Source organism: Gopherus flavomarginatus, chromosome 1 (genome assembly GCF_025201925.1).
Source record: "Gopherus flavomarginatus isolate rGopFla2 chromosome 1, rGopFla2.mat.asm, whole genome shotgun sequence".
In the NCBI taxonomy this organism is placed as follows: Eukaryota; Metazoa; Chordata; order Testudines; family Testudinidae; genus Gopherus; species Gopherus flavomarginatus.
The window spans coordinates 292,032,565-292,320,922 of NC_066617.1; the positions used below are offsets into that span (position 1 = coordinate 292,032,565).

Below are 288,358 nucleotides of genomic sequence, written 5' to 3' on the forward strand. Positions count from 1 at the left end.
TCCCAGAGGTCATGGAAGTTACAGATTCTGTGATTTCCAGAGACCTCCGTGACTTCAGCCTGGGATACCTGGGAGCTGTAGGGTCCCCCCCACCACCTGTGGTGGCCCCAAAGCTCTGTCCACCATGGAATGTGGGGGACCCTGCAGCTCCAAGTGACTGCGGCGGGCTGGGTACCCCACAGCTCCAAGCAACTGTGGGGGGCAGGGGACCCTGCAACTCTGAGTCGCCACAGGGGGCAGGGGACCCCGCAGCTCCAACCACCACAGGGGACCCTGCAGTTCCAAGCCGCTGCAGTGGGTGGGGGAACCCCACAGCTCCCGGCAGCTACCAGCAGGGGGGGCCCTGGAAACTCTGAGCCACTGCAGGCAGTGGCAGGGGTGCTCCGCAGCTCCTGGGCCCCACGGGAGGCAGGGGAACATTAGACTTCCTGGCAGTTATGGGCAGCAGAGGTATCCCACAGTTCCCAGCCAGCATGAGTGTTGGGGTGCCCTGGAGCACCCAGCTGCTGCCAGTGGCAGGAGTATCCCAGAGCTCCCAGCCACTGCAAGCAGTGGGAGGAGGGGCAGGAGCACTAAGTTGCCAATCGCTAAGATGGCAGGGATGCTCTGCAGTTCCCAGGCCCTGTGGGAGGCGGTGGAAACCCAAAGCTCACAGCCGGTGGAGGGACTCTGGAGCTCCCAGTTACTGCGGGCAGTGGGAGTTCTCTGGAGATCCAGGCGGCTGTGGGTGACGGGAGTGCCCCAGAGCTCCAGGCAGCTTGGGCTCATGGAGATCCTAGCCATGGGACCCTGTAGCTCCAAGCCACAGGTGGCAGGGGGACCCTGCAGCTCTAAGATGGGCCTCCCCACCCCATGGGAGGTTTGGGAACCCCGCAGCTCCCCATTTTGTCATGCATATTTTTAGAAAAGTCATGGATAGGTCACAGGCTTCCATGAATTATTCTTTATTGCCTATGATCTGTCTGTGACTTTTACTCAAAATACGCATGACAAAATCTTAGCCTTACCCATAACCCAGTGGCTAGGGCACTGAGCTGGCAAATTCATATTCAAATTCTTTCTCCTACTCAGGCAGAGTGGGGACTTGAACTGGATGCCTCCTACTTCCTGGGTAAGTACCCTAATCACTGGGCTGAAAATTATGAGGGAGGATGCCTTTCCTCCCACTCCTACTGGTTTGCATGAACTTGCTTGAGAGGCCAATCTGACAGGTGGCCTCTGAGCATGTCTATTGGATCAGGCCCAATGCACAATCGAACACCTATCTTCCTCTGAGTTTGTGACTCTCTCTGGGGCTTTTCTGGGACAGAGGCAGCAGTGTGCATATTCAAAGGCAGAAACATAGATGCTGAAGGAAATTTTTACTGCAAAAACTTAGGCTTTGAGTAAGTTTTGGCACCAGGAGGAGTTTTGTGAATTGCAGTGGAGCCTACAACTAGGATTTTTGTGCTTAAACTCAGATTTAGGTGCCTTTTGTGCCCACAGACCTTTGTGTCTAAACTGTGAGTATCTTTGTATTTCATAGTGGAGTCAAATAAAAAGAAAGGGGAAAATAGGACTCTTTATTTCTTCCTTTCATAGTAAAGGGTCTATTTGGCTAGGTAGTGAACTTAAATTAATTTCAGCAGGGACTGGTGACTGTGAAAACCTAAAGATAGAATGAGCAAGATAATTTCAGAAAACATGTTTCTTGATTTTGGAATAAGGAGCACAAATTAATATTGTCCCTTTGCAGATATAACTTTGTGTTACAGATACTTACATTACATGGAAGATAAACCGTGAAAATATTGGTTTTCCATTTTTCTGCCTGTTCTAGCTGATCTCATTTATCAACACTACAATAAAATACCCTGCTATGTTCATATGTTAGTCAGCTTATTCAATCAGGCAAATCTCATTAGGGCCACAGTCATGGGAGACTGTGTTATCTGTCCCTGAGCTTATAATATTTGGCCCCAATCCTGGAAACTTGTTTCAAGTGGTACGGAAACATTGGTACAGATAACTGTAACCTTTCATTCTCTTTTTCAAAATCATACCCAGACTGTCTTTTTTCTTGGCTTTATTTTTTTTTCCCCTGAATTATTTTCTGGCTTTGCAGCATTTATTGCAATTTCTAGCCTTCTATTGCAAATAAGCAAAAGAAAACCAAGTATTGTTTCTAAAATTAAATGCAAGTTGGTCCTGTCTTCCTATCCTAAGTGACTGTGATCTTCCCCCAAATACAGTAAAAACTGTGTCATCCAGCACTTTTATCAACCGGAAACCTCTATTAACCAGCATTTCTGATATCTGCCAATACAAATCTTCAATTTAGTAAATGGGACTAGTATACTGCCCAGAAGTTTAAGCAGTTTCACATTCTACACTCTACTCTTATGCAAGAGGCAGAAGACAAGCAAGCAAGCTGATATCAGGGATTTATTCAAAAAAGCAGATTCCAGGGTGTGTCATAGGGTCATTACAGATTCAGCCCAATCTTCTACACCTTCTATATCTACAATGATAATTGATGTTGATAACAATGACCCTGAGGCACTGCAAGATCCTGAAGTACCTTCTGAATCATCAAAGAAAGATTAAATTATGCTCAGTATAGTTTTAGTGTTAAGCATATTTTTAGTAATCTGGGTGAATAACCTACTGTATAGAAAACTTTACCTGAATACACCTGTGTGTGTCAAGAAACCAACCACTCTGCAGTGCAGTACAACTACTGGATTGGTGAATACCTGTATACTGTACTATTGTATTTTATACTTTATTCATTTTAGTGTATTCTAATTCTTTGAAAATTGGTATTCCATTGGTAAATTATAACTCTCAGTTAACTGGAATATTTGATTAACTGGCACCTAAGTTCTCACTAAGCTGCACAGAGCTGCTGCGGCGAGAGAAGGCTGTGGGGAGTCCTCTCTCACACTGCAACCCCGGGACAGCCTGCACCCCAAACATCTCATCCCTGTCCCCACCCCAGAGCCTTCACCCCTAGCCAGAGCCCCCACCCCCTGTACCCAGTTGTCTGCCCCAGCCTGAGTCCCCTCCTATGTCCCAAACCCCTCATCCCCAGCCCCACTCCAGAGACTACACACCCCTGCACCCCAACTCTCTGCCCCAACCCTGAGCCCCTCCACACTCTTAACCCCTTGGCCCCACCCCCACCACATGAATTTTGTTATTTGTACCAATATGAAGGCGATGAGGCACACATCTCCTCCATATTGGTGCACATAACAAAATTCATTCTATACTTGGACGTAAAAAATTAGAGGGAAATTAGAGGCTCCCTCCCCACATTCCTCCAAAATGCTGGATAACACAGCTTTTACTGTATCTAGGTATCAATGAATCTCATTTTCTGATTTGCCTCACAGGAATATGGTTTCTGAGATCAGGTAGAACTAACAAGTCACCCGGGAGTCTAGAAAGAGGGACCAGCCTGAGTGTGGTGCATCACACCGAATTGAGTCATCACCCGTAATTTAATATACAAAGGGGAAGACTGAAATCAGAGCAATTATCTTCTGTGTAAGTCCTTCCTGATGTTTCTTCCATAAAATAAATTTATTTCTGCAAAAATTAAGCTCCAGTCTTTGCTGAATATTTGAAAAGAAAACCAGAATTTCTTAATTTTGTTTTCTTAATGTTTAGTACTAGAAATCAGGAGTTCTGAATTTTATCATTGGCTCTGCCACTGACTTGGTGGGTGATTTAAAGCAAATCTTTCTTTCTCTGTACCTCAGTTTCCTCCCCATGAAATGGGGAATAATCATTAAAACAGAGCAGCTCCATAGCTAAAAGGGAGCATGAGGGGACTGTTCTCCCCCTGGAAAATTATTTGCCCCCCATAGAAATAAGATGTGTTTCCAGTTTTTCCTCCCATTTTCTTAGTTTGTGTTCCTGAGATGTGTGATAGTCACAATTCTGGTAGCTGGCAGGGCATTGGTGGGTGGGGGTGATATTGGCCATGTTTCAGCAATGTGAAGTGTGGAGTCTGCATTATGTTGCTGCTATAATAAAAGAAGTGAAACCATGGTAAGAAAGTGTCTGCAGATGCAGCCTCTGTAGGGAAGCTTACAAAATAGGAATGAGGGAACCAGAGCTCTATGGTGGAATTTCTGTGACCAGACCCTGCCTCCCTGACTGAAGGGAAAAGGAGAGTGGAGAAGTGAGAGTTCCTTTTGAACTGAGAGAGAGGAGGAAGAGTGTGGATGGACTGACCAGAACTGGAATGCTCCTCTAGAGCCCAGAAGAAACCTTCCATGGACTGTCTAGGGACTGTGATGCTACTGCAGATAGTCAAGTGGAATACTTAGACTGACTGATAACAGGGTTGTGCGTACCATTTCACTCAGCAACTGTGGATTGTTAAATCCTGTTTCTACTTTGCTTTGCCTTTCCTTCACCCCAATAAATTACCTTTTGAGTGGAGATTAAGCATCTTGTGTTTGGGGAGTCAGCAAAGTAGCCTCAGAGTCTTTCTTGAAAGACCTTTGTTCTTCAGAGGAAGGTATCATAACACTGTAACATTCCCCCCCACCCCCAAACAGGACTAGTGGCACTGCCAGCTCTAAAAAGTTGTAGAATCCCCCTAGAGGAGGAGTGAAGGGGAAGACCTACCCTTTCCCTGACCCCAGCAGGAGGTTAGGGGAGTGGATAGGTACAAGCTGCAGCCACTGCCACTCAATAGTAGAGTGCCTCTACAGATGCTGGTGGGGAAACTCAAATCTACCACCTGCTTCCAGATCTCTCCTATTGGCTAGGCCCACAGTAAGACAGGTTTGCTTCCTCCCAAATTCCCTTCAAGACCGGTATCTTGGTCACTGCATAAAAGCAACAGCTTATGTACCCTACTATGCTACAGAGATACCCTATGGCAAGACAACACCATGCTGACCTATGGACTCAGCCCTCCCTCCTCCCCCCTCATGGTGAAGTAGTAGCTACAAACCGTTTTAAAAATGGACAAATTTGTGATTCTTCCATGTCATAGACTCAATCAACCTCACCATCTAATTCTGAAAACAATAAAGAACATAGTGAAGTTGTATACAAGAATGATTCATTGATACATTTGATCTTGGAACTCACAAACCATCTCAACTGGAAATTAATTTTCTTAAAAAAAAAATTGGACGTGTGCTGTGTCTTAGTGAAAAGTGGTACATGTATCGGTCATGGTTGGAATACTCAAAGCTTGAAGCAAGAGGGCTGTTTGAAGTTACAGAATCATCAAAATTCTTGTTCTTAGGAATTATGAGAACAATTTTGAAAGTTTTTGCTCCTGTGAACAATTACCTTCAAAAGCAACTAATGCACCTTGCTAAAGGAATTGAATTGAATACTGTTGCCTGTGAAGAACTTCAACAAAAGAGAGATGTTTGAAGGGTTTTTTTCTCAGAGATTTTTTCCAAGCACCCTGTTTTGAAAGATACACACGATGAAGCATCAACATTAAGATGGGCCACCAAAAGAGCCAAGGTATTGCCCCCAAAATGTCAAGGTTCTATAGTCATTGAGCACTTACCAGGGTCCCAAAGTGTAAATGAGCATCAGCGGTCCCATATTTACCATGAATTGATTGATAAAACCAGTGGTGAATTGCAAAGGAGATTTTCTGAGAAGAACTCTAAGTTATACAAAAACTTGTCAGCAATCTATTCCACCAGCCCTCCAAACTTCTTGAGATTAGAATCAGTGTGTGCTTTGTTTGGCTTGCTTGGATTAAATATTGAGAAGGTGGTGAAAGTTAAAATGGCTGTAGTTAAACCACTGACATATAAGAGAAATTGCAAAGAATCTGAAGATGTTCTAGGTGCTTTCAAGGAATTAAATGAGACTTTCCCATGTATTTTTGAAATGTCTATAGTGGTCTTATTATTTGGAGCATTGACTGCTGTTTGTGAGAATTCCTTTTCTTGTTAGAAAAGAATTTTGTCTTACCAAAGGATGAGCCTGACCCTTGAAAGAAAGAGAAACCTCATTCTCCTGTCATATGAAAGTGATTTAACTTTAAAACTGAACCTGGATATCTTTGTGGAAGAATTCAGACACCATTATCCAAGAAGACTTTAATTTTAGTTTTCTGAACAGTCTTTATGTTACAGTTGTTGTGTTTCATGTTAAGAGCTATACTTTTTTATTTCTGAATCTATGAATTTTTTAAAATTTGAATAACTGTTATACTGAACAATCACATATCTTATCATATCTTATTTTTTCTTATTTAAAAAAAATGAAGTTTAAAAAAAGGCTTCTGTCTGAGACTGCATTTTTCAGTGAGTACATAAACTTGTCATGCCTCCTCTTCCAGTCTCCCCACCCTTACTCCCTGTGTCATTGTCCTAGCTATGGAGCTGGAGCAACATGGCTAATGTATTTTTCAGTTTGCCAGATAAACTGAAAAAAAATCTTTCTTGATTTAAACCAAAAACAATTTTTTCCATTAAATTGATTAACTTGAAAAAAATATTTCAAATCAGCTGATGTGTTTCAAGCCAACTCGAAATATTTTATTTTGGAGGAAGAGTTGGATTTGTTTTGAAGCCATCAAAATGTTTTGTTTGAATCAAAATTGTGTGTGTGTGTTGTTTTGATTCAGTTTGTTCAGATGTCTGTCACCCTTTATGTATTTTTTTTAATTTGCTGTATTTGAAACTGAAATGTTGTTGTGACTCAAAAAGTAGAAACAAAATATTTTGACTTTTTTGAAATAAAACATTTCAAAATGGTCAAGATGAAACATTTCAATTATTTTAGGGGAAAGATACCAGTTGACACTGTGTTGAATTAATTTGACAAATAGTTTTGGGGCCTGATAAATGCATTTTTAGGCAAAAAACAATTTGTCAACAACAACAACAACAAAATTACCTCAGCACTTACAATATATCCTACCTCCTAGAGTTATGTTTAATTAAAGTTTGTAAAACACTCTGAGATTCTCATCTTAATGATGCTATAGATGTGCAGATCGTGATTATTAAAGAAGTTTGCTTCTGTGGGTAGTAGAGGATTTGATCAATGCTTAATTTGTAATGATGGAGGTGCTGGGGCTCAAGCAATTTTTCTACATTCATGATTGATGCAGCAAGCCCAGAAGTGCTGGGGCTATGAACTGCCAAGCCTAGAGGTGCTGGGGCTCTGCCCTCGCACAAATTAAGTACTGGATTTGACCCTTTAATCCCAAAATAAAAAATGTGCTCATCATAGGCTCAAGTGTGCCTCGTAGGCCATAGAATGAGGCAGTGCAGAGTGGCACTATTCAAAAGGGAGCTCTGGAATGTAGCTTGAGTAGAGTTTTAGCTCTGTGTTCTGTGTCCTGGGCAAGCAGGCAGGGAGTTCAGAGTGCTCCCTAACACAAAGGCCATACATTTTCCTTGACTGTTATGTGGGCCACACAATTGCAAGGAGAGCTTCCACCATCCACCTGTCTATGCATCAGGCCCAGTTGAGCCCCAAACTAGCTGCAGAATGTACTACTGTTCCATTCAAGATGGCATAATCAATGACAGTAACACATTTCATTTGATTTTAATACACATTTTAAAATGAAAGCAGCAAAGAGTCCTGTGGCACCTTATAGACTAACAGACGTTTTGGAGCATTTGGAGTTAGTCTATAAGGTGCCACAGGACTCTTTGCTGCTTTTACAGATCCAGACTAACACGGCTACCCTCTGATACTTGATTTTAAAATGAAATTAGCCATATAACAATTCTTTTTCACACAAATGTTTTTCACTGGGCAGAGATGAAGCTTAGTCATTTTCATTAATATATTTAATTAATGAGTTCATTATCATTAGGAAAATGGCTATTTAAAATAACTGCAAATAAAATAGGTATTTACTGTGTAATGGGAAAGTTTAGAATGATGTGACACCATGCTTATGCATTTTTTATCATAACATTTAATTGAACATTAAAAATGTATTATACTTGACTGACACAAAATAAACTCTGGATAATAAACACACCAAGCAGTTGTGTGTGTGTGTATGCGTGTGTGTGTGTGTGTGTGTGTGTGTGTAATGAATGTAAAATATTGTTCAAAAATATTTTTTTCTTAGTAATAGACAGAAAAGATTGCTTTAGTCACATAATTTCCTTTGCAAGGCCTTGAGGCCTATTCTACATTTAAGATGTAGATTGACCTCGCTTGTTGTTCAGAGGTGTAGAAAATTCACACCTCTGAGCAGGACAGTTAAACCAACCTAACTACTGGTGTAGACTTGGCTAGGTAAACGAAATAATTCTTCTGTTGACCTCACTACCAGTGCTTGGGGAAGTGGATGACCTACATCAGGGGTCGGCAACCTCTCGCATGCAGCTCGCCAGTGTAAGCACCCTGGTGGGCTGAGCCAGTTTGTTTACCTGCCATGTTGGCAGGTTCGGCTGATTGTGGCTCCTACTGGCCACAGTTCGCTGGCCCAGGCCAACGGGGGTGATGGGAAGCCGTGACCAGCACATCCCTCTCCCGCGCCGCTTCTCGCCATCCCCATTAGCCTGGGACTGCGAACCGTGGCCAGATGGAGCCGCGATCGGACGAACCTGCGGAGGCAGCAGGTAAACAAATTGACCCGGCCCCCCCAGGGTGCTTACCCTGGGGAGCCACGTGCCAGAGTTGCCGACCCCTGACCTACATCAGTGAAAAAACTCTTACTGTCAATACTGGAAGCATCTACACTATGGCGCTAACAGGGGCATCGCTACAATGCCGCAGCTGTACTGCTGTACCACGTATAGTGTAGATGCGGACTTAGACTCTTTCTTGAAAAGTCTTAGAACTTCTCTCCACTAGAAATTTGTACCGCTTTAACTATGCTGCGGGGATAGCTAAAGCTGCACAACCCCTTTGTAGTTATATCAGTACTGTATTAAGGTGCTTTATACCAGTGTAGCTATTTCCATATGGGAAGGGAATAACTACATCGGTATAAGGGCCATTTATTCTGATATAACTGTGTTCATGCTAGGACTTGCAGCACTATAATTATATTGGTAAAATATCATACCACTAAGTGACATAGTTACAGTGCTGTGTAATTAGACCAACCATCATGTATGTGCTTAATTCCAAACATGTGGCAACATGTTGGTATGTTTATTTCAGGTAATATTTATTTTAATTCATTCACTGACATTTCTTTTACGGCCATTGGTGTAATACCATGTGCATTTTGGTTGATAGGAGGCTACTCTAAAGACTGGTTTACATTGAAAAATTACTTCAGCACACCTACATCTCTCAGGGGTGTGAAAAATCCACACCCCCAGAGAGTCGTATTTAAGCTGACCTAACCCCTGATATATGCAGTGCTAGGTTGACAGAAGAATTCTTCCATCAGCTGCCTCTTGTGGAGGTGGATTATCTACAGCAATGGGACAGTCCTTCTCTTACTGTAGTGAAAGTCTACACTGAAGCATTACAAAGGTGCACCTGCAGTGCAGAAGATGCCCCCCTGTAGCATTTTGAGTGTAGACTTACCCCAAGGTGAAGCATCAGATTTTAGTCTTTGCTACTTTGGCCTTTGTGACTTCTCTACTGTGAACTTCAAATTTTTTTATTGCTGGAGCAAAAAGCAGCAATGTAACAAATTAGAATGATAGCTTACTTGCCAATTCATCACTTAAGCACCTTATAAAGTTTGACATGCGTAAGTGAAAGGTGTCTTTTTATACCTTCACTCTGTATTGAACAGCCACCCTTCACAAAGATCCAGAAAAGTGGAATTCCAATATTACACCATTATTAAGTACTGTATTTAATGTTTTGAGCAATTTTAAATAGATTACAGGTTGTTTTTCTCCATATGAAATCAGCCAAGAAAAAGAGTTGACTTTCAAAAATCCTGCTTCCTAAGAACAGATTTTCTGGAAAATGTCTCAGCGATTATAGCCTCTTTTCTGAACATATGAAAGGTTGGGAACTACAATTGTTTTCAGTAAATGCTAAGCTATATTTTTGTGTAGATATTCCATACAGTGAGATTTGGCATCTGTTTTCCTTGTCAAGAAGAAATTGTTTGTGGGGGGACAGAAACAAAATGAGCCCTGGAATAACTTCTTATACTGTCAAAAATTTCAGTTGAGTCATCTCATATTTGAAATAACAAATGTTTGTTATATTAGAAAAAAAAAAGCCTTTTCTCTGAGACCACTGGGTGCACTATGAACCAACAGCCACTTCAAAGGAGAGTGACAGGCACTCTGATATGAACAAGAAATATAAAAGATCTTAATGACTTCAGACACTGTTGGGTCCTTAGCTCATAAATGTTTCTGATTCATATTCATTGCTTTCAGCAGGGCTGAACCATTTCAGGCAAAATGATAGCAGAAAAAAATGTCTCTTTCTTCCGTTTCTGTTGAGTTGTATCCTTCACCCATGATTTCTATTTCATGTGACTAGCACAGCTTTGATCCCACAAGGAGATCTGTGTAGATTGGGATGCTGTACCTGAGCAAAGCCCCACTGATTTCACTGGGGCTCTTTGTGAGCATAGTAGCTCTTGCACATGAATCTAATTGCAGGATTGGTGTCTAAGTGTTGTTAGCAAAATCTTCATTTGTGCAGATATGATTGTACTGACTCTGTAAGAAGTCTCCCTAGCAGATGACATACAATCAGAAAATGCTTATCAGATTCCACTTTGAGTTTTACAGAAGAGATTCTCTTTCCCCCTTATTTCCTATTCCAGAATGTGGAACTGTGGAACAAGGAATGCATTTTTGTTGCAACAAAATATTTTAAATGTACTAAACTTTTTGACCTATGGGATTATGCAGAGTCTTACATCTTTAACAGGCAAAGCTTAAATTCGCCTCTTCTTTCTTGACATGCTTTTTAAACTATTAAAGAAGCTAACCTAGGAAAAGCTATGCCTCCAAGAAATCAAAATGTTTGGGATACTGAGTTACTTTTAAACTACTGTACTTAACCTCTCTGAGTAATGTTAGCTGCTCATTAAGAGATGTATGTCTAAGATGGTTGCATAGCTTGGAGTTCAAAAGGGTCTCAGTTGTTCATGACTGGGATTGATGAGCCTGATTAACTAAAAATCCCATAGGTGATGAGATGTGCTGCTGTAAACTTTCAGTTATCTCATTCTCAATTTAGTGACAGACCTTTGCTGCACGTCTCTGTATATTTTTTGTCCCTTCCTGTTCGGAGATTTTTTTCTCATAGATAAAGTCTTTTAGGGTAAAATTAAATGTTTACTATCTTGTCTTGCACTTTAAGGTCAGTTTCCCCAAGCATTATTGATCCCTGGGAAGATTCTATTATGGCTCAAGGCAGGAATTCAGATATTCAGACATTTAGACCTATAAGTCAAATTCTGCCTAACTTTAACCATATTGGACCCAATTCTATTTTTAGTTACATCCATGCAAAATTGGAGCACCTGAGAATGGAAACTGTCCCGATGTTCTCTTTATCCAGGAAGTTTCCTTCTTACTTTGTGTCTGTCACTTTACTCTTAGACTTTCTCCACATGTTCAAAACCGTCTTTTCTTGACTGTTTCTCATGGTAACTTATTAAGACAATTATACTGCAAACTGAGCACTATGGATGAATGTTCAACAGCTTCCAAATGTGCAATTTAAAAAAATCTGAACATTGCTATTGAGAAAACTTATTTCATGCTACCAAGGAGGACTCTTGCAGCAGTTGCCCTATTAGTGTAAGGAAAACCCATCTCCTAGCATTAATCAATTAAATATATAAACAATAATATCTGAGAGAGATGTTACTGTATAAAATGTCATACTGTGTTAAGCAGTGTAGTTGTAGTTATGTTGTTCCCTGAAGAAGAGCTCTGTGTGGCTCGAAAGCTTGTCTCTTTCGCCAACAGAATATGGTCCAATACACGATATTACTTCACCCACCTTGTCTTTCTATACTGTTTTCCAGACATGCCTGAAATATGAGGCACATTGCTGAAGAGGAAATGAAAAGTGCTGGTAAAGCAGAATAATATTGTTTTCTTTGGGTTTGTTATGGTCGGTTTTGGTGAAAATGTGGGCATAATTTATCTGCCTCATTCTCCCTTTCTAGATGTGGAACTTTGAGGATGCACACAGCTAAAAGTCCAGGAACTTCATGTATCATATGCACACAACTAGGCATCCAGATTTTCATGCACAACAAGCAATAGAATTTCCAAGTGCAATAGCTTTTTGACAAATATCATTGAATGGACCATAAAATATTTCCCTGGTGGATAACAGAGAGATGTGTTTTAGAAAATGATAATAGACGACATGATCACAAGCTTTATTAATAAACCATTAGTGTGATTCACCATTTCTTCCTTTCTCTGTAGGTGTTTGCAAAAAATGTAACTAAATCTTGGACTCATAATGGAGCACTTAAGGTGCCTTTCTTTGCTCCTCCTAAATTACCACTGAAATCAATGGGGAATTTGAGTGGACAATAAATGCTGGATTGTGCCTCAGTTTTGAATGTTGTTACTGACAAGAGGAGACAAAAAGGTGAACTAATATATTACAAATATAATAATTGATTTTTATTTAAAAATCATTTAATTTATTCTAGTAGTGATTACAGAGGAACTTAACTGAAGAATATATTTTTCTAAATGACTCTCATACTAGCTTGTTATCATTGTGGTTCATGCTGCCCATTTCATATAATGTAGCCTCAAAACACTTGCTCACATCATTACTTAACTTGTAATCATTTAGCATTCCACTTAGTTTGCGCTGTGGCTCCAAGAAACGCAGGAGAAGTAGTGCCAAATGATTTCAAAAGAGCCAAAGTGAAACACGGCAGAATCTGATCTGGCTAATCTGAGCACCAAACTGAATGGACTAATAACAGGGTGATGGAAATATAGCTTAAAGTGGAATGAATCCAGGAAGAAATGAAGTTCAGCAGATCTAAACAGAAGATGAAAGACTTCCTAAAGGCAATGAAGCTAAAAAAGGATTAAGCAAAAAACAAATAAACAATCAATCTGCAGATCATGGAGTAAGCAATGATGAAGCTACCACATAAAGCCTGGCAAAAAGGGAACTGTGTGATTCTTTTGAAGAAAGTGAAAAGTAGAGCAGAAGGAAAGAGAGTCAGTGGAGGTCCTCTGTTCATAATGAGCTACTGTAGCAGGCTGCTGTACTTGAGACTACGTTGGGACTCATCAACAATGATACTGGGATGAGAAATGTTAATTACAACTGAACAGCCTCCTGGCTTGGAAGAAATCCTGGGACAAAATGGTGGCACTTGGGCTGCCGCTGCAATATTTTATACAATCCCTGATGTTAAAAACACAGTTGTTTCCTCATTTTCATATATTGTTTACAGAGGAAGTGGAAACAGATTTGTTTCTTTGAGATAAACTCCCATGTTTTTATAGTGACTTTAGTAGTAGATTGATGGCTTATATTTCTGGCTTACATTTCTTTTCATCCAAATCCATTTCTGTAATGTTACATCCAGACAAACTAACTGCTCATCAGGCACCCAGTGATTCTCTTTGTGCCCTTTAAGTGAAAGGAAATTCAGTGGTTACCGTGCTGGAAACCTGGCAGATACTAGTGAATCTGTGGATTTACTGGAGCAAATTTATTACAGTCTGGAATTTGTTAGTAGCCTCTAGGAGGTGATTATGCACTCATTGAGCAAGCTTAACACCAGTGAGCCAAAAACCTGGGGCCATGCATGTGCCTTAGGTCTAAACTGAAACAGGGTTACCATGGTGACTCACTCAATTACTTGGAAGGGGACCAGATAGCCACCATATTTTCCATATGTATTGTACTGTTCAGTGGCTTTCAGTAGACTTTGCACAGGATGCAATGGAATATTTATCTTGCAGGATTTGAATATGTGTTGCAAATGCCTGTAGAAATGTCATCTGTGACCTCATTTATTTAGTGCTATTCAGAGTGAAAGAGGGGAAGTAGTAGTCAGTTCTGAGGATTAGCCACTACATTGTAAGGCAATGCATATTGACAGAGCCAGGCAGAAATGAATGTTGAACAGAGAGCTGAGCAGTGCCAGGCTGAACTTGGGTGAACTTCTGTAGGACATACTCTTTCCCCTGTGTATGCCTTCTCCTCCCTACCCCAAGTTCCCAATAAGTGTGCTGGCCTATGAAGCACAGGACCCTCTCACACTAAAGATTTTTTTTTGTGTCAATGCCCTGGAGGTTGATTTAAGCCCTTTTCTCAATTGGTTTAATCATGAGAGGCCTTCAGTCAGGCCATTTTCAGTGGAAAGTTCAGATGTGGAATTTGCTTCCTACTCTGGTTCCTCTGAACCCAAATCCATTGACTTTCAGGTCATGTTACAAGGCTTCTTGGTTCCACCAGGCTTTTCCCTGGTGAGTGGCAGAGAAGCTGGGTGGAGGTGAGAAGAGAGCTGTGTGTTTGCAAGAGGTGAGTTTATGGTATTTGAGACAGTTTATTATTTACTGCTTTGGGACAAAGGTCTATTTTTTTCCTTCTAATATGTGTTTATGGGCATAGAGTATTGAATCAATACAATTTTACAAATCAAAATAAATAAAAATGTAAGTAAATAAACTTCATGGTGTTCTGTTACTAGAATTCCACACTAATGGCAAGTTCCAAGCAGAGAGAAATGTTCACAGAATTAGCGAGCACATCTCAGCTGAGCTCTGATGCCTCACAACTTTCCCCTATGTGTTTCTCCTCACCTTCTTCCTCAGTCCCCTCAAGAATAAATACAGCGCAGCAGACTGAGAGTATTAGGGTTACCGGCAAATAGACAGTTACACAGGAACTATATTACAATAGTACAACCAATTTAATCAATTTATGCATGGTAAAATCAGTACACAAAGTTACCAAGACTTGCAGTAGCCATTTACTTAGTTATGCAGTTCTCATAAAGTCACTAGGCCAATTACATCCATATTATGTCCCCACTGAAGTCAGTGGAGTTACATCAATTTTGATTTGAACCATCATTTTAACTTGATATTTTTGTAGTATTCTTTATTGATTCTTGAGAAGTGCCTCCCAGCTGTTCCACATATAGCCACCCATCTAGTTGTCAGTTAGTTTTGTCTTTTTTTTTCTGACATCCACTTCAGCTTTTCTATGCCAGCAATTATAATAGGCATATAATGCTGTACCAAAGAATCTCTTACAAATACTGCCAGGTCTCTCTTTTGCTTTATGGAGCAGTATTACATCCAGTTGTGGGATCATTAACTCTAACTTACCAGTTGGAAGAGTGGCACAGAAAAACTGGGATGGGCTCAGTTGTTGCTGAGGAGGCCAGTAAGTCTGTTGCCATACTAATGGAGTCGATGTCTAGAAAAGATGGACAAAGTTAGACACCAATGGGGTGGAAGACAATGAAGGAGTCCTATCCATTTCCACCAATCTGATCCTCCAGTTGTAATTGTACTAGCCAGCAGCAGTGTTTTGTGTCTGCTATCCACTTGCCATTTTTGCTTGCATGTATGGAGAGTCCATTTTGGTGTTCATTATGTCCTTAGTTTCCCAGAAGTTCCATGATACAGAATTCCATTTTCTCCTGTAAGACAATTACTCAGTCAAAACTAGTCCTCACCAGTCATTATTGCTGCCTGGGAAACCACAGCCACAGAGAGTTACGGATGAAATCTTTCCAGCTGTACCTTCCAACAACTTGTGTGCTTGGAAAATGTGAGAAGAAAGAACATTAGAGAATCGGTGTAAGAAAGTTTGTAACATTATGCATTATGGGTGAAATACACCCTGTGGTTATGACTAGCACAGGGCCTATGCAACATTTTAGTCCAATTTAAGTGGTGCATAGGTCCTTTGCCGGCCCTCTGCTCAAAGTTGAATTTCAGCCTGTTAGCATGACAGAGTATACTCTACTATATGGGTGACATGTCTGTAACAGCATAGTGCATTCCCCCACCTCTGTCTGTATCTTCATTTCCTAAAGGCTTGTTCTTATGCTGAAGTGGCGAGGTATAGGGGTAGACAGTAGTGCTAATGCTAAATCTAAAATGAGAAAACTAGTTTCATTACAGAATGGTTGGTCTATCTGTTACTTTTCTGAGATGTTCAGTCTTGGATTGGTTACAGTTATGCTGGGTCTGGTTTCACTTTGGTTCACTTAGTGTCAGGTCCCCACTCTCTCGCCCTTGTCTACATTCCGTTTGGCCAAAAGAGGTAACAATATCAAGATGCTTTTTATACTGTTAACTTGCTTATTCTTTATAAACTTTAAGATCCCTTCATCGGACTTTAGATTTATTTAGGAACTTGAGTTAAGTTTTGTCATCTGCCATACATTCCCACTGAACTGGCTAGAATTTGCTTCCATTCAGACTAACCAGAAAAATGTATCCTTTTAGCCTGGGCTTTGAACTTCAAAGCAGTTTCATGTTAAGGCTATTGGCTCTTATTATATTTCAAACACTCTCAGTTACAGAGCATGCTAACAAGTTACAATGAAATGTGTATAGTCTGTGGGATTTACAGGATATCATGGAAAGACTGTATGTTGGCTAAAAATGAATAAATAGTAGTTGGCAAGTATGCTACCTGGGAGTTTTCTAATGCCTGTCAGTTACAGGATAAAAATGTGTATTTGTAATGTTTGAGCTGCAGGTTTTTCATGGGATTGATGCTATGCATGGCCACACAGCCATTCACAGTAAAACAAACAAACAAAAAAAAAAGAGCGGGTGGGGAGAGAGGGGTTACTTTGTAATAAATTGGGAGGATGTTACTTTCTTCAGAGAGGTGTTCAATCAAAGGTGTTTCATATAGCTGATAAAGCAACATATATGATACAGAATAGCCATATGGGTTTCTTTTCCTGAAGAGGGACAATGAAGATAGCAGACCCATAAGACTATTAACTAGGTATGGTACAGACACATAGTAAGAGACAGCCCCTACCTCACAGGGCTTACAATCTAAAAAAGGGGCTCACCCACCTCTGTATCAGGAACAAACATGACCCAGAATATCACTAACAGGCCAGTCTTGATGTTCTTAATCAGTATTTGTTCAGTTAAAACCCTTATTGATTTCGGAGTTTAGCCCAAGCAAGGACTTCAAAACCAAAATCCTGTTGTCTAGGTTGCAGGGTTACCTGTATCTTCCTACCCTTTTTGGTCTCTCCAAGTGCACTCCATCAGGGGACAGGTGCAATGGGGTATATGAACTTCACATTGACACAGAAAGGGTTAAGGAGCAGTTCTGGGCCCAGGTGTCTCCACCCTACTGCACCTGCAGAGTCTGCTCCAGCTGGAGGAGGAACTTAATTGGAGCCAGACAGTTCTCAAGGAGGGCAAGCAGGATAAGAGGACAGACTGAGCCTAGGAGGTCCCGAACAAGAACACAGCAGAAGCCCTTGCTGCAAGGGAGGAGCCTGCAAGCAGCCGCTACCACAGGCCCTAGAAGAGAGGTTCAGGGAGGAGACCTGAAGGGGAATGTAGTTGTGAGCTTTTTCTCTTGGGCTGAGGGCTGAAAGAAGCCTGAGTGGCTTAGTCCTGAGCTGGGAGCCTGACCGTAAATGAGGGCTGATCAGGGACTGCAGCTTGCTTGAAATCCTGAATGGAGGGACAGTGTAACAAAACAGAACAGGACTGCAACCCAGGCACTTGGGCCAATGTGAATCTGGGGCTAGCCTGCAAGGAAGGAAGGCTACCAGCTGAGTCCAGCTAAACTGCAGATTCAGTTGTATTTGTTATTTTCTATTGGACTTTAAATGAAAGACTTTGAGGCCTGGTGGGAAGTAAGTGGTAGGAAGTGCCCAGGGAGGCAGATGCAAAGTACTCTGGGGCATTTGACATCACTGCCTCTCATAGGGCCCAGGGTTGGAGCCTGGTGGAGAGTGAGGCCCCAGGCTCCTCTACCAACCACCCTTTTTGTGGAAAGGACATAACCTCCCCACTCAGAAAAGAAGTGAGGATAAAGACTCCGTAAGCCCTGTCTCTACTGAAAGGTGAACTACCACAGCACTGGAGTGATGGCTGGCAAGGGATGTTGGAGATGGGGTAAGAGCTGGGACCCAGTGAACTAACCATCTGTAGCCCAGCACCCATCACATATCTCTTGCCCTTACTTGCTTTCAGGTGAAATCATGTGATTTTTCCACTCTCAGATCAGCATCTGGCTACAGCACCCAGTATATAACAACTGCTCATCACCCTGCATGTCCAACTGGGTTCCAGGTACCTGCATTTGGTCCCCTGGAGAACACATGGCCCAGCATATAGTGACTAACAGCCTTCTTAAAACAAGGACATTTTTATTTGGCAACTGGAATAAAGCATTAGAGGGGAAAAAGATTTTAATACAACAAACAGCCCTGCCCCCACAAAAGTATTTAGTTTCATCTAAACTTACGTGTCACTACAAGTGAAGTTGCATCGATGCAGCCGCACCACTGAAATGCCTCTAGTGCAGATGCTCTAAGCCGATGGGCTAGTTCTCTCCTGTCAATTTAATTACTCCAGCTCCCACGAGCGGCGGTAGCTATGTCGGCAGGAGAAGCTGTCCCCACCGGTGCTTAGGTCAGTGTAACTTATGTTGCTCAGGGGGTGACTTATTCACACCCCCGAGTGACATAAGTTATACCAGTGGTTTTCAAACTATTGTACTGGTGACCCCTTTCATATAGCAAGCCTCTGACTGTGACCCCCCTAATAAATTAAAAACACTTTTTATATATTTAACTCCATTATAAATGCTGGAGACAAAGCAGGGTTTGAGGTGGAAGCTTACAGCTCGTGACCCCCCCATATAACCTTGCAACCCCCTGAGGGGTCCTGACCCCCACTTTGAGAACCCCTGAGTTATACCAACATAAGTGGTAGTGTGTACATAGCCTTAAAATGCTACAGGGGCACAGCTACAGGACAGCAGCTGCACTGCTGTAGAGTTTTAATGTATACACTACCGCACTGGGAGGGATTCTTCGCTGTACATAATCCACATCCCCGAGAGGCAGTAACTAGCTAGATGGAAGAATTCTTGTGTTGACCTAGCACTGTCTGCACTGCGGTTAGGTTGGCTTCATGACATCTCTCATGGCTGTGGATTTTTCACACCCCTGAGAGACATAGCTGTGCTGAAGTCATTTTTCAGTGTAACCCAGCCCTGTTTTTCAGAATCTGACAGCCAGACCATCTAGCTGAACGTTTCTGTGATGCTACACCATTGTATGGGTAGTTAGAACTATTCAGCCTTAATGGCTTTCAATCACTAGTGTTGTCACTGTATGTGTCCATGGGGAAGTGCGTGGAGACGTCTATTGGAAAAAAAAAAAAAGCTTGTCTTTCTCACCAGCAGAAGTTAGTCCAATAAGAGATTACCTCACCTACCTTGCTTACACTCGACAAACCAAGACATCATCTCAGAAAGCCAATACATGAGCCATATTTTGGTATACTGATCAATAATTTGTAAAAAGCACACATATGTTCACCCCACCGCCATTAGGTGATGTTTCTACCTCTAGTAAAAGTTCAGTTCTAAGTTCAGAATAACACTATGTTTTTGCATTTATTAATTTTCTTATGTCAATTGCAATACTATATAGGAAATCATCATGTAGTATTTGAGTAATTAAGTACAGCAAAGTTACATTCACACTAATCTCAGATGCAAAGTGCTGTTCTAATATTTTGGCATCATAATGCAGTCAACCTCTGCATTCATTACACATTAAAAAATCCAGTGTCTATGTTTTCTTTGATCAAATTCACACAAAGTCATATGATACCAATTGAATTGCAGGCTCTTGTTCTATGTTGTTGAGCAAGCCTTTGAATGACATTACTTGTCTTTAATGTGCCATAAACATTTTCTTCACAGAGAAAAATTAACGTATGGAGTTACTCTGATTTCCATGGACTCTGAGTGCCAAAAAAAAAAAAAGTCCTTTGCTGTAACACAGGAACAGCTGAGTGTCAGACATTGTCAGGCTTCCACAGGTGACACAGAAACTGTTATTGTTTGTTTGGGAAGCAACACCACAAGTTATTTTTCAAAAACTTGATCTAGTGATCTGGTTCAGGTCATTGTAAGGACTTTCAATTATTAATAGGCAGAATGCTTAGAAGAAAGGGTTTTTTTCTCCCTTTTCTCCTCTATGCTGTTTTTTTGAAACCTTTCTATAATATTAAACAATAGAACCTCTCTACTATAAGCAGACACACCAGTGAAAATTTTATTTTAAAATTGCTACACACAAATGCTGCAAAATAATCTGACCTGTATGCCTGACTGATGAATGGGGCATAAAACAATGGCCACAAATATCTTTGAATTTGCTTCAGCTTAACATTATTGTACTATTTCTGAGAAAATAAAATCATACAAAATTAAACATACTAAAAAAACTCAAACATGACAGTGTCTGCGATAACCTTCCTTCCCACTGATTTCAGCTGCAATGTGTTTAAGAACACACGACCTTCCAAAAAGGTCATGCCTCTTGCTAAAGAGGCTAGAACAGTGTTTCTCAAACTGGAGTTGCCGCTTGTGTAGGGAAAGCCCCTGATGGGCTAAGACGGTTTGTTTACCTGCCCAGTACAGAGGTCTGGCTGATTGAGACTCCCACTGGCCATGGTTAGCTGCTCCAGGCCAATGGGAGCTGCTGAGAAACACTGGGCTAGAACATAGGTGGTTGCTCAAGTAACCTGGGTTCTATTCTCAGTGTTGCCACTGATCTTCTGGGTAACCTTGGGAAAGTCACTTCACCTCTCTGAGCTGCAATTTCTCCATCTGTAAAATAGGACTAATGATACTGCCCTCCTTCGTAAAGTGCTTTGAGATCTACTGCTGAAAAGCACAATATAAGAACTAGGTATTATTAAAATTGATTCTCTGGTAATTATGGCATTGTAAAACAATACAACATTGTATTAACCATAACTTAATGTTTGTGGAAATGGATAAGTTTGGTGACTATGCTGGAATGCTGAGTTTTATTTTCTATTTCTATATATAAGCATATGTTCAGCACTATAAAGAAAAAGTATAGGAATCCTTCAAATATAGCATCATCACTGAATCTAATCTAAGTTCAATATTTAGTGTAACCCAAGGAATAGAAGGAAAAAAGCAAGTAGTAAAATTCATCTTAATAATGTACTGTATTAGAATATACAGCATTAATACAGTACTGTTTTAGTGTTTAGCACCATTTATAAGCTGCAAAAAATTGTACATGTTATAGTTCATGTCTGTGAAACATCTACTAAATTAGTTTATGTTAGTTAATTTTGGCATAACACATTCAAAACTGCTATTAAATGTTTATTAATCATTAAGTATTTTATTAACTAGCTTAACAACTCCCTGTGTGACAAACAGAAATGCATCTAGAGTATCTTTGATACAGTTCAATGCTTTTGTTTAAAAACTCAGGTTCATATTCTATTGTAGAGTGGTGATAACAATAGCTGGCCTGGAACTGATCGTAGTACCTGTCTTGTAGGTTAAATGAGACTATGGCCTGATCTACACTACGCGTTTAAACTGATTTTAGCAGCGTTAAACCAATTTAACGCTGTACCTGTCCACACTACGAGGCCCTTTATATCGATATAAAGGGCTCTTTAAACCAGTTTCTGTACTCCTCCCCAACGAGAGGAGTAGCGCTAAAATCAGTATTACCATATCGGATTAGGGTTAGTGTGGCCGCAAATCGATGGTATTGGCCTCCGGGCGGCATCCCCCAGTGCTCCACTGTGACCGCTCTGGACAGCAATCTGAACTCGGATGCAGTGGCCAGGTAAAAAGGAAAAGCCCCGCGAAATTTTGATTTTCATTTCCTGTTTGCCCAGCTTGGAGCTCTGATCAGCACGGGTGGCGATGCAGTCCCAAATCCAAAAAGAGCTCCAGCATGGACTGTACGGGAGATACTGGATCTGATCGCTGTAGGGGGGGACAAATCTGTTCTATCAGAGCTCCGTTACAGAAGACGAAATGCCAAAGCGTTTGAAAAAAATCTTCAGGCTACACAGTGCTGCGTGACAAGCGTAACGGAAAGCCAAAGAATCAAATGGACGCTCTTGGAGGGAGGGAGGGGGTACTGAGGACTCCAGCTATCCCACAGTCTACAGCAGTCTCCGAAAAATATTTACATTCTTGGCTGAGCTCCCAATGCTTGTAGGTTCAAACACATTGTCCGGCGTGGTTCAGGGTATAGCTCGACAATTTACTCCCTCTGCCCCCACATGAAAGAAAAGGGAAAGAAATCGTTTCTTGACTTCTTTCAATGTCACCCTATGTCTACTGAATGCTGCTGGTAGACGCGATGCTGCAGCAGTGAAGAGCAGTATCCGCTCCTCTCCCCTCCCTGGTGGCAGATGGTGCAGTAGGACTGCTAGCCATCCTTGTCACAAGCCCGTGAGTGCTCCTGGCTGGCCTCAGGTGAGGCTGGCCGGGGCCGCCTGGGTAAAAATAGGAATGATTCCCGGTCATTCCCAGTAGATGGTACAGAACGGCTGGTAACCGTCCTCATCATAGCAGCTGGGGGCTGAGTTCCATCAGCCCCCTCCCTTTCCTGTGTAAAGAAAAGATTCTGTACTGCCTGGACTATCATAGCAGTGGGATGCTGGGCTCCTCTCCCCTGCACTGCTTAATGTTCTGCTTTGACTGTCATAGCACCTGGAGGCTGCCTCCTCCTCATTTTATCTCACTAACAAGTCACTGTTTCTTATTCCTGCATTCTTTATAACTTCATGACACAAATGGGGGGGACACTGCCACGGTAGCCCAGGAAGGTTGGGGGAGGAGGGAAGCAATGGGTGGGATTGTTGCAGGGGCACCCCCCATGAATGGCATGTAGCTCATCATTTCTGTGGGATCTGACACGGAGCAGCTGTGCTCTCTGATACACTGGTTCTCTGATACACTGGTTCTCTGATACACTTGCCCCATATTCTAGGCAAGACTGACTCTATTTTTAGAAACCATAAAGGAGGGATTGATTTGGGGAGTCATTCCCAGTTTTGCCTTTGCACCCCCGGCCAACCTCAGCCAGGGGCACCCATTATAGCAGCAAACAGTACAGAACGACAGATAACTGTCATCTTACTGTCAATTTACAGTGGCAGCAGACGGTACAGAACGACTGATAACTGTCTCTGCTATCATGCAAAAGCAAACGAATGCTGCTGTGTAGTGCTGCAGTAACACCTCTGTTAGAGGCATCCATACACATATGGTGACTGTAAAAAAAAAGCTGAACGGGCTCCATGGTTGCCGTGCTATGGCGTCTGCCAGGGAAATCCAGGGAAAAAGGGCGTGAAATGATTGTCTGCAGTTGTTTTCCCAGAGGAAGGAAAGAGTGACGACATTTACCCAGAACCACCCGCGACAATGATTTTTGCCCCATCAGGCACTGGGATCTCAACCCAGAATTCCAAGGGGCGGAGGAGACTGTGGGAACTATGGGATAGCTACAGAATAGCTACCCAAAGTGCAACGCTCCGGAAATCGACGCTAGCCTCGGACTATGGACGCACACTGCCGAATTAACGTGCTTAGTGTGGCCGCATGCACTCGACTTTATACAATCTGTTTTACAAAACCAGTTTATGTAAAATCGGAATAATCCCATAGTGTAGACGTACCCTATGTTTCAGGTATTCTCTTGACAGCAAAACCTCTCTCATGGGACATCAGATGATGAAATGCCTGAACAAAAGAGCACTTTCCAAGGATACTTTACTTTTACACTGAAACCTGAGTGTGTGGCCTACTCCAGAGTCCTATTACTCTTGCCACTGTGGATATTAAGTAACAAGGCACATAGGGTGCTCTCTGATGATCTGGCAAGGTAAATGGAAAAATGGGGTTATTTCAATGGCAGGCTGATAGACTAGAAAACTCTCCTGAAGAACAGTCCCTTTGAAGTGGCGTCTGAAGCTTGAATCATGTTGTAGAGTTAATGAGTTATGTAAATCCATTGTTTTACTGTATCTTTTATTACAATATTGGAACTAACTAGAATATAACTTGATCCCTAATAGCTGCACAATCAGCTTCCTTATACAAACAGCCTAACACATTTGCAATAATATTGAAGAATATCCCCTAAACCTGCACACAACCTCTGCTCATACTGAGCAGCACTTATGTACATGGGGGATGGAGGATCAGGAGACTGACTTTAATTGAGCTCTGATGGTCATTTAGGGCTAGTGTCTTGAAGTTATTTAGGTGCCTAGTGGTATTTACAGAAGAGCTTATCAGCATTTTTAGGTGCCTAAATGACTTTCAGGATCTGGCCCTTGGTTCCCTCAGATCAAAAGCAACATTCAGGGGTTGGGTGACTGAAAGAGAGCACAAGATAGGCCTTATTGCTGAGAAGCATGAAATAATTAGCACAGAGCCTCAAGAAAGAGGTGACATCAGGGATAGGAAAGGCATTCACAAAATTCAACAATATATGGAAATCAAAGATATACAGCACTAAAATAAAACTGAATTTTCAACTTAAGTCATCATAGTGCTAACATATGGTTATGAGCGCTTGAGGGAGCTATTAAAATGTTACACAGAAAACTAATTGCCTTTGAAAATAAATTCTGATGAAAGATTCTGGGCATTGGATGGAGAAACTTTATCGCTGACAAAGATCTGAGAAATCACCACTAGCAGCTTGTCTTCACTAGAATTAGAAGGAAGCATTAGACACATTTTGGACATGTACTCCAAATGCCAACACACAGCTTGAAGCGGTGAAGTGAAACCTAACTAATGTGAGGACATGAGGCCACCTAAGAGAAAACGTAAGAAGAATCCTTAGCAGGGAGGACAGAACAGTCAGTCTCAACAGCGCAGAGCAGATAGAAGCAGCAGCTGATGACAGAGGGATGGAGGAGACTAGTTTCTGCCTTGCGTGCCAACATTGTCATGAGAAGGATGCTATCACACTGTCAAATGTGAGTGCCAATCTCAGGGAAGACAGTCAAGGGGTAGGTCACAAGCCCCAAACAGGTTGTATATTCTAGAATTAGATTTCACCAACACAGTAACAAACGTGAACTCCTAAAGTACTAAAACAGCCTTACCATGGAGTCACAGCCAGTCCCCTTGGGCACTCCAGTCTATCTTGCCATCCACCAAGCCAGCCTCTCTGATAGATGGTCATTTTACTCCAAAGATCACAAAATATTCAGGTTACTCCCAGTCCCAAAGGGCCAGTCACTTACCCCAGGTCAATTTGCAGTTTAGATCTCACACCAAAGGCAACGCTTAGAGCCAATCGTAAAGCAAACAAACTAAGGATTGATTAACTAGGGAAATGAGAGTTATTTACAAGGTTAAAGCAGGTAGCATACACACAGGTTAGTTACAGTCTTAAATTCCAAATGATAATAGAAATTTCTATAATAAGCAAACTTTATATGTCTTATAAACTGTACATAGTCTTAGGGCTAACCTTCACTAAACATTTGGGGACTTCTTACTTGTGTTTAGAAATTTTCACCTCTCAGTGTTCAAGAAGGATAGGAATAAGTTCTCCTTAACAGGCCTTCTTATTCCGTTCTCATAGTGTTCCAGCTGTGATGGGAGAAGGGTTTGGGCACCTACCCTCTGCAGAGCTGTGGGGAATGCAAAGAAATGGTTTTATTCACAATGGCTTGTCTGATGACTGTAGACCTTCTTTTGCTGGGAAGGAGATAACACATCTTGTGGTGAACTAGTGTTCACACTTGGTAATGCTTCTCACTTGACTGGCGGGGTTTTACAGTTTTAGTGAACCTTTGGGTGGCTAGAGTTTATTCCAGGGCCTAAAAAGAAAACACTACTCCCACAGAAAAGCACACGGAAACCCAGAATTCAGTCACTGAGGATTTTCAGCAAGGAAATACAAGTAAGTCCAAAAGTACAGAAGGAATAAATTTAGTAAAAATCTGACAATGATAAAGAAACATAACTTAATTTCTGCAACCTAACAAAACTACTTTATAATCTACATACATTATCTTCACGTTATATATAAACATAGTTAACAAATCAAATCTGAACAGGTCAGGCCCCACAGAAACACAGTGAGAAGTAATTCCGAGTTCCCAAAACCTTAGGTTGAGTTCGCCTGAGTCTTAGTTACAGGCTTCAGTCATCAAAAGCTATACTGTCTGCTGAGTCAAAAGCACTGCAACAATATCTTTTCTCCTCTTGCTTGTAGAAACCTCTAGCTGGAATCCATGCAGACTCCTCCTCCTCCTCTGCTGAAATCACTCGGCTAGTCAGCTAACTAATTAGCCAACCACTCAGATTAAGTACATAAATAAAAATACCCCGTTACAAGAAAAATACAGAAAACGGAGAATAGCAAAATATAGTTGACTCTTTCCCCATCACTACATTTAAATAAAAGAAGAGTTGGTGAACAATATTGGTTGAGACAATTTAAAACAGTGTGGCTAAAATCAAATAACATTCAAAGTATATAATTAAAATGGAAGAAATCACTGTTCCCTCCCAGTTTCCCCAGTCTATAATCAAGACTGCCAGGGATTCCCCGTTGGAGGGTTAAACAACCTCACCAATCTGCTACAAAATACTGCAGAGTTAGGGGCAAACAGCCTCTGTTTACAACTCCTGTAGCTCAGCTTCTCCCATCCCATTCAGGTCACATGGCCTTTTGTAAAGCAGCTACCCTAACTACTGTCCCTCAGTGGAGTCTATTAATCCAGCTAGAGCAGTGGTTCTCAAAGTATTGTAATGGTGACCCCTTTCATATAGCAAGCCTCTGAGTGCAACCCCCCACAATAAATTAAAAAGACTTTTTATATATTTAACACCATTATAAATGCTGGAGACAAAGTGGGGTTTGGGGTGGAGTCTGACAGCTTGCGACCCCCCATATAATAACCTCGTGACCACCTGAGGGGTCCCAACCCCCACTTTGAGAACCCCTGAACTACAAGGAACCTATTCAGCATGGCCCCAAACTACCACACCCAATTCCAGAAACTGGTGGGTGTGGATTGCTAATTGTGCATTGACCTAGCAACAATGACCCAGACACAACTCATTCCCACACTCACTTCTCTATAGATCTCTTAAAGAAATATCTCCCGATTAGGCACATGGGTTAAATTAACAAACATTTTTATAGTTATAGTGCAAACATTTAAACCAGGAGTGGCCAACCTGAGCCTGAAAAGGATCCAGAATTTACCAATGTACATTGCCAAAGAGCCACAGTAATACGCCCATCAGTTCCCCCATCCTTGCACCCAGCACCTCCCAATCAGGTGTTTCGTGGTGTGCAGGAGACTCGGGGAGGGGAGGAGCAAGCGCACAGCAGGCTGAGAGGAGGGGGCGGGAAGAGGTGGAGTGGGGGCAGGGCCTGTGGCAGAGACAGGGGTTGAGCAGTGAGCACCCCCTGGCACACTGGAAAGTTGGTGCCTGTAGCTCCAGCCCCAGAGTTGGTGCCTATACAAGGAGCCGCATATTAACTTCTGAAGAGCCGCATATTAACTTCTGAAGAGCCGCATGTGGCGCTGGAGCCAGAGGTTGGCCACCCCTGATTTAAGCATTACCTTTGTGACATATCAGAGTACAGTTCAGACCAGGAGTCGGCAGCCTCTGGCACACAGCTTGCCAGGACAAGCACCCTGGTGGGCCGGGCCAGTTTGTTTACCTGACATGTCGGCAGGTTCGGCCGATTGCTGCTCCCCCTGGCTGCGGTTCGCTGTCCCAGGCCAATGGGGGCGGCGGAAAGCGACGGGGGCGAGTGATGAACCAAATAATGAACCAAAATAGCAATCACAACCCACTCTGAAAGAAATCTGCTTTTGAACTGAAGGGTTGTGGGGCATTGTTTTATGTTTATATACATAGTGAAAAGAATATTAGACATCACAGTTGATGGGCCTAATTCACTCCCATTAAAACTGGTAATTCTGCTTAGGCCAATGGGGTTACACCCATAAGAATAGAATCAGGCCTAATGTAATTAAAAGAGAAAATATCCACTTCCTTACAAGGTTACAGTATCTATCATGGTTTGCAGTTTCAACATATCCCTATTACCAGGCTTCACTGTGAGATATCACTCACTAACACATATTTATTTCTGAGGCTGCTTGAAGACTTGTAATTTTGCATTTTTTCCTTAGCTTTGGTTATTGCTAGCATAGTCAGAGATCACACTTGGGTAATTGTAATCAAACCTATTTTATTACTCCTTGACACTAAACTCATGTCTCTCCAGATTTTTAACTTACTATGCAGAGATGTAAAATATGTCTCCATTTGTCAACAGTGGTATCATAAATACTCCATTATGGGATAATAATGAAAGGGACTGCCAAGGTACCCATTGTATAAGCATAGCAGAGGGCCTGTGTAAAAGGTAATAAATCAGATTGTCTTAACAGCCAATCTACAGTACTCAACATATAAAAATGTGGTCTTTGTCAGATATACGGCTCTAGGTTCTCTTAGTCTACCAGTTTGCTGACACATAACAAAAATAGCCAGTATAATGACCTTATCAAGTGCTACCAAATTCCATTTATATACTACTAGTCCCCTGCATGCACAGTACAAATCATAGGCATTGTTAAGACACATCTGTTAGCTGAGTAATACCACCTACCATATGCTCCTTGAAAAGATATATAGAGGGAGAAGTTAGGGGTAGAGGCAACTACAAGCAGGCAAGAGAGATTGCAGATTCTCTGAAACGTGCAGAAAATAGCTGTGGAAACACCCATTTCCCATGGCTTGGCAAGAGCTTCCATTTCTGTTATTGTAAACATGACTTCTCAGTAAAATAACCTGTCTGAATATCTGTTTTAATATGACGAGCCTCTGGGGCCAATCACGTTTTCTTTTGTTCACAAAGATCCAGGTATTGGATATTTTCCCTACAGACAAAGCATAAAGAATCTGCCTTTCATGGTGTGTCACTTCCTGAGATGGACATGTTTCTTAGGACCATTGAGTTTACATCTCCCTAGGGTGCTTTTTTGTCTCTAGACAAGTTGAAGAATAAAAGCTTCAGCCAGGATTAGCATCACAAAGAAGCTGCAAACTCCAGCTGAGAGGTAGAAAATAATTGTGTTGTATAAAGATAAAAAGACACTGAAAACAAAAATGGCACCTTTTGGAAACCAGGAAGAATCTTCTGCCTGTCTGGCTTAATTTTGCAATCCAGCATTCTCAGTTTAAAACACAAACCTGTCTACTGCTTCATCCATAGACAATGCACCAATCTATCTTGATTTTCTAGGGGATCATGCCCCAAGCTCCTTCTAGAATGTCATATTTTCCACCTGTCTTAGACTGATTGCTTTCATGGTGATCTGATATGCGAAATGTGAAAAATTTCTGAGTTTTGTTTTGAAGTCCTGAGCTAAACCTCAATTATGCTATAATATATTGTTCCGCTAAAGGCATTAACACAGTGTACAGGTAACTGAATCCACAATGAAAACGGAAGGAAGAATTATAAGAGACAGCAGGATTGAGTGTATGGCATGTTAAAACATTCACATGCTGAACTGTGTATACTTTCCAATTCATCCATGAACAAATTAGAACGAGTGTCTACATTTAAGGAATGAGGATGGAGGTGAACCTTACTTCTTATCTTAGCATAAGAACACTGATTAAAATAGTATCTATGTTTCGTTCTGCTGGGTAACAGTAGCATTTTAAGATGTATGTGCTGTTTTGTTTGGACTTCTAGGGATGGGCGACAGGTTCTGATACAATAAGAACAGATCCAAGTTTACCCCAAATGTGTTTTTGAGGTTTGTAAAATGTCATGTAACCTTTTCACTTTCACCAACCTCTGCACTGCTGCTGTATTGTTTGACTGGAGTCTGAAACATAAGGGCTGATGCACTGGGAGAAAGGAGGCTTTGTGCTGGTTTTGGATGAGTGTTTCAAACTGAAAAAGGTGAGGTAGTTTGAAAAAGCTCTGATTAAGCATTCAAAAGTCTGAACATGAACAAGGATTCCTCATGACTGCATAGTGCATTTTGGGATACATCAGGCCCAAAAACAAAGCAAATGTTCTTTTTAAAACTTCTTTGAGACTAGAGCAGCATTTTCTAGTTACAAGTTCTGAACTGGGGACAGACAGGCAGCTTGGGGACAGGTTGGTGCTCTGAAGATCCTGGGAGCAGAGAAGCATGAAGCTGGCTGCCAGGTGAAAATATCAGTGTGTGAGAAGTGAAGGATGTGTGTTGTTGGGGGGTGTCTCAAGGCTGTGGCAAAGCTGCTGGTTTCATGATCAAACTAGCAGGTATTCTCAGCATTCATATAAACCCAACATTTCCATCCAGTGCATCTTGGGGCAAGGAACAGGGGGGAAGTGACACTGCTAGTAAAAATTTTCCATTTTCAAAGCGAATGTGCGCAATAGACAGGATTGCCCTATGCTCACTAAATTTAGTCAACTGTTGTTGCAGAGCACAGCTACTGTCGCTGTCTGTTTATGTCAGAAACATAGATAAATTCACAATAATCACTTGTGACTGACTGCAGTTTTTACATCTTCCATAATTATGCAGTATTCCCACTCATGTATCTGTCTTTACAGCTGAGATTCTAATAAAATATCAAAACATTATGATTTTTGTATCTTCTCTTTATTTCTGTATCATTTCTAGAGCATTTAGGAAGCATGTTAAAGTATGTTTAGCATTCAGGCCCAGATCCACAAAGGTATTTAGGCTCCTAACTTCCACTCATTTCAGTGTCCTTGTTCCTTTACATCAGTATTTCTCAAACTGGGGTTGAAACTTGTGTAGGGAAAGCCCCTGGCGGGCCAGTCTGTTTACCTGCCCCTTCCGCAGGTTGACCAATCGTGGCTCCCACTGGCCACGAATCGCCACTGCAGGCCAATTGGGGCTGCTGGAAGCATCAGCCAGTAAGTTCCTTGGCCCGCGCCGTTTCCAGCAGCTCCCATTGGCCTGGAGTAGTGAACCACGGCCAGTGGGAGCCGCGATCGGCCATACCTGTGGACAGGGCAGGTAAACAAACCGGCCCGGCCAGCCAGGGGCTTTCCCTACACATGCGTCGACCCCTGTTTGAGAAACACTGCTTTACATCTTAGCAACTTGGGAGCAGCTGTATGAATTTATTTATGAAAGCTCTAAGTTCACCATCAGTTTGACTCTTTAGATTTTTCTGGCCACTTGGAGAAAAGCCATCCTGCCCCAAGATCATCTGAGTCCACCTGGAAGAAAGCAATAATGCATGATATTCAAGAATTATTTCCCACCCCCCTAGATTGTTTCCCATTAGGGTGGAAATGCAAAACACTCACTGAATCTCATTTCCTTCCAGAGTAAGGAAACTGAGACAACACACCTGGTTGGATGTGAATGCAAAGTACCCTTTCTCTTACCTTCTGGATTAGGGCATTAGTCACATAATGTTCCCCTCTAGGAATTCTATATCAGCAACACACTGGTCATGTGTTCTTTTAGAACAAGCACATGTCACTTTATGTGAAGCCCATCTGTTTTTCTACAAGCATTATCCAAAGCACCTACAGCATGGATCATGGCACAGAGGCACACAGCCAGATATCTAGCAAAGGTTTTCTTTTTATTCCAAAAGGGAGCTAATGTATGTCTTATGTGTAGCAGTGCCACTCACTACTAGGCATGCAGCAAAAATGAAGAGGCGGTCAAGCTCGCTGTGTCTGGCGTGAGCCTGGTACCAATCATTGCACGCACATACTGTGTCCCAGGAAGATAGCTGAGTGCTGCAGTGGAATGATGGCAAGGGCAGCAGTGGCCAGGCAGTTCTTACATTTTAAAAAAAATAGACACTAAAAAGGATAAGAACATCCCTCAAGGCTAAAGACTCTTCACTTGCCCAAGCAGATGGGGATTTGAAAGGGGAGAAGTAGCACGAGGAGCTTATGGAGTTAAATAAACAGGAAGGCTTATGCTGTAACCATGGAGAGATTGATGGGGAAACAGCAGGAGCCTGAGCTAAATAGGCAGTTCTTGTAGGCTGGGACTGGAAGTGATTTTTGTTTAAATGCAGGCCGACAAATCGTAGCCAGTGTATCTGTGTTGCCTGGGAAAAGGTGTACAATATTTGTTAATGGTAAAACTGCTGTGTCTTGGAATGAAAGTGACCACTTTTATCAGAGGCCAGTGGTAACAGAAAGAAGTTAAAGGGACACTTTTAAGACTGGTAGGCCTAATCTTGGACCTACTAGGTTTATGGAGTCTCACCATCCTTCTGCTTCTTATGAACAAGCAATATTTTTGCCTATTTCAGAAATGTGACAATTCATCTGAATGGATCAACTAAACAGGCAGGGGCTGAATCTACTTTCATTGACATAAGTGTAAATCAGAAATAACTATGAAGTCAACGGATTTACATAATGTAAACCCAGACTCAGGCTCACAGAGTATAGGCTCAGAATGGATACAAACACTCCTCAGCCAACTTGCCACAGTGCTAGATCACACAGCAGAACATCATGGCATTTAGCAGTGGTGCAGTCCTGATTTTTCATTTATTTATGTTCCAAGAAGACCATTTGTAATGGTTTCTGGAATAGTGGCATGATGCCAGGTCTCCAGCAAAGGCTTGCCTTTCATTTCAAAAAACATGATTCACAGCATATCCGATGCATGAGGCAAGAGCTCAGGAATGCTCACATACTGTACTCTGTGGTAGCTACATGAGACAATCTTTGAATCTGATAGAAAACTCTTCTGTAGCTAAATGTTTTGTATTAGATTAGGGAGAACCCAAACCATGAAGTTAAGATCTAGATTCAGATCAGAATTTGAAACTTCCCAAAGGTTAGGGATGTTTGGGTTCATTCTTCTGGTTCAGATCCATTACAGAGATGGGTCCAAACTTCAAGAACTGGATTTCCCAGAGTCTGGGGTTCTGGTTTGAGTGTCGCTATACATTGCATGTTACATTTATAATAAGAAGAATTCAAGGGTTTATTGAGTAAACCCTGATAAGAAACCTCAGTGTCACAAAATTATCGAAAATTGAAATCAAAATCAATTTAGGTGTGACAGTCCCAGATCACATTATATTATGAAAAGTGTATATAAATTTAGGGATTGACCCTGGCATCCTTACTCTCATGAGTAACCTCCTTGAAGTCAATGAGCATTCTTCTTGAATAAATGTGGAACTTTCAATTTCAATTGGTTCTCTTGTCTTATTAATGGCGGTTCCGCCTGCTCTTCCTCCCCCCAAACTGATGGAACTATGCACGTTAATGAATAGTTTTCAGGACCAGGGCCTAACATTCTCCTATCATCCGATCACATATTTAAATCTAAACACTTTAACACAAGAATTCTAAATGGCAGCTCTCCTAGACTTGGCAAGTCCACACCCCTGAACAATGCAGTTATACTGACCGATTTCCCAGTGTAGAAAGTGCTATGGCACTGGGAGGACTTCTCCCATCAACGTAGCTACTGCCTCTCAGGGAGATGGATTAGGTATGCCAACGGAAGAAGCCCTCCCATTGGCATAGGTAGCATCTTCACTAAAGCACTACAGTGGTGCTGCTGCATTGATGCAGCTGTGGGGCTGCAGCCTTTTAAGTGTCGACCTGCCCTTAGAAATAGTGAAACAGAATGTCTCATGTTATCAGGGGCACTTTTAAAGATTGCTTGAAAGCTTTGCCTAGTGCTAAATAAAGGCCTTCTCTCAATGGGTCAGCTCAGTATAGACAAATTACACAACTTTCCAGCTGCATCTAAGAGCAATTCAGGGTACTAGTTTTGGTCATTAAAATCCTACATTGGTTAGGGTATGGAAGTCAAAGGCAATGACTCTCCCAAAATCTCTACCAAAGCCATACAAAATTTTTCAGGTGATCTTTGGATTGTAATATGTTCCTTCCTAGAGGGGTGTATGTGAATAAATAGCATTACAAGTTTTTATAAGGCAGTGTTTCTCAAACTGGGGTCACTGCTTGTGTAGGGAAAGCCCCTGGTGGGCTGGGCCAGTTTGTTTACCTGCCCTGTCTGCAGGTCCAGCTGATCGCGGCTCCCACTGGCCACCGCTGCAGTCCAATGGGGGCTACTGGAAGCATCGGCCAGTATGTCCCTAGGCCTGCGCCACTTCCAGCAGCTCCTATTGGCCTGCAGCGGCGAACCGCGGCCAGTGGGAGCCGCTGTCATAAACAGATAGCTAAGGGTTAATGTCTCTTTCACCTGAAGCACCTGACCAGAGGACCAATCAGGAAACCGGATTTTTTCAACTTTGGGTGGAGGGAATTTTGTGTCTGAGTCTTTGTCTGTCTGCCTGCTTTCTCTGAGCTTTGGAGAAGTAGTTTCTACTTTCTAGTCTTCTGTTTCTAAGTGTAAGGACAAAGAGATCAGATAGTAAGTTCTATGGTTTCTTTTCTTTGGTATTTGCATGAATATAAGTGCTGGAGTGCTTTGATTTGTATTCTTTTTGAATAAGGCTGTTTATTCAATATTCTTTTAAGCAATTGACCCTGTGTTGTGTCATCTTAATACAGAGAGCCCATTTGTATGTATTTTTCTTTCTTTTTATATAAAGCTTTCTTTTAAGACCGGTTGGAGTTTTTCTTTACTTCAGGGAAATTGAGTCTGTACTCACCAGGGAATTGGTGGGAGGAAGAAATCGGGGAGATCTGTGTGTTGGATTTGCTAGCCTGATTTTGCATTCCCTCTGGGGGAATAGGAAAGTACGTTTTGTTTCCAGGACTGGAAACAGAGAGGGGGAGTCACTCTGTGTAGTTTCACAGAGCTTGTGTCTATGTATCTCTCCAGGAGCACCTGGAGGGGGGAAGGGAAAAAGGATTATTTCCCTTTGTTGTGAGACTCAAGGGATTTGGGTCTTGGGGTCCCCAGGGAAGGTTTTTCAGGGGGACCAGAGTGCCCCAAAACACTCTAATTTTTTGGGTGGTGGCAGCAGGTACCAGGTTCAAGCTAGTAACTAAGCTTGGAGGTTTTCATGCTAACCCCCATATTTTGGACGCTAAGGTCCAAATCTGGGACTAAGGTTATGATAACTGCAGACGGGGCAGGTAAACAAACCGGCCCAGCCCGCCAGGGGCTTTCCCTACACAAGCAGCAATCCCAGTCTGAGAAACACTGTTATAAGGGATTACAAAAATGAAAACTTAATTTGGCAAAGCATCATATCATTCTTAAAGTTAAAATAATAATGGTGATATAATAATGGACAGTAATTTTATTTATAAAGTGCCACCGCTGAAGTGTTTGGGAGACTGATTCAGCAATTCCAGTTACAATGCTGTTAAATCCTGTCACTGTCAAAACAGAATATTTGAAAAGCTAAATAATGTGGCTCCAACAAAAAAGAGTGAGATGCTGCACAGGAACAACAGTAATTAAAATTGAAAATACCACTGGGAAAAAAAGTGTTTTTAGATGATTTTTTTGAAAGTGAGGAAAGCTGAACTTAGACAGATATTTAGGGAGGTGAGTTTCATGCCCCAGGACCTACCACTACCAAAGTATGATTACCTGTTGACCTAAAATTACATTATATGTCAGGGCACAGCTACAAATCAGGGTGATGCGATGGTCTTGCATATAGCCAAGACCTACACCATTAAGAGTTCTAATGGCACAATGAATCAGTCTTTCATTTGATAGGCAGCCAGCATAAAGAATCCACAGGAGGCAACATGTTCATGAGAGCAGGCATGCTACTGCAGCTGGTATTATGGATAGCTGTAAGCAGCAAGCGAACTCTGCTGTCAGTTCTACTAAAAGGGAAACACAGTAGTTGAATCTTGTGGTCATGAGGGATGTGGTATTTTTGCAGGAAAAATAAAGGTGCAGCCTGAACATAATATGTAGTGCTTTCCAGTAATATTTTCATGCTAATTCCAACAAGTGAGTTTTTACTGAAAATCTGTAACCAGACACAACACCTGGCTTCTTAACCTGTGTTATTTATTAACATGATGCTCAATAATCTTGGACAGAGAAAGAGAGATAATTTGTACTGACAAGGGATGGCGTCTTGAGGAGGGGTGCAGACCTCCACATGTCTGAGGATGGTCACTGCCTCTGCCTCATGAAAATCAAAGCATGGACTATGTTTGTCAATAAAGGCATCTTTGGATTTATGCAGACATGGTGGGCAGGGTTCAGTATCATAGGTATCCAGTGGATCCAGACAACCATGGCTATTCAAGGAACCCAGAAAACCATGGGCGTTTTCATCAATGCGAGATACCATATATTCTACCAGAGGTGGACAGTCAACAGGAGTTCAAGTTTCTCACATTCCTATGGCATACAAAGATAAACAGTGAGCCTCTGAATCTTATCTGTGAAGACCTTTGTGTGACCATTTGAAGAAACTTCAAATGGAGCAAAGCAATGTGGAGTAATCAGATTATGTTCTTCCTGAGGATGTTCAGACTGTTCTCTGCAATATTTTTTGTACACATGCATAAAATCATTATACAGATAAGGACAAGATGCCTGGTAATCCCATCTCCATCTTTGCTCAAATATCTGAGCTGCTTCCACTCATAAAATCCTCAGTAAACTATGGTAGTGCACAAAAAACAAGCAGTGCACCGTGAAGAGACAGAACAGATATCCTCTAACAGCTGATAATATCACTTAGTGAAATGATCATCTCTCTGGCCACAAACAGAACCTGACTATTACTGAGCACAAGTTTGGAGACTGCAGAAAACCAAGACCTCCAAAGCCTAATAAAACATATTAATTTTCTGGGAGTCAGGGATTTGCTGGATCAAGTATTCTTGTTGCTCTTGGTAAGCTAGGGTGGTGGTGGTGGGTTGGAGAAAGTTGGGAACAGATTCTCTGTGTAGGGCTTGAGGAGGGAGACATGGAATACCAGATGACTCATCAATAACTCAAGTAGCTGCAACTTGAACATTACTGGAGTGATTTTTCCAAGGGTTGGGAATGGGCCAAGCTGGTGATCCAATTTGGCTTACGGATAGGGTGATTTCAGGTTCCAAGTTAACAGCAAGACCTTGTCCCCTTGGTGAGGTCAAGGATGGTCTGGCAGCTCTGGCTGGCATGGTGCTTGTATGCTTCTTTAATGGTCCATAAATGTTCCCCAAGTTCTTGTTGCGGTTGGTGCAGATCTATCACTACAAGTAGCAGGGAACCTGTGGGCATGGTTGGCTGAAAGCATGGATGTAAATCTTGGTTTGCACAGAATGTGTGGAGGCAAGAGTTGCATTATTGTATGAAAACTCCGTGTAGGGTAGCAGAGAGACCCAATCATCTTGAAGGTAGTCCAGGAAGCACTGGAGATAACGCTAAAGGGTCTCATTGACCTGTTCCATCTACCTGTTAGTCTAAGGATGATATGCCAACGAGATAAGGGGGTCTATGTAAAAGAGTTTTAAAAATTCACACCAAAAGCAAGAGATGAATTGTGGACATTGATCTGACTCAATACCAGTCAGCAATCTGTGGAACTGGAACACAGTTTTCAAAAAGAGGTGCGCTGTTTCCTGAGAGGTAGGAATTGTGCAGCGGGAAATGAAATGCACCATCTTTGGTCAAGAGGTTGATCACAACTAGCACCAATGAGAGCATGGTAGCTCCATGGTAAAATCAAGAGACACAGTGGGCCAAGTTTGGATCAGGCTGGGCAAGGGTTGGAATAGACCAAGTGGCTTAATGGATTCTTGACTCAAGCACAAAGGCCACAGGATTTTGCGTACTTCTTGACTTAAGAGCTCAGACCTGGCCATCAAAATCTCTGTGAACTCAAGGCCCACATTTTAGCTTAGCCAAAGTGCCTGGTGAGCAGTTTGTTATGATACATTTCTAAAATCTGGAGTCTAGGCTTTCCTTCTGGGACATAACTGCATTCCTTGTAGTATAGGATCGTGTCCTGTAGCCAGAACTCTGAGTTGGGCTGCGTGTCCACATTATCCATGGTCTGATGGATCTGGGTGGTGAACAAATCATGAGGCAGTAGGGACTGAATGGAGGACATCAGGCTTCTGTCCACTATTCCATTTAAAAAGTTGGGTGATTTGAAGACTGCAGAAAGTGTTTCTGTGCCCAGACTAGACATATTGATCATTTCAGGACAACTCATCTGTCTTTCCATTCCTGGCCCCTGGGTGGCAGGTTACCACAAAGTTGTGTTGGGCAAAAAAGAGGGACCAAAGGATCTGGTGCTGATTGAGATGTCTGGCCACATGGAGATAATCTGGGTTCTTGTGGTCTGCAAGGACCTGAACTGGGAACCTGGTACTTTCAAGGATAAGATGCCATTCTCCAAACACTGTCTTGATTGCTAACAGTTTTATATCCCAGATGTTGTAGTTTCTTTCCACCAGCGTTAATTCATGGGAATACAAAGTGCATGGGTGGAGTTGGTTATGGGGTGTGTGTGACATACCTAGAGTACAATCTGGACTGATGAACCACTGTGTCACTTCAGCTCTCTGACCTGGGGTACTTTTTACACTGCTTCCCTGTGAGAGCTACCACTCCTGGTCTGCTGTCACACAGCCTTCAGCATGTAAATTACTCCTGGTTATAGTGTATGAGTGCTGCAGCCAGCCCCTCTTGAATTACACTGCAGAGCAACACCAGCAAATTCCCAGACCCACGCTTTCCCCAGAAATGTACGTCTTATATTGGCCAGCACCCTCCTGGAGAATATAAGCTTATCTAAAGTCCATCATTTTATTAATAGAAAATGATATGCACAAATCCTCTTATCCCAAATGGAGTTTCCCGAACATTTCAATCTAAACACAACTGGTTTAGACAAAATAATAAAACAAGTTTATTAACTACAAAGAGAGAGATTTTACATGAATACAAGTAATGAGATATAAGAGTCAGAATAGGTTACAAGAAAAATAAAAATTAAAGGCATCTACTACCTAGCAACAGGCCAAGTTAATTCAAAGCAAAGTATTTCTCATCACCTGTTTCAGCACTCTTACTGGCTCAATTTCTTTCAGCCAGGATCCCTTCCCCAGTACAATGCTGTTTCCTGTGTTCTTCACGTGTTGTGGATGCCGTGGGTAGCGAGAGATGATATGGGGCATCTGCTCTTCCTTCTTACTGTTCTTGCTCTTCTTTGAGAAGCATCTTCAGCTGAGGTTCAGGAGACAGAAAGTCTGTGTGGATGGGAACCCCAAGCTGTTTCTTTGTCAAGATGTAGATTTTTTGCCCACACCTTCTTTTCTGCCAAAGAGTAGCCACTTAACCAGATGGCCATTTGATTCTGTTAACATCTGGCTGAGGTGTCAGCTTGCCTTTTGTCTCTGGGGAACTTGTTTGTGGCCGTTCCCCAGACTTGGAACATGTCTTAGTAATATCATACAGAGGAATCTTATAACTTTACATACAATGTTGCCATAGATAGTTTACCAGGACAATAATGAACAGCAAAATATGAGTTTTCAAATGATACTTCACAAGGCATACTTTGTACAAAATGTATCATAATCCTATGAAAAGGGTGAACACAGGGGTACAGATCATCACAGGGAGTCTGTTTGTTGCAGTAGCACTGCCCCATCACCAAAGTTTTATGTATCAGCTTCTACTGTAAATGGCCAGGTAGGGCTTGGATGGGTGAGGATAGGCACTAAGGTTGTAGAAAAAGATTTGAGCCTCCAATAACCAGATGAATCAGGCATCCTTGTGCAGGAATGCTGTAATTGTGGCAACCAGATGGGAAACCCCCTTGATAAAATGCCAGTAAAAGTTGGCAAAGCCCAGGAATCACTGTACCCCTTGCAAGTCTTTTGGAGCCAACCATTCAATGATGGCAGCCACCTTGTGCTGATCCATCATTAGCCCCTCAGGGGAAATAATATATCCAAGGAACTCTGTCATGTTCTGATCAAATTCACGCTTGAGTTACACATAGAGATGGTTTTGGAAGAGTCTCTCCAAGATGCAGCATGGATATTGCTTGTGAAGGGCCTGGTTTTTGGAAAAAATGAGGATATTGTCAAAATATATAACAACAAATTGATCCAGCATAACTAAGGATATAATTAAGAAAGTGTTGGAATGTCACTGGAGCATTGCACAGCCTGAAAGACATCACTGGGTACTCAAAATGCCTGTGTTAGAAGCAGAATGCAGTCTTTCACTCATTCCCTTTTCAAATCTAGACAAGGTTATAGGCCCCATGGAGGTTCAGCCTACTGAAGATCTTGTTAGAGCAAAGACTGTCAAAGACCTTGTTGATGGGGGGTAAAGGGTATTCATCCAGATTGTTACCTTGTTTAAAGCCTGACAATCCACACAAGACTGCAGGGAGCCATTTTTCTTAGACATGAAAATTGGGGTCCCTGCTAGGGATTCAAAGGGATGGATGAGCCCAATGGTGCCAGAACAGGGGGAGTCAGGGATCCATGGCCCTCTCACTTTTTACCACAGTGGGGGAACCCATCCCCTTGCCCTTCTCTCCTCTCTGAGGCCCCACCCCCTGGCCAGGCTAGCAGCTGGTGGAGCCCGGCCAGGGAGCCTGGGAAGTTGTGGGAACCATGTTCCAAGAGTAGCTCCCAGCCTGTGACACCACACACTGGTTTCCCCACCCAAGGTACATGGAGGTGGAGGGTCCACGCTGGCTCCCCACAGCTTCCTGTGTGGCTCTTACCCTGATCTGGCTCCAGGCAAGGGGCAGGGCCTCGAAGCCAGAGCCTGTCCATGGTAAGAGTCATGTGGGCAGCTGTGGGGAGCTGCAGAGGACCCTCCACCTGCCTGTGGTGTTAAGGGCCCAAGAGCTGTGTCCTCATCCCCTGGGCCTCCGCCCAGGGTAGGTGGAGGCTCCAGGCCATGGCTTCCCACAGCTGCCTGCATGGCTCTTACCATGGCTGGGCTGTGGCTCCAAGGTCCCGCCCCCTGGCCAGAACTGGGTTGGGGTAAAAGCCGTGTGGGCAACTGTGGGGAGCCTGGGTCCTTCCACATGCCCCAGGCGGAAGGGGGGCAGGCTCCCCAGCCCCACTCCAGCTTCTGGCTTGGCTGGGGGCAGGACCTCTGGGGGAAGAGGAGGGGTGGGGGCAAGGCCTTGGGAGAAGAGGAGGGGCAGGGCATCAGGGGGTTGGTGACCCTGGCCCCCCACTCTTGGGAATGTTCTGTCACCAATGAATTAGCCTCTTTTCAAGGTTATCTTAGAGGAAGTCTCAGAAAGCCTGTAGCTCAGGTTCCGAGAAAGAGTAGATACATCTGCACTTATCTGGAGGTTGAGGGGCAGTCATAAGAATAATTAGGCAGTACGAGGTCAGCCTTCTTTTTATCAAAAACATCAGAGAAGTTTGGTACATCACTGGCACTGCCAGAGCTGCTAGGGAGGCCATAGAAAATAATGAGGGTGCCCTTGTATTTGTAGCTGCTGGCATAAGCACTGAGCAGCCAGTGACATGCTGCTGCTGCTCAGCTTAAAAGCAGGTCTGCTGTCTCTTCTTAGCCAGCCAGATGGTTCTGCTGTAGTTCAGCTGTGTGCATTAGTCTGGCTAGAGACTGAGTTAATAGTCTCAGGCTCAGCTGCAGACCCTCATTCTTGACATTGGCTGAGTACCATAACCACTGGGCTAAAGGTTATAAGGGAGGTTCTCTTCATCCCTCTAGCCCCACACTGCTTTCTGGGGAGTTAGGCAGCCTTTGACCATGCTTACCAGATTGGGCTCCACATGCAACTTAGGCAGAGGAACACCCATCTTCCCACAGTTCATGCATTGCATTGGGGCTTAGACGTCCAGGCACTTGGCGGGAAGCAGCACTGCTCGCGCTCAGAGGCACAAACATAGGCACCTAGGGAACTTTTACTGCAGAAACATAGGTGTTAAGAAAGTTTAGGTCTCTACAGGGTTAAGTGGCAGCAAATGGGAGCTTTGTGGATTATGGTGACATTTAAAAATGGGACTTTAGGCATCTTAAAATGGGACTTAGACACCTAAGTATCCTTGTGGATTCCACCCTTAGTCTCTCTCAGCCTAAGTTCCCCATCAGTGAAAGAATAACAACACTTCCCTTCCTCATGTGGTGGTTTGAGGATAGCATGTTAAAGATTCTAAGTAGCTACAGTGCTGAGGGTCATATAATATCTTAACATAGACAAAATTTACCACACCATATTTATACTTAGTGTTCTGTGTGTAGTTCCAGATCTCTCTATAGAGAGCTGGAATACTTTAGTAGTACTATAGCACAGTGGCCCTGAGTTCAGGACAGCCTTGAGCACATAAGAACAGCCATACTGGCTCAGACCAAATGTCCATCTAACCCAGTATCCTGTCTTCCAACAGTGGCCAATACCAGGTGCCCCAAAGGGAGTGAAAAGAACAGGTTATCATCAAGTGATCCATTCCCTGTCACCGATTCCCAGCTTCTGGCAAAGAGGCAGACATCATCCTGGCTAATAGCCATTGATGGACCTATCCTCCATGAACTTATCTAGTTCTTTTTTAAGGCTGTTATAGTCTTGGCTTTCACAACATCCTCTGGCAAGGAGTTCCACAGGTTGACTGTGCATTGTGTGAAAAAATAGTTCTTTTTGTTTGTTTTAAACCTTTTGCCTATTCATTTCATTTGTGACCCCTAGTTCTTTTGTTACGAGAAGAATTAAATAACACTTCCTTATTTACTTTCTCCACACCAGTCACGATTTTATAGACTTCTATCATATCCCCCCTTTAGTCATCTCTGTTCCAAGCTGAAAAGTCCCAGTCTTATTAATCTCTCCTCTTATGGCAGCCGTCCCATACCCCTAATCATTTTTGTTGCCCTTTTCTGAACCTTTTCCAATATATCTTTTTTGAGATGGGGTGACCACATCTGCACGCAGTATTCAAGATGTGGGCATACCATGGATTTATATAGAGGCAATATATTTTCTGTCTTATCTATCCCTTTCTTAACAATTCCCAACATTCTGTTTGCTTTTTTGACTGCTGCTGCACATTGAGGGGATGTTTTCAGAGAAGATTAAATACAAGATTAAGTCCCATTCAAATCACCCTGAGTGCTATCCTGAATCAGAGCATTGGCATTTAGCTCTTTTCACCACCAGCATTACCTTCTAAATCCTCAGAACAACTCACTGTGGTTAGAATTATCTATTTTGTTGCTAGGGAAACAGCAACACAGAGAAATTCACTGATTTGTCTAAGGAAGCGCATGACGAGTCACTGGCAGAGGTGTGAACCAGGATTAAAACACAGGCGTTCCTTGCTTTCAGTGCCCTACTCAAGCCATTAGACAACACTGATGCATTGCAGCATAAGCAGTGTGGCAAAACAGCAGCATAACCAAGACAATTGGCCAGAGGCTGAGAAAAGCACCCAGGAGGGTATGCCGGGCAGCGTTCCTTAAAATTATTTAGTTATTTACTTTAAACAAGCCTGAGCCTACATAGCCTAATGTTTTGGCCAAATTATTTTCATTTTACAGTATTTAAAATGGTAGAAAATTTTCACAGAATCAGTAACAATTTTCTGCTCTACTCCTCAAATATTGCTCATTAAACATGTTTCCTCACTTTTAACCTCAACACTCATTTGGTAGTTCAAGAATTGTATTCCAGCTATAATTCTGTGTGGGTAAATCTCTCCATAGAATTGAACTTTGTATAGACAACATGCACACACAGGAGTAGCAGAGAGGACAATACAGCTACGGTGAAATCCTTGCATTGAAGTCAGTGAGAGTTCTGCCATTGATTTCAATGGGGCTAGGATTTCATCTCTATTTTTCTCCCGACTCTATTATTCCTTCCAGCCCTGGAACTTTGCCTAGCCATTATTTAGGAACAAAGAAATTGCCATACTGGATCTGACCCAAGGTCCATCTAATCTAGTTGCCTGTCTCTGACTATCTCCAGTACCAGATACTTCAGAGGAAAGTATAAGAATCCTGAAGTAGGAAGAGGTGAAATAATCTGTGTCATGCTGTCTGGAGTGTTGTGAACTCCTGGATCACTCTACATTCTACAGAGTTACAGATATTTCCCTCAGGCTCTCCAGTCTATACTTACACCAAAAATTGCAAAATATTCAAGTTGCTTCCAGTCCGAAGAGACCAGTCACTCACGCTAGAGCAGATAGTACCCTAGATTTTACACTGAAGACAGCGCCAGTAGTCATCTTGTAATAAACTATCTAAAGGGTTATTGACTAAGAAAAAGAAACGAGAGAGTTATTTACAGGTTAAAACAAGCAAACATATACATACAAATAAGTTACCATCTATGGTTCCTCAAGGTGACAGAGATGTGGTAATCTCTCTGTTCAAAATGTTTTTCAAGAGGAGCCAGGCTGACCCTGGGATCTTTGCTTTCGTTTAGTGTCTCTGGCCCTGTGAGAGTTCAAACAATAAAGAGATAACCATTTCTTCTTGACTTTCCTCCAGAGTTCAAACTGATGAGATGAGGGCGCTTGCACATAATTTCTTCATCGGTGGATGGGCCAATCAACTAATCTTTTTGTCCTAGATGGCTTATTAAATCTTGATAGTCACTCTTAATGGGTGGATGGAGCCACTCTTCCTGTCTGACTTCAGAACAGGCATTTTTACAATTATAAAACAAATGTATATTTTACCTTGCAGCATGGAATACAGACATACAAGTGAGATTAATGCATGCAGCAATTTACAAGCATTTCATGAAGTCTAAACCAGGAGAGGGCAAGCTCTGGCCCATCAGGTCTTTCAATCTGGCCCATGGGATTGCCAGCCCCGTGGTGCAGCGGGGCTAAGACAGGCTCCCTGCCTGCCCTGTCCCCACACCACTCCCGCAAGCAGCTGGCACCACATCTCTGCGGCCTCTGGGAGAAGGTGGTGGCAGAGGGCTCCATGCACTTCCCTTGCCTGCAGGCACTGCTCCCTGCAGTTCCCATTGGCAGGGAATGGGAAAATGCAGCCAATGGGCACTTTGGGGGTGGTACCCCCAGGCAAGGGCAGCATGTGGCAGAGCCATCTGCCCCACCCCACCCCCAGGAGACACTGCTGGACATGCTGGCTGCTTCTGGGAGTGGCGCAGCATGGGGCCAGGGCAGGCAGAGAGCCTGCCTTAGCCCCACTGAGCACTGCTGCCATTCCAGAGCTGCTTGAGGTAAGTGGTACTGGGTCAGAGCCCACACCCCAACCCCTCCTGCACCCTGCACCCCAACCCCCTGCCCTGAGACCACTAACCCCCTGGCTTGAGCCCCCTGCTGCACCCCTCCTCACCCCAACCCCCTGCCCTGAGCCCCCTCCTGCACCCCAATCTCCTGCCCTGAGCCCCCAACCCCTTGCCCTGAGCCCCTTCCTGCACACCACACCCCCTTCTACACTCTGCCCTTCCTCTCGCACCCGATCACCCTGCCCAAGCCCTACATTCATGGCTCTGCATACAATTTCCCCACCCAGATGTGGCCCTCAGGCCAAAAAGTTTGCCCACCCCTGGTCTAAACACTAAATACATTCTTATAATATTAATATCTATTTTGAACAAAACTAACATATAGATGAGTTGATTTGGTTTCCAGCTATGAGTTTGTCAATTCTCAGCTAACGCCTACCACACTGGCCAGAGCTGACGCTGTTACAGTCTGCTCCCCACATAGGTCTCTTCCTGCTCGCTAACAATTAGCTATTGATTTAAGCCTGAAGCACAAAGTTGAATATCCCTTTAATAATTTTTGCCATAATTAATTGTGATAACTCTGGAGATTCTGGACACCCATATAAATACCCAAGCCCTTTTTGAATCTTTAAAATTTTGTTCTCATCAACTTCCTGTGGCAATGAGTTCCACAATTTAATCGTATGTTGTGTGAAAAAATATTTATTTTATTCGTTTTGAATATCCCACCTTTCAATTTCATTGTTCTTGCATCCCCTCCTAATCATCTTCTTTCTAAGGTACATGATTTCTCTTTATTATTGTTAATCCAGTTTTCTCTGGTCAATCCACAAGGTAACACAACATGTGGTGTACCTCATACAGTGCACTAAATTCCCCAGTAGCGACTATGTGGGTGAAACCAGACAATCACTATGCTCTCAAATGAACTCATACAGGAAAATGATAAAAGACAAAAACATCGTATCTGCAGGTGAACATTTTTCACAGAGCAGTCACTATATCTGACTTATCAGTACATATCCTCAAAGGAAACCTGCACAATACTTTCAAAAGGTGAGCCTGGGAGCTTAAATTTATAACTTTGCTAGACGCTAAAACTCATGGACTGAATAAAGACACTGGATTAATGGCTTATTACAACAATCACTAACCCAATAACAACCCTCCCGTCACCCCGGCTGCTTTCTCCCCTTGCTCCTTCCTTTCCTCCTGATAACTGGAGGCATGAGGGGCGGGTAATAGAGGCTGGGGGAAGCTAAGCCTCCCCAAACCTCTGCTAATGCTCCCTGCCACAGCCCTGGGGCTGGGCCACGGTGGGGCTTAGAGCTCCTCTGGGTGGCCCAGACTCAGGGCTTGACATCTGTTGGCTGGCCAGGGTCTGGGGCTCTTCTGGACTGCTCCGGGTGTTGGCAGGAAGGCCAAGATTTGTGGCTGCTCTGGGTGCTGGCTGGGGTTCAGGGCTGCACTGGCGGTCCGGCTGACAAGAGCAGGAAGGTGGAAGCGGCGGAGTGGGGTGTGGGGCCTCAGGCAGAAGAGGCGGTGCAGGGGGATAGCCTCCCCAGATGTGAGGTGCTCATACTGCCCATGACTGGAGAGATGTTAATGGTCTTCTCTGTCTGCTTATGGTTTTTTTAGACTATGTTTATGCCAGAAGCCCCCTTCCAAATGGAAGAAACTCTTGCATAATGTTGATATGTTTGTGGAGATATGGTGTTAAGAAAGCATATGGTATGCAATATGTTAGAAGCATGGTAATGATGGAAGTGCATACATTGTGAAAGATTCAGAAATCTGGAAAATACAGATGTCTGACTTTCGGTAAATATTTGTTACGTTCAACTTATTGCATAGGAAATAGTTTTTAAAAAAGCAAATGGACGAATTAGAATGTTTAGCCCTCTGGCTGCCATAAATACTTTCTTCCACATTCATTTGGCTGGCAATGTAGAAAAATCCTGATTAATATGACTGATACCTTTTTCTCCTTTTAAAACCTTACATAATTTTTGTGATATTAGAATAAGTATCATGAGTATATAGACCTGATTCAAGAAAGCAGTGAAGAGTGTGCATAATTTTAAGTATGTAAACAATTCCATTGCTGATCAGGAATAAAGTCAATGTTACTTATGCATGTGCTTAACTGCTTTGCTGAATCAGGGTCACAGAGAATCAAACTTGCCCAATAAACTCAATTGCTTTTTTTGTTGTTGCTAGCATTGAAAAATTAGAATTCAACAATATATATGCTCAAGTTTTAATGAAATACTTAGTGCTATCTGTCATGAAATCTTGCTCTCAAAGTTAATTGAAGTTGGCTGGGATCTGACACTGTGAATTGAAAAATGGCTGGAAGATCATAAACAAAGGATAACGATAAACAGAAATGTATTGCTTTGGAATTGTGTAATAGAGTCCATGGGGACTGGTGTTCAGCCTATTATAGTTAACATCTTCATTAATGGTACAGGAGAGTGGAGATAAAGAGTCTGTTCCTGAAGTTTACAGAAGATGCTAAATTTCAAATGCTAGTGAAGAGAGAAAATAATACAAAGGGATCCAGAGAGGTCATAAGTATGAGAAGAAAATGACAAAATGAAATTCAACTTCAAAAAAATGCAAGCTTAATATATGAGGAGGAAAGTAATCCAAACACATAGATGTTAGGGGAAGGAGGTAAATCATGTTCTACTTTGCCTGAGGAATCAGTCAGTATGAGTGAAGACTGGATTGCTCTATAGCCTATAAACCAAATTCTGTTTTCAATGGCACACATGAAACCAGGGCCGGCTCTAGACATTTTGCCACCCCAAGCACGGCAGGCAGGCTGCCTTCGGCAGCTTGCCTGCGTAGGATCCACTGGTCCCGCGGCTTCGGCAGACCTCCTGCAGGTGGGTCTGCCGAAGCTGCAGGACCAGCGGACCCTCCGCAGGCAAGCTGCCGAAGGCTGCCTGCCTGCCGCTCTCGCAGCGACCGGCAGAGCACCCCTAGTGGCTTGCCGCCCCAAGCACGTGCTTGGCGTGCTGGTGCCTGGAGCCTCCCCTGCATGAAACCCTGATAAGATCAACTGGATACAGAATACGTCTTTTGTAGGGATCATTAGATAGCAGAAAGAATAGAAATAAGGCTAATTTCACATCTGCTGTTAGCACCCCATCTCCCTCTTTTCTTCCAGATAAATGAATTAGTTTTGAGTCCTGAAATGCTCCTTGTTATTTACTAATATGGAGTTCAAAAGATTTCAGAAAGCTGGTCTAGTAGTAAGGAAAATGTATTTACTTAAGAACTTTATTACATCAGAAAACAAATTGGGAGCAGAAAGTGGTCTATTACTTATGGCAAAAGGGCTGGAAGACCAGAGACAAAGGCATTCAGCTACTATTACCTGAACCACTTATCTACCTTTTTTTTTTTTTTTTTTTTTTTTTTTTTAAACTAAAACCTCCAACCTCTGCTCCTAGCAGTTCAGCTCCATCAGTAGCAGCAATAGTGGGAGCACTAGTAGAGACAGAGCTTCAGATGGCTGATGGTGTTTCACACACCGGGTTGCCTAATTCCTCTCATAGCTGGTCTACATGAGATGGTGCTTACAATGCTAGCAGCTGCTGCTGTCTTGTCAGTGCCAGTGCTTCCAACATTGTTGCTACTAAAGAATCTGAAATGGTGTGAGTAACGCTGGAGATTTTAGCCAAATTTTCCTAATATAGAGAAAGCCTTGGTCACTATGACCTCAGTCACTTGACCTCTCTGACCTTGATTTAATCAAGCCAGCTACATTTGAGCTCAGCTTTCATTGGTAAATGCATTAGAAACAAAAAAGTGAGTGCACAAAGCAAATAATCTCAAGTTATTTTCATTACTGTTGATTAATGATGCGGTGCATACTTTGAAATGGACTGTCACAGACTGTCATGATAAGGACTTGGTGCATGAAAAGTAAATTATAAATAGACTTGGAAGGATTTAGATTTTTATCTATAAATGTAAGTAAATGTCAATTTCACTATGTACATATAAACTGACAAAATATTTCTATTGATAATTGAAATTTACAGATAGGCAAAGTAAGAAAAATGCTGCTGGAGAACTTATTAGAGTTTGATTTAAGGATATTTACTTTGTATATTTGATATGTAATGTTGACAATGTGTGTTTTAATAGTTATAAACTTCAACTTTTTGAATCTCAGGTCTACTGTAATTAAATAAGCATTCTCTGACCCCTCTTATTGTCTCTCTCTTTCACACACACACACACAATTTTGCACAACTGTGAAAATTTAAAATACATTTAAGTTGGAAAAAATGCTTAAAAATAAAAAATATTATCTGTCAAAATATTTTTTTAAAACTATCTGTCAAGCCTAATTATGAACTAGTCCCAAACAAAAAAAAGTTAGGCCATGGAGAGTAGTAAAAGGGAATAATATTGATAAAATATGTATTGCTAAGTTTATTGTAATGTATTCTAGCTAATGGAGATAATTAGTCATATCAGCATGGGCCAGGATAAATCTTGACTAAATTTTTTATTCATAGATTTGCTGCTGAATGTTTCCATTGAGCAAACATCTTATGACTTTGAAGGGAAATATTTGTGTGTGCTGTATATCAATATTTCAATGGTACGAGATTTTCCACTGGTCCATGGTACATAAAATACTGGTCTAGCTGGAAGTACGTCCAGTACAGTAAAGGAACTGGATTTGTTGTTGTTTTTCTAAAGTTTTAAAAATATGTAATGAAATGCCTTTTAGGTACCACTGCTATTATTAATTGTGCTATAGTGGGGTTACAACAGAAAATAGTTCACAAGACCATAAGAAATATTGCTTCAATATTAGCTCAGCAAAATCAACAATAATGACAGAAAAAAAATGAAAGAAATGACTAAAAACACTGTTACTGCAGAAATTATTCGGAGATCGGACTGGCAGAATAAAATAACCAAATTCAGTATTACTTATCTTGGTTCAAAATGAAAAAGTTTAATCTTAAATGTTATTATTCCTTCCCTTTTCACAAGCAGTAATCCCCTCATACAAATTTAAAAAGGAAATGGTAAAAATCTACTAGAAAGAGATGCTGGAATTCATGGCAGTGGATGGTAAAGCATCTGGAGAGGAAGACAACCTTCCCCTCCCACAAACGCACACCTTGTGTTTCTATATGGACCATTCTGATCCATAAAGAGCCCTCCCTCCACCCGCTCTAAACTTTTGTGTTGAGTGCAATGTAAGGTGTCACAGGGTGTACGCATTTTCAGGGACAGTCTCAGATTTGCTCTTGCCACTCATTCTTTATGTTATTTATTGATCTCAGGCCTGGATTAAGATAAATATGGGCAAAACCACACGACAGTTCTCCTGTACCATGGCCTTAGCCCATGCTTGGTGTGGTAGTGGCTGGGTCTCTGTGACTGGGTCTATCAGCACCTCTCTGCCCTCTGCAGGAGGCATCAGTGTCCTCACACCACCTGCTTAAAGAAAACCCAGTAAGGTCTGGTTACTAATGACACTTAGTCCTTCAGAGGCCTAGAAAGGCTAGGAGGAGACACTGGCCAATAGGGAACCAGCAGAGCAGTTAAGAAGGCCTGCCTGCTTCCTCTGAAGTGCAGTGCTGAATGAGGAGCTTGTCAGTATCAGCTCAGGGCCCTGAATTAAACACTGTGACTGAGAGTTATTTGTTTAAAGGCACAGACAGCCAAATCTTGAGTTAGCTTATTGTTAACCATTTAAGACTGATGTCAAGCTCACAGCTCGAGTGGTTCTGCTACAGACTGGCTTCCACAGTTTTCCTTTACCAGCTGTTACTAGGAGAAGCAGTACTGTGTGAGGCTCCCTCACTTCCTGCAGAGCACTGGAACCAGCAGCCCCCAACCCCATCCTCTTCCTTCTGCAGCTTGGCTTCCTTTTATTGCACCCCTTCCTTACCTCCCCAGTGACCCAGAGGAGACAGGAGCCACGGCTGGAGCACTCCCCCCTCTGCCTTCTCCAGCTGCCCAGGGGCCTTCTTCCCCTCTGAACCAATGGTGGTAGTCTTCTTTCCCTCCATTCCAGCTGGGGGGAGCACCTGGCCTCCCAACCATGGCAACGTAGTTCCATGGGCAAAGTGGCACCCCCCTCAGATATCAGGGGCATAGTCTGCTCTGGTGTTTGAGCATGAAGCCAGGAAACTTCCTAACCAGCTCTAGCATCTGTTGTGCCACCTTCAGCCAGAAGCTGGCTGCAGACCCAGCATCAGGATCAACATGGCCATTACAAGTGAGTCACATTTTTAGGCTTTTCTTCAGGACTATGAGGGCTAGAGACTTACTTGGTTAGTGTTAATAAAAGCAGAGATTCTGACATCATATGACTCTGGTACCTATGATTTAATCTGACTCCTACTGGTCTTCTAACAATTCCACAGGCTTCTAGGGGTTGTTTATGTGTAATGGCTTTTTGAAAAAAATAAATCACTGGTATTTAGCCATTTGTTTCTGGAACATTATCTTCAGCAAACCATGTAGTGTCCGCTTTGGGATGTACATCAGGATAAAATAGTACACTACATCACTGCTTGGAAATAATTAATCAAATAGATGGTGTAATCACCAACAGGACAACATATCTTTTGTGAGGAAAAAAAATATAAAATCCTCCCAGAAATCTTGGAAAAAATTCTTACATTGGATTTGTAAAAGTTCCAGCTGTAAGAGGCTGGAACTAGATAGCCCAAAGCCAATGCCTGTGGTTGTGTGATATGTGAGCAGGACAAAGACTCCAGCTGGCTGCTGTCAGGGCTAATAGAGGCATTTGGGGCTTATTTACTTGGTAGAACATTTGTCAGGAAAGAGGACATCACTTGTCTGTCCTTTTCTCTGAAACCTGCTTGCCTCTTTAATTTCTCAATGTCTTAATTTTATTATACTGCAGAATTCCTTTCCCAAATGTCTATCCACAGTGATCATTCTTAAATCAACGGAGTGCTTGTTAAGGCCTATGAAGTGTTAGGATGGGAGAAGGCACTGCATTTTTCTGCCTCCCACCTGTGAGCAGCCAGAGGCTGTTAAGACCCAGAATTACAAGATATTAGAACATTTATATTGGCTGGTGGAGGAGAGATGGAAATTCAGTGATGGTGGGTGTATACTATGTCTGTGCTGGCTCACTGATGTTCAGAACTATTATGTCAGCTTTCAGATTTGGTTTGTGAGTGGTAATGCTAATAGATTGTTTTATCCTAGTGGCACATATCACTAAAAAGATATTTTTGTGCACTCATATTGAAATGTCCCTCTTCTCCTAACTGTTGCTAAATTTAATCAGTTTTATGTTTATGGTAGTGACACTAACATTATTTAATCTGTGTATTAGATGCTATTAATAGACAATTCTTTCCTGGCCAGATCCTTGAGTCTGGCTGAGCTGTACTTAGTGCAGGACCACAGTATTTGTGTAGTAGTGGTGAGGAGGTGGGTCTCAGTAACCAGTCTCCAGAATAATAAAGAGCTGCTTTTAGGCTTCTCTAAGTTACAGCAGCTAGAGTGGTCCCATAGGGACTGCTCCTCCACATGGGGATGCACTTAGCTCTGTCCAAAGCCCCTCCATGAATGCCAGCAAGAGAATCCTCTACATCTGCTCTGTTAGGGTAGCTTTCCATCCCCTTTGAGCTGCCAGAGTAGCAGAAAAGGGACAGAGCTAGGGGACAAAATCTGGCCCTATAATGAAGCAACAACTCACCAGTGCAGCACCTCCTGCTGGTGGTTTGGGAATTAGCTCTTCTCCAGCATATGGAGCGCCCTCTGCAGGTCGGTGTCTCACCTACTGCTGGCCTCATGTCCCTCCTGGACCCTAGTGCCTTTTTACCTTGGGGTTCTGCCCAGTGACAAGCTGCCAGAATAATAATTTGTTCCCTGCTGGATCTTCAGCAGCACTTTGGTGGCGGGTCCTTAACTCGCTCTGGGTTTTCGGTGACACTTCGGTGGCAAGTCCTTCAGTGCTGCCAAAGACCCAGAGCAAGTGAATGACTCGCCACCGAACTGCCATCGACAAGCTGGTAGGGAACCAGTTATTAAGCGACACCCAGTGAGCACAAGTCCAACACCTCCCCCTCTGACTGCCCTCCAGCCCCCCCCACCCAATTTGGCCCGCTCCCTGTCCCCTGACTGCCCCAACCTCATCCACCACCACCCTGACAGACCCCTTGAACTCCCATGCCTACCCATCCCCTCCATTCGCCATCCCCTGACCGCCCCCAGAACCTCTGCCCCCTCCAACCGCTCGCTGCCACTTAACCCACCCCTCCTCCCAGCCCTGGCCTGGCTCCCTTACCATGCTGCTCAGGGCAGTGTGTAAGGATGCCGTGTGGCCCACTGGAGCTTGCAGCCCCCTCCTTACCATGCCACTCAAAGTGGCAGGAGCTGCAGAGCTACCCAGGAGCGGTCCAGAGCGCTGGCGCCAGGCTCTGCAAGAGGGGCGAAGGCGGGAGGAGGGGCCGGGGAGGCTCCCCAGCCAGGAGCTCAGGCAGGCCAGACTGGACGATCCTGCAGGCCGGATGTGGCCCGCAGGCCAGAGTTTGCCCACCCCTTTAACAACCGGTCCTAAACCAGCTTCTAAATTTAACAACCGGTTTGCACAAACCAGTGCGAATCGGCTCCAGCTCACCACTGGTTCTGCCCCCAGCAGTACCCCCTTACTCTGGGTTTCCCCTCCCAGGGGAACCCCCAATCCTCTAAACCCACCTTGCCTCAGTGGCTACCAGGGCCGCCCAGAGGATTCGGGAGGCCTGGGGCAAAGCAATTTTGGGTGCCCCTTCCATTAAAAAAGTTGCAATACTATACAATACTACATTCTCGTGGGGGCCCCTGTGGGCCTGGCGCAAATTGCCCCACTTGCTCCACACCTACGGGCAGCCCTGGGAAAAATAAACCTTCTGCATCTCGGCACAAACCTAGTTTTGAGAAAACTTCTTTACAAGATATCGCTGGTTCTCAGCATCAGCTAGTGCCAAAAGGCACTAAAGCTCATTAAAAGGGTTGGACATTTTTCATCAAAACTTTTTCTGGATCGAAAACTAGGGGTTTTTAAAAAGAAAAAAATCATGGACAATGTCTGCTTTCCTTCAAAATTTGTTGTGGGTTTTTTAATTGTAAAGCTGAAATAAATCTGCCAAAACCTGAATATGGTTTGGGGTTTCAGAAGTGTGTGGCCAAATATTTGCTGTTTGCTGTGTTTGATTGTTTAAAGAAACAATAAAAAAAATCTGCTTAAAAAAATCCAAAACTTTTGAACCACCTCAGCTTGTGACCAAACACCTGAGCCCATCCAGTCAGAGATTTTTCCAAGTTTCTGATACTCTGCTGACTTCCTTGACTCATATCTGTCTCCATAACTCTGGATTCATTTAGGTTAGAACATAAGAACAGCCATACTGGGTCAAACCAAAGGTCCATCCAGCCCAATATCCTGTTTACCGACAATGGCCAATGCCAAGTGCCCCAGAGGGAGTAAACCTAACAGGTAATGATCAAATGATCTCTCTCCTGCCATCCATCTGCACCCTCTGACAAACAGAGGCTAGGGACACCATTCCTTACCCATCCTGGCTAATAGCCATTAATGGACTTAACCATCATGCATTTATCTGTTTCCTGGAGACTGTCTCCATGGGGGTCCCTCACAAACTGGAAGCAGTTACTGTGGGTTTGTCTTTAGTATAGCTTATGTACATACTCCATGAACTGAGCATTTGAGCTTGTTCCAGAATCTGGGATGAGCCTATGTTGTGAAAACTGAAATGCTCAAAATAGCACATACATGTGAATGGACACAGGGTGCTAAAATTAAATTAACCCAGGGGTTCTCAAACTGGGGATCGGGACCCCTCAGGGGGTCACAAGGTTATTACTGGGGATCACGAGCTGTCAGCCTCCACCTCAAACCCTGCTTTGCCTCCAGCATTTATAATAGCATTAAATATATAAAAAAAAAGTGTTTTTAATTTGTAAGAGGAGGGCGGTTGCACTCAGAGGTTTGCTATGTGAAAGGGGTCACCAGTATAGAAGTTTGAGAACCACTGAATTAACCCCTCTGAAGCCTCATGGAATGCAGGGGAGGAGGGGGGTCTCCTTTCGTAGGGTTGGGAAGGATATTGCTCTTCTCATGTGATCCCTCCCCCAGTGGCTAATTTTCAATGAAGCTACCCTCCCCTGACATGAATCTCCCTATGGCACTGAAATTAAATGTAGAATATAATTTGGCATTTGAGAAGTGAAAGGCATGGTAGCCCTAATGGAAAAGCTAACAGCTTGGCTCTTCTGCAAGACTCAAACTGCTGAATGAGCTGTAGGGTAGGGAAGGCTGTGCCTCCCAAACAGCCTGGCCCTGCCCCCTATCTGACTCCCACCCACTTCCTACCCCCCCCGACTGCCCCACTCAGAATCCCCGACCCATCCTGCTCCTTGTCCCCTCACCATCCCCCAGAGACTCCACCCCCCACCACCCTGAGACTCCACCCCTGCTCCCTGTCCCCTTGACTGCCCCAACCCCTATCCACCCATCCACTGAGTCCTGACAAACCCCTGGAATGCCCACAATCCAACCCCCCTGTGCCCTGACTGTCCCTGGGACTTCCTGCCCCTTGGCCAACCCCCCCCAGCCCTGGCCCCTTAACCTCAGCTCCCCCCTCACCCAGAGCCTCAGCACATCCAGGAGCTTCCCTTGACAGCTGCAGCATGGCTCTGGCAGGGCCCCTGAGCCCCTCCCCACTCACAGCCACGTGGTCAGGGGGTGGGGCTGCAAGCTCCAGGCTGAGCTCAGCTCCCTCCGATCAGCCTGGAGCTCCCAGCCCCACCCCCTGACCACACAGCTCTGAGCGGGGCAGAGCTCAGGGGCCTCACCAGAGCCACACTGCAGCGCTATCCAGGGAAATTCCTGGATGTGCTGAGGCTCCAGGAAAGGGGCAGAGACAGGATTGGGTCAGGCTGGAGCCAGGGAGGGAACCTCAGCCATTCTCGTGGGGGCCCCTGAGGTTTCTGAGGCAAATTGCCCCACTTGCCCCCCCCCCCCCAAGCAGCCCTGGTGGCTACTGCCAGTCATCATCTAGCCCCCTTTCACTGGGGCAAACTGCAATCTGTAAAGGCCACTCATCACTGGCAAGGGGATAGGACCTGTTGCCTCTGCCTATTCCCAGGCTACATCTCTGTAGCCCTAGTATCTTCCTTAGACCTTGCACAAAGCCTGCAGAGTTGCAAGGCTCAAGGTCCCCAGCTCCTCTTGCCTTTCCCCAGCATTACTCTACCTCAGGTACCTTCCTGTCCCGGGCAGCCAGATCCTTCTCTCCCCAGAGGTAGAGAGATACTGACTCAGCTCCTGGCTTACAGCTTTTTTTATAAGGCCAGCTGTGGCCTGATTGGATGTAGCCCCATCTGTGGCTGCTTCCCCAATCAGCATAGCTTGGCTGATTTTAACCCCTGTTCCCCAGGAGTGGGGCAGCTGCCCCACTATAAGCCCTGTCAGGGTTCCCTCCCCACTCTGAACTCTGGGGTATAGATGCAGGGACTCACATGAAAGGCCCCCTATGCTTATTTCTATCAGCTTAGGTTAAAAACTTCCCCAAGGCACAAATTTTTCCTTGTCCTTGGATGGTATCACTGCCACCACCAAGTGAGTTAGACAAAGATTCAGGAAAAGAACCACTTGGAGTTCCTGTTTCCCCAAAATATCCCCCCAAATCCGTTCACCCCCTTTCCTGGGGAGGCTTGAGAATAATATACCAATCAAATAGGTAAACAAGATGAGCACAGACCAGACCCTTGGGTTTTTAGGACACTAAAAACCAATCAGGTTCTTAAAAGCAGAACTTTATTATAAAGAAAAAAAGTAAAAGAAGCACCTCTGTAAAATCAGGATGGAAGGTAATTTTAAAGGGTAATAAGATTTAAAATAGAATTCCCCTCTAGGCAAAACTTCAAAGTTACAGAAAACAGGAATAAACCTCCCTCTTAGCATAGGGAAAATTCACAAGCTAAAAGAAAAGATAAGCTAACACATTTCCTTGCTATTACTTACAATTTTTGTAATCTTTGATGCTTATTTCAGGCAGGGTCTTAGGACATGTTTTTTCCTGCCCTGGTCCCTCTCTGTCCCAGAGAGAACAACAAAGAGAGCACAAACAAAACCTCCCCCACCAGATTTGAAAATATCTTCTTCCCTTATTGGTTCTTTTGGTCAGGTGCCAACCAGGTTATTTGAGCTTTTTATCCCCTTACAGGTAAAGGAGGTATTTTGTGCTACTCTTAGCTACATGTTTATGACAGCCCTCCCCACCCTGTGTTTTATTTATAATAACATTTAAAACATGGTACTCAAAGCACTTGCCATCTTAGTTGGTTCTGGAGTATGGTGCATACGCAGTGCTACCATTTTAAAATAATGGATGGACAAGTGAGTTCCAGGATGGTTCCACTCTAATGGATGTGAGGAAGAAACAGAGTAAATGGTAATAAAAAGGACTTTGAGCTGAGTGAATGAGCAGATATGATTGTTAAAAGGTATACAGTAATGTAAGATCTGTCTTCTTAATGAAAAGAATTTCAAGAGAGGTCTGCTCTGTTCTCAACATTCTTTATTACTCTCAGAGTAACTAATCTGATGTAATTTATAATGGAGGGATCCATACTGCATATTTTTGTCCTTCCTTTTCTATGCAATGGCACCTGTTTCCTTTGGCACAGTCCTGTAGATATTCATCTTAAAAAGTCAGCTGTAGATGGGAAATCATTGAATGATTCCTGCAAGTTTACAAAAGTAGAGTCAGTATAGAACCTCTACGTGGAGTGATTCTGGCTGGACGCAATGCTGCTTTGGTGAGCAAGGCAGTTTTAGAGCTGGTTGGGGGTGGGGATCTGTTTAATAGGCTTTTTCTGGAAACTTAGTTTGTAGCAGGAGAGGCTGGAAGAGCAGTTGTGCTTTGGTGAGTGACTGCAAATGAACAGACAGTGCTGAGCCAGGTAACTGGGGTTCAGTGAACTTAATGAAGCAAGCAAGTGAGGTCTTGCAGATGGTAAAAAGAGCAGTGTTGGGGGAGAAGGAGGAGAAGGGAGCGATCTGTGTTTAGAACAGTGTTTCTCAAACTGAGGTTGCCACTTGTGTAGGGAAAGCCTCTGACGGGCTGGGCCGATGTGTTTACCTGCCCCATCTGCAGGTCCAGCCAATCGCGGTTCCTACTGGCCGCGGTTCACTGCTCCAGGCCAATGGGAACTGCTGGAAGCGGTGCAGGCTGAAGGACTTACTGGCTGCCGCTTCCAACAGCCCCCATTGGCCTGCAGTGGCGAAACTCGGCCAGTGGGAGCCATGATCGGCCGGACCTGCGGACGGGGCAGGTAAACAAACTGGCCTGGCCCGCCAGGGGCTTTCCCTACACAAGCGGCAACCCCATTTTGAGAAACACTGGTTTAGAATATCTACCCTGGACATCAAGGCAATCCAGTGTGGAAGATATACCTATTTCTCTACAGAGAACAAGAACACCATCAGTAGAGAGATATAAAGTCATCAGGTATCAAAGTGATAAGCTGAGTAAAAAAACATTAGGCAGGTAGATCACTGAATAACTGGATTTGGATAGGAGTGAAAGAGAATGGAAGAATGTGGCAACAAGGCAGAGTTCAAGGGAAATACATATGGAGGCATTAAACTTGGACACCAACAATAGATATTCCACTTTTTGAGACCGAGATAGCCCAAGGTTAGAAGCCCAAGAACAAATAGTAGTCCCACAAGCCATTAGATGAAAAGACATGGACTGAAAGGGAGTGATGAAAGAAAGAAAAGATAAATAACTTGTCTGGTAACTTGATAGTGGAAAAAAAAGATGAGGCATTAATTGTTTGAGTGAAAGGTCAGTGAATGGAACCACTGACAATGGTGGCAACTGCACTGTTTTCCCCTTTAAAAATGCTCATTAGTGGGACTCTGTTGGGGCGCATTAGTATAAGAGGCACTTTATGTTCTTCATCAGTAAGCTCTCCGAGAAGACTGTATCGCTGCGGTTCTGTCATTACATCTTATCAGCTGAATTACTGGTTATTTAGGGCTTTGAAAACTTGTTTGCTTACCTAGTATTGCACAAATGTTTGCTGTGTGATAAATTTAGCACAGTGAATGTTAAAATAATCTTCTATGATGACTCTAGGGGCATGGAAAGAGAACGTCACATATATATAGTATTAAAGAGAGGCTGAAGATAAGAAGCTTTGGTACATGCAGAACTGTGTCAGGTTAATCAAACCAGGAGAGGTAAGCTTTATTGTCAAAGAAAAAAATAATAATAGGCCAAATCCAAATAAAGCAACGTTTCTCTCAGAGAATGAATTGGCCTAAGCTGTAGCTCACTGCTGTAAGTACCCGAGAGGGGCAGAGGGGACTAAATACATAAATTAATTAAAAATGATTCCCCTTTGGATGCCATGAGATTTTGGGCCCTGTCCTCTGAGGTGCTGAGCACTTCTTTTAAAAGCTGAATGTTTCCAAATCCTATTGGCTTCATGGTGAGCTGAGAGTGTTTAGTACCTTTCAGGAACAGGGGTCTTGTGAGGCTACTTTGCTGTCCTCTAATAAAGCAGTTTTTGTAATAGAAACATGCAGGTCAATGGTGTGGACTCTCTATGCCTGGTAAAACCAGCGGGAAAGGAGTCTGGGGGAAGGAATATTTAAAATGCCCCTCACACCATGTTCCCCAAACCATTCCATCAGGAGTGTTGGAAAGGGAGGTGAGGCAAGATTTGACCCCTTAAAGGAAAGGGCTGCGGTTTTACCCTTGGTCCCACATCTACCTTGAGATCCTTAGATACTTCAGGAAATCCACTTGGAACAGAGGCCATCTGCATGTCGGACCCATGTCTGTGTGCCAGCTCTAGTGCACTTTCCCCTTCCAGTTCCTCAGCAGTACAGTTCTGACAGAACCATACTGCCAGGGCTTCCTCCTCCATCCTGGGCTCTGACATCCCCATCAATGAGACTCCCTAGTCTGAAGTGGCCCTGCCTCGTGTTGCATTACCTTTGCAGCAGATTTATTGTTGATTGTGTCAGTAATCCCCAAAAGTTTCAGTGGGACTCAAAAACTACCAGCATTGTCTCATTGTTTCTTTGTGTCCCCAGTCGGCTTGGTTCCACTTGTTGTCTTGTCTTATATTTAGATTATGAGATCTTTGGGACAGGGACAATCTATTAATTATATGTTTGTTCAGTGCCAAGCAGCATAAAAAGTCACAATAACTGTAAAACATTGCAACACATGCAATTGCTGTGTGTGAAGCTCAAAGCAAGGCAGATGTGGAACATTCATTAGAACAGCAATCACTTCAATTTTGCTTGTGGAAAAGTTACACTTTCTTTATTTAAAGATGCATAGCTATTTACATGAAAATTAATGGAAGATAGTGACTGAAGTTTCCCAATTTTCTTGTTGCGAGGCTAATGAAACATAGCAATGGACTCTATTGTTAATTTAAGGAAGATATTCTATCCATATGATTTGCAGTGGTATAAGTCAAAAAAATGCAGCCCTCCTTTCCCACTTTCCTGCCTACTCCAATATACAGACAAACTTGCACTCTCACACCAATGCCTCTCTGAGTGTTATGCTTAAAGTCCTAAATGTAGTTTTCAATTAGATTCAGACCCTTCACTACTCTATTAGCATATTGTAGGAGCCATGCGAGTATCACTTAATTATTTTTAAATGAAGTGAACTCTGTAGTATTGAACTCAGCCTGTGCCTTGATAGCATTACTTGATTTGTATCAGATGCTGTATACTTTATTACTTTGTGTAAGAGCAGTCCATAATCTAATTTCGATTGATCTGCTAGTTTACTAAATTATCCTGCAAGCAAACTCCACTCAAATTAACACCAATAATTTTTAAACTGCAGTTCAGCTTACAGGAACACAATCAGCAATAGAGGAGGAATGAAAGCTTGTGTATGTTTGGATGTTTATAAAAGGCCACATTTATAGTTACGCATAAGATCCTATAGGGCCTTTTAATAAAAAAGTAAATACATTTATATTTGCAGAAATGTATCATTTAAAATATATATGTTCTTCCAATTCATCTGTTCTGTAAACTTGGTGGGTTCAATGGGGAGGTGAAGGATACACGGACTAAGTACAAACCTCAGGTTGAATTAGACACTTCTGATGCCATTACACAGTGAGAAATTTCTTCTTTTGACCAGCCAGGTCAGCAGCAGTTAGAAACCTGCATAAAGTTGGAGAGTAAATTCTGCTGACTCATTTTGATAGGCATGGAAACAATTGTCCAGGCAGAAAGAACTAGGGTCTGGAATAGGATGGGAATGGGACCAGCGAGTGTTGGAGGAGAAAGCTTAAACTGAAATTTATTTTGTGGAGTAATTGTTTCAACTACCAATAAATGCAAACCACACAAAGAGGGGACATTTAGTGTGTATGCTGACTGTGTAAATTACCTTCAGAGAAGGATGGGAACTTCACTTGCTTACAGTTACCTTGTTCTTATTTAGAATTGCTGATGGAACCTTATTTTAAATGTGGCATATCAAGCAGGAACATATGCAAGGAAGTGATTTTAAGCAAAACTCCCCTAATGCATCCACGCTTTGCCGTGCTACTTCCTCCTGCTTTAACAACGGAACTCATTTCACAGCACAGGAACCACACCAAGCCAAGTGCCAAAATAACCACAAGAATATGTAGCAAGGCAAAACAGATTCACCAATATTTACGTAAACCTTGGTGTGTGTTCTTTGATCATCTGTTTCACAATGTAAAAATCTCAGGTTGTCAGGTGGTAAAATAGTTCTTTATTATGAAAGAAATGTAAAAAGCCTTTTAACTAGTAATTTGTAGAGCAACTGCAAATTCTCATGTTCACAAGCCACACTGGTACCTAAAGAGATAGTGGGCCAGATCCCCACCTACTGTAAATCAATGTATTTCCATTTATTTTTAATGCAGCTATGTTGATGTTATGCAAGTGTTAGGATCTGGCCCCACACTTCCAAGTGTTATAGCAGCATCTGTAATTCATAAACAGGATTTGTTGGTATCAGATGATAAACTCCAAAGGCTTTATATTGGCTCCTTCTGTTTGGAAATGAACTACAGAAGCAGAATGTGTCATGATTCACATTCTACCCCTCCAATTTCTCTTTATTATTGCAAGACTGCAAGTGTACACATTTTTGTAAAAGTAAGGACTTTATGAAAGGAAGTTTCTTCTTTTCCTTCCCTCATGTTTATTTTTAAAATATTGATTGAAATTTTTAACATTGCAGTATGTAGTCAAAAATTCAATACCGTTTAAGTTATCTTGCCTCACTCCTCCTAAATTTGCCTGAGTTTGAAAGAATGCCTGGGAACAAAGCCTTCACATTGGCTTTGGTAACCCTATTGTACAAGCAACTTACTTTGGATGCAACTCAAACAGCAAAAACTCACAGTATCAACTCTCTGTCAGAGTTCAGGTCAACTGCACCTAGGGTGACCAGACAGCAAATGTGAAAAATCAGGACAGGGGGTGGGGGGTAATAGGATCCTATATAAGAAAAAGACCCATATATCAGGACTGTCCCTATAAAATCGGGACATCTGGTCATCCTAACTGTACCTGTATTTCTCCTGAGTGGTCCAGCAAGGGCATCCACTCCCAAGCTTCCTGCTCCCTAGCTGTTCGTGGTCTTGGGTGGAAATCTGCATCCCTTTCCCTTCCAACCAGCATATTTACATGCTGCACAGTTCCTTGTCTACACCAGTGGATCTCAAAGCCAGTCCGCCACTTTTTCAGGGAAAGCTCCTACCAGGTTGGGCTGGTTTGTTTACCTGACACATCCACAGGTTTAGCCAATCGCAGCTCGCACTGGCCACGGTTGGCCACTCCAGGCCAATGGGAGCTGTGGGAAGGGTGGCCAGCACATCCCTCAGCCCACACCACTTCCCCAGCCCCCATTGGCCTGGAGCGGTGAACCGCGGCCAGTGGGAGCTGCATTCGGCCAAACTTGTGGACGAGGCAGGTAAACAAACTGGCCCGGCCCAGCAAGGGCTTTCCCTGAACAAGTGGCGGACTGGCTTTGAGAACCACTGGTCTATACTATGCTATCTTCAACAGAGATAGGCTGTCCAAACAGAACCTGCTTGCTTTTTCTTTACAATGGTTAATGGGTATAATTGCTACAGTTATAAGGTACCACACAGCACTTCTTATGCAAGACTTACCTTTGTTACGGTAAAGCACTATAGAGAAAACATGTTAGAAACAATGAAAGAACCTACAGGCATGCTAATAAGCTTACCAGATATCACCCTAACATGGATTCTGGCAGGAGCAGTCCTTCAACATCCCACCAAAGGGGATTCCTTGTGGTTACAAGTTCATCACAGCTTCACCTAAGTACAAGCACACAGTCTTATGAGGCCTCAGTAGGCCCAGTCCTGCCAACCCTTCCCAATGGATTGGGGGTCTCCATGGACCAGGGGTCTTATCTATTTGCTGGATCAGAAAGAAGGCCATGAGCCAGTTTTTGGATAAATAGCTTAGCCTCACCCCTTTTATTTTGTCTGGAGAATGCACTTTGAACTAATATATGCATGCCTTTCCATGGAGTGGCTTCAAAAGGTTGATAACTGAGGAAGGAATACATGACCATTCCCCTCCTTACTGAAGAAGGTCCATACAGTAACACATACACAATTGCATTTTTAACACAATGGACCCCAAAGGTATTAACCCTAATCCAATACATTTTAATTTGATTCAATAAAGTTTATCTTAATTCCTTAAAGTATGTTTGGGATATTGTCAGTCTGCCACATTCACTTCATAGGTCCATCAATGGCTATTAGCCAGGATGGGCAGGGATGGTGTCCCTGGCCTCTGTTTGCCAGAAGCTGGGAATGGGCAACAGGAGATGGATCACTTGATGATTACCTGTTCTGCTCATTCCCTCTGGGGCACCTGGCATTGGCCATTGTCGGAAGACAGGATACTGGGCTTGATGGACCTTTGGTCTGACCCAGCATAGCCGTTCTTTTGTTCTTATGCTCTTTAAGGAACCAATGGGAAAAATATTCGGCCCAAAGGGTTTATGCTACAGCATTCTGAACACCTCTTGGAGTGGCTGAATTCCATCAGTTCCCATTGATTTCAGTGGGAGTTGACGACTCTTGCTATCTGCAATAAATGCTCTATCCTTACTCAAGGCAAATTTCAAATGAATATAATGGGAGGGAGCAAGGACCAGAGGGTTAATCTGACTCCCATTAAATCAATAGAAAGACTCCAGAACAGATTTTCTGTTTTGTTCTAGCACCTTTGTGCAGCTCAGACAACACAGATCAGCCCTGAAAATCAAGGATCTATAACCAGTTCCTCGATAGCCTTCACACTCTGCTGCACTGAGCAGAAAATGTATCTGGCACAGAGCGTGGGCCACTGATTTTTACGGGAGTTGGATCAGGTACTAGGTAAATTAGACAATCATTGTGATCTTAGGGAAAATCTTGATAGCGGTTCAGTATAACATGGTATTGGAGTCACTGGAGAACATCATTGTCATTTTGTGACAAGAAACAAGGAAAAGGTGGTTCAACATCAAAGAACATAATACAGGAAAATTCTGAATTAGCTAAAGTTCTACATGTGTCTAACTCACAGAAAACACTGTAAAATGACCAAATGTAATCTATTTAATTTGAGTTACAGTCAGTTTTCAAGACTGAAAAAGAAAGTATTAAATGTACTTCAGTGAGAAACAAGTTGAGATCAAAGTTTCCCCTTTATTTTGCTTCCTTTACTTTTCCTTCCTGCTTGTTGGGCTGGCATTGTGATGACAAATGGAACATTTGGGGTTTGCTTTGTGCAATAATTGAAAAAAAGAGAGATAGAGCTGAGTGCCATCTCCCATCTCCATCTCACAGCCCGTCATCTAGCCATCTCTCCCAGTTGCATAAAATACATATTGATTAGGACAACAATCCCATGACACCGGCTAGGGCAGATGAGTGATTATAGACACACAGCCTCGTGAGTGGAAAGACCAGAAACACTCAAAAGTAATCTTCCCTAGTTGGAGCTGGCAGGTAGGTTAAACTTTTTGGTCAGTTGTATCAGTGACTTCTATGTGCCGTAAAAAGAAATTTGTCCATGTTATGAACCAGAGTTTCCATCTTTAAAAAAGAAAGGGGGGTTTAAATTACAAGAATGCAAGCAAGAGCATCTCACAATTAATTGTAAATGACATAATAGATTTCTCAAATTTTATTAAAAAGTGTTTTCCCTGCTGAGACCTTTCAGCCTGGAGCAAATACTTATGGCAGAGTCATAGAGCCATGAAAATACAAGTTTATATTGGAAAGACTGACACAGCTTGGATTACAACAGTGCTAATTAATGTAAAAAGATAGTTTAAAAGTTGCCAAGGAATAAGTTGACTCATAGTCCTCAAAGAAGGAGCAGGGCAGAATTTTTTGGATAGATTGCAGAATTGTATTACTAGAGATGATGAACAAAAAGGATAGAACCCAGCTTTAATGTCAGATCTCTGGTTGAATCTGTGGCTCTGAGAGAGAAAGAACTTTTTTACATGTACACTGAGCAACTTTAATGTGGAAGTCCACGACACTTTAAGCCAGGAATCCCATGATGGCATTTTTAGTACATCTGAGGCCAAATGCTGCTATCTTTACTCGCTACTTGTGTGAATAAAGTGATCAGAATTAGGTCTTTGAGCTTGAAGAGAATGCTCTAATGAACCTTTTCTAGATTAGTGAAAAAAGAAAAAGCAGTGAAGGGATTGTCGGCCAAATTTGGTAAAGAAATGCATGCTCTTATGGTAGCATATGGTCTAGAAGCAGAGTGACATCTAGATGAATCAGTATTATGGATGAGATTTGTCTCCAGAAAAGTTCATCTTAATTACAATGATCTCCTCTGTGACTACAGCCTTTTCTCACTAAACATCACTAGAACAGACTTCTACTGAATGGTAGAAATATATGACCCTTTGGTCCTACCTAGTTCCCACAGGACCACATTTCACTGATAAGGAACAAAATTTATACTGTGAAAATGGAAAAATTATGGCCAGGGCGGGAGGGAGGGGGGTGTTCCTGCAAATGTATTGTGTGATTTTTTTTCTGGTTATAAAAAGTTATCCAGTTCTTTATTGAGTAATTATAAAGTTGGGATTTAATGACAGCAATAAATTCTAAGGTATCAGTAATCAGTTCTCCACTTCTAAACCTTCTACTTTGTGAAGTGTGCCCTGAAAATTTTTACTTTTCTGCATGAAACTCCAGAAAGACAATCCAGTGCTTGCTGCTGCCCTTGGGGAACCCTCATTTATGCTGGTGGTGAGTCCTTACTTGCACAAGTAGTTGATCACCAACAGATCCACACTCAGCCTTTTTGTTTCCAAATCTGGTATACCTGTTCTAAAATGTAAGAAATGTAAGCTTTTCCAGAATCACCAGAATATGTAGGACCAGTTAGTAAAGCATGTCTCCATAGCCTTTGTACACTTCTTAAAGTATACTATTAATGCCAAATCTAGACAATATCTCAACTGTATCATTGTCTTTGGATACATATATATAATATAAAGAAATTGAGAAGCTAGTTGTTCTCACCACAGCACAAAATCAGCTTTCCTTCTGTATTGTGTATGTATGTTAGACTGGATATAGTTCTTCATATCTATATCCATAGGTGCAGATACCATCTGCATATTTTACTTGAATGCAAGAGATTATAGATATATATTTTATTCGAATCCTGAAGGAAAGTTGATAGGCTTTGGTGAGAATATCAAATCTATTCTGTGTAACTGAAACTGATGTCTACTCAAATACTTCTGCTACAATGCAGTGGTGACCACAATAAACCAGAACAATTGATTGTAATATCCTTGCATATTTTTCTATCTAAAGGAAAATATATAATATGCATTGTTAAAGATTCTTATTTCATATATTAACATTAACATATACTCTGTGTGTAGGGTAATTTAAAAAAAACGTAATTGTATTTGAAGGTTCTGGGTGCTGTTTGCCCTTAGTAAAATATAGTACTGAAATCCATTCTTCTATGCAGTTTTCTGCATTTACAGCAGTTACACCTGACTCTCTGCGGCATCCCAGGTCTAGCAGACTGATAAAAGCCTCAGGCAGAGCAAGAAAAATCCTGGATACACTGGCTAGGCAACACAGCAAATACACACCCAGGCTGGCTTTCTTTCTCCCTCTCTGTATCTCCCATTATTTTCCATAGTATAGCATCTGTGTTCAGCTTGGTAAATTTGAATAGGATGTGACAGATGCAGGAGAAGCCAGTGTTAATAGAAACCCAGGGTTTCTGCAATATGAAATCAAGTCTGCAAGTGTCCATTGTTTTCTCTGTGCACTCCTGGCAAGATAACTACAAATTTTATCAAGGGACCATAGACAAGAGAGAGAAATAGCAATTGCAAAGTAGATTTTAATATGAATGTATAAAAATATTAGTTTACAGATGTAAAGCATCTGGAACCCTATAGAATGTTTACAATGTTATTTTAATGTTCTATTCTATATAGGTTCTTATACCAAGCTCATACCCTAGTATCTGAGTGTTATGATGAACCTATGGATAGATATAGCCATACACCTATATGGATGGTCAACAAAAACCTCTTAATGTTTTAGCACTATTAAAATAACATGAAGAGGTCATGTTTCATCATGATGCATGAGAAAGCAGGCAGGCGACTCCCATTATTGTTAATGAGTTATAATTGTGTGCATGCATACAGTAATTCCCAGCGCAGCAGTCTGAAAATTTACCTCCAGGGGATCTATCTTGGAACTGACAAATGCCTGAAAATTAAAGAGTCAAAGGTAAAACTCCCTCCTGCAGCCTGCCCAGATATCGCAAACACTATAAGATTTTATATACCATGCAGCAGATGATAGAAGCTTAGAATGAATTAAATATGGAGCTTGAACCCTAAATCAGAATGTTTGTGTTTAGTAGGATGGGAGGTGTTAGATGTTGGGGGAGAGGTTGTGTTATTAGATCCTCTTAAGCCATGTCATTTTAAAATGAAATTGTGCCTTTTACGCACATTTATGTCAAAGTTTGCAACGTACTATGGGACTAAGAGTAACTATTAGTTGCCTCTACACCAGTACTGTAGGGAAGAGATTTCTATAAGAATAGATCTGGGTAGGTAGGCAGAAGACAATGAAGACCTTCAATATTTTAATAAATATCTCAAATTTTAAACTTTTTTGATAATACACACTAAAGAGAACCTTCCAACTGAAAATGTATATGGCCTTCTTGGACACAAATCCCATAAAGTAGTGTTTACTGACTGCAGAAAGCAATCTTACATATATTAATTTTGAGCAGTCAAAAAACAATCTCTGTGATAGACTGATGAAGCAGAGTTTGAGAAGACAGTTCATATGAATTCACCCATCTATTGCACTTCCCAGCTTTTTCTGCTACATCCATCCTTGTCCCCCTCTCCTATCCTCTGTTCCGTACAGTTGGCATGAGTTACTACAGCCCAAGACATAATACAGATAAATCTCTTCCGAGTCTGGTGTAAGTAAAGTGTTCCTTTAGTGCAGGGATCGGCAACCTCTGGCACGCGGCTCTCCAGGGAAAGCACCCTGGCAGGCTGGACCAGTTTGTTTACCTGCTGTCTCCGCAGGTTCGGCCGATCGTGGCTCCCACTGGCTGCGGTTCGCTGATTCTATGATTCAACCTCAGGATATAGGACTCTAAGTTTCAAACAATGATATCTTAAAATTGGCTCCCAAATCAACATTTAGTTTCCTGAATATAAATCGACTGCTTTGCAGAAGTGTGGAGCACACACAATTCCTACTGAAATTAGTGAGATTTGTGGGCGCTCAACACCTCTAAAAATCAGTCCAGACCTATGTAGGTGCCTAAATATGGATTTAAGAACCAACTAGATTTAAGAACTAACTTGGAAAATGTTGGCTTATGGCTCTTCTTAGAGTATGTCTATGATGTAATTAAATACCCTCAGCTGGCCCATGTCAGCTGACTTGGGCTCCGAGGACTTGGACTACAGAGCTGTAAAATTGCAGTGTGATGCTCAGGCTCAGGCTGGAGACCGAGCTCTGGGATGCCGTGAGTGGGGAGGGTCCCAGAACATGGGCTCCAGCCCAGACTTGAATATCTACACCACAATTTTATAGTCCTGCAGCCTGAGCCCTCTGAGCCCAAGTCAGCTGACACAGGCCAGCCATGGGTGTTTAATTGCAGTCTAGACATAGCCTTAGAGAACTAATGGTCTTTGATCATAAAGATACCATAGGTGCATTTAGTTCTACTAGTAACAAACCTAATCTTGATTAGAGAATCAAACATTTTAATTCATATAGAAGATGAATCACAGTGTTAATTTCATAGTGGTTCATCTGAGCAAGTTTAGGGCACATCTACACTACAGAATTACTCGATATAACTATGTCACACCAAATCCCCCCCTGAGCAATGTAGTTACACCAACCTAAGCACCAGTGTAGACAGTACTATGTCAGCGGGAGAGCGTCGCTCACCAGCATAGCTACTGCCTCTCACAGAAGTGGATTAACAATGCCAATGGGAGCAAGCTCCCCCGTCGGAGTACAGCGTCTTCGTTAAAGCACTACCGTGGTGCAGCGTTTTAAGCGTAGACTGGCCCTTAGGGAGAATGGTGATATCTCTCAGACTCATGCTGAGAAGAAGTGAGAGCTAGATTAACACCATCCTTACAACTGAGTGGCACACATGCCTTTTTCTCATGTACTTTGTTGACTGGTATTTTTAGGCTCTGACTCACAGTGTTTGCAAACAACTATGCTGAACTACTCTGTCCATGGACTGACTACTGCTAAAAAAGTCACATGATCTTTGCTCCTCCGAACTAAGAAAAATGGGGATCTTCTCAGACAGAACTGTTACCAGATTTGCCTGTTACTTTGGGGTATGCCCATTTATTCAGGTTTCCCTTCTGGGCGTGGAGGTGTCTGTAATTCTATCAATGTACTGCTTGTGCCATGTGTGTTTTCATATGGAGCTCTACTTCTCCCTTATGCAAGTCCCCTCCCAATGGAGCTATCCTGCTGGACCTAGGTTCCCTTGGGCTGGGTTCCTCCAGCCCCAGCCCCAGACGAACACACATACACACATACATTAACAGAGCAAGTCTGAACAGCCCAGGTCAATCAGCACTTTCAAGCTGACCCTTTATATGTCCCTGGACTCAATGGGCTGGATGAAGCAGAACTTTGAAGCTGCTCCTCATGTGCCACTGGGCTCAATGGACTGGGTCAAGCAACACTTTCAAGCTGCCACCCTTGTGTGTCCCAGATTCAGCACGTCCCTATCCCCACTCTCACATCACAGTTGTACTGGTAGTAACCTATTTGATGAGCAAACCCCACAGTATTTTGGGCGCTGCAGGGATCTTTAGCTTAGGTAAAAGAAGCGTTGCTGTAGAGTAAATGGGGGAAGCTGAAAACACAAAAGAGTAAAGTTCAGCAAGAGAGAGAGAAGCAACCAGCTTAACCATAAAAGTTATTTATTGAATAATAGTGATAACTACACAAGAAGGGCCAAACCAACACAGCATACGTTATTAAAGGTTAATACCTAAGGTAGAAAGGAAAACAGAGAGAGAGAGGGAGAAATCTCACCCACTCCATGAGGCTTGAACTGGTCAGGGTTCCCCGGTGATGGTGGTAGCTCAGGGTCCTGAGTGCTGGAGACAGGCAGAGCCCCCAGCACGATCAGTCAGGAGATGGAGTCCCAGTGGAACTGATGCATAGTTTGGACCTGAGCATCAGAACACTTACTTGAACATAGGTAGGGGTTTTTGTAGAGAAACATCAATGGTTCGAGGGAAAACACTATATTTGTTTAGGGGTAAACTGATGACTCAAGGGTTTTTTTTATGCTGGACAATAGAAGCTGATCACTCTTGGCTATGGGTGGTGTTTTCTTCCAGGGAGCTCACAATGCAACTAGGCTGCTTCAGTATTTTGGATATCAATCAATGATTCATTACTAGAATTAGTCTGATAACTGCTGAGCTGGGTATGTGCAGGTATAGGTTCATTAACATCTAGAGCAGAGATTCCCATGATGCAATGCTTCCCTGCTTTTTGCGGTCCCAGAGTTCAGTGAGGTTCTCTGTTCTTAATTCTGTATGCTAATCTCTGTCCCATCTTTCATGCAGATGAGGCTAGGGGAGTTGTCTCTGCTCTCCATTCTGTATTTAAATAGAGATGTCTTAATGTTGTCACCCTTGTCAGGAGGGGTCTAGGTGTGTCTCCCAACGCCCTTCACTGCTCTCTGCGAGCCTTTCTGCTGATCGGTCTTGGTTCAAGCAGAGACCAGGATAGGGGGTGGGGGAGTTGTCTCTCATGAGTCAGACAGGCCAGACACTGTGCCCTGGTTCCCCAAAAACACAGAGCAGACTGGTATCAGAACCAAGATGTGAAAACTGCCTATGTGAAATGTATGGCTCATGAGTCAGATTTCTGATATTTCACTGATTGATCCCTTATGAGTCCAGATGCATATCTGATATCTTAGACTCACGGTGTTATACCCACTGTGTGGGGGCAGATAGCCTGAAAACTGAAGGGCACTGAAAACTGAAGGGCACATCTCTGTTGAAGCTAATGGAGCCTCACTATTTACAGTCCAGCTGAGAGTTCTAGTTCAGAGTTTTTCGAGAAATTGCAGGGACATCCCTTCTTTTACCCATGTAACTCAGTACCCCAGCATATTTTGTTTCACAGTCCTATCACTTTCCACATCACCTGTTTCCTTTTAGTTATGAAATTAAATAGTCAGCAATGTCTGTCCTACATAGTTACTGATTACAGACTTACAGATCTCAGTTAGCTCCAGGCTTCTAATATACTGTCATTTCATTCCTCCTGTAAGATTAAAAAAATACACTTCCTAATACACCTTGAATTTTAAAGAGAGGTTGCTAAAGAGTCTTCGGTAAATGGAAACTTTGTCTATACAAGACTGAAGTCCTGGAGCTTAGAATAATAGAATGTAAGGCCAGAATGGACCATCAGATTATGTAGCCTGACCACCTGTGTATCACAGGTCACCAACACCACCTAGTATCCATACACTAAACGCAAATACCAAAATTAGATCAAACTATTACAACCCACAAGAGACTAAACTATTGTATACCACAGCCAGAGAAAAAGGAGGGACTAAGGTGCATGATTGCCCGACACCCCTGCAGTGGTGACCCAATCACAATACCCCGGATTATTCATGGAGAGCAATCATATCCCCTCTCAGCCTTCATTTTGCTCAGCTAACCAAACCAAGTTCTTTTAGTCTCCTCTCATAAGATAGGCTCTTCGTTCCCCTGATCCTCCAAATAGCTCTTCTCTGCACCTGTTCCAGTTTGAATTCAACTTTCTTGAACATGGGTGACTCGAACTGTGCACGGTATTCCAAATTAGGTTTTACCAGTGCCTTTTACAATGGCATTAATACTTCTCTGTCTCTACTAGAAAAGCTTTGCCTGAAACACCCTAGAATCACATTTGTCTTTTTAGAAACCACATCACCTTTGTGAATCATTGTCATCCTGTGATCAGCCCACATACCCAGGACTGTCTCCTCCTCCTTTTTCACTGCTAACTAATGAGCCTTCAGTTTATAGCAGAAATTCTTATAATTAGACCATGTGTATCACTTTATACTATTAAATTGCATCCCGTTTCTGTTACTCCAGTCTTCAAGGTCATCCAGATCTTCCTGTATAATGTTCTGATCCTCCTCTGTACTGATGAAGCGTTCCATCTTTGTATCATCAGCAAATTTCATTAACACACTCCCACTTTTTGTGCCAAGGTCATTAATAAAAATATTAAATAAGATTGGTCTCAAGCCTGAGTCTGAAGGAACTCCACTAGTAACCTACCTCCAGTCTGATTGTTCATCTTTCAGCACAATCCATTGTCTTCTTCATGTTAGCCACTTCCTTACCCACCTTACAGTACCTGTGTTAATCCTTACCTTTCATAATTTAACTAATTCCCCATGTGGTACCATATCTAATGCTTTACTGAAGTCCAAGTATATTAGATGTACTGCATTAGTCTCTCTTCACAGGCCACAGTCTCATTTTAGTTGACCCTCTTTTAAGTTCCCTGCCTTTCCAGTATCTTTAAATGTGGTGGGAAGTTTAGGTACAAGAGAGATGGTAACTGCCTAACAGGTCTGAGCAGTGGGAAAGACAGTGAGAAAAATGATCTTCCTCCTTCATTTCCCTGAGATTCTTACTGTATGTAGTCAATAGTCAGAAATTTCTGTCTTCCTGGGTGCTGAGGGGTAGAAACTGTTTTGCCCTAGATCTAGGCATGATACTACAAATATACAGAGGAAGGGTGGCCTTATGACGAAGGCACTGGGCAGCAATTGTGTTTACATGTTTTTTAAAGGCCTTAAATCAACAAAGATTAGAAATATGGGATCAAATTCTTCCTTGTTGTAGCTTCACTGTAGCCATAGGAAGGAAAGTATTGGGTTTATGTGTGCCATAATTCTGAGCTTCTACAGTGAAAATGGCCATGCTTCATAGATAAGTACTGTAGCTGTTTCAGTATCTAATTTGTCATGAAGATACATTTTACTGTTGCCCATGAAGTAACTTTTTTGGGATAATGAAGGCAAGAAATTGATTACATTAGATTAGATTCTTTCTGAAAATCGTCATAAACAGAAGGACACTCATACTAGTATAAATTGTCCACCTCTTTTGAACCGTGCAGCTTTATTTGTGACCCATCAGAAAGGATTCTGCTACCATGAACTAATCGAACTGCCTCAGTTTGACACACTTCAGCACCATTTACCTCATGGTTAACACATGAGGGATGAGAAATATGCTTTAGGCACTGCTTGTTGTGATACAAATTTAAAGGGAGAATGCTCTCATTTCATTAAGCCTAGGTAGCTAAGTAACCACATTACCAGTAAGTATAAAAGATAATATTCAGGCTTTTAAGCCTGAATTCTCAAAAGTGGCTAGTGAGTTGGGATATCTCAACTTGAAACCTTTTAGAGGCATGTGTTTTCAGAAAATGGTGAGCATCCAGCCTCTGAAAATCAGGTACTCTTAAGGTGTTTCAAGTTGGAGATAGTGAAAATCACCAACTAGTTTTGAAAATGTAGGCAATAGAAGGTTAAAATAAAAACAGAATCCCACGTTTCCCTCATCTTAATCTACATCTTTTCTTTCATATCCTTTTGAACAGAGTATCTGAGTGATAAATATACAATCACAGAGTTTGCAAATTGTCAATTAGCCCCTTAATCAATACATTAGTGTATGAGAACTAGAATGCACAATTGTCAGCTTTTTCTTATAGAAGAATAAAAGAATGAACTCTGCTAACTCAATCAATCCGGCCAAGACTCAGTTCATTTACCCTTCCATACTTCACAGTCATTGTTTGGGAAACCAAGCCCCTTCCTTGGTATCCATCTGGTTAACACATCTGTCTCATTTTGTCTGGCTAAATTCCTTGAGTCACTGTTGTGGTCCATAGAGGGAAGAAATAACTGTTTTTAAGTTAGAAAGCAATGCCAAATATATGAAATAGATTTTTTTAAAAAAAAAGAATCCTTACGGAACAGTGGAAAGAACAGAAATGATTGCATTTGATGATAAAAGTGGACCCTGATTTTGGGGTGTTTTCCCTCAAAGTTCAGGCTAAATATTGAGAACACCAAAATGTTCTGTAACCATTTCCATATCCATAAAAAAGAGCACCTTTTCAGACTCATTGAACATTGACAGAACCATTTTTCTTCAAACTCCAGGAGTATTCTTCCTACCATATATTCCCAAGTACTTTTTCCAGTTCTCACTTTACTTATAATTACTCAAATACTGGCACTTCCACCATTTCCATGGACATCGTTACTATAGCCTTACTGATTTCTTAGGAATGTTTTCCTGATATTCCTATTTCATTTGACTTTTATGTGTTTCATTCCAATTCCTCTCAGTTATGCCTGCTTGTACCCCCTGAAATACTTTCTTTCCATCTTAAGCTTGCTTCATCTCTCACCACTCACTAGATATAAATCAGAAGTAATTCCATTGAATCAATGGAATTACTCTGATGTGAAACCTGTGTGAGGTTTTTCACCATGTGTAGTTCCCATGGTTACAGAGAGAATCAAAGAAGCATTTGCGTGTTTCCTGTGCCATCTTAAATCTTTGCTTCCTGTTTTCCTTTGCTGATCATTGGTCATCACTTTGTCGCAGATTCCATCATTATCTTCCTTTCTTCTATTAGGTATATAGATATTAAAGATGTATCTGTATATGAATAGAATAAAATACAGTATAAAAATATAAATAGATTTTAAATATATACTTTGTTGTGAGGAGACATCTAAACACTTTGCATCTCTCACAAACTTTGCTGGACTAGATGGGGCAAAGTTTCAATTTCACATAGAAGTAAGTGAACCAGTTTGAATGGGGTTAGAACGCAACCAAAACTAAAGTTTATGAACTTGAGAAAATATTTTGTTAATTTAAAATTTTATCTGTAGATCTTTTTCCTTTTGGCCTCAGCTAGAACCGAAAGTGGAAATATCATGGGGAAAACTGTTCTTGGAGTATTTTCAGTGGCTGAAAATGAGGAAGTTCTGCAAATTTAATGAGGGAGCCTGATTTTGTGATATTCATAACCCAAAAATGCTACTAGATACCATTTGAAGTTCACCCATTAACAGGTTTCAAGCCTCTAACCTCCACAGAGGGACAGTTTCATCTCCAGTTTGTTCTGTTTTTGTATTAACATTGTTTGAATGAGCAGAGAATTTGTAAACCCTAGAACATGTGAATTTCTCTTTCCCTATTTAATGAATGTCTGGAATCCATAGTATGCCTTATTGTTGCCAGAACTCAGTGGTTTCCCATACTCAGCCTCTTGTTCGCTATGCTTAATAGTGGTCAGGATTGTAATATTAAATATTTTATAACAATGTTTGCTTTTGAAAAAAGAAAGGAAACTCAGTAACTACAGCTCCTCTCCCCATTTCTGTAGAAAATTAGATAAAAGACCCTGACATTTTGAGCAAGCTGTTTCCATAGAGCAGGGGTCTAGTCATAGTGTCTAGAGCAGGGGTCGACAACCTCTGGCACGTGGCTCACACTGCTGTGGTTCGCCGTCCCAGGCCAATGGGGGTTGTGGGAACCGGCATGGGTGAGGGATGTGCTGGCCGTGGCTTCCCGCCACCCCCATTGGCCCGGAGTGGCAAACCGACATGGCCGGTAAACAAACTGGCCTGGCCTGCCAGGGTACTTACCCTGGCGAGTCGTGTGCCAGAGGTTGCCAACCCCTGGTCTAGAGTTACGTAACATGCATCTGCCAATAATAATCCCACTACTAACATTCTTCATTGTGATTTGGTTTTCCCAGTAGATCATTCACCTAACCAGGTCTTTTGCTAGCTAGCACTTCCTTTTTTCACACTGTATTTTCTTTCTGAACCCCTAGAGATTATGAACTATGTGGTAATATGTATTGGGTGTGGTGGTGTGCTCCTGTAATCCTAGCTACTTGGGAGACTGAGACTGGTAGATCACTCAGGGGTTCTAGGCTGCAGTGTGCTATGCTGATTGGATGTCTGGTGTCACTGACAGCCTGGCCACAGTGGGTGCTGAAGGACTGGCTAGAACAACACAATTTATGTGTTGTGATCAGCATTCCCTCTGTGAGGGCTGATTGATCAAAGTAATATACAGATAACCTACATTGCAAATGGAAAAGGCTGATTACGTCATCAAGTGATTGCCTTGCTAAGTAAGAATTGTCCTCTAGAGGCTCTTGTAATAGCAGTTTTAAATAGAGTTGGGCCCAAAGAACAAAATTCAGATAAAGATCCAAACTTTTCTGAAATTTGTGGGTGTCCAGTTCCAGGATTTTCATCAGGGTCAGATTTGGCAACCCAGGTTTCTAGTCACAACATGAAATGGGGGCCACCATGACCCCATTCTATGGCCTTGTTCCTGCACCATGGCCCTGCCACCACTTAGAGTAGAAGTGATAAAGGAACCTCCTCATGTCTCAGAAAGGCATGAGGCCACATTTTCTTCCTTTTCCGAATGTAGCAAAGGGAAGAGAGCCTACTCTTCTGTGCCTACTCCCAATGACTGAAAAGAATTTGTTTAGGTGAGTGGATGGGGCCCCTGCACTCTTCTCTTGCCAAACACCGGTTTTGATTGGAGTTAGGTTCATAGCCCAGAGGGGCTCTGAGAAAGCATAACTGTAACTTCATATAGACTGTGGTTAGATGTTATTCCACTCTGCTAGATAATTTATATAGTATTTGTAAAGAGTATAAGAATGTTTTAATCTCACAGAAAGCCCCGTCATAACTCTCCAGCTATATTTATGGAGAACAATCATATCCCCTCTCAGCCTTCATTTTGCTCTGCTAGACAAGCCAAATTCTTTTAGCCTCCTCTCCTAAAATAGGCTCTTAATTCCCCTGATCTTCCTAATAGCTCTTCTCCTGTTCCAATTTGAATTCAACTTTCTTGAACATGGGTGACCAGAACTGTGCACAGTATTCCAAATGAAGTCTTACCAATGCCTTGTGCAATGTCATTAGTACTTCTCTGTATCTACTGGACATGCTTTGCCTGAAACACCCTAGCATCATATTTGTCTTTTAAGCAGCTGCATCACATTTGTGGCTCATTGTCATCCTGTGATCAACCCACACACCCAGGACTGTCGTTCCCCCCACCCACTGATGAGCCCCCAGTAGGAGCTGTGATAGCAGAGCCCTCCTCAGAGCAGTGGGCCTTGGCATTAACACTTTACTGAAATGCATGAGGCAGTCCTCACCTCTCAGAACTGTTGTTCCTGACTCTTTTGGAACTCAGGCAGACATCACTGCATTGCTTAAACTAGGTCATATTTTCAAGCTTTTCTGCTTAACTAAGGGGACTAGAAACCTACTAGTTAAAAAATAAAATATGAGATTCTCATGTAATCACATGACTCAAGGAGCTGGAGCGCTGGGCCCAGGCTTATAATACGTATCCCTTAATCTGACCTTGGGTTTTTTTGTTAAGTCCCATCTTTAAGATTAAAAGTCTTAAAATTAAGGCCTATTAACATGCACAGAGCATAAGTTTTTGCTTGTGCTTCACTTGTTTTGGCATTTTTGAGCAACTACTCAGGTTGCTCTCAGTCATTAAAGCTAACCATCTCTCCTATCCCATTCCAATTTTTTCAAACAAAAAATATTAAACCTGTAAAATTGAGTTTAACCAAATCATCACTACCAATATTTCTATTAACACTGTAAATAACAATATTGGTCAGGGGTGGTATTGGGGTGGTTGCGGGGGTACAGCCACCCCAAAATTAGCCTTAGCTTCCCTGTAGCCACCCCTTAGCAGCCACCCAGCTCTGAAGGCAGAGTGGAGAGAGTGGCTGCTGCTTGCCAGGTGCCCAGCTTTGAAGGCAGCAGTAGCAGAGGAGTAAACCCAGGCAGTAGATCGGGGGCCCAAGAGCAGCCCCTGGCCCATTTGCCCCGCAGCTGGGGAATGCCACCCAGGACAGGGGTAGGTTCCAAGGCTCCCTACAGTTGCCTAGACTGACCTACTCTGGCCTGGGCTCCTGGACTCTGTCCCCTGCAGTTGCTGCTCCCTGAGGGCTCTGCCAGCCCTGGAGCCAAGTCCCCCTGCCCAGGCAGCTGTTACCAGCTGAAAACAGTCGAAGGGTGGTAGGGACATGAGTATCAGCAGCAGCCCCGGGGTTTTGGGCACCAACAGGTGCAGGAGGAGGAGACAGAGGAGAACTGCAGCCACCTGCACCATGGCACCAGCCAGCACAGCAGATGCCTCACACTGCCTAGCTCCAGCTTCTGGACTCCGACCTGGCCAGGGGCAGGGCCTCGGGGGGTGGGGTGAGAGAGGAGGAGATGGGACTGGCACTTACCTGAGAAGGAGCAGGAAGCAGGGCCATAGAGAGGGGCTGGGCCTTGGGGTTATGGAGTGCAGCCCCTCAATTTTCAGTTTATATCACCTCAGCCCCCCTCCCCACCAGGAAGAGGCTCATGCTGCCCCTGATATTGCCATCTAATAGAGATGTGTTAAATAACATTATTAAGTAGTTTGCTTAGTCATATGTGTGTATATTTAGTAATTGAACACATTAGATTACCATTACCATTACCGTAAAATACATTTAAGTATTTGTAATGTCATTGCAGATTTTTATTTTAGAAGGGAGTATGTTGTTTTCCAATACAATAATGGAAAAATAATTTCTGATTAATAATTACTTCTAATTAATTGTAATTGACAATATGAACGCAGGGAAATTAATGAGTTAGGGAGAAAACTTATATTTTAGTGGTTGGTACTGAAGTGATTTTCAGGTTTGTTTCTGCTTACCCTCATAATGCCTATAATTTAATTATGATAATTCCAAGAACAGCTTCTTTTCCACTTGAGTGATTTATTTCTCCTGCTGCTGTCATTGCCTTTAACTTTCAGAGATTTGTTTTTAAAAAAAAATTTATATATAGATATAATTAGATGGTCTCAAGAGGCTGCACAGAAACTGAGTTAGTGGTTTCACCTTAGCTCTTAGGCTTAGGGTGTCTTCCATAGTACTCATCCACTGAAAAATTCAGTGGGCCAGATTCTTTGCTGCATTCACATTACACTGTTTATGGTGGAAGCTCCCATTTTCCTGCTCACTTTCTCAGTTTGTTTTGCTGTAGTGACTTACAGTTCCCCACAATTCATGACACTATATTTCCTTGGCGGGAGGCTAGCTGAGTGATCCACCTACACTTCAGGCTGAACCAGAAGCCTGGATTTTTCCCCAAAACCACGAACTGCCACCCGAGGACTTCTTTGTTTCCTCTGTCCCACAAGTCTGTCTTTAAAATAAAACCTCTGGAATGGGAAACTATGGCCCTGGAGATTTCACTCCCCAGTTTTAAGGGCAGTAGACCCCTGTTACAGTGTGATACACAACTGAGATCAACTTCTGGAACATGTTACAATGTTTTATTGATAATATTTTTAGTACAGAGTTTCCAAGCAACATAATGAACTTTTGCTTTGTTTTGCTTTTTTGTTGAAGTTTGTTTCACCAGAGATTATCTAGACTGTAGGGAAAAAGAGTGTGTTTTAATTTTAATTTTTCCTGTGTTGTAATTTAAAATGTAACAATGATTCTTCCTTGTATCTGCATAAAGTCAAAATAATAAATATTTTTAAATGTTTTTGTATTGTAGTGGAACTAAGATGGCTAGTTGCAAGGGTCTTTCTATGTAGAGCAGAGAAGAGAGGGAGGGCCAGCAGTGTTCCTGAAGGCAAAAATAGATAAGGTAACTAAGTCTGGTCAAAATTTTCTATCAGAGCTGTTTTTCAACAGAAAATTGTTTTTCAACAAAGAAATTTTTGTGAAAGTGTTTGTTTTCTGCAGAAAACTTTGTCTTTTTACTGAAAAAAAAAACAAAAAAGGTTTTTGTTTTCTGATTTTTGATTAAAAAAATAGAATTTCCCAAGGGTGGGGAACCTTCATTTTACAACCAGCTTGAGTAATAAATCATAGTTGCATAAATCCATAATAACTATGATCACTAACAAAATGAACATGTGCAGCTCATTTGGAACTAAACTCTATTTTTACTGTCAAAAGCAAAGACATCTTCTTGGTGAATATATTTCTCCTTGCTTAGTCAAAATAGGAAACTAATAAATGGTTCAATCCTGTAATTTTTACTCCCATTGAATCCCATTGATTACAATGTATTATAGGGCAGTGGTTTTCAACTTGTGCTTCACTGACCCATGGGGGCCTGCAGACTATGTTTAAAGGGTCTCTGAAAGGTTGTTGTTACCATGGAATAGTGGTTTTCAATCTGGGTCTTAACGATTTCTAAAGAGATCCACACTTGCATTCAAAAATTTTTAGGGGACTGCAAATGAAAAAAGGTTGAAAACCACTGCTATAGGGTGACTATTATTGGAAGGGTTTGCAAGATGAGGCCCAAACACTTGAATACTGGCACTTCATGTATACAGGCATGCATACATGCACACATTATTATAACTAGGGCTGATCAGATTTTTTGACAGAACAGATTGCCATAAAAAATACAGTTTTATTGAAATCAAAATGTTCTACAGGAAAAAAGACAAAATGTTTTAAATTCATTTAGTCAAGATTTTAATATATTAAAAATAATATTATGGTATGATTTATGATGTATATAATTTATCCCATTTTAATATGATTTAAAAGTCAAGACAAAATGTTTCAAAACTAAACATTTTAATAGTCCCAAATAGATTTTAGGAATGAAATTATTTGGAGCCAAACAAATGAAACTTCAGTAAACAAATGCAGACACCACCAAACAAATGGAAGTGGACCTTGTCAGGAGATGTTTGTGTTTGGTTTCCCATGGAAATTTTTGAAGAAAATGAAGAAAAAATCCTTTTCATAGGTATTTTCCATGGAAATTTTTGATATTTTGGTGAAAAGTCAAAAGCTGAAAATGTCTAGGCCAAAAATTGAAAACTTAAATTCAGAAATGCCATCACATGCCTCCTGGGAACTGTAGTTCAAATGTCTAATATCCCATTCTACTCTATGGACTGGGCTGCCTTGCTGTACTATATCTTCCAGAATGCACTATGGTCTCCCCTCTTGCACAAAGGATCATGGAAGTCCCATATCTGCTGTGCATTATGGGTGGTGTAGTGTGGCCAGGCAGCCAAGCCATAGAGGAGAATGGGAGAGCATGAGGCATCTGAACTCCCATGAAGCACCACGATGGCATTTCCATATAAAAAAATTAGTTTTCAGCTAAAGCTTTTATCTTTTGGCTGAAATTTCCTGCTTCAGATAAAAACAAAACACTGAAGTTTTTAAATTGCTTTCAATTAAAAGTCAACATTTTCTGTGGAAAGCAGACACTTTCCATGAAAACTTTTGTTTCAATGAAACTCAATTTTCCAACCAGTCCCAGCTGGAAGATTCCTATTACATTGTGAAGGTGATGCCTGAACTAGCGGTCTCCCAGAATGAGCTGTGTGGAGAGACCAAAGTAAGGTGGAGGCCTGAGTTCCCTCACCCAGAAGCCATCAATGGAAAATTGAGTGCCCCTTTTGGGGGAGAGGTAGTGATTGGGCGGTGGCCACAAGAGTGAGTGGATGATACAAGTGTAAATATTGGAAACTATGCACAGGTGCACATTCTCCTGAGTTCAGTTCTGATGCTAGATTCAGAGCAGACTTTGGATAAAAGTCTGAAGCCTGAATTCCAGCACTGGTGGCATCTAGATCAGGGTCTAAATGCCACTAGGTCAACCGATGTCTGACATTTACTACCATTTTGAGGTTAATTAATGGAATAATTATTTCAAAAACAGACAGTACCAGCACAGATATGATTCTGGCCATTGCGCATCCTTTCATAACCTGGCTTTGAAACACTCTGAAGATAAAGGTCTGAAGAAGATAAAGAAACACTGTGCATCATATATTGAACATGGTGTGCTGCCAGATTTGTTCCTTAATTTGTTTTGTTGCTTTCAAGATTCAGAGGTTATGTGCACAGTAGCCAAAGCATGTACACATTTAATTCTTAAGGCCAGATTTTCTGAAGGCCTCTTCTTCCATATCGGAGGGAATATTTTCCAAAGATTTCCATGTAAGTGAAGTGGCCAGACTTTTGAAAAGTGCTCAGCACCCAGCAGCTCCCACCGAGATGTCTGGAAATCATGTGCTGAGCACTTCTGAAAATCTTGCCACTTCATTAAGCAGCCTAAGTGGAATCTGAACCTTTTAGAAAACCCAACCCTGATCGGGAGCAATTGAGTGATGAGCTCTTTTGAAAATCTGTCTCTTAATCGATAAACATTTCCTGCCATCGGGCTCTGAGCTGTTTGGTAGAGTGATGCTGTGGCACATGAAAATAGTTACATGAAATCCATATAATTAGAAATGATTGGATACACTTCTTACTACCAGAACACTGAATAGACTGTAGTTACAAAGTAATGATAGTGTATTTGGATTTTTGATACATGTATAGTATAATATTGAACACCGTAGTTACACTGTAATTGCCCTGAAGTTCTTATTGATACCTGAGTGTATTACAACAAAAACTTGTATTCAAACATAATGGGGCACACAAGCCTCCATGTAAGGGAAGAACCGGGTAATGGGCTATTGAAGGACCAGTCAGCTTGAACTGAGCAAAAGGCAGGCTTCCAGGAAGGGAGTTAAAAAAGAAGAGTCTTGGTCAGTTGGAGGAGATCAGACAGGGAGAGAGAGTGCAGATATGAGGCTGTCCCTGGGAGAGGAAGGATCTCCTGGAGGAAAGGGAAGAGTTTAAGTTTGTGTTGCTTCATACTTGTTTTGGACTTTGAGTGTCCTAGATGGAGCAGAACTGGAAGTGACCTAACTATAGGACTAAGGGCTGGTCTACACTGGGGGGGGGGATCAATCTAAGATACGCAACTTCAGCTACATGACTAGCATAGCTGAAGTCGAAGTATCTTAGATCGAGTTACCTACCGTCCTCACGGTGCGGGATCGATGTCCATGGCTCCCCCTGTTGACTCCGCTACCGCTGTTCGCGTTGGTGGAGTTCCGGAATTGACAGGAGCTCGTTTGGGGATCGATATATCGCGTCTAGATGAAACACGATATATCGATCCCTGAGAAATCGATTGCTACCCGCCGATATGGCCTGTAGTGAAGACGTATCCCCAGTCACTGTAACCCAGAAGATGTTGGAGGCTGGGAGGAGCAGTGGAAGACCAGTTGGGAAACAGAGGCTGGGTGGCTTTGCACTGCACAATGCTGCCAGGGAGTGCTTTGGTGAGGATGTTTAAAACCAAAAATTAATCATTTGCTACTATAATGGATTACTTCGTGCTTCCCCAAAATGTTTGGTACCATACAGGTATCTATGGAAATGAACTACACTTAAATTCATTATAGTTAGAGAGCTCAGGAAAAGCAACTTGTCCATTTTTACATAAGTTACAGAGCATATGTACTTTACAGATCATTATATAACGTACTGATGTCAATGTTGTGTATTTCTTAGGATCCACAATGCACTGACATAATCCATAGGGGTCTAACTAATAATGCTCTCTGTTTCCAAATCTCCTTCTCTCTTTCTTTTAACTCATGCAGGAAGAGATTTGGCAAATTTAAACTCCACTCTAACACTCCATGGTGAATTCTTGTTTCTGACCACAGGAATGGGGAGAGATTGAAAAGACTGGGCTTTTTTAATTTAGAGAGGAGATGAATAAGAGGGGACATGATAAAAGCATAGAAATAATTATTGATTTAGACAAGGTAAATTGGATAGTATTGTTTACCCTCTTTCATAATACAAGAAAAAATCAACAAAAGAAAAGAAAAGAAATTGCTTTTTTGAACTTATACATAATTAAGCAATAGAACTCTCTGCCCTTGGACATCAGAGGTCAAGAACTTAATATGATTTTTGTAAAAGGATTAGCCATTTCTGTGGCCAATGAGATAGGGTATCCTTTAAAAATAAGAGATGTAAACCTTCTTACTTAGAAAGCCAGCTACTAATTGATGTTGGCAAACTGTTCCAAAATCATTCTCTGTGGGGGTTTCTGATGTGTTTAATACCAATCACTGCCAGAAACAGAATACTGGACTAGGTAGAGCATTGGTGTGAGTTGGACAATTCCTACCTTCAGTGGGAAAGAAAGTCCAGATAAGTACGTAGAAGAAACAATATCTCTATTGGTTTTAGAAAACTACCATGGTTGCGCCTTTCATTTTATATATCAACTTGGATCTTTTTACAATCAATACTAAATGTATTTGCAATGTTTGTCAAGTGGTGATCTGTTTCCCACAGCAGCATAATACATATCAAGTACACATATAGGGCTTTATAACTTTCAAAGTGAATACAAATATTACAGGTGGGATTTTTAAAGCTGCCTGTGGGACTTGTGCTTATAAGTCATTACATGCTTTTGAAAATTCCTCCCAATGGCCTAAATTCAGGAAACCACATGAGTAACTTTAAGCATATGAATAAGACAGTCCCTTTTCAGTGCAGTCCCAATTCAGTAAAGCACATTAACACAGGATTAATTTTGTCTCTTAGCAGGAGCTTAAACATTTGCTTAAAGTTAAATCCTTACTACTTTAGTGAGACTACTCATGTTTAAAATTAAGCCTTTGCTTAAGTGCTTTGATGAATTAGGGCCAAACTGACTGATCTATAGAATGCCTTACATGGGAGAAATGGAGTTGTATTAATGTGTTTCTAGATCACTTCAGTAATATTTCAATTAAATACCCTGAGAGAAAAATAAAGATATCCAGCTAATTAAAATAAAAATTAAAATATCTAATGCTTTTATTATGTATAGCAATTGCATGCACGCCATTCACCCATCTAGAATACAGACTTTAGGAATGAAATTATTTGGAGCCAAACAAATGAAACTTCAGTAAACAAATGCAGACACCTCCAAACAAATGTTTTTAAAAGTGCCAGGTGGAACAGTATGATATTAGACCTCATGAGCATTTATGAATAAAAATGAGAGGCTTTCCATAAATGACAATAACTTATAGCCTTCCTTTTTGCACCATGATAAGTGGCTTTCACGTGATATAGGTTTTCTGAACAAACATACACAAATCCCTCAGCAGATTAGTGGCTGTGATGGAATGAAAAATGTTTACATTCCACAGGCATGGGCAACAAGATATCAATAATTGATTACAACATTGTACTTACACATTAATAAGAAATGCTCAAAATGTGGCCAGTAGGGGATATACAGTAGCCTGAATTGACTTTTCCACTGTTGTAAAAGCTGATTATTTTAGAATGTTGGACCCAACTCAGAACTGGTGTAAGCTAGTAATGACCTTGGTCTATCATTTCTCCTCGGAAAGAATCTGGTATCTTGTAGACACAGGAATGAGTCTGACCTATTATGATAATCACTCTTAAAAATGTTCTAAGGTTGCCTTAGGTAAATAGCCAAGGTTACCTCATTGTTTGCAATATTTCCTATATATTCCTACTGTGTATTTACTCTAGTGAGTACTGAGGTAATACTATTTAATTATCTAAGGCAATTGGCAAGCTGGTCTGTATGTTGTATTTTTGTATTTACTTCTCATCAGGGACATTTTGTTTATCTTTATTATTTCTAGGTCTGTACATTTGATTTCTGTGGTCTCTTAATTTTCTGTTGCCTCAGGCACTCATCTGAAACCTGCATTGGGGGAAATTTGCATAGACACAAGTTTGCCTTTTAGTGAGTCCTTTAAAATTTGCTTTCTAATTCACTGAATACATAAAGGAAAATGATGAGTTATCTACTTACAATCTACATGAAAGGACATTATTCAGTGTATGTGCTCCTATAACTATACTTGTTGAGACCAACAGAACACAATGAAGTACAAGAGAAGATCAGAAATGACTGGAGCCCCAGTTCAGGACAGCACCTAAGTTTCTGATAAGTCTTAATTCATGTCTTTGGTGTGGGTTAAACACACAACTAATGTTATGACTGTTGATCACTGTTGTCCTGAGTAGGGATGTTTTCCTAAATTAGGGCCTGAGTGCAGAGATGAGACACAACAACAAAATGAGAGACTGTATTTCTGTGCCCTATTGGTTTGCCACAGGGACGAGGATCCAGTTCGCTGACTGAATGGATTTTTGTGTGTGCATGGAGAAAGATACAAGGAGAGGCCAGCTATAGAAATGCAGAGCTGATGATATTAGCAGCTATGCTGGTGACCAAGAGAAACAGTACAGCATGAGTTCTGCTCACAATATAGCAAGGGATACAGGGAACTCGTGGGTAGCTCACTCAGACCTAACACAGACACTGATCCTTTTTTAAAAAAAAAATTGCTTCAGTGACATTTCCATAAGTTGCTGGTTATGCTCTCACATATAACTTTGAATCAATAGCCTATAGTTTTCATATGATCACTTTTTCAGCAAGTTTATTTTGGGTTTGTTGAAATGACCTGAAATGACCTTCATTTTGAGTCAGTTCAACATTAAACTTTATTTCCCTATGTGGCTGCATTGTCTTATGGGAGTTATAGTTTCAGCATCTTATGTCTGCATTGTTTCCTGGGGGTTGGGCTCCCTGGCTGGACTGTATCTTCCATGACACAAAGAAGTCTCTCGACTAACTGAGCTGTATGATGCATCATGGCAGTCACATGACCGTAGGTGCATCATAGCAGATGTTGTCCATCCAGTGAGCCTGGTTCAGAGGAGAGCATCTGGCACCTGAACTACAATTTGCATGATGCAGTGTAGCACCATTAGAAAATGCAGTTTAATGGTGAAGTGACTCAAACCAAAAAGTTTAGAGAGGGTTCAGAAAAGCAGAACAAATCGCTTTGATATGGGAATATCAAAATGGTACATGTCAGTCAAAAATGACAAAACAAAACATTTAGTCATTTTTCTGAACTTTTTGTACTATGAAAAATGTTGACATTTTGACTTTTCATCCTGACTCAGGATAAAAAAGAATGCTGAAATAATGGAATTTCTCATGTGGTGGGAATTCTATCTTTTCACTCAGCTCTAATGCTATTACAAATGAGTTGAGAATCTCTAGGCTGTTTTCAGTTATTCCAAAGGCAGCAATTCAGAATGGATTCTGAACTGTGAAGGCTGCTATCATCACATCAGTCCTGGAGACTGTTTCTGGAAGGATGACAAAATACCTTAATTCTGGAGAATCCACAGATGCAGAAGGTTTGACACATAAATGCTAGTTCTGCCACTTTTATTTACATCAGTAGTTCTATTGACTTACTTCTCATTTATACCAGTGTAAGCAGCATTTGGCCCATACAATTCATTGCTTTTCATGCACATACATCTAAATGATTTACAAAGATGAACAAGTACCATTATCCTCACTTTACAGGTGAGGAAACTGAGTCACAGAGACAGTAAGTGACTTGTTCAGGGTCACACAGCATGTCAGGGCAGAGTGTGGTATAGAATCCAGGTTTCCTGATTCTCACACCACTAGAAACCCTGCAGACATTTGTGGTTTCCTGTTTTGCTTATGGGTCCTTGGCCATGTGCCATTCTGGTCTTTGTTTCTGATAGTGGTAAAGTGCACTAGTTCTCAAGGTCTCATTAATAATATGAGAACACAGGAAATGTTACAAAAAGAGAAAATACAACCCTTCCCATCATGCCTGCCCTCTGTGGGTTTATCTTAATCCCACCCTCCATCTTTATCACCATTCCCAGAGCTCTGAAGCCATTACTGCAGGAACTGCCAATGGAATTTTCAGCATTACTTTGCTGAATCCAGGGCAATGGTAACTCTGATAGTGGAAAGGACAGCTATCATCCATCTCCTGAATCCCACTGCTGCTGTGAAGAGACAGGGTGGTATCGGCATATCTCATCTATATCTGCTGCCATAGGACAATTTTTCTCTGGGCCTGATTTTGTGATCAAAATGCATTGGACACCTCTTCCTTTTTTATTAACTGGTTGGATGAAAAGGGAGCAGTCAGCTAGCAGCCACTGTGCTTAAATTTTCAAGAGTGAACGTAAACAGTATTTAAAAAAAACCCTCCTGATTCATGTATAGTATATACCAATGTACAGAAATCCTGTTTGTGAGCTGCCAAACTCTTTGACCCAATTCTAGTTTTACAAACTGTTAAAAAATATGGAAATTCTATTTGTATTGTTTAAATGTGTCAAATGATGGCAGGTATTCTATATCATGAACTTCAAAATACTCCCATTAGCTACAGTACAATGCTGCTGGTACTTCCTTTGCTATCAAACGGGTTTTGATTGGCAAGTGGGCGCAGTGTTAGACGTGTGTCTATTTCTTTCTAAAGTGTATCTAAGGTTGTCACTATTCAGAATATCCAGGAATATATGTGTATACACATTTTTTATAGACAAAAACAATGGGGAACCTAGAACCCTTATTTCCATGTTTCTATGCATGTACCAGAAATAACTAGTTATTAGTGTAATTCATAGCAAACACTTTATTCATCTTTCTTCTGGTTGTTTGGTCCACAAGTAGCATACAACTTCCTTATGTTCATGCACTACTTGAGTGTATTATTCACCAAATAATTCCAGGCTACAGTTATTGGACTAGTAATTGAGTGTGAGCAGTTCATTGGCAGTATTTGGCATTAGAGATGGAAAATTTGAGCTGGACTGTTTAATTTTGACTGGACACACGGTATAATTCTGTTTTCTGACTGGCTGAGTATAAGATTTCAGTGCAAACACTCACATTCTATGAGTTCAAAACTTGTTTTTGGCAAATATTATCCAAAAGTGACAGTTTCAGTGGACATTCCTTCTACGAAATTCATTTGCCAGAAAACTCTGAGAAAGTACCGTAATCATGAAAGAGGAGCAAACACAGCTAAAGTGAATTCTATTTCCTGTAATAATGTATACCCACCCCTACGCAAAAATTAAAAAAAAGACCTTCAGTTTCAAAGAGCATAAAATAAAAAAGTAAATGAAGGCCTGACAACCAAACTACACAATAATCAGAAGGAATGATGCACGTATTGGACAACAGAACCACAGACTACTTTCCACTTAACACTATTCCCACTGAAGTAAATGATATAGCTTCTGTTGACTTTAATTGGGCCCTTTGTGAATTTTGGCTTGGCAGAATAAGCCTCTACTCTGGAAGCCTATTCCTAGCTACTCAGTTATGAAAGGATTTTTCTCTCTCTCTCTTTCTTTCTCTCCCTCCTCCTCTCCCTTCTTGTGAGAGTAGCAGCTGTAACAGGAACATTGTAAGGAGCAATCTCAGATATGCAGGTTGCCTTTTCATACTTTGTTATCCTTTAATGGCATGACTCCAGTAATGGGTGGTTGATAGCAAACCACTGGACTTCATTCCCCTACCCTCAAAAGGCCTACCATCACACATTGGAAGTGGGAAGAATTAATGGTGGGAGGGTGATTTCATTTTGAATCCACAGGAGCTACATGGATGTATTTAAGGCCAGGATATTGTCCTTAATGAACAGGATGTATGTCATCTATTCACTACATATGGATGGCCACAAGTGGCTGCATGTTTCGTATAATTGTGGACAGTGTATGAATCACAGGACTGCTGTGCAAGATTGTATCATAATACGACGCCTGTAATTTCAAGGGTGCTGTTGAGTATTCAAAGAACATAGTGACTCTTGTTGGAGCTGTGAGCACTCAGAGCTTTTGAAAATCAGGCCAATGAACTTGTGTAAATTCTTAGTAGCTCTGTGCAGCAGATGAAAAGCCAGAAAATCCTTGTTACTGGGTGATAAACATCACATGAAAAGAGGGGGGATATCAGGCAGATACAGGTTGAACACTACTGAACATCCTGTTAGATGGAAAGCTTATTTCTGAAAATACAGTGGGCCACAACACTAAAATGTTCAGATAACTCTTTCCCTTTCTACATTTTGAAACCATGTACGTGAACTTTTGTTCCAAAGTTGACACACCTTGACTAGTTAGTTTGCCAGAGACAGCACAAAATAATCAGCTACACGTGAGAGAAAAAATAGTCACAGGTAACGAGAATATTAGAACATCCCTTTGCTGTCAGGCTTTCAGTTCCTTCATAAATACATCATAGTAAATGGTGAACGTATTTCCTAACTGAATCTATTTGTAGAACTGTACACAGCCAGGTAAAACTTCGAAGAAAATAACCATGTAATCTGGTCTGATGTAGTAATTCTATTCTATGTAGGGTTTTATACCACACTCTTCACTGTAGGATTTGACTTCCTATATGACAGACTAGCACCAATATCTGTATGAAGTGCTTTAATAGGCTGCTATCCTATTAAGGCTCTTGTTCAAGAAGGTGTATAAACTCATGGTTAGCTTTAAGCATGTGAGCTGTCCCATGGATTTCATGAAAGCACATTGAATTAGGGGGTCTACAACAGTAGAAACAGTTTACTCCCTGTACTTGTGAAATGATATTTTGGTATTTAAATATCCCCAGATGGTAGGGAAATCTATGGCATGCTATTGCTCAAAGTTCAACTAACATTTTAAATAATGATTTTTTGGCTACAAATTGTGTACACGCACCTAGTCTATGCTGAAATGTCCTGCTATTATTGTTACCCAGTCTTCCCTCCCTCACTTCGCCCACTTGTTTGTTTGTGTTTTATTTTTGCCCACTGTTATATATTCTCCTTTAGTAGGTATTTCAGACTAGGGACTGTTACTTACCATGTTTGTACAGTGTCTAGCACAGTTGGCCCCTGACATCTATGGGTATTTCTACACAGCTGCTGGGAGTGGGTCTCACAGCCCAGGCCAACAGACTTGTAGTAGTGAGGATCACGCTAGCTCACAAAAAATAGCCAGACTATCTAGCTCAGGGTGGAGTTCAGGGTCTGAAGTTTACGGATGTGGGCATGAGCTTCAGAGCTCCAAGCCCCACTAATAGAAGTCTTTTGACCTGGGCTGTAAGATTTACTCATGGCGACTGTGTAGACATAACCAACAAGGCCCCAGGGTAGTACCACAACTCAAACAACACTTAGTAATAACAACCACCTCTGTATTATGGAAATAAAACTGCAGTAGAACAGCACTTTATAATTCCCACCAAATTGCAGCACTCTCCCTACTTCTCAGTGAAGATTTGATAGATATAGCTCATATTCTGTCTTCATTATGGCCTGATTCTCATACCACTCCCGCCTCTTTACACTATTCTGGCTGGGTAAAAGGGCCTTAGAGTGAGTGTAAAACTAATTTATGCCCATTTTATGACCCCTTTTACCCTTCGAGGGTGGCCTAAAATGGCTGTAGTGTAAGTGAGAATCTGACCCTATTATTTTTACCAAACCTTCTCTAATACACTTTGAAATATGATTAATCGTGTACACTACCATTTTCTAAATAAATAAACTCAAATGTTGCTGGTTCATTGTGTTTGGTCACTTACCAGTTCACAACATTCAATTATTTACAAAGGATTTCTCAGTCATTAGGACTAATTAGTAAGGTTCTCCTGCAGATACATATGGAGAAACTATCCAGAATGAATATGAGGTAATATAAAAGGCTCCGCTACCATTCATTAGTTGAAGGATAATCTAAAGGTTCATGACATCAGCCTGGCCCTTGACGTGGGTGATATACTTGCTTTAACTCACTGGATCCATTATTTGTATATTGTGTTATGGAAAGGTGAAATATTGCTATTAGGTAGGTTTTCAGAATTTGAGTCATCAGCTGGGCTTTGATTGCAGCAGTCTATACAGTTGTGCTGTGAAAATGTAAAAAAACAGTGTGGATGAGAGACTTTGAACAACAAGAAGTTGCCTTTTTATTTTTCATGTTTATACTCAATCTATAGGAAGCCATGGTCCTTTCCCAAAGAGCTTACAACCCAATTAGTCTGTTAGCAAGCAGTTGTGTTGGCCAGCAAGACATGATGACGAGCCATTGTTCTGATAACTGTAGTTGTCCTATGTACCTTTTCAAAGTGTCATACTTGCCATATTTTTGTCTTGTCCATGGAAAGAAAATGCTTTGATCCAAATGCAGTTAGTTCAAATTGTTAGTGATCTAGCAAGCTGAAAAGCAGAGAAATTAGTTATTACCAGAAAAAAAAGCTGGTGTCTCTGAAACCAAGGTTACTGCTAGTGCCAAGCCACAGCTGAGTACAATGCTGCCTCTATCACATGAGACCCTACAAATAAACCCTCTCCCAGACCACCAGACAAGAGTGGCTGCTTTATTTCTACAGTCACTAACAGCAGGCTGAATTGTGGCAAATCTATCAAGATTGTAACATTCACTTAAAAGGTTCCTGGTACTGCAATACAATAGCACATTATAAAAGGCGTATTTATTTGCAACAATTTCATGTAACTAACAGCATTGTACAGGGGACTGCATTCATTAGATTGCAGTAAGTTGGAGTAAATTGCTTCAAACTGGAAACATTTTTCAAATGATTTCCATTATATATTAATATACAGGACTATGGAATCTGCATGGATCAGAATTAAAAATGCTGGTCACCTGCAAATACCAGCCAATACCCTAAAATATTTGCTGTTTCTTTAGGTACATTGAGTAATCACACTGTGGCATCCTTCCCCAAATGACTGGATTGTTTTGTCTGGAAACAACACCATAAATATGAATTGTTTGTATTGTGGTAGCACCCACAGTTGGAGACTTAATGTTCTGAGTACTGTGTCAATACAGAGACACAAGCCTTGCCCTGAAGAATTTCCCATCTAAATTTAGAAAAGATCTAACGTGGATGTAACAAGCGAAACAAAGGCAATTCAGCTATGCAGGGTTCTATAGAGGAAAGCTATAAAAGTTAAATCAGGGCCTTCTGGCAAAAAAAGAAAAGGTAGAAGATTACAAAGCACTGTTTTTCCTTTATTAGTGGTCCCCTAGGGTGTATGTTATAAATAGTACTATGAAATGGCTTAAGTTTTGGACACACTCTGTGACTGGCAGTCAGTGACAACATATTTCTACCTAAACCCAGTCAGTCTGGATGAATTAAACTGGTTTTCTTTTTTTTTATATGTACATTTCATAATAGTAATAAGGAGACACTCTAGGCCAGGGGTCGGCAACCTCTGGCACCTGGCTCTCCAGGGTAAGTACCTGGCGGGCCAGGCCAGTTTGTTTACCTGCCGTGTCAGCAGGTTCAGCCAATCACAGCTCCCACTGGCCGCGGTTCGCCGTCCCAGGCCAATGTGGGCAGCGGAAAGTGGCGCGGGAGAGGGATGTGCTGGCCACGGCTTCCTGCCGCCCCCATTGGCCTGGGAGGGTGAACCGCGGCCAGTGAGAGCCGCGATTGGACGAACCTGCCAATGTGGCAGGTAAACAAACTGGACCGGCCCGCCAGGGTGCTTACCCTGGTGAGCCACGTGCCAGAGGTTGCCGACCCCTGGATTATTCTTTTACTTAAGGTGTGAAATAATATTGTCGTTCAAATTACCAGCTCATTCAAGTGCTTTCTTTTAAAAGAATATTTTCACAAAGAGGGGTCAAAGTTACTTTTGGAGTTTCTTATACTACGTTCTCATGAAGTATTTTCACTAAACAATGACTTCTTACATTTACATGGAGCCTTTTATTACCAAAGAGTCTTAAAGATTTTGCAAAGTATATAATTGCACGAGTAGCTAGAATGGAAATGCTTAGACTATGTTAACAATCTGTTTTTAGGTGCTTATAACTTTCAAAAAGTGGAAAGTTTAGAATAAATTTTGCTAGGCTTTGTTTCTCTCAAGGCAATGTTTTAAAATAGTTTGAGCAAAAACAATCTATTCAGTTTTATTTAAAGATGAACAGAGTAGAAATATTTCCAGTATTATAAACAAGTAAAGCTATTATAAAAATGAGTTCTTGTGAAGGGTTTTTAGGTTCATGTTAGCAAAGCACTTAAGTCGTGCTGAAGTCCATGGATTCAAGCACATACTTAAAGTTAATCACAGGATTAAGTGTTTTACTGAATAAGTCCTTTATGAAAAGGACTAGAGCCAAAATAGAAGAAGCACTGCATGTTGAAATTTGGGGGAAGATGTGTCCTCTTTCTACTGCTACACTGGTATAATTTCTCTTTGGCTTAACTGGTTCAGGAAGTAACAGGCCAGTGGAAGGCTGATTCCCCCCCCCCACACACACACGCACACACCCCATGGCATAGAGATGTTGTGTAGGGACTCTTTAACCACACATCCTCTCTGCTGCTAATAGAAGAAAAGTGACACAGTATGACACTAGGCATCTCTACACATGGTTGTAGTAATCTTTGTACAAAATATGCCTTGTGAGGTATCATATGAAAACTAATAAATCACTGATCATTAATATTCATGCATGATGTATGCACGCAATATGTTTTGAGTTATGAATATATGCTGGAATTATGACTAAAGTGTGCCTGGGCAGTTGTTGAACAGGTCTATCCTAAACACAGGAATGTGTGTTTACCTCAATTTACATATAAGCAGTAAACAGGACCTCAAGACAGCATGGAGAGGAGATGGTAGGAAACAGAACAGTTTGCATTTCAGCAAACAAAAGTGGGGGAAGAAAGATCATGGAGCTTCCTTCACCATCAGATTCTATGTCACCTTCCTCAGAGCTTGAATAAACTTTACTTTGAGGGTTTACCCTCAGAAGAATCCATTTCAAAGGTGTATTAATTTATAAACACTGGGGGTCTGAATCTCAAGTGATAAGCAATTGAATCAACTGGTTTTATACAACATTTCCTTAAAAGTATGTAGTACGGTCTTTTCTGAAAGCATATGAAACATTGACGTTCAATATAACTGTGAAATGGATGTATTAATAGTATATGAAGAAATGTGGATACAAAATATATGTTTTAAAGTCTGTGGTCAAACAGGTTTTTTACCAAACAGGACAGAAGGCAGCTATTTACCTGTTTCCTATGTAAATTAAGCATGATGGAATCAAAACATTGGAATCCCCATTTATATACAGGGGGATGGGAAACCCACAGGAAGGAAAGAACAGCATAAGGGCATCCTTCCTCTTGAATCAAAGTCATTGAATTCTGGGAGATATAAGCAAGGACATCAGCCATCTTTGGCATCCATCACTAGACAGACACAAGAAAACAGAGCTCTTGCCAGCTGAGAAACATTTCCTTCAACCAAGGGTAGGCTGAAGTCTCTGGGAACTGAATATAGGTGAGAAAAAAGATCTTGAACAAAGTTTGTGCCTTGCTCGATTGTTTTAGACTTTTAGATGTATGTTTTCACTTTTATTTGCTTGTAACCCTTTCTAACTTTATTCCTTTTATTTAGCATCACTTAAACTATGACCTATTGTTAATACATTTGTTTTATTTTTACTGTAAACCAACTCAGTGTTGTGTTTAAATGGAAATGTGAAACGACTCCAGTTAAGTTAATAAGCTGTGAGATGCTTTTGTGTCTTTAGAGGTACAAATGGGCCTTATTTCTCTGTGCTGTCCAGGAGAGGACTGGACATTATAGAACACATGGTTTTGGATAAATGTGGGACTGGGAGCATGTTGGGGTCACCTTTCTGGTTGTAACCAAGGCTAGTGGAAGCTGACATGAGGCTGTAGACAGGCTGCAGGACTGTATAGTACACAGATACTCAGGGTGTGACTTGCATGCTTGTAGGCTGGCTGTGAGCGTCTCAGGTTGGGAGCTGCAGCACCAAAGCATTGTATGGCACCCCAGGTTATAGGGCATCAATGAAGCAACCCCTCATTCATTGGATTTCTCACGCCTCACCCCAAAGGCCATCACACATGGCTGGGACAGCCCAACACTGTACCAATCATCTACTACCAGTCATAGCTATTGTAGCCTAGCGTAAGTGAAAGCAGTCCTCTGATTATTCTAGCAGCCTGCACAGAGCAGCAGCAGCAGGATCAGGATAAGTAGGTGTTGAACTTCTGGGAAGAATTCTACCTCAGGGAGATTCCCAGCATGTGCAGAGAATGCGGCCATTGCTATACTGCTTCAGGGGGTGCAGCTGGAGGACAGTGGAAGGCAGAGCACAGCCACATCCCCTTCATTACCTCTCCTTGTCCCTTTGTATCTTGTACCATAGGGTGTATCCACATCAGGGAATTCAAGGACTACACCTATGCTTACTTACTGTGTAGGGGTACCAGGGAAGAGGTGGACCAACCCTGGGGCACATTTGGGTGGAATCTGGCTCTTAAGTACAGATGCATCCCGTGTGAGAAAATAAACTGAAATGATTAAAACTTTACAACAGTTCTATGGTCAATGGGGTAGAGAAGTAATTCAGTTTCTGGTAGTCTAACACACTAATCTATGCCCTGTCAGTTTTTAAGGTAATATATACAGCTTGGGCTAGAAAGCACATATGTCAAAAATATCAGGAGTGTGACACTGACAGATGTAATCAGAATGTGAATGCACGAGCAGCCTGGGTGGAACCAAAAGGACTGCAGGGCAAAACCAAGCATTTCTACCTCACCCAGATTGAGAATGTATTTATTAATATATTTTAGAAATTGTCTATATTTCACTGAGACAACAGTTAAGGTTACACAGTTAAGCACTGAAGAGTCAAGATGTGCAAAAGTTAAGGAGGCTTTTACATCACACATTTGCATATTCTTATGCCTAGTGACGGAGTGGAGAAATACAGAAAGCCCTCCCATTGCAAAGACTGCGTGTTTGGCCCTTTTGCACATCGAGTGGAATAATCCACAAGAGTCCTTGGCTCAGCTCCTGTAGATCTTGAAAAGGTGCAAAGGAGCTGAGGCAAAACCTCTGCAGGAACTTGAGAAATTCAGGAGACAGAGAAAAGGCTCCTGGGGGCTTTGCTAGGAAAAAGGGGGCTAAAATGAATGTTCTATGTACTTTGCACTCGTGCATGTTGCCCAGCCTTCCTTTGGTGCAATTCAAGCAATAAGGCAGTCAGCTACATTGCAGGCTTAGGAGCCCTATATAAACCAGCAAATAGTCACTATTACACTGTGTTTTACACAATCTCTGTTGTTTAGGTACTGTGATACCTGGGACTCCTGTAAGGGGTTGCGGCACTGCCTGTCCTGTAATCCTGGCTGCTTCTTGTTGTGCAACTTTGGCTCAGAGCCCTGACACCAGCAGCCTGCTTCCAGCACAATAACCTCACCCTAGCTTCCACCAGGTCACATTAACAGCCCTTCCAGCCCTGATTCTCCCCAAAACAGTCTCCTCTGCAGTGCTAAACCCGGTCACTGTTGCATTCTCAAAACCTTATCAAGTGTGCTGCTCCTTTAAGAGACAGCATCAGCTTCTTTGTTCGCTGAGGATTTTACTCTTTGGTTTGAAACATGGCACTGAGGTGATTGTGTAATAAAACAAGATTATGTTTTTATTAACAAAGAGCAGAAATTTAAGTGATACCAGGTAAAAGGTATTGAGTTAGAAATGGTACAAACAAACAAAAGTAAAATACACTTCTAAGACTAAAACCCAAGTGAGCAAAGTAGAGCCTTTTGTTAAAAATAGTTTTCTCACCACAGTTGTTCTTCCAGGATGGCTGGCCAGTTCGCAGACAGGATCCACAACAGACCTGACTCAGGCCCCTTAGTTTCTTTGTCTCTTCAGATGAAGGATGACAAACAGCTTTTTCTCTCTGCTTTTATCCTTAAAGTTTTATCTCAGTTTTCAAAGTCAGGAACCTGAGCCCCTGGGAGCTCAATTTGCTGTATCCATGAGGAATCTGATGCCATGTTAATTTTTGCAGTCTCCTCCCCTGGTCAAGATACCTAAGTGGCTGTCTCCCCCACTCACTAGTTTGATGGTTTTGTCTATCTTTTATGTAAATATACTTTCATTGTCTCTGGTCTCAATTTTAATTTGAGATACATTCAAGCAGGCACAACCATATTCCTTTGTCTAAAGCTCACCCCGCCTTAGACAAAATACGACAAAATACATTTTAAGAACATATTTCTAGCACATTTATAGCTTTTCATATATCACCTGTACATACAACATGCAATAATATCCATGACCAGTGTGTTACCAATTTACATGTGATACATTACACAATCCTTTTAGAAATGGATTATGACAATAGTGAGTTGGGTACACTGAGTTGGTCAGGCCAGCTAAGACTCATGGCTACAGAGTGGGGATCCCCTTGCCCTCTGGCATTGGGAAGCTCTTTGAGTCACAGGCACCTGTTGCTGCTTTGTACTTTTCCTGTAAATGACTTCTGTAGACTATTTTTGGCATACTTGGTCTTGGCATACTTGGTCTTGGTATACTTGGTCTTGCGTCAGCACTAGGGATAGATTAGATGACCTCTGAAGGTCATTTCCAGGTGTAGTTTTGTGATTCTATGCACAGAGGAGTGGCACACAATATTACAAGGCACTGCACAAGTGTGTAAGGTTATACAGTAGAACCTCAGAGTTACAAACACCTCAGGAATGGAGGTTGTTCATAACTCTGAACTAAATGTTATGGTTCTTTCAAAAGTTTACAACTGAACATTGCCTTAGTCCAGCTTTGAAACTTTGCTATGCGGAAGAAAGATGCTGTTTTTAACCATCTTTATTTAAATAAAACAAGCACAGAAACAGTTTCCTTACCTTGTCAAATCTTTTGTTTAAACGTTTAAATTAAAACCTTGTGGCTTATAACAGAGAAGTCCCCATTCCTTCTTGGCTAATAAACTTCATCTTGTTGGTCTGGAAAACAATAAATTAGCCAAGTGAATGCAGAGAAATAGTGTACACAGCTAAAATAGTGATGCTTTCTCCTGGGGATCAACTGTGAATAGTCAGTTGAGACTAGGCTGGGATCTCTTCTGTTAGGATATAGATATTCAGGCCTGTCTGCAAAGGCCTATGCTTTAAGAATTTAGGTGTATTCTTATAACTTAGCTAGTTGTAGATGTATAAAAGAAAGAATCAAAGATCACTGTCTGTGGAATGGCTTTCTCTTACTGTGACAGTGTTTCTGTCTGCTGTATAATTAATTTTGTTAAGTGTAAACCAATTAAGGTGGTGAGGTATAATTGGTTAAATAACCATGTTACAATATGTTAGGATTGGTTAGTTAAATTTCAGTAAAATGATTGGTTAAGGAATAGCTAAGCAAAACTCAGGTTTTACTATATAGTCTTCAGTCAATCAGAAAGTAGGGGGGAAATGGGAACAGGGACTGGGGATGGGGGAATTAAAATCATGTCTCGCTAAAGGGGAAAATGGGAACAGGGGATGGGAACAGGAACAGGGACACAGGCAAGGCTCTGTGGTGTCATAGCTGGGAAGGGGGATATTAAGGAAGGAAAGTGGAATCATGCTTGCTGGAAGTTCACCCCAAAAAACATTGAATTGTTTGCGCCTTTGGACTTCGGGTTTTGTTGCTCTCTGTTCATGCGAGAAGGACCAGGGAAGTGAGAGGGTGAAGGAATAAGCACCCTAACATCTTCCTCCATTGTATAAGTATGAGGAATGCAGGGATCTCATCTGGAGCATATATTTCCATAGGTTACATCATGTGCCCCTTTACTGACGGGAAGTTCTAACCATCAGAGACTGAAGATGGGAAATAAGTGGCAGATCCTTCAGTCTTTACTAATATAAACAGTACCATTGACAGGGAGGGTTCTTTTTAAATTACCTTTTAAATTTACGACACACTCGCCACAGTGATATCTAAGCGACTGAACATCAAACAGATATGTTAACATCAAATTAGGCCCATTAAATTGGATGCCCCATTGAGGGAGCCAGCATGTTGAATAGTACATTACGCCACAAGAAGATCCACTGATGTCAATGGGACTACCCATGGAGTAAGGCAACATTCACTATGAGTAAAGGTATAAGAATATGGCCCTCACTAAATGGAGATACAACACTAAGAGGTATTTCTAATAAGTCTTTTTTAATTTCTTTAAAAAATGTGTATTATATATTCTAGAAATGAGCCCAAACCAAACTCCCAGATTCACCCCATCTGAACTTTGGGAAAGGCCCAGGTGTATGGAGAAGACCAGGAAGGGTTAAAGCATTCTGGGGCCCTAAGCATAACTCACATGGGACTCTAAGCATACCAAAGTTCCCCCTCCCTAGTCTTTGGGGGCAGTTAGGAAACACACTCATAAGAGCTGTCTGCTGTGCTGAGTATGCCTCTCCTTCCCCTACACCACTTCTGTTTGTCTTCATGTGAGATGAGGTCTGTCCCAGGAAAGGAAACTCAGCCTCTACCCACCTGAGCAGAGGACTGAGGGGAGACACCTGCTGCATAGCTAGTGGTAGTGGGCCCCACCCCTCAGACACAGTCTTCAGCTGGGGTGTATTGTATTATTTTAGATGGAATATATTGACCAAAGATGTTAACATAAGCCAGTCACTATCTGACCTTAAATAGTGTTAAATAAGAGTTGGGGTTTGGTATACAGAGACCTCAGTCTGTTTAGTGCCATGGCAAAGACACCATTAAAAGTCCTTTTAATATTGTAAAGACACAGAGAAGAAGGAACAACCATTACAGCATGTGAAATGTAAAGTATTAAGTAAGATATTCATTTTAACAGCATTTTTGTCCCCTTTCACTTTAGTTAGAGTTTTAGAAGGAAACCATCCTCGTTTGACAGTCTCTTAGCTGATAAAGTATATTTTGGGTTGCATTAACAGAGGCACAGCATGCAAGTCACAGGAGGTGATAGTACTAATCTACTAGGTGTTGGTTGGGCCTCAGCTGGAGAACTGTGCCCAGTTTTAGTCACTAATGTATAGAAAGGATGTAGAGAAACTGGAAAGGATCCAGAGATGAATGACAAAGATGATCAAAGGGATGGAATGCAAGCCATGAGCAAAGGCTGAAGGAACTGAGTATGTTTACTTTGGAAAAGAGGAGATTAAGGAGAGAACATGATAGTGGTCTTCAATTCCTCGAAAGGATGCCAAAAGAACTATGGAGAAAAATTGTTCTCTCTTGCCTTAGGGTTGTCTGCCACTTATTTCCCATCTGCAGTCTCTGATGGTTAGAACTTCCTGGATCTATCAAGCACCCTGTCACAGACGCCTGAAAATATGACAGTCATGTCATTGCTTTGACTTGTATCAATATTTGGAGTCTGCTCTAAAGCCCACTGAGATCAATGGAAGGACAGACAAGGACTTTACAGGACTTTGGATCAGGCACATAACTTTTCATTGGTATTTTACAACTCCATTTTATATGGAGAGAACTAGACTTTTGTAACAACAATTCCAGCAATTAGCCTTTTGCTTGTTAATGTCTGGACTTTGGACAGTGCTTCCATGTGAAGGGCTAAATAAGTGGGAGGTTAGTTCTGAATTGTAGAGCATCACTTCTCCCCTTACTGTCATGAGAACTACCTTTCCTCCCATTTATTTTAATGCGTTTGAATGGTTTAACACTGCACACAGAATATGATGTCACCAGCCAGCTGTCCAGGGGCCACTTGCAAGTGGTCGTCAGACCAGTTTGAGAACCTCTGCCTTAACCTGCTAAGAGTTTGTAGAGATTTTTATATAGCTTAAGTAGTGGGGACCTGTGCATTTCAAGCAGGAGGATCTAAATCCTGTCTCCAGCCACCATGATGCTACAATTAGAATACAGTGTAGCATGGGGGTTGGCAATCTCTGGCACGCTGCTCGCCAGGGTAAGCACGCTGGCGGGCCAGGCCAGTTTGTTTACCTGCCACGTCAGCAGGTTTGGTGGATCACTGCTCCCACTGGCTGCAGTTCGCTGATCCAGGCCAATGGGGGTGGCGGGAAGCCGCGGCCAGCACATCCCTTGCCTGTGCCACTTCTTGCAGCCCCCATTGGCCTGGATGGTGAACCGTGGCCAGCAGGAGCCATGATCTACCAAACCTGCCAACGCGGCAGGTAAACAAACTGGCCCGGCCCGCCAGGGTCCTTACCCTGGTGAGCCACATGCCAGAGGTTGCTGACCCTTGGTGTAGCATAATGACAAGCCTAAATTCCTAAATGGCTATGGCTTTTCTGAAAAGTTATATACTCATGTAGGTGCTTTTACCATTATTGCTGGGAATAACTAGTGTGTAAAGCGACTAACAATATAGAATACAGGAGTGAAGTGTCCTTTGTGACATACTATATTCTTATTCCATATTCACATTATTTTCACCCCCTCTTTAGGGGTGAACTAAATTGCCAACTGTTAGCTGATCAATTAGTTAATGTTTATACAGCGCTCCACAGATGTAAAGCACTTTATAAATGCTAAGTATTGTTAACAAAGGATTTGGATGTTTGCAGTCTATGGTGTGCCTTTCTGTATTGTATAATGCAGATTCATTGACTAGCAATGAGATGAATTGGGATGGGACAATCTGGGCCTGCTGCGAATGTGAGAGTGTTGGAAGTTCAGGTCAGGCAGGTATTTTTATAGCCACAGCATTACTTGCTCAGCGTTTGTCCCTTTGGACTGGTCTACACTGGGTGGGGCGGGGGGTATCGATGTAAGATACGCAACTTCAGCTATGAGAATAGCGTAGCTGAAGTCAACGTATCTTATTTTGACTTACCTCCCATCCTCATGGCACAGGATTGACGGTCGCAGCTCCCCTGTTGACTCCGCTTCCGCCTCTCGCCCTGGTGGAGCTCCAGAGTCAACAGAGAGCGTGGCAGGGATCGATTTATCACATCTAGATGAAACGTGATAAATCGATCCCCGATAGATCGATCGCTACCCTCCGATCCGGCGGGTAGTGTGGACATACTCTTTGTCTTACACAAGTATTAAACTAGACAACTCTTGATTAACTGTTCAGTCCAGGTTTTTAACTATGCTAATCATAGTCCTGTTTCATCCATAATATAAAAGGGCAGGGCTGGCCTAGTGTTTAAGGAACTATGTTAAGATACAGGAGATCAGCATTCAGTGCCTACCTCTGCCGCAGATTGCCTGTGTGATCTTGGGCAAGTCACTTACTCTTTAGCCATTGTTGGAAGACAGGATACTGGATTAGATGGACTATTGGTGTGACCCAGTATGGTCATTCTTATGTTCTAGTTCCTTACAAATTAACACAGAGAGAATTTCATTTTCTTTAAAAGCAGCAAAGAATCCTGTGGCACCTTATAGACTAACAGACGTTTTGGAGCATGAGCTTTCGTGGGTGAATACCCACTTCCTCAGATGCATCTGAGGAAGTGGGTATTCACCCACGAAAGCTCATGCTCCAAAACGTCTGTTAGTCTATAAGGTGCCACAGGATTCTTTGCTGCTTTTACAGATGCAGACTAACACGGCTACCCCTCTGATACTTCATTTTCTTTCTCCATCTCCTAATGAATGTGTTTTATGGACTGCAGTTCTGCCTCTTACCAATAATAAATACATAGCACACCACATTCTTGAATCTTAGGGAGTAAAACATTTTCATTGTGACAACATGCATTCCATAAACATTGTGTTTTTTTGACACCATAAGTCAAAAGCCACTTTGTGGCTTGGCACACACATCACAATGAGGCTGTGACTATATTTCTGACAAGTTCTCGAAGTCTGGCTACATTTGTACAGGGGTATGAAAGGTTGGAGAAGAACCCTTGTGAACTTCTCCTTTTTTGTCCCAATCCCTCCCTCCTCTCTCACTCTTTCCCATCACTACACACACATATATCCCAGCTATATATGTATACAGGTCTGTCAGAATCTGACCTTAGTGAGGACTTTGCCTTCTAATTGAACTATAATGGTAGAAGTGAAGCTTTTCTTTGGAATCCCATTAAAATAATACAGAGAGGTTGAAAATCAGTTTCATTTTTTACCTGCTCATGTCTCCTTCACCAAATTTCCCTCCATTTTCCTAGTGGCAGGAAGCAAGTTTGGGTTTCTCGTTTGAAGCCTGGGACTGGGATTCAGAGATGTGGGTATTATTCCCAACTGTATCACTTACTTGTTGTGTGATCTTGGATTTGTCATTTAGGGCCAAATCTGTCAGTGGAAATTAAGGCTGCACATATGAGAGAGTCTTTTGAAAGGTTTTTAAAAATTACTAAAAATGATAATCTTTCTACAGGTTCTTTAACCAACCATATATGCCTCCCATATATATATGGGAGATATATATATCATTGAGGGATGAGGTTTTGCACTCTATCTACACAGGAGCAGGGCCTAGGTACATGATCATTGCTGAAGGGTTCTGCCCTCAGAATTTCATGTTTCCTCTTCAACCACAGAGCTCCACTGGACGATGAAGGTCCTGAAGGATCTGCTGTGGAGGAGACTTGTGCCTCAGCTCACTCTTCTGTAAGATGGAGATGACACATCCTGCACTCATAGCAGAGTTTTGAAGGTGAACATTCGTGGAATGTTTTGACATCTTTGGGTAACAATTACTGTTTTACAGTACATCTGAAATATTGTTATTACGTACCTCTGCTACTGACTTGCTGTGTGACCTTGGTCAAGTCACTACGGGCCAGATTGTGGTACACTTACATCGTGCACCAGAAGTACTTCTCATTTACTTTCCTGGAACTACTCCTGGTGTAAAGTACTATTCAGCATCAATAAAGGTATCAGAATCTGGCATGACCTTACCCAGCCAAACATGGATACAAAAAATAATTACCAGTCTCCTTCAGGATGGGAGTTAAGACTAATGTCAGTAAAACTTCTTGGATAAAAGATGCTACATAAATATAAAATCCCTATGTGCTCTTCCCCCTTTCCTTACCCTCTGTCTGCATTTCTCTATGTTCTTATGCTGCGAGTAACTCAGGGCAGGGAATGTGTGGGAAGTCACTGACACATTGTGGGCACTACTTTAAACACACCACAAGTAACACAGTAGTGGTAACAATATCATTAGGATTATTGGAGTGTGGGGCACAGAGAAAAAGAGAGAGATTATTTTCTTGAACATCCTGTTTAGTTCTGATTGGTTTGGGGATCTGTTTCTTTCTCATTTTGGAAAAGAAGGAAGATTTACATTGTCTGACTCTCTAGCTGATATCTGTACTAGAACTGCAGAGGCAGAGGATACAAGCAGCTATTTTTATCTTAGAATTGATCCAGCTGCAGTAGCCATGCTGTGGTACACCGACTTCATCGCTTCCAACAGCCCCACCCCTCTTTTGCTTGCTTACACAGTTCAGCCTTTTTGTTGTTGGTGTTATCAGTTATATCGATTTCCCCCCTCAACCAGCTCCCTTTAACTCCTTAGGCATCTCATCTGAGTTCTGTCCTCCATAATGTCACCTGCTGAATGCTGATAGTGACAGGAGCAGATACCACTGCAAGCACTGACATCCCTCTGTGTCAGATAGAATCTAGTAATCAGGGCACACAGCTCAGAGCAGTGCATCCATCTAATTGTTCATCCTTCAATTTTTCCTACCCCAGGGAGAAAATGCTCCAAAGAACAGCCTCATCAGTTGAAGCCTTCAAGACCTGGAACTTGCCATAATGTCCAACCCGACTAGTGGTCCACGCTGTAAGACAGGTTTGAGAAATGTAGGTTCTATATGCCTGAGATGTTAATCTTTCTTTTACTGTTGTTCTGTGATTATCATAAACTGAAATGGCTGTCATTAAACATAACAATAATAATGCAGAGAAATAATACTTTGCACTTATATAGTGTTTTCTATTCATTGATCTCAAATCCCTTTATAGAGCTAGGTAAGTATTAATATCCCCATTTTACAAATGGGATACATGAAGAACAGGAAGATTGAATGCTTGAGTCTAATCCCCTAGCTCTGGTTTAGCAGCACCTTACAATGCCCAATGAAACAAACAAAAAACAAACAGTAAGCAGGATAAACTGTTTAATTACAATTAATTAAAAGCCCATCACCACAACATTGATCTGAGGCAAAATAATGGAATGACCATTATGGGACTCAATTAATGAAGTAAAGAAAGTTCATATAGTTAATTAACATATTAACATAGATCCGGTCAAACTAACTTGATTTTTTATGAAATTACAAGATTGGCTGATAAAGGTAAATAGTGTTGGTGTATTTTGCTTAGACTTCTATAAGGCATTTGACTAGGTACCATGTCATTTTGATTTAAAAAAATGAAGTGACTGAAAATCACTATGACACACATTAAAAAGATTAAAAACTGGCTAACTGATAGGTCTCAAAATGTAATTATAAAATGCAAAATCATCACTGAGCAAATGTGTTATTAATGGCATCTCCTCAGGGATCAGTTCTTTGCACTACACTATTTAACATTTTCATTAATGACCTGGAAGAAAACAGAATCATTACTTATAAAGTTTGCAGAGGAGACACAAGTTGAGGGAGTGTTAAGTAATGAACAGGACAGGTCACTGATACAGTGACCAAGAATGCTTAGTAAATTTGGTGCAAGCATGCAACCTAATTTCCTCCTTTGACAGGATAACTGGCCTAGTGGATAAAGGGAAAGCTTTAGATGTGTTTTAGCTTGACCTTTTTTTATAGTAAATCTTTTGACATGATCCCACATGACATTCTCACAAGCAAACCAGGGAAATGTGGTGTAGATAAAACTACTATAAGGTGGGTGCCAACTGATTAAAAAACTGTACTCAGTGAGTACTTATTAATGGTTTGCTGTCAAACTGGTAGGATATATCTAGTAGGGTCATGCAGGGGTCTGTACTAGATCCAGTACACTTCAATATTTTCATTAATGGCTTGAATAATGGAGTGGAGAGTATGCTTATAAAATTTGCCAGTGACACCAAGCTGGGAGAGGTTGTAAGCACTTTGAAGGACAGGATTAGAATTCTAAGTAACTTGATAATTTGGAGAATTGGTCTGAAATTAAAAAGATGACGTACAATAAAGGTAAGTGCAAAGTACTACACTTAGGAAGCAAAATCAAAAGCACAAATACAACATAGAGAATAACTGGGTAGGCAGTAGTACTACTGAAAAGAATCTGACAGTTATAGTGGATCACAGTTTGAATATGAGTCAACAATGTGGTACAGTTGTGAAAAGGGCTAATATTCTGGGTGTATTAACAGGAGTATTGTATCTAAGACTCGGGAAGGAATTTTTCTACTTTTTTCAGCACTGATGAGGCTTCAGCTGGGATACTATGCCCACTGTTGGGCACCACACTTTAAGAAAGATGTGGACAAATGGGAGAGGGTCCAGAGGAGAACAACAAAAATAATAGAAAGGTCTAGAAAAGCTGACCTTGGAGGAAAGGTTAAAAACCTGGGCATGTTTAGTTTTGAGAAAAGAAACCTGTGAGGGAACCTGATAAGTCTTCAAATATGTTAAGGACCAATGTAAAGAAGACTGTGGTGGGTAGTTCTCCATGTCCACTCAATATAGGGCAAAAAGTAACTGGTCTAATCTGCAGCAAGAGAGATTTAGGTTAGATATTAGGAGAACCTTTCTAACTACAAGGGTAGTTAAGATCTGGAATTGACTTCCAAAGGAAGTTATGGAAACCCTGTCACTGGAGATTTTTAAGAAGGTTAGACAAACACTTGTCAGAGATGGTCTAATACTCTAAGGATATGTAGCCCTGCCTCAGCAACGGGGTAGGGGGGTTGGACCTCTCAAAGTTTCTTCCAAGCCTACATTTATATGATTCTATGAATATGCATTTTAATTCAACCAAATGTAAATGTATACATCTAGGAAAAAAAGAAAGTTGGCCATCCTTACAGAATGGGGAACTATCTTGAGAAGCACACACACACAAAAAAAGACATAGGTGGATAAGCAGCTAAACATGAGCTCCTAGTGTGACAGTGTAGGAGAAAGAATTAATGCAATCATTGGATATATAAACAGGGGAATATCAAGTAGGAATAGAGAGGTTATTTTTCCTCTGTATTTGGCAGTGGTGTGACCGCTGATGGCATACAGTTCTGGTGTCCACAATTCAAGAACGATGTTCACAAATTAGAGCGGTTTAAAGGAGAGCCACATGAAAGATTAAAGCAGTGGTTACCAAAGTGGGGTTCCTGGACTCTTGGGGGTCCATCATGGATTATGCAGATTTCTGTTCCTTGAAGGCATTCTACTGTGGACCCGTAATGCACCAGAACAGTGTTCTGAACTTTTGCCACATGGAAGACACTATTTTGTTCTCAAAATGGCATCCTTTGCACAGTGTAGCATCTCACATGCCGTGATCACACCGACAGGGGCATTCCCATGCTGGCAGGGGCATTCTGATACATAGGTACGGGAAGTAAGGGCTGCAGCACCCTCAGGTTTTATGTGGGTTCTGGGCTGCCAACTGTGTACGTGGGGTCCAGCTTCTGGCCCTGCTCTGAGCTGCAGGTGTGGTCCCAGCTGCCAGCCATGCTCCTGGCCACACACATGGGGTCCCGCATCATGGCTTCTGGCCCCATGCCTGGAGGTCCCAGCAGCTGGCCCTGCTCCCAGCCCCACACGCAGGATTTCCAACTGCTAGTCCTGCACGCAGGGCTCTGCTACTGACCCGCGCCTGCTCCCAGCCATGACCCCAGCCTCGGCCCCCTTATCCCTGTCTGTGTCCCCCCTTCCTGGAGACACGACCCTGCTCCTGGCCTCAGCTGGAGGAGGTGGGGCAGGAGTTAAAAAGTTTTGGAATAGTTTTACTGGTTGTCAGTACCCCCACTATAAAAAGCATTCCAGTGCCACTGTTCTGATAGCACTGATATTTGCTCATTCAGAATTACACCACAATCATAATTTTAGTTAAAGTGAAAATAAGGGTGAGGTGATGCCTTGTAATAATTACTAACTGTTTACTTTTGGTTCCTTTGCAAGTCTTATTTTGATTACAATATATTTTTAAATAATGAACTAAACTAACAGAATAAATAATAGTAACATAAAACTTATGTATAAAAAATGACAGGGGTCCAGGCAATTTAGGCAAATGCCAAAGGGGTCCTTGGTGGAAAAAAGTTCAGGAACCACTGAATTAAAGGACTGGAAATCATGCCTTACACTGAGGTCCTTGAGTCTCCCACAGTATTTGGCTTAAACAAAGAGAAAGTTAAGGAGTGACTTCTTCTGTCTATAAAACCTGGGGATCAACATTTTTATTATAAAGATTGTGTAATCTAGCCGACAAAGATACAACAAAATCCAGCGGCTAGAAGTTGAAGCTAGATAAATTCACACTGGAAATAAGGTACAGTTTTAATAGTGAGGGAATGTAACCATTAGAATGACACACCATGGGTCATGGTGGATTCTCCATCTCTGGCAATTCTGAAATCAAGACTGGATGTTTTTCTAAAAGATATGGTCTAGTTCAACCACTGCTATTGGACTTGAAACATAAATTAATTAAGGGAATATCCATAGCCTGTTTTATGTAGGAGGTCAGACTAGATAATCACAATGGTCCCTTTTGGCTTTAAAATCGATGAGTTACAATGGGACTTCTGAACGAGTAAAAATTAATGAACAAAATCTGTTCCTGAGTCATACAATGGTACAGACAGGAATAGAACCCAGGTATTCTGACTCTCAGTCTGTCCTCAGACCATTAAATCACAGCTTCTCCCATTAATAACAGTATTTCCTTAATTAAGGACCCAATCCAACTCCATATACATTGACAGGAATCTTTCTATTGACTTCATTGGGAACTGAGCTGAGCGTTGAAGCAGCAAAAAGGTTTCCACCATATTTCTTCTTGTTAATAAATGTTTTGTCTTTTTATTACACTTAGATTTTCAAATACCTCTCTCTGAGCCTATTAAAGACTGTACTTGAGCTATGTATAACAAATAATAACCTCATAAAGCAAACACAAGATGAAGCAGTAGTAAAGAGTGGAATAAAGAATCACAAAAACGAATGCTATAAAAAAAGTTTAAACTAATCCCCTGAGCAAGAAAGGGTTCAATTTTTCAAAAGTATGTCTGACAATGCTTGCAGTTTTCAGTCCCTGCATGGCAGTCACTTTGCCAACAAACAATAAAGCCGCAGTTTAAAACTGCATTCATCTTCTGCGAAAGGCAGCAGAGAACTTTGAATGTATTTTTCACCCAACATTCTTTTTCCTGTAGCATCTACTATTCAAGGGGGAAAAGTTGTTGTCATTAGCTTTGTATTAATGGGACATGGTCAATCACCCTCTGGTCATACCTTACATGTTTCTTATTCTCTTTTCCTCTGATCTGTCTCACTGTATGTCTTTTGGGTCTTCTTTAGACTGCCTCTTTGGGGCAGGAACTATGCCTGTTTTTGTGTGTAAATACAGAGCTATGGCTTGTTGCATCTCCATCCCACATTGTGGGATGAACGCATAATAAATATTTCTAATTATAGCTGAATGTTAGACTATGGAATAAAGTTTTAGATAGAGATTTGGCAGTAATGTGGGAAATCTTCAGACTTGGTCCCTAAACCTGCAATGAGGTTAACATAGATGGACCCCAGCATCAAGCCCTATTAAAATCAAGGTCATCCACACATGCACAGGTGTCCACCCATGTTGAGTTCATTACAGGCTTGAGGTCTAAGACTCATTCATGGTTGAAACAAGCCAGTTAAGGTTAAAAGGTCTATCTATTTTAGGTACCTATGATTCGTCCCTGATTGTTCAGTAGGTTTCAAGTATCAGAGGGTAGCCGTGTTAGTCTGGATCTGTAAAAGCAGCAAAGAATCCTGTGGCACCTTATAGACTAACAGACTTTTGGAGCATGAGCTTTCGTGGGTGAATACCCACTTCCTCAGATGCATCTGAGGAAGTGGGTATTCACCCACGAAAGCTCATGCTCCAAAACGTCTGTTAGTCTATAAGGTGCCACAGGATTCTTTGCTGCTTCAGTAGGTTTCCTACCTCTTATTTTTTTTCCTTGCCAAATTCAATCTCTGAATTAAAAAAAATAAGGTCTGAAGAGCTCATCTGACCTTTCAATAACTATGTTTTCAGTATTTTCTCTCTGTTATTCAGTGTACTCTCCAGCATTTTCAACAGTTCCTTAATCTGAAGGACAAAGTACAGGCCACCTTGCCTGGGGCAGGAGAAATCCTGCTTCACTGAGTTGAATATTAGGATCACATAAGAAAACAACCAAGGTGATTCATCACAGCTCAAGATTTCTGCTTTTCTTACATCTCCTGGAGGGGATGCATAGGCAGGAGAGTATTACTTGGTCCTTAATGACAAAGCTCTCTAGGTGGTGAAAGGTCCTTGTGGACGGGTTCCATCGGGGCTCGACCCTCCCTGAGGGGGAGGGGAGCCACACCGGCCTCGCTGTCTTCCCTGCAATTACAATCCGCTCTGGCCTTTCGGCAGGTCAGAGCAGTGGCAAAGTCAAAAGGGGCCCAGCCCTTGGTTCAGGCGGGGCACCAAACACAGTACAATCAGCTCGGGCCCTTTGGAGCAGGGCAGAGCAGTGGCAAAGTCAAAAGGGGCCCAGCCCTTGGTTTGGGTGGGGCACCAAACACAGTACAATCAGCTCTGGCCCTTTGGAGCAGGACAGAGCAGTGGCAAAGTCAAAAGGGGCCCAGCCCTTGGTTCGGGCGGGGCACCAAACACAGATACAGTTAGCTCTGGCCTTTGGGGCAGGGCAGAGCAGTAGCAAAGTCAAAAGGGGCCCAGCCCTTGGTTCAGGCGGGGCACCAAACACAATTACAGTTAGCTCTTGGCCTTTGGAGACCTCTTGATACTAGGCTGGGAAGAGGGGGAGTCTGCCACCCGGTTACGGGTGGCAGGGGAACACAGGTTCACCCACTCCTCTGCGTTCCAGCCCGGGGCCCTGGTAGCAGCCATCACCGCTACCGGTGGTCAGTGGGGATCCTGACCGAAAAACACTGACCTCGGCAAGGTTAGCTCTGCAGCCTGACTCGAGTCAGGCTCCCCCGGGCTACTTCCTAGCTCCCCCTCTACTCCTACCTGGTCCGGGTCCTCTGTTCCGGGGACGTCCAGGACATCAGTTCCTCCCAATCTGGGCTGGGCGGCAGGTCCGGTAAGGTTTCGGGGAATGCGGGCCAAGCCTGGTCTGGGGGCTCCTCGGGGCCGTAGTAGGGGCGAGGCAGCTCTGGGGGCTCCTCGTCGTAGTAGGGGCGAGGCAGCTCTGGCAGCTCCTGGTCTCGGCCTCTGGCTTGGGCAGTCTCCCAGTTACGGGCGTCAGCGGACACGTCTGCTCCTGCCGGTGGCAGACCTGCAACTGAAGGCTGGGGCCCGGCTTTTATTCTTCTGGGTCGCCGCCTGACCCTCTGAGGGGCAGGACTTCTGCTCAGCGGCCCCACCCCCGTGGATGACTGATGGGGCTCGACTCTACCTGAGGAGGAGGGGAGCCACACCGCCTCGCTACAGTCCTCTTTACAGAAAAGATAATTGTTCAGTGAGCTCTTGAATTTCACAGAATGTATCTGGAAAAGAAACAACAACAATTTCTGTTCCTGAGTAATTGTTTCCCATGAATCTTCAAGCCTGTTTTCCTCAATGCATCACTCTTTTTGCTTCATACATGCACCCAGGGATATGTAAAATGACAGATTTGATAGAAAAAACAAGAGCAGTCTGAGTATCTGCATCATATTAGATGATTGTTGCTTAACAAAGGTATAGGTCTACACAGTGAGCATGTATGATGCTCTAGAAAAAGAGACCTGCTAATTTTTCAACAATGACTCTTGGTTTTGGGTGCCACAATTTTTGAGTTCCCAAGTTGAGAAAAATGTTAAAGGGGCCTGACTTTCAGAGGGTAGGTGCCCAGCACTTCCTGAAAATGAAATATCTTAAAGATGTCTCATTGAGCAGCCACACACTGAGACACCCCAAATCAAGAGCCCTTTTAGAAATGTAAGGCTGGTTCTTAAGGGTTTACAGTGTAAATTAGAAAAATGGTGGCAACAAGCAAAGATTAAGGATGGGAGGGATGAAGACTAAAGCAGCTAAAGATAATGCAATTTGTATCATGCTGGCTATTAAATTATACATAGACATGCACAGGCATGATAATTTGTGGAAACTGTGTGTGTGGGAGGGGGGGATGGAGATCTGCAGGTTATTTTATTCAAAAGAGAGCTCTACCTTTTGTATGCCTAGCTATCTCATTGTTTGTATGCTTTGCTGTTTGTTACTTTAAAGGTGACCTGCAAAAGAGAGAGAGAGAGCTGAATTGGTGTCGTTTCATGCTCCTTTTCAATGCATAAGGAAGAACTGAAAGGTTAAAGTATTTTCTTGTTTTTCATAATAGCAGTATTAAGACTTGTCTACACTGTTTTTGCCAGAGGACTCTGTTGGGGACTGAAAATCTAGTGGGATTCTGTCATCATAAGAAACTGAAACTTGGGCAATTGAGAAATAAGTGGTTATTTTACTCAGACTCTGAAAACTTTTAGATTTGTGGTGGTGGTTTTTTTTTTTTTTTTGGTGGTTTGGTTGTTTTTTTTTTTTGCTAACAATTTCACTCAAATGTCTAACAAACACTTGGGAAGAGAGATCTCAAACATTTCTTGATGAGGCCACATCTGGAGTATTGTGTCCAGTTTTGGGCCCCTTATTACAGAAAGGATGTGAACAAATTGGAGAGAGCCCAGCGGAGGGCCATGAAAATGATCGAGGGCTGGAGCACATGGCTTATGAGGAGAGGCTGAGGGAATTTGGCTTGTTTAGTCTGCAGAAGAGAAGAGTAAGGGGGGATTTGAAAGCAGCCTTCAACTACCTGAAGCGGGGTTCCAAAGGGGATGGAGCTCTGCTGTTCTCAGGGGTGGCAGATGACAAAACATGGAGTAATGGTCTCAAGTTACCGTGGAGGAGGTCTAGGTTGGATATTAGGAAACACTATTTCACTAGGAGACGGTGAAGCACTGGAGTGGGTTACCTAAGGAGGTGGTGGAATCTCTATCCTTAGAGGTTTTTAAGGCCCAACTTGACAAAGCCCTGGCTGGGATGATTTAGATGGGATTGGTCCTTCTTTAGCAGGGAGTTGGGCTAGATGACCTCCTGAGGTCTCTTCCAAGACTAATCGTCTATGATTCTATGATTTCCACTTTTTCCTTTGAGGTCTTTCATATAAAATTGGGAAATGAAGACTTGAAAAATATCTGAATAATCTAAAGTTTAAAAGGTACTGAAAATAAATCTTTATAAAGAAGCAAAGAAAGGCATAAACAACTTTATGTCCTTTGGTTGTTACTTTTGACACAAAATACCATGCCACATGATATTTAATAGGCAATGATAGTGAAAAATACCCACCAGGCATATAATACATGGGGGCCTTTACTAACAGCTATACTAAACTCCAGACGGCTAACATATTATAGCTAAAGTTCTTCACATCTCAGCTGGTTTTGTGAGCCATTTTTATTTTGGTTTTACTTCTTGGAGGTTCATGGTGTCCATTCTTTGCTTCCACATCCAAACAAATCTGAACCAAACAACAAATCCCTGCATTTTGCCTGAAACTTGGCCTAGATTGACCCAGTAGCAAACCAGAACTATGTTTCAGGCTTGCAGCAAAGCCCCAAAGGAGAGAAGAGTGTTGTCTGATTGGGGTTTTCATTAAGACTCTTTCACACAGTTCTAGTTATCCCTCTTCCTAGGTGCACATTCCGGGTAAGAAATTGTGGGCCTACAGCATCAATGGATGAATGTCCGAATCTTTCTAATATGAAATGTTTATAGAGTAAATTAAAGACTTCCAGATAAAATATACCTCCTTATTTTTATAGCTCTGCTTTCAGCTTTTTAAGAATAGAAACAACTGGCGGCGGGCGGGAACTCTGCTATATGCTGAGAGGAAAATCAAAATTTTGAGGTGAAAATCATCTAAATTGAAATGATGACATTTTTTCTAACCCCAAAAGATGTTGTTTATGGGCCTGATCTAAAGCCCATTTAAAATAATGTCCATCTTTCCACTGGCTTTAATGCACTTTAGATCTGGTCCAAAGTAACCTAGTAACATTTTTTATTGGTTAGGTATTTATATGGCCCCCATCGCTGTGGTATCTAAGAATCTCCATCATTGTAATATATTTGTTCTCTCAATACCCCAGGAGATAGGGAAATGCTATTATCCCCCCTTTACAGATGGGGAACTAAGGCAAGAAAGGGTCAGTGATTTATCTAACCTCATACAAGTCTGTACTAGAGCAGGGAATTAAACCCATGTCTCCAGCTAGTACCCTAGCCACTGGAGCATCCTGCTTGTAAGTCAGAGCACTTCTCTGATTCTGCAAATGCCTGCATGACTCTGTCTTTGGGAGTAGTTTTATAAATGCTTGTATACAAATGCCAGAAGTCAAAATACTAGGGTGAACTTCACTGCCTGGTTTTAAATGAGGATATTGATATAATAGGCATGACAGAAACTTGGTGGAACGATGATAATCCATGGGACACAGTAATACCAGGCTACAGAATATATAGGAATGACAACATAGGTCATGCTAGTTGGGGAGCAGCACTATATATGAAAGTAAGCATAGAGTCAAATATACTAAAAATCTTAAATAAATCAAACTGTACGACAGACTCTTTATGGATAGAAATTCCATGCTTGAATAATGAGACTATAGCAGAAGGGGTGTACTACCAACCACCTGACTAAGATGGTGATGGTGACTGTAAAATGCTCTGGGGTATTAGAGAGGGTAGAAAAATAGAAAACTCAATAACAATTGGGGATTTCAACTGTCCCCATATTGACTGGATACACGTCACCTCAGGATGAGATTCGGCAATAAAATTCCTAGAAACCATAAATGACTGTTTCTTGGAACAGCTAGTCCTGGAACCCACAAGGGGAGAGGCAATTCTTGATTTAGTCCTAAGTGGAGCACGGATCTGGTTTGATAATAGTGACCATAATATAATTAATAAATATATTTAAAATAATGTATATATTAATAAATATATTGAATAATAAAATGTACCATCCTGGGGGGGGGGAGAAAATACCAAAGAAGCCCACCACAGTAGCATTTAACTTCAAATAGGGGAACTACACAAAAATGAGGAAGCTAGTTAAATGGAAATTTAAAAGTATGGTCACAAAAATGAAAAAACCTGCATGGAAACTTTTTAAAAACACCATAATAGAGACTCAAGTAAAATGTATATTACAAATTAAAAACACATAATGAGAGGACCAAGAAAGTGCCATTATGGCTATTCAACAAAGTAAAAAAAGCGTCCTTTAAAAATTGGAAGTTAAATCCTACTGAGGAATATAGAAAGGAAAATAAAATCTGTCAGGTCAAGAGTGAAAGTATAATTAGGCAGACCAAAAAAGAATTTGAAGAGCAATTAGTCAAAGACTCAAAATTAACAATAAAAAATGTGCTAAGTATATCGGAAGAAGGATGCCTGACAAACAATCGTTGTAGCCACTGGATGATTCAGGTGCTAAAGAAACACTCAGAAAAGATACAGCCATTGCAGAGAAACTAAATTAATTCTTTGTGTTGGTCTTTGCTGCAGAGGATGTGAAGGAGATTCCCACACCTGAACCATTCTTTTTAGGTGACAGATCTAAGGAACTGTCCCAGGTTGAGGTGTCAGTATAGGAGGTTTTGAAACAAATTGATAAATTAAATAGTGATAAATCACCACTTAAACCTGTTTCTGTACCGGATGACTAGAAGATAGTAATGCCCAAATGCTGATTTTATTTAAAAGGCTCTAGAGGCAATCGTGGCAATTATAGGCTGGTAAGCCGAACTTCAGTACAAGGGAAATTGGTTGACGCTATAGTAAAGATTGTAATTATCAAACACATAGTTGAACATGATTTATTGGGGAAGAGTCAATGTAGCTTTTGTAAAGGGAGATCATGCCTCACCAATCTAATAGAATTTTTTGAGGATATCAACAAACATGTGGACAAGGATGATCCAGTGGATGTAGTTTACTTGGACTTTCAGAAAGCCTTTGGCAAGACTCTTAAGTAAGCAGTCATGGATAAGAGGGAAGGTCCTGTCATGGATCAGCAACTAGTTAAAAGACAGAAAACAAAGGGTAGGAATAAATGGTCAATTTTCAGAATGGGGAGGGGCAAATAATGGTGTCCCCCAGGGATCTGTACTGAGATTAGTGCTGTTCAATATATTCATAAATAATCTGGGGAAAGGGGTAAACAGTGAGGTGGGAAAATTTGCAGAAGATGCAAAATTACTCAAGATAGTTAAGTCCAAAGCAGACTGTGAAGAGTTACAAAGCGATCTCACAAAACTGGGTGACTGGGCAACAAAATGACTGATAAATGTTGATAAATGCAAAGTTGATAAATGCACATTGGAAAACATAATCACAGCTATACATATAAAATGATGGGGTCTAAATTAGCAGTTACCATTCAAGAAAGAGATCTTGGAGTCATTGTGGATCGTTCTCTGAAAACATCCACTCAGTGTGCAGTGGCAGTCAAAAAAGCTAACAGAATGTTAGGAACCACTAGGAAAGGGGGTAGATAATACAACAGAAAATATTGTAATGCCCCAATATAAACACAACTTGAATACTGCATGCCATTCTGGTCACCCCATCTCAAAAAATGATATATTAGAATTGGAAAAGGTAGAAAGAAGGGCAATAGAAATGATTAAGTGTATGGTACAGCTTCCATATGAGAAGAGATTAAAAAAAACTGGGACTTTTCAGCTTGGAAAAGAGACAACTAAGAGGGTAAATAAAGGTCTATAAAATCATGACTGGTGTGGCGAAAGTAAATAAGGAAGTGTTATTTACTGCTTCTCATAACACAAGAACCAGAGGGTCACCCAATGAAATTAATAGGCAGCAGGTTTAAAACAAACTAAAGGAAGTATTTCTTCACACAACTCACAGTCAACCTGCAGAACTCATTGCCAGGGGATGTTGTGAAAGCCAAAACTATAACGGGGTTAAAAATACAACTAGATAAGTTCATGGAAGATAGGCTTTTCAGTTGCTATTAGCCAAGATGGTCAAGGATGCAACCCCATGATCTGAGTGTCCCTAGTCTCTGATTCCCAGAAGCAGGGAGTGGATGACAGAGGATGAGTCACTAAATGATTGCCCATTCTGTTCATTCCATCTGAAACACCTAGCATTCCCCTCTGTTACAGCACAGGATACTGCGGCAGATGGACCATTGGTCTGACCCAGTATGGCTTTTCGTATGTGACCAAAAGCACCCCTGTATTCTCACCCTACACACTATTGTAATAATCTATTTACAGAATATGCCTTTTGATATATCATTTGAAAACTAATAACTTGATGGTTAATAATATCATGCTGAAATGTAAGTAGCAATATTATATGTAAAGTTATGAATTTCCCCTGTATGATTTTATTAGCTCTGACTAGGCAAAGTTGTTAAACAGATCTGTCCTAAACATAGGAATATGTGTTTACCTCAATTTACATATAGGTAGTAAATATGGTCCTTGAGACAGCAAGAGGGAGACAAGGCAAATCTGTATTTCAGCATACACAGTGGAGAAGAAAGAGCATGGAGCCCCCAGACTCCATCTTGTCTCCTTTACTGTTTGAATAAACTTTGCTTTGAGAGGTAATCCTCAGAAGAACCTACTTCAAAGCAGAACTGGACTATAAAAGCGAGGGGCAAAGATATCCTGGGAATATTAGGATAAAGGAACCAGCCTTTTGACTTGAGAAGGGATTCTGACATGAAAATTTGGTTAGCAATGTTGCTGGGAAGATGTGTTAAGGATTTTACCTGGAACCACATCTAGTTTGTTTGCTTTGTTATACTTTAATTCCCTATATTGGTGCTCACATAAAATCTATCTCTTTGTAGTTAAATAAACTTATTTTATTTTTAATATAAACTAATCCAGTGTTGAACTGTTTGGGTAACTCCAGTTAAAGTAGCAAACTGTTGCATGTTGACTCCTTCCAGGGGCAACGGACCTCTAATAACTGAACTGCCCAGGAGAGGGCTGGACAGTGCACAACACGTGGTCTGGGGAAAATTCAGGACTCGGAGTGTATTGGGGTCACCCTGCAAGAAGAAACCAAGGCTGGTGGAAACCAGGATGTGACTAGAATGTTGCTGACAGGCTGCTGGGGTCAGAGCTGCTAGGGCAGGGCTGTGGCTATACACAGACACTCAAGGTTTGAGCTGCAGGCTGTTAGGCTGTTTGTGAGAAGCCCAGTTTGGGAGCTACAACAGCAAAGCATTATGAGGCACCTAGATAGGGACACAATCTCTCACTGTTCTGGATTGCATGCTGGAATGTGACAGGATTATAAAACATTGACTTGTATGGGATTACTTACATTAGTAAACTATTCAAATCTGCAGACATTTGCAGGATCAGTCCCTAAACTGTCCAAGTAATGACCCATTGGGGATTCTTTACCCAGCAGACAGATATGATGTGCTTTTGTCAGGTTTTATCGCATCACCTTCAAACAGGTTAGTATTGCTATTTGTTTTGTCCCTCTGCTTATAGTTTATAATTATCTCGTTTGTTGTTTTTCCCAATAGTATTTCCCTTTCTCTACTTTTTTCCAATTTTGTTTATACAAATAAAAGTGTTCTCTCTTTTACAAACACACGCATTTCCCCTGACCATAATACATCCTGACACACACATCAGACTGCTTTTCTTCTAATCACACTGTTCTGTATGCACAAAAACCCCAGGAGATTTTGCCGGGTTTTTTAGAAGATATCATTTTAGTTTAGCATGGACATAATATTTCTTGAATCTCTAGGACTGAAAATCATGAGTAACTCATGCAGAAGGAGGTAGATTCTCTCCTGTGCCAAAATCTGGACACGAGAAGGGGCTGAGGGGAGAGGAACTGTCAGGAAGATGGCTATGATCCCCTGATTGTGTAAGCTGACCCTTGCATGAGTGAAAGAAAGCTATGGGCTGGTCTAAGTTACTCCAGAAGGATATGGCCCCCTAAGGCACCAAATGCCAGTTGAAAAATGGCAGAAGGTAGTACCATCTTTTATGGAACAGCCCTGAGGAACTTACAACAAATTCCCACAGGTTTTTTTTTGAACCATCCAGTTCCAGGTTATCATTCTAATTATAAGTCTTTAGTATAATTTCTGTAGAACTCTGCTACTTTTCTATAGAACCCTAATGCTTTTTCTCTCTAATAAGTTCAATAGTTCTTTTCCATAAGGAAACAGAGGGGCTAGCAGCAGTTTGGCCCCAAATAATCACACAGAATCAGGAGAGGAATAAAAGGAGGCCCTTAAAGAAGCTTTTTAAAAATGTGTATTGTACGTTTTATGCCTGAGATATGTTTGGTTTCACCAGACCATCATGAGCCAGACACGTTTCCTGTTGATCGACACCAACTCTAAATGAAGTTCATTGAAAAACTCTCATTGACTTCAATATAAGCTGGCTCAGGTCCTGTGGTCTGGATCCATAAATGGATGTAGGCATTGCAATGCTAGTTTGGGAGTCACCTAAAACAGCCAATAGGAGGAGCTGATGAGAGATGTATATCCTGAGTGAATGGTTATAAGAGAGCACCTCCTTCTGGCTGTTCTGTGGGAATTAGGCAGCCTCTGAGCACACTTACTGCAGGTGAGGTCAGTGTTCCTCCATCCGTCTTTCCCTGGTACATGGATCACACTGGGTTAGGCATCCAGGTGACAGGAGTGAGGCAACAGTGAACATGGCCAGAGACAGAATTATAGGGCCCTTAAGAACTTTTATCCTGAAAACTTAGGTACCAAGTGAGTTTAGGTGCCTACAGAGTTCAGCCTCAGCCAAGCAGGGATTTCATGGAGCCTAAAACTGGGCCTTAGGCACATTTGTGGATCTGGGCCCATATGTTCTGCTCTGCTGTTTTCAGGGCTGTAATCCAGACAGTGGGTCTTTTCTCCTAGAAAAATAATGTCAAGAAATCACAAGACATTTTCTGCTAGTGAAGAACTGCCAAAAAACCCACATTTGGAAAGTTTTCCTTCAAGTGCAAAAGTTTTCATGCAACTCTAGTTTACAGAGTTGCTGATAACATAATTTCAGGCAAAAGCACCTAATCTCGTATTGTTGATGTTGAAAACTAACTTCCAAAAAATTGATCTGGAAAACTTCCCAGATTGCACATCTGGTCCTATATAAAAAATAAAAAGGATGAGACTAACAAAGAGAGGCAGTCAGAGTGACTACAGACTATTTATTAACAGGTTTGTTTTATGTAGGATTTTTTTTTGCAGAGCAACACATCCAGCCTACACTTTCAGGTAGCAGATGGCTCAGTTTATCTTATCTCTGGGTATTTTCTTGGTACCAATGTGTACTTATATGGGTCAATGTTTCCAATATGTTTTTATCTCAAGGAGACAATTTGTTTTTAAATTGGAGCACTGCTAATCCACTCTGCTTCTGTTTAATCAGACCTAGTGTAGCTAACTCCAGTGAAAGACATCTCTAAGGATGAAGGGCAATGGCTAGTGCCAGTTCCAAATATTTTTGGGTGATCACGTTTGGCAATTTGAGTAGCTAATTATTAAACATTTCATTATAGCCTGCATCAAATGTGAAAATATGGACAACATTTAACCACTATTGTGTGGGTTTTTTTTAAATTAGTTTAGTGGTCTCTCCGTCCAGGGAAGTGTCAAAATCATAAGAATCAACACTACAACCACAACTGGAATTAATTGGCACACTTGTTCAGCCATAGAGAGCCAACGAATCACATGGGCATGAAAACCAAACTACATTTTCCTCTGTATAGTCAGGGCCGCCCAGAGGATTCAGGGGCCCTGCCACCGCATTGCCGCCAAAGACCCGGCACTGCAGCAGGGGGGTCCTTCTGCCCTGGGACCCACCACCGCGGGTCTTCAGGGCACTTCGGCGGCAGGTCCTGGAGCGGAAAGACCCTCTGCCACCGAATTGCCGCGGAAGATGTTTCGGGGCCCTAGGGCCCGCGAGAGTTTTCATGGGCCCCCGGAGTGAGTGAAGGACCCCACTCTAGGGGCCCTGAAAAACTCTCATGGGGCCTGGGGCAAATTGTCCCCTTGCCTCCCCCTCTGGGCGGCCCTGTGTACAGTTTACCCTGGAAAACTCAGTTGAGGAATGCTATGGTGAGGCAGAGAAGCTGTCTGTAGTTCCAGTTTCCATGATTGTCTCAATTAAAGTTAAAAAGCAAAAGCATACAAATAATTGATATACTACCCAGGGGTCATCAAACTTTTTCTGAGAGTGAACCATATCTTAATAGAAATAATCTCATGTGCCTCCTCTCTACCCATTTATGGTTGCATGGGACACACAATTCCCAGCCTTCCAGGTAACATCCTCTTTGCATAACATATCTGTGACAACTACAACAATTGCCAACAGCAAAATAGGCTTGGTCCTTATTTCTAGCCTCTTGTGCAGGATATTGTGATCTTCCTGTCTGATTGCTTGTATAAGCGAATGGAAAGAAGTTGGAGGAGTCAGCATCATGTGACCTACAAGCTTTCTATGAACCACCAAGAGATGCTCTGCAACTCCCCAATGAGTGTTCTGTGGACTCTGGATTGGGAATCGCATGCTGTATCTTTCTCATTAGTGTTTAACTAGAAATATCTGAAAAACTTGGCTTTATAGTTTAATTAGTAAGTGATCAGCATATTAGTTGTAGAAGTATGTATGAACTATGCAAAAACTTCATCTCCCCCATAACTTTCCCATTTTCCCTGAATAGATTGTTTTTGATGGTTGTAACCTCAGCCCCACTGAGTGGGAAGGGGCAATATGGTCTGATTTTATGTATAAAGATAAGAAGATTTGTATTCAGGATTAATCGTTTGTTACAGTCGATATTTTCTAAGGAACACAACCAGAAACATCTTCTTAAGGTATTTCTTAGTGATTATTTTATATGTTAAGGAGAAAAGACTTTCCCCTGTTTCACCCTTTTCTCTATAAACTTAAAGAATGCTTTTCATTAGCTTCATTTCTATTTTGCATGACCAAGCTAATTTCTCGTATGCTGAAAAGCAGTGCTTTCTTCCATATGAGGCAGAATCATACAAAAAGAATGTTCCTAAATTCCATGAAAGGAAAAATGATAACTCTATCATCACAATACTGCACCTAGAATAGGATGCCTGGGTGAATGGATGAATGCTACTGTTGAAAGGATGTGCGTGTATTCTGACCTGCTAAGTGTCTAACAATGGGTGCAATTATCTTTTCTAAGATGGCATATCATTAGTTGTCACTTTAATTGTCACACCAATTCTTTGACAAAGCCTTATTTGATGTCTAGTACTACAAACCAAGGTTTTGAAATGTTTGTGATTTAGCCATCTCAGTGTTTTGAAAGAACTGTACCTTTCTATAACAAAAGAGTACTGCTGCTCTACGCCAGTATTTCATTGCATGTGGATTTACAAGGTGTTGGGATTTATTTGAGATGGTTGAATGGCTATATCTATATTTCCGAATGATAGCTGCAAATAAGGAAAGTTCACCTGCCCTACCTAAGAAAGTCTGTTTCTTGTTGGGGTAGGGAGGGAGGGGGGAAACAATAGCAGCATATGCATACCCACTAGATGTCTACTATAAATGCAAATTAATCATTATGTTTTATAGAAATTGATGTTTTAATTGTCATCTTTATCCAACCAATATTTAAATATAATATTAATAGAATGAAAGCTTTTCTTCATTGTTTCAACCTCTCCCAATAGTTGGGGGTCAACACTGAGGACATACAGTACATGAAGTATAGTTGGCCACAACAAGACCCAGATGCTAAGCTAAGGATAATATCTTTTCAGTAGCTGCATCTGGCTCTTTGGCAGACTCTACAGGCTGTTCTGTTGGCACTCCTATATTTGCCTCTGGGGCTGTCATCTGTCATGTTGTTAAGGCTGCTGATGGGCTGTCTCTGCTGCCTTGTCCTCCTGGGCTGCATTTTCCTTTCAACCACCTTTGCTGATGAGGATTTTGTTGCCGTTATACATTTTAAGAATAAAGGGACCACAGTAAATTGCTAAGACTTGTTGATCAGAATGCAAGATCAGGATGGCGTAAGAGCAACCACCTGCACCCTCAGAAATACTTTCTGTTAACCATCACTGATGCAGAACTGCAGTTATGGAATCTACCTGAAAACTATTTTTATGCTTTGCTTTTATTTATTAATTCTGGGCTATGATGACTCATGTACTGTTGTTGTAACTGTGACTATTTTCTTTCTACACACACCTGCTGATGACATATACAATGGTTGAATTAGCAAAGGAGATACTTTAATGAATATGAGGTAGTAGTGAATTGGCTGTAAAACAGATATGATGTGTATCATGTATTTCTTCCTCCTCTGCTTCATGGCACATAATAATTTAAGAAAAATAGTTAAAATAAAATATTAATGGACTAGCAGAAAGGGAAAAACAACCCACTGTTAACATGCCCAGTGGTGAGAGAAAATTACAGGTTTCATTGTGTATGCTACACCATCTGCCTACACAGAGAGCCTAAGCCTTAGGCTCTCCCAGGGGAAATAGGATAAGTTATTCAATTAGAACAGCATTATTGGCCAGCCACCTTGGAGAATTGGGTTGATGATGTTGTGATTATCCTGCTTTACATTCCTTCATGTCCCAGACAGGCTGCATTGCTTTGCACCTTCCCTAAGTGTCCACACAGCTATACAGTAAGTGAGCAATTGAAATGGGGGTTATCAGGGATACCTGAAAGAAAATCAATTTTGAATGATCTTTGCTTGCATAGCCATAGCCTAAATATTCTGAATCATATTGTGTTTTTGTGGACTTCTATTGTACTATGTGACAGATCTGGCAATAGGGAGGAAAGAGATTTTCATTGTGTGCATTTAACCTGTGGCACGGTGCACCAGAACTCATACTGACAGTTACAAAATAGAATAATACTCGTTCAAGTGTGACATTCTTATTAGAAATAGAGGAGCTTTACATGGCTACAGTCTTAGGTGTTTAGATAAATGGCTTTAGAACTCTACCATCAATGTTTAGATCTTTCATAAATTAGAAACTTTCTATTTAAAATTATTATTTTCGCTGACAATAAAACAAACCCGGTAACAGCAGGGGTTTTGTTTTGTTTCATTTTTTTAACAAAGAACCTGGTCCTGCAAACCCTTCTTGCACAGAACTTCAATTGAAATAAATAGTAGCAGAGAAGGGTTGCAGGATTGGGTCCAAAATAAGATACTACAGTTCATAGTGTAAGCTTCATAGAAATCCAATGAAAACAGCCCTAAAAATCATCAGCATAGCTCTACCATATTTTAAAGTATAATCAGCACCATTTTTCCCCTTTCCATATTTTTGTATTTTAGTTGTCATTGGTTTTGCAAAACTTTCATAGATTCATAGATTTTTAAGGACATAAGGAATTTATTAGGTCTTCTAGTTTGACTTCCTGTGTAACATAGGCCATAGAATTTCATCTAATTTCAAATGAATTTGGAGCTTTTTTCAAGTGAATATGTTATGGCTTTTAGGCTTCTCATTGTTTCTGCACTCACAGTTGTAGATAGATTTTCAGAACATCTCAGCATGTTGGATGTTTGAGCTATTTTGAAAATCTAACCATAAATGTTACAACTGCTGGGTGCTGGGCACTTTCCAAAAGGTGCCTAAATCAGAGCTGAACTCTTTTGAAAATCTAGTCTCATGTTTGCTTTGAGCTTTAAACCAGTATCAGCAATCCTTTTCCTCCTCCTTCAAAGCTGACCAAGCTGAATGGAAACCCACAGCATCCAGAAGGGCCATAAAGAAGGCATTCCATGGAGATAATTAATGACAAAGAGATCATTGCCTTTCAGTCTGTTGGGGTATCTTAAGAATCTTCAACACATGGTCACCCCAAGGAGTTGAAACCAGACTACATTCCATAAGTCCAGCTTCAAAAAGCAGCAGGACTGACTTTCCAGTCAACACAGGAAAGAAGGCATTTTTCATGCCTCACTGATATCTGGCATCTTTAGCTCATAAGTCCCAGATCATAGTGAAACTTGGTGTCTTTAGTTAGTTGCTGTGGCTGAGTTCTTGCACTCTAGCTGTCAGTTCATTTCCTTCCACTTTTCTCATCCCATTCAACTCCTCTGTGACCACCAATCCTTGAATATTGGAGGCAGTATAACCAACTGCACTGGGCTGGGACTCTAGAGACTCTGGCTGTGTCACTGCTTTTCTGGGTGACCTTTGGCAAGTTACTTCCCTCCCTATCTCTCAGTTTCCCAATGGAGATAATGATACTGAACTCCTGTGTAAACACTCTGGGATCTATGAGTGAAAAGCAGTATATAAGACCTAAGGTCCCTCTGAGCTGCACGGCTGCATGGCCGCGCAGCAGCCTATTAAGTGCTGTGCAGGCAGTCAGGGCTGCAGCAGGGAGAGAGGCATCTCTCCCCTCTGGCCTCAGACCTGCCACAGCCAGGGGAGTGGTGCCCCTCCCCTGGCCCCAACCCAGCCCAGTCTGGGCCTGCTGCGGCCAGAGGAAAGACATCTCTTCCTCCCAGTTCAGATGCAGCTGTGGGGAGAGAGAGATGGGGAGTCCTCTCTCCCCGCCATAGCCCCAGGACAGCCTGTACCCCAAACCCCTCATCCCCAGCCCCAACCCAGAACCCACACCCTCAGCCAGAGCCCTCACCCTCCTGCACACCCCAATCCTCTACCCCAGCCCAAGCCCCCTCCTACACTCTGAAACCCTTGGCCCCACCACTGCCACATGAATTTTATGTGCACCAATATGGATGTCATATGTGACAGTTTTCACATGCCTGGGAAAAATTAGAGGGAACACTGTATAAGACCTAGGTATTATGATTATTATCCTTGTTACATTTAATGTCCAGACTTTTCTATCATTTTTAGCCCTCTGCTGCCAATCCTGTGTGACTGTGTTGTAGATTTATTCCGCTCTCAACTCTTCTACCTCTCTTTCCCACTGCCAACTCCTTCCCTCTAGGCCTGACTCATCTCCAGTATCCCCTTCTTCTCCTGTTCTCATTATGTTGATCACCTCTGGAGCATCTCCTGTGACTAGACCTACTTTCATCATTACATCTTTGTGGTCTTCTCCCTCAGTACTGCCATATTGCTGGTCACACAGCACTATTTCCCCACTGTCATTGAATTTCTTGGCCACTTATCTACCTAGTTACTACCTTGAACTCACTTCTAAAGCCTTTCCCCTAACTCCACTCTTTGGGGCAGAGCACACCTTCTTGCACGATTGTACAACCCCAACACAATGGAGCACGAATCCTTATTGGGGCCTTTGTGTGCTACCACAGTATGAGTTGCTAATAATGATGTTGATGCTGATAATAACAAATTAATAATTATGGGCTAACAGCAAAGTCCAGCTCCTGTTAATTCCTTCCTTATTGAAATCTATCCAGGAAGGACTGGGGGATTAGTTTGTCATCTGTCTTTGGGGACATACAAGACATTGACTTGGTAACCCCTTCAGTTCTATGGTACTACTTGCTTGTATGCAGAATATTACATAGAGATTGGTAGATACTTGTGGGATTCACTGGGTTTAGAGATTCTGTACTCTATGAGGCTTGACCAGACCAGCGGCAAGGTAGAGAGCAGAGTTGACTCCATGAAGAAACCTGACTGGACTCACAGAGCAGAGCTGATTCTTGTTGAGGACTGCCTGGAACAGCAGTGTGCAGCAAACCAGTAGAGTGGGGGCAAAAAGAACTCCATGGCTAGGCCAGCAAAGGTAAGCCAAGCTGATTTCCCAGAGCCTTGACCCATTCAGTCTTGGGGCAAGCTGAATCACAGACTTTGGCCAGGTCGCTGCACCTCAGACTAGGGCCAGGCTGAGAAGATCTGACAGGACTTAAGCCAGACCAGCCTGGAGTGCCACCGCTGGATGCCTTGGCTACCACTTGTAACTTATTCCAATCATGAGTGGGCTTTCAGGTGAGTGGAGATGTGGTGGTCTGGCTATTGGTCTTCCAGCTACTGGACATTTATTGAGACTGGAGAGGAATTGATCAAATGTTTTCTTAATCGTTATTGAAATGTGCATACTGAGTTTCTATATTCTTTTGTCTGTATCCCATTTCTGTAATAGACGATTTTGGGTTTTTTTGCTTTATATTCCAAAGTAGTCTCAAGTGATTGAGTGTGGGGAAGAACCACCTGTTAAGGGTGACCAGGGAGAGATTTTTTCCCCTACAGCCTGAAAAGTGAGTAGAACTCTGGGAGGTGACTTGAGCTATTGTTGTAGTTATTTTAGAAAAGGAACCTCTAGATATTTTTAACCCATCCGTTGTTGCTGCCACCTGGCAGAAGGGTTACACTATGTTCCAATCAGTTATACTTGTGCAAAGTATAAGACAATGGACTGCACAAATGTAAAACCGGGGCCTAATTCTATTATTGGTGGTGATAATCAAGAAGGAAATGTTTCAAGCAGTCTCTTAGGGTGTGCCTAAACAGCGAAGAAAACCCTCAGGTGCTCCATACTGGCTGACACAGGCTCGTGAGGTTCAGGCTGAGGGACTGTTTCATTCCTGTGTAGACTTCTGGGCTTGGTCTGGAGCCTGGGCTCTAGGACTTTGTGGGGTGGGAGGGTCACAGAGGGTCAGGCTCCAGCCCAAGCCCAAAAGTCTGCATAGCAATGAAACAGCTCCACAACCAAGTCCCCTGAGCCCAAATAGGCTGGCATGGGCCAGCCATGTGGTTTTCTTTGCTGTGTAGACATACCCTCAGTGATCTCAGGGATTACAGTTAATCTTAGGCCACAGTAATAGTAGGATCCTGTTTAAAGGAAACAATCACCTCTAACTGAGCCTGTGAGCATTCAGAAGGAAGTCAAACATCTGAATTGAAAGCATATGGTAGCGAATTGAATATTCCATCAAATCCCATGTGCTGGGACAAAAATTGATCACATGCATGGATGAGGAAGGAATCTCCTTCAATGCACAGTCTAGTACAGCTGGCTAGGCGCTTTATGAGAGTTTTCACTCATCTAAAGAATCAGCCATTGGCTGCTGCCAGAGGCAGGATGCAAGACTAGATGAATCTAATGATCTAATCCATCTTGACAGACCTTGTATTCATAATTACAAGGAGATATAGTAGGAACAACTGCTAAAAATACAATCCATAAGTAATTTTCATAGACCATAGGCCCTGGGTTAAATGGCTTATCCTCCTGATTCAGAACAAAGAGCAGAATGTGTGCTGGACTGGATATGTCAGGTTAATGGGCAGATATGTGCCAGGAGCTGGGGTTTCATGGATTTACTTTGCACCTTAACTTCATATACAAATACATATGCAAATCGCTTAAAAGCAACATTGTTAAACAAAGACCACAAACAACCTAGATAGGCATTAGCATTAGCAAACACTTACTGATGTGACAGACAAAGAGGCAACACCAAAGCCACCAAAACTAATTTCTGACAAATATGCCAGAAAGCTAGAGATCCCCGCTGGACAAATATCTCTTGCAGCCTGGCATCTGTGCCCTGTGTTTATTATTGTAACAGGAGCAGGCAAAGGGATATGAAGTACAAAATAAATGGTACCCTGCCAAAGTCTTTGTTCTTATTTAATTGTTTAAAAACCATATTTTAGAACGTTCTCTCTGTATAACTGTTATGCTTGGAAAGATTCCAAAGCCTTCTAATGTCAGTAGAGAACTAGGATTTTTTTTTGTTAACTTCTCAAAGGCAGATGTGTACAGTAATGGATATTTGTGTTTGCTTCATTTTTGTACATGTTTTCCCTTAGGGTAAGTGCTGTATTTGAAAGCACATGTTAATTTAACTCTTGAGTAGAGCTACAGCAAACTGCTTTGCCCCTTTGGGAAACCTGGAGGTGGGGTGGGGGACATGCCCTTAAAGCTTGAGAGCTTTCTGCAACATTTGTCATGTGTTCATTCATATTGTGCGCCTACATGCCTACAATATACTTGCAGTCAGGAGCAAACCTTAAAATACATGAAAAACCTTACCACTATGTGAATGGGATAATTGAGGTTTGGAAAAGGCTGGTGTCAACACTGCTGCTGCAGTCCAGAGTCATCTTGTCACTAATGTCAGCACCATTGAGTTTTCTGAAAGACTTTGTTTTTCAAAAAAAATCCAAGACCGTGAGAGAGGAGACAAAGAACAAACACAATCCCAGAAGAGGGCAGGGAAATTCAATGGTTATTCCAAAAAGAATTTTAGAGGTTAGTATAAAAGGCATTAAAACATAAGAACAGCCTTACTAGGTCAGATCAATGACCCATCTAATGTTGTATGCTATCTTCTGCAGTGGCCGGTGCCAGATGGTTCAGACAGAGTAGCCAGAACAGGGCACTTTATCGAGTGATCCACCCCATATCATACAGTCCCAGCTTCTAGCAGTCAGAGATTTAGGGACACCTAGACCATGGGCTTGCATCACCAGCCATCTTGACTAATAGCCACTGATGGACCTATCTTCAATAAACATATCTAATTCTTTTTTGAACCCATTTATTCTTTTGGCCTTCACAACATCTGCTGGCAATGAGTTCCACAGGTTGACTGCCTGTTGTGTGAAGAAATACTTCCTTTTTTTCACTCTAAACCTGCTGCCTATTAATTTCATTGAGTGACCCATGGTTCCTGTGTTATGTGAAAAGGTAAATTACACTTCCTTATTCACTTTCTCCATATTCATGATTTTATTGACTTCTAGCACATCCCCCCCCCTCAGTTGTATCTTTTCCAAGCCAACCAGACCAAGTCTTTTTAAGCTCTCTTCATATGGAAGTTGTTCCATACTTCTAATAATTTTTGTTGCCCTTCTCTGTATCTTTCCCAATTCTAATATATTTTTTTCAAGATGGGATGACCAGAATTGCATGCAGTATTAACTGGGTGGGCATACCATGGATTTATATAGGGGTATTATGATATTTTCTGTCTTATTATCTACCCATTTCCCAGTTGTTTTTAACATTCTGTTAGCTTTTTGACTGCCACTGCACATTTAGCAGATGTTTCCAGAGAACTCTCCACAATAACTCCAAGATCGCTTTCCTGAGTGCATGCAATTGAAGGCTGGTTTTAAAGATTAAGCTTTTCAGTTTTGGAGAGAACCATAAGCAGATTTTTGTTGCCATTGTTATTACTAGTATAATATTATTGGTGTACATTGGGTTGGTTTAGATTAAAAGTAAAACAACTTTATTAACAAAAAGAGAGAGGTTTTAAGCAAGTTTAAGTATAAAGGATAAAGACAAAAATGGCTAGAGGAAAATAAAAGTAAAATACACTTTGTAGTGGCTAAGACTTAACAATCTACAGTCTTGATTTAAGGTAAATTTCTTACCAATCTTTCCTCTGTCCATCCTTGGCTGACTTCCCATCAGTCAGAACCTTCCACAGAAGTACAAGGTGCTGGTTTCCCTTGTCTTCCTAGGTGAAAGATGACCTGGTGCTAGTTTTCCCTTTCTGTGGACTTTCCATCCTTCTGCTGATTTGTATGTAAATGTTTTGATTTCATAATACTTAATTCACATTGGAGACAGGTAGACAGCTGCCTGACCTCCTATTTGGGAGAAAATCTGTTTCTTCCTTTGTTTGGTCACAGACTTTAAAGTATAATATCAGTGAGTATCCAAAATTCCTAATATAGTATTAATACATACATTGCACAATGATATTAATTGTTAGTGTATCATTAGCTTTAATAAAAGACTTTACTTGATATACTTTTATCACACATTACTATTGTATACAATCAGTTGAGTCAATTACTTATCATTTGAGGTTCAGAAGCCCTGTCTTTACAGTCCAGTAAACCATTGAAATGGATTCTCAGATAAAGTTCTTTTCCCCATTCTGTGAAGTCTGTTTCTACAGCAAATAATCTGTAGGTGAAATCTCAAAACCACAATGAGTATGAATGTAAAAATAGTTGAGGCAGAAATTAGGCTTACTTCTGTATATGATAAAACAGTCTTATCCCAGGACAGAAGAAATTTAGTGGTGATTAATAAATTGTGCTGGGTTTGACTCTCAAAGATTGTACAATTTGCAAAGAGGAAGAGGGTCACTGTCAACATCTGGCATGTGGAATTATTGCCATCTTGACATGAAGATAGCTCAAAAGCTTGTTGCTGTATTAGCAGGAAATTGGTGACCAGAGGTATGACTTAGCACATCTATCTTAAGTATTCACATAATGCATACCCTTAATATGGCAATGAAAACAAGAGAAAGGAAGACGAAATTTGAGATCTGGCTGTCTCACTGAATCAACATGACATAGTATAAGTGTTACTTCCATACAAGTCAAACCAAATCAAAGCAAAGAGATAACTCCAAGGGAGGACACAGAGTTGGCAATAGCTATGGTCATTTAGACTCTCAAGATATGAACTCTGCAATTTCTTTACAGAACCTACTTTATTATGAAGGTTGCAGTTTTATTGTGGCAACTTTTTGTAAAAGTCATGGTGCAATTCACATAATCATGGAAATAATAATGTTTAAAAGTGGCAAAAGCAGTGAGGCCAGATTTGCACTTGGTTGTTTGTGATGATGCCAGTTTGGTTTTGTTGGGGATAACTAAAGACTGAATATGGCCCCTGGATATTGTTTGATATGCAAAATACCTATTTTCATTTTTTTTTTAAATTAACAAGGCTGGTGAACATGTCATAATGAAATGAACAGGTTTGAAAATAAAAGCTCCACAAAGAGGAGACAACCTGTGACTAATTTAATAACACTTGTACGGCACTTCTGAGATAAATATGTGGTGGTGTTTTACTATTTTTGAACTTTGGCCTTTCAACTTTGGGCCCTGATGATCTGTTCCAACACCACATGGGGTGAAGAGCCAGACTGAGTGCATCTGGGCTGATGACATCTAGGCATGTTCTTTCTACTACTTTTCCAGATGCTATGGAAGCTCCTCCACAAATCCCCTGAGAGCTGATGCTCTGCATATCAGGAAGGCCTGTTTTTTTTACCAAGCTAGGCTGTTCCTAGGATTTCCCTACAGGAGCTCTCAAGAGAGAGCTTTTAGCATGATCCTTATACTCAAGGCAGGGATAAAAAACAACACATTACCATGTTAATCAGCAGTTGGCTGGCACTTGTATTCAGGATCACAGCTAGAGTTGGCTGGGAAATGGTTTGCCCATTGTGATGGAGCAGGGCAGATTTGTCCTGGGAATGTTGCAGGGAAGTTACATTGAGGATGAGAAGAAATCTACCCGAGCTGTAACCTGAGCCAGAAGGGGGTTGGGAGAATTCACAGAATCCGCCTGGGAGACTGAACAAAGGGAGGAGGAGGAGAGAGCAGGGGGAAGAGAGCTGCTGGAGGGATTTTTGGTTTCAGTTTTGGGCTGGGTGGTGCAGCACAGGGAACCCCAAGCTGGGATCTAAGCTCCCTGAACCCCCAGAAGGACTTGATTGAGGGGCCCTGGTTGTGCCTACAAGCTCTGCTATAAACTGCATTCCTACTGTCTAATAAACCTTCTCTTTTACTGGCTGGCTGACAGTCACTGTGAATCCCAGGAAGAGGAGTGCAGGGCCCTGACTCTTCCACACTCCTTGACACCCATCTCTCCCAAAACTTTGAAATTAAAAAAAAAAAATCTTGTTCCAAACTGGGACAATTAGCGTGAGAGAGAATGCACCTCTAAAGTATCCAGCAGCCTGATGGGTAGGCCACTCACCTGGGCTGCTTAAGACCCATATGTGAATCCCTGCTCTGCCTGATTCACAGCAGGAACTTGAGTCTGAGTCTAACCATGGGGCTAACCACTAGTTTCTTTTTCTTTCCGGACAATGGATATTTAACTATTTATACAAATTGGAACAGCTTCAGCAGGAGAGTTTGAGCTTCATCCCAAAATAGGCAATAGGCCAGTGGTTAAAGCACTTACCTGGGTTGTTGGAGTCTTGAGTTTAAGTCCCTAGCCTGAATCAGCAGAGAAGGGATTTGAACTTGGGTCTCCTACATGTAAGGTGACCAGATAGCAAGTGTGAAAGATCAGGAGAGGAGGGAGGTAATAGGAGCCTATATAAGAAAAAGCCCCAAATATTGGGACTGTCCCTATAAAATTGGGACATCTGATCACCCTACCTACAAGCGCGATCAGTGCCCTAATAGCTCAGTTGCTGGCTATTCTAGAGGTTGAGCTCTCTCTTGCTCTTCTTTTTTCTCTTGTTTTCTTTCTTCTCCACCCATCCCTGAGGAAGCCTTTTTGACATCTAACCATTTCCCACAAAAAAATTTGCTTTTGAAGAATTGGCATTTCCTGACAAAAAATGTTATGTTAAAAATTTCCTGACCAGCCCTCGTCATCACACCTGCTAGCAGGCAGGGTCAGCAAAAGAAACGTGCCATCTCCATCTCAGCTCTGTGTGGCTCAATACCTTGTCTCTTTCACCACAAGAAGTTGGTCCAATAAAAGATATTATCTAACCCATCTTGATGCCCTCACAGGACAGCTCCTAGTACCACCCGTCTTTATGTCCCCACACTAGGAGTGCCACAATTTTAGCTGGGCCTTTCAGTTTTAGGTCAATTTGCTTAAAACTGTTGCCATGTTCAGGGTTAATAATGGGTTTGGAAGTTCCTGTCTCTTAAGACAAATGAAGGAAGCAAACAGCACACTGTTGGTTCCAAGTTTAGCCTCTCTGGGAGCACAGCACATAAGACAGCAATACACTGATTTACAGAGCAAAGGCTATCTTTGCAACCAGAAGGGCTTGAAACTTTATTCTTCAAATGAAAGATTATCACTGTTCTGAGAAAGACACTGAACACCTTAAGACATGACTTTGAAAGATACCTTAGTTCTGTTGTGATGTGGGGGATGTTTTATGTGGCTGCCTTAGAAAGCATCATGTTTTCCCTCACACAAAAAAGTAGATTCTTTGATTCAAGTTTAAAGACGTCATTCAAGCATCCCTGCCTTAATGGTGAGAATCTGGAAATGCAAAGAGAACTATGCCTGAGGAAAGTATATTACCTAAGGGCTAGGTTTTGGCGAGCTTCTCACATTGACTATCACTATACCTGACTCTTCAAGCAGTTCCACTGAAATTGGTGGGAGAAAACTTAGTGCTACAAAAGACGTGGGAGGAGGGCAGAACTGTGAAGAGTACAATGTCCCAGACAGCATAAAATTACAGCAGACAAAGAAGAGCTCCATCTTCTTTCTGCATCTTCATCTACTTTTAGTAACTCATTCCTGAAAATTGTGGCTCAGCTCCGAACTTATACAATTTCTGTTGTTTTCCCACAACCTTCCAAATAGTTTCATTATTACAACAGTGCCAGTTTGTCTGCTAGAACCCTACTTACAAAACAAAGTGTCAATAGACTCAACTCAGAAAGATCCTTAAGCCTTTGCTTAGAGTTACGCAAGCCAGATGCTTATCTCAATTGCCTCAGTGTAGATCCAAAATAACTCTACTGACTTTTGATCCAATCAGAATCTATCCCATGTGTTTTCAGGGCAATTTCAATGATTCTGCTAACCAATTACTATTTTAAAAGTGGAGGTGCCTTATCCAGAAGATGCTACTGCACCTGCATTGATAAATGTGAGTAGTATGTAGCATAATATCCATTTACAATGCAAAAGCAATTCTCTGGATTTGAATCTGCTTTCATCATAGCAGCACTTTCCAGCCTTGACTGTTTTTTACAAAACATGGCATACATTCATCAAATCATTTGCTGTTTATTTTCTCTTGTGTTCTTCAATTAGGAGAAGTTAATCTTGATATCAAGAGTCATAATTATGATGGCTGTGCATTCCAGCTTTGCAGGAACACAAATAAATAGAAATGCCTTGGCATTAGGCAAACACACGTCTTGAAATTTAGATTTGATTTTTGTCCCCTCAGGTGAGGTAAACAAATGTAGGATCTGATTGTCTCATATTTTAGTCAGGCAGGAACTGAAGACTTACCTAAGACCATATCTTTTGTAAGCTGTATAAAAGGCAACCTGACAGACTCAAAAATGCTAATGAAAAAACCCACAAATTCCATATGTTGTAAGCATGTTAGGGTAGGCACCATGTTTTCATTATATATTCATCCAGTGCATTGAACACTGTGGCCTCAGGGGTACTACAATGCAATTGATTATTAATAATAACACAAATCATCTGGGTTAGATCCTCAGCTTAGTGGAAATAGCTCCACTGGCATTGATCCTAGTGTCTTTGACACTCCTACTAATAACAGTTAAACTACAGATGAGAAATATGGTGTAGGTCTATAAGTAACACCTGGTTTACTAAACAACAAGTATCAAGGATACTTTGTATAGATCTATACCCTGCTGTTAGGAGATAAATTGGTAGGCTTTACTTTTGCACATTGCCTCATTGCAGTTTCCTCATTACGGTACACGTGCCATTCTTGACATTTCTCAATGCACAGATGACTGGAATACTGACATCAGAATCCTTCCTTCTCCAGAATGCTATTTTTTTTCTTCTTATGTAGTTCTGCCCTATTTTTAATGCCAATTGTAAATGCTCTGGCAACTTTAATTAAGCTCAAGCTCCTACGGTAAACTCTCACCAGCCTAGCAAATAAGAGAAAACAAACATTTTCAAGTGATCATGCATGCTAGATGTATTCCTGTTTTCCTGGGTTTATCCATTAACTTTATACAACTCTCAAAAGAGACATGTCTACACTGCACACTATGCCTGGGCTGTGACTCAGGTTTGAGCTCATGCACCCGCTTCCATCCACACACAAATCAGTTTGGTTTGGGTCAGCAAGCACTCAGAACCTGGGTCCTAGGACTCTGGTAGGGGAGGTGGGTCAGACCTTGAGTCCTGTGGTGACTCAGGTCCAAGACGTGTGATTTTGCAGTGTAGACATAGCTCAAGCTGCAGACCCAGCTCTGATGGTCTGCGCAGTGCAGTATGGATGCCTTAGCACAGCTGTGAGATTTGGGTCCAGCAATTGCAAGCCCAGGTTTACAATGCAGTGTGGACACTCAAACACAGGCTTGGAAACACTTAGTCCACAAGCCTGGGTCCCACAGACCCAGGTTTACAATGCAGTGTATACATATCCTATATATGTAGACTGACATGTATTCTTTACATTTTTGTGGTCTGTTTCAAGTGATCGTGGAAGCTAGACAAGCATCTTGCTGGGCTCACACAATCCACAATATGTTTTGTGAGCTGACTAAGCAACCCTCAGGTGCATGGCCAGGGTTGGAGAAATTATGTGTATTGTTCAAGTATTTGCCACAGGGAAACTAAGCCTGGTTCTTAATTTATACCAGATGGGAGCACAGCTTTTACTTTGTGCAGAGCGCTATATAGAAACACTTGGAGAATAAACATGATATCCTGGAGCTTGGTGCTGGCATAAATTTCAGTAAATAATCAGCTTAGCAGTGTTGGAAAGAAAGCAAAGGAAAATGTAAGGAGTATTTAGTGTATTGTTCAATTTAAAAATGTATTTCTTTGTGTGGCTATTAAACATGGATTGAATATTCTTAGGTTTCCTTTGATCTTTTCAAAAAAGCATATTTTCTTTTGGAAAGCACCAGAGTGTCAGCTTTGACAATAGGAGTCTTCTGTTTAGCCACAGAACAGGCATATTGTTATAGCATAGGTCAAGACAATGCAAGTTTTTCCATGCTGCCCCATCGGCATGCCTCAGACGTCACCTGGAAGGATAAATTTAGACACCTATCTCTGCCTTTTGTTTCTCTGCTGAGACTGCCAGCCAGGAAGTTAATTAGTGTTTGGGGGGTGGACTAGATATTGGACAGAGACCACTCTGCAATGCCATCTAATGGTAATCCTTGAGTTACAGAGCTAGGCCCCAGCTCAGCAAATACTTAAGCACACACTTAACTTTAAAAGTGATTAGAAAAACTGGCAAGTTAAGAACTTGCTTAAATGCTTTGCTGGACCTGAGCCCTAGTTTCAACCCACCTACTTAGCTGTGAAAGGTTCCATACCCACTGTCTGAAGTGCCTAGCTCCTTTTGACAAGTTCTAATCTGAATGTGTTCAGTTTTGACAATCTACAAAAGGAAAAACGTATTTTATAAACAAAATAAAGTTAGCCTTCAGGCTTTAATTATAAAATCCCTAAATTTAAATTAATGGAAGAAAAATCAGGATATAATGTTTCTTTGGGTTCCATACTATCAAGCATTAGAGTCAATATTTTTATTAGAACAAGCTTTTGTTTTTTTCCAACTTATAAAACTGCTTTAGATTTTACAAAAATTAAAAAATAAACAAACCCTACAATTCTACTTGGCATCTACAGTGTTAGAGAAAAATGCTGTGTTAGCAAAGAAATGGAATATTTGTGCTTGTCAACTTGAGTGATTAAATAATATAAGTTAGAATAGGAAGTCATAAAAATTGTTCAGATAAAGAACTTAACTGACAAATGCTTTTGGCTCAACCTTGGGCCTAGAAGAAAATTGACTTTTGATGGACCAAACCCAAGAAAAATACCTTCTGTATATTTTATTTTTCTGCTACATATTTAACAGTGCCTCTTTCTCCACAAGTATTTTTAGAATGATACAGTATATTCAATACAAAAACTACATTATAAAGTGTTCAGATTAATATTTTACACACACATAAGTTGAGAAATTCATAGTTCATGTTCCCACATCAGCTGAAACTCACACATTGTAGATATGTCTCAAGACAATAGTTTAGTATTTTATTAATTCTTTCAGTTTTGTACAAATTGAAAGATCATCTGTCAGTTGCTCTGGGCACCCTTGACTTTGTTTAAATTTCAACTTAAACAACTCTGCTGACTGTGGGTGTGGCAGTGTGACACCAGAGAAGACCATATGGAGCTTGCGCATGGTCGCAGCTAACAGGAGTTTGGTGAGGGAGTTCTCCAGGTGAAGGAGGAGTGACTGCATGAACCTTGGGGTGAGTTTGTTGTTTGTGTGCTTGCCTGCTTGAAGTTTATAGTGTGGCCTGTTTTCAGCGCTATGTGCTGAGTCTTGCAGACTGCTAGGTAAGGCTGAAAGATTCCTAACAAGGCTCTAGCCTGCCATCCTTTGATCCCTAATCCCTTCAGAATCCCTTGATGAGGGCACAATGCTAACTCAAACATTTAAAAAGCAAGCTCATAAACAACCAGAGGAGCTAGCAAAAGGGGAGTTTTGCCATGGAGTTTAAAGAAGGAGAGGGAGAGTTAGATACAACTAACAAATTTTCTAAACATAGACCAATAAATGCCCCCTCCCAAAAAATAAATGAACAAACAAACACAACCCCCTGCAAGAGTAAAAATAATACAACAGAAGTCCAGCAGCAGATTGGGGGCTATTCAGTTTATTGCACTGAATGCAGCATGTATGATCATCTGCCTTCTGGGCAAGTGGCGTATGTGTGTATTCAGGGCAAGGAATTTATGGCTCTCAGAGACCGAATACAGACTCTTGCGACCAGATTGGTGAAGTGTAGTAACTAAAGGACAAGAGAGGTACCCAGATGAAACATTCTGGGACACAGTAAAGAGGTCTCACCTCCAGTCTGACAGCCTCTATGCTGTTGAGCAAGATAAAAGTCTTGGGAATGGAGGGCATCAAGCTTGAGTGGAGGGAAATAATCCCATAGCTGGGACCCTCCTTCCAGGTGATGTCATGGTATCCTCTCACACTGAGGATACCTCTCTGAGGGAGGGACCCCTTTTATTAGTAAGAGACAGGTAATAGGAAAGGGGGATTAGATAGATAGCTGGCTTTGTGATGACTGGGAGAATCACATGGTGAATTGCCTGCCTAGCGCGAAGCAGTGCGGGCCTGACTGCCGCTTCCCACAGCTCCCATTGGCAGGGAATGGTGAACCACAGCCACTGGGAGCTGTGGGCAGCCATGCGAATGTAAACAAATGGTCTGGCGGCCCGCCAGCAAATTACCCTGATGGGTTGCAGTTTGTTCACCACTGATCTAGTCAGACTTACGTGCTGTGTGGGAGAGGAATCAGTGATTGTGGTACATATTGGTACCAGTGACATAGGGAAGGATAGGCGAGAGGTTCAGGCAGCCAAATTTAGGCTTCTAAGTAAGAGATTAAAGTCCTGGAACTTCGTGGTAGCATTCTCTGAAATGCTTAGGAGCACTTAGACAGGCAGAACTGCAGAGTCTCAATGTGTGGATGAGACAATAGTGTTCAGAGGAGGGATTTAGGTTTATTAGGAACTGGGGAACCTTTTGGGAAAGGGGAGCCTATAGAGGAAGGATGGGCTCCACTTAAACCAAAACAGAACCAGATTGTTGGCATGTAAAATTAGAAAGGTTGTAGGAGAGTTTTAAACTAAGGCCTGGGGAAAAGCCAACAGGTGTGAAAGAGCATGTAGTTCGGACAGACACATCCCTTAAAGGAGGATTTATTATATGGGACACTCTATATCCTAGTAAAGAGAAGACGATAGAAGTTGATAAAGTACAGGTAGGAACTGAAGAGAAACAGTGAAATGAAACAGAATCCCGTTCAATTCCATCACATAAAGGCAGACAACTAAATACTGACAAAATTTATAAATGTTTGTATACAAATAAAAGAAATCTAAATACTAAGATGGGTGAACTTGAGTGCCTGGTTTTAAATAAAGATATTGATATAATAGGCATCACAGAAATGTGGTGGAATGATGGTACTCAATGGGACACAGTAGGACTGGAGTACAAAAATATACAGGAATGACAGAGCAGGGACAGTGGCACTCTATGTGAAAAAAGCATAGAGTCATATATATAGTAAAAACTGAAATGAATCAAATTATACCATAGAATCTCTATGGACACAAATTCCATTCTTGAATAATAAGAGTATAGCAGCAGAAATATACTACTGACCACCTGAGCGGGATGGTGATCATGAAATACTCAGGGAGATTAGAGAGGCTTCACAAAGAGAAAACTCAGTAATAATGGGGGATTTCAACTATCCCCATATTGACTGGAAAGATGTCACCTCAGCATGGGATGTGGAGATAAATTTTCTTGACACCATAACGGTCTGCTTCTTGGAGCAGCTGGTACTGGAACCACAAAGGGAGAGGTAATTCTTTATTTAGTCCTAAATGTCACAAAGGATCTGGTCCAAGAGGTAAATATGGCTGAAACACTCAGTTTTTGTGACCAGAATGTAATTAAAATTAACCTCCTTGTAGTGGGAAATATACCAAAGAAACCCACAACAGTAGCATTTAATTTAAAAAAGGAAAATACACAGAAATGAGGAGGCTAGTTAAATGGAAATTAAAAGGAACAGTCACAAGAGTGAAATGCCTGCAAGCTGCATGGAAACTTTTTAAAGAGGCTCAAATTAAATGTATACCCCCAAATTTAAAAATATAGTAAGAGGACCAAAAAAGTGCCATCTTAGTTAAACAACAGAGTAAAAGAGGTGTTTAAAGGCAAAAATTGGAAGTTAAATCCTACTAAGGAAAACAAAAAGGAGCATAAACTCCTAGCAAGTCAAATGTAAAGGTATAATTAGGCAGGCCAAAAAGAATTTGAAGAATAACTAGCCAAAGACTCAAAAACTAACAGCAAAAAGTTTAAGTCCATCAGAAGTAGGATGCGTGCCAAACAATCAGTGGGGCCACCAGACAGCTGAGTTGCCAAAGGAGCACTCAGGGAAGACAAGGCTGCTGCACAGAAGCTAAATTAATTCTTTGCATCAGTTGTCCCTGCAGAGGATGTGAGGGAGTTTCCTACACCTAAGCCATTCTTTTTAGGTAACAAATCTGAAGAACTGTCCTAGTAGAAGAGGTTTAGGAACAAATTGATAAATTAAACAGGGATAAGTCACCAGGACCAGATGCTAGTCATCAAAGAGTTCTGAAAGAACTCAAATATGAAATTGCAGAACTAGTAATCATGGTATGTAAACTATCATTTAAATCAGCCTCTGTACCAGGTGACTGGAAGATAGCTGATGTGATACTGATTTTTAAAAAAGGCTCCTGAGGCAATCCTGACACAGGCCAGTATCTGACTTAAGAACTAGGCAAATTGTTTGAAACTGTAGTAAAGAAAAGAATTATCAGACACATAGATGAACATAATATGTTGTGGAGGAGTCAACGCAGCTTTTGTAAAGGGAAATCAGGCCTCTATCTATTAGAATTCTTTGAGGGTGCCAACAAATATGTGGACAAGGGTGATCCAGTGGATGTAGTGTACTTGGATTTTCAGAAAGCCTTTGACAAGGTCTGTCACAAAAGGCTTTTAAACAAAGTAAGGAGTCATGAGATAAGAAGGAGGTCCTCTCATGGATCAGTAATTGATTAAAGACAGGAAACAAAGGTAAGAATAAACAGTCAGTTTTCAGAATGGAGAGAGGTAAATAATGGGGTCCCCCAAAGAGCTCTACTGGGACTAGTTCTGTTCAACGTATTCATAAATGATTTGGGAAAAGGGATAACAGTGAGGTAGCAAAGTTTGCAGATGATAGAAAATTTTCAAGATAGGTGCAAAACTGTCTATGAAGAAGTTACAAAAGAATCTCATAAAACTGACTGACTGGGCAAGAAAATGGCAGATGAAATTCAGTGTTAATAAATGCAACGTAATGCACGTTGGAAAACATAATCCCAGCTATGCATACAAAATAATGGGATCTAAATTAGCTGTTGCCATTTGGAGTCATTGTGACTATTTCTCTGAAAACATCTGCTCACTGTGCAGCAGCAGTCAAAAAAGCTAACAGAATGTTAGGAACCATTAGGAAAGGGATAGGTAATAAAACAGAAAATATGTCTACACATTGAATACTGCATACTGATTTGGTTGCCCAATCACAGAAAAAAAAAAGAAATATTAGAATTAGAAAAAGTACAGAGAAGGGCAACAAAAATGATCAGGGATGTGGAACAGCTTCCATATGAGGAGAGATTATAAAGACTGGGACTGTTCAGCTAGGAAAAGAGATAACTGAGGGGGGATACGATAGAAGTCTATAAAATCATGAATATGGAGAAAGTGAATAAGAAAGTGTGATTCACCCCTTCACATAACAGAAGAACCAGAGGTCACCCGATAACATTAATAGGCAGCAAGTTTAAAACTAACATAAGGAAATATTTCTTTGCACAATGCACAGCCAACCTGTGGAACTTCTTGTCAGGGGATGTTGTAAAGGCCAAAAGTATAACTAGGTTCATAAAAGAACTAGATAAGTTCATGGAGCTTCAATGGCTATTAGCCAAGATGGTCAAGGATGCAAGTCCATTCTGTGGGTGTCCCTAATCCTTTGATGTCTAGAAGCTGGTCAACAGAGGATGGCTCACTCAATAAATTGCCCTGTTCTGTTCACTCCCTGTGAAACATATGGTACCAGCCACTGTTGGAAAACAGTATACTGGGCTAGATGGACCATTGGTCTGATCCAGTATGGATAATTCTTATATTCTCCTGTACACAATTCCACATATATGTGAAGTTACTGAGACCTCGATCCACAAAAAGACATAAGTACGTAACTCTCACGTTAGGTGCGTAAGTCCTACTTTTTGATGCCACTGAGATTCATAGATTCTCAGGCCAGAGTGGACCACTGTGATCATCTAGCCTGACCTCCTACATAACACCAGCCATAGAACTTCCTTAACATAATTCCTAGTGCATATATTTTAGAGAAGCATCAAATGTTGATTTTAAAATTATCAGTGATGGAGAATCCACCATGACCCTTGGTAAATTGTTTCAATGATTAATCACTCTCATCATTAAAAATTTGCACCTTATTTCCAGATAATCAAAATCCCTGCTAAGTTGCCCTCTAACCCCAGATATGCCTAAATTTCCACCATTAAAGTTCCCAAGCTGCCTAAGATTCTGCCTCTGAGGCAGCAGTGCACATGATCCTGAAAGCTAGCACCTATCTGATGCCTAAGCCACAGCAGGATCCTCAAACCAAGTGAATCTAGATGTAGACCCACCTATCTCAGGGCCCAAACTTGTAGGCATGCTCAGAGAACACCTAACACCATACCAAAATGAACAGGAGGACCTCCTTTATCACTTAGTCCAGTGCTTAAGGAGCTGAAGTAGGAGACTTAAATTCAATTCCCCCTTCTGCATGATGAGGAGAAGTGCCCTAACAGTTGAGTGCCCTACCCCTTGGACTATGGCATTGTCTGGTATTCTTTCCAGTTGCAGTTGCTCCACTGCTTATAAATAATTAAATATGTGTTAGGCCAGAGAAAGAATGAGAATGACTCTACATTCCAGTGGTTATGGCACACACCTGAGAGGTGGGAAACTCCTTTCCCATCAGATGCATCTGTGTGAGGAAATTGAACTGGGGTCTTCCACATCATGAGTGAGTAACCTCACCACTGGGTGAAAGGTTATAAGGGAAGCCTTCCTTTTCCTCTCGCCCCACACTCGGCCATTTTGTGCAGTTAGGCATACACCACCACTATTCCTGGAAGAAACAGCTTATGTGCCTGATTCTGGGAGATTGTTTTCCCAGCCGTGGATCCCAAGTGAGATAGGCACCTCCCTCCAGCCCTGACCTAGGTGCCTAACTCCCCTGAGATTGATGAGGCTTGACACACCCCTCTCCTTGGCATCTACTATTGGCTAGTTTAGGCAGCTTCCTACCTACAGTGCTGGCTTTTGTGGATCACATTTTTAGATTCCTATCTTCCCTCTGGCATTGTAGGGCTAGGCACCTAACTCAGGATTTGCAGATTCCATTGGGTGCTGCAACACTAAATGTTGTAAAATATAGGAATTTTTGTGGATTTGGGCCTGAAGACATAGAAGTAAATGCACTATATTTATAATTAGTTTAAAAAACGCTGCCACTTTGATTAATCTACTAAAATAAACCTGATCACATGCATTTATTGCAAAGATATTATATGAATATATAATGAACAGCCCTAAGTCTCTCCTTTCTGGGCAATGCTGGGAACAATATTCATAAACTAAATGTAAGTGCTTCCAGTTCACTTTCTTTTACAGAGCAGGTCTCATTGGTTCTGAGGGATTTGAGTCTGCTCAGAACCTCATTAAAAGGCGATGTTGTAAATCCCTCTCATTCAAGATTACCTTGCTCTGTGTGATTGAGTCATATTAAATACCATCTTTATAACATTACATTATTGGCTCACAATGTTTGAACATAGTTCACAGGACACCTAATCCATCATATACCAATCATATGGATCCGGTCACCCTTGGTTTGCCAAGGGATTTCTTTGGTCTTTAATAATCTAAGGTAGATTTTAAAGAATTCTTCTGACTTGTGTCTATATGTTAGGAATAATAAAATAAGTCATTTTTCTTTTAAATAGAAATGATTTACTTCACCTGGTGTACTTAGTCACAGGATGATGTATTAGCTTCAAATTCAGAAAGATGTATTTTTTAGAAATTACTATTAAAACAGATTTCAGGTTTAAATAAATTTAGTAGGAAAGGCTATTGTTTCATTTTTGTTAATTAGGGACCACGTTTTGGAAAGTGTCCACTGATCTTTAGGTGTCTCAGTTTTTGGTTACAGAGCCCCTTGTCATCATCATCATGGCAAATCCCAAAAGGACAGAGCCTCCTTACAGATCAAGTGCCACTTGGATCAATCTCTAGCCAGACCACCTTAAGGACTTAGCTAGTTATTCAATTTATGTCCATCACTGGCAATCTTATCACACCACTGAACCTTTTGGCAGCCATGTGACTGACAGCAATGTAGCGTTCGTCCTTGGTAAACACTCTTTGGAATTCATTGGTCTTCCATCAGTCATATCATATGTCTGTACCGGGAAAGGCATTGAAACCAAACTAGTGCTGATAGAGGCAGTTACAGGGTTCAGCTTCAAATATCTTCTTTTTTGATCATGTACTGCTACTTGTTATGGAGCAGCTGATGAAGACAATGAGAACTGAAAATATCAGTCTGGTGCTCTTCAGCCTTCCTCAGCACCCACATTTCACTGCTGTACAATAAAGTTGGTATAATCTGAGTTCTACAGATCTGCAGCTTTGTAGCAAGCTTGATGTCATGACATCTTCACAGAGGCCACTGAAGGGCCTGAGACATGGCAGCAGCTGTAAGTCTGTATTTTTGGAGCATCCTCCAGTGCTGTCTGTTATGCTTCCCAAGCATTTGACAGTTGCTACCTGCTTGATGTCCTGTCCAGACAGGTTAATACTGAGTTTTAATTTGGAGTTGGAGGCTGCTTGATGATAACAGCCAGTGAATTAGTTTAGCTAGCCTCCGGGGCCCAGGGTTCACCTACCACGCATGGTTAGTGATGGAACCAGAGAACATGGCATATAGAGAAACAGTGGCAGCAATAGAGGCATTGCTCAATGCCTCCCATCCACAGGGGTGGAAGATGAACCCCTATGAATGCATCTCTTGACCCTAGGTCTTCACTAGCCTAGGACCCCGAATTGTGGGTAGGGTGCAGCATAGGGAGAAGGGGAGTGATGTGTTAAAGAGATATTTGGTCACTGGAGTTTCCCACCACCAGGTGGGAAATAGAGGAAAAGGACACTGCCGAACACACTCTGAGGTCAGATTTCCTTATAGTTCTATGCTTTTGAATGTGGTTGTGGCATTTTCCCAAATTAATGCTGGGTTCTCTTTCCCTTTTAATAAAATTTATCTTTCATTATACACAGACTCCGTGGTTGCGAGTGGTGAAATATTGCCTCTAGATGTGCCCGGGGTGGTGTAAAGGTTTCCGAGATTACTGGGTGAAAGCTCAAACCAGTTCTGTTTTGTGGTGTTAAGAGGAATGCCTAGGAGAAGGGTTACACTTGCTTATAAAACTAGAAAAGATAGAAATTATGTTCTACTAAAGGGAAACAATAGTATATAAACTAATCCTTTGCCACTTTAAATTTTGTGGTTACCTCACTGAAATTTGTTGCACTTTATAGTTTCAAGGTACTATACTAAATCACCAAGTGTCATCTAAATCAATACCATACTCTTGCATGTTAATAGTCCCCTGCTTGCTCATGACCACAGGTGAAATCTTTTGAACTGTCTCCCTAAACTAGCTTCACTAGTTCACATGAAAAGACAGCTCTGCTGCTTCTCAGCTCATGGCCCTTTGTTGGATCTTGATTTCATACTGACCTTGAAGTTTAAAGTTATGAGAATATTTTTATAAGAACAAAAAGCAGAAAACCACACAGCCAAAAACAATCTGTCCTCTTCCTATTCCAGAAGACTTTTTACATCCCTTCACTATAATATCATCTGTTTGTAGGAATATGCAACATGATGGAATGTTGACAGCCAATGTAATGCAAGGCCCTCAACTAACCTTGGTCCTGCAGTCTTAAGAAAGAGACTCTTCATTACTAGTTGCATGAGGAAAAGTAGAGAGCAGAAAGACCTGCCCTCTGAACATTACCTAAAGTCTAGCCAAAATGGCAGTCCTTACTCACTTCTCTAGGTTCTTCCAAGTGCAAGGAATCCATAAGGTTAGATAGAATTGTGGCATTAGCTTCTGCAAAGATGAAAAGAGTGGTATTCCTTTGACTGGGCACAATGCCTCCCCGAGACACATACCTCCTCCCCTACCCCCCAGTGAGGCACAGCTTAGCAAGAGTGAGTGCGTGCCAGAGCCAGTCCATCCCACTGTGGCTCAAGGGAGTAGTGCTATTGGTGACTGAAGCCATGCACTGAGGGACCAGAGTGAGTTGAGTAGGATATTTTCAGTAGTGATGCACCTGGAAATAGCAAGGAGATGAAGGAAGTAGCAGTGGTGCAGCGTAAGTTGAATCTAGCATAAACTGAATCTGTCCTGAATACAGCTAAAAAGAAATCAATATATGTTTGCTCTTAACAAATGTAATAGTTAAGACCGCAAGATGTATTCATTGAAATCTGCTATTTTCATCACAATCTGGCCAATAGTACATAGTGTTTGCTATCCCAGTTTTTCTTATTAAATGAATACCTGCCTACTGAATACTGCGGGTTTTGGTGCTGATAGTGAAAATCTTACACATATGAGTCAGCAGGGCTACTGCAGGGGTAAGAACTATTCATAAGAAAAAAGGTTGTAGAATTGTACACTACATTTTTAAATGCATAGCATCAAATATAGAAGATGTACAAAATGGGCCCATTAACGTTGCTGTGGGCACTTTTAACATTTATGTTTCTTGACATTTTTACATTGTAATTGTGAACCTTAAGGTTGCATTTAATGAAGGTTTCTTACATTTAATGTGCTACCTTTGAGAAACATCTGGCATATAATCATCTCAAAGTGGTTTTAGAAATGGAAAGGTGTCCTATGCGCCTTTGCCACTGGAGAAGGGAATGTTTTCACTTTTTTCTGGCTGCTGGAACCCCTATGATGAGCAGATTTGCATTACAATTAACCTCTAAAAGTAATTTACAGCCTCATAGATGAGAAATCAGCTTCAGGGTGCTTAACAGGGGAAATGTTCTTTATTAACATGAATGTTTTCTACTAGAGACATGCAAACAACAACAGACCTCTGAAGTGCAAAAAAACCTTCTATTTGCTATGGAAAGCACAAGGTGGTGGTGGTGTTTCATCCCCTCCTCACGAGGATCAGGACCTCACCAAAAAAAGCTTAATAGTACATGAAGTTCTAAAGCCAAGAAATGTCTTTTATTAGCAGGTTCTCTCCATTTAACCCAATAAAGTATTTAAAACATTAAAAGCTGGAGTGTGGTATGGAATCCATTCCCGTGCAAAAAAGTAAGAACTGCCTTACATCTGTACATAGGCCATCGAAATGTGGGGCCCAGATGGGCTGGAGATACATTCACTTACTCCCTTCCTAGAGCAGGTGTGTAGAGGGGCAGAGAATGAATGCAGCATTGTCTTCACACCTATCCAGCTCCTATACTTGCTGATCAATATAGCTGAGCCATTAGCAAGGAATAGTCATTTTGGGGTGATATAAACCAGCAGTAAATTGTAACTCCTTACCTCTTGAAGCAAGGAGGAAGCAGGGAAGAATTTGTGACTCAGAGATGTGTATCTTAGATGTAATGCCACCTGATATGAGGGAAACCCACAGACAAACCAGGGCTGCTTGCTCAGCTGCCCCTCCGACAGAGCTGCAGTGAGTCATCCCTCAGACAAGTGACCACAACTCAGCTGCACTGACTTACCCTTCTCACAGTCGGTAGCAAATCAGCCTTCAGGCAAATGGCAACATCCTATCTCTGAGCAGAGACTGGGTCAGCTGACCCCCAGGCCCAGATATTTCTCCAGCCCCTCCAGAGCTGCAAGATCAGTCCATGCAACCCAGTCAGGAATGTTTCTGCTGCCTCGCAGTGTAGCAGAGTCTCTAGACTCCCAGCCTGTGCTTGACCCAGGCCCTGTTCTAGTATTGTCCTTGCCCTACTCTGACTTTGCTCCATCCCTATTACTGGCCTGCTCTAGCCTCATCTCTGCTGCCTGGCCCCTGTGGACTCTGACCATGCAACTTCAACCTTTGGCCTCTATCTGGACTCCTGATAGAGTCCTGGGCTCCTACTGGTTTGGCTTGTCCATAGACTGTATCTTTGGCAGTATTTCTTTAATTCAGTCTCCCACCTGATGATGTGAATGTCTGATAAACAAATGTCCTTTAACTTGTCACTTCTACTCTTTCCCCTCTGCTAAACCCCATTTACGTTTTGGTGTCAGTGAGTAGCACAGTCACAGAGGCTGTGAATGCAGTTGGACTGGCCTGTCTCCAGCCCCTAGAGGAAATGCTGCCTGGTCCATTCCAGAGGTGCCACCACTTAACTCGCCTGTACTGATTTCAATTTAATTGATATTGGGTAGAGAAGGCCTCGCCAGAGTTCACTCAGTTCTGCTACTACCCTCTTCAACTTCTGCAGCATCGTCTTCCATTATGGAGTCAGCTGTGCATTGTCTCTTCACAGAGTCTTCAGTGGAAGCAGATCAGTGGCATATAGGACCCTTGAGAAGAGTCCTTGTCACAAGGTAGAAGCCCCTTTTTCTTCTATTTTTCTCTGGTAGTTCAGTCCCATACCCCACACATTTGGAGTTGTATTATGACTCCCAGTGTGTCACTTGGAGGATTTCTGGGTAGAAAGCTTATGCAAATTAACCTTTTCTCTGTTCTTTCCCGTGTTCATCAATAGATGGTGGCAGAAATCTCCTTTCCCTCTAGAGCTTGTATCCACTCTTTCCTCTGTTCATGAACAGATGTCAGGGGTGAGCTCCTAACCCTTGATAGCTTCAGTCCGTGAGGCTTACATGTCTTTTAATGACATCTTATATAAAGACTTCACATCCATCAGCAAGTGACTTTGAATCCCCTGGCTGATGGATGTGAAGTCATTATGTAAGTTTTCTGTCTAACAAAGCTGTGAATTCAAAGTAATTGTGATTAGAGTTTTGCCTTTTACACTTACCTCGCCCATCTGCTTGTAATAAGTTTATGATCAGTATGGTGTCTTCAGTTAAATGTTGGGGTAAATCTGAGTCATTGTGGCTATAAAGAATCACATATAATATTAGACTGCATAGATTTAGCTGAAGAAAAGTCCTTGGGCCAGATCTTGGCTGGTGTAAATAGTCACAGTTCTACTTATTTCAGTGTAGCTATGCCCATTTACACCAGCTGAGGATCTGACTCCTATAGTAGAATATTTGTAAGCATCCATTAAGACAAAATAAGAAGTAGCCTCACCCCTCAATGCTTTGTACGAACTCAGACTCATACTGAACCTCCGCTGAGATTCAAAAAATGTTGTGGTCACTTTTATTTTTATGATTCTTTTGTTTGCATCTGAACTGCAAGATTCCCCTGGCAGCAGAAATGTTGAAATACTTCTAGAGGGCCTGCTGTCCAACTACTTTGGTCCTTATCAGAAGCTGAGAGTACTGGAAACCTCACAAAAAGCCTAATGTTGGATTTCATGTACAGCTTTCCAGTCACAGACTGGGGTGCTGGAAGAATTTGTATAGTGGGAGGGAAGGGGACAGAGAGCCATTGAACCAAACTTTAACCCCTATATAAAATGGAAACCTCTTCAAGCCAAGGGGTGTGCCAGCACCTCCAGCATCCCTAGTTTCAATACCTATGGTGCCAGTTGATTCAGACAAGCTATCAAAAATGTAGGGTGCCCATCTGAAGTGGGCCAGTGGTACCTTTGAGACTCACTCATCACTGTACAGGGACATCACTGATGGGAATGGGGACCATCTAGGATTCCACTGGAGCCACACGTCACCACATCACTCTCAGTGCAGGGCTGAGCTTTCCTTGAGGCCTTAATTTGTATATAGTGTCTAGGTAGCATTTTTTGTGTATTTCAAGGATTAATTTTCATTTTGGTATATTGGTGTTTACGCTGTTAGCAATGTATTTTCTTTAGCAATGTATTGTCTAAACATGGAGGGCCTGATTTTTAGAAGTATTGACATCCACATCTCCAGCTGGAGTCAGGGGGGCTATGGGCATTCAACACACTTGGAAAATTGGGCCCATTTTATAAAGCAACAATTTTTTTATTCACATCATTTCTTGGAGCGATAGTCAATGAAAACAAATATCTTCTGAGTCAGTGGACTCATGTACAACTTGAATCCAAATCAGTTATTTGTCACATCCCTAGTTTCAAGTTATAACACAGTTGTGTTCACCCATCCTAGGAAATAATTATAATAGATGTAAAAACAAGGGAATGCACAGCTGTTTTCAGCTCTCTTTTCATTTTTTATAATGCAATTCAATTGAGTAAGTTGATGCAACTTTTTAACTCAGGTGAATAACACACAACCCAGGGGTCCTCTGCATTGTAAAAATCCCTGCCCCATAATATTCTGATCCACTGCTCAGTCCGGTTCCTAAGACTTGACGGCTTTCTTCACAATTCCTTCTGTGCCAATTTATAGACTTTTAGGGAGAATGGGGACTCTGCATGTCTCTCAGTTTCCCAAGAAGTCTCCTGTTAGTTATTTACATGTCTATGGAGCTGTATTACATACTATTATTAACACTTAATTCGCACCAGGGCCTTGTATTAGGGTGGCCATCCTTCCTACTGAATTGGCTGAATGAGACTCCTTCTGCAGCCATTGGTTCTGTTCTTACCTTATCATTCATCCGTGCAGTACTTAAACTGAACTAAATCCCCCAGTTTTGCTATTTGGGGGAAATTCACACTGGTGCAGAAGGCCTCTGGAAGGTTCCTTGCTCAAGCCCAGTGTCAAGGCTGTATGGGAAGAGCTATTACCAGAGCAGTGACATAGGTGGTCCTCCACATTTCTCTGCATACCTCTATGATGGCTTTGCACAGGCTTCTATGCAAGGTGCTGTTGGGATGACCCGAGTTCAGGTAATAGGTAGAGCTGGGGGTTACAAATGGCGTGGATCCAAATGCTTTTAGTGCCACAGGCAGCGGAGTTGCAGCTACTCTTTGTGCTTATAGGCTAGAGAAGTAGCTACAAGAATCTGCACTGCAGCTCTGTGTCTTGGCCCTCGATTGTAGAGGTGGATTCCTCACAGCTACACCAGCATATGATCACAGTGCTTGGGTTTTATGTAACAAAGGTGAATTTGTGCCTAATATCTGGCAACGTGTCTGATTCCATGAGAGTCTGGAAGTCACCTGTAAGATGTTGATGAAAAACTTCCCATTTAAGTCAATGGGAGCTGAAAATGCTCAGAGCTTTGTGGGATTGGGGCCAGTGTTTCAGAGATCCATAGATTATAAGGCCAAAAAAAAAACTATTGTGGTCATCTAGTTTGACCTTGTGTATAGCACAGGTTGGAGGACTCTATCCTGGGAAGCAGTGACTCTGAAAAAGATTTGGGGGTCATGGTGGATCATCAGCTGAACATGAGCTCCCAGTGTGACACTGTGGCCAAAAGAGCTAATGCAATCCTGGGATGCATAAACTGTGAGCCACGTGCCAAAGGTTGGCGATCCCTGCCCTAACCAATCTGAGTTAAGGGACTGCCTTCTTTGTTACTTGCCTATACAGTTGCCAGGACAACCAGATTTGGATTGGCCCTGCTTTGAGCAGGGGGTTGGACTAGATAATCTCTTGAGGTCCCTTCCAACCCTAATAATCTATGATTCTATGATTCTATTATACTTGTCTGCTGTTCCTAGGTACTAGCAATACAGAAAAAAAAATTAACTTCTCTTGCATCAGGCACTCCATAATTGAAGTATGAGATGTACTTCCTAGGTACACTAGTAACAGGTAATTTATTAAATACATTTCAACTAGTATAGGTGAACTGAAGTTTTGAAGGGAAAAATAATATAATTGGTATGAGGGGAAGTCTTACTGGGTGAGCACACTACAGGAAGCTTAGATGTAGAAGACAGTGCCGAAGAATGGTACTGCAGTAGCTCGCCAAGGAGAAGTTCTAGAGAAGGGAAATTCCAGTACCTTTCTCTCTAGTTTTGGAGAGAACAAGTTGCTGGGCCTGCTTTTTGCCTTTGTATCCTCCATTTAAGTAATGCGATTAATTCAGTGCCTCACCTTTTTTCCGTATCTTCTCTCAAGATCTTGTCTATTTTATTTTTCAGCTGTCTTGCACTGACCATTACCCTACACCACACTCCCCCATGTCTCTCTTTAACATTTCAAAGGTAACATAACTTTAACTAATGGTTTAAGATATACACTTTCTTTGCATTTTTACCTTGGCATTTACTCTTTCGCATGCCCTCAATAACTCGTTGAGCCTTGTTTCCACATTTTCTGTTTGCCTCCTCTTATGTTCTCCCATTTTTCCTTTAAATATTTTTCTGCCAATATACTTTTAAACACAGCATTTGCACTACAACCTCATATTGTGCATAGCTGTTCTGGATACAAAATTACATTGATCCGCATACAGCTGCAAAATAAGGACAGATACATGGATAGATTTTAAACAGCAGGCCACAACTTTTATTAAACCTAAACACAGGGGAAAGTCACGACCCACCCATCTCCCATATTCTCCATTATCGGGCATTTCAGCTATTCCAGTGTGGAGATTATTGAACTGCCACCATATAACCCATAACTGTCCTCAGCTTACCCACAGGAGTCAGCTCTCTCTGAGTCCTACCACTTCAACCCCATCCCCACCCTGAAGGGAGACAGAAGTGTGGAGACCTTGACCAGAGAGGACCACAAGGTCTCACCCTATCCCACAAGCCCAAGGACCATCAGCAAAATCTTTATCTCTGGGAATGGTACATTTTATCCTTTTAACCACACTGGAAACTGGAAGCTAGTTGCAATGAATTACCAAATACCTCAGTTGGTTACTAGGTGCATTCCTGCTTGAAGGTGCTGTGAGGAAGGTGAAAAAACTCCCCGGTCCTCTGCCAACTGGCCTGTGGGAGAAAAAAATTCCTTTCTGCCCCCCAACCGGGTGATTGACTAGACCTGCAGCATATGTCACACCTGATTCCTAATCGTAGCTTGGGGTGGATGGGGTCTGGCTGCTGGAAAGAAGCTGAATGAGGGTCCGCATGGCCCCTAATCTGGGTTAAATCCCTGAAGCTGGGGGACATTGACCAATCAGTATCCCTCACCACCAAATGGCCAATAGGTGCCAGAGACTGCAGGGGGAGACAGGAGCTCCCTAGTGTCCCTCAGTGAGTGTCTCCCTCCCCCGCTGCTGGGACTGTCCCCTTTCACCCCAACCCCATAATTTTCTCCCACCCATTGAGACAGGTGGATGACATTTTAATTTTGTGGGGTGTAATTCCAAAAATTAATAATTCCAGCCTGATCACAAAGGTGCATTGTCCAGCCCTATTATTCTTTCTCTTCTAGTGTGTCCAATTAATTTAGAAGACAAATTCCTTCCTTCAATTTAGAGCTTTATATGGCATCATTTAGTTAAGCAAATTGTTGCTTCTACAGCCTTACATTCCATTTATCCTTTCTCTCTCTCTTTTTCTGTCTCAATGCCCTTTTCATCTTGTCGGACTGTCTGCACAGGAAGAGAGGAAGGGAAAAACAATTAATTAAAATAAAGAAAGATAATGAAAATTAATTCAAAGCTGGTAATCCAATAACACCACTCTTCTTATCACAACAGCTATTAAAATCTAGTTTTGGATATCAGTGCTGTAATTTTTAATCACAGCATACTTGGGTTACAGATGACTTCCAATTTGGCATGCAGACTGCTGCTTTGCTTAATCCAGGGGGAACTGTGGAATAGACAGAGATGAGATCAACTAGGAAGAAACTAGATAGGTCCTTTGTAGATATATACTGTACAATGACAAAACACGTCTTTTAGACAATGTTACAAGAAACCAAACTAAAAATGAGTAAGTTGTACTATCCTGATAGTTTCCTAATATTGTGAAATCAACTGCACTGCTTGCATGAAACATGCTTTCACAGTGAATGTTAATACTTGATGGGCAATGCCAGAGCTTTAAATAAATAACAGAAATCTACTAGCCAGAAGTCAAAATGTATCAGCTGAGGATGATATAAAAGTTGGGAGAGAGTTTGGGCCAACAGTGAAGTCTGGTACAATAACCACAGTTCTTGGGCCACTTCTCAGAGACTTGCTCAGCAGCAGCAGAATGAAACTGTCATGATTCATAACACCTTGTCTACTTCCCACAGAAATCTGAATATCAGAAGAGAAACTCAGCAATGTTTTATCAGCAGCACAGGCACTGGAGCTGTCTGTAGACTCAGGAACACAAATACTCAACCTGCTTAAATTTGGAAAGTTTTTTCTTTCCAACAGAAAAGGCTAGGCATAAGCTTAGATTCTTTGGAAACTGATGATTTACTCATAGAGTACAATGTCAGAAGGGAGCATTGTGATCATCTGATCTGACTCTTGTACAACACGAGCCATAGAACTTCCCCAAAAAATAATTCCTAGAGCAGATCTTTTAGAAAAGCATCCAATCTTGATTTTAAAATTGTCCATGATGAAGAATACACCATGATCCTGAGTAAATTGTTCCAATGATTAGTTACTCTGACTGTTAAAAGTATAGCTTTCTTTCTAGTCTGAATTTGTTTAGCTTCAACTTCCAGTCAAGGATCTTGTTATACTTTTCTCTGCCAGGGTGGCTCTTTGTTTATCAGAAAAAGTGTCCAGTTCACTAGTGGAGATTAGATGAGAGTAGATTTTTCAATCCCTGGGTATGGCAATTTAGCAGCAGTACAATATATTACAATGTGGTGGATCAGAGTCCTGACCAGAACTTTCTTCTTCAGTGCTTAGGTCAACAGGGTATGGGAGCACTGCTGAGGAAATTAATTTCTCCCTGTGTGGAATGTACCACTACATAATTTCACCAGAGGCATTCTCAGCTTCCAAAACAAATGAAAATTGCATTAAATATATACTGTTCACAGTTAGCAAACATCCCAATTAGGCCTGTGTTCAGGTTTCCGTTCCTATCCCCCATTTTCAATTGCTAATAACTTTCTGAAATAAAATCATGTTGAGAGGAATTCTTTTTTATATATGGTCTCTGCTCAAAGGGAATTGTTCTAAAGGCTTGAGCTGCATCTGCTCAGCCACAACTGGGTTGTGTGTATGGGAGGAAAAACTATACTTTGCCTATATGTTCCAAAATAAATGTTTTGTGTTCAATTCACTAATAAAATGATGAAGCCAGAAACTTCAGATAGACCAGCAATCCACACGTGAAGAAAAACAGTTCAGCAGAATCCAAAGTGTGCATGTTCAATGGTGAAATATTGAAAAGGGGCTTGGAACACTGGGTGCCCATTAAATTAGCTGGAGGTTTTCCTTAACTGCTTCAAGCCAGCAGCAGCTCATTTCTTCAAACTGTTTTAAAAGTTAAGCACTGTAGAGGAAGTCCTACTCCAGGATACACAGTTACAGGAGATCTGAAAAGTAATGGAACTGCCCCAGTTTTTCTGGTGAGGAGTGCTGCATAGTGATATTTAGTGGCAGCTCTCCCCACAGCAGGAAATGTGGATGTGGATGAAGGGTTGTAGGCCCAGGGATAACAAATGGACCTCCCAGTCTGGTCCCCAGTTAGGATCGCTTCCCATTGTAGGTAAGTATTTAATCCAGGGGTCAGCAACCTCTGGAACACGGCTCACCAGAGTAAGCACCTTGGTGGGCCAGGCCAGTTTGTTTACCTGCTGTGTCAGCAGGTTCAGCAGACCACAGCTCCCACTGGCTGCGGTTCACCATCCCAGGCCAATGAGGGTGGCAGGAAGCCGGGGCCAGCACATCCCTCACCACTTCCCACAGCCCCCATTGGCCTGGGACGGCGAACTGTGGCCAGTGGGAGCCGTGGTCCAATGAACCTGCCGATGCAGCAGGTAAACAAACTGGCCCGACCCACCAGGGTGCTTACCCTGGTGACCCACGTGCCAGAGGTTGCCGACCTCTGATGTAATCATTAGCCAGAGCTTCACTAACTGTAACTTGTGCACTGTGCAGGATTGAAACTTCATAAATGAAAGCTTAGTTAAATATTATCTTGTGGAAGCAGCAGAAGTGAGGCTGCCCTTCTCTAGAGCAGGCTGCCACATAGGTTTCAAAGATTAACTTGTTTCAGGAACACACCCCACAGAAGTATTTCTATCATGGAAAATTAAATCAGGGGTGCCAAAAGGTGTCACCCATTCTTAAAAAGACAATTTGTACATATAAAGCAGCATCCAATACATCTGTTATTGAGACACATAAAATAGATTTTGGAGAAGGGAATATGTCTGAAATTTGGAATGTTGGCTTGCGTTCAAATTCGGGCCATCCTAAAAAAATATCTCAGAGCAGGCTCAAGCAATCTACAGATGGTCATGCTATGTATGAATGAAAACTAAGGGAGATTTTTTAATTAATTTTGTGTTGATTGCTCCTCTTGATCTGGGCAGTCAGACAAAAAGTCTAATTTTGGCATTTTTCTTTTTCTCTTAACACTTCCATGTCTAATTTTGAAGCTAAGTCTGTCCTATTTTTCAAATTAATCTATTCTAAATTCATTTAGAAAATAAACAGTTAAAACTGTCCCATGCTGGACTGCAGGCAGAGCAACAGTCAGTGGTTAATTTCTGCAGTATTCATGATGTGGGGGATATTTCTTTCTGACAATCCTTTGACATACCTCCAGCAGTAAAGTCAAATCTAGTAGTTTTAAATTGCAGAGGGAGAAGGAGTGAGAAAAAAAATCATGTTACTTTCTGCCTTTTATCAAACCTGACTTGTAATTAATAGTTAACTTTCTTCTATTTCATATCTCAGCTTTCATAAACATTAGTAACTGACTTTTCCCATCCAGAAGGCTCTGGGTTATTTCAGTTCTAAAAATTTCCAAACTTGTAACATCACAACACAACCATCAATGGGTTTCCAGTCCTGAGGTACATGCTGGGCCAGATTTTCAAGAGGGATCAGTGCCCAACCCCTCCCACTGAAGCACTGAAATGAAGTGGCCAGATTTTCAAAAGTACTCAAAACCCAGCAGCTCTCCAGTGGGAAACTGGCCACTTCATGTAGGAGCATATCTTTTTAGAAAAATCTGTCCCATTATAGTCCAAGCTCTTCCCTCATTTACACCCACATGACCCCTGAAGATCTACATCAGGGATTGGCAACCTTTGTCACCCGGCCTGTCAGGGACTAGCGGGCCAGGACAGTTTGTTTACCTGCAGTGTCTGCAGGTTCGGCTGTTCGCGGCTCCCACTGGCCGCGGTTCACCGTTCCAGGCCATAGGGACTGCGGGAAGTGGCGTGTGCTGAGGGATGTGCTGGCCACTACTTCCCACAGCCCCCATTGGCCGGGAACGGTGAACCATCGCAAGTGGAAGCTACGATTGGCTGAACCTGCGGATGCTGCAGATAAACAAACTGTCCCAGCCCACCAGAAACTTTCCTGATCCATGAACTGTCTCTCTTGCTCTTGGATAGATAGATAGATAATGTCCATTTTACTGTTCCTGAGCCTAATCCTGAAAACTCTGACTCACCTCAGTATTCCCACCAACTTCAATGCTCTGGCTTGGGTGAGTAAGTACTGCTTGCGTCAGGATCAGGCCCTCTTTAGGCCTTTGATTTATGTCTGACGCTAACACTAATGCTCTAACTCCATGGAAGCAAAAGATCTTGCAGAATGTACAGTTGTAATGGTGGCATCAGTGTGGGGGCTTGCTGGGACCGTTGCTTGGCCCGCTCCTGACACCTGGGCTCATGTACCACCCCCATCCCAAACTGGTCTAACCCCAAGCCCAGGAGGAGGGAGGGAATCTTGCCCTACTCAGATGGGGCCCTGTTGCCCCATCTGACCCTAAACACTTCAGTCACAGGGAGTTGCTGTGCAACACAGCCATCATGCTGCTTGGGCTGAGCCCATGCCCACAGGGAGAGTTGGGGCAGTGGTGCAGAAGGGAGAAGTCAGACTGTCAGGAATAGGAAGGGGAGTCTGCATAGGAAGAAGGGGAATTAAGGTAATAGGGCAGCGGGGCTAAGGGAGGATGTAGGGGTTGGTGCTCTGCATGAGAAGGAGAGTGAGTCAGGGCAGAGGAGGGAGGTCAGGGTGTCAGGAACCAGAAGGGGATTCAGGATGGCTTTCAGTCGAGAAGTGTGAAGAAACAGCATGCGACCTCATCTTAGCCAGAACCGTATATGATGAAATTCGACCAGCAAAACTTGAAATTAAAAAATGCTCCAGCAAAAGCACTGAAAAGTTTGCTGGCATCCATGTAGTGAAACACAATGCTGTGCCTAACTTTGATGCATTGTTCAAAATGTCACATATTTTGCAGAATTTGGTGCATTTGCATGGAAATGCCACAAAATCATAAATGATTAAACTGAGTCTTTTACATTTCACAGACCTCTGCGCTGATGAAACATCTGGACTAATAATTAGGATTTATGGTCCCTAAAATCTGTTTTGTAAAGACTTTACAAATTATATTGTGGTCTATCTGTAGGACAGGAATATTTAAAATTGTATCACTCCATAGAATGTAGTAGATGCAAAGTGGAAAAGAAATTCCTTTAACTTATACGAAATAGTGCTTAGCACAAGGGTTTTTCAAGACTCCTTTGCACCTTAAAGACAGATCTGTCAATGTGTTACTGGAGAACAAAGGGGAATGTAGGTATTCATTAGAGTGTAGAGGAAATTATTCTGCCACTTCACTTATCACAAACACTATCAGTCTCACAGGGTGCTAGAAGATCATTTGAAATTATATTTCCCACTGTCTGGAATGATAATGAAAACTAGAGTTCATCCATATGGCAAAAGCTTTATTATTATAGATTTATTATATCCATTTGTATTTATTGTAGCCCTTTTTGTTGTAATGAAGATTAATCGTGTATTTGCATCACACTCTGAGAAGACTGTTCTGTGTAAGTGTGGTCCTTACCCTGAAAAATGCTAAGTTCCTCCTGGGAGGTGGTGAGTTCTCTCAACTCCCATTGGCAGCCATGTGAACCAAGGGAGCTCGGTGCCTCACAGAATCTGGTCTTAGATACATAATAGTATCATTTCTGTGACATGTGTACAGTAGGGATCACATTCATACCTGATGAAACAAGGGTCAACTCTGACATTCTGTATGCCTGTACACCAAATACATTGGGATAAATTTGGTTCCCAGTGTGCTACATGGCACAAATCCTGCTGCCCTGCAGTGGAACCAGCCCAGTGTTGCTGCAAGAGCATGTGTTCCCAGTCTGGCATGCCCTGCAGCTCGCATGGGGCCCCAACTGCACTAGCTTCAGGCTACAGAGGCAGGGGAGTGGGTGTGGCAGAGGACCCTCTGTTACAGATGATCTTTCCAGCTTCTCCTTGGGCAGGAGACACATGAGGCTCACAGAGATGATGGCACCCTCAGGTCTTTTAAGAGAGGAGTCTTTCTGTAAATACAGGCTCATGGGATATTGGATGGAAACAGCAGCAAGGCAGAGGAAGCAAAGGAATTTTTAGCAGGTATTGGCTATTTCTCTTCTGGAAAATGTTGTTAGAGGTTTATTACTGTTCATTGACTGATTACACTGAACTAGATCCAAAGATGTGGTGCAACAATTTCATCCTGGAGCAAATCATTAGAGCAGAGTCTAGAGCTAAAACCCTGACACAACACAAGTACAGTTTCATGTACAAAAATCATCATTTCTCCTACCACTTTTGAAGGATTTCGATCCCCCTTTCTGCATTCCCTATCCATGTTATACTCTCTTGCAGAGCACACTTTAAAAATTAATGCATTAATAAATTCCATCAGTAAAAACCCAAAGAATTCATGCTGGGTGCCATGAATAATTATAAAATCAATCATTGGGATGATCTTCCTAAATGTTATGTTCTTGCTCATTTTCAGTGAATTACTAATTTTGGGGCTGATCCTGCTTTCCTTGGGCTCCCCGAACTCCTGGATTGTTAAACAGAGTCCCATTTAATTCAAAGGGTCTGCCCTAATGGATGCAGTTGTGGAATCAGAGCTTAAATCTTTATTCCTAAAAATTTCTGTCCATTTCTTATGGAAGCCTGAAGATAGCCAGCTTACTTCGGTTGCATCACAATGATGCTGCAATCTACATACCTAGTCTCTTGGATAGGGTCATAGGAAGGAATAGTAGGAAGGTAACATAAGCAGCCGTTAACATTTTATGAGTTGCATGGCCCACCCGGGTTCTCTCCAGACTGTACCAGGGAACAGACCTTTATCATCATCATTGTTATTATTTTATAATTTGTATTATTGTATAGCCCACAAGCTCTTAGTCATGGACCAAGACCCCATTGTGCTTGGCACTGTACAAACACAGATCAAAAAGACAGAGCTTACCCCCTAAGTGTAAGACAAGAGGGAATATATGGATACAGAAAGACTGGGAGTACAAGGAAACAATGAGACCAACTTTGTCAGTATGATGGGCTGAGATCTCAACACACCTGCAGCCTACCCATTGTTACTTTTTTTTGTAGGCATCATGTCAAAGGAGAGCTTAAGGGGGGATTTGAAGAAGAACAATGAAGAGGAAGCATGAGAGAAAAACCTGAAAGTGTTTGTTTTAAAATGTAACAAGTGGGTAATGGAGACCAGAGTCAGGGATGATCATAGAATATCAGGGTTGGAAGGGACCTCTGGAGGTCATCTAGTCCAACCCCTGCTCAAAGCAGGACCAGTCCCCAAACAGATTTTTTTCTCCCCTAGATGGCCCCCTCAAAGATTGAGCTCATAACCCTGGGTTTAAGCAGGCCAATGCTCAAACCACTGAGCTATCCCTAGGTGGTGAGAGTTGATCTTTTGATATTGAATGAGAGGTAAGGGGTAGGGTGGAGCTAGGTCATGAAGGGCCTTAAAAGTGAAGACAAGTACTTATGTTTGATGCAATAAAAAAAAAAAAGAGGAAGCCAGTAGAGGATTCAAAGAAACAGATGACATGGTCAAAGCAATGATCTTTGCAGCAGCATTCTGAATGGCTATCAGAAGGGCAGATTACATTTGTTAAGGCCAGTAATCAACACATAAGGTGATGAGAACCTGGATGATGAATGAAAAATATAAACATAGACAAGACTAACCATTTAATTTCTTAATGCTGAAACAATATTGTGAAGTAGTGCCCTAGCCTTTGTGGCTCCCTATAGGAGACTCCCAGTTGTATTACACCCCACTCCAGGAAGGAGAAGCAAAAGTAGGTCCTCCAAGCCTGCCTCAAGAGGCCTCATGGAAGTAGCCAATCAGACCCCAGCAGACTCAGATAAAAGGAGCTGCAGGGGCTAAGTAGAATGGTTTTTGGCTGGAACCAGAGGGTTAAGGAAGGGTGTGCCTCTTTGGCCAAAGGCACTCAAAAGCTAGCTTGAGTTTGTTTCTGGCTGCATTTGCTTAACTAGGTTTTGCAGAGAGAGAGAGACCCTAAGAACCTTGACCCTGAGGCAAGGGTAAAGGAAAGAGGTACCAGATAGGGAGTGGTCCTGGGAAGAAGCAGCAACGAACTGAAGTTGAGCAGTGCATAACTGCTGTGTATTTCCCTGGGTTAGAACCTGAGTGGTGACTGGGCCTGGGTTCTACTACTAGCCACAGTGGCATAAACCCCAAGAAGGGGATGAGGCTTTTTTGAGAGCCTGAACAAAGAACTGAACTTAAAGGACCCAGAGGCATGGCTGAACATCTAAGTGAGGGGAACAGAACTGTATGTTTATTGGACTCTTTGTTACCCTGGAAGGTGTTCATTTGGACTTTGTGACTTGGCTGGAGGGCAAAGCCATGGATGACCCACCAAGGTTGGCTGGCAGCCTGCTGGGGATGCCAGGAGCAAGAAAAGGACTGTGCTACTACACTCTGCCACTCAAGAAGTGTGTCCCTCCATTACAAATATAAACCAAAACCCTTTTAGATTTATGTGTTGAGGCAGTGACAGAGGGACTATTTTTTTGTTCTATGTTTGTGTAGTGACTAGCACAACAGGGTCCTGGTCCGTGATTGGGGTTCCTAGGCACTACTACAATACAAATAAGTAAGAACCCCAACAAGCTGTCATATAAAAGAGGTTATGGATGAAATCCTGGCTCAACTGCCGTCCATGGAAGATTTGCTATTTACTTCAAAAGGGCAAATATTTCAACCTATAAGTCTAAAACATACCTACTTTTCTGCCAGATTTTGGTGCAGATATAGTTGGTGTGTTCCAATAGGAGAGACCGATGCAGTGGACACATGTTTCTTTAGTGGTTTGGTAACTGTGATTGCAGCTGAACATCCTGGACTTGGAAGTACCAGGAACAGCTTCTAGCCCCCTATGTTCTGGTAGGGTAGAGATGTCACCAACTGACTGTGAAAATCTCCTTCCCTGAAGAGGAGACTATGTTTGTAACAATGGTCATGTCACCAAGAGTGAGAGCATGAGCTCTTCTGTCAGTATTTGTATTTCAATGGTTTTCAGTGACAACTATCCTGCCACACATACACAGGAGTACTAGGGGTCAGCATTGAATACTTCAACAGATGTGTTGTAGAAACAATTATCATTGTTTGCTTCTCAGCCCAGTTTATATAGTGTTAAATATATATTTTAAAAATAAATTATCAAATACACATACTCCTACTGTTTCTTCTAGGAAGCAAACTAGGCATTCAGATACTAGTGATGGGGACCATTCTAAGATGCTGGGTGGCTGGCTGTAAGCTTTTTCTCCACATTTCCCTGATTGCTTCTCTTAGAATTGTTAAAAACCAAGTACCTTTGTTCATTTTCTCTTTATATTTCATTAGTGAGCTGTGCATTTCATTACTTCAATGTCTTTGCTGATTTATTTTTCATTGGTCCTGTTGGAATATACACTGCAAAATCAAATACCAATCTCTCCCATGACACACACACACACACACACACAATATTTTATATATATAGTATTCACAATGCCTTCTCTGCTTGACCCTTCTTAATGAATACCAAATTCCTTCCTCGTTCAAGAAAAAAACAGCATAATAAATTATCACACCATAACTTTATCATTCTTAAATAGTTTTCAGTGATAAGGCCTATAGGAGATGGTATATATAAAAACATTTGGCCCATTTTCCTGCATTTCTTCCATACTTTACTACAGTAACACTCACATGTAAAGGACAGAAGACACACTTAGTCAGCAAATGGAGCTGTACAGAGGCACAGCATAATCCTAGTGCAACATCCTGGCATCACATGAGCAATGTTTGCCAAGGCATATCAAGCTGCTGTTATGCTATCACAACTCAGCTTCAAACCATACAATGCAAAGATGGTGATAACGCTCCATGATTATTTTCAAGTATCAGAGGCGTAGCCGTGTTAGGGTACATCTACACTACGGGATTATTCCGATTTTACATAAGCTGGTTTTATAAAACAGATTGTATAAAGTCGAGTGCACGCGGCCACACTAAGCACATTAATTCGGCAGTGTGCGTCCATGGTCTGAGACTAGCATCGATTTCTGGAGCATTGCACTGTGGGTAGCTATTCCGTAGCTATCCCATAGTTCCCGCAGTATCCCTTGCCCCTTAGAATTCTGGGTTGAGAGCCCAGTGGCTGATGGGGCAAAAATCATTGTCGCGGGTGGTTCTGGGTAAATGTCGTCAGTCATTCCTTCCTCCGGGAAAGCAACGGCAGACAATCATTTCACGCCCTTTTTCCCTGGATTGCCCTGGCAGACGCCATAGCACGGCAACCATGGAGCCGGTTCAGCTTTTTTTTTTTTTTACAGTCACCGTATGTGTACTGGATGCCGCGGACAGAGGCGATACTCCAGCGCTACACAGCAGCATTCATTTGCTTTTGCATGATAGCAGAGACGGTTACCAGTCATTCTGTACTGTCTGCTGCTGGTGTAAATTGGCAATGAGGTGATGGTTATCTGTCCTTCTGTACTGTCTACTGCTATCATGGGTGACCCTGGCTGAGATTGGCCGGGGGTGCAAAGGCAAACCTGGGAATGACTCCCCGAGTCAATTTCTCCTTTATGGTTTCTAAAAATAGAGTCAGTCCTGCCTAGAATATGGGGCAAGTGTACTACAGAACCAGTGTATCAGAGAGCACAGCTGCTCCGTGACAGATCCCGCAGAAATGATGAGCTACATGCCATTCACGGGGAGTGCCCCTGCAACAACTGCACCCGTTGCTTCCCTCCTCCCCCAACCTTCCTGGGCTACCGTGGCAGTGTCTCCCCCATTTGTGTCATGAAGTTATAAAGAATGCAGGAATAAGAAACAGTGACTTGTTAGTGAGATAAAATGAGGGGGAGGCAGCCTCCCGGTGCTGTGACGGTCCAGGCAGGACATTAAGTGGTGTGGAAGAGAGGAGCCCAGCATCCCACTGCTATGATAGTCCAGGCAGTACAGAATCTTTTCTTTACACAGGAAAGGGAGTGGACTGATGGAGCTCAGCCCTCAGTTGCTATGATGAGGACGGTTACCAGCTGTTCTGTCCTATCTACTGGGAATGACCAGGAATCATTCCTATTTTTACCCAGGCGCCCCCGGCCGACCTCACCTGAGGCAAGCCAGGAGCACTCACGGGCTGATGGTGACGACATATCAGTCATATTGTACTGTCTGCCACCAGGGAGGGGAGAGGAGCGGATACTGCTCTTCACTGCTGCAGCATTGCGTCTACCAGCAGCATTCAGTAGACATAGGGTGACACTGAAAGAAGTCAAGAAACGATTTCTTTCCCTTTTCTTTCACGTAGGGGGGGCAGTAAATTGACGAGCTATTCCCTGAACCACGCTGGACAATGTGTTGAACCTACAGGCACTGGGAGCTCAGCCAAGAATGCAAATACTTTTCGGAGACTGCTGTGGACTGTGGGATAGCTGGAGTCCTCAGTATCCCTCCCTTCCCTCATGAGCATCCATTTGAGTCTCTGGCTTCCCGTTACGCTTGTCATGCAGCACTGTGTAGCCTGTAGATTTTTTTTTAAAACGCTTTGGCATTTCATCTTCTGTAACGGAGCTCTGATAGAACAGATTTGTCTCCCCATACAGCAATCAGATCCAGTATCTCCCAGATGGTCCATGCTGAAGCTCTTTTTGGATTTCGGACTGCATTGCCACCCGTGCTGATCAGAGCTCCACGCTGGGCAAACAGGAAATGAAAATCAAAATTTCGCGGGGCTTTTCCTGTTTACCTGGCCACTGCATCCGAGTTCAGATTGCTGTCCAGAGCGGTCACAGTGGTGCACTGTGGGATACTGCCCGGAGGCCAATACCATCGATTTGTGGCCACACTAACCCTAATCCGATATGGTAATACCGATTTTAGCGCTACTCCTCTCGTCGGGGAGAAGTACAGAAACCGATTTAAAGAGCTCTTTATATCGATATAAAGGGCCTTGTAGTGTGGACGGGTACAGCATTAAATCAGTTTAACACTGCTAAAATCAGTTTAAACGCGTAGTGTAGACCAAGCCTTAGTCTGGATCTGTAAAAGCAGCAAAGAGTCCTGTGGCACCTTATAGACTAACAGACGTATTGGAGCATGAGCTTTTGTGGGTGAATACCCACTTCGTCGGATGCAGCCGACGAAGTGGGTATTCACTCACAAAAGCTCACGCTCCAATACATCTGTTAGTCTATAAGATGCCACAGGACTCTTAGCTGCTTTTACATGATTATTTTATGGCTCTCTGGTGAGCCATTTGATGTAATATGTCCATTCCTTTCACTTGAGGATGCTGAAAAGAGGGTTCTTCTCCTTCTAGCTAATAAGTTGGGGTGTGGAGAGACATTTGCATGATTCCTTTTCTCATTTATTTTCCCTCATGAGGTGAGATGGGAGGAGGAGAAACACCACTTAAAACTTGTGATAATCTATTAAAGGTGTTTTCTTATTCACGATCCCTCTTTATTTTAAACCAAAGATGAGTGGCTTTGCTTTCTGTTGCTTAATGTGACTGAAAAGTATGCAGAAGAGAAGAAGTTTTCATAAGCCAAATGATGTTCCTAGCCCCCAACCTGACTATACAGTATTGGCATAGTGGATAGTCTTCCTCCTGGTTAATGGAGCTGCTCAGTATTGGCTATCCCTCCACTGAAGTAAATGCTTTCCAACTGGCAATTGAAGTATTTTTAGAAGTGTTACGTAGCATGTTGCTAGAGAAATTACATGGGTATTTAATGGGCTTTATGTTTAATACCTGTGAACTTCAGAATAGTGGGTTGCTACCGTTGGTGTGAGTTTGCTTTGCGTAGGAGGGTTCAACTGACAAACCAAACTCCATACAGTTAACCCTACTACCAACAGCAGAACTATTGCTTGTAAAGTTGATGCCATCTGACTGCTGCCCACAACGAATGGTCAAACACTAGATGAAACAGCCAATTGGAACAAATCCTTATCTTGTAGATAGACTGAGTATGTTCATGCCTATGTGTGCTCCTATCCTGAACATTACTGCTAAGGAGATTCAGTTGAGACCTTCATGTTCTATAAGTAGCAGTTCTATTAGAGGTTTTTAAGTTCAGGCTTGACAAAGCCCTGGCTGGGCTGATTTAGTTGGGGATTGGTCCTGCTTTGAGCAGGGGGTGGACTAGATGACCTCCTGAGGTCCCTTCCAACTCTGATATTCTATGATTAGGAGAGAGTAAAGGGATCCTCTCTCTGCCCAACTTACAATAGTCTCACTTCGAAGTCACCATTAACAAAATCTTATGCTGATCATTCTCATTCTCATGCTCTTGTAAAATGGGAGTATGATGGCCTATTGTTTCGCTCTGACTTTTTTCCTTTAAACTGCTGATAAAGCCCATGACAAATGAAATCTTGCTCCTCTTTACCACTCTGTCTCTCTGGACTATTTGTCCAAAACAACAGGGGGGAAAAATGCACTCCGTGGGCTACAATCCACCACACCCTCTTCTTTTTTCAACACAAGAACTGTTTGGGGTTTTCCCAAAATAGAACAAAACCACCAAATAAATATTTTAAGGGACTCTAGCCAATTTTACTACTAAACTATGAATTCCTACACAATTTTGCAAAGCTTTCCTCCTGAAATGATGGCCCAAGCTTGCTCCTTCTCTTCCTCCCTGAGCAGCTTCCTTTGGGAGTCTGTGCACTGCTGATTGTGCAAGAGCAGCCCATCACAACTTGTCAGAGCTAGTGGAATGTACACTTTGACATTCAGCTTCCACTCTTCCTTTGGAGACACCAGTTTAATCTTTGCAAAGCATAAAATGCTGTTTCCTTGACACAAAACAGTATCGTGTTGCACCAGCAAAAAACCCTCATTTTGTCATGGAAATCTTGAATGATAAAATTCCCCTAGCATGCTTAATTTATGAACTTTCATTGAGAAACCCTTTACAAAAAAATTATAATTAAATAAACATGCAAAAGTCATGCAAACCAAGACTTGGGCTTGTTTTCCTTGCCTCAGAATTCAAACAATCAAGTCCTGATAGAGACTTTTAAGTAAACAATATTCATCTTCACTTTTAAGTGAATGTTCAGTCCCCTTTACCAAAATTCAGAATAGGTGCTTAGCTATATCACATTATATGCTAAAATAAGCATCATGTTGTTTTACCTCTTATTTAACATTTTTTTAGCTCTAACTATTATGCAAAGTTTAATGTGCAATTTAAGGATGGTCTAGTACTACTTACTTTCCCTAGATCAGATATTTTAGATTCTCATATAGGGCCAGATTCTGTCCTCATGCAACTTGCACTTGTGCAACCTCATTGAAATCGATGAGCTTGAACTGATGGCAGAATTTGGCTTATAATCCTTCTGCCTGTTAACTTGCAGCACTATCTGATGAAGGAGGTACAAGGTTAGATCTCAGCTTCCTACAGGCTGATGCATGCCATTCATAGAACTGCTAACCAAACTACTCGTAGAGCGGGTTGGGAAATTCTAACTGAAACAAGTTTCTCTTAAAAACACCATTTTGTGGAGGAAAAAATTGGTTTAGTCAATGTAATGATTTTAGACATTTTGTGTTGGCGGGGGAGGGGAATGATATTGTAAAAGCATCTTTCCAATGTCCTTTCTTGACATTTTTGGAACAAAAATTTTGAATTTTTTTGTTTTGAAACAACTTTTTGTTTATAATTTTTTATATATTAAAAATGTAGAGGGTCTCAAGCTAAATGAAATATTTCAAATTCATCAAAACAAAAGATTTTTTTTGATCCAAAATGAAAAACATTGGAATTTCATTTCATGAAAAAATTCAAAATATTAACGTTCAGGCCTGATTTGTGACTTTTTTGAACCTCAACATTTTTCATAGGACAAATATATTTTCTGACCAGTTTTAACAATTAGTAATCTTGGGATCATAGTGTTGGCTGCATTGCCAGGCATGGTACAGAGATCTGACGACACCAAGATTAATATTTAAGCTTCCTCCTACCTTTTTAATTCTAATGAATTCAGGAAAATTGAAGTAGTTGTTTTTTCTTCAGTAGCCAGTATACAGTTATAACTTGGTGTCTCTAGGGATAACTTCATTATATATTTTTGATACCTGATAAATACTGCTTATCTCAGTAATCCATAATAAAATTGTACAATTTTCCCTTTCAATATTAGGTTTATACTCCTAGAGTATTTTTTATTTAGGATATGAATAAAAATCTCTTAATCTCAAATAATTTACTGGAGCTCTTTAACATGTTGCTTTTAGCAGTATAGTGAATTCTCACACAATTCAGACAAGAGATTACGTCTGATTCTGCAATAAAATATAGCTGCTCACTTTGTCTAATGTCTGGTTAAAAATTCAAGTACCAGCAGCCACCAGATCTATCTTTCTGCATGTCAGATAACAGGGTCTGGAATGGAATGCAGCTGGGTCAGAAGGTTAAGGGCTACATCGTTTATTCTTCTAAGGGCAGGCTGAGAGAAAATTCCCATCAGTAGTTCCATGGCTGTGATATTGGAGTCCATAAAAACATGAATGTTGCTGACCTCAGAGACCAATGAATATAGTTGGCAGTAGTCCCAGATTTAGGATACCCTTACTTCCATTGACCCACTCACTTTACTTTCCCTTCCTTTATTGATAGGGAGTGTTTGTTATATTTAGTCCCAACAAAAGGCATCACTTGCTATGGGGCAGAGGGCCTACTGCCACCCTCCTCCTCCAACTTTTCATAGCGAGTCATCAGCCAGTGCTGCAGTGTTCCCCTGAAGCCTGCAGGAGATACTCTGGGGTGGGCTGGGGTAGAGCTCCTAATTGCCTCATTGTTAGCACCACCCTTTGTCTCCTGCTGACCAGACAGGAAGCAGCAGCAGCAACCTGATCTGGAGTTGAGTGCAAAAAGTGAGCTGGGTCTTGATTCCCTGTGGCTGACCATCAGTGAGTCCCCTCCCACTCCTTCTCAGTAGTCCCCAGCTCTCCTCCTTGGAGCTGGATGGTAAGTTAGCTCAGCTATAGGGCCTTAGCCAGCTTCTCGATCAACTGTCCCCTTTCCCCCAGTTAGTCTTCAGGCTCAGAGGATTCAGCCAGCAGCCTTCTGCTGTTAATGTCTGTCTTGATATGAGGGAGGAGGCATGAGGCAGCATTTATCCAGCTCACTGATCATCAGCTTGCCCCCACGCACTCTGCAAGGCTTCTGGCCCCAGTCCCTTAAAGACACAATGATGGGGTTGCCTCCCAAGCATCACTTATTCCCAGGACAGCTTCCTCTGTACCAATATCTCCTGGGGAGCTGGTGCGGGGTGTATAAACATAACTGGCTCTTGACAAAATTTAGGCACCACTACACTTAAAAAAATTACGCTACCCTGTCAGAGAGAGCAATTCAGGAATTCCTCGAGTCTAATCCTATCTCTAATATTGACTACCTCTGTGTTGTTGGGCAAATCACTTAGCCCTAACTTCTAATAGTTCAGTGAGAGCTTTGAGTGCACGGTACCTCAGAAAAATTAATCCACTTATGCAGGTGCCTCTAATGTGGATTTAAGGTACTTAATGTTAATAATCCAAGTTCACAAATGTTGACTTTAACTTGACTAGGTTTTTCCCATCTGTATCTTAACAGGACTAGGGTGAAGACTATATAATTTTGTAAAGGGTGTTAAATATGAAAAAGTGATAAATGTGATTATTAAGTCAGGCTTCCAATGTAAGTATAATAAAAATGCTTGGTCCATATACAATGTCTTAAATAGCAGTCAACAACATAGCAATAGAAAAGTTGTGCATTGCATGGGAATTACAATAGCTATTTTCTAGGAAATGTGGCAAAGCCATCTGAGTAATCAGTCTGGGTGAACAAAATTCTGAAAAAAGGGGAAAAGTGATATTTCCCAGCCTTGTGTCTGATGCACTCCTCCATTGTAATGCATAATTGTGGCAAGCAACCACAGTTATACAGAAGCTATAGAGTATAAAACTGAACACAGCAAGGGGTAAATTTACCCAGTGTATGGTATTAGTATATAAACCCTAGGTGTCAGATGTCTTCCAGGATATCCTTTCAGGCAAATTCTAGAGAAGGCAAGGTTTTGTCAGCTTTCCCATGTCTGCCTCCCTGCTGCGGCCACAGCTGCTTATGGGGGGTTAGCAGACTAGTCCCCCTTCCCACTCCCTCAGGATAGAAGAGCTGACCAGGACTCTTATATGGACCCAGCATGGGATAACCTGCGTCAAGTAAAGTGAGTGGCATTTGGGAGAAAGACTTAATAAATCAGATCCCACAAAGCGGGTACAGGTCTTGAACCAAGTTAATCTGGGTAACTGCATTCACAGTCCCCTTGGGTTCTTTCAATGCACCTGCTGGGCCACAAGAAGGGCATGTGGGAGGGCGGCATCCCATGACACTATCTGATTCTGAAACTGCTGGGCAACATCAGTGTTTGTCCATATCCATAGTCGACAGCATCTTGCCCAGATATTGGTGCATGGCTACATGGACTGCATTTTTAAAATTGCATTCTGCATAGTTAGCATGCTGTGCTGCCATCTGGATAAATCCTGTAAAAATAATTCTATTGTTCATGAATTAAGGCTGCAAAGATTACACAAATCCTGCAGCAAACCACATTACCAAGCAGGAAGAAATGTAAAAAGATAAAACCATTAACATTCTTAAGGCAGCTATATTCCCTTTTAGTTGCTAATGTTTCTGCCCACATTCCGTCCACGACCATATAACTAACTGGTGCTATGCTATCCTCACTCTGCCTACTTTTTTAGCACTAATTGTGAATGTCAGTTTAGGTGCACAAGTATTCTGAACTATGCTCCTGATTCAGCATAGTATGTGCTTAACTTTAAGTGCCTGAGCAGAACCATTGACTTTTGTACTTTGCTGAATTGAGCTCAGTAAAAGGAGTTAAAATGCTCAGTGATGGACAAACTAGTCACTACAAAATAAGTCATATTAAACTTTTGCCTAAAGTTGGAACCAAGTTACATCTCGATATTTCCTGGCTCTTGCCAGGGCAGGAGGAAATAGTCTCTCTGACCTGTCTAGAACAAAGAACTACCATAAATCCAATAAGAGAATCTATTCTTTTGAGATTTCCATCTTTTCTGTATAAGTTTTGGAGATGAGAGGTTCTTACCTGAATGAAACTGCCAAGTTCTTATTGTTCATCCATTATTAGCATGTCTAACATCTGGACTACTATTGACAACCCTGTTCATTCTTTGCGTGGGGCATGTTTTATTTAAGGATATAATGCTCATTGGGAGAAGAGTATACTAGGCAATAAATCTAGTAGGTGATTAAATGCTGAAGTCACATTTTATTTTAGTTTTTTGCCTCAGGAGGCTTTGAAAACCCTGTGCTGTTGACTTATTGGAGTTTCCAGTGACATCTCTTTGGCTGAAATAATTTAACCAATCAGTGGCTTAAGATCAGGTTCATCTGTATAGAAACGGAATGATATGATCATCTTCTTGTCATGCCCTCCTACTGCTTCCTGCCACATCTGTGCACATGCAATTACCCATTAATTGCACTCTGCGAGGTCACTGCACTGGGTGGTAAGTGCTTGACTGCTGGGAGCTGGAGCATACACTCTACTGAGTCATTCTCTATTCTTGTTTGCCATTACTGAACCTTTGTCTGTTTGGGTGACGACTGTCATGCTGTCTGAAATGGTTCCCAACTGTGAGTGCCAATCCCAGGGCAGACTGTTAGGAGCAGGCCAGAAAACCCAAACTGGTGATATGTTGTATTATTAATTTGTGAAACTCTTTGCCAGGGGATGTTGTGAAGGCCAAAACTATTGCAGGGCTCAGAAAAGAACTACATAAGTTCTTGGAGATAGGTCCATCAATGGCTATTGGCCAGGATGGGCAGGGATGTAAACCATGCAAGGAGTATCCCTAGCTTCTGTTTGCCAGAAGCTGGGCGTGGACAACAGGAGATGGATCATTTGATGATTGCCTGTTCTGTTCTTCCCCTCTGAAGGACCTGGTATTGGTCACTGTCAGAAGACAGGATACTGGACTAGATGGACCATTGGTCTGATCCAGTATGGCCATGCTTATTTTATTAACCCTTCTGCCAATTGGAGTTGGCAGCAACAATGGCCAGGTTCAATTTCTAGGGCAGAGGTCCCCAAACTGTGGGGCACACACTCCTATGGGAGCGTGATGGACAGTTTGGGGGGGGACACGGCTAGATCCTGGGCCAGCCCTCATGAAGGGTGGGGAAGAAGCACCACTAGCTCCAGTCCTGGCCCCAGCTGCTGGCCCTGTGCCCAGGGCCCTGGTTCCCAGCCCAGGGCCCCAGCTGTAGCTTCAGCCCCCACAGACCTGGCTCAAGCCCCTACTCAGTAACCTGGGACAATTACACACCACCCTTTGGGCACCTCTAAGAGGCAATACTGCCCCTCTTGCAAGTAGAGTCTGGATGTAGAAAAACCTTTAATATAAAAGGGGGAAGGTAACCCAGCGTTAACTTGGGAAAATGCTGCAAGTAGGATTCATAAACATAAATCCATGAGAAAAACACTCACCTGAGAGTACATTGGGCAGTGTCCTTTCACCTCAGGTTCTGAAGCCCAACAACCAAAAGTTCCTTTAATGTGACCTCCCTTCACCCTCCAGCTCACCCCACTCATAGTTGTTGTTTTTGGTTAGTGAAGACCCAGATTTCAGAGGTACATTTGCATTAGTTCACCTCTTATCCTGGCAGGCATCATAGGCTGGGGTTAAGCTGTGCCTCCCCAACCAGGCCTGGCCCTGCCCAGTCCCCCCTTCCCCAGGTGCTGCCCTTCTGTTTCCCACTCAGCGCAGCTCCACTCTCCCTGTAGGGTGGCACTGGCTCTGGCCACCATGCCAGCCACACCACCTGCCCTCCTGGTGCTCCGGGGCTCAAGGGAGCTGTGGACACACTGCCTGCCCTCCTATTGCTGCAGGGCTAGGAGGGCACGGCTGTGCCACCTGCCATCCCTGCACTCCGGGGCTGGGAGGAACTAGCCAAGCCGGCAGCAGGGGGGAGCTCTGGCTTCTGGTGGGGGGCACAGAAGGGGCAGGGATGGGGTCTAGTCTCCCCCCAGCCAGTGGTTCACGTGCCTCCCATGTTGGCAGGGGTGGGTCTGTGAAAGGCATCTTGCTCACTCTGCTGTCTGGGCACCTGCTTTGGCATCAGCTGCTCTGCTGGCCCTACCACTGAAGACAGCTGTTAGTGGGTAAGCCTCACTGCTAGGGTACACTGGGCAAGGTCATTCATCAGAGGTACTAGCCTAGCCAGGTCTAAGCACTAGACCTGCTTATTAGTGGTTTTAAGTCTATTAGTCTGTAACAAAAACCTCTCAGTTGAGTCTTAATACTTGTAGCCAATCCTGTAACAAACAAAGTAAAACATGTATTAACTGCCACTTTGTTTTGCTAGTTATTACAAAGTTAAAGCAGGCAAGTTAGTCTATGGTTTTAAAAAGTGACAGCTGTACTAATCTGTCAGCTCTGAATGTCTTATAGGGCTCATCCAGGCAGACCATGGACATCTCTGCTTTGGTTTCAGAGCTCCAGCACTGTGAGAGTCCAAACTGCAAAAGAAAGATGAGAAATTTTCTGGTCAGCTATTTATTTCCTTCTTCCAGAATTCAAGCTGATGGGATGAGCCCTTTTAAACATAGCCTCTTCATGGGTGTGAAGGGGCAATGGACAAAGACTTTGTATTGTGATGTCCCACAATGGCCATCTAGTTTTGTTAGATCGCCTTGATGAAGAAGGGATGATCCCACCTGGCTTGGTTCACAGTTTCAAAGCAAACATTTTTTTTTTACAGTTATAAAATGAAAACAAATATTACCTTATAGCATGGGATACAGACATTATACGTGAGGTTAATGCATGCAGTAACTTATAAGCACTTCATAAAGTCTAAACACAATATTATAAGTCCAATATCCATCTTAATCATACTAACACAGGTGAAACAGATTCGTTTCCAGCAATGAATATCAGCCCAGCAATGTCAGTGCTCATATGAGGCCTACAGCCTTGGTAAGTACTGGCACTGGTTTGCCAGTGTCACAACGTTAGGGGTTTAATCATGTCAAGAAAACTTTGTGACTTCAATATCAGTGTTATACCATAGAGCAGATATCTTAGATCTGTGCATTGCCTTGTGCGCTCTAATCTACTAGAACCCAGACCTGTCAGAAAGTAGACAGCTCTAGGCTGCCACCCAAGGGCCAATGTAACCAGCTTGCACTCCACTTTCCATGACTTGTTGTAGACCATGGGAAGCTCCGCTTCTAGGGTTTGAAAGACAGTGGCCTCCTGGCTCCTGTTTGTCTCTTTGACCTATATAAACGCAAGGGGCCTTTCAGAAACTCTTCAGGCAACTGCTCAGATCTCCTATAGCTGCCATGACTTTTCCTGTTCCTTCTTCCTGAATTCCTGGCTTTGACCTGGACTTCCCCTCTTGACTCAGACTCTGACCTTTGGTATTGACCCTCCCCTGGAACCCAGCTATGATTTTCTCTGCTATTCCCAGCCTCGGGTTTTTGTCTGCTCTGACCCTTGGCTCCGACTACACTTGGGGGATCCTGACAACTAGCAACTTCCCAGTTTATATCAGGAGGAGGATGCAAGGATGTAGAGGATGTCACAAGTAGGCTTAGGGCATTCTGCAGTATGGTGGGAGGCTGTGTTAAGTACAGGGTCTAGCGACTTTGAGTGAGGAGGCATTTTCAGCAGAGTAGTAGCAAAGTGCCACTGCTGTTGATAGCAGAGTGACCAGGGCTGCACCCTACTTTGATGTAACCAGCTTGCTGAGACTGTTACAGTAGAACTTCAGAGTTATGAACACCTTGGGAATGGAGGTTGTTTGTAACTCTGAAATGTTCATGGGGTAGCTACATCCCATCATGGGAACCAGGTCACACATGTGGTGAAGAAGGGAAAAAGAACTGACTAGAACTTTGTCAGGTCCTATGTTTGTGACCCTGACTACAAACACGGTAGTACGGCCCAATGGCCAGAGTCAATAGGGTAGTCCACCTCTGTGGGATTGTGTGGCCTATTGGGGGAAATGGGGCATCACTTTAGGGGTTGTGGAACCCAGGGGAGAGGGACATGGGCCCTCCCTGCTCCTCCAAGTCCCAGCCCAGGCACTGGTGGTGGTCCCAAGCCAACTGATGTGAATATATACAAACATCGACAGCTTTAAAAGTAGCTTTGGCCTAACACCACCATCACTTTAAGCTTGTGAAACTAGCTGTCTGTCAAGCTCCCCAGGCTGACCACTCCGCATGTGTTTTAATGCCTCTGAGTCTGAAAAGAGCTCACATGCTGTCCCTATGGAGCGTATAGGCACACTCTCTGTCTAGCACCCCATTTCTGAGAGTTACAACCACACAGTCCAACTGCCCAGTCCATGGAATCATTCTTGACCCTTTAGGTCCCCCCATAGCATAAACACAGCCCTGTGGTGTTTTGGGTCCACAGTTTACTTCTTCAACAAGTACAGGGGAAGTCTAAGACATCATACGTAGACTTACTTTGCACTGGATTCTAAAACACCATTGCTCTTTCTTTAAAAGCAGGTGAAATAGAGTAGATTATATAGAAAACAACAAATCCTGAATGCAGTGCCCCTCTCTCTGGCTCACCCTTCCCTTGGGGGTAGGATTGCCAACTTTCTAATGGCATAAAACTGAACACCTCTGCCCCGCCCCTTCTCCAAGGCCCTGACCCTGCTCACTTCATCCCTTCTCCCTCTGTTGCTCACTCTCCCCCACCCTCACTCCCTTTCACTAGGCTGGGACAGGAGGTTGGGATGAGGGATGGGGGTGAGGGCTCCAGCTGGGGATGTGGGCTCTGGGGTGGGGCTGGGGGATTTGGGGTTCAGGAGGGGGCTCTGGGCTGGGGCAGGGGGTTGGGGTGCAAGAGGGGGTGTGGGCTCCGGGATGGATTTTGGATGTGGAAGGGGACTCCGGGCTGGGGCACAGGTTGGGGTACAAGAGAGGGTTCAGGGTGTAATATACAAATGTGATGCAGTTTGTTTGTATAGAATGTGGAAAACTATACAGTCCTCTGCATGCTTATAATGACCCAGCTATGTTATTCAACAGCTCGAACAGAAATTAGACATCCAAGACATGGCTTTGCTATTGGTCTTGCAAGGGATTTATCATCAGTCTGGCAATCCCGGTAGCCCACCTCTGGATACATGATGGTTTAAAGAAAGCTGAAAAACTTCAATAATGCGTCAGGCCAAACGTAAAAAGCTGTATGTGGCAGAAAAATTCCTTCCTGCTCTGAGCAGCAACAAACTGATTGAAGCATGAGATTTGATTACCCTTATATTAGCATGCATATCAATAGTGTTATTAGGCATAACATTACCTGGCTTCTTTTAAAACTTGTCTGAGATCTACAGGAATACTCAGTTCTACAGGATGACTCCTTGCAGCAGGCTGAAATCCTGAGCTAGCTTTTTGACCGAGCATTCCATTCGAAAACAAGACACCTGGCAACCCTACTTAAGGGGGCATCTGTGTTCATGTAGGCAGGGTTCCTTCCTGCCTCATCAGACTCCTGCAGCAGCTTCCCTCTTCTTGAGCTGGTAAAAATGGCCAAAGACCCCCAAATAGAGCAGCTCCTGTCATTTTATAACCTTTTACCCCCTGTCAGTAGACTCCTTGATGAGATTCCTCATTTGATCCCATACCCTGGTTAGATGACTTAAATTGTCCTTCACAATCCAGTTCTCCTGAGTGGGAGCCAGTCTCTTGTGTAAGATGTTTCTATTTGAACAGAGGAGCATCCTGGTTTATTGGAAAGAAGACTGAGTAGATCAGGGGGGTCTCATATTTTTACATAGCATGGCCCCCATTGTAATGGAAAGACTGGCTTTTGGACTACTTCCTCTCCTACTGACAACTGCATAGGCCACCTTCACCCATTTCCAACTGCATAATATGTCTGTGACAACTACAACAATAAGAAAGTTCCTAATGTATTTTTAGCTGTCTCCTAATGGAATATATTAGGAGGAGGAGCCAACAACATTCAATCCAATACCTCTGCAGGCCCGCAGTGTGTGCTCTGTGGACCAACAATGGTCCATGGATAACTGTCTGGAAACAATGGACTAGGTAATATAATGAGTCTCTCATCTCTAGTTTCTATAATTGTACTCATTGTTCTTTACTCTTAATAGAGTACAATGAAATGTTGCCCTCAATGTCACCCATGAAAACCTACTAAAACAACTGAAGGCAGAATGGGGCCTGTAAGCTTTGTCTATCTTGTAATCCACAGTAGCTGGTGTCGTTTTGTCCCCCACCAACTTCATAGTGTAGACAGATATTTAATATTTAATAACGGGCTCTTCAATCTAGCAGAGAAAGGTATAATATGATCCAATGGCTGGAAGCTGAAGCTAGACAAATTCAGACTGGAAATATGTTGTACATTTTTAACAGTGAGAGTAATGAACCCTTGGAACAATTTACCAGGGGTCATGGCAGATTGTCTTTCTGTGACAATTTTTAAATCAAGATTAGATGTTTTTCTAAAAGCTCTTCTATAGGAATTATTTGGAGGAAATTCTATGGCCTGTCTTATACAGGAGGTCAGACTAGATAGTTACAATGGTCCCTTCTGGCCTTCAAATCCTCAAATCTATAAGTTCCCTCATCATTCTGAAAGCGAGCAATTATCCCACCATTGTCACCCATATTTTACTTTGTTCTTGTATCCCTTTTCCCAGATGTTGCAGCTGTCACTGCCCTTGTAGCACTTGTCCTCTAACATGGAAATAGCCTAATCTGATGCCACTGGTAATGCTTTTTCTTGTATTCAACTGACAGCGAGGTCAGATTTCTCTTTCCTCCCCGTCCTTCCTCCTTCTCCCATTCTGGAAAATGTAATTCTCCTTTTACAGGCACCTCTACTTACACCACAAGGTGCTATAGGAGCATGACCTAGCTGGCAAGGGGATTCATTTCTGCTGATACTTCAATTCAATTCTACCCATGGGTGGTAGATAATTGTAATTGCTGCCGGCAGGGAGCTGGGCGTATTCCAACCGAGACACCTCTATGAGTGGACACTTGTGACATACTGGGAAATAAAAGTAACTGAGGGCATTAGTTAACTTGAACTGAGCTGGCAGGTTTTTATTGTACTATGTCTATATTCCAGTAATTTATGTTTAAAAAAATCCCAACAAAACATTATGGCTGAGATAGGAAAAATCCCAAGGATAGTCATAGCAGAGTGTGAAATGTACTATCTAAGATCCAAAACCTATGGGTAACAGGGGCATAAAGGAAGGTGTTATAGTAGAGCCCCATTGTGCTTAGGTCTCGGAGGCCTTATGGTATATTTCAGCCTTTGCAGCACACTCTCCAGCTTCTATATGTTGCTGTCTCACACACTGATCCTGTTGTTCGGGGCTTTGGATATGACTTTTCTTGGCTTTTACAATAATATTTTGCATTTTTATAATATAAATGGCCATGTTCTGTCATTCTTACTTATGCCAAGTACCATTAAAATCAATGGGACTACTCAGAGTAAGGCCCTAATTTATCTACATTTCTATTATGCTCAGCACTTGACCCCCATGAGTTAATACGTATTTGCATTTCATTTAAGGCCTTCAAAGTGCTTCACAAAGGTAGGTAAGTAATATCATCTCCAGCCAACCGATGGGGAAACTAAGCTACTGAGATGCTGAGTGGTTTGCTCAAGGTCACATAGTAAGACGTATCAGAATAAGAACAGGAACTCAGACATACTTAACCCCTTTTACAAGAGAGTCCTCCACTATTTTAGAGACAGAAAAATGTCTGAACATCTGTTCTGTACTGTATGTACTCTGTTTATATTATATATTTTACAGAAACTGTTCTGGAATGTTGAAGTAGCCCCAGCAGAGAGGGATGGGCCAAGCTGCATAGCACATAATGTGTATTGAGCCAAATCCGGCAGTACGGCCAAAACACACAGAGTACAAACCAAGTGATTGCATGCAAAGCTTAAAGCTCTGTCATATGCTTCCTTCACCTTCGTGCTGCTCTATGCACATTGTCCCTAGACCAGGGGTTCCCAAACTTGATTTGCGGGCTTGTTCAGGGTAAGACCCTGGCAGGCCGCGAGACACTTTGTTTACCTGCCGCGTCTGCAGGTTCAGCCGATCGCGGCTCCCGCTGGCTGCAGTTCGCCGCTTCAGGCCAATGGGCACTGCAGGAAGGGTGGCCAGCATGTCCCTTGGCCCACGCTGTTTCCTGCAGCTCCTATTGCAGCAGGTAAACAAACCGGCCTGGACCGCTAGGGGCTTTCCCTGAACAAGCAGCGGCCTGACTTTGAGAAGCACTGGTCTAGGGAGCGCGTGTTTTCTATATTTGACTTTAAAACCCAAATGCAAAAATGTTTATATAGCTCAGCTAGATAATGCCCAGAAGCACATGTAGTCTAATATATGGCAAACTCCTACAGTACTACTTCTTGTAGCAGGAGCATATAGAGAACATCAATACACAGAAACCTTTAAATCAAAGTGGAGCACTACATGCTCATGTACAAACCCACTGTTGTCTAGTATATACATTGAATGCAAAATATTGTATTGACATATCAAAGTATAGATGTTTTGCCAAAGGATAACAATAGAAACTTGGCATATCTGACAAAGGTAGATACAATAAATCAAGATATACCAACAGTACATGACATAAATAAAATTCAAAAAGCTAAAGCTCTTGCTAGTGGGACTGACATGCTCCAAGAAGCCAGATGTTATACAGTTACAGTCCCCAGGCTGTTTTCTGACTATTCATACTTTGCAAGACACCTACTGTGGCAATGGTAATTTGAATGATATTTAGACAATGGAATCATACTGTTTCTCAGACATTCTGTTAGCTAATTAACCTACCTGATGCCCCTGGACTACTAGCTACAAATAAATCATCCAAATAACAGAAATAAAATCAGGTTCCCATTAACAAGGTTTAGTTTTCAATGTTATTTGCCAGTATGGGTGAAGACTCTTTTTAATACAATTAAATTTCAATCTTTTACTAAGATAAGTACAGTTGCTTTGGCACTGAAGTTGATTGTTGCCACTGCCCACCCTGATAGACCCTTACATAGGCATACAGCTCTGTCTCTGCTCAACTGACCTAATACAATGTTATCTGGTCCCTCAGGGAACTGTTCATCTGAAGCTATTCCCATACACCTACTTTCTGACTCTTGAATCCAGTCTGGATTTCTTTTTCTGTGCGTTTTGCTTATTGATTTTTTGTTGTTGTTCTCAGTGTGTTCTATCACTCACCAAACAGGCATCTATTTGTGGAAGCCTTATAAAAAGATATGAATGGATTATTTTAACAGTGTTCTTTCTGGCTTCTTTCCAATGCTCTGCCTTGTTTTTAATCAAAATGGGTGGAATACATGCTGCACTTGCCTGCACTGCACTAAATCACTTTAATAAACCCACTACAGAACTCACTCAAATGTAGCAAAACTTTAGTACTGACAATCTGTCAGCACTGTAAGGCATTTTCTTTACCAGAATGTGCTACTAAATGCTCTGCCCATACAGTTTCGTGTCTGCATTCATAAAGGGAAAAAAATCCCCTTTTTATTATCTTGAGAGGTCTCACATATGTCAGTCTAATTAAAGATGCTATTGCATTATCAAATGTACCTTGTCCACATTTTTTTCCCAAAGATCCATACAGTTGCCAACATTTTCTGCTCATTTCAAGAGCAACCTTTTTTCTTCAAATAAAAGTCTACAGTTTGGTTGAAGGAACACTTGGTTACCGAAATAAAAATAATCATTTGTTAAATAATTGGAAAAAGTATTTTAAGGAAAGATGGATCTTCCTGTCAAGTGCTAGAAATAAATTAACATTGTCAGCCAAAGTTCTTTGACTGGAGCTGAATGAATACTGGGGGAGAACAGTTTCTGTGAATATTTGCTCAATTTTTAAATTAATCCACTTCTATCATGTTCACACCATGTTTTGCATACACTTCCAGTATGCATTCACGGAGTCAAGTTTTACTGGCATGTATATTTACAGAAATGGAATTCAGAACCTCAGTGATGAGTATTCGCTCCATAATGACCTAGTCTCATTGTATTGAAGAAAATGGAAAGATTTCCACTGATTCCAGTAGGATTTGGATCTGGCCCTCAACCGGAGAACTGAAATAATACCATGTCTCTGATTTTACCAATCACACTAACTAAAACAGCTCAAATAGGGAGTATTGGATACTTCAGAAAATAATATGTGATCATTTGAATAATGAATGAATTGGGAGAAATTACTCTGCTCAAAAATACGTAAGCCAAAAAGGTGCAAAATGTGATGGATGGATTGTTGTGAATAATTTACATCAGTTTTATTCATGACATTAAAAAGAGAGAAGGTATAGAAGAACTATAGAGTTACGAACACCTCTGGAATGGAGGTTGCTCATAACTCTGAAACATTGGTAACTCTGAACAAAATGTTATGGTTGTTCTTTCAGAAGTTCACAGCTGAACATTGACTTAATACAGCTTTGAAAGTTTACTATGAAGAAGAAAAATGCTGCTTTTCTTCCATTTTTTTAGGAGTTTACGTTTAACACAGCACTGTACTGTATTTGTTTTTTTTTTTTCCAATCTGTGCTGCTGCCTGATTGTGTACTTCCGGTTCCAAATGAGGTGTGTAGTTGACTGGTCAGTTCGTAACTCCGGTGTTCGTAACTCTAAGATTCTACTGTACAACACTGCAATCTTCCAAATTACAGTGCACGTGTGGATCCCTCCTGTCCTATGTACAATGTGAAAGAAGTCCCAGATGTGCTGTTAGCCCTTTAATTCCATGGGCACTATATTCACTGACAAATTCCAAAGAATAGTTTAAAAATTAGACGACTATTGATATTCTGAGACAAGGTGAGTGAGGTAATATCTTTTACTCGACCAAGTTGGTCCAGTAAAATACATTACCATGCCCACCTTGTTGGTCCCAGGATATTAAAGAAATGGCAATACTTGATATTCTGGACAGTCATACCTTCCTGACTCACTTTCAGTGTCTGTTTTTTACTAAACGCAGCATGTTCTAGAACTCTATTTTTAACTTGCGTATTGCAAATTCCATTCCACAAAACTAAGGAAGATTTGTTACCACTGAAACATTCAATAATAATAAATATATATACATTTAAACCAATTATACTTAAATATTTTTGATTGGTGCACAGCATGACTCAGATGCCAAGGCCCAGGGTTCCTAGAGACTATTTTGAACCTGTCTGTCAGGCCACCATATACATAGAAGGAATTAATTACAGTAGAGGGCATTGCAGGCACTAGAAGAAGGATCAATACACATTCCCCTAAGGATGTTCAGTCACTAAACCAAAGGAGCAATTCCACTTGAGGTAACACAGACTTTCCTGCTTATGTTTTTCCCCGCATGCTAATACAGAGTTTAATCATCACACTCAAAGAGCTCCAAGTTGAAGCTGCAGTTTGGCTTCCCATGTATTATTTTAATGTACGGTAGTCTTTGGTGTTTGTAAGACATAGAAAATGTGATTTCCTCCAGTTGACTGCCATGCAAACAAAGTTTATTCTTTGCAGTGAGAAGAAAAGATACTGCTGGAGCTAAAACTACACTTCAAGCTTCTAAAGTGAGAGCTTTGCTAAAGTCAGTAGCCTCAGTAGCAGAGTCTAGCACAGGGGTTGACAACCTCTGTCACGCAGCTGGCCAGGGTAAGCACCCTGGTAGGCCGGGCCAATTTGTTTACCTGCCACATCGGCAGGTTCGGCCAATCGCGGCTCTCACTGGCTGCAGTTCACTGTCTTAGGCCAATGGGGGTGGCGGGAAGCCACGGCCAGCACATCCCGCACCGCTTCCCGCCAGTGGGAGCTGTGATCGGCCGAACCTGACAACACGGGAGGTAAACAAACTGGCTTTCAGATTCAGTTTTTTCACTCTCCGTTTAAGCAGCACATTTGTTTACATCACTGCTGGAAACAGCGGAATCTCTCCTTGACCATGTTTCAACTAACAGTTAGGGGTAACATTTTCAAAAGGGCCTTAGGTAGTTAGGATTCGATGTCCTGTTCATTTTCATTGAGATCTGAGCTCCTAAATCCCATTTTCAAAGAGAGCTAGGCACTTAGGTCCCTAAGTCATTTAGGCACTTTTGAAAATGTTACCACATCTCTATGTATCCAATAACAACTAGAATTATATTGCATATCCTTCTCCCATGCTTGTTGGCATACAGTAGTTTCACTGTTTAAAATATGAAGCTTGTTTATTCTGATGTTTTACTTGCAAAAAAGTCAACAGTGGTTGCATCTGTGTAAAGTGAGGAAAGTATCACAGCATATTGGCAGCTGAACACAGTTCTAGTTACTTGCATATATTAAATGAAGATAAATGTGAAACAAATAAAAGGAATATGTATATTCTTATGTATAGTCATGCAATGAGGTATACTGGCCCTGTAAGGCAGAGGGGGAAGTCTTGAAGACTAGGTTACCCCCATTAGAGAGTCAGACAGAGAGCCAAGGAATGACAGAGGCATATGCTGTGAAAGAGGAAGTGGCCTCAGAGAAACAGTTAGTGTCTGTAAAAACTCATCCCTTTAAGCCTGGGGTCAGGAGTCTATCCCTCTTTCTCAGCAAATTAGGATACATTCTGGGAAGAAGGGTAGCATATAATCTCCCTCTTCCCTCATAATTGAAGCAGAGATACTGGAAGCTAACAGATTGACTCTGCTTCCAAACTTGTGGAGGAGCATTGGGAAACTCCCATCACAGAAGGGATGGCTAAGTTGGGAAGAGACAGATGTTTGGTTGTGAAGATTTTGTTCAAGTTTTGCTTATTGGAGTGGCTTGGCTGCCAATCTGGGCAGAAGTAATTTAAAGGATGAGCTGGAAAAAGCTAGCTCAGGATTTCAGCCTGCTGCAAGGAGTCATCCTGTAGAACTGAGTATTCCTGTAGATCTCAGACAAGTTTTAAAAGAAGCCAGGTAATGTTATGCCTAATAACACTATTGATATGCATGCTAATATAAGGGTAATCAAATCTCATGCTTCAATCAGTTTGTTGCTGCTCAGAGCAGGAAGGAATTTTTCTGCCACATACAGCTTTTTACGTTTGGCCTGACGCATTATTGAAGTTTTTCAGCTTTCTTTAAACCATCATGTATCCAGAGGTGGGCTACCGGGATTGCCAGACTGATGATAAATCCCTTGCGAGATCAATAGCAAAGCCATGTCTTGGATGTCTAATTTCTGTTCGAACTGTTGAATAACATAGCTGGGTCGTTATCAGCATGCAGAGGACTGTATAGTTCTCCACATTCTATACAAACAAACTGCATCACATTTGTATATTACTGAAAATGCTTGGGTGCTATTTTAGTGGCAGTATGAATAATACTAAACACATTGGTGTTGAGAGTAGGAGGTAGTGCATGTGATGAGATCAATGGGATGAGGACTACCTGAAAGCAAACTACTTAAATATTTTGTTTAAATATTTAAAAGTACACTAATATGTATTGCTAAGCCATCATTAAAGCAAGATGGAAATTGGCTGACAGTAAGTAACTTAGCTCTACCAATAACTAGCTCTTTTTTATTTTAAGAACCACATGAGGTGGTCACAATGGCAAAACAAGGACAAACACATGCATGGAATCAAGCGATGGGCAACAACTTTTATTATATTTTAATATAGGGGACGGGCGCTACCTACCTATCACCCATCCTATCCTATACTAGGCATTTAATTGATTCCAGTGTGGTTACAGGGCTCCTTGCCATATACCATACCTTGTGGAGTGGCTCTCCTCAGCCTACCCCCCAGGTCTCAGCTCTTTGAGTCCTAGCACAGGACCTCCATGAGGGGGAAAGAGGATGCAGCAGGGTGGGGATATTGGCCTGCATGGGCCACACGGTCTGACCTCAGCCTGAGAGGGCCAGAAAATCTCACCCTAATACATGAGCCCAAGTCCCAACATCAAAATCACAGGTCTTTTACCCAGTGCTTAATTTGTAATTAAAGAGGTACCAGGTTCTCAAGCAATTTTCTTACTTTCATAACTGATGTGGGAAGCCCAGAGGTGCTGGAGCTATGAACTGCCAAGCCGAGAGGTGCCAGGGCTCAGCCCTGGCAAGCCCCAGCACAAATTAAGCACTGGAAACTTTTACCTCTGGGAACTGTTCGTTTTATTCTCTTAAATGCACTAGAAAATGGCTGCAAGTTACAATGAATAAAACTACACCCCAGTACCTCAGTTAAGTAGGAATGTGCTTAGTACCTAAACCACTGTGGCTTGAAGGTGCTGTGAGGATTGGAGAAACCCAGATTGTCTATAAGGGTGAGATGCAAAGTGCTGCCATGGATCAGAAACTAGCAAAGAAACAGAAAGCAAAGAATAGAAATAAGTGGTCAAGTTTCATCCTGACAAAAGCTCTACATTGGGATGCCCCAGCATTTCCCACTATTATGAGTTTGTAGAAAACTTCTGTCAAAACAGAAATTTTTGTGGGATTTTTTTTTTTGAATAACAAAAAAAAAATCTGTTTTTGGCAACTCAAAATATTTGATTTAAAATAGAAATGTTTCTGTTTAAACCAAAACATTTCAAAACAATTGCTTAAAAACTGAAATTGATGGGTTTTTTGGGAGGAAGTAATAAAAGCCTGGAAAAAATTGATGGCATTTGGCTAAAATAGGATGGTGATGGGGAATCACTTGTCTTTTTTTTTTTCTGGAAACAAAATATGGCCAAAGATTTAGCTGAAATTAAAGCGTTCAGTGATGAGAATGATTAGAGGCATACTGTAGAAAAAGCTTCCATATGAAAAGAAACTGAAAACATTGAGACTAGTTATCTTAGAGAGGAGATTAATAGTTGATGAGGCAATAGAGGTATAAAAATAATTAGGGCCACACAAAATTCATAAATAGAACAGGAGTACTTGTGGCACCTAATCACATCAGCCACACCATCAGGGGCTTGTTCACCTGCACATCTACCAATGTGATATATGCCATCATGTGCCAGCAATGCCCCTCTGCCATGTACTTTGGCCAAACCGGACAATCTCTACATAAAAGAATAAATAGACACAAATCAGACGTCAAGAATTATAACATTCAAAAACCAGTCGGAGAACACTTCAGCCTCTCTGGCCACTCAATTACAGATCTAAAAGTCACAATATTACAACAAAAAAACTTAAAAAACAGACTCCAACGAGAGACTGCTGAATTGGAATTAATTTGCAAATTGGACACCATCAAATTAGGCCTGAATAAAAATTGGGAGTGGATGGGCCATTACACAAAGTAAAACTATTTCCCCGTGTTTATTCTCTCTTCCCCCCACCCCAGTTCCTTACATCTCCTTGTCAATTGCTGGAAAGGGGCCATTTTCATTACCACTACAAACAGTTCTTTTTCTCTCCTGCTGATAATAGTTCACCTTGACTGATCACTTTCCTTATATGTGTATGGTAACACCCATTGTTTCTTCTTCTCTGTGTATATATATCTTCCTACTGTATTTTCCACTACATGCATCCGATGAAGTGAGCTGTAGCCCACGAAAGCTTATGCTCAAATAAATTTATTAGTCTCTAAGGTGCCACAAGTACTCCTGTTCTTTTTGCGGATACAGACTAACACAGCTGCTACTCTGAAATAAAATTCATAGTCCATTCTGGTCAATTTCATAGCCATAGGATTTGAAAATTTAATCAATTTCATGTTTACATCTAAAATTTCATGGTGTTATAACCGTGCGGGTTCAGACCCAAAAGCAAATTGGGGGGTTGCAAACCTGTTGTAGGGCGGTCCTGGGATTGCCACCCTCGCTTCTGTAGTGCCTTCAGAGCCCAGCCCCAGAGCTTCCTGCAGCAGAGGGAAGTTTCTGATCTCCCCCTCCCCCCGAGAGCAGTCATACAGGGGAAGAACAAGTCCTGTCCCTCCCTAGCCCAGCCAGGATTAGCAGGTAGGAGCATCTGACTGGGGAACTCCCAGCAGCACAGGGGAGATAGGCTTAATTCACAGCCTATGAGAGGGCTTAATTCACAGGTCCAGGATATTTTTCACAGCCTTGAAATTGGTAGGGCCCTAAAAATAATAAATGCCATAGAGAAGGGAGAGCAGGCATTTCAATTCACCCGACCCTATAACACAAGGGGAGCATCCAATAAAACTGAAAGGCAACAAATTGAAACTAATAATTAACTTACCTTTTTCACACACTGAGAATTAGCCTGAGGTGTTCATTGCCACAATGTAAAACTGACTTCCTGTGAGAGTGAGCATTTATACAGATAGTGAGAACATCAAAAATTATGAGAGCAAGTTATAGGTGTTAGATGAGATACAAACCCTCATGATTCAAGGCACAAGGCAGCCTCTGAATTAGCGGGGTTAGGAAAAAAATTACCTTATGGCAGGCTATTCTATAACTGCCAGCTGTAGAGGTTTTTTGCATATAACCTTATAGCACAGGCACCACCTTTTTCCTTTGCCCGGGGTGCTAAACGCTCACTCAGCTCTAGGCCCTGCCCCCACTCCACCCCTTCCCCCAAACCCCTACCCTTCCCTCTTCTTGCCCTTGCTCTGCCCCAAGCCCTGCCCCCACTCCACTCCTTCCCCCAAACCACCGCCCCACCTCTTCCTGCTCCTGTTCTGCCCCAGCCCCCACCTCCACTCTACCCCTTCCCCCAAATCTCTACCCCCATCCCACCTCTTCCTGCCCCTAAACTAGTTTGTCCATCCATAATATAGACTGAAGATTAGGAAGACCTCTTTTATTTAAGAAGTTATTTGGAAATAAGGCTGCCAAGGAAAGTAGTTAACGGAACAGGCATGAGACACTGGAACTGATGAGCATCTAGGATAGTGGTGGGCAACCTGCGGGCCATACGTGGCCTATCAGGTGTCAAAGTTAGAATCAGGACTCACAATTTGTCAGACCACTCTGTTTATTAGCGCAGCGCTCCGCCAATAACATTCAGAATATGTGAGTGGCCATGCAAGGCCCAAACAGTCTTATTTATACAGATAAAAGAGCGGGAATTAGACAAAGGGACAAAGAAAGCAAAACAGGAAAATTCACCTGGGGCACAACATGCATATCCTATTTCCTTACTAACTGTTATCGATTTAAGGCTAATACTTCACCAATTGCCCTTAAACGGTGCAATTGTTCTATGTTAATGTCTGTATTCCTGACACCTGGATTGCAGCATTCCAACAGTTTTGCTTAAAGGTACAGACAGCATTTCTTTAATCCTTTCTATTCTTACTATATAATTCATTCTACTTTCACACAGGGTAATCTGCTGGCGGGCTGCGAGACAGTTTGTTTACATTGACCATCCCAGTGGCTGGGAACGGCAAACTGCAGCTGTGAGCTGGGAGTGGCCATGCCTGTGGATGGTCAATGTAAACAGTCTAGTGGCCCGTCAGCGGATTACCCTGATGGGCCGTGTGCAGCCCGCAGGCCGTAGGTTGCCTACCATTGATCTAGGAACTGATGGCTCTCTCCATCCAAATTTCCCATGTTCCACATAGCTCAGCCAGTATGGCATCTTTCCTAAACAACTTTGTTTGTCCTTGTAAACCCTGACAATCTCACTAGGACTAGCTATCTCAGCTAAGCAAAACACCTACATATTTTATTGCCATAGTCTGTCTTTGCAATGAAGAAAAGTAATATCTTTAATCAGAGATGGTTATAGAGAAAATACATGGATGTGAAGAAGCTTAAGGCCATTTGACCCACATATGCCTATCCCCAAGCATGCACACAATCACAATTAATTGCTACCCAAGATGGATTCTGATGTCTCCACTGATTGTACATTCCATTTCTATTATTTTACAGTGACTGTTACCTTGCAGAAGACACCATTCTCCTGTTTGTCTTCATGTGACAGGGCAAACCCAAGATGAAATCCTAGAAGGGTTTGAATCATCATAAGCCTTAAAGAATCCAAGCAATACTCAGTCTGATACAAGAGGATTTTTTTGTAACTGCTCTAGTTCTGTGTGACAACCTGCAGCATCCAGGACAGAAGCATATGAATGCATCTGCCTGCAAGGAAAAACCTTGGAGAGTTTTAAAGGAAAAATTCACTTTCCTCAATCAGCTTAACAAAGATAATGACCACGTCATGATGCTTTGGCTTGCATAAAACTGTACTTAGTTTTAGATGTAGGGCTTTATTATGTTATGTTTAATGATAGTTTGAAGTTAAAAATCCAACATGGCTACCGCTATTATTTTCTATTAAGAATTCCCAAGATGGAGGACATAGACTAAATTGACCAATAGCAAGTCAGAAGCAGGGATTGAATAAAGTTCAGGAGAATGACTGACTCAAAACACCTGGGGTGGAGAGGGGGCAGGAGGAGGAGTAGCTATGATGTAAGGGCAGAGCTGATTGGCTGAATGGGTTGCTACCACTCAGGAAGGGCTCAGCTTGAAATATCAACCAATCAGAGGAGACCAGAAACTGAATATAAGGCTGGCCCAAAACAGGCTCACCCTATAGGTGTGAGTGGAGAAGATTAGAGAAAAGGACAGAAAGGGGAGGTTCACAGAATGGAAGGAAAAAATTGTAAGCAGCAAAAGCATACTTGGCAAAGCAAGAAGGACCCTAGATGATTCAGAGGGATTGTTGAAAGATTGTCTGATTTGTGTAATGATTCTTGGGAAATGACTGAATATGCCTATAGATAAATCTGAATGTCTGCTTCAGAGTGTGAGCCACCCCACCCCTTTTTGTGACCCTCTGATCATAGCTTATGAAAGGGTAATTTTAATGTTATAGTGTAATGCTGTTTTATACACATGCATAGAGTATATGGCACTAGAGGCCCTATGCATGTGTATGAAGGTCAACATTGTATGTCTCAATCTATGTAGTCTTGGTAAATTGAATGTATAATCTCTAAATGTAATATTACTGCCTATTATATACTATACTGTTTTCTGTCTTGCTTTACTGAATATACTATAATGACCTAATTTATCTCAATAAATTAGACTTTGTTTTCAAAGAACTGCTGTTTGTATGACAATCCTTTGAGCAGAGGGCTGTAGCTATGTCCTTCCAAGGGACAGCAGGATTTAGCCTGCTCTGGGGAGTTCTCAGCAGGTCAGAGACAAACTTCCTGGTAATATTCTGGCAATTTCTTTTCCCTTCCATTTGGACAGAATAAATTAACAAACCAATTTATAATTATAGGCAGACCAATATTGAAGCGCCTTGGGTCCAAATTTTTGGGTAACAAGGCTAGGTGTTCCAGCAGCTCTGTTTCCCTTTGGCCAGCCTCAAGTGGACTGTTTTCCCAGACTTGTTTCAAAATGACAGGCACTTTACAGAAACACAACACCAAAAACACCATGTCTGACACCACTAGCTATACTTAAGGCATGTCTGTACTGCACTGTTAGTGTAATGTATGTACACTCAAGTGAATTAGCCTAGCTCTAATGAGATTGGTCATACTGCAAAGCAATATTGGAGCAGCTTGAGTGATTATACTAGCAGCAATGAGTTGCTGCAGCCCCATTCAGTACTAGCTCTAGCATCAGTAGTACCTGAGCTTCAACTCTCACCCCACCTCATGATCCAGCTAGCTTGGGCTTAAAGCACCACTTAACTCAAACTAGAGACTGGTGTGTGCACATGGGAATTATACCCTGAGATCACACTCTAGTGAAGATAAGCACCTAATCAATTTTAACTTGTATTAAGCTTGTCAACAAACTGGATAAAATCTATGATTATACACAAATCAAACTGATTCATGTAGTCTACCTCTGACATGACATGAGGAATGTCAATATCTTCCTTTCTCAGCAAGGAAGAAAGACCTTACCCAGTTCCTGTACCTGTTTGCACCAGTGGTGGCTCCAGGCACCAGTGCTCCAAGCATGTGCCTGGGGTGACAAGCTGTGGGGGGCGCCCTGCCAGTCCCTGTGAGGGTGGCAGTCAGGCAGCCTTTGGCGGCTTGCCTGCAGGAGGTCCGTGGATTCAGCGGCAATTTGGTGTCGGGTATGCCAAATCCTGCAGGACCAGGGACCTCCTGCAGGCAAGCAGCCAAAGGCTGCCTGACTGCCGTGCTTGGGGAGGCAAAAAAGCTAGAGCCACCCCTGGTTTGCACCACTGGTTTTGAACACTGTCGTGTGTATATAGCAGGGATTGGCAATCTTTGGCACATGGCCTGTCAGGGAAATCCACTGGCAGGCCAGGATGGCTTGTTTACCTGCAGCATCCACAGGTTTGGCTGATTGCAGCTCCGACTGGCCACAATTCACTATTCAAGGCCAATGGGGGCTGCAGGAAGCGGCATGGGCCAAGCGATGTGCTGGCCGCTGCTTCCCACAGTCCCAGTCGGCCTGGAACAGTGAGCAACAGCCAGTGGGAGCTGCAATCAGCCAAACCTGTGGATGCTGCAAGTAAACAAGCCATCCTGGCGCGCCAGTGGATTTCCCTGACAGGCCATGTGCCACAGGGTGCCAATCTCTGGTCTAAATGATTGGCTGAACAAGAAGTAGGACTGAGGGGAGGTGCAGGCTCTAAAATTTTTTACTTTTGTTTTGGAGTGCAGTTTTGTAACAAACATCTACATTTGTAGATTGCATTACAGTACTTGTGTGAATTGAAAAATACTAGTTTGCCATTTTTACAGTGCAAAACTATTTTATAAAAAAATATAAAGTGAGCACTGTCAACGTTGTATACTGTGGTATAATTGAAATCAATATATTTTAAAATGTAGAAAAAACAACCAAAATATTTTATTAAATTTCAGTTGGTGTTCTATTGTTTAACACTGCAATTAATGGACAGCCCTACTAAAAAATCAAAAAATGATTTAAAGGGTGTTACACAATTCGTTGTAGGAAGGCTCAAGGAATTAATCCCACTGGTTAGTAGTAAGTGGATATGACAGATTTGGAGCCGCGAGTAACAATTTAAGAATACTGTATCTTGATTAGGTTATTGGTGTGTACTGTACCCATAGATTGAGTTCATTCAATAGCAGTTTCTTTTTCAGGAAATGTACTCAAGAGGGGGAGGTGAATCTTCATAGACTTTCTGCATGAGCATACTTTGGGAGGCAGTGGGGGTGCTGTACCCCCATACTGGAAGCCTCAGGCAGACATGGAATTTGCCTGCTGCCCACATAGCCCAATAATACACTCTAGATAGCACTTAATCCCAAGGAGCTCTTAACAATGGTTGCAATAGAAAAGATCCAGGCATGTAGATTTCAAATTTACAATATTAGTAACTCTACTGACACAGTTTGAAAGATGTCATCTAACCCTGCTGGGATACAGTCTGTTCTTAGGACTGTCAATGTCAAGAGCCAAAGCCATATCTATGCTATCTAACCAATGTTAGCAACCTTCAGGACTGTCTGTATGGTTGGGGGTGGGGTTAGCTAGTAGTGTTGCTACATTGATGTAACTGCATGGGTGAAAACCCTCTCCATGCCCATCAGAGTACAACCAGTAAAAGTCACGGTTTACACTGGTACATTGCCTCTACTTTAGGAGTTTGCCCCAGTGTAGCTATGTCAATAACACCGGTGACTCAGACCTCAGTGTAGACAAGGTGTTGATTTCCATGGTGTGTGTTCCAGTACAGGGGTATGTAAATGGATTGCTGTGTCATCATTAGAACTCCCCTGGAGGACAGAAGACTTCATGCTGTTAACATAATTCAGAGCTCCTAATATGCTACTGTTCAACTACTTCTGATTTCTTTAATTTGCTTCCCTAAACTGGCTTTACTAAGTATTGATTGCACAATAGTATGAGAGCACTAAAGCTTATCTGCTGGTAAACTCCCAACATAAGAGACTAGATGAAAAGTATATTTGTTCTAAAATTATATATTCATAGTGCTGTCTCTAATATTAGCCATATATACTGAAACTGTATCTCTGTACACTTCCCCAGGGTAGGGAAGGGTATTCAAAACTTCAAACTGAATGAACTGGTTTTAAAACCAGTTAGAGCTGCAGTATGGGCAAGGCTATAGTCACTGGAAATGTTTAGATAACTAGTTTACATAAACCGGTTCTAAGAACACTTCTGGCCACCAGCAGTGTCTACACTACAGCTTTAAATGGTTAAACTAGTTTAAAAACTGGTTTGGATTTAGGGGCCTGATTTTTTCAGAAGTGCTGAGCACCAAAAGCTCCAGTTGCAGTAAATAGATGTGAATGCCCAACACCTCAGAAAGGCTCCCCTAATGAAATTACTTGACAGAGAATTCAGTCCATCACAACTCCACTGACCACTGCCACAACTGTTCACCCTGGCAGATCCAGCTTCTACTCCAAATGATATATGCATTATATTACTACAGATGCTCAGTGGGCACATCACAGTTAAGTTCAAGAACAGGTGTTTTCCCACTGAATAGTAAATGAAGAACCAAGTGGCAAGTACAGTTTAAGATAAATTAAAGTGTATATTCAGCATTGACTGCAGAAAATATCTGAGTTAATTGTAACAATTAAGACTTACCTAGGGCATACATGCTGCTTTCATTTTGTTTTGAGGTAGAAGAAAATGATTTATCTCCAAGAAACTCTAGTCCTCTGTTATTGTAGGAAGAAGTTGGGAGGGGGCACATTAAATAGGTCTTTGAAGTGGCCATAGACAGATTCTGCTCTAAAACACTGTTTACTGCTCAGCTGCAAAGGAAAAGATATATTTAAGGTAACTAAAGTCTTTGGACATGTTTGTTTGTTTGTTTGTTCTAGGGAAAACAAGGAAAAACAAATTACCTTACATTCATGACTTTGTGTTTCATAGGGAGATTTTGGTGGTATAAATTTCTGTAGCTTTCATAATTTAAGACCACAGGGGACAATTATGCTGATCTAGCCTGACCTGCATAACACAGACCATAGAACTTCACCCAGTGATTTCTGCATCAAGGCCATAACTGCTGTTTGCACTACAGTAAAACATCAGAGTTATGAACACCTTGGGAATGGAGGTTGTTTGTAACTCTGAAATGTTCATAACTCTGAACAAAACATTGTGGTGCTTTCAAAAGTTTACAAATGAATATTGACTTAGTACAGCTTGAAACTTTACTATGCAGAAGAAAAATGCTGCTTTTAACCATCTTAATATTAATGAAACAAGCACAGTTTCCTTACCCTGTCAAATCTTTTTTTAAACTTTCCCTTTTTTAGTAGTTTACCTTTAACACAGTACTATATTTCACTTTTTTGTGTCTGCTGGTGCCTAATTGCTTCCTTCCAGTTCCAAATGAGGTGTCTGACTGGTCAGTTTGTAACTCTGATGTTCGTAACTCTGAGGGTCTATTGTATAGTGGATCTTTCAGAAAGAAATCCTGTTGTGATTTAAAGTGATGGAGAATCCACCACATCTCAAATCTGATTGCTCCTGTGTTAGCCCAGTATTTTCCTGTGGGACATTCTTTCAAATATCAGGCATTGTTGGCCACCTTTTGGGGTAGCTCCTCTGTTGATGTAAATTGTCATAGTTCAAGTGACTTCAGCTGATCTGTAACAATTTCCAATAGCATAAGATCTGCCCCCTTAAGTCTGTAAAAATGTCATGCAATTGTATCGATTCACTAGTACTCTTTAATCTTCCTTGGTGCTTTACATTTTATAACATAAAAGTAAGCTACAGGCTTAGACATATGAACATGATGTTTGCACATTATTATTTATTCATTAATCATTTATTAACCACCCAAGTGTGCTAGTTACCTTACTGACACAAAGACCAAAGCTGTCAGAAGATCTTATCTAAATATACAGCAGATAAAGAGATAATTGAGAATAAGAAACATAGGTTTAGATAACGAGTTTGTACATTATTGTACATGATGGGTTTATACATCTGAATCCCACATGTAAAGCATAATTGGTTTGTACATGACACTAGGACCCTAAAATATAAATACATCCTAATGATATGCATATAGAAAAATCAAAAGAAAGCATCTAGTTTCAAACAACTCGTATTGTTGCAGCACAGCTTGCTACAGCAGATTGACATTTTTGTGCTATATAGTAACCAAGAGCTAGGATTTCATCATAGTCTCCTAATGGAGTACTGTATATTCTCAGTTGTCTCACACCACTTTCCTGATAATTCCATAGTATGTTTCCATCACCTACTGCCTATCTAAAGTATTTAAATGTATGATCTTCAGGAAATATCTCTTCTGCTGCTCTGATGAAAAATTAAATCTAGGTATCTCTGAAGTAGTTTCTTTGCTTTCCTGCACTCCAGCGTAGTAACTACAAGTGTTTTTCAGCAATGACTTCTAAGCATGATGTCACATAAAATATGTGCAAAGAGGTTTTTATTTCTGCTCAGAGCTGTGTTTAAGTCTAAAAAAGCCAAGGTTTTTAGCTTTTATTTTAAAAAAATCAGTTTCTCAGTGTGAAGGAGCTTCAGTGAAAGACACCAGCTTCAAAGCCTCATTGTGCATAAGAGGAATGGCTTGGGTTAACACTTTCAACAAAGGCAGCTGAGATCTTAGGATCCCTTGGCTTCTAGTGCTTGGTATTCTATTATTTGAAAGAAGCTTAAAAGCATACAAACTTGTATAGCAGGGGTCGGCAACCTCTGGCACGTGGCTTGCCAGGGTAAACACCCTGGCAGGCCAGGCCAGTTTGTTTACCTACCGTGTCAGCAGGTTCAGCCAATCGTGGCTCCCACTGGCCATGGTTCTCTGTCCCAGGCCAATGGGGGCTGCGGGAAGCAGCACGGGCAAGGGATGTGCTGGCCACAGCTTTCTGCCTTCCCCCATTGGCCTGGAACAGAGAACCGCAGACACTGGAGCCACAATCAGCCGAACCTGCCGATGCGGCAGGTAAACAAACTGGTCCGGCCCACCAGGGTACTTACCCTGGCGAGCCGCATGCCACAGGTTGCCGACCCCTGTTGTATAGTATACCCTGACAGCTCATTTTCACCCCTTTTTGGCTTCAAGGGAAATGTATTTGGCTATAAATTTCCAGTCTCTGCTGTTTGTCCAGTGTTCCTAGACACTTAACAGAATGCATTTCAAACTTTAAAATTACAAATATGTGCCCTTAATTTAAGGAACAACTGATTTCATTTTAATCTGTCGAGACCTGAATTCGGGGTTATTTGTGTTCCCCCTGCTATATTGATGACATCATTAGAATCCCAAAGCCTGTAAGGAATGTGAGGAATCAGGTTCCTGCAATGTTAGCAACAGCATCAATATTTTTAGAGAAAATGCATTTCTGAAATCAGATTTTAGCAGATAAGAAAGTAACTATTAAAATAAATAAGGCATTAAAATATCCCTTTACAAAAATTTCCTGTAGAATTTTAATAGAGGTGAAGCCAAAATTTTTTTACAAAAGTTATCCTAAAATCCAATCGAATATAAAAGAGAATTTCCTTTCTATAGGCTTTGAGGGGGCAAAAAGTATGTTAAATCCTATTGAAGTCTCTAGAAAGGATAAATTTATCTAATCATCTTGAATGGTGCAAAAATCTTAAACAAGATTAACATTTTCTTTGTTGTTATGTAGAACCTTTCCATTTGAGGGTGTGTTGTTTTTAAATCTACACCTGTATTACATTAGTCCTAAATCCTGGACCCAGTGCAAAGCCAGAGGAAAAGGACTGTGTTCAGAGATGTTCTGTCAGGAAGGGATGGAAGCCTATCTACATCTCAGAGTACTGCTGAGCCCAGTCAGTGGTAGTTGTAGTCACTAGTCAATGAGGAATTAGGAAGAATGGTCCTCTGTGGACAGATTATTGCATAATTGTCTGTCACTTCCTCTTTCACATTGGTAGCATCTAGAGGTATTAGGATGTTATACAAACATAGATAATGACAGTCCCTGCTCAAATAGTTTGGATTACATGGACAACATCTAGATTGTATGCAGTGTTGTTGTAGCTGTGTCCCAGGATATTAGAGACAAGATGGGTGAGGTAATATCTTTTACTGGACCAACTTAGATTTTCAGAAAGCCTTTGATAAGGTCCCTCACCAAAGGCTCTTAAGCAAAGTAAGCTGTCATGGGATAGGAGGGAAGATTCTCTCATGGATTGGTAACAAGTTAAAAGATAGGAAACAAAGGGCAGGAATAAATGGTCCATTCTCAGAGTGGAGAGAGGTAAATAGTGGTGTCCCCCAGGGATCTGTACTGGGCCCAATCCTATTCATCATTTCATAAATGATCTGAAAAAATGGGTAAACAGTGAGGTGGCAAAATTTGCAGATGATACAAAATTGCTCAAGATAGTTAAGTCCCAGGCAGACTGAGAAGAGCTACAAAAGGATCTCTCAAAACTGGGTGACTGAAATTCAGTGTTGATAAATGCAAAGTAATGCACATTGGAAAACAATCCCAACTGTACATATACAACGAAGGGGTCTAAATTAGCTGTTACCACTCAGAGATCTTGAAGTCATTGTGGATAGTTTTCTGAAAACATCCACTCAAAGTGCAGTGGCAGTCAGTGATTCCCAACATTTTATTTGCTTTTTTAAGAGGGATAGATAATAAGAGAGAAAATACCTTATTGTCTCTATATAAATTCATGGTACGCTCATATATTAAATACTGTGTGCAGATGTGGTCACCCCATCTCAGAAAAGATATATTGGAATTGGAAAAGGTTCAGAAAAGGGCAACAAAAATGATTAGGAGTATGAGACGGCTGCCATATGAGGAGAGATTAGTAAGACTGGTACTTTTCAGCTTGGAGCAGAGCTGACTAAGGGAGGATATGATAGAGGTCTATACAGTCATGACTGATGTGGAGAAAGTAAATAAGGAAGTGTTATTTACTCCTTCTCATAACACAAGAACTAGGGGTCACCAAATTAATAGGCAGCAGGCTTAAAACAAAGGAAGCATTTTTTCACATAATGCACAGTCAACCTGTGGAACTCCTTTGCCAGAGGATGTTGTGAAGGCCAAGACTATAACAGGGTTCAAAAAAGAACTAGATAAGTTCATGGAGGATAGGTCCATCAATGGCTATTAGCCAGGATGGGCAAGGATGGTGTCCCTAGCCTCTGGTTGCCAGAAGCTAGGAATGGGTGACAGGATGGATCACTTGATGATTACCTGTTCTGTTCATTCCCTCTGGCCTTGGCCACTGTCGGAAGAAAGGATACTGGGCTAGATGGACCTTTGGTCTGACCCAGTATGGCCGTTCTTATGTAACTTCTGTTGGTGAGAGAGACAAACTTTCAATTTTATACAGAGCTCTTCTTCAGGTCAGGGAAAGTTATTCAGAGTGTGTCAGCAAAATATAAAGTGGAAAAATTTGTTTAGCACAAGTACTTAGCTCATATTCTAATGGAACATTTAAGGTAAAGTGGCCTATTAACACCTCTGTTCATAAGACAAAAAAGGGGGTTAGCGGGTTACAGATTGTTGTAATAAGCCATACATCCAGTGACTCTGTTTAGTACTAGATTTTTAGTATCTAGGAAAGCTGTGAATTTAAGATTCCAGACTTGTCTTTTGAAAGTATTGCGCAGGTGTTTTTTGTCTGATCACTTCTTATGTAAGTTCATTTGAGAGCATAGTGACTGTCTAGTTTCACCCACATAGTTATTGGGGCATTTAGTGCACTGGATGAGGCACACCACATGTTGTGATAGGCATGTGTAGGATCCGGGATCTTCAAAGGTGTGTTGGGCGGTGGGGTAGGTGGGGAGATTGATCATAGTAGCAGTGGAGATATGTCTGCAGGTTTTGCATCTGTTCTGGCAGGATCTGCTGCTGCTTGGAGATGGTGTGTGCTGGTCTGTGGGGAGCTTGCTTCTGATGTTGGAGAGGTTGAGGGTTGTTTGAAGGTCAGAAGGAGGGGGTTAAAGAAAGATTTCTTTCAGAATGGAGTCTCTATCGAGTATGGGTTGTAGCTGTTGCTTGATTATACTCTGTATGGTTACAGTGAGGTGGTAGGTGACAACTAAGGGTGTGTAGTTGGATGGGGGTTTATTTGTGTATTTAAGCAGGTTCTGTCAGGTTAGTAAGATGACCTGTTTCATTTACTTGGCCAACATTTAACAAGATATAAGTACACACATACAATTAGCATTACCTTTAATTTCTAACAACGCAGGCTAGAACTTTTAAATGCAAACCTGTCTAGCATGGAGTGGCCCTAATACCATTCACATACTTTTCTAACGTGTCTCTAATGGTTGACTCTAGTCATTTATCCTGTAAGCTGCTTAGCCCTTTCTGGCCATGTGTCACACTTTGTATAAGATTTGTTGCAACTGTATAATGGTAGCACCAGTGATTTTGTATGGTCGTATTTTAATCAGATAATGTCACAAGCTCTAATGCAGCAAAATGCTTGAGTGCTCAGCATCCCTGTGAATGGAGCACATTTTCATTTCAATACCCTGAAGGCACTGAAGAAATGTTCCTGCTGGGGAATTTTCCTTTCTCCATAAAGTAAATAGTAAATTATTATTAATGTTTTGAACCCAATACTGTGTAGCCTTGTCCTGGGTGGGCTGAGTGCAGGAGGAAGTGACTAAGGAAGGTCCCACCTCTTTTCACAGCCTGCATAAAGACTGGGCAAAATTGCAGTCCCAGCTCTCAGACTACTGCAAAGGTGGCTAACCCCCAATCTAGCTGTGGGGTGGTTGTGTCTATTCTCTCCCCCCCCCCCACCCCATTGCAATAATTGTGCAGTAAATGCTAGAGAAAATATTTTGATAATCACTCAAACTATTAATGGTGTTTGCTGTGGGGTTTCCGACATGATGTGCATGTTATATTTTAATACAGGGGTCAGCAATCTCTGGCACATGGCTCGCCAGGGTAAGCACCCTGGCGGGCCAGGCCAGTTTGTTTACCTGCCGCATCAGCAGGTTCAGCAGACTGCAGCTCCCACTGGCTGCGGTTCGCCATCCCAGACCAATGGAAGTTGCGGGAAGCCGCGGCCAGCACATCCCTCGCCTGCACCACTTCCTGCCACCCCCCTTGGCCTGGGACGGTGAACCATGGCCAGTGGGAGCTGCAGGTAAACAAACTGGCTCAGCCCGCCAGGATGCTTACCCTGGCAAGCCACGTGCCAGAGGTTGCCAACCCCTGTTTTAGTACTAACAATTTTTACTTCCATGGACAGTACTTCACAGACAGCTCTGAAATAGTGGAACATGTTACTCCCCTGCTATTAGGCCCACAACACAAATACAGTCTTGCCTGCCCCACTTCTTCAGGTCCTCAAGTTTTTCTCTTACAGGTGCTAGCAATGAAGCTCAAATCTCAAGTATCTCTTTGGTATTATTCTTCAAGTCAGAAAAGTCTCCGAGTTCCTCCGTGTCACAGGACAATACTGTACTTTCCTGCTGAAAATCTCTACCTCAATAGTTCAGCCCATGTTTTTCAAACTTCAGAAACAATAGTGATGGGTCTGACATGAAAACCTAGATCAGTGGTAAACAGAAAGACCAGTCATCAGGTTTGTGGTTCTCTCCAGTATGATCTTCTAGGTTCCTCGTTGTGCATCAAACATTTTGTGCTTTTTGTTTTCGTTTTTCTTTTTCTGGTTTTCTGAGATCTGTTCATAACTGACTAAATGTATGAAACAAACATCTTAAAAGCAGCAAAGAGTCTTGTGGCACCTTATAGACTAACAGTTGTTTTGGAGCATGAGCTTTCGTGGGTGAATACCCACTTCGTTGGATGCAGCAGACTAGATACTAGACATCTTAAAGTGCAGGTTTGATGCTTTCAAGCAGCTTCTGCACAGCATACTTGATCATGCATTGCATGGGACCTCTGACTTTTACTTAAAAAAAGAAAAAAGTGTTGGCAAGTCATCTTCACTAGAGTTTGGATGCCAAGGATAACATGTGAAATCATCATGTCTTTCTGACAGTTCTCAATTCTTTTTTTAATTTCAATTATATAATTTCTGAAATTGTAAACAGATGTAGCGAATAAAAATGACAATAGAATCTTATTTTTCACTGATCGCATTTGGCTCACTGGTTGCAACCTGTACACCCAGAAGTATTTTAATGTACTTACACTGTAAGCAAAAGTGTGGGGGGGAGGGTGAAAAAATTGTACTCCTATTGCAAGTTTCAGGAAAAGCTATATACAATTGCTTTTTCCCCTTGATATCTGAAAGGATGTGATTTTCACTCTGAATATTTAACCTTCCTAAGTCATGTGTACGTTTTACATTACAGACTTATTTCCTGTGTAGACATTATACATGCATCATGCAATTACAAAAAATGGCTGTAGCTGTTATATACACACTACCCAATTGACAACTGTCAGAACAGCTTTATACTGTTTGATTATATTTTTGTGCATTACAGTGTAATAGTTTGCACATGGAAAATTTATTACTGACATTTTTCAGTATAATATTTAATTTTTCCCTAAGATGCTTTTTTGGTTATATGCTGGCTATTTCTTTGTCCCTTTTTTTCATCTATTGTTTGGTGCTAACTGAAACTTAGACTATAGCTTCGCCTTTCATTGGGTCAAATGCTGCTCCTCATTCCACAGGCTTAGGTGTATGGATGCTCCATGGTCAGGTGAGGACTCCTCCCTTTTCCAGGCTGCAGAATCCAAGCAGGACCACTCCCATTGCAGCCTCACAGTTGTAGAAGGCTAGACCTCAGTTGCTTCCACAACGGGGTTTGGTCAGTCTTGCAGCCTCAATGGCCAACCCCCTCTCCTTTTGCTGGCCTGCCCTAGCACCATCTCCAGAACCCCCCTGACATGTTGCCCTGGAGTGCAGGCTGCCTGTTCAGACTCCACACCTGGGCACCCTCACACTTGCAGAGGAAACACACTGAGTCCACCGCACTGAACATTTGGTACCTGGAGGAGTTGGGAAGTGGGGACAGTGTTTGTCTATCTCTGTACTGCCCAAACAATCCAGTGTTTGTGTAGTAGCAGTTTGAGTCGAGCTCATCAGAAAAAGAAGGGTTTTTTCCATAGACAACTTTGACTTTTCATCAAAAAAAAAAATTCCACCATCAATCAGAATTTTTCAGCTGAAAAAAGTTAAGACTCAATCTTTATTAATCAAAAACCCAGTTTTCCATAGAAACCCCAGTGTTTAGATCACTAAATACATTTGAGATAAACTGAAGAACCATTTTCCTGATGATGCTAAAGGTGAATTGTTAATTTATTATGGATTTGCTCTCATGAGTGCAGGAGTTAATTTCTCTATCACCTTGTTTCTCTGACATGTTGTTTAAAGACTTGAGTTCAAATTCTGGAGCTTGCTCAGTTGTTTAGCACGTGGGAGTTCTGTGCATGGAAAGGCTTTCCCTTTAATTTTTGTTCAATATATTCCTCATTTAGAGGTGAGCTGAGATTGGAATGGGTTATGTAGTACAGAGCCTTTGTCTGTCTGTGACAGCAATTCAACAAGGATCCATAGGGATGGAAAGTCAACTCCTGCTTCCTTTTCCCAAGCAATTGAGGCCTGAAAAGTAGCAGAACCACTGAGCACCTACTGTACTGGGGTAGCATTATGGAGAGTCTGTTTAAGAGTGTTCTGTATTCCAAGGAACACTGCTCCATTGTGGGTTACTCACGGACTGTGCAGTGGTAGGAGGGATGGGAGTGGACTGGGAGGAATGGTCTTGTGACCAGTCAGTTTCAGACTCTAGATTAATTGTTCAAAATCCCCCTAAAAGAGAGGCCACAGAGAACCTGCCTGGCTGCACTCAGCCCTGGATTATTTCATTCCACACACTAGAAAGTCCATGTGTAGAGGTGCAGAATCTGGCCCTTACATTGTATTGATTCATTTCATTTGTTACCAAGGGATTACTCTCCTCAAGAAAGAAAAGGGAGGGGAGAGAGTTACTTCTGATGTTGAGAAGTGGGTTCGTGACAGGTAGTGATTCATAGTGCAGCGGTAAAGGGAGATGAGAGCCAGGAAAAGGAGAGTAGCACCAGTCATGCTAGTCCTGGGCATTGCTACTAGATGACAGACAACAGAAGATGGCTGGTAACCGGCATCCAAGAAAACTCTGCTGTTGAAATGCAAACAGCAGATTTCAGTAGCTCTCAAAGAGGATATTGTTGTCTAGCTCCAGTATATCATATGTGTACTAAACAATTCTGTAATGTACCATATATATATATATATATATATATATATATATATATATCAAGACACACAACTGTAATGCAAATTAATCTTGCAATGCAAAGTAATATGGTATAATTCATGAAAATCTATGAACTTTGATACAGAGAAACTGATAAGCAAGACATTCTATTGGTCCACAGTTCAATCCCTTAATGTCAGAAAACAATGCACCTTATTACCATCTTTAGTATGCCATGGTGCTTCTACTGTCATGTCAGCGATGCACACTTTATTGTCCTGTTTAAGAATAAACAACTGTATTGACAAGAATTTTTCTGTTTAGACACTCCCTCATTATTTCTTCATTCAACTCCTGCAAATCATGTTACAATTTCTAGCATTATGCTTTTTTCAGACCTCATTTAACCTCTTCAGTGGCATAGACTGCCTTCCAAGGATGTGGTACCTGTATGTCCTTTTGTTTCAGTCAAATGGATGGCTTATGCTGGAGCTGGCTGGGTCCCTGAGTGTGCAGTCTATGTAGTACTCAAGAGATTAGTGCCTATTTGACATGAAGCCAGAGTTAACACTCCAGTTCAGCAAATGTATATCTGGCTTCTATACAATGGAAATTTGGGTGACACCACTAAAACTGATTTTCCAAAGACCCTGAAGTTTTAGGTCAGCTTTCATGTATGGAAGTCTTCTGAATTGTTTGCTGAACTAGGCCCTTAAAGCTTAATTTTATTTCCATATTTATTTTGTTCAAAATAGCTTAAAACCAACCTTGTTCCTCAAATGTCTTTCAGTGATCATATTCTAACAAAAACAACATCAAAAGCACAGATAGCAGATTGAAGAACTGAAAAAAGTCATGAAATGCCAATGTTAAAACTGGCAGCTAAACCTTAATTTTACTATCTTGTATGTAGGCATGACATGATCACATAACAGAAATTGCATCTATAAAGTGCTATAGGTATATTTGCTGTAAGATGGTAAAGACCTGTTTGAATCCCCTGCCTCAAGCAGCTTGTACTCTAGGGGTGAAATTCTGTTCTGGGGGTCTAGGCCCAACTTGCAACCCAAGGGAAGCGGAGGCTGTAAGCCACATTTGTGCCTTCCCAATCCTGGACTGCTTCAGGGGAAACAGCCGCTGGAGTATTTTAGACAGCTCCAGAGAGATATCTGAGTTAAGGCACCCTCCCTATGAGCTGCAGCTGGGCTGGAACCTCTCCATGATATGTTCTGTGATCCAACCCAACACATCCCTCGAGTCCCCAGTCACGCCACCACTCTACTTACTATATTTATGGGGCATTTTACTATATTATCTGGATCTCTTGTAACATTCAGCAAAGGTGGAGCCCATTGCAATCATTTAGTGTAGAGGTGGCAAGGCACCAGTCAGTACTATATAGAACAGAGCAGGGTGTTTCATGAAATGAATGGGTCTTTAAATGTTTGAGGGAATACCTGCCTGTTGTTTGCAGCCTGATCCAAAGCCCACTGAAGCTGATGGGGTCTGTCTTGTGGTTTAAAAGGGCTTAGATCAGGCCTCTGTGAACATTAATTGCAAAGTGTTTTGAAATGCAGGAGGTATAAAGAGGTACAAAGCCTGGATTTGGCAAAAAGGGCAAGGGAAGAGAGTATAAATGTGAAACTTGGACGGGCTTAGGGAGTGGATAAAGGTAGTGTAGTAAGCAGACTAAGAACGCAGTGTGCATTGGCAAGTGACTTGCTGAAAAAGCGTTCTTGGCTACAGCATATAGAGAATGTATTTAGCTGCTGATCAATAATACTTAGATGTAGCCAGAGGACTTATCTTTTGGAGTTAGCTTTATAGAAAAAGTGCTTTGGTTTGCCCTTATTTGCCATGTGACCTCATCTTCTCTGCATAGGTTTCAAAATGAAGCTGCAGATATTTTCTACTTTTAAAGCAGACAGTGATGAGAGACCATTGCATTGGCGGTTTGGCCTAGTGGTCACAGCCAGGCAGGTGTCAAAGTCGAGGATGGCCATGAGTTTGTAGTCAGCAACAGGGATCAAAGTAATCACTAGTGCCAGGTCCAATAGGCAGGAGTCATGGTCAGAGTCAGACCAGGGTCAGAGACTAAAGATCTGGAGTTGTTATCAAGCTGGAATCAGAACACAAGAGCTGGGGTCAGAGAGTGGAGATCGGAAGGCAAGGCAATGTCTGGAGCTGCAGCAAGCCAGAAATCTGCATGGTTGCCCAGGCAGCTTTCTGGAGTACTCTCCATAGTTAAATAGTATGTGTGGGCCAGTTAGCAGGGTGCTGTCACTCTGGCCTCCTCAGGCATTACTTCCTGTGGTGCCTAATCTCTATAGTGCTCTTTGGCTGTGGCTCTGCATGCCACTGGGAGGCCAATATGCTGACATAAGCTGCCCCAGGCTCCACAGACACTGATTTTAGTCCCATAGATCCTTACAGATGGTCATAAGGTAATCCAAGTGTGAGGCACAAGATTTTTCCTTACTCTTTCTTTCTGGGTTGTCTTTCCTTCCCCACCCCCACCCCCATCCAGCACTTACATTAAATTATTGCTCTTCTCTCTAGTCTCCCAGCATTCAGTAAGATCACCTGTAATTGTCCACATGCCCAGAATATTGACACACAATACATTGCTCAAATTCTCAGAAATTTAGGAAAATCAAATATTTTCTTACCAATTTTGGACACTCCATTAGAAATATGGTTGGTCAACCTGGCTACCACAGAGTGGCAGGATTCCTTCTCTTCCTCACCCCAACCACAGAGTAGCCTGTTTGTTCTAAGCTTGCTGAAGCTGGGGTAGAGCTGGTTGGGACATTTCCGACAAAATATTTTTTCCATCTGAAAATGCTGTCATCAAAAGCAAAACTGCAGGAAAGGGTTGGTTATGACAAACTTCTGGTTTTGAAAAGTAATTCAAAAAAGTTTGTCAAAATATCTCACTTTGATAGTTTCAAAATGAAAAATCTGGATTTTTCTAAACTTTGTTTTGAAATTTAATTTATAGAAAAGTAAATTAAAGGTGGCTAATTTTCTAAATGTTTTGCTTTTATCAAAACAAAACATTGATTAATCTAATCTGTATTGGTTTTGGATATTTGGTTCACAAACATTTTTGAGATTGACTTTTCATCCTGATTCAGGACAGGAAAAGGTTTTTGTTTTGGGGTTTTTTTTTGAAATCACAAATTCTCATGAGATGCAAAAATTGTTTCCCACTCAGAGGGTGGATTTGACCCAAAGGATGTACATTTTAAGGGTACTTCTTGCAGTACAGAGCCCTGAAACTAACTTTTATTTTTAACATTAAAGACTGTCAATTTGTTCACGGCCTCATTTCATTATTATTTTTAAGAACATACTGTGGGCTTATGCTCTTATTAACAAAATTTCACTGTTATTGACAGGTAAACACTACTATTATAGAATATGGCTACCTCCTGATATTATAGAATACTATGGAACTAAGTACCTTACAACTAAAATTATAGAACAAAGCAATAATACACATCATGTTACGTGCTGTGTGTAAATATACACTGTAGCACCGTATACACTAAATTGAAAATCACTGCCTTTTCTCCAAGTCAATGGTATTTAATATGCTGTTCTACAGTACTGCACATTGCAATGGATCCATGACTGCAATTACTACAAGGGGAATCAAGGCATTTGCCTTTGATAAAAATTTAATTTCCTAATAAAGGTATTTGGATTGTACGCTGAACCTTATAGCTGTAGTATTCACAATGTATATGCTAAAGTGCTTTTAAACTTTACAGATCCAGGCTTCCTTTCATGATTTGTAGAAATGCTTTGCTTGGCTTTATCATCTTACTGCACATTGTAGAATCCTTATTATTTTTTAATAATTAAGTGAAAAAGGAAGATGTCCTTAGTTGAACAAGCTCACATGCCTCCTGTTGAGTTTATCTTCAAGCAATTTACATAATGAGTTTCCTTCAAGTATTTTAGAATGTAAGTGTTCATTTGAAATACATAGCAATGATACAGGTCTCAAGCTTGCAAGATGCTCTTCATGGGGAGAAGAAAGTGCTGAGCACCTTGCAGGATCATATCCACAGAGATCACTCAGTACAATAACTTGGCTTAGCTCAGCCATTTATTCTGGCTATTTTATTACTATTATTTCTGTATCGTTGTATTATCAGTTGTTAAAAGGAAAACAAAGTGGAGGGTATTTCTGCTTCCCTGCTGCTTGCTAGAAGAATGTCTCTAATCATAGGACAGGTTGGAGCAGCATAAGCTTTGTCTGCATAGACAGCTTTGATGTTATTTCATGAAGGAGTTGGTTTTGTCTGCGGACATCTTTTCTCCCCTTAGTGACTTACTGTTTGAAAGGGGCTGCATGAGGGAAAATGTGCTGGTTGGTATGAGAGATAAAAAAAGTGGTGCTGCTTCAGTCAAAAGATAGAAATTCCTTTCTAACAAAAACACCCTCAGCAACAACAGAAGAATTAGTTTTTGTTACTGCAGTGCCTGGAGGCCCCAACTACCAGGGCCTTATTGTGCTGGACACTCTAAAAACACACACATGAGATAATGCCTGCCCTGAATGCATAATGGTCTAAGTAGGCAAGACAGACAAATGTTGGGAGTGGTATCCTCATTTTACACATGGGAAACTGAGGCAGAGAGCGATTGAGTCAGAGCTTAAGGCCAGAAGGGCCCACTAGATCATCTAGTCTGACCTCATGTATATGACAGGCTGTCAACATCACCCACACACTAAACCCAGCAACAGAAATAAGACCAAAATCAATGATACCCAAGGATACTGGACTACTAAGTGCTACAGGCAGACAACAGGAGCGACTGAAGCGCACCAGTGCTCGAGCCTTCTGTAGTGTCAGGGAAATGATTAAATGAGAGAGACCCAGATAATCCTGGCAAGTGACCCTGTCATAAACAGATAGCTAAGGGTTAATGTCTCTTTCACCTGAAGCACCTGACCAGAGGACCAATCAGGAAACCGGATTTTTTCAACTTTGGGTGGAGGGAATTTTGTGTCTGAGGTCTTTGTCTGTCTGCCTGCTTTCTCTGAGCTTTGGAGAAGTAGTTTCTGCTTTCTAATCTTCTGTTTCTAAGTGTAAGGACAAAGAGATCAGATAGTAAGTTATATGGTTTCTTTTCTTTGGTATTTGCATGAATATAAGTGCTGGAGTGCTTTGATTTGTATTCTTTTTGAATAAGGCTGTTTATTCATATTTCTTTTAAGCAATTAACCCTGTATTTGTCACCTTAATACAGAGAGACCATTTGTATGTATTTTTCTTTCTTTTTTATATAAAGCTTTCTTTTTAAAACCTGTTAAAGTTTCTTTACTGGGAAATTTCAGGGAAATTGAGTCTGTACTCACCAGGGAATTGGTGGGAGGAAGAAATCAGGGGGAGATCTGTGTGTGTTGGATTTGCTAACCTGATTTTGCATTCCCTCTGGGTGAAGAGGAAAGTGCTTTTGTTTCCAGGACTGGGAACGGAGAGGGGGAGTCTCTCTGTTTGGATTCACAGAGCTTGTGTCTGTGTATCTCTCCAGGAGCACCTGGAGGGGGGAAGGGAAAAAGGATTATTTCCCTTTGTTGTGAGACTCAAGGGATTTGGGTCTTGGGGTCCCCAGGGAAGGTTTTTCAGGGGGACCAGAGTGCCCCAAAACACTCTAATTTTTTGGGTGGTGGCAGCAAGTACCAGGTCCAAGCTGGTAACTAAGCTTGGAGGTTTTCATGCTAACCCCCATATTTTGGACGCTAAGGTCCAAATCTGGGACTAAAAGTATGATAGACCCACACCCACATGCTACAGAGGAAGGTGAAATCCCCACCAATGTCACTGCCAATCTGACCTGGAGGAACAGTCCTTCCTGACCCCACATATGGCGATCAGTTAGACCCTGACCATGTGAGCAAGAACCAGCAAGAAAGAAAGAGAGTGAATGCTCTGTGCCACTTCAGAGCCTTGACTGATCCCATCCAGTGTTCCATCCCCACTCATGGCCAGTCTTGATACTTCAAAGGAAGAAGATAAAAAAGCCTCCCAAAGAACATGGGTGGCAGGTTTGTAGAAATGGTGGTGGTGCCCAGAACCTGCCCAAACTGCACCCCCCAAAAAAAACTCCACCCCCCACCTGCTCCAGGCTCTGGGAGGGAATTTGGGTGGGGGAGGAAGTCGGAGGTGCAGAATGCAGGTGCTGGGAGAGAGTTTGGGGATGGCAGGGGTATGGAGGAAGGGGTGCAGGCTCTGGGAGGGAGTTTGGGGTGGGGGGGTTGGGATGGGGCTGAGGATGAGAGGTTTGGGGTGTGGGAGGGGGCTCAGGGCTATAGCAGAGGGTTGGGGTGTGGGGTGAGGCTGAGGATGAGGGGTTCATGATGCAGGAGGGGGCTCAGGGTTGGGGCAGACGGTTAGGGTTCAGGGGGATGAGGGCTATGGCTGGGGCTGGAGATGAGAGGTTTGTGGTGTTGGAGGGGGCTCAGGGCTGGGGCAGAGGGTTGGGGTGTGGGGGGGATGAGGACTCTGGTTGGGACTGGGGATGAGTTGTTTGGGGGTGCTGGAGGGGCTCAGGGCTAGGGTAGAGGGTTGAGGGTGCAGTGGGGGTGAAAGCTCTGACTGGGGGTGTGGGCTCTGGGATGGGGCAGGGCTGGGGATGAGTTTGGGGTGTAGACAGGCTGCTTCGGGACAGGGGCCAGAGACGACTCCCCCTAGTCCTTTCCCTGCTGGCAGCAGCAAGCTCTGGGGGAGGAGCTTCCCCTTTCCTGCCCCCCAGCAGCACACTCACCCCCACCACTGTCACTGCATGTGCTCCTAGGGCCCTTCTCAGGTCCAGGAATCTCCCTCGCCTCCCCCCATGGTGGGTGCCATGGGGTGCTGCATGCACCTCCTCCCCTGCTGTTGCCCCTGACTGTAGCCTCACTGGGGGTGGGGAATGGGGCTGCCTCCTTGCCCAGCATGGGGCAGGAATGGTGACTGCAGGTTGGGGGTGCTGTGATGGTGGAGGGTCCCGCCGGAAAAGGGAAAGAACTGAGGTGGAAGGGCAGGCTCAGAGTCAGCATGCCTTGGCAGTGATGGAGGGGGGGGCACTAGGACCCTGCTGCAGCAGTTGCTGCAGGGAGGCACCATGGAGCTGCATGGAAGAGGCCGGGATGCTCTGCTCCCTCCAGGGCCAGCAACGGGGGACCAGGGAAGGCACGGGGGTGGCAGGTGAGGCCAGGGGGGAGACTGGGCCCCAAACATTGGTGGAGCTGGGCCCCAGGGCTCTGAATATTGCTGGTGCCCGGGCACCACATGGGTATAGAACTCACCGCCCATGTCCCAGAATACAGGGGCGGGGGAAAACCCTTTCTGACCCCTGCACGTGGCCAGCTGAAACCCTGAAGCATGATCTTAAAGAACAAAAGATATAAACAATAAGAATCTATTGCCAAGTTGGAACTAAACCCCAATCTTCTGAGTCCCAGTACAGCATCTTAATCTCCAAAAAAATTCTTGGTCTGTACAGAAAATGAATCCATGTGGAAAGAACGCTAACATTTTACCTCCATTCTGGATTTACCCCAATTACAGCCATAGGTGACCAGCCATTTGTGTGCTGGACTGGTAACAATTCCTACAGTAGACAGGCAAATCAGCTATTTTGTGCCAATGGAGCTTGCCACTTCTTGAAACTGTGGCAAGCTGTACCAGGCCATTCAGTTTAGTCTGGTGCTGCTACCCCAGTGTCTATAATTGAAATGGATGAGGCCTTGGTTAAGAATTAACTTTTATGTCACAATTAAAAAATATATATATAATATGAATCAACAAAAACTAAATCTTCCTCTTCAATGTTGGATTAATTGAAAAGGCTTAAATGTTTTTAAATATGTACCCAGTTTGTATATTTAAAGCATAAATCCATTTGAACATTTGGACACACAATACAGTCCATGTCTATGCATATTTTAGCATGCATGCAAATAGCACTTTCCTACACTAGGCAGGAAGGTTAGATGGAAATATATTTGTGTCTGCAGTTGCCAGCGTTCAGTATCATATATTTAAGATTCTGCTCATAGGGCATCTTCATATAGGTGTCTGGAAGTAAACAATCACAGAACACTTTCCATGGTAGAGATGGCCAAGCCAGGAAGCATGGATCCAGATCTGAGCTTCTCAAAAGTTCAAGGGGTTTTGGATCTGGTATTCCAGTCCAGGCCTATCTAACATATGTTATATTGCATATTTTGAATGTAGCTAACTAACTAAATATGCATTTTTTTTCTTGAACTATAACCATTGTCACTGGCCTGTCTGCAACTTTCATTTTTTGTCTCTCTTGTACATATTTATCCTCTTTGTTATACCACACAAACTGTTCTTTATTTTTAATCCAGCATCTCTTCCAATTTCTTAGTGTGCCAATTTCTATGCATTACCATGTATGCTATGGCTGCCAGCACACACAAATCAAAATCCTAACTGCAAAGGCTCAGTTCAGAGAAGTATTCACAACTGCAGACGCTTTTAATAAGTGCTTGTATTTTCCAAGCACTGTATAAACTTTACCTCATCTTCACAGCATTCTTTTGAGACAGATAAATATTTCTGTCCCCATTTTATAGATAGCTTCTCTGTGTCTTAGTTTCACTAAGTGAATTTCCCAAGGCCACACATTTTCAGGAGCAGAGCCAGATTTAAGATGCAGGAGTTGGCTCTCAGCCTTGTACTTAATGCATTAGGTTGTGTTTTGCGCAGCCAAGTTGTCTGTAGTGCTACACACAACAGCACCCCTTCAGTAGACTTCTGCTACCCTTGCCTGAAGATGTCATTCCTGTGACTAGTATACTTTGGGGGAAGGTCAGGCACTTCATCCCCTCCACACATACCCTCTTGGCAAAGGGTTTAGAGTTGTGGGGGACGGGGCTTATTTGCCTCCTGTGATGGTTAACAGTGGGCATTAGGATCCAGAATTTTTCCATTGAGTCGCAGCACTACATCTTCACATTTTCACTTCGTTGGCCTCATAAAAATCCCCAGAATTTGCACCCCAGAATGTAATGTTTCAGAACTCTCCCAGTTGTGAAATTGAACTCTGAGTTTTAGAAGTGTATTCAGGGAAATAAATACCAGGGAAATTGCTGATCACAGAGAACAGTGAATAGAGCTAAAGTAGATGGACCCAGTGGAAGCAGTCTCAGGTCCTGCTGCTCTTTCCATGATGGGAACTGCATACTGTCCCTATCGTTTCTCAACTTGAAGAGGAGCCTCCAGGAGGAGAGGAGTGTGCTGCCATCTTAACCCTCTCCACAATGTGGACTCACCAGGAAAAGTTTTTCCTCGCTATGATGCTGTCTGATAGGACTATGACCATTTATATCATTAATATTACCACTGTTAGACGATTTCAACAAAACTTGTACAAAGGTGTCAAGGGGAAGTTATGATTTACTAAAGATGATTATCCTGTTTAAATCCATGTATCATCACTGGATCTGAAGTTATAACTATTAGTTATAGATTTGTAATCCAGATGTGTTTGTTCCTGGGATAACACCCACCAAGTAAAATCTACATTGAAGCCAGGCAGCTTTGTGTTGATGGCCTATTAAAGACAATTATCTCTCACAGTGGGCCACAGAAGAAATTCAACCCATCCTCCAAGTCTTCCTGTGGATGCCTTAGCCTCCAAGTGGGCAATGGCTGCTTCTGTGAGTCATCAAAGCCATGTAAGGGCATGTAACTTGCTCATGTGACCCTGGACTCCATCTTGTGCCTGTAATTTTCCACAAACTGAGACTGAGCTTTGTTTGGGATAGTACAATTCCATCCACATGGCAGAGGATATAAAAGACTCTGGAAACATCTCCATCTTGCCTCTTTCCCACTCTGACTCTCTGGGTTGTGGATTTACAACTGAAAAGAACATATTGACTGTGGACGGAGGAGCAGTCTGTAACATCACTGCTACAAATCTGATATAAGAACATTGCAGTGACCGTATGTATATGATCTATTCACCACTTTAATTCTCTTCTTCTTTTCTCTTATAAACTTTTAGATTTTAGTTGCTAAAGGACTGGCAACAGCATAATTATCGGGTAAGATCTGAGTTATATATTGACTTGGCTGTGTGACTGATCTCTCTTGTAGAGTGACCAAATGTCCTGATTTTATAGGGACAGTCCCAGTTTTTGGGTCTTTTTCTTATATAGGTTCCTATTACACACACCCCCCACTCCATCCCCAGGCCCAATTTTTCACATTTGCTGTCTGGTCACCCTAATCTCTTGCTGTCAGAAGAACCTTTTGTTTGATAAAATTGGTTTTCGTAACAACTCATCATAAAGTCTAGTGTCTGGGTGGTGAACCAAGGGCCGGAATGCCTAAGGAGACTGTACTTTTGATTTCTTGTTAACCAGTGTGGTGAGACAGAAGTTAGCTTTTGTTACTGGCTTAGAATACCTAATGGTAGAATAACCACCAGTTTGGGGTGAGTCTGCCCTATTTCTTGGTTCACTCAGCCCCTGTCCCTGGCAGCAGGGCCCGGGGTGGGGGCAGCCCACTGCTGCCCCAGCTGCCAGGGACAGGGGCCAAGCAAGCAGGAGACCCAGCATGCTTGGCCCCTGTCTCCGGCAGCCAAGCCTGGGCAGGTAGTGAGCTGCCATTGCCTCCCAGTCAAGTGCTCTCAGGCAGAAGTAGCTCTGTCTCGCTCCCCTCCTGGCTGCCAGGGAGAGTAGGTGAATGTGTAGGGCAGGTGCAGGGAAAGGACAGAGCCCTCCTCCCTCCCCACCCCGGCAGGTCAATCTGTGGGGAGGAGGGCACTTTCCCCTGCGTGCCCCCTATACGTCACCTTCTTGAATATTGCATGAACCAATGCAAGGCCGGTCAGTCTGGTACTCAATGTCAAAGTGGGACCTCAGGATGGAATTTCAAGCACCAACTTCCGGTGATACCTCCCAATTACATAGTTACGTCAATAAAACAGAAAATGGTTTCTAAGAGCTAGTTGACTGTTAAAACATTAATTCTAATGGCAGAAAAAAATCTCATTGTACCTAGATCTGCAGTAAATCACTGGCGTAACAGGCTGTTAGAAATAGCTAAATTAAAAAAAAAAACACATGTACAAGGCTAAACAAACTATCACTTTATGAAAAGATATGGCCACCACTTGGTGAATTACATGCAGAATACTCATGGGACTCCTCACTAATGCATTGTTTTGAGATTGTTGCTGCTCCATACAGCTCTAATTGAATTATTTTATTAATATCTATTCCATTATGCCTTTTATAAGTAATGTACAGATTGGTCTCCTGCTTTAGCATTTGCGTTACAATTACATGTACCAGTGCTTACTACCCAAATCTGTATTGTTGGTTGTCTTGCCACATACCATCCTGTCATTATTATATCGATTATTTTCTGTGATTATTTTGGAATTAGATTCAGTTGTGGTGAGTATATGCTCAACAACAATATGTCTGAATAGGCTCATTTACATCCTCTTCCATCCAAGGGGTGAGCAAGGCAGGACACTTATTCCCACATTAATTTCCGTAAGAGATGGCAGATCCCATTGTGGAACTGGGACCATATTTAGTTCAGTTATACTGTTTTTTAGAATATATAACTTGCAGTATTTCTCTTTGCAATGTGTTTTTTCTTATAGCTTATAATAAAGAGGGTTAATATGCGTAGGCTGGAACGTAACCCTACAATGGGGTACTGCCACAAGAGTAGGGCAGGAGCCAGACTGTAATTCTGAGACACACAATCCCTGCTTCCCTTTTGCTCTAGGGGGAAGAATTCTGTGCAAACCCTTTTCCTGGTTCAGTTTACTTCCCCCCCCCCCACCCCCGGTGCGCTCACCATCTTACTGGAGGGTAGGGTGGAACAAAGGCCTTGTCCATTGTCTCCCCACACTGTGCAGAAGCAGAATTTGGCCACCTCAATACAGGAGCTGCTAACTTTTTGGCTCAAGGGCCACATCTGGGAATAGACATTGTATGGCAGGCCATGAATGATCACAAAATTGGGGTGAGGGCTCTGGTTGGGGGTAAGAGCTCTGGGGTGGGACCAGAAATGAGAAGTTCAGGGTGTAGGAGGGGACTCCATGGTGGGGTGGGGGAGTGGGTTGCAGGGGGGTGAGGACTCTGTCTGGAGGTGCAGGGTCTGGGCTGGGATGAGAGGTTTGGGATGCAGGAGGGTGCTCCAGGCTGGGATCGAGGGGTTCAAAGGGCAGGAGGGGGATAAGAGCTGAGGCAGGAGTTCGAGGCATGGGGAGAGGTTCAGGGGTGCAGGGTTTAGGCAGTGCTTACCTTAAGTGGCTCCTGGAAGCAGTAGCATGTCCCTTCTCTGACTCCTATGTGGAGGCACGGCCATGCAGCTCTACATGCTGCCCCATCTGCAGGCGCCACCCCTGGCCAAGTGGAGTTGCAGGGGTGGTGCTTGGTGCTGGGGCATCATGCAAAGTGGAGCTCCCTGTCCGCCTCTAACCATAGGAGCTGGAGTGGGGCCATGCTGCTTTCTGGGAGCCACGTGGAGCAGCCCCCAACCCTGCTCCCCGGCTGGAGCATCAGAACAGGGCAAACCTCAGATCCCACTCCCCAGTGGGAGCTTGAGGGCCAGATTAAAATGGCTGGTGGGCCGAATCTGGCCCGTGGGTTGTAGTTTGCTCACCCCTGTTCTATATGGTGGCTGCTTTTTCCTCTCTCCGTCCCAGCTCTAGCAAAGGAAGTAGCCCATTGCACAGATGAGTAAGGCTATATCTATGCTTGGAGATAGATGGGTGATTTCATAACAGTGAGCAGCAGCCTGGGCATGTGGTTTAGATGGGTTTATATTCAGCACAGCTATCCCATGCTGCTGTTTGCTGTACCCCAGCTACTCTATTATTTTTAGTGCATTAGCTGAATGAGAATGAATGAATGTCTATTCAAGCCAGGAATCACACCCTCCGGTCCAAGTGTAGACATGCTCCAGGTACAGTATGTGCACTAGAGCCCTAATATTAATTATATATATGTATTTGTAACAAGGCACTCACCTCTTGAGTGCCCCTGGGCACCTGGGGGCAGTACCGCAGTCCTTTTCTCATCACTGGCACCCCATGCAGTTTGTTGGCTGTCCTTGATAGTTCTTCAGTGGCTTGGACCTCTAGCCAAGTCACAAAGTCCAGATGAACCTCTTTCAGGGTAATAAAGTGCCTAATAACCAAAAAGTCTATTTGCACTCACTATGGTCCTCAGCTGTGGCTCTGGGCCTTTTAATATCAATCCTTTGTTCAAGCTCCCAAATAAGGTAGTGAGGCAGTGACCATGAGATGGTCGAATTCAGGATCCTGACACAAGGAAGAAAAGAGAGCAGGAGAGCAGCAGAATACAGACCCTGGACTTCAGAAAAGCAGATTTTGACTCCCTTGGGGAGCTGATGGGCAGGATCCCCTGGGAGAATAACATGATGGGGAAAGGAGTCCAAGAGAGCTGGCTATATTTTAAAGAATCCTTATTGAAGTTGCAGGAAAAAACCATCCCAATGTGTAGGAAGAATAGTAAATATGGCAGGCGACCAGCTTGGCTTAACAGTGAAATCCTTGCTGGTCTTAAACACAAAAAAGCAGCTTACAAGAAGTGGAAGCTTGGACAAATGACCAGGGAGGAGTATGAAAATATTGCTCAGGCATGCAGGAGTGAAATCAGGAAGGCCAAATCACACTTGGAGTTGCAGCTAACAAGGGATGTTAAGAGTAACAAGAAGGGTTTCTTCAGGTATGTTATCAACAAGAAGAAAGTCAAGGAAAGTGTGGGCCCCTTACTGAATGAAGGAGGTAACTTAGTGACAGAGGATGTGGAAAAAGCTAATGTACTCAATGCTTTTTTTGCCTCTGTCTTCACAAACAAGGTCAGTTCCCAGACTGCTGCACTGGGCAGCACAGTATGGGGAGAAGGTGACCAGCTCTCTGTGGAGCAAGAAGTGGTTCAGGACTATTTAGAAAAACTGGACGAGCACAAGTCCATGTGGCCAGATGCGCTGCATCCGAGGGTGCTAAAGGAGTTGGCAGATGTGATTGCAGAGCCATTGGCCATTATCTTTGAAAAACTCATGGCGAACGGGGGAGGTCCCGGATGACTGGAAAACGGCTAATGTAGTGCCCATCTTTTAAAAAGGGAAGAAGGTGGATCCGGGGAACTACAGGCCAGTCAGCCTCACCTCAGTCCCTGGAAAAATCACGGAGTAGGTCCTCAAGGAATCAATTCTGAAGCACTTAGAGGAGAAGAAAGTGATCAGGAACAGTCAGCATGGATTCACCAAGGGCAAGTCATGCCTGACTAACCTAATTGCCTTCTATGAGGCGATAACTGGCTGTGTGGATGAGGGGAAAGCAGTGGATGTGTTATTCCTTGACTTTAGCAAAGCTTTTAATACGGTCTCCCATAGTATTCTTGCCAGCAAGTTAAAGAAGTATAGGCTAGATGATTGGACTATAAGGTGGATAGAAAGCTGGCTAGATCGTCGGGCTCAACGGGTAGTGATCAACGGTTCCATGTCTAGTTGGCAGCCGGTTTCAAGCGGAGTGTCCCAAGGGGCCGGTTTTGTTCAATAACTTCATTAATGATCTGGAGGATGGTGTGGACTGCACCCTCAGCAAGTTTGCAAATGACACTAAACTTGGAGGAGTGGTAGATACGCTGGAGGGTAGGGATAGGATACAGAGGGACCTAGACAAATTAGATGACTGGGCCAAAAGAAACCTGATGAGCTTCAACAAGGACAAGTGCAGAGTCCTGCACTTAGGACGGAAGAATCCCATGCTCTGTTACAGACTAGGGACCGAATGGCTAGGAAGCAGTTCTGCAGAAAAGGACCTAGGGGTTACAGTGGACGAGAAGCTGGATATGAGTCAACAGTGTGCCCTTGTTGCCAAGAAGGCTAATGGCATTTTGGGCTGTATAAGTAGAGGCATTGCCAGCAGATCGAGGGATGTGATCATTCCCCTCTATTCGACATTGGTGAGGCCTCATCTGGAGTACTGTGTCCAGTTTTGGGCCCCACACTACAAGAAGGATGTGGAAAAATTGGAAAGAGTCCAGCGGAGGGCAACAAAAATGATTAGGGGGCTGGAGCACATGGCTTATGAAGAAAGGCTGAGGGAACTGGGATTGTTTAGTCTGCAGAAGAGAAGAATGAGGGGGGATTTGATAGCTGATTTCAACTACCTGAAAAGGGGTTCCAAAGAGCATGGATCTAGACTATTCTCAGTGCTACCCGATGACAGAAGAAGTAATGGTCTCAAGTTGCAGTGGGGGAGGTTTAGGTTGGATATTAGGAAAAACTTTTTCACAAGGAGAGTGGTAAAGCACTGGAATGGGTTACCTAGGGAGGTGGAATCTCCTTCCTTAGAGGCTTTTCATAGAATAGAATATTAGGATTGGAAGGGACCTCAGGAGGTCATCTAGTCCAACCTCCTGCTCAAAGCAGAACCAATCACCAGATTTTTACCCCAGTTCCCCAAATGGCCCCCTCAAGGATTGAACTCACAATCCTGGGTTTAGCAGGCCAATGCTCAAAACCACTGAGCTATCCCTCCCTCCTTTTAAGGTCAGGCTTGACAAAGCCCTGGCTGGGATGATTTAGTTGGAAATTGGTCCTGCTTTGAGCAGAGGGTTGGACTAGATGACCTCCTGAGGTCCCTTCCAACCCTGATATTCTATGATTCTATTCTATTCTATGAAGGTCTATCCGCTTCTTAGGGTTCATATCAGTTTACCTGGGCTAATATGGGAACCTGAGCCCACTACTACTCCTGGTTCCAACCCAGGGACCCTATAAAGTAGCCACATAATACTTGATTTAGTACTGCCACATACGACTTGTTGCTGATTCTTCCCTGGGCTTTTTCCTACCTTGCCCCTGCAGATTCATTCTTACCTCAGGCTTAAGGTTCTCAAGTCCTCTCTCTCCCTGCAAAACCAGCTATGCAAAATGCATCCAGAAAACACTCTGGCTATCCTTCAGATTCCTGTGGCCAGAGAGGAGGACCCTTCCTTGCCTTCCGGTCCCAGCCAAGAACTGACCCCCTGCAGCAACTTTTATCTGAGGCTCCTGAGCTTTGATTCGCTGTTGCTAGCCCTTGAAGGACCAATTGTCTCTTGCTTCCAAGATAGCTACTCCAGTGAGGTCTTGCGAAACAGGCCTGGAGGGCCCACCTTTGCTGCTCTTCTCCTCTCATCTTGCTACTTCCTAGGGCACAGTGAAGCAAAGCAGTGGGGCCTGCAGCAGGGCCCAGGATGGTTGGTCCACCCCATCACAATATTGCATGCAAAAACTATGTTAAGATTGCAATGTCAAGCCTTCAAAGGGTAGGAAATTACAGAAATAACCTGTACAGTCTTAATGCAGCCCCATTGTACCTATGCATTATGATACAGTTTTTAATTACATGATAACATATTATTATTTCCCGTGCTTCATTCAGTCACAGGATGAATGGTGCTCACTTAACAAGCAGTTATTCAATATCATGTTTAATCCTTGTTCTATGTGCGTCCCCATGCCTTATTTAATGCACACTACTCAAACCCTGGGCTGAATACAGAATTATTAACTTCTTTCATGGTAGACCTTGTCAAAAAAAAATTCAGCAGAATGTTTTTCAACTGGAAAATGCTGTTTTGATGAAACCAGAATTTTCCACAGGTATGCGTCAATAGAGGTGAAAGTTGGAGTGGAGGGGAGGGAGCATTTTGATAAGATCGAAACATTGACATTTTTGAAACTGAACATTTTGATTTTTCCTTTAAAAAATCACTTCATTTCTAAACTTATGTAAAATAGAGAATATAAAGATGAAATCAAAACACATTTGATGTTATTGAAATAACAGGTTTTGATTCATCCAAAATGAAATTTAATGGAAAATTTTGAAATTTGTTGTTCGTTGGTGTTTAAAATTCAGAATTAAAATAATTTTTGAACTCATGGAATTTCCTGCGAAACAGAAATTCCCACACAGCTCTTTTTCTGAGATTTAGTACAGCACTCATCATGATAGTATGTGAGTGCTTCACATATATTAATGAAATTATTTTCATACTGTCTCTGTGAAGTGATATGATATTATCCCCATTTAGCAGACAGGGAACAGAGGCACAGAAAGATTAAGGTCAGAGGTGTCCACTTATTTTGGGTTTCCAATCTGAGATCCCTAAGGCCTGCCTTTTCAGAGTACCTTGCTTTAGTACTTAATATTTAGTTAAAGATATATTCCACCATAGTGCCAAAGACGTGTAAAACTTGCTTGGCACTAAAAATAATTATGATGACCTTAAGTAAGAAAATGCTCTACCATACTTATCTTATTGACAGGTCCTCAAATATATGGGTGAACCATGTTGTGTCTCTTGAGGGACACCACTGGGTTCCAAATGCAAATTTTAAAAGTATGCTTTGGTGTCAGAGAGTAGGGTTTGTCAAAGAAAGAAAAAGAAACAGAGCTGTCAAATTCTGCCAGGTTATCTCTTACTTGTGAATTTCTAAGCAGCTTTGTCAGTGGTGAACAGGGACTGAGTAGATGGATCAATACATCCATTCTTCTTCTTAGACGAAGTGCAGTAAAAGGTGAACAGAAAATAGACTGAAAGAGAGTCAGCAGCAAAGTGACTTTGTGGACCAGCTGGTAGAAAAAAATCATCTTTTTAAAAAAATTCAGTGAACAAGAAAGAGACTCAGAGAAAATAGTCTAGTTAATTGTTTTATATAAAATGTGGAAAAGGTGTTATATTTACAACTGATACAAATCTGTTTACTTAGATTTGGAGTTGATACAATATGTATTGTTTACGCTCTTTCTCTAAGTTTAAAGTCCTCAGACTATATACTGGTAAAAATAGGGCAAGTATAGAAGGCTGTTTCAGTATATATGAAATTTAAGAGGCCACATTTTCTATGGGACCTCAAGCCTGCTCAATTCTGAGTGCCAAAAATCTTAGATTTACAAGCCCAAACTAAGGGGCTGTGGCACAGAGAATTTAAGTGACTTGTCCAAGGTTCAACAGAAAACCGGAGACAGAGCCTTCACCACAAAATCATTCTGCCTTTTAAAAGGGCAAATGAGACTGCAAATGTTAGCAAAGTGAAGGGGGTAGAGGATAATGGTAAAAGAGACAAAGACAGATAAACAGGGTTGGATGGAGCTAAAGCCGCTGCTAAGATGCTTGAGTTTGGTGTGATAGTAGTGGAGGAGGCTGTTATGATCTAGTTCAGGGATTGGCAAACTTTGGCATGCGGCTCACCAGGGTAAGCACCCTGGCGGGCCGGGCCGGTTTGTTTACCTGCTGCATCCACAGGTTCGGCCGATTGCAGCTCCCACTGGCCATGGTTTGCCGTCGCAGGCCAATGGGGGTGGCGGAAAGCGGTGTGGGCCGAGGAATGTGCTGGCCGCAGCTTCCCGCCATCCCCATTGGCCTGGAACAGCGAACCGCAGCCAGTGGGAGCCGTGATCGGCCAAACCTGCCCAGCCCACCAGGGTGCTTACCCTGGCGAGCCACGTGCCAAAGGTTGCCAACCCCTGATCTAGTTGATAACGAGAAAAGATGATTTTAATCGCAGTGTGTTCTCTATGGACTGGAGCGTGAACAATGTGGATTTGTGGGAGGCTAAAGAGATACTAGCAGACAATTTGTGTTTTAGTTCAGCCAAATGTAAAGCCATACATATAGCAACAAAGAATGCAGGCCATATTTACAACATGGGAGGATTGTCCTGGGAAGCAAGATTATGGGGGATAATCAGCTGAACATGAACTTCCACTGCAGTGCTGTGGCCAAAAGAACTAATGCAATGTTTGGATGTATTAACAGAGGAATATTGAGTAGGGGAAGGTTGTATTTTTAATGGGGTGCCACCTGAACTGGGGTACTACCGGGCCCTCTGACTCACCAGCCTGGGCTCCCTCTCACACTGTGCTGCTGTGACAAGCTGCAGACCCGCTCCCAGTCCTACACTTCCACCAGCATTCACACAGGTAGGGACACACATAGCTGCAGTTTCATGCAGGATCTCTGAGCAGCCACTGCAGGAACTAACAATAGAGAGGCTACAGCCAAAATAACCACCAGCTCCCGAGCCTAAGCTGTACTGTCCTGCCCTGGTCAAAACCTGACCAGTATGAATTTATTACCCAATCTACCACTTCTGCAAAGAAAAGTGGATGTGCACCAACTCTTGTTCATGAGCTGAGATTTATCTTCTTTGCACGTCAAACAACACACAGTGTTTTAGGTAAAATATAAAATTGTTTTTTAAGTGATTATAAGTGATAATCTACTTTGATCTGTTTGCTAACATAAGAAATAGAACAAAAAGGCAAACTGAGCCTACAATACTAGATAGGATCTGAAGCCGCAATCTCTGACCCTGACTAATGATACAAGCAGTCCACCCAGATTCCGTACACAGGCTAGAAATCTCTTTAGCCAGGGACCAGCACTTCCCACCCAGTTCAGTCTTTTTCCTCTGGTACTTTCAGCTGTGTTGTTGTAGGAAGAGTGAGTTCCCCTCCTGATATCATTTCCTCCTTTTATATCTTCTTCCAATTTGCTGGAAAGCTCTTTTGCTGTGACTTGAGTCAAACAGTTCCCATTGTGTACTGCTGTCTCTGAGAGGTTTCTATTGTACACAGTTCCTGGAGTAATCCTTGTGCTTGTGTGTATTTCCTCAATAAGCTATTAACATTGTTTGGCCTTTCTATTTGTTGTACCTGAGAGGTGGCTGGTGGGTCAGAGCTCAGCAGTACCCCAGTTCCAGGTGGCACCCCTGGGGGGACCCGTCACACAGATTCTCAAGGCACAAGCTGCACTTGCTTTGCAGCTTGGGATCCACACCCTGGTTACAAGTCCTTTCCTTTTGGAGCGTCTCTGAGGTGTTCAGTTGTGGGGGAGTGAAGAACAACCAATAATGTCACTCCCTGCCTTATATAGCTTTAGCATATGGTGGAACCCTTCTTCCCAACAGGGCCGGCTCTAGCCATTTTGCCACCTCAAGCACGGCGGCATGCTGCAGGGGGCACTCTGCCACTCGCCGGTCCCACGGCTCTGGTGGACCTCCTACAGGCGTCCCTGCGGAGGGTCCACTGGTCCCGCGGCTCCGGTGGATCATCCGCAGGCAAGCCTGCGGGAGGTCCACCGGAGCCGCCTGCCGCCCTCCCGGCAACCGGCAGAGCACCCCCTGCGGCATGCCGCCCCAAGCATGCGCTTGGCGCGCTGGGGCTTGGAGCTGGCCCTGCTTCCCAAACTCAGTTTGTGGAAAAATACTGATATCCAAGATGGAGTTCCATGTCATGTGGCCTGGTCACATGCCCTTGCATACCTTGCTGAGTCATAGCAGCCAGGCTGTCAGGAGCACTCTCAGGAAGGCTCACCAAGTGGGGGATAAGTTTCTCCTAAGGCTTATTGTTTTTGCTAATGGCCCATCACTTTAAATAGGCCCTTCACAGCCGGCTGTTTAGGCTGGATTTTGTCTAGTAACTACATATACAAAAATGATACATGCACACAAATAAGATAATCATATTCAGCAAATCATAACTTTTCCAATGACACCTTACATGCCCCATCTTGTACAAAATGCATCATAATTATGCCATAATCATATAATAATATCACTATGAAGAATATGGGGTGCAACGTCACAGTATTACCTCTGTATTTGACACTGGTGTGAGCACTACTAGAATACTGGGTCCAGTTCTGGTATCCATACTTCAAGAAGGCTACTGCAAAATTGGAGACGGTTCAGAGAAAAGCCCCAAGAATGACTGAAGGATTGAAAAATATGCCTCATAATGAGACACTCAAGGAGCTCTGTCTATTTAGTTTATCAAAGAGAAGGTTGGAGTGTTTTAATCAGTCTAAGTACCTACATGTGGAGCAGAAAGTTGAAAACAGAGGGCTCTTCAATCTAGCAGCCAAAGGTATAACAAGATTCCATGGCTGGAAGTTGAAGCTAGACAAATAAAGATTTTTTTTTAAATAAAGTGTGGGTAATTAACCTTTGGGGGGAAAAAAACTAGCAAGGATTGTGGTACATACTCCATCACTGGTAATTTTTAAGTCAAGATTGGATGTTTTCCTAAAAGATATTCTTATTTTCATTCCTGAGCATCTTTGCCGACATAGGGAGCAGTACATTATCAGCATTCATTCCTGTCTATGGTTTGATCCTTCATTAAGCCCAGCCTGGTGATGTCCCTGCATACGATGTTGCACCATCTAGTCCAAGGATCAGCAACCTTTGGCACGCAGCTCACCAGGGTAAGCACCCTGGCGGGCTGGGCCAGTTTGTTCACCTGCTGCATCAGCAGGTTCGGTCAACCATAGCTCCCACTGGCCGCGGTTCACCATTCCAGGCCAATGGGGGCTGAGGGAAGTGGCGGCCAGCACATCCTTCAGCCCGCAGAACCTCCAAAAGCTCCCGTTGGCCTGAGACGGCAGACCACGGCCAGTGGGAGCCATGATCAGCTGAACCTGATGAGGTTCAACAAGGACAAGTGCAGAGTCCTTCACTTAGGATGGAAGAATCCCATGCACTGCTACAGACTAGGGACTGAATGGCTAGGCAGCAGTTCTGCAGAAAAACACCTAGGGGTTACAGTGGATGAGAAGCTGGATATGAGGGTCAACAGTGTTCTCTTGTTACCAAGAAGGCTAATGGTATTTTGGTCTGTATAAGTACAGGCATTGCCAGCAGATCGAGGGACGTGATCATTCCCCTCTATTCGACATTGATGAGGCCTCATCTGGATTTCTATGTCCAGTTTTAGGCCCCGTACAGAAGGATGTGGAAAAATTGGAAAGAGTCCAGTGGAGGGCAACAAAAATGATTAGGGGGCTGGAGCACATGACTTATGAGGAGAGGCTAAGGGAACTGGGATATTTAGTCTGCAGAAGAGAAGAATAAGGGGGGATTCAATAGCTGCTTTCAACTACCTGAAAGGGAGTTCCAAAGAGGATGGATCTAGACTGTTCTCAGTGGTACCAGATAACAGAATAAGGAGTAATGGTTTCAAGTTGCAGTGTGGAGGGTTTAGGTTGGATATTAGGAAAAACTTTTTCACTAGGAGGGTTGTGAAGCACTGGAATGGGTTACCTAGGGAGGTGGTAGAATCTCCTTCCTTAAAGGTTTTTAAGGTCAGGCTCGACAAAACCCTGGCTGGGATGAGTTAGTTGGGAATTGGTCCTGCTTTAAGCAGGGGGTTGTAGATGACCTCCTGAGGTCCCTTCCAACCCTGATATTCTATGATCCCTGAGCTAGACAGTGGTGGGCCTCTAAGTCCGACTTACCTGTTTGCATTATTTTCTTGGCATCCTATCATTTGTCTGTCTTCTGAAGAGTAACCACAATTGTAATTTTTTTTTTATTGGACCCAATCCTATATCCTGATTTCACATCCTACTCTTTATGTAACTTCTTCATTTGTCTTAAAATCATTCCCTTTTACACCTGCCATCTTTCAAAGAACTATCATCTCCGATGCCTGTTTCATTGAATGCAGCTGCTTTCAGACCATATAGTAATGCTCTTAGTACACTGTTAGTATACTTTGGTACTAAACTTAATGTTTTCATCAGAGCATAATTTTGTCAATTTCTGTGCAGCACTTGTAGCAAAAGCACATTTCCATTTAACCTCCTCTTTGATAGAACCATCAGTGCTGATCAAGCTTCCTAGGAACACACAAGATTTTACTTTTTCTATGACTTCACCACTGCTGCATTTCAACGCTGTCTATGGTCTCTTTTCCAAGATGCAACCGCTTCCTCATTTGGTATTTACTGTAAGTCCACGTTAACTACACTGATTGTTCAACATAGCGAAAGGTATCATCATTAATTCAAATGTCTGTCAGTTGTATGATGTCATCTGTTTAAACTAAGGAGCTTAACTCTATATCACTCAATGTCATGCCCTCCAACTTGTCTAACATTCTTCATCTCCAGCTTAAGAACATGGGGAAAAGTGATAGTGATTCCATCCTCCCTTGTATCCACCAAACTTGGAATTGAACTGGGTGCTTAATTTTCCACCAATTCTCATGGCGCTGCAAGGGTCTCATACAAAGCTTTGATAATTGCAGTTATCTTATCTGGAACTCCATATGATTTTGGTACTTTGCATAATGCTTCCCTCCAAACCAAATCAAATGCCTTATTGAAGCCTGTACAAAGAGCAAACACCTTTTAATCTCCTTTTTTGCCTTTTTCCCTGTTGTCTGTTGATGTGTCAAGTATCAGAGGGGTAGCTGTGTTAGTCTGGATCTGTAAAAGCAGTAAAGAGACCTGTGGCACCTTATAGACTAACAGACGTATTGGAGCATGAGCTTTCGTGGCTGAATACCCACTTTGTCGGATGCATGTTGATGTGTGTATATTTGAGGCAACTTAGTCCTAATCTGAAGCCACACTGTTCCTCACTACTACTACTTCCTCTAAAACTGGCTGTAATCTGTTGACAATTACTTTCATCCTAATATTTCCCAGTACTGACAATAAGATTATACCTCATTATTTGGATTGGCAGGATATCCTTTCTTCAATATTGGTACAACTATTGCCTTTAGCCAGTCATCTGGTACCTCCTCTTGCTCCCGTACCTTCTTGAGTATTTTTTCTAATGCTTTGATAGCACTTAAACGGCAAGCTGTTAGCAGCTCAATTGTTACATTGTCTATTCTTTCATCTCTCCCATGGTTAATTGCTTCACTGCACTTTTTATTTCTTCTTCTTCTGATGGTGGGTCAGTGCTGATATCCTTTCTGCTTTGCAAGCTGCCATTCATCTAGCTGTCTAGAATGCTTGCATCTGGATGAACTACAGGATTCAGCACTTTGTCAAAATGCTCCTTTCATACTTCCAGCACCTCTTTGGCATCTGTTGTAAGTTTACTGGTAGCCTCTCTTACCACTTGCATCATTCCCCTGACTTGTGTTTCCATACAATGTAACCTTTTTGTATATCGTCTTCATATCCTGTTTTCCCGATGCCTCCTCTAGGTGCTGAACTTCTTCTTTCCAAAACTGTTTCTTGTCCAGTCTTTGATTCACTGCTTTGCAGAATGCTAAAATGATATCTAAAAAAGATGCTCTAGTTCAAACAAGAATAACTTCAGGGAAGCCCTATGGCTCATGTTTTGCAAGTGATCAGATCAGATGGTCACAATTGTGCATTCCAGCCTTAGAATCTATGAAACTGAGATTTAGCTCTAGGAATGGAACAAAAAGTATGGACAGTAGAGAAAAAGAAATGGCAGGATTTCATCATGGCCTGGATGCATGGGACAACAGAGAGGCTTGTAAATGTAGAGGTTATTTTTGATCATTTCATAACCATAAATGCAAGTTTTTATAAACACAGTTTACTCTTCACATACTGGGCTAGGTCCTTACCTGCCAGGGGCCTAGTCTACAGCAGAGGCAATCTATTGGCAACCTAATAGGTGCAGCCGGCCATGATAGAAGCTGTGTGACTGTACCATCTGATTGGTTGGTTGAAGCAGTCAGCAGGCTGATACTTAAGTTCAGAAGCAGCAGCAGTCCAGGGACTGCTCAATGCATTCCCAGGCTGAAGCTGTGCTTGTCCCTGTCTCTGCTGCCACTGTCTCTAGCTTTGCTCCACCTCCAGCTAGTGCCTGATCCTGCATGATCCCCAATCTGTACCTGCTCCAGGCCCTTATTTCTTTCTGATTCCTGGCTCCACCTTCTGACTGCAACTCTGGTTAACTTTTTGGCTTAGGTTTTGGTTTCTGATGACCCTTGGCTTCGCTCCTGGACCTGCCTCATCTGGATTCATCTCTAACTGGCAGGCTGGACTCTTGCTCCAACCATTAGGCCAGATGACACATGACTTGCTTGCCAGTGTTAGCTGATGTAGATTAGTGTCGTTCATCTGAAACCAGTGAAGCCACCATCAACTGAGGACAGGCACAATATTTTGCATGGTTTGAGCCATCCTTAAGAAAAGAAGTGGTGCAGAACAAACTGGTAGTACTTCATTTAACTCAGGGCAGAACAGTGGTGCTCCTCCTGCTACATTTGGGTGACAATGAGTTGATACTGGCACTCAGTTAATCTAGGTTTGAAAAACAAATGGAAATATGGATTAAACTATGTGATTGGCTCAATGTTGATACAATGTAAAACAGTGTTCTAGGAAATACACAGGTATCCACCGATGCAGTGTTTGACAGACTGTGACATTTTGAAAGTGGATTTGATAAATACAAGCAACCTCAGTGCTACATATAGTGAAAAATTGCATCAAATTGAGAGCTTCCCCACCCTCACATCACTCTCTGTATTTCTTCCTGTAGTGCTGCAAGCCTCAAGTACTGCACACCTGTGTGCTGCATAGTTAATTTGCTAAACCTTTCAGGGAGTCAATTTTCAATGTGGCTTTGCTTTATAAAAAAGTCCCTGTAAAATACAACAAAACAAAGTCAGAGGTATATAAATATTTATTTAACATTTGTTTGAACATTGCAATTACAAGACATATGATGTAATGGGCAACCAATTCCTATAATCTGAAATAAATAATAACAAAACCAACAAGATCAAGCCCATTGGTGTGGAAATCATAGCACTGGTGATCCGCGAGAAAACTATTTTCAGATGGACTTGTTACAAAAAAAAATCATTGATTGTTTTATCGATTACTTTGAGTCGTTGTAATCAAGGGATGCTGCATTTGAAACCGTTAATATATCAGTGAGAGCTATGTCCTGCTTATAGTTCCAGACATCTGAAACTCCTATCACAGAGCCCATAGGGGCATTGCATAAAAGTTGTTGGCAGAATATTGTCCTGGGAGTGATTGGTGAATAGGGATAAACTTTTTCAGATGTTGTAGCAGAACATAGAAAACAGCTTCTTTGCCTGGTTAATGTGCTTCACAGTGCTGATCTGTTAGCACTGCAGGAAAGGAAACAAATGAAAGTGCAGATGTATTAAAATCTTTTCCATCTAAGAAAGTTCCTCAGTGAACCTGACAAATTGGTTAAAGTTTTCACGTGAGGGTGGTGGATGTTTAATTAGCTAGCTGCAGACAAGGTACTAGGAAGCCATCTAGTTGCTACGATTTCTCACTGTGTACCTGTCAGTCACAATTGATTTCAATGAGAATGAAACCAGTGAAGTAAGAAGTTTACCTGGTTTGCTGATGAACCCGGAAAAAAAATGTTTCCTGTCTTTTCACATTGATTATCTTCCAGTCATTAGGAGCGTGTCCAAATCTTTCCAGTCAAACAGTCTTTGTATAACCTGGATCAGCACAAACCAGAAGCCGAAAGTAATTATAGAACTACAGATGTGAAGACAAATTTAAGGGAAATATAACATATTGAGTTTTGATTCTATGAAGTCACTTCTTCCTTACTCTGCTGAAAAAAAAATGGCTACTAACCTTCGTAATTGTTGTTCTTTGACACAGCCCTGCACACAGACACTGGAAAATTTTCCCTCAGTGGTACCCATCAGGGCAACTCAAGCACCCTCTGCTGCCACATGCCACTGGTGTCTAAATAAAGGGCTCAGCCTACCCCAAGCCCACCTCAGTTCTGTCTTTCCAGAAACTCTGTTGTAGAGAGGCACGAGGGCAGGTCATGGAATGGGTATGTGGAACACTTCTTAAAGAACAGCAATTACAAAAGGTTAGTAAGAGTTTTTTTTCTTCTCCAAGTGACTGTACGTGTACAGTCCACTGTTGGTAACTCCCAAGCAGTAATATAGGCAGAGGAATCAGAGTTCACATATACAGAGATAGTAGAACAGCTCGACCAAGTCTGGTATCATCTCTACTCCTCCCAGTAGACTATTGGATGATGGTGAAAGTGTGTACCGATGACCAGGTTGCTGCTTTACAAACGTCCTGGATAGGGATCTGCACTAGAAATGCCATAGAGGATGCCTGCGATCTTGTGGAGTAAGCAGTCAGTCTGACTGGTGGTGAAATGCTTGCCATAACAAACATAGACACAAGTAGTTATCTAAGACTAAATTCTTTGTGAGGAGATTGGAGGATCTTTCTTTCATTCTGTCTGCTATAGCCATGAAACAGTTTGCCCTTGTCTAAGTAGAACACTAATGCTCATCTAATGTGCATAGTCGGTGCCCTCCCTATTTGCATGAGGTTTTGTGTGTAGAAAAAAAAGAACAGTTAAGTAAATTGACTTTTGGAAAATTGAATCTACTTTAGAGAGAACTCAGATGAGGGCTTAAATAAACCGTACCATAAAGAATACTCCTTCTAGCTCCAGACTCGATAGAACCTGCCTAGGTACCAAAGTCAACTGTACCATTTTCTGAAGCAAAGGACTGCTTAAACTTAGACTGTACTCTACTCTTAATCCCATGACTAGTTGACTTGGGTGCTGGGGATCTTCACCTCTCAGCAATCTGCTTCTTATGCCTCTTCATAGGCACCAGGGATGGTGAATGGTGCCAGGATTCAAGCACAGTAGGAGGTATACTCCACGCTGATATTGAAGCACTCAGTGACGAGTCTGATCGACCTAGCTCAGATGGAGGTCTCAAGGCCACCTTCATCATTAGAAACTTTAGCTTGGCTTCATGATCTTTCCTCGGACAAGGCTCAAACTCCCTGCAAATTTGGCAATGCTCTGATATGAGCTACCCTAAGGCACTTCAAGCAACTTGAGTGTGGGTCGCTCAGGGGCCTAGCATTATTGCAGGAAATGCAGGTCTTGAAGCCCAGTGCCGGAGGCATCCCTCAGCTCTGGGAATCAAATAAAATCCTCAAATGGGGTAAAAACCTAACTAACTAAACTATTTACAATAAAATACATCACACAGTCCCCTGAGAGCACCTGCAGTTGCAAAAGCAAGAATATCAGTTCCAGCCACTATCATGGGGCGTAAGAAGGAACTGAGGGGAGCTTGGGGTCAGCTAGGTCCTTTATACCAGCGGCATGTGGCAGCAGAGGGAGCTCAAGCAACCAGCGTTGACTCCGTGGGTTCTCCAAAATAACAGTGGGTGCTCAGCACCCATTGGCAGCCCCATGGATCAGCTCCTCCCGCCTGCCAGCAGGCCCCACTGATCAGCTCCTACCCTTGCCTCCCAACACCTCCCGCCCACCGTGATCAGCTGTTCAGCGGGATGCAGGAGGTACTGGGGGTGGGGACGACTGGGAATGAGGTGGGAAGAGGTGGAGTAGGGGTTGGACCTGGGGCAGAGCAGGAACTGGGGAAGTCAGCTTCTCTGGCTCAAGCCACCTCAACAGATATCACTGAGGTAATTTCTTCCAGTGACTGTGCACAGGGCATGGGCACACCAACAGTGGAATGCACATGTGCAATCACTCAGAGAAGAATTATTCATACAGATTTTATAGCATAGTGTAGTCTGTAGTCATAGTCATATTTTACTTGTTGATTCTGTCCGACCAGAGGCCTAAGTTCTGTATGTTTTGTAGGACAGTATAGATCACTGGTTCTCGATGTGTTTGTTGTTGTGGGCTGCATATGCAGCCCACAATGTGTTAGGGTGCTGTAGTTCTCAACCTGCAGCCCACCTATGCAAAACCACCCACAGTCTCCTATGCTCAGCACCCTCATCCAGAGCTGGGCCAGGAGTGGATCCCTGGGTGCAGGCCGGCAGCCAGGACCCAGTCCTGGACCTCGATGCACAGGGCTGTGCAGCAGCCAGATCTGGACCCTACCACCTGGGTCTGGGCAGCCGGGACCCAAATGCCACCACACGGGGCCAGGCAGCTGGGACCCAACTGCCGCTATGCAGGGATGGGCAACCGGGACCCCCAGCACCGGGCCAGAAGTGTAGCGGCCAGCATGGAGTAGCAGCTAGGGCCTGAGAAGGGGGACCAGGGTGAAGCCCCACTGAAAACCTGGGGATGCTGCAGCAAACCAGCAAACCCTTATTTCCCGGCATCTCCCACCCCCCTCACTGCCCATCGCCCCCCCCCACAAACTTACCTACAGACCCACTCTCCCGCTCCCTGCCTCCCTGCGCACTCACTCTGCTGGCAGGAGTGCTGGTGCAGGCTGCAAGACACTCTCCCCCTCAGTCAGCCTCGCCTCCTGTCAGACCAGAGCAGCAAATTTTGAATTTTTTTTAAGCACACAGCTAGGCCGCAACTGTGTGCCACTTGGGCCACATGTGGCCCGTGGGCCATGGGTTGAGAACTGCTAGTATAAATGGCTATGTTGTTTCATTGCACTGATATCAAGGTGAAATTTATGTTCTGCAAATAATAAGTTCCAGCTGAGATAAGCTTATTGCAACTGACTTGACTCCTTACATGCCTACCACGATATTTCTGATGACTCCCTTTGCTGTGCTAGCAATGTCAGCCATCTAGCCTAGAATCTTTACCCCCTACCAAAAAGGTATAAAATAAGGAAGTTAAGAGTGTAGATTTCTCAGGCCTGGTTTATTTAGCTGAAGGAAACAAAATCCTTTGTTTCTATGATGATTCTAGCCTGCTGCCTGTGCTCTTAACCTCAGTAATTCTTAAGAGCTGCACTCCAGAAACTGGAGAACTATATAATGTTAAGAATATCTGTGCACATCTTTCATAAGGCCAGTTTAGGTACAAAACTTCCTAAATGTGCACACACATGCAGTGGCTACACTTAAAAAGTTCATAGCAGTTCCAGATTACTGATTCTGGTGGTATTCTCCATTATTACTATAAAGGAGACATTTGAAGTATCTAAAAACTGAATTCACTTTTTAAGGGTCTGAAAGACTCCCATTAACATCAGTGGTATTTGGATCAGATCCAAAGTTTGCTTTTTGTATGTACATGTTCACACAAAGCCTGATGGCCTGGGCTTATGCAAAATATGGGCACAGCTTTGGTAATGGTACAGGTACTCAAGTGAGTTCCGAGATACAGCAGGGAGACTTATAGGAGATTCACCACTCTTCCCACAGTTCCCCTAGCTTCCTGGATTTATCCCACATTCTAGTATGAAAATTGCTAGGAATGCAGCAGGCCTGGGAGCAGTGCCAGTACCCTGGGGTACCCATCCATATGATGGACAACAGTTGATCTAGCACAGCACAGAGTAGACACATGGCACAAATGCAAGGAAGCTTGTAATAGTGCAGCCGCAACAGTGTGAAATATACAATTGGAATAAGATAAATTGGTTTAACTATACTGATGCCATTAAACCAATCACTTGTTTACATTTGAAAACTCTATCTGATGAGTTTTTTTTGTTTGTTTGTTTTTTAAGTTTTCTACCTCATTTATACAGACCTAAACTGGATAGGAGAATACAGAGTATTTCTCTCTGACAATGCCCAACTACAGAAACTTTATTCTTCCTTTGTTTTTGCATGGATCCAATGACTCTACATTTCCATACAAAGAATCATTTTTGTGGGTGTTAAGGAGAGATATTTATTTACCCAAATAAGGACTGAGGCTTCATTGTGCAAATTAAACAAAAAACAGTACCCACTTACCTTTTCTAGACATTTCAAAGGCACAAATACTTCTTTTGTGTAACACACCAAGGTGTAGGCAGTGCAACCTAGGGATCAGAGCAGGAGTCTGACCTAGTGGTCACAGCAGAATCAGAGGGCAGAACCAGAGGCATGGTCAGGAGGCAAGCCAATGACTGGCCAGAACAGAACCAACGGGCAGAACTGGAGTTGTGATCAGAAACACTGGCAGCTCCAGGCACCAGCGCAGCAAGCACGTGCCTGGGGCGGCAAGCCAGGGGGATGGGGGGCGATGTGCTGGTTGTCGTGAGGGCGGTAGTCAGGGAGCTTTCAGCGGCGTTTCTGCTGGAGGTCCGCCAGACCCATGGCTTCAGTGGCAATTCAGTGGCAGGTAGGCCGAAGGCACGGGACCGGCAGATCCCCTGCAGAAATGCCGCCGAATCCGCGTTACCAGCAGACCTCCTGCAGAAACGCTGGCAAAGGCACCGACTGCCGTGCTTGGGGCGGCAAAAAACACAGAGCCGCCCCTGATCAGGAGACAAGCCAGTGGTCAGACCCACAAGTCTGGAATCAGAAGTAGGCAGGAACTAGGGCTGAAGCAGAGCCTGCAAGGATTGGAGCAAGGGCTGGGCAGAAAGCAGGTCTAAAGAAGTGGAATGCATTGAGCAGCCACTGTGCTGCTGTTGCTACAGGACATAAATGGTGATGTGTGACAGGCTCTTCTGACCCATTAGGAAGCACAATAAAACACCACACCTGGCCCATGTCAGCTGATTCAGGATCAGGCTTCAAGGCTGTACGATTGCAATGTAAGGCTCAGGCTTGGCCTCGGACTCTGCAAGGGGGAAGGGTTCTATCCTGAGCCTGAATGTCTACACTGCAAATTTATAACCCTGCAGCCTGAGCCCTGTGAGCCTGAGTCAGCTGGCATGGGCCAGCTGTGGGTGTTTTAATGCACTGAAAACACAGTGAGGGTTTATGACACCCAGATGAGCTCATTGGTTTGCTAGGCAACCGAGCACAGAGGCAGCTGCATTCCTGACATCTTGGTGAAGAGAAGTGTCATCAAACTTTGTTCCCGCTTTCAAACCAGATCCTCCACTTTCTCTCTTTTATCTGTAATTTTAGTATTATCTCAGACATTCAACTCACTTTTTTCTCTTTTCACATCTCTTCCATCTATAAATTAGCCTGTTACAACCCCTGCAACTCTGTAAGCCATTTCATCAACTCTAACAATGCTGGAATCCTCTTCCAATACTTCATCTCATCTTGCCTTGAGTACTGCAACTCCTTTCCCTATGGCCTCTGCAGCAATCAGCTCTCCACAAAAGAAGAAAAGAAATAGTTCTGCCTCAATGACACAACACGTGAGCGTCATAAACAGTGGTGAGTTGGGTAGGCACAATCCATCACTTAGTAAAGCAAGTAAGTACACAACTTAATGGTTTGTTTTATTGTATTGTTCAATTAAAGCTGCTATGAACTATCAAAGATCAACAACATAGATTTCAGCACCATTATTATACATATTAATGCCTAGCCTAGGAAACAACACTGCAGGAAATGGCTACATGAACATCATACACAGCATACAATGAAACAGAAAGCTGCCCATGTTTGGATTAGAAATTATAGAAATCCAGATTGATGATGACAATTCATGCCAGCTGTCATGGTATAATTCCTCACTCTGAACCTTAGCGTCCAAAAGATGGGGTACCAGCATGAATTTCTTTAAGCTCAATTATCAACTTAGTACTTGTAGCGCTGCCACCAATCAGGAATTCCAGTGCCTGGTACACTCTGGTCCCCCTAAAACCTTGCCCGGGGACCCCCAAGACCCAGTCCCTCTGGATCTTAACACAAGGAAAGTAAACCCTTCCTCTCACGGTTGCCTCTCCCAGGCTTCCCCTCCCTGGGTTACCTTGGAAGATCACTGTGATTCAAACTCCTTGAATCTTAAAACAGAGAGGAAAATTTACCCTCCCCCCTCCTTCTCTCTCTCCCTCCCAGACTCTCCCTGAGAGAGAAAGTAATCCTAACACAGAGAGAAAATTAACCTTTCTCTCCCCCGTCCCTCCTTTCTCCCCACCAATTCCCTGGTGGATCCAGACCCCGTCCCCTGGGGTCTCACCAGAATAAAAAACAAACAAACAATCAGGTTCTTAAACAAGAAAAGCTTTTAATTAAAGAAAGAAAAAACAGTAAAAATTATCTTTGTAAATTTAAGATGGAATATGTTACAGGGTCTTTCAGCTATAGATACTGGGAATACCCTCCCAGCCTAAGTATACAAGTACAAATTAAAATCCTTTCAGCAAAATACAAATTTGAACTCCTTCCAGCCAAATACACATTTGCAAATAAAGAAAACAAACATAAGCCTAACTCGCCTTATCACCTAGTACTTACTATTTTGAATCTATAAGAACCTGTATCAGGGAGATTGGAGAGAAACCCGGTTGCACGTCTGGTCACTCTCAGAACCCAGAGAGAACAACAATCAAAAACTAACAGCACACACAAACACTTCCCTCCCTCAAGATTTGAAAGTATCCTGTCCCCTGATTGGTCCTCTGGTCAGGTGACAGCCAGGCTCACTGAACTTGTTAACCCTTTACAGGCAAAAGAGACATGAAGTACTTCTGTTCTATTAACTCTTAACTATCCATTTATCACACCAGCAAACCTCTCATGTAATACGTGGCTCAGATACCATGACATTTCTTAGCTGTTCAGTACTACAGTGATAAGCATGAGATGGATAGGTATATAGATCAAATGGCTGCAGCTGACCCATGTTACAATGTTCCCTTTCACCCATTTATCTCTAGAACCATAATGGCCTGGTTTTTCACAAATGCTGAGCAACCAAAACACCATTAGAAGTCAATGAGAGCTGTCAGTGCTAAGCAACACTGAAAATCATGCCCTTTGGCTTTAGCTTTTTTCTTTAGCTCTGTGGAGTAAATGAGTGTGATTTGAGGAAAGCTTAAGGCACCTTGCTCAAATCTTTGGAGTGGACAAATATTGGATTGCATGTTTACACTCTGGGGACTGTTTGAGACTATCAGCATTGTCCAAACTAGCCTCTCCAAAACAAATGTCACGAAACCTGCAATACTGTGTGTTAAAGGGTTCGAGAGTGACAGAACACAATGAATGAAACCACAGGATTATTTGGAGCATCAATTTTGAATGTGGTTTACCACTAAATCTCTGAGCACTTGATTTACCATGTCAGTCGAGAATACAATAGAATATGGTAGTTCATGGTGGTGGCACTCTCTGTATGATTCACACTGATTAGGCTTGTTCATTATGTGTTTCTTGTCTGACAACAATGGTATTGAAAATATATACGGGGCTGCAAGCAATTTCTGTGGATGCTTCCCATTCCACCAAGCCCAGAATATCCAGAACTAGCTCCAGGCAAACAGGAGCTTGCCAAAACATTAGTTCAAGCAGGTGGTTCCAATTCATAGGACTGCTACCTTCTCTGTGCTTGAGAGGTTCCTGGAACAACAACAAAGCCTCATATGCCTATGTTGGCATGTGTAAGATTTGAAAGGCAGCCGTTATCCTTTCCTCCTCTCACTGGAATCTTCTTGCCAGATTAGTTAGCACCAGAACTATTAGTTAGCATTTGAACTGGCCACTTGGGAAGACTGCTATGATAACGAAACGATAAGCCATGTGCTGCCACTTATCTTTGTGCCTCTTACTGGGAAAGGAAAAAAATGAATTTGAAGAATGGCAGTTTCTTACCTGCTAATTTGGTTTCTCCACATATCTTATTATATCCGCCCATCCAAATACAACTTTTCTTTCCAGCCAATGGACACAGGAAAAGTGTAAAGCGTTTGTGATGTCACACCTGCTATGAAAAGGGGTGGCCAAGGGATTAGACTCAGTTTCAAACTTCTTATGTTTTCCTAGCTCTCCACTTTTAAAAGAATATTTTTTAATCTCCTAACTCCCTCTTGCTCCTGTCTTGTGTTACCTAGCTGTATCAAAAACCTTTCAACAAATCATCACATAGGACATTAGAACTCAGTCCTGAAGCACAGTTCAACCCAGTCATTTTTCTTCTCCCTTCTCACTGTTTGATTTTATTTTTGTTTTATTATGGCAAATCTTAACCAAAGAAAATAATAAATATAACTACAGGAAGCTGACAAATTAAAACTCATTTTTTCACACAGAATATTCCATCTCTTAAATACAGAGTGGCTACAATTGAAATACTTGACTCTCACTATAAAATCCAGTTCCAATACTTACGTGCTATGAGTGTAACAACCCCCTGACCAGATGCACAGAATCACAAGGGGTGATCAATGGAAACTGAACCTACCACTGTCAGCACCAAAGCACAGCTATCTACCGTTTGAGGTTGTCATAAACAGATAGTTAAGGGTTAATGTCTCTTTTACCTGTAAAGGGTTAAGAAGCTCAGTAAACCTGGCTGACACCTGACCAGAGGACCAATAAGGGGACAAGATACTTTCAAATCTTGGTGGAGGGAAGTCTTTGTTTGTGCTCTTTGTTTTGTGTTCGTTCGCTCCTGGGACTAAGAGGGACCAGACGTCAATCCAGGCTCTCCAAATCTTTCTGAATCAGTCTCTCATGTTTCAAAATTGTAAGTAACAGCCAGGCAAGGCAGATTACTTTTATTTTTGTTTTCTCAACTTGTAAATGTTCCTTTTTGCTGAGAGGATTTTACCTCTGTTTGCTGTAACTTTGAACCTAAGGCTAGAGGGGGTTCCTCTTGGCTATATGAATCTGATTACCCTGTGAGATTTTACAGAGATGATTTTTACTTTTCTTTCTTTAATTAAAAGCTTCCTTTTTAAGAACCTGATTGATTTTTCCTTGTTTTAAGATCCAAGGGATTTGGATCTGTGTTCACCAGGGAATTGGTGAAGTCCCTCAAGGCAACCCAGGGAGGGGAAAGTTTTGGGGGGACAGAAAGTGCTCCAGACACTGAAATTCTGGATGGTGGCAGTGTACCAGATCTAAGCTAGTAATTAAGCTTAGAAGTGTCCATGCAGGTCCCCACATTTGTACCCTAAAGTTCAGAGTGTGGAAGGAACCTTGACGGAGGTGAAAAAATAATTCTATCATAAGGCTTTTATCCCTTATACAGACCAGCCACTATAGGACCTTAGCAAACTTGTTCCATAGACACCTTAATGCAGGGGTGAGCAAACTTTTTAGCCCCAGGGCCACATCTGGGTGGGGAAGTTACATGCAGGGCCATGAATGTAGGGCTGGGGCAGGGGGTTGGGGTGTGGGAGGGAGTGCAGGGTGTGGTAGGGGGTGCGGTGTGCAGGAAGGGGCTCAGGGCAAGGGGGTTGGGGAGGAGGGGTGTGGGGTATACAAGGGGGCTCAAGGCAGGGGGTTGGGGTGCAGGAGGGATGTGGGGTGCAGCAGGACGCTCAAGGCAGGGGGTTGGGAGCTCAGGGAAGGGGATTGGGGTGCAGAAGGAGATGCGGAATGTGGGCAGAGTGCAGGAGGCGGATCAGGGCAGGGGGCTTGGGTGCAGGAGGGGTGCAGCAAGGAGCTGGGGTATGGACTCCAACCCTGCGCCACTTACCTGGAGTAGCTCCAGGGTGGCAGCGGCATGCAGCAGGGCTGAGACAGGCTCCCTGCCTGCCCCAGCCCTGCACCACACAGCTCCTGGAAGCAGCTAGCACCAAGTCCCTGAGGCCCCTGGGGGGGCAGGGGACAGAGGGCTCCACACGCTGCCCTGGCCTGCAGGTAACTCCCCTGAAGCTCCCATTAGCCGCAGTTCCCCATTCCCGGCCAATGGGAGCTGCAGGGGGCGGTGACTGGAGGTGAGGGCAGCGCATGGCGCCCTCTGCCCCACTCTCCCCCCAGGGGCTGCAGGGACTTGGTGCTGGCTGCTTCCAGCAGCCATGCAGAGCCCATGGTGCCACAGGGGTGGCAATCCCTTGAGCCGGATCCAAAGCCCTGATGAGCCGGATCCAGCCCCCGGGCCATAGTTTGTCCACCCCTGCCCTAGGGTGACCAGATAGCAAGTGTAAAAAATAGGGATAGAGTTGGGGGATAATAGGTGCCTATATAAGAAAAAGATGCGAAAGTCGGGACTGTCCCTATAAAATCGGGACATTTGGTCACCCTACCCTGCCCTAATGGTTTTGCAAAATCACTACAGACTTATCATATATTTATGTCATTCCTGGATGTATACTCTTGGGCTGCACTGGCAATAATGCCATGACATTAGACAGTCAGGGCTGAATGCTCAAAAGGAGTTAGTCTTTTAATTGCCATTGAAATCAATGGACTTTAGGAGCCTAAATAGAAGTTAGGAACCTAACTCCATTTGAGCATTCAGCCCTCAGTGTCCTTCATTGTCGGTCTTGGAATTAGTGGTTGCATTGCTTGTACTTCTACGAGTGATTGTATTCAAAACATAGTTGCCTACTCACTCAGTGGAAGTCTGGTTAGCATGCGACTTGACTTATTTCTTCAGGCCCACTACTCAGACGTGGCCAAAGACTGCGGAGAGAGGCAGATTGTTCTCTGCTTCCAGCATACTCTCTGTTGTTGAAAGACTGTTTCAGAAAATGATTTGCAGATGTTAGAATTACAGACTTTAGCCTCTACCTTCGTTCCATGCTTTCATAAAATTAGGTATTCTGGGCCACATTTTTCTCTGTTACACCAGTGCAAATCCAGGGAAGCCTAATTGGCATTGTTGGAATTACTCCAGATTTAAACTGGCAAAGTTGAGCTCAGAATCTAGCCTTTTGTGTTTAAATTACTGTAACTCAGGATGCAAAATGAAAAGATTCATAAAATACTATCCAGATGATCTGCGCTGATATAAATCTGAAATGCTCCAATTTAGGAACAATTTAATTATTGCCCTTTTATTTCACCTATTTCTCTTTTGTTGCTTTGTAACTCCCACATCCGCTTGGTTATTTTAGTCAGTGCCAGAAAATTACTGTGACCTTCTTTATCTGAACTCTCATCAGAGGCTGCCTAGTTTTCTCCAGGTTGGGGTTTGTTTGCTTGTTTTTTTTTGGCCTTCTCCATCTCCCCTCAAACCAGGAAAATAGCTCTTGAAAGCAGAACCGTTACCATAGCAACCTCCTGGCAGCTTCCTCACAGCCTGTCTCAGAGTGAGCAACAGTGTGATTCCTGAGGCTGGGTGGGAGGGGGTGGGGCTCTGAGGAGGTAAAGGAAGGTTACTGTGCACTTATTTAATATGCAAAACCACTTACTGCAGTGCTGGATGAGCAGTGAATAAGTGCAAACAAAGCTATGCTTGATCTGCTAACATGGACTTTACACACAAGTTGATCTGTCCAGGGATGAAATGGTTGGCTCAGTGAGATATTTTGCAATAACACTGCAGGAGACAGAGGTAATACTGAGTGCATTCAGTAATACAACTGTATTTTTGTAATGGTCTATTGACACTATGGAGAGAAAGAAATAGGGCAGTTAGAGCCAGATTTCTATCTTTGTTCTGTTCAAAGGAACATACAGCACTGAATCACAGTGACAGCATTTGCCTAGAAGACCCAACACCCTGAAGTTCAAGTTTGCATCAGTTAAACTTTATGTGCGACAAACCAATATGGTCTGATGTGAATGAGTGTAATGTATAATGTGACTTGTATTTATACAAATCATAAGGCTCAGTAAGCATCTTTCACTGAACAAAGTGAAATGGTACAAACAATGAAATCCACTTCCTAGGGCCTGGTCAGGTTGGATATTGATTCTGCAGAGAACAGGGGTCTGTGCACTGACAACGTACCTGCCTTGGAAATGAGAAGGCCATTTACCCTGGGGAGGGAGGGATAACCAACCTCTTGCATAATTGCCATTAGCTTTGCACTGCAAAGAGACTTATCTGAAAGTCTGCAGGAAATGAACTCCGTCCTCACTGGCAAGCGTCACTGGGGATTTAGAGTGTTGCATACCTTCTGGGCTTAGGGGACACAATTCAAAGGAAAGCTAAAATAAGAGTATTAACAATACTCAATTTAAAAATAAGTTGTTGGGGGAGGGGGCGTCTTCAGTGGATGGCCAGAAGCCAAACTGTTCTAGTGAATGCCTCTTGCTAACTGGGAAAAGCTGGCTCAGTTAATTAATACTCGCCCTTTTCCCCAAGCCTGAAGAGAAGTGTGCAAAATATTTAGGTCTGGTGAAGCCTCAGAGCTATCAGAGTCATGCAAGACATATTGAGCCACTCCCTTCCAAAAAATAAAAGGGAGGGGGGATATACAGAGGCCAGGGGGAAGCATGGAAAAATCTCGGTGATTATCTGAGATTTCATACAATATTATAATGTTTATTTGGTTGATACAGCTGCACTCTAAGGAAATCAAACCATGGGTAGGTAGCATTGCTGTACACATTTACTGAACTACCCAGTTAGTGCACTACTCCATCAAACATTTCACCTACTCATCCTGTACAGAACATGCAAAGAACAGCTATGCTTAAATTTGTGATGTCAGAAAGAGACGTTCGAAAAAGTATAGGGGTGCGGGCAGCGACAAGGGGGTGGTATTTTAATGGAGAGATTTCAATATCTGTGTACTGGTTCGTTCTCTTTTTTCTGGCATGCCTGCTCCATGTTTTCTGTCTTTCTAGTGTTCTCAAAACAATTATTTGCTAGCTGGAAGAGAGATGAAATTGGATTATTGGTTTGTTGATAGAAATGTATCAATGTTCTGATTGGTTTTAATAAGCAAAGTAAACTTGTTGGTACTGAATAGAATCATGGAATTGTTACAGTGAAAAAATATAAATGTTGCTTTGACTTGTTCAGTGCTTTGACATTTTATCCAAGTATTAAGGGCCTGAGTCTTATTCCCCTGGGAAAAATATGTGGTTTAGCTGGCAACCCTGAGTTCTGTATGTTTACAACACAGAGATTTGTTTCAGATTGTGTGTGATTTAAGTGTAGTCTGTGTCTTTGACAAGGGTTATTCCATACAGGGGAAAGTCTGCAAGTTCTTTTAAAATGTTATACTATCCTTTTTTAGATTTTTCACTTATAGCTCATGATTCCTATTCCTTCAGTTATTAAATCCCATAACTATTGTCTATTGGTGTGACTGAATTAATCTAATTTTCCCATGTTGAGGTCTGAGAAAATGATTTGAAATCAGACTTACCCCAGCCATGAGTCTGCAAGCACCTTTAGAACAGTTAGTAATATATTAACATGGAGAACGGAAGTGGCTCCAAGTAATAGATACACACTGACTGTATGCGATACTTGGCACTGGGGAACACAGGATTTAAAAGTAGTGGGACCAAAACGGTGTTTTAATCCCTCACTACCTGCCCAAGTGTGTAGAATCTTCATACTGAATTCTCTAATAAGCTGTCAGCTTTGAAGATAAATATTAAATCAGGATTGGTAAGGGAGGATGCACTATTCACAGAACAGCACTTTTAACACTTTATTACGAAGCTGCACACAGAGGAGCTTTTGAGATGGTTGCCATTAGAAACTGAGCCCTGGTCGCTAGGGCTGTGGTCATGCTGTAGTCCCCACCCCCACCTTCCCCTCAACACACTCTTCCTGCTTAATTGACTGACCTTGCCACGGTTGGCTGAGCTGAACTTTGAGTCGCTGCAGAGTGTTTTACATTACTGAGCTACAATGCTGAAGGTGTGAGCATGCAAAGGTGGTGCCACTTTAAGGGCAGGCATTTTCCTCAGCTGAAGAGCTGTCCAATCAAACTAATCTTTCTTTGATTTAATATTATCCAGGAGGAACAAAACAAATAATCTACATGAAAGAGGGAATGCCTCTTCTGCAGCTGATGTAGATTGGAATACAGCATTTACTTCAGGCTATTGTGAAGAGAATGCTCTATTGACCTAATCTGACACACAGACAGGGAGGTGGTTATATCAGTCAGAAGCTGACAATTTGTGTTACCAAATTCACACACTAGAATTTTAATAGTATGCTTTCTTTGAACCCTCACTTGTGTGTTTTGTATTAGAGATTGTTCTCAACATTATTTTATATAGTATATTAGAGATCAACAATATGGTGTATTAACCATCAGCATCATATTCTTTGTGTATGAGAAAATGATTGTGTATGTGAGCCTGATGAAATTTTTCCTGTGAAAGTTTGCATAGTATTGTGATGGTGAGAACTCTTCAATGTAAAGCCCATTTTAGGCTTGGATTTTTATTGGTAAATGTCAATTTCAACACACACACACACGATAATTGAAATGTACAGATAGGTAAATGAAAAATATTTGAGAACTTTTGTTTTAAGAATGTTTACTTGTATATTTTGACATGTAATGTTGACCATTTGTATTTTTACAAAGCTTTAATTTTTTGAATCTCAGCATCTCCTGTCACTGTTGTCTGACCTCCCCTGAGGTAATTTCCCACACCCGTGAAAAGTGAATTGATAAAAATAAAAAAAGCTTAAAACCCATAATTTTACACAACTGTGAACATATACATTGACAGATAATATCAATGTTTATTTTTAAGGTTTTTTTCCAATTTTTAAAATCAAATTTTGCCAAACCTACCCCTATGTTAGTTTCCTCCACTTCCCAGGTAAGGGTCTGATCCGTCAACAGTGAAGTCAACTGAAACTTTGCCATTTTTTTCAATGGGAACAGAATGTCCTATGTATCTGTCACAGTTCAAGGCAACTGTACCTGTATTTCTCCTCTGTGGTCCAGCAAGGGCAACCACTCCCAGGATTCCTACTCCAAACCTGTTTCCTCTCCTGGATGGAGATCTGCATTTCACTCCGTTCTGACTGGAATATTTCCAGGCTACACAGTTTCCTACCATACTGTTATTCACAGCAGAGACATGTCGCCCAAGCACACTGGTTGCTGTCTCTTCAGAGATGGTTAACAGGGTGACTTCCCACAGTTAAAAGTTACCACAATTTTTGATGCAAGCCTATTTTATTCTTAAGGTAAAGCACTACAAGGAAAACATTAAAAAACACTAAAAACCCTGTGCATGTGCTAATACACTTACCAGAGATCATCCCAACCTATCCTTGGCCCTGGCAGGAGCAGTCCTTCCAAACCCCACCCATCCTTGTGGTTTCAAGTTCATCACAGCTTTAGCTCAGAAGAAGGCCCTAGTCTTATGAGGCCTCGTAGGCCCAGTTATTCCAACCCTTCCCAAAGGATTGGGTCCAACAATGGACCAAAGGCCCTGTTCATTTGCTGGACCAGGAAGGAGGCCCTTAACCTATTTAAAACCAGACTATTTATCTAAAATACCTTTCTTCATTATTTGGTCCATGGAGTATCCAGTTTGAAGTAGTATATGCCAACCTCTTCAGGGGGTGAACCTAGAGCAGCTGGATAACCAGGGGGATTACATTAGCAACCCCCTCCTCCTAGAGGAGTTACATACAATAGCGCAAGAACACAAACACAATTGCATTCTTAATGCAATGGACCCCAAAGGCATTAGCCTAATTCAGTAAGGTTTAACTTAGTTCAGCAATGTTTATCTTAATTCCACAAGGTGTGTCCAGGATATTGTCAGCCTGGCACCATATTCACTGACACATAGGGCCTGATCCTGTGTGATACTAAGTCTCTCCCAAGTTTGGAGGTGAAGGTGCTCAACTCTTTGCAGGATCAGATCTTGAATTAGTTTGTATGGAAGCCACTCTTCAGACTTATTAGATGCACTACTTCTGGTAGTACTGACACACGGCAGAACAGTAACAGGTGTGTGGACCAACGAGGGGAGGGTCAATGGAAGGTGGGCAAAGGTCTGGAAAATGTTCTGCAGAGGACAATGCTGCATTGGCAGCACTAACCTAAGGATCTTAGCCACTTCTAATTTCATCATCTATGGGCCAAACTCTGCGTTTATGGATTAGCTGGGAGGGATTAGCATTGCCACCAACCAGGATTATTCCATTAGGTGAGCCTAGTAGCATATTTTTCTATTGCTCTGAAAAGGAGCAGTTTGCACCCCAGGTGTTCCCATAACATAGGGGAAATTTTCAAAGGCACAAATAGCAGTTAGGTGCCTAACTCCCACTAAATTTCAATCATTTGAAAATCTCCCCCTCCAGGATACATATCCCCTAGCCAGCACACTATGCTTCCTTGGTGCTGTGGTCCCCAAGCTAGCACAGTAGTTAGCCCCCCGGCTTTTGTTAGGGAGAGTGTAGGCGGGTCGTGTCGGGGCTCGTCCCTCTCAGGCGCGGCGGGGAGCCAGGGCGCCTCCTAGCACGCTGCAGTCCGGGTAGGCTTAGCCCCTCCGCAGGTGTTGAGGGGGTACAGGGTCTGCAAACAAGGTAGAGCCCCAGCCCTCTAGCTGGGGTCGGGGCTCTCAAAGTAAATAAGCCCCAGCCCTTGGACAGGGCGGGCAGTAGCAGTTCAAGCTCAGACCTCTAGCAGGGGCTGAGCAAACACAGTATCAGCCCGGGCCCTTGGCTCGGGCGGGGCAGTAGCAGTTCAAGCTCAGACCTCTAGCAGGGGCTGAGCAAACAGTATCAGCCCGGGTCCTTGGCTCGGGTGGGGCACCAAACACAAGTCTAGTTAGCTCTGGCCCTCTGGATCAGGGCAGAGCAGTGGCAATAGGCGGGAAGAGGGGGAATCTGCCACCCGGTTACGGGTGGCAGGGGGAACGCAGGCCCTCCCACTCCACTGCGTTCCAGCCCGGGGCCCTAGCAGCGGTCAAGACGTGCTGCGGTCAGTGGGGATCCTGGCCGCAACACAGTGACATGGGTTCAGGTTCTTCAGGAGCCAAACCAGGGTCGGCTACCCCCGGGCCACTTCCAACCTCCCCCTCTCTGGGTACCTGGTCCTTGCCAGCATCGTCTGTGGGGGTCCCAGACCATGGGCTCCTCCGGGTACCGGTCGTGGGGAAGCTCAGGCCACTTCTCGGCGCATCGGGTATACGGCAGGTCAGGCCGACGTTCCTCCGGGTACCGGATCTGAGGCAAGTCCGGCCAGTGCTCCTCTGGGTAGTGGGCACGAGGCAGGTCCAGCCAGCGCTCCTCTGGGTAGTGGGCACGAGGCAGGTCAGGCCCGGCGGGAGCCCGGGCACCAGCCTCTGTCCTCTCCGGCAGCCTGCCTCCAACTGAGCGCTGGGGCCGGGCTTTTATACTTCCTGTCCCGCCCCTTGACTTCCGGGGGGCGGGGACAGTGAGTGCTGGCTCCGCCCACTGAGGCACCTGCTGTGGCTCATCCCTCTCAGGCGCGGCGGGGAGCCAGGGCGCCTCCTTCCCCCGCCCCCCCAGGCTGGCTCCCGGGCAACGGGGCCAGGCTCGTCCATGCCCCCCAGGCGAGAAAGGAAGTCTGCGTTGGCGTGGTCCTTTCCCGCCCTGTGGCGGACGGTGAAGGCGTAGGGCTGCATGGCTAAGTACCACCGTTGAAGCCGCATGTTGTAGTCCTTCATACGGCATAGCCATTGGAGGGCGGAGTGGTCAGTGACCAAAGTGAACGGGGCCCCAAGGAGGTAGTAACGCAGGGCATCGCAGGCCCACTTCGCCGCAAGGGCCTCCTTTTCGACGACTGCTTAGTTTTGTTCTCTGGGGAACAGCTTCCGGCTGATGTAGAGAACCGGATGCTCCTCCCCATCCACCTCCTGTGAGAGGACAGCCCCGAGCCCGACTCCCAACGCATCTGTCTGTAGGACGAAGGGTCGCTGGAAGTCCGGGCTAAACAAGACTGGCTTGCTGCAGAGGCTTGCCTTCAGTGACTGGAAAGCCTCGTCACACTCGGGGGTCCAGTGTACGTGTCGCGGGCTGTCCTTGGTAAGGAGCCTGGTCAAGGGGGCGGCCATTGCTGCAAACTGAGGAATGAACCGCTGATAATAACCCGCCAGCCCCAAGAACTGGCGGACTTGGCGCTTCGTGGTTGGTGGTGGACAGGCGGCAATGGCCTGAACCTTGTCCACAAGAGGTTTCACTTGTCCATTGCCAACGGTATACCCCAAGTAGGTGGTCTCACGCCAGCCGATGCGGCACTTCTTAGGGTTGGCCGTTAACCCAGACTCCCGCAAGGACCTTAGGACGGCGGCGACCTTGTCCAGGTGGGTTTCCCACTGCCGACTGTAGATGACCACGTCATCTAGATAGGCTGCGGCGTAGTCGTGATACGGTTGGAGGAGGCGGTCCATCAAGCGCTGGAACGTTGCGGGTGCCCCATGAAGGCCGAAGGGCATCCGTGTGAAGTGGTATAGGCCGGTCGGAGTGGCGAACGCGGTTTTCTCCCGGGAGGCCGGATCCAGGGGAATCTGCCAATACCCCTTGCTTAAGTCCAGGGTCGTGATATAGCGGGCCTCTCCCAACCGGGCCAGCAGCTCGTCTATTCGGGGCATAGGGTAGGCGTCAAATTTGGAGACGACGTTAATGCGCCTAAAGTCAATACAAAAGCGCTGGGAGCCATCGGGTTTAGGCACCAGGACGATGGGACTATGCCACTCACTTTGTGATGGCTCAATTACTCCTAGGTCTAGCATCGCCCGTACCTCGTCTTCAACGATTCGCCTTCAGTGATATGGCAGGGGTCTGGCCGTGGCCCAGATCACCACCCCCAGCTCCGTCTGAATTTGATGATAGGCCATGGAGGTGTACCCCGGCTGGGCCGTAAAAGTGCGAGGGAATGCTTGAAGGAGGCAGCGGGTTTGCTCAAGCTGCTCTTCTGTCAGCGTTTCCCCAAGCTGGGGCCCCTCGGGGTCTTCCGTAGTGTGTACCTGGGGCCCTAGTTCGGGTTCTGGTGGACAGGGATTGATCAGCAACCCTTCTCGTTCCCGCCAGGGTTTAAGAAGGTTAACATGATACCGTTGGAGCTCTTTCCGTCGGTCGGGCTGACGAATTTCATAGGTGACGGGGCCCACCTTTCGCAGCACCTCGTACGGGTCCTGCCATCGAGCCAGGATCTTGGACTCGCTGGAGGGGAGGAGGAGTAAGACCCGGTCTCCAGGTTGGAAGTCCCAGGTGCGCGCATCCCGGTTGTACGTCTGGGCCTGCATCTCTTGGGCGGCTTTTAAGTTTGCTTGTGCCAGGGTCCCAGCCTGTTTGAGATGCTCTTGGAGCTGGATCACATATTGCAGGAGACCCTGGGCAGGTGAGGGGGTTTGCTCCCAGGTCTCCCTCATCAGGTCCAACAGGCCCCGCAGTTGGCGGCCATACAATAGCTCGAATGGCGAGAACTTGGTTGAGGCCTGGGGGACCTCTCGCACCGCCAAGAGCAAGGGCGGGAGTAGTTGGTCCTACCGGCGGAGGTCTTCTGGGGGGAATTTCCGCAACATATCCTTGAGGGTGCGATTAAACCTCTCTACCAAGCCGTCGGTTTGGGGATGATACACCGAGGTTCGCAGTTGCTTGATCCCCAGGAGCCTGCACACCTGCTCCAACAGCCGCGAGGTGAAGTTGGTCCCCTGATCCGTGAGGATCTCCCAGGGCAAGCCGACGCGGGCGAAGACCTTAACCAGTTCGCCTGCGATGGTGCGGGCGGTGATGTTACGGAGCGGGATCGCCTCGGGGAACCGGGTGGCGTAGTCCAGCATTACGAGTATGTACTGGAACCCCGCAACACTCTTAGGGAGGGGTCCCACCAGGTCCATGGCCACCCGCTCGAAAGGGGTCTCGACTAACGGCATCGGGACCAGTGGTGCCTTGGGCGTCCTCGCCGGTGCGGTTAACTGGCACTCCGGGCACGAGGTACAATAGTCCTTCACCTCGCGGTATATCCCTGGCCAATAGAAGCGCCCTAATATTCGGGCTAGGGTCTTTTCAGTACCCAGATGTCTGGCAGCCGAGACGTCATGGGCCAGTTTCATGATGGCCCGCTGATGACAGCGGGGTACGAGGAGTTCTGATCGGGGCTCCCTGGTGTGTGCGTCCCTCTCGACCCGATACAAGCGGTTCTGTCGCAACTCGAAGTGTGGCCACCGGGCAGCTCGCCCGGGATCGAGGATAGTTCCATCCACGGCGGCGAGCTGTTCATATGCCTCGCTGAGGGTGGAGTCAGCTCTTTGGTCCCGGCAGAAGTCCGTGGGGCCCGAGGGATCCCTGGCCTCGCCCGGGGAAGCATCGTCCCCGTCCTCGGCGGCGGGGTCCCCCGGGGGTTCCACCTCATCCTCTTCCATTTCTGGGGCCCCCCGCTCATTGGCCTTCCCTTCTGGGGCCTCTCCTTCCAAGGCTGGTACGGGACCCAGGCCGCCTCCGGCATGTCGGCGTAGGACGGCCGGAAACCCGGGCCAGTCCCGGCCCAGGATCACTGGATACACCAGACTCGGTGCGAGACCTACCACCATCCGTCAGGTCTCCCCGTCTATGGTCAGTTGGGCCCAGGCGCTGGGGTACGGCCGTACGTCGCCGTGGATACATTGTAAGCAAATTTCCCCCAGGCGTGCATCCACCGGGGGACCTAAGTGGCGCGGATTAATGTCTGTCCGCAACCAGAGTCAAGGAGGGCCACCGTTGGGTACCCCTCAACCATCACAGGTGCCGTAATCTTGGCGGGCTGTCGGCGCCGGGCCCGAGCCTCCCTGGAGCAGACTTGGCCAAAGGTACACTCCATTTGGGGGCAATCCCTCTGGAGATGTCCCGACTTGCCGCAGGAGAAACAAGGCCCTAGGTCGGGTCGTCCAACTCGGGGCCGGGTCCTGGAGGAGTCCCTTGCGGGGTTCCCGGGCACCTTCCGGGGAGCGGGCGTTGGGGCTTGGGCCGGCCGTGCTGGTGGGGCTGCAGCCCGGGTGGGTGTCGCCTTCTTCTCGGGGTTGGGGCATTCTGGCCCCGGTGGGGTCGGTCGGCCTGTCGGGCCCACCGGGGCTTCTGCCGCCAGGAAGTCCTCCATCCGGGTGACAGCGGCAGCCAGTGTTGCCGGTCGATGACGGAGGACCCAGGCCCTTCCTCGCGATGGCAGGATGTGGGTGAACTGTTCAAGGATCACCTGCTCTGCTAGCTCTTCCGACGTTCGACAGTCGGGCTGCAACCACCGCCGGCAGGTCTCCCACAGTTCCTGGGCCGCCATACGAGGCCGGGCCCCCGTGGGGTACGTCAGGCCCCTGAACCGCTGTTGAAACGTCTCCGGGCTCACATCGAGGGCGTCCAGGATGGCGGATTTCACCTGCCTATAGTCCTGGGTGGCCTCGACAGACAGGCCTCGGTAGACTGCCTGAGCCACTCCTGTAGGTACGGCGCCAGGATGGAGGCCCGCGACGGTGGCCACCCGCTCGAAGGTGACCAGGAAGGCCTCCGGGTCATCACCCAGGCCCATCTTGGTCAGTCGGATTGGTGGGCGGGGCCCCAGGCCGCCATCGGTGCCCCCCGACTGGACCCCCTCTCGGGGCCCCCGCTCCGCTGCAAGGTGCTGGCGGCATTTCAGCTGGAACTCCTGCTGCTGCTGAACCAGGTCCTGGATCAGCTGGCGTTGCTGAGTCCCCAGCTGCTCGATGAGCTGCTGCTGAAGTTGGGCAGCCTGCTGCTCCTCTTGCCATCGTGACTGCGCCGCCTGCTGCCGATCCTGGTTCTCGGTCAGAAGGGCGGCGAGGTGGGACAGGTCCGTCTCGGGGGAGGGGGCTCCCTCTCCCGCGGCCCCCCGTTCACCGGCGTTAAGGGTCCGCGCCCACATCCTGGGTGATGTACCTCCCAGTGGTGCTTCCACGTGTAAGCCGGTCGTGTCGGGGCTCGTCCCTCTCAGGCGCGGCGGGGAGCCAGGGCGCCTCCTAGCACGCTGCAGTCCGGGTAGGCTTAGCCCCTCCGCAGGTGTTGAGGGGGTACAGGGTCTGCAAACAAGGTAAAGCCCCGGCCCTCTAGCTGGGGTCGGGGCTCTCAAAGTAAATAAGCCCCAGCCCTTGGACAGGGCGGGCAGTAACAGTTCAGGCTCAGGCCTCTAGCAGGGGCTGAGTAAACACAGTATCAGCCCGGGCCCTTGGCTCGGGCGGGGCACCAAACACAAGTCTAGTTAGCTCTGGCCCTCTGGATCAGGACAGAGCAGTGACAAAGTCAAAGGGGGCCCAGCTCTTGGTTCGGGCGGGGCACCAAACACAAGTCTAGTTAGCTCTGGCCCTCTGGATCAGGACAGAGCAGTGGCAAAGTCAAAGGGGGCCCAGCCCTTGGTTCGGGCAGGGCACCAAACACAAGTCTAGTTAGCTCTGGCCCTCTGGATCAGGGCAGAGCAGTGGCAAAGTCAAAGGGGGCCCAGCCCTTGGTTCGGGCGGGGCACCAAACACAAGTCTAGTTAGCTCTGGCCCTCTGGATCAGGGCAGAGCAGCAGCAAGAGGCGGAGTCTGCCATCCGGTTACGGGTGGCAGGGGGAACGCAGGCCCTCCCACTCCACTGCGTTCCAGCCCGGGGCCCTAGCAGCGGTCAAGACCCGCTGCGGTCAGTGGGGATCCTGGCCGCAACACACTGACATGGGTTCGGGCTCTCCAGGGTCAGCTACCCCCGGGCCACCTCCAACCTCCCCCTCTCTGGGTACCTGGTCCTTGCCAGCGTCGTCTGGGGGGTCCCAGACCATGGGCTCCTCCGGGTACCGGTCGTGGGGAAGCTCAGGCCACTCCTCGGAGCATCGGGTATACGGCAGGTCAGGCCAACGTTCCTCCGGGTACCGGATCTGAGGCAAGTCCAGCCAGCGCTCCTCTGGGTAGTGGGCGCGGGGCAGGTCCGGCCAGCACTCCTCTGGGTAGTGGGCGCGGGGCAGGTCTGGCCAGCGCTCCTCTGGGTAGTGGGCGCGAGGCAGGTCCGGCCAGTGCTCCTCTGGGTAGTGGGCGCGAGGCAGGTCCGGCCAGCGCTCCTCTGGGTAGTGGGCGCCTGGCAGGTCGGGCCCGGCGGGAGCCCGTGCACCAGCGTCTGTCCTCTCCGGCAGCCTGCCTCCAACTGAGCGCTGGGGCCGGGCTTTTATACTTCCTGTCCCGCTCCTTGACTTCCGGGGGGCGGGGACGGGCAGTGCTGGCTCCGCCCACTGAGGCACCTGCTCTGGCTTGTCCCTCTCAGGCGCGGCGGGGAGCCAGGGCGCCTCCTTACAGAGAGTCTCAGTTCTGGTACTTGAAAGAAGGGAAGAGGGCTTTTAAATCTTTATCCTCATGACACCAGGGCCCCAGTTCAGCAAAGCATATGCTTAAGCCCATCCCTGTTCGGGAAAGCTTATTACCACATTCTCTAGTTTAAGCATGTTAGTCAATGGATTTTCACCAAATACTTAAGTTCTTTGCTGGATAGGGATGGATTTCTGAATCAGGAACTAATTCTATAACTTACAGTACCTACTGAGCTGCTGGATCTGAGTGGGTTGGGTGTGTAAGGTAGGAATAGGATGGGGAAAAGTGTTTTAGTTAAAAGTTTACTCAGTTCTAAATCAGTGCAAGAGGACAGCAGTTTTCCTCTTTTGTTTTTAACATCAATTGTAAAACCAAATTGGTAAGGACATGACCATACATTTCCCAGTTTATGGCTGTCCCTGCTGTTTAGCCAAAGACCTTAGCCTAAGAACGAGGCCTTAGAGAGCTGTGTCTAAAACGGAATGACAGTATGCTCAAATAGAAAAAGAGATCCGGGCACCGGTTTTTGCATGCAAAAAATTTCACGTTTATATATGATAGACCTGTACTGAAAGGAACAGATCATAAACCATTATTTACTATTTCAAAAAGGAATACTAGACATGCCACCTCAGTTACAAAAAATATTTTTTCAATTGTTTTTGTATGATTTTAAATTAGAATATCAGCCAGGCAAAACATGAATTGTTGCTAATATTCTTTCTGGAGCTTATGATGTAATCAATGTAATTGAAGAAAATGATGTGGTCCATGTAGTGTACTTAAAATTGTTTTCTATACCAGAAAGAATGGGAAGAAATTGCATGAGCACCCAGACAGGATGAGAATTTAAAAATTTTAAAACTCTATTGAAAAAGGATATAATTAAAAAATGATACTGACGTCATATAATCAAATTATTCAAGACTTGTCAGTAATTGAAGGAATTCTGTTTACAGGAAATGAGTAGTAATTTCGTTAGGGTTAACAACAGAGATGTTGAAACATATACATGAAGTACCAGAGGGGTAGCCATGTTCATCTGGATCTGTAAAAGCAGCAAAGAGTCCTGTGGCACCTTATAGACTGATGTCACAGGACTTTTTGCTGCATATACATGAAGAACAGTTAGGCACAGAAAAATGTAAAAGTAGAGTAAGAGAGGTACTGTACTGGCCACAAATGAACCAAAACATAGAGGATTATATGAAAGAACGTGATATATAGCAAAAATATAGCAAAATATGCAAATAAAAAAATATAGAAATATATAGCAAAAATATTGAAATGCTCAGGCTAAACAACTTATGACATTTATTCAAGAAAATTTAAGATTGTGGTGCAAAGTTGGTTTTGACCTCGTTGAATATAAAAGACATGCATATGTTATAATTCTTGATTATTTTTCACATTTTCCTGAAATATCTATATCTCAAAACATATGAGCCAAATAAGACATTAATAAAATTGAATCAATTTTTGCAAGCCATGGCATTCCCAATTCAGTAAAGACTGATAATGGACCTCAATTTCACAGCGGATTTTTTATCAAAAAATTATTATGATAGAGGATCACATAAGCTACCTTATTTGAAACCAAATGACAGTGTATATATCCATAATAGTAAAAACTGGGCTCAGAAAGCCACTGTAACATAAGAGGTAGCACTTCAGTCCTATGATATCAGATTTAATAGTGGTCAAAATCAGAGACATTTGCAATTGTTACCTGCAACACCAGACTCACCTGAAAGAAGAAATGATATAGTACAGAAGGTGGCACGCAAGCTGATTTTCAGTGGCACTCACACTGCTCGAGTCCTGGCCACCAGTCCGGGGGGCACTGCATTTTAATTTAATTTTAAATGAAGCTTCTTAAACATTTTAAAAACCATATTTACTTTACATACAACAATAGTTTAGTTATATATTATAGACATAGAAAGAGACCTTCTAAAAATGTTAAAATGTATTGCTGGCATGCGAAACCTTAAATTAGAGTTAATAAATGAAGACTCGGCACACCGCTTCTGAAAGGTTGCCAACCCCTGTAGTACAGCAACAGGAGCAGCAAGAAAATGAAAATGACATCATTCTTCTAAGTAATAAGAACTACAATCATACAGCAAATAGAGACGTTAGATGGTCATTGCATCAAAGGACACCTGTTAAAAGGCTTCTAGAAAGCTGTTATACTGCATCTCACAGCAGAGAGGCAAGTGGCAGCAGAAGGTAACTGACAGTCAGCTGGTGAATGAGTGGCAGAGAGGCGTGACAAGCGGCCAGCAGAGCGGTGGAGAGGCGCGGCAAGAGCAGTGAGAAAGCGGCCTGCAGGAGCGGCTGGTGAGCGGCCAGCGGGGTGGCTGGTAGAGAGGAGCGGCGAGTGAGTGCCTGAGCAGCGGAGTGAATAAAATGCCTCTTTACCCCACCCTGGGAGGGAAGGTGAACTCTGCAGATGCACCTCTGAACTCTGGGTCTGCACTGACCAAGGATAGCAACTATGAGTGGGGTACAGAGAAGGGTCAGGCACGTGAAAGGGACTTTTGGGTTGCTGGACTTAAGAACCTGAAGGGAAAAGGACACTGCCAACCTACTTGGGGGTGGGTCTTTTACTCATGGTTTATGTTTACGAACCCTGTTTGTGGTGTTTTCCCAGACTAACGCTGAGTTTTATTAAATGTTTCTTTTCTACACTCAGACTCTATGCTTGCAAGTGGGAAAGTATTACCTCTCAAAGTTGCCCAGTGTAGTGTGTAAATTTTGCAGATTACTGGGTGGAGACTCAAGCTGGTTCTGTGTTGTATCAATGGAAAGGCACCACTAGATATTGAATCCGGCCTTGGTTGCTGCTGACTCCACCTGGCAGAAGAGTTACATGTATAACTAAAAAATCTATTATGCACTTTAAATCTTCCTTTGCAAGAGCTAATTCAGTTTGCCTTTTAGCAATACTCACTTTATTCCAGATTTTCAAATCTCTCTGTTGATCAGTTCCTTTTCCCATTCCCTATCGGCTCTCTGCTTTCTCCTAATAACCTTTTTGAAGTGGTTATTCATCCAGCTTGGTCTGGAACCTTTCCTTACAAGTTTTTTCCTCTTTCTTGGGATACAAATTGCAGAGTTTTTGAAAAATTGATTTGAAGATATTCCAAGTCTCCTCCACACTTAAATCCTTAAACTCTTCAATCCAGTTAATTCTCTTAATTTCCCAGTGTCTGCCCATTTGAAATAAAAAATCATAATTGTCGACCAGCTTTTGATTATCCTTCTTTTAATTTAAACTGAATCAGTTCATGATAACTTAATCCAGGGCTATTTCCTATGACCAGCATCCCCTCCTATTGGTTCAATGACAATTTGATGAAGAAAACTCTCCTCTATCACATCCAGGAATAACTGAACACAGTATTAGAAGCATTCATTCTCCAGTCTGTATCTGGGAAGTTAAAGTCTCCCATTATGACACAATTCCCAATAGTATTTATCTCTGTAATAATATTGAAGAGATCACTATCCCTATCCAAGTCTGACCCGAGGGGTCTATGGCAGACATCTAACACTGTCCCAACAGAATGTCTTTTACAATCCTTCCCCAAAGTGATTTTGACCCAAACAGATTTTGTTTTGTCCATACTGCCATTTTGTATTTCTTTATCTTTTATCACTTCATTGATGTACAACACTACACCATTGCCTTTACCTTTATTTCTATCTCTCCTAAACAGCATATATCCTTCAATACCTGTATTGCAGTCTTGAGTACTATTCCACCACATTGCTCTAATCCCTAAAATATCCAGTTTGACTTCCTGCACCAGTAGTTCTAGTTCTTCATTTTATTGTCCTTGCATTTGTGTACAAGGATTTCAGTAGTTTCCACTGGCCCTCATCGAGTTTTCTAGCTTGCGATGTTCCATTATCCTTTACTATATCTTCATTTACCTGATTTTCCTGCTCCTGTGCATTGAAGTTAGGCATTGAGATTTCACTTGTTTCTCCCAACTACCTCCACCCATCTCCTAGTTTAAAGTCCTTCTTATCAATCATGCCAGCCTTGATCTGAGAAGATTAGTAAGGCCAGATACTCAAGTGGAGTCAATCAGTTGAGAAGAGTTTTCTTGCAGTACATGCTTCCCAGTGGTTGATCCTCCCAAAACCTTCCTCATAGCATCAACCATTGAGCAATCTGTAAATCTGCATTATCTTGTCACACCTTTACCCTCTTTCTCAAGGGACTGGAAGTAGTCCACTGAAAATCACCCGAGCTTCCACTTCTTTAAGCATCTTATTCAGCCAAGCGTAGTCATAATTGATCCATTCCAGTGGGAATCTAACAGCGTCATTCATCCCAACATCTACCATTAAGAGTACAGCCTCTGCCTAGTTCAGACTCTCTGGAAACTCCCCTCCTCCAGAGCTTTCTTCCTCTTCCAGACTCTACTCCAACTGAGCTGTCATAAGCCTTATATTAGGCCCAGATGCAGCCTTGTTTAATTAACTGCCTGCCATTTATCTAGGCAGTTACCTATCCCCAGGTGGACCTGGATTGGACAATGTCCTTGCAGAGACAGTCATGGCAGGCTGGACCTCTGACCTTTTCAAAGGGCAGCTACCCAATGATATATCCCTCCCATACTTTTCTTAAACACACCTTGGCCTTCCCTAGCCAAATGTTTTCCTTCCTTTCTCCCTCTCTTTTTTGTCTCTCTTCATTTTAGCCAGGGACAGACACACCCACTCCAACCTTTCCAGCAGGTCCCTTTTCCTTTTCTTATGTACCCTTGGATGACTTTACTATTACTTCTCTCCTTACCAGTTTTGGCATTAGAGCCAACTTCTCTACCTGTGTGTCAATTCCTGTAGCCTTCAACTCCCCCATAGTGTCATGGCTTGTTCCAATAGAGCATCTCTTTCTACCACCACCTTTCATAGTGGCCCCTTCCTGGGAACTCAAATACTTTCCCATGATACACCTCTGCCCAAAGATAACTGTTTTCTTAAGGTGTGCATTTCCCTTTCTCCTAAGCCCCACCTTTTGCCAGCCTCAGCTCAAGGGTCTCCTTGGCTTGTGAGGTCACTTCCCATTATGATGCCCTTCAAACTCTATTTCCCTTATGTTCCTCCTCCCCACATCTCCACCTCCTGCAAGGACATACCCCTCCTGAGTTTCTCTTTCCCCATAGTCGTTAGTCCTCTGTAACTGCGCACTCCATCCCAGAAATCACTCCAAGGAGACTGCACCTGTGTGATTTGGAGGTCTTGCAAAGCTCTGTCCTGTTGTAATTTTATCACCTCAATGACTGGCAGAAGGTCAGCTTTGGTATCCACCACCCTTATGGTTACCATCCTCTGCTGCTCTAATGTTGCCGCCTGTTGTTGCAGGACTGCAGGATTTCCTTTACATCCAAGTTTTTTCCAATTTCCCTCACCTAGAGGTTGACCAATCTTTTGTCAGTCCCATATTCTCTACCTATGAGGGGGAACCAGGTCTGCTCTCCTCCCTTCTTGATGGGACAAGACTTAGCTTTCACTTCTGGTATAACTTGTCATAGTGCAGGCCTGTCCCCCGTGTGCTCCCTTGTGGCTAGATATGGTGCATCTGAGGAGACCTGCCTCAATTTCACTCCACCCAGGAGTATAAAGACTCCCCAAACAACCTTCAGGTATTAAGGATCACCCTCCCCTGAGGTTCACATTTATTTTATAGAACATCCCACACAAAGCAAAACCTAAACCTTTGTCACTACCTCCCATCCAAGAGACTCAATTCACTATTCACCTCTATCCAGGCTCCATCTAGACTCTCTGCCCTAGGAGCACAGCTTCAGTTCAGCTCAAGGATTTTTTGAGAGCTGCCCTCCTCCAGAGCTTTCTTCCTGCTCCAGAGTCTCCCCAACTGAGCAGTCAAAAATCTTTTTATTAAACCCAGGTTCTTTCTTGTTTAACTGTCTGCCATTTATCAAGGCAGTTAACAGTCCCCTGCGTGGCTCAATCCCCTTGAGGAGCCTCTCAGGGGGCTACACAATCCCTTTGTGGAGCTTCCCAGCCAGGGCTGACAGATTTGGATTTGCACTAGTGCTCTGCTAGGAGGTGTGTAGACAAGCACTTGAATTGCATCTGGGGCTAGAGCTCGGGTGCTGAAGTCCACCCCCATCCCTTTCAGAGGTAAATCTTTCTTACCTCTCATTCAGATGCCATCATAATCTTCAATCATAATTTCATTATTATATGTTTATTGTTAATACAGACTCATCAGGAAGGGAGAAACTCATAAGATTTGTTTCTTCCTAAAATGTGAGTCCTTATTGGAAGCATATCCTCAGCTGTTTGTTTTTGAAAACCATGCTGGGAACATTGAGACTAGCTCTTCTCCTGAGGCTTCAGTATCTCCTCTTCATGGCCATTCAAAATGAGGTAGTGCAGAGGAGCCTGACTATAGGAGGGAAAATACCAGACTTCCACCTTATAACAGGCTTTTTGGGGGGTTTTAGTTTTCATGTTAGCTCCCCTTCCTAGCTGACTCCCCGTGACACTTTTAGTTCCCAGATGCTAACAGAGATAAATTCTGTCCTTGTTTGCATAGATGCAACTCCATTGACCTCAGGTTTACACCAGGTCTACATTCAGTGAACCATACATCTCACAAAAATGTTTTGTTTTTGATCAGTAGAGAAGATCTACAATTGTCTTTCCATGCTGGCTACTGTGCAAGGGACACTTGCTGCTATTTCCCAGCTTGTATCCCCAGAGTAGGAACCAGTCACAACAGAAGAGTTTGCTCTGATTCTGGCTAACATCACCAGGGTAGCAGCTTACTGTCTGCCCTGAAAGGGATGGATGTAAGGTAGGGCCATGATCCAATCCTTTCTATCTATCAGCCGGCAGAGTTGGCCAGCTGCAGAAAGGAGCTCACTGACTACCGCCTTAGGTAGTGTAAACAGTGTGTGCTCACCATGCCTGTATGCAAGACAGCATTCAACCTTCCAAAGCTCCCACTAAGGTCCTGCAACTGTCCACTTTACCTAGTGCAGTTCCTTGCCTTCAAGACACAATAGAGACCTTAGAAATCTGACTATGACAATAGCTGGGAAGTTGACAGAAAAATAATGAATTTGAATGGGGAGAAAACTTGACAGAAAAATAATGAATTTGAATGGGAAGAAATCTTTTTATGAAACCATGGTTCAGACTTATGCTCTCAAATGATAGGGTGAGGTGAGAGAAAGGAGATTGAGAAGAAAGGGTCTCTTTCAGGTTGATAGATTTGATCATGAGAAACTGGTTCTGTTTGAAGTAAAAAAAAATTGGTAACGCAAGCTTCATGACTGAGAGAGTCATTATTAAGCAATATACCAAATTATGTATATATATTGTGTGTGTTCACGCACACGCAAGAGGATGTAACACACACATACAATGCACCAAATTCTTACTCGCATTTACACTGATATAGATCTACAGTAATTCCACTGACATCGGTAAAATTATTCTGTTTTACATTAATGTAGCAGCAAGCAGAGCTTAGCCCATTGTACATCCTTGTATCTGAGTGTGTCTGCTGTTCCTACAGTGATGACATAAAGTAATTGCACCATTGCCTTTTGTTACATACACTCTGAAAGTCTTCATCAGAAATATTAGAAAATCTCTGTACATGGCCCTGAATTTCAAATCTGTAACAATTTGTCTTTGAAACTAACATTCTACAGGGGAGATGCCCTCAGAGATCCTCCACAAACTACCATTTACCTTCCTAGGTAAACAATGATCACAGTAAGCCAGATTCGGATAGCTTTACACATGCTGGGTACATATTACTCCATATGTAGTTCCACTGAAGTAAATGGGACCTCTTGTGGAGTAAGATAATACATAGTGTGAATGAAGCTATCTGAATCTGTCCATTAATATGGATTTTCAGGGAGGTACACTACAGAATGACTTGTCCCATGACTATGATCAGCCAATCATGAGACAAGATTTGCTCTTGAATTAAACAATATTAAATATTAATGTATATGTTGGCCTGAACACTTCAGTGCGTAAGACATGACACACAGATATCTGGTTAAAGCAAAGGCTGCAAGTATGATGTAACAGAAGTAGAATGGCAAAGTAGCTGCTTCCCACACAAGCTAGCCAGTAGGAAAAGCACATGTGAGAGTGCTATTGGGCCAACGAGGTCCCATAATGGTCCAATAAAAACCCTGCCCAAATAGCACTTACATACAAGGCTGGTAAGAGAAATAAAAAGGCGCTGTTGCTTTTCCCTACATCACCAGGACCCCAGGAATGTTTTTCCCCTGTCAAATCACCCCGCAATCTCTCACAATGCCAAGCAATGAGAGCAAATGGGGGGTGGATTGGTTTACAACTCCATTTGTCAAAAAAAAAAGAAACACAAAAACAATGTTATAGTGGGAATCAGAAGATTAAGGGAGTGACTAATGTATAAGCACCCACATCAGAAGATGTAACCACAATTCAGTGAGTTTTTGGTTTTTTGGGATTTGGATAAACTGGGTTGTATTTTGTAACAGTCTTCCTTGAAGTCAGATTGGTCCCTAAATTTATATTTTAATCATGGGCTTGTGTTGACAACATAAACTTTGTGAGTCAGTAAAATCCTATTATTCATAATGACGAAGGTCCAGACCAGAGGTTGGCAACCTCTGGCACGCGGCTCACCAGGGTAAGCACGCTGGCAGGTCAGGCCAGTTTGTTTATCTGCCGTGTCGGCAGGTTCAGCGGATTGTGGCTCCCACTGGCCGTGGTTCGCCATCCCAGGCCAATGGGGGTGGCGGGAAGCGCCGCGGGTCAAGGAGCATACTGGCCGTGGCTTCTTGTAGCCCCCATTGGCCTGGAACAGTGAACTGCGACCAGTGGGAGCCGCAATCGGCCGAACCTGCCAATGCGGCAGATAAACAAACTGGCCCGGCTGGCCAGGGTGCTTATCCTGGCAAGCCATGTTGTCATAGCATTCTTTCTCAAATCTGAACCTTAGAGTCCAGGAATGAGATACTAGCATGAATTTCCCTAAGCTTAATTACCAGCTTAGATCTGATAGGCTGCCACCACCCAAAAATATAGTGTTTTGGGGCACTCTGACCTCCCCAACCTTCCCTGGGGACCCCAAGAACCCAGATCCCTTGGGTTCTTAAAACAAGGAGAAATAAACCATTCCCCTACCTTCCCCCTCTCAGAACTTCCCTCCCTGGGCTTTCCTGAGATACTGATCTAACCTCTTAAATCACCATACAGATAAGTATCTCCCTTCCTTTCCACAAAGAGGCAAACAGATTCAAGGAAAACAGAGAGAGATTTTATCTCTCCCCCTCCCGTCTCCCCACCCGTCCTGGTGAGTTATCCCAATCCCCTGGGATAAAACAAGGGAAACAGAGAAAAAACAATCAATCAGGATCTCTAAAAAGAAATCTTTTAATAAAAGAAAGGAAAAAGTAAAGAATTATCTCTGTAACTTCAAGATGTAAATCTTACAGGGTCCTATAGCTTACAGACACCAGAAAAAGACTTTCCCCCCAGTACCAATACAAATCAGAATATTCCCAGCAACTACACATATAAAAGTTAACCAGCCAGATCCACAAATGCAAATAGTGTAAAACAATTAAAAAGCCTAAACCGCCTGTTTTTTACTCACTACTTGAAAAGAGACTTAGAGAGCCTGTAGTAATATCTGGTCTCTCTCAGACCCTCCGAGAGAAGAACAAAGAACAAAGAACTCCCACCAAAACTTCCCTCCACCCGAATTTAAAAGTATCTTGTCTTCTGATTGGTCTTCTGGTCAGGTTTCCAGTTTCCTGCTTGTAACCCTTTACAGGTATAAGACACATTAACCCTTAACACTCTGTTTATGACACATGTGCCAGAGGTTGCCGACCCCTGGTCCAAATTTATGATATGTACAGTAGATGGAATGTATTTGGGTAATGTAGTGTTCTCTTGTGCAACAGCTTGGCATTCTATGTTTATTCACAGTAATTAAGATGAGCTGGACTTGCACTGCATTTTGCAAATTCTCTCTCCAGTCCTTTTCAACATCTGCTTTCCCTAGATTTTTAAATCAAATTCAAGGTCTCAATCCTAGTCTTCAAGATGCTGGACAGGGCCAGAGTATCTAAAAGACCTCCTAAAGCTCCTGGATGAAGAGCATGATTGGCCACTGTGCTCCACTTCTTCTGAGTGTATGTGCAAGATGCCTCAGGTGACACATGACCGGGATTGACTAAAATCTCATCTGTGTGGGACAGAGAATTTTCCCAGGGGCCAGTCTGAGGCTGGCAAATGCAATCGCTCAGGTACTTATCTCCCAGGTGAGTGCCCTAACCACCGGGCTAAAGTTATAAAGGGATCCATCACCTCCACCACATCCTTCTCCAGCCATTTTGTGAGTAAAACCTCAGTCCTGAAAAAAAAAATGTGACTGAAACTATCTGATGAATTTGTGTTCTGGGGCCATGAAAAATGCATTTTTTGGTGAATTTACTATTTGCTGAAAAAAATTCATACAGCTCTAAATAAGTGACCAGCCAACATGTGACAGATGTGTAGTCACATGGCTTAATGCACCACTGGAAGGCACTCAGATACTAAGGTGATAATAGAAGAACAGTATCAGAACTGAATAGAATAGAATATCTTGTAGGCAGAGAGAAAAGCATTTATCACCTTTGATATGCTGTGATCAGATCTCATGGGTTTAGTGAAATAGTTTTGTGAAATAAAGCAGCCAGTATGTCTGTGGAAAGAAGAAGCTAAAAAGGCAGGGCCATGAACTGGGTACTCATAGGGAATTTGAACAGATTCTGTAAGAGTTAAAGTGAAAAGACATGCACCTCAGTTTGACTTGCAGTTACAATGGATTGCATTGCTGAAGAAGGAAGAAGAACCCCAGACTGAAATGGAGAGGAGTAGTGAAGAACAGGAAAGAACTGTTCTCTCCAGTATCTTACACAATAGGAAGACGTGTGGGGCAGAAAAAAGTACAAGAAAAGCTAGAACTGGAGAGCACAGAGGAAGAAAGAACCCAGAACAGCCTGAGATAGAGAAACTGAGAGATCTACGTGACAAATCCAGGTGTGGTCCTGAGTCAGCCCAGAGTGAGATGTGCCATACTGAACCCTGTGCACTGACCTAAATTAAAAGGCTGACCAAGAACTAAACATCTAACTGAACACATAATTACTCTTATCTATACATTAACAGTGACCTATCAAGACCTAAATTTAGAGTTCTGATTGTCCTGCAATGATTGATGTGATTACTTAAAAGCAGCAAAGAATCCTGTGGCACCTTATAGACTAGTTTCTCCTCCCTTGGTTTTCACACCTCAACTGCTAGAACAGGGCCTCATCCTCCCTGATTGAACTAACCTCATTGTCTCTAGCTTGCCTGCATATATATATATTTAAGAGTAGGTTAGATAAATGTCTATCAGAGATGGTCTAGACAGTATTTGGTCCTGCCATGAGGGCAGGGGACTGGACTCGATGACCTCTCGAGGTCCCTTCCAGTCCTAGAGTCTATGAGTCTATGAGTCTATATACCTGCCCCTGGAACTTTCCACTACATGCATCTGACGAAGTGGGTATTCACCCACGAAAGCTCATGCTCCAAAACGTCTGTTAGTCTATAAGGTGCCACAGGATTCTTTGCTGCTTTTACAGATCCAGACTAACACAGCTACCCCTCTGATACTTGATGTGATTACTTGTTACTTATAGCAGCAGCTAGACTCCATATAGTGTTATAGTATATAGGTAAGTAGTGTCAACAGTTACAGGGGAAACTCAGGCTTTGTAAGTTTATTGTAAGTAAAATAAATAAATTAATTTAAAATAGCCATTTGATTGAATTTTCTCTTTCTGTAATAGCATATGTATAAATTTAATCTCTGCAATTACCCCTCTTAACCAGTGAACAATTATGATATTATAACAATAGAAGCTATAGCACCAAAGCAGTTGCCTTCTTAGAGACTTTTTTGCTAGCATGCCTTTCTAGGGTTGCCTCTTGAAATCTGGCCAATGCAAACAGTAGCAGCTCACCTCAGTTGGTGCTGCTGCTTGGAACACTGGTTACCTGGTGAGAGCTGGTGGGGCTGGGCTGGTGGAGCCCTGGAGAGGCCTGCATTAGAGGGAGGGAGGGAGAGTCAGTTGGAGGGAAAAGTAGAGTGAATAGTACATAGGCCGCTCTGCTAAATGAGGGGAAAAGAGCTAGGAATGAAGAATGGGTGCAAATTAGAGAAAAGAACAGATATATTATCCTTAGAGGAAGAAGAACTAGGCAGAAAGAGAACAACAAGTAGGTGAAAAACCAAAATACTGTAATTGTCAAATCGCTGAGTAAGGAAGTAAAGATAGAAGACATTAATCCCCTGAAAATAGCTGAATGGATTAGGAAAAGTATTGGGGATAACTCAAGAGCTAGAAGATTACAGAGTGGAGATTTGTTGGTGGTATGCACCAGTAAAGAACTGGATGAAAAACTGCTTAACATTAAAAATCTGGGGCTGCACTGACCCAGGACAGAAACTTTTGGATTGTGGGACTTTTGGGACTGTGGGTGATTGGGGGTTGCTGGACTCAAGAGCCCAGGGAAAAGGACATGGCCCAATTTCCTGGGGTGGATCTTTGCTCACGGTTTGGTCTATGAACTCTAGTTAAGGTGTTTTCCCAATTTAATGCTTGTTGTTTATCTCATGTAATTAAACCTTTTCTACTACACCAAGACTCTGTGCTTGCGAGAGGGGAAGTATTGCTTCTTCGAGGCACCTAGGGGATGTGTGTAAGATTTTCCCAGGTCACTGGGTGGGGCTCGAGCTGGTTTGGCATTGTGTTATTGAAACAAAACCCCTGGATACTGAACCTGGCCCTTGTTGCTGCCAACTCAGAGGAGCAGAAGGGTTACATTAGTAGGACAGGGGGAGAGAGCAAACCATCCACAGCTGTGCAAACAACATTTAGAGGAAGGGATTTACCTGGCAGGGTCAAGCTAAAATATCAGATGTTTTGGACTAAACCATATATTCTGCCCCCTTTGAGATTTTATAAGTACCAAGAATTTGGAGATGTGACTGTCATGCTGTCTAGAATGGCTCATGACTTTGAGTGCCTACCTCAGGGCAGACTGTCAAAAGCAGGGCAGACACCCTAAACTCGTGGCATGTTCTATAATTAGGTCTGTACCAATCCAGTACCAAATGTGAACTCCCAAAATACTAAAATAGTCTTATAATGTAGTCACAGAGTATGTCTACACAGCAAAGAAAAACCCATGGCTGGCTCATGCCAGCCGACTCAGGCTTGTGGGTGGGAATGTGTGGACTTCCAGGCTTGGGCTGGAGCCCAAGCTCTACGACCCTGCAGGGTCGGGAACATACCAGTCTCCTTAGATCAGGGATTGGCAACCTTTGGCACTGGCCCGCCAGGGTAAGTACCCTGGCAGGCTGGGCCAGTTTGTTTACCTGCTATGCCAACAGGTTTGGCCGATCACGGCTCCCACTGGCCACAGTTCGCTACTCCGGGCCAATGGAGGCAGTGGGAAGTGGCAGCCAGCACATCCCTTGGCCAACGCCGCTTCCCACAGCCCCCATTGGCCGGGGATGGCAAACTTTGGCCAGTGGGAGCTGCGATCGGCCGAACCTGCCGATGTGGCAGGTGAACAAACTGGCCCAGCCTGCCAGCGTGCTTAGCCTGGTGAGACGCATGCCAAAGGTTGCTGATCCCTGCCTTAGATACTCTAGTCTATCTTGCCACCAGGCAAGCTAGACTATGTGTCAAAATCAAAAATACATAAAAAATCACAAATATTCCTGGTTACTCCCAATCCCAAGAGACCAGTCACTCACCCAAGTTGAGTTGTGTCCTAGATCTCACACCAAAGGTAACACTTGTAGCCAATTCTATAGTAAAGTAACTAAAAGTTTGTTAGCTAAGAAAAAGAAATGAGAGTTATTGAGAGGTTAAAGCAGGTAAAATATATGTACAGGTGAGACACAGTCTATAATTCCAAATGGTAGCAGAGATGTAGTAATCTACGAGTTTCCCAAAAGTATCTCAGGGCTCCCCAGAGTAACTCTGGGGATCTTCGTCTTCTTGTTCAGTTCTCCTGCCCTGTTAGAATCCAAACAGTCCAGAGACACAGGATCTTTCCCTGAGTTCATATTTATAGCTTCCTCTCACAAAAAACAAGCTGATAGGGATACCACCCAAGTGGTCTCTTTCTTTGATTGGTGAAGAGAGAGATGAGCACATTTAGAGTCTCTTATCTCCCTGATCATCACATGCAATGACCATTTGCTTTCCAATATGAAAGACTTAATATTTTCCGCTAAAAGTTCTTCATTTGCATTGCAAAGGGCTTCTTTCTCATTTGAGAGGTTATTTAGTTACAGAAGTATATACAATGTGAATATTTGCTATTACAGTATAAAATGATACAGATAAGTGAAAACAATTCATGTAACATCCTATTAGTTTTCATGAAGTTTAAACACCAAATGTGCTTTTACACATTTAACAATCACTTTGATCTATACCAATATACAAGTGGCCTGACTTCCATGTGACCTTTGTCAGTTTTCAGATGAACCTACAGTTTTGATAAGAGCTGGTCTCCAAGTCACAGTGGGAAATGTGTGTAAAGGAAAAAGAGAGTGTGGCAAATGTGGAGGGAAGCATTAGTATGAAAACTGTGTAGAAGGAGCAGAGCTAAAAATATAGCCACTGTGGCGTTAAGCATAGTACAGCTGATGGAGGATTCATGGTTGCTAAAAAGGCTAGTGAGATACAAAGAACAAGAATTATCAACAGGATATCTTATGCAGAAACTGCTAAAAGGCATTCAATGTGACAAGTGGGTGTGATGTTGCACTCTATATGATTTTATGAAAGTATGCTGATGAGTGTGAATATAATGTAACTAAAATATGCTGCATGCAAAAGGTCTCTTGTAAGGTATCATTACAAATCTTATAATCTACTGAGTGTGGTCATCCTATTTGTATAAATGTATCACTTTTGTATCTGAAATTAGAAATATGAAATATAACTCTGAGGTCCTATTATAATTATGCAAAGCGTGGGCCACTAATGGTGGTTTGGAATCTTGATGGCTCCTATTAACCAGGACGATTGACTGTAGATGGTTCTGTTTTACCTGTAAGTTTTCCTGTATACGTGTGTGCTGGCAAGTGGGTAATGAAGTCTTACAGTGACATGTGATTGTTTCACCGGAACTGGAATCCATCTTTAAGCTGGTGTTTTTCCATTGAGAAGGAGGGTCGGGAACCCAGAGGGACAAAGGATTCACACTTTATGCAAAAGATATATAAGTGGGTGGAACAGGGCAAAGGGGGCGGCAGTCATGAGAAATCCCCTAGCTACCACCTGAGCCGGAACAAGGGCTGTTCCAGGGGAAAGAATTGTGCCCAGACTAGGAAGGTGTCCAGTTTGTGAAAAAAACTTATTGAAACATCTCTGAGGGTGAGATTTTATCTGTATTCAGTTTTATTACTGTATTAGGCTTAAACTTGCATGTTCTATTTTATTTTACTTGGTAATTCACTTTGTTCTGTCTGTTACTACTTGGAACCACATAAATCCTACTCTCTGTATTTAATACATTAACTTTTTACTTATTAATTAACACAGAGTATGTATTAATACCCCAGGGGGAGGGGGCAAACAGCTGTGCATACCTCTCTATCAGTGTTATAGATGGTGAACAATTTATGAGTTTACCCTGTATAAGCTTTATACAGGGTAAAACAGATTTATTTGGGGTTTAGACCCCACTGGGAGTTGGGCATCCGAGTGTTAAAAACAGGAACACTTCTTAAGTTGCTTTCAGTTAAGTCTGCAACTTTGGGGCATGTGGTTCAGACCATGGGTCTGTGTTGCAGCAGACTGGCATGTCTGACTCAACAAGACAGGGTGCTGGAGTCCCAACCTGGCAGGGAAAGCAGAGGCAGAATTAGTCATGGCACATCATCTGGCAGTTCCCAAGGGGATTTCTGTGATCCAACCTGTCACAATGAGGAAGGAGTTAAAAAACAGTAAGGGGAAGGTACCATTTCTACCAAATAGTTTTACAAAAGTACATAATATAAGAGAAATAGGGGAAGACATATTACTTGTAGAATAAGAGAAAATTGTAGCACTTATGGTAGACGTAATAAACTGCACTTCACAAACAGAAAAGAGAATAGAAAGAATAAAGAGTATAATACAGCAGTGTAAAGGTGTCATAAACAGATAGTTAAGGGTTAATGTCTCTTTTACCTGTAAAGAGTTAAGAAGCTCAGTAAACCTGGCTGACACCTGACCAGAGGACCAATAGGGGGACAAGATACTTTCAAATCTTGGTGGAGGGAAGTCTTTCTTTGTGCTTTTTGTTTGTTGTTGTTCGCTCTTGGGACTAAGAGGGACCAGGTGTACATCCAGGCTCTCCAAATCTTTCTGAATCAGTCTTTCATGTGTCAAAATTGTAAGTAATAGCCAGGCAAGGTAGATTAGTCTTATGTTTGTTTTCTCAACTTGTGAAAGTTTCTTTTTGCTGGAAGGATTTTACCTCTGTTTGCTGTAACTTTGAACCTAAGGCTAGAGGGGGTTTCCTCTGGGCTACATGAATCTGAGTACCCTGTAAAGCATTCTCCATCCTGATTTTACAGAGATAATTTTTACCTTTCTTTCTTTAATTAAAAGTTTTTTTTTTAAGAAGCTGATTGATTTTTCCTTGTTTTAAGATCCAAGGGGATTGGGTCTGGACTCCCCAGGAATTGATGGGGGAAAAGGAGGAGGAATGGTTAATTTCTCTTTGTTTTAAGATCCAGGGGGTTTGGATCTGTGTTCCCCAGGGAACTGGTGAAGTCCCTCAAGGCAGCCCAGGGAGGGGAAAGTTTTGGGGGGACAAGTAGTGCCCCAGACACTGAAATTTCTGGGTGGTAGCAGTGTTACCAGATCTAAGCTAGTAATTAAGCTTAGAAGTGTTGATGCAGGTCCCCACATTTGTACTCTAAAGTTCAAAGTGGGGGAAAAAACCTTGGCAAAAGGTATCTAACAGAGCGCATTCATACAATTTTGGGTGAGGACAATAGTGTGGTTTAACTCATATGGTGCTAAAAAATAAGCAAATGGTCAGGAACTATAGAAGCCTATTTTTGAAATGGAGGCCAAAACTGATGTTATCTGTATACAGGAAACGTGGTTAATGAGAAAGTTGTCTTTTAAAGTCTCAGGATATAGTATAGGCAGGTATGATAGAGAAATATAAAGGGGGTGGGGGAGTTTGTCCATTTATAAAGGAAAATCTTAGTTATGTTGAAATGAATGTAAGGAAGCTGAGTTTTGAGTATGCTGCTATGGAGATTCCAATGATGAATTAAAATACCTCTTTAAGGTGCCAGTGGGCCACATATGCAGCTCTCTGTGTGTTATGTGGGTCGCATCCACATGATATATATACATATACTACCTGTATGGTCCTGAGGATGTCCATGGGCTGCAGCCGTGTGCTGACTGGGTTGCAAGTGGCCCATGGGCCACAGGTTGAGAACCACTGATAAATGTTTACAACCCTGTAAAGGACTTGGCGAGCTTGAAATTAAAAGAGCTATTTAGAGATGTAAAAGGTCCATATACTATAGGTGTAGATATGAATAGCCATAATGAGTTATGGGGAAGTGGGGGATCTGATAGAAATGTTAAATTTTTGGAACAATTTATTGATTAGCACAATCTGGTAATACAAAATAGCAGAGCACCAACTAGGTTTAACTCAAATCTAGGAATTGCAAAACAAAACAAAACAAAAAAATATAGCTAGTAAATGTAGCTAGAAACTTTACAAAGAAGAGGGAATGGAAAGTGATCATTTCCCTATACTTATTATGTACCAAGGAAAAGATGATGTTGAAAAACTGGAACTCCTACTTGGAATTTTAGGAGGGCTGATTGGGAGCTCTTCAGGAGTAAGTGTGGTGAGTGCTAGAACAGCAAATATGCAAGAGACAATATGGAAGAATTTAGTATGGTATAATAAAGGGAATTATGGCAGCAACCAAAGTAGCTATTCATAAGATATTGAATTGCCCTAAAATCAGATATGCAATTCTGTAGTGGAGCAAAAAAATGTGAGGTTGTAATTTAAAAAAGAAATCAGACAAGCTAAAACCACAATAAAGAGTGTGGATTGGATGAAATGTAAAAGAAGGCAGTGGTACAAAGAGTAATTAAAAGGACTAAAAAAAAGAGTTAGAAGAAGTATTGTGGCAAGTTAGGAGAATGAATGGAACATAGAGCAATAACATTTTTTCCTAGTCTTATCAAAGAGGATAAAGTTATAAGTTTGAACAAAAGAAAAGCAGAAATCCAAGCATAAGTGTTCTGGAAAGTTTTAGTAAGGATGAGAATCAAAGTACAGATTTTTTGGAGTAGGGGAAGGAAATTTATTGAAGAAAATTGTGAGATCCTAAATGGTTGGGGAAATGACAATAATGTACCTAATGGAAATTTCGGTATGTAGGAATTAAAAAAAAGCTACAGATTAAAACAAAAATACAGCTCCAAGTAAAGATAGCCTATGTAATATAATTCTTAAATACTTACCCAAAGGGAGTTTAAGGATTTTATTAAAATTATATAATTTATATGTTATATAATAGCATGTGGTGGGAGGGGTGTAATACGAGTAGAATGGAAGCATATGGTGATAGTACCAATAGGGAAACCAGGCAAGTTGCTTATGAGAACTGATGCAGGTAGACCAATTGCCCTCATGCCTTGTGTGAGTAAAATTACGGAAAGAGTGATAAGTGGACAGTTGTGTACTTGGAAAAAAATGAAACCCTAAATAATGTGCAACTGATCACATTGTAAAGTTAGACAAAGATATACAAAAAGTATGGGGGAAAAGAATATATGATAACTGGTTTTTTTGGACATTTAAAAAGCTTATGATGTGTTGTGGAGGGAGAGTTTGTTATATATGTTGGCTGTGAGAGGGATAAAAGGAATAATGTTCTGGTGGATAAGAGCAAGAGGATCATACAGGTTAGAGAAGGGAAAATCTTATCAGTAGTATTGCCAACAGCACTCCTCCTCCTACCTTGACATTATGATAAATGATCTTCCAAAAAGCATAAGGGTAGGAATATATATTACCTTATTTGTACTATATGGGTTAAACATAGGAAAATTAAAGCGGCTGGAGAGAGAATCAATGAAGCACTTTGGGAGGTCTCATAATAGGGAGCTACTTAGGGGTTTAAATTTTCAGTTGCTAAAACAAAGGGAATGTTCTTTACTAGAAGAAAAAGATGAGTGTAATGAATATCTTCAGGGAGATCAGGTGCACATAGTTAAGAGGTTTAAATTTCTGGCTGTACAGTTTGATAGTAAACTTACCTGGATAGACCAAACAGAAAGCATTACAAACAAATGTACAATAAAAGTATTGTTGGGATTAATTGGGAAACAGATAAGAAAGGGCTGGTGATGCTATACAGAGCGTTCATAAAATCAGTCAGAGGATATGAGTGTCAAGCCTTTAGTTCTGCGACCAGATCAGAACTAAAAAGTTAAAGTTAATTCAGTCTCAAACACTATGAATTACCATGGTGTGTAATGCAGGTAGCTATTAGAGAAATGCCTATCAATTTAAGAATTAAAATGTTATAGCTGACATTTAGGGCAACAGTCAAAGGAAATAGTGCAGATAAGGACACTGGACAAATATATAAGAATATTGGGAATTAAGCAGATGAAATGTAGCTTGACAATGAACTTCCTCCTGCTCTTAGGGTTAAAATGTGGGTTAAAGAGTTAAAGTGAAAAGGAAGGACTAGAAGAGACTAAAATCTATAGTTATGCTGCAGTAAATTATACGTGGAAAATCATGTTTTCAGATGCGGATTTAGAATTATATAATAAAATAAAGGGTTATCCCATATGAAAGATAACGTTTATTAGTTTTTATATGGTAAGTGGAGTCTCCATAACTGAATATATACTGGTGGATTGAATGATGAAAAATAGGCCTTCAAAATCAAAAAGAATATCTAATTTTGTAGCCATTATGACAGCTGAATTGGTGGGAACAATATTAGCATTAAACTGAATAAGGGATGTACAGCCTACGCCTGCTGTTATCTTTTCAGATTCATTAACAGATATACTGGCAATTAAAAGGCTACCTCAGAAAGCATGAGTGAGCTAATAAATGACAACAGAGGTAGTATGCTCAGGTGTGAAAATAATACTAGCGTGGATTCAAGAACATACTGGTATACCTGACAAATGAAATGGTGGATAAGGAAGCAAAAGATGTTCCAAAATTGGAGAAATGGAGATTCCTTTGATTAAGCCGGAATTTAAAAGGTTAGTTAAAAAAGATTTTAAAAGGACTAGCAAGAATTATAGACCAAGGAGAAAAGAGGAAGAAGATTCTCTGAAGTATGCCCCAAAACAGTCGATAATGCGCTACTCCAAAGTTATGAAAGGATCAGTGAAGTATTCATCTTTAGACTATTAACTGGTCACTGTTGTTTCAATAATAATTTATATTTATTGAATAGACACAAAGATGAGCTATGTATCACATGTACTGTTAAAGAAACAGTTGATCACCTAATATGGTAATGCAGAGAGCATTTTCAGGAAAGACGGGTTCTTTATGAAAAAATTAGGTACTTAAAGGTGACAAATTGTATTATGAGGGTTTAGTGGGAGTATTAGGAAAGTGGGGTAACTTTAAGAAGCCTCATTTAAGTTTTTTTAAGGCTATAGAGGAGGGTAAGCGAGTGTAGTGGAATGAATGTCTGAGGAAGATAGTAGGTGATAGTTTTAGACTCAGCAGTTGAGTCTGCTTCATCATAAAGAAGAAGAAGAAACTGCAGCTCTAGTGTGATCATTTTGCTACTAGCAGTTATTAACTGCCCCTTTCTTTCTCCCAGCTGGTATGTATCCCTTATGGGTTTTTTTTGTCTTATTGCTGAGGAGAGGTGGCTTGTTTTCTAATTATATTTTAGCTGGTTCAACTTTAAGGAAGTGAGGTATATAGTTTCATTTATTCAGACTGTCAAAGAAACAATGTAAAATACACTTAAAGGAACAAAGCATGTAGGAAATTAATCTGGTACCATAATTGTCTGGAATCATGTCAGGAATAATCCAAAATTTCCACAAATATTGAACTAATTATGGTTTGCTTGAACATGTTAGTTTAAGGAGATGAGTGAATAACTGAAAAGTACATATAGAATCTTCAAAATTCTAGAAAGCAATGTGGTATAATATATGATGAGTTTCTATTAAAGTACTTAATAGTCTGAGTATAGTATGCAAAACTTGCAAGAGACTTGATTCTAAAATAATTATTTCAAAATACTCCAGGTAAAATGTGACTGCTTTTACACTGGCAAAAATATAAATCAATACATTATCACACTCCGCTCCACAATAGTGTAAGCCACAGGTTCATACAACCCAATACGTTATCTAAATGTTCCTTTATTACAACACACTACATCAGGGGTTGGCAACCTGTGGCATGTGGCTCGCAAGGGTAAGCACTCTGGCAGGTCGGGCCAGTTTGTTTACCTGCCGAGTCGGATTACCTTACCTTGTTTACCTTACCACTCCAGGCCAATGGGGGTGACGGGAAGCCACAGCCAGCACATCCCTTAGCCTGCACCGCATCCAGCCCCCCCCGATTGGCCAGGGACGGTGAACCGCGACTTACCCTGGTGAGCTGCATGACAGAGGTTGCCGACCCCTGCACTACAGCTTCCCAAGTAGCTTCCATTTCTGGAACTCTACCAGTAGGCACCTGTGGTGAATTATGGCTCCCATTTTTTCAATGGAGCTTTGTCTTTCAGACTATAATTTCAGCAAAGGAAAACCAGTGATGGTGAGTCAAAAAAGAAGAGTTAGTCAACTAATATCTGGAAAATGCACTTGCTTAAGAATGAGACAGGAAATTCAACTTAAATAATAACCCATAATGACAGCCTTATTAGGCAGTGGTCAAGAACCATAATGGTTCCAGTGCTGTCAGGAGTGTAGAGCCAAAATATGGAATACCAAGACAGAAAGGTGTACTATCTCTCACAAACTAGGGTGTATCTTACATCAGTGTAAGAAATGTAAAAGGCAAGTTCAACAGAAAAATGCTGGGGAAGGCTCAAAGCCTGTAATTCCATGCACAGTGTGGATGATGCATGGTAATTCAATTTTGTATCAACAAGCAGTTCAAGGGATGCTGTTCCAAAATTTCACTGGCCTACAATTGCTAAGGAATTTTGTAGGTTGTGCTGGCAATGCAAGAAAAGGGAGAAACCAGAAACACAGTGAAAACATAAATCAAACTGCTTCCTTTAACTGATTTTCCTTAAAGATGGCAAACCAACAGCCTGGCTACCCTTAAACTGGAAAAAAATGTGTTTCACTGTTGGTGGCTCCCTTCCAGATGTACAAAATTAAGGGACTAATTTCACTTTTCAAGCACAGTTGATCAACTGCATTGAAGTAAGTGGAGTTACATCTCTTTAACACAATTACATTATGCATCCTTCTATATTTTGTGGTATGTATTTAACAACATGAATAATATCAGTATATAAAATCTGTGAACGTATAGGAACTTCATGGATATCACCATGCTGCAAAACTATAATCATTTGGACTTTTACAGTGACAGTGACTGGAACTCTGCTTTCTCTCCTCCCAATGTACAAGCCACTACCATCTGAGATAAAGGAAAACCTTCACTGCTATAACCAGTAAAAGGTATGTCAGAAAAGTGATGTCCTCAGTTTCACTATTGTGATCCAATGGATTTCAGCTGGGTTGCATGGATGTGCAGTAACTGCTTAGTGAAACGAATTATTCATGTGCTTTGCTGTATTGGGGCCTTGATAGTTTAATATATGCATGAACATTTTATAAGTTTTAGGGCTTCATCCTCATTTTTGTTTTTTTGAATGGTTCTATACTAAAATTCCTATGACATCTCAGCACCAGCTGAGATACTCGAGCTGTGTTCTGAGATTAGATTTACTGCTATAAGAAGGATCCACAGTCTAGTTCAGAGCCAGATTCAGGGGCAGGCAACCCAGGCGACTGAGGGGGTGCCAGGCTCTGGGCACTGTTTTTATTGTTAGTGACAAAAGGGAAAATAGAATATTTGAAGTGAGATGTTTCAGGTATTCCATGTGAATTCATTTTTCACTAACCTCCTAGTAGGGTGACTAGATGTCCCAATTGTATAGGGACAGTCCCGATTTTTGGGTCTTTTTCTTATATAGGCTCCTATTACCCCCCACCCCCTGTCCCGATTTTTCACACTTTGCTGTCTGGTCACCCTACCTCCTTGAATGTTCTAGACCTTTGTAGAATCTTCCAGACTTTCTGAGAACTACGTTTTCATTGAACCTCCTAGAATGTTGTCAGCCATGCCCTCGCGGTTAGATAAGGAGCGAGGCCTTACCAGTCAGTCAGTGAGATATAAGAACAAAATGAAGTGAAGTGAGAGCCCAGCAGCAATATTGTGAACCTTGTTTTATTGTGTAATTGTGAAAGTGTACTTGTGTTTAAGACTTGAAGAGTGTAAGTAGTGACTAATACAAAACATATTTAATTAGATACCAGAGATCTCTATCTACACAACAATATAAAAGAAATACTGTTGCTTCTTTTGCCATGCTTAACACATAGTGTTTGGTGACTTTCTAATACTGCAGAATAATAGATGTTTGTTTTCCGTAATACTGTCTGTTTTCCCCCATAGAAAATAAAAAATGCCCATGAAGCAGCCTTCAGGAGCTCAGTATAGGAAGTGAAAAGCTCAATTGCAATCTAGTTTGAAGCAAGGGGCAAATTTGATAGGAAAACATCTGAAACAGAACAACATAGACTGGGCTTTAGGTAGTAGCAATCATACCAGTGCAGAAGAAATTGAGCAGTGACACTTAAATGATGGAAATTCTATTACTGTGGAGTTAGCAGATTTACCTGAAGATAAGGAATGGAAATGTGAGGAAAGTGATGGAGAATCATCCAATTTTCTTGGCTCTGTAAAGGAGAGTGATGATGAAGAATGTGGCTCACATGAAAAGGGGAGTAATGACAAAGAAAAATTTGGTTTACATGAAAAGGAGAGAAACAATAAAGAAGAATCAGCTTCTCACGATGACAGAAACAGCAGTGAGAAAAATAGCATGCCACAAATGGATACATCAGATCCTGCTTTACGGCCGGCAATCCTAAACTCTGCCGATATTGATTGTACAATTTTGAATAGAGGGGGCAAAATCGAGGATATGACATTGCCAGTATATGAACAGAAGCAACACTTCTCAAAGTCACACTGTGAAATAGTGCTCAAGGATGATGAGAAACTGAGTCGGTGTTGGCTAGTTTAATTGAAATCAACTGACAAAGTATAATGTTTTTGTTGCAAAATATTTGACAAGAATGCCAAATCGTTGCTTGGGCTTTCTGGGTACAATGACTTGCATAAGTTAATTGATGCTCAGAAGCAATATAAAAGGTCATTTTATGGCCTACTCCAAATGCATGGAGGTCAAGTCTGGGCTCAAGCTGAATAAATGCATAGACGCAGAAAACTAGTGCATTATTAATGTAGAAACTCAGTATTGTAGGAATGTGCTCAAGAGTCTGATCTCAATTACCCTCTTCCTTGCAAAAAATAATTTGCCTTTCTGTGGCTTACTGGTTAAGTTGTTCACTGAACATAAGGGTAATTTCCTCGGTTTGGTAAAGATCCTTGGGAAATATGACCGTGTCATGTGTGAGCACTTACATCAAGTAGTTCGTAAAGAAGCTATGGACCATTACTGCAGCAAAACAATTGAAAACAAATTGATTGACCTTATGGCAAGGAAGGTGCTTGATAACATATTGATGCATCTTAGCAAAGCAAAGTACTACGTCTTAATAATGGAGTGCATTTCCGACATTAGTCACAGTGAAAAGATGTCGTTTACAGTAAGATTTATTGACTACAATGATGGCTGTATCCAAGTAAAGGAACACCTTATCTGTTTCCAGTCTGTGGACAACTCTACTGGAAAAGGCCTAACAGAACTGTTTATGAACATTTTGAATGAGAATAAAATAAAGTTTCAGAACTGCCACAGCCAAGGCTATGACAATGGTGCAAACTTGAAGGGAAGAAACAATGGCATCAAGGTAAGGATTCTTGTGCTGAATTCAAGAGCTTTCTTCGTGCCTTGTGGCTGCCATTCCCTGAACCTGACTGTGTCAGATGCAGCGTCATCTTCTTTAGATTCAGTATCTGTCTTTGGAGTACTGTACTGTTTTCAGCATCAGCTATCAGATCAAAGATCCTCACAGACAATGTTACAAATCCGACTGTGAAGCTGCTAAGTGACACTTATTAAGAGCTGCACTGACAGCGTAAAGCCGGTGAGGTACCGAGTGACTGAGGTTTACAACTGCCCAATGGAACTGGCACAGTTGAGCAAAGCTGAGAACGGAATCTGACATGAGACATAAAGCCTGGCAGACCAGATCACTGATGTCAAATTTCTGGTCTCAGTTGTAGTTTGGCACAATATCCTGTTCCAAGTAATCGTTGTAAGCAAGGCATTACAAACACAATCAATAAACACTGTGACTGTTACTACAAGTTGAGCCTGTCTTTAAGAAAAATTGTATTCATCGGAAGAAGAGAGAGTTTTTGGTTACGAGGGCATGAGATGAGGTGAAGGGAAGCTCAGAAGAAAAAAATTTTTGCTCGCTTATTGACACTACTCATGTGTCCATCAAAGAAAGGTTTGAACAAATGAAGCACTACAAAAAGACATGAATGTTTTTGCATGACCTTTGTAAGCTGCTGGCAGACAGGGAAACACACTTGAACAATTATACAGACCTTCACCAGACGCTGACATATGGGGAATGTTCAGCCATCAATGATAAAGACCTCTGTGTTGAACTGGACAACATCCATTACATTTTGCAACACAGGAAACACTCTCCACCCTAAGTTCTCCAATTCATTCATGATGCAGAGCTGAGGACAGTTTTCCTAATGTGTGTATAACTTTGAGGATTCTGCTCATATTTCAGGGCACAGTTGCAAGAGGTGAGCACAGCTTTTCAAATCTCCGGCTCATTAGAAGATATCTTTAATCTATGATGGCCAACAAGAGACTGACATTGCTTGCTGTTTTATCACCTAAAAACGCCATTGGCCAGTCTTTGGATCTTTCTGATGCTGTGCATCAGTTTGTGAGGGCAAAGGCAAGAAAAGCAACCTTTTGAACTAACGGACTAGGGTTAACATTCTAAGGCTCTCATCTACTGTAACACTATTTAATACTGGTCCACTGAATGTTGGTGCACAGTTCAATTTCTTGATGTTAGTACATTTCATTTATTCTTAAAAGTTTCTATAAGCTTAGAGGAAATGATTTTTTTATTTGCTTATATATGGCATGAATAAATACAGATTTACAGATCATAGCATGCAAATTTATTGTTTTATATGATAAGGATAAATCATGCATGCAAATCGTCCATAAAAATCATGAAATTGACTACAAATACAAATGTTACATCTAGACAAATAGAGAGAAATGTCACTGAGTTGTACTTTGGCTTTGCTCAACCAAATACTGTTGAAAACAAAATTCAAAGATTTTCAAAGGCAGGAGATTTAAGTGCCCATCTCTCATTGAAAGTCAATGGTAGGTGAACAGTTAACTCCTCTTTGTGCTTTGAAGATCTCACCCATGACTTCTACCTTGGCTTTTGTGCAATAAGATCTGAGTATTGTAACATTCTTTCTTTCAATCACCATTTTATCTTAATGTACAGGGCTTAGAATCTATATGAAATTAATTGTCTAAGATGATATGGTGAGATGATACAGTGTCAGAATTAAAGGCCCACAGCTAGTTTGTTTGCCTGCTAGTTTATCTCACAAGCAGTCGAAGAAGTGCAGCTTTGCCCCAATTGACTCGCCTCACTCCTTGACTCCAACCCCTGACTTCAGGTTTGACCTTTGGCTCTGGCATCTGGCCTCTGATTCCTGTTCAAACCGCTAAGCTTGACTTCTGCTCTAACCGCTGGGCATGATTACACATGTCCTGGTCGCTGATAGATGATAACTCAACCTCACAATTCTTGAAAATCTGTCCCTACTGGATCTTTCAGGTCTACATGTCTGTTCTAATAAAGACAGAGTGTATAAAAAAAAACCCTTAGTTAAGCAAACTGCTTAACTGATTACCTGTACCACCTTTCTTAGGATTCTTTGAGTTTTGATTGCTTAACTAAAGAAAAGAGACTCAAAAGTAGAATTTAATTTTATAGTTTTATTAACTATCATTAACAACAGCATCTAATTGGCTAGGATATAAGAAGGCAAAATAGTACTGAACTATGATTTTGTTAACATAAAACTAGAAAATTGGTCACTACACCCATCCAGATTTTCAGAACCAAATAACACAATCACAATAGAAAATAGTACTTATACTTAATCACTATCCTGTTTAAGTTTTTTGACTGAGTTCTTCAAAATAATCACTTTTGCCAATTGCTTATCAATTCTCATGTTGCTAACACGACAGAGAAAAAACAATCCAAAGCTGAAGCCTAAGACAGTTTGGTCAATTACTTACATGCCAATTCACAAAGATCTCCATCTCAATGTACCTATAGTAATCAACTCTTTTAACCTACTTCCCAGAAAATTATATTAGGCCCCAGATCTGACTAAGCCCTGGTCTACACTACGAGTTTAGGTAGAATTTAGCAGTGTTAGATCAATTTAACCCTGCACCCGTCCACACAACGAAGCCATTTTTGTCGACTTAAAGGGCTCTTAAAATCAATTTCTGTACTCTTCCCTGATGAGGGGATTAGCACTGAAATCAACCCTGCTGGGTTGAATTTGGGGTAGTGTGGACGCAATTCAATGGTATTGGCCTCCGGGAGCTATTCCAGAGTGCTCCATTGTGACCGCTCTAGACAGCACTCTCAACTCAGATGCACTGGCCAGGTAGACACCAAAAGCTCTGCAAACTTTTGAATTTCATTTCCTGTTTGGCCAGTGTAGTGAGCTGTCAGCACAGGTGACCATGCAGAGCTCATCAGCACAGGTGACCATGCAGTCCCAGAATCACAAAAGAGCTCCAGCACGGACAGCATGGGAGGTACTGCATCAGATTGCTGTATGGGAAGACGAATCCGTGCTAACGAACTCCATTCTAAAAGACAAAATGCCAGAATATTTTAAAAAGTCTCCAAGGGCATGAAGGACAGAGGTTATAACAGGAACCCGCAGCAGTGCCGCGTGAAGCCTACCAAAGAACCAGAGAGGCAAACAGCTGCTCTGGGTCAGAGCCCCAGACATGCCACTTCTATGATGAGCTGCATGCCATTCTAGGGGGTGCCCCTACAACTACCCCACTTCTGTGCTTCCCTCCTCCCCAACCCCTCCCGGGCTACCTTGGCAGTTATCCCCCCCATTTGTGTGACAAATTAATAAAGAATGCATGAATTTGAAACAGCAATGACTTTATTGCCTCTGCAAGCGGAGATCAAAGTGGGACGGGGAGAGCGGTTGGCTGACAGGCAAGTAGAGTGAACCAAGGGGGCAGGTTTTCATCAAGGAGAAACAAACAGAACTTTCACATTGTAGCCTGGCCAGTCGTGAAACTGGTTTTCAAAGCTTCTCTGATGCACAGCGCACCCTGCTGTGCTGTTCTAACTGCCCTGATGTCTGGCTGTGCATAATCAGCGGCCAGACAATTTTCCTCAACCTCCCACCCTGCCATAAATGTCTCTCCATTACTCTCTCAGATATTGTGGAGCACACAGCAAGCTGTAATAACAATGGGAATATTGGTTTCGTTGAGGTCTAACTGAGTCAGTAAACTGCACCAGCGAGCTTTTAAACATCCAAAGGCACATTCTACCACCATTATGCACTTGCTCAGCCTATAGTTGAACTGCTCCTTTCTACTGTCCAAGCTTCATGAGCCATGGGAGCAAGGGGTAGGCTGAGGTAGGTGCGACCGTGCGGTGCTGCCAACTGGGAGAGCAGTATGAGGCAGAAGCCTCCAGCTGGCATGATATTCCAGGCAGGACTGAATCTCCATTAGACGGAACTTAAAGAAGAGAATGACCTGGAGTCATTCCCATTTTTGTCCAAGCCCCCCCAACTGACCTCACCGAGGCTGGGCAGGAGCACCCATGTCTTCCCAGGTGCCCCCAATCAACCCAACCGAGGTCAGCCAGGAGCACCCATGGGATGACAACAACAGCTAGCAGTCATATTGTACCATCTGCCATCCACAAGGCAAGGCAAGGAGATACTGCTGTGTAGCACTGCAGTACTACATCTGCCAGCAGCACCCAGGAGACATACAGTGACAGAGCTGAGTGGACTCAATGCTTGCCATGGTATGTCATCTGCATGGGTAACCCAGGAAAAAAGGCAAGAAACAATTTTTTACCGTTGCTTTCACGGAGGGAGGGAGGGATGGAGGGGGGGCCTGATGACATGTACCCAGAACCACAAGCGACAATGTTTTTGCCTCATCAGGCATTGGGAGCTCAGCCCAGAATTCCAATGGGCGGTGGAGACTGCAGGAACTGTGGGATAGCTACCACAGTGCAATGCTTCGAAAGGTGACATTAGCTTCGGTACTGTGGACACACACCGCCAATTTAATGCACTTAGTGGGGACACACACAATCGACTGTATCAAATTGATTTCTAAAAAATTGACTTCCATTAAAAAGACCTAATTTCATAGTGTAGACATACCCTAACTCTCCTAACTACCTAACATAAAATTATACATTTGACAAACTTTTATCTGCATTACTGTGTGAGAAATGTGCTGTAAAATCAATTAATTAAAATACAATTAGCACAGGCAGGTACATATAACTAAAAATAATCACATTTTTACCAGCAGATCTTATTTCTGAATGGTAATGTTCTGCATGGTTATGTAGGAGTCCCAGGTTTGATATCTGGTGCTAGTATTTTGCTTCTTCAGCCAGAAAAAATTATCATATTCAATCCTGGGTAGGAATGTCCCCCATCATTCAGCAGCAGTCACTATGATCAACCAGCCATAGCATTGAAGTGCTAATTGTCTTCCGGCAGAAAGAAAGTCTCAACAAAATAAATCATTTTCTTGGGAATGTCATTTTGAAATGATGTTAAAAATGTTTCATTCAACCCAGTTGACATGGTTTGGGTTTTTCATTTCAGTGAGAAAAAACAAAATCCATTTTTTAAAGATTTTTCAGTTCAGCCACAAAGCCAAAAAATTATTTGCTCAGCTCAAATTATAATATCATACAAGCATATTCATAAATTGTTTTGAAAAAGCTATTATAAAATTACATAATGGCATGATGCTGTCAGTTAAAAGTGAACAAACCAACACCAAAAAGCATGGACCATTGTTTCCTGTCTCTCTACTTTCAGACACCTCTCTTATATGTTTTTTCTTAATAAAACAGATTAATTCTAACCACACAGAATAGTTGTCTCTCATTTTCTCACTGTAGTTTTAAATAAAACACCCAAATCTTTTTCATTGGTTATAGAAGATTAACGATGCTTTTTATTGTGAGGTACATTGTGTCACTTGGCATATTACCATATATGCCATGATGTAATACAAGCCCACAAAACAGCATATATTCTGGAACATATTTTACACTACTAACTGTGAAAATACGCAGGCAGCTAGAGCTCTCTGTCTGTAATTAGGCTTCTCTGTGTTCTGAGGTAGAAAAAGATTTCCTGAACTACATATTGCCATTCAAGCAAACATGAATGCATACAAATAGTATTTTTCCTATAGGTGCATAGGTTGCACACTTGTTCCAAAAACTGACAATGTGGAAGTAACCTAAGAAAGATTCAAGTAATAGGGCAACAAATAACAATGACAGAAATTATTCTCTTGTTCTGAGGACACTGCAACTAACATGCAGTTTCCCCAAAAAAATATTTTCAGTCAGCTCTTTTCTCTATTTGCTTTAACGATTTTTATTGAGTGCATTTAGTAGATAGGCTTGGGGAGAGAAATCTTTCATACATGGAAGAAGCATCTCTTTACATTCCCTCCCCATCCCTTCTCCCTCTGCCCCTCCCCATCCACGTGTGTCCACCTCTTACTAGGGAACCCAGAGGTAGGAGTACGTTTACTCTTCAGGCCTATTCAATTCTTGGCCTTTCTGCTGAGATGCCAAAAGAGGATGGTAGTTATAGCAGAGGCTTTTGTAACACTGACACCAGTACACTAGGACCTGAAATAAGACTACCAACTGATTTCATGTAGGCCAAAATCTTCCATTCAATAGCAATGACTTTTGGTCGATATTGACTTGAGTCAGATTTTCAATCACTAGCCCACAGATGAAAGATTTATTTCATTACTGGTCTATGGCACATGCTTTCTCAAAACATTGTAGGCAGATGTATATTGCTATGTCACTTGTTCACAGTGCTGGGTTTAATGATACAGTGATGTCAACAGATCTGCTTTTAAGTAACTGGCTTCTAAATACTTTTTGTAGCAAAAATGTCCTAAAAATGTTGCCTTCAGCAAGCTCTATGTAAGAATCATATCCTCACAAAGTCACATTTGATGCCTTGTATTCATCAATGTAACAATAGTTGGAGGAGAAAACTATAGGCCAGTTTCATTGCCAGATTAATTTTTACTGCAACTTCAAAATTTTACTATACTTTGATGGAGGGCTACAATAATCTGTCACAAGTACAGTCAGATGTCAATTGTCATTGTACGTAGAGTACTGGATTGATTTTGGTACAGCGGCTATTATTGTTACCGTGAAACAATCTTACAGCTTCATTATTGAGAAGCAAGGGAAGACCAACATTTGCTTGGCCTATGAATAGAGTAGGTGCTTTCAAACAGCCCATTCTTCATTTTCAGATTTTGACAGAGGGGTATGGATATTTTTTAGAGGATCTTTTTCTTTTTTATGTGAATAAACACACCCCAAGACAGAGATGTAAATGGGTGTTTGGTCTGTCGATTAATCACAGTTAACTCACGTGATTAACTCAAAAAAATTAATTGTGATTAATCACAGTTTTAATTGCACTGTTAAACAAGAGAATACCAATTGAAATGTATTAAATATTTTGGATGTTTTTCTACATTTTCATATACATTGTATTCTGTGTTGTAATTGAAATCAAAGTGTCTATTATTTTTATTACAAATATTTGCACTGTAAAAGTGATAAACAAAATAAATAGTATTTTTCAATTCACCTCATACAAGTACTGTAGTGCAATCTCTTTGTTGTGAAAGTGCAATTTAAAAATGTGGATTTTTTTGGTTAAACAAATTCACTCAAAAACAAAACAATGTAAAACTTCAGAGCCTACAAGTCCACTCAGGCCTACTTCTTGTTCAGCCAATCGCTAAAAGAAACAATCTTGTTCACCTTTATGGCATATAATGCTGCCTGCTTCTTATTTACAATGCCACCTGAAAGTGAGAACAGGCATTCACATGGCACTTTTGTAACCATCATTGCAAGATATTTATGTTCCAGATACGTTAAACATGCATATGCTCCTTCATTCTTCGGCCACCATTCCAAAGGACATGCTTCCATGCTGATGACACTCGTTAAAAAAATAATGTGTTAATTAAATTTGTGACTGAACTCTTTGGGGGACAATTGTAGTCTCCTGCTCTGTTTTACCCACATTCTGCCATATATTTCATGTTACAGCAGTCTCGGATGATGATCCAGCACACGTTCATTTTAAGAACACTTTCACGGTAGATTTCACAAAACGCAAAGAAGGTACCAATGTGAGATTTCTAACTGACCCAAGATTTAAGAATCTGAAGTGCCTTCCAAAATCGGAGAGGGATGAGGTGTGGAGCATGCTTTCAGAAGTCTTAAAAGAGCAACACTCCAATGTGGAAACTAGAGAACCCGAACTATCAACAAAGAAAATCAACTTTCTGCTGGTGGCATCTGACTCAGATGCTGAAAATGAACATGTGTTGGTCTGCTCTGCTTTGGACTTTTATCGAGCAGAACCCATCATCAGCAGGGACAAGGCCTCTGGAATGAAGGATGAAGCATGAAGGGGACATATGAATCTTCAGCATAGCTAGTACGTAAATATCTTG

At 42.6% G+C, this 288,358-nt stretch overlaps 1 long non-coding RNA gene across 1 annotated transcript; it reads left to right on the forward strand.

Annotated features, from left to right (window-relative positions):
- Positions 1–34,142: 34,142 nt before the first annotated feature.
- LOC127050882 (uncharacterized) lies at positions 34,143–210,958 on the forward strand. The gene is made up of 2 exons (XR_007774346.1): positions 34,143–34,235; positions 210,668–210,958. It is a non-coding gene; the product is annotated as an uncharacterized LOC127050882 (long non-coding RNA).
- The last annotated feature ends 77,400 nt before the right edge of the window (positions 210,959–288,358 follow it).